The 256,762-nt window shown below is 48.1% G+C and overlaps 1 protein-coding gene across 3 annotated transcripts; it reads left to right on the forward strand.

Moving 5' to 3' along the window:
- Positions 1–26,198: 26,198 nt before the first annotated feature.
- cfap65 (cilia and flagella associated protein 65) lies at positions 26,199–243,339 on the forward strand. Of its 3 annotated transcripts, XM_085986796.1 has the most exons (35): positions 26,199–26,285; positions 60,700–60,774; positions 82,880–83,067; positions 85,893–85,995; positions 87,739–87,905; positions 90,240–90,436; positions 93,352–93,485; positions 108,404–108,626; positions 112,817–113,082; positions 114,578–114,814; positions 116,534–116,893; positions 117,684–117,821; positions 138,766–139,011; positions 145,026–145,250; positions 149,407–149,565; positions 151,732–151,897; positions 153,363–153,491; positions 154,540–154,762; positions 156,949–157,077; positions 160,424–160,600; positions 165,179–165,245; positions 175,445–175,555; positions 177,794–177,985; positions 188,956–189,114; positions 194,320–194,463; positions 200,329–200,445; positions 203,603–203,740; positions 205,428–205,502; positions 206,528–206,721; positions 211,690–211,842; positions 213,158–213,517; positions 214,848–214,982; positions 220,172–220,243; positions 233,708–233,791; positions 242,765–242,894. In XM_085986796.1, exons 2-34 carry the CDS (start codon positions 60,709–60,711, stop codon positions 233,775–233,777), a joined length of 5,520 nt encoding a protein of 1,839 aa, XP_085842922.1. In that variant the 5' UTR covers positions 26,199–26,285; positions 60,700–60,708; the 3' UTR covers positions 233,778–233,791; positions 242,765–242,894. The 3 variants fall into 3 exon arrangements, with proteins under 3 accessions (XP_085842922.1, XP_085842921.1, XP_085842923.1); XM_085986795.1 differs by lacking the exon at positions 233,708–233,791 and having other exon boundaries at positions 242,765–243,339; XM_085986797.1 differs by lacking the exons at positions 203,603–203,740; positions 233,708–233,791 and having other exon boundaries at positions 242,765–243,339.
- Positions 243,340–256,762: the final 13,423 nt, after the last annotated feature.

A 256,762-nucleotide genomic window follows, 5' to 3' on the forward strand; every position in this document is an offset into this window, starting at 1 on the left:
ACTAGATTTTGGAACATCAACAGCCCTATTTACACACGATGATAAGATAGGTTTGGATGAAGAAGGCCCTTCTGCCCATTTGATGTCCAGAATACCAACTATTACTGTATCTGGCAGAGTCTAGTGTCCTGATCTTAACCACACTGCCTGACAACAATTCCAACTGCAGATCGCACTCTGTGTAAAGAAATACTGCCTGAAGCCTGTCTTAAACTTGCCTTCATGTCCCTGTACCTGCCATGTGGGTACGGCAGCCTAGCGGTTACGTCGCTGGGCTTGCAATCAAGTGGCCTGAACTAATAATAAAGTGGAACACGATTTCAAAACCCACCATCGCAGTTCAAGAGAATTGAATTCAGTTACAAAATCTAGAAATAAAAAGCCGACATCAGTAAAAGTGACAGTGAAGCTGTCGGATTGTTGCAAAATCCCAACTGGTTCACTAATTGTCCTTTAGGGAAGGAAACCTGCCGTCCTTACCCAGCCTGGCCTATGTGCGACTCCAGACCCACACCAAAGTGGTTGACTAACTCTGAAATGATCGAGCGAGCCATCAAACTGCTAAGGATGGGCAATAAATCTCAGTCTTGCCAGCTAAGCCCACTGCCTGAGAATGAATAATGTGGAGGCGAAAGATGATAGAAATAACAAACACTGCACTGTGTCGACTTACAGGGAATACACAATAACAGACATACTGGGGGTAATTTTAACAAGTTGACACACTGGGAGCGGGGGGTACCTTTCTATGGTGGGGGAGCTTGGGGGGACTGGGAGGAAGCGCTCCTGCTCCTCCTGGCCCACAAGGAGTGCTCCCTGAGGATGTTCTTGCCTCTTGCAGTTGCCGGGTTTCCCGAGGCCCGGGAAACTCGGCCAGCCACAATAAAACCTGCAAAGCAGGTTAAATCCAAGGCTTCCAGCCCCTCAGGTAAAAGCCAGTAGTCGGCGAGTTGGAGGCAACTAAATGCGCTTTCATTTTTTGCCCGTTTAACCCCCACGCGCACCCAATCTCACCTGCTGATGCCCATGTTAAAATATCCCCCCCCGACTGTGAATACAATAACACACACACTGTGTCCCTGTACAGGCACACACTGGCCGGAATTTTTCAGGGGGGTCAGCGGGGGCATTTGGAGGTGGGTTGGCTGGGAAAACTTTCTTTTTTGACTGCAGGTAGCGAACCCGCTGTCAACCCACCTCCACGCTAGTATCCCAGATGTCGGGTCTGTCATCACAGAACAGACCCGACACCAAGCGGCGGGGGAGACAATTTACATCAGTAGAGAGATTGTTAAGTGGCAATTAACTAGTACTTTATGCTTACCTTCTTTAAATTTTTAGAGTTCGCCCACGGCATCCCCGCTGCTCGGGGATCACGTCAGGTAAGGAGGTCGGGAGTTGTGTCAACATGGGATGATTTACTAACTTGACAGCTGCAAATGGTCTAGAAAAGAGGGTAGCTAACGTTACCCCACTATTCAAAAAGGGGGGTAGGGAAAAAGCAGGTAATTACAGACCTGTAAGCCTTACATCAGTTGTGGGCAAAATGCTGGAGTCCATCATTAAGGATGAAATAGCGGAGCACTTAGCAAATGGGGACAGGATAGGACAGAGTCAACATGGATTTACAAAGGGTAAATCGTGCTTGACTAATCTATTGGAATTTTTTGAGGGAGTAACTGGTAGAATAGATGGGGGAGAGCCAGTAGATGTGGTGTACCTGGACTTCCAAAAGGCCTTCGATAAGGTCCCACATAAAAGATTAGCATGGAAAATTGAGGCTCATGGGATAAAGGGGAAAGTTTTGGCGTGGATAGGGAACTGGCTGTCAGATAGAAAACAGAGAGTTGGAATAAACGGCTCATTTTCTGAATGGCAGGCAGTAACAAGTGGGGTACCACAGGGATCTGTCCTGGGCCCCCAGCTGTTCACAATTTACATTAATGACCTGGATCAGGGAGTCGGATGCAGCATTTCCAAATTTGCAGACGACACTAAACTAGGAGGGGGGGGGTGGGCTCAGAGGAAGAGACCAGGAAGCTCCAGAGCGATTTGGACAGACTGGGCGATTGGGCGGATAAATGGCAGATGCACTATAATGTGGACAAGTGCGAAGTTATCCACCTTGGGTGCAGGAACGGGAGGGCAAATTATTATTTAAATGGCAATAGATTGGGAGAGGGGGAAGTACAGAGAGACCTGGGTGTTCTTGTACACCAGTCACTGAAGGCGAGCATGCAGGTGCAACAGGCGGTCAAGAAGGCAAACGGTATGCTGGCCTTCATAGCAAAAGGGTTAGAATACAGGAACAGGGATACCTTGCTGCAGCTGTACAGGGCACTGGTGAGACCACACCTCGAGTACTGTGTACAGTTTTGGTCGCCTCATCTGAGGAAGGATGTTCTTGCCATGGAGGGGGTGCAGCGGCGATTCACCAGGCTGATACCAGGAATGGCGGGAATGACCTATGAGGAGAGACTATGTAGTTTAGGGATGTACACACTGGAGTTTAGAAGATTGAGAGGGGACCTCATAGAAGTGTATAAAATTCTGACAGGTCTAGACAGACTGGATGCAGAAGGAATGTTTCCCTTGGCGGGTGAGAACAGAACAAGAGGACATAATTTAAGGATAAGGGCTAAACCATTTAGGACAGAGATGAGGGGGAATTTCTTCACTCAGAGAGTGGTGAACCTGTGGAACTCATTGCCACAGAGGGCAGTGTACGCCAGCTCATTAAATATATTTAAGAGGGAATTAGATATATTTCTACGGGCAAAAGGGGTTAAGGGTTACGGAGAGAAGGCGGGGACGGGATACTGAATTAAAGGATCAGCCATGATCTCATCGAATGGCGGAGCAGGCACGAAGGGCCGAATGGCCTACTCCTGCTCCTATCTTCTATGTATCTATGTATCTATGTAAAAGCTCCCATTTCATAGTGTTCACTTTCCAAGCTCAGAAGCTGTTGCTTACTGCATTTGGAAGACAGATTGAGCTTTATGCAGCTTGTAAGTGTTTGGAGCAAACTCTCTATCCAGTGTCACCTCATTGGAACAACCTCTCACACCATTGACAGATCGCTTCCGTCATCTCAACCTCACCTGCCATCTATTCCATCAGCATCATTGCCCTTGAAAAAATCTCACCTTGGTCCTCAGAATCCCGCCACGATCAACTCCAACACCAACATCACCAGGCACACCAGCAGAACCAACAACAACACCAACCTTCTCCGCAATCAGCTGGTGCTGTACAGGACACAGGGCATCAACACCCGACCACATTGCTGCCCGAGAAGCCAGGAACAGCCTTACTATGGCCAGATTTACTTCACTTGACGCCACATGATGCGCCAGGTTGGCACACCAACACCTAAAGCATCACTACAATGCCTTTCACACTCATGACCATTGCGGGTGGTACCGTTATGACTCACCATGCAGTGCAACTCACTAAGACACTTCCAAAGGTGCACACAAATCTGTCCAAGAACGCAAAGTGTTGAAAATAAGGGTTTCAATGTTTGACAGCACATTAACAGAAACTTCACATGAACATTGGCTAAAACATCCAAGTGCCTACCCTTGTGTTTTGTTAGTTGGTATGATTGCACTAGGATGCGGGTGAGTGTGATGGTTGGCTAGTGAGATGGGGAAGTGATAATGTAGATAAAGAGGGATGGGTGGAGGTGCAAGGTAAGTTGGTGTGAGTAAGGATGTGCAGGAGTAGGGTAGGGAAGGCAGAGTGATGAGTGATGTGATGAGTGGCACAGGAGGATGAGGTGGAGTGTGGCTTTGCAGTAACATTTCGTGATCTACTGAGATCAATGAAAGGTTTGCGCCACTGCAGCCTGGTCCTCCTGATGACAGCCCTGCTTGTATCCTCCTGTGCAATGTGCAACCAGGCTGCATTGGTTGCCTGGGGAGGCCTCTTCCGTCCATGGGAAGGGAAGAGTGAAGGGATAATTACTAGTCCTAGCCCCTTTAGGGCTATCCCGGATCAGGCGTATTCCCCAGACGTTCACTTTCAACTAAAGTTAGAGGTAGCCGAATCCTAAAGATGCTTAATTGGGTCTAAAGGTCCAGACTATCTCTCCCTAAAGGAAAGGAACAACCGTCCTCCAGATAGCACTTTTAATAAGTTTAGCTAGACTGTAACCTTCCGGATATTATGAGGGTTCGGAAAACTACCCCAGAATTCTACAACTCCTCACCAAAGAGTGTACAGAGATTGAGTTAGCGAGTTTGATACAGAAGTACTATGTGAGCCAATTCTAAAAATATATAGATTTATTAAAGAACCGACATGTAATTACAGTAGGTGTTTCAATCGCAACATTAACAGTTCCAAATACAAAAAGCTTTTACAATCTTATCAGAGATCCTTATTCTCAAATTTTAACTTCGTTACATTTTTACATTTCTTAGTCTTATTCCAGGATATCCACCAAAATCAAATACAATACCTTTTTGATCCCCGAGGTACAAAGAGTTGAAGACTTACAGAGCTTGCCTCTGAAGCCGAGAATCACTTTGCCCCTTTACAGTGAATCTATCTTCCCATTTGAAAGTTAAATTTTTATAGCTTTTCTCAGTGGTATTTCCTTTGAAGTTTTCTGCTGATGTAAGCTAATTATCTCTAGTCATTTTTCTGTTGACTTCTGCAATCTTTACAGTCAGATCAGCTTGTAGCATTAAGAATCATGTCTCTACCTTTAGGTGTTCAAAGCTTAATAAAAAACATTGTGGAGCAGATGCATCTATTCGATGTCATTCTTACCAAGGTCTTCTGTTTGTATCTTTTGCATTTTGAACACCTCAACTAGGTGCACCATTGTCTTGTTAGTTACCTCAACCGGTTGTAACACAGACTCGTGTCTCCGTGTTTCATTTGATATTACTTTTACGAAGGCATATGTTTCTTTAATTTATGTGATTCTTTCCGAAGTGTTGGTTTAAGACACTTTAACAGGGTATACCATTGTGTTCTTTCCAAAGCTTCAGACTTTCTGGAACTTTTAACCTTCTGTTTCATCAAGGCTTTTGATTCAGTGTCAACAACTTATCGTATCTCAATAGTTTGTATGCTGTTAACAATACAGCTTCTCCATTGTTGAGGCTTTTAGATTTTCAAGCCCAGTTTGTCATGTTTTAATAAAGTCAAAATTCTTTCATAGGATGGTGTATTTTTCTGAATATGGCTTATTCCTTCACAAGAGAACCTCCCTGTGTGCTGTGACTTCCTCCATAAGCATATGGAGAGAGTCTTGGGAGAGCCTGGGTGCAGTCATGCACCATTGTGCAGTGCTTGTCAGTGTTTGCAGCACCTCAATGCTGTAGAACACGAACAGCACAACTACAAAATCAATTTCGACATGGTCCCTTTAAGGAAACCGACTGATGATGCATCATTAAGTGATATCATCAGACCCGCTTCCTTCAATTGGCCGGGAAATGCCCTTGGTGGGCTTACCAAGCCCAATCAGCATAAAATTCTTTTCACAGAGTGGGATGGAGCCAACAGCGAGTTTGCCCTCTGCCACCGACCCCGGCTGCCCCAGATCTACCTCAGAAGGTGAAATCATGGCCACTGTGTCCCTGCACACGCAACATATACAAACACACTGGGCTGGATTTTGATTGAGGAGGTGTGTAGGAGGCGGGACTACAACTTTCGGGGTTGTAGTCCCACCTCCATTGAGTTGTGGCCAACCCACGTGATTTTCACTTGATTGACCTTGTTGAGCCCGCCCAGCGGACTCAGCAGGCCATTTAAGGGCCACCCGGAAACAGGTGGCGTCACAGATTGACATTTCATCAAAAGCATTTGACAGATGAAATATCACCATTTCACAGCTCTTTGAAGCTGTCAAACACTGACAATCTGTACACTAAGTTAATTCCTTCCTCTCAGGCTGATTTAGAGATCTCTCCAGAACAGAAAGCTGAATGCTGCAACTTTTGACAGCTCGTGGCCATTCTGCTTTCTGTGCCGGTGAGATGAGGGACTCCCGAGACCTGAAGGAAGGCTGTAAAGGTAAGTAAATGTAAGTAAAACTTCTTTAAACACTTTACACACACCAAACACACTTACCTCTAAACTCATGCACCCATCACTCACCTGAACACCGGACATCTCGAACCCTCCAGACCCTTCAGCCTGACGGCCCGCCTCGCGAACTTGGCGTGGTTTCGAGCCGTCGGGAATCCCACACTTCAGCAATAAAAATAGGGATTAGGCTAAAAACTGCCTGTTAACAGGCAGTTAATTGGCACAAATCCCCTTCCCGCCTCGGGGAGGCGGGTCCCAGCACAGGTCGGGTATCCGCCTCCTTTGAAACTGGCATGGCGACGGGTTGGGGGCGGGATGGGTTCGTGCCCCCCGATTTTGAGATTTTAACACCCCACACAACTCCAATCCCGCCTCTATGGCCCAATGAAAATCCTGCCCACTGTGTCCCTGCACAGGGAACACACACACACACTGTGTCCCTGCACTGGGAACACACACACACACATGGTGTCCCTGCACAGAGAACACACATACACACTGTGTCCCTGCACTGGGAACACACACACACACACTGTGTCCCTGCACTGGGAACACACACACACACACACACACACACTGTGTCCCTGCACTGGGAACACACACACACACTGTGCCCCTGCACTGGGAACACACACACACACACTGTGTCCCTGCACTGGGAAAACACACACACTGTGCCCCTGCACAGGGAACACACACACACACACATGGTGTCCCTGCACAGAGAACACACACACACACTGTGTCCCTGCACAGGGAACACACACACACTGTGTCCCTGCACTGGGAACACACACACACTGTGTCCCTGCACTGGGAACACACACACACACACTGTGTCCCTGCACTGGGAACACACCACACACTGTGTCCCTGCACAGGGAACACACACACACACACTGTGTCCCTGCACTGGGAACACACACACACATTGTGCCCCTGCACTGGGAACACACACACACACTGTGTCCCTGCACTGGGAACACACACACACACTGTGTCCCTGCACAGGGAACACACACACACACTGTGTCCCTGCACTGGGAACACACAAACACACTGTGTCCCTGCACTGGGAACATACCACACACTGTGTCCCTGCACAGGGAACACACACACACACACTGTGTCCCTGCACTGGGAACACACACACACACACACACACACACTGTGTCCCTGCACTGGGAACACACACACACACACTGTGCCCCTGCACTGGGAACACACACACACACTGTGCCCCTGCACAGGGAACACACACACACACACATGGTGTCCCTGGAACAGAGAACACACACACACACTGTGTCCCTGCACTGGGAACACACACACACACTGTGTCCCTGCACAGGGAACACACACACACACTGTGTCCCTGCACTGGGAACACACACACACTGTGTCCCTGCACTGGGAACACACACACACTGTGTCCCTGCACTGGGAACACACCACACACTGTGTCCCTGCACAGGGAACACACACACACACACTGTGTCCCTGCACTGGGAACACACACACACACTGTGTCCCTGCACTGGGAACACACACACACACTGTGTCCCTGCACTGGGAACACACACACACACTGTGTCCCTGCACAGGGAACACACACACACACTGTGTCCCTGCACTGGGAACACACAAACACACTGTGTCCCTGCACTGGGAACATACCACACACTGTGTCCCTGCACAGGGAACACACACACACACACAGTGTCCCTGCACTGGGAACACACACACACACACTGTGTCCCTGCACTGGGAACACACACACACACACTGTGTCCCTGCACTGGGAACACACACACACACACACACACACTCTGTGTCCCTGCACTGGGAACACACACACACTGTGCCCCTGCACAGAGGGCAAACACACACACACACATGGTGTCTCTGCACAGAGAACACACACACACACTGTCCCTGCACAGGGAACACACACACACTGTGTCCCTGCACTGGGAACACACACACACTGTGTCCCTGCACTGGGAACACACACACACACACTGTGTCCCTGCACTGGGAACACACCACACACTGTGTCCCTGCACAGCGAACACGCACACACACACTGTGTCCCTGCACTGGGAACACACCACACACTGTGTCACTGCACTGGGAATACACACACACACTGTGTCCCTGCACAGGGAACACACACACACACTGTGTCCCTGCACTGGGAACACACAAACACACTGTGTCCCTGCACTGGGAACACACCACACACTGTGTCCCTGCACAGGGAACACACACACACACTGTGTCCCTGCACAGGGAACACACACACACTGTGTCCCTGCACTGGGAACACACACACACAATGTGTCCCTGCACAGGGAACACACACACACAATGTGTCCCTGCACTGGGAACACACACACACACTGTGTCCCTGCACAGGAAACACACACACACACACTGTGTCCCTGCACTGGGAACACACAAACACACTGTGTCCCTGCACTGGGAACACACCACACACTGTGTCCCTGCACTGGGAACACACACACACACTGTGTCCCTGCACTGGGAACACACACACACTGTGTCCCTGCACTGGGAACACACACAAACACTGTGTCCCTGCACTGGGAAAACACACACACTGTGTCCCTGCACTGGGAACACACACACACACACACTGTGTCCCTGCACTGGGAACACACACACACACTGTGTCCCTGCACTGGGAACACACACACACACACACACTGTGTCCTTGCACTGGGAAAACACACACACACACACTGTGTCCTTGCACTGGGAACACACACACTGTGTCCCTGCACAGGGAACACACACACACTGTGTCCATGCACTGGGAACACACACACACACTGTGTCCCTGCACTGGGAACACACACACACACTGTGCCCCTGCACTGGGAACACACACACACTGTGTCCCTGTACTGGAAACACACAGACACTCTGTCCCTGCATTGGGAACACACCAAATACTGTGTCCCTGCACAGGGAACAAACACACACCATGTTCCTGCACAAGGAACACACACACACACTGTGTCCCTGCACTGGGAACACACACACACATTGTGTCCCTGCACTGGGAACACACACACTGTGTTCCTTCACTGGGAAAACACACACACACATTGTGTCCCTGCACTGGGAACACACCACACACACTGTGTCTATGCACTGGGAAAACACACACACACTGTGTCGCTGCACTGGGAACACACACACACACACACTGTGTCCCTGCACTGGGAACACACACACACACACACACGGTGTCCCTGCACTGGGAACACACACAAACACGCTGTGTCCCTGCACTGGGAACACACCACACACACACTGTGTCCTTGCACTGGGAACACACCACACACTGCGTCCCTGCACTGGGAACACACCACACACTGTGTCCCTGCACTGGGAACACACACACACACACTGTGTCCCTGCACTGGGAAAACACACACACACAGTGTCCCTGCACTGGGAAAACACACACACACATTGTGTCCCTGCACTGGGAAAACACACACACACTGTGTCCCTGCACTGGGAACACACACACATACTGTGTCCCTGCACTGGGAACAAACACAAACACACTGTGTCCCTGCACTGGGAACACACCACACACGCACTGTGTCCTTGCACTGGGAACACACCACACACTGTGTCCCTGCACTGGGAACACACACACACACACACACACTGTGCCCCTGCACAGGGAACACACACACACACTGTGTCCCTGCACTGGGAACACACACACACAAACTGTGTCCCTGCACTGGGAACACACAAACACACTGTGTCCCTGCACTGGGAACACACACACACACATTGTGTCCCTGCACTGGGAACACACACACACACACTGTGTCCCTGCACTGGGAACACACACACACACACTGTGTCCCTGCACAGGGAACACACACACACACACTGTGTCCCTGCACTGGGAACACACACACACACACACTGTGTCCCTGCACTGGGAACACACACACACACACACACACACACACACACACACACACACACACACTGTGTCCCTGCACTGGGAACACACACACACTGTGCCCCTGCACAGGGAACACACACACACACACATGGTGTCCCTGCACAGAGAACACACACACACACTGTGTCCCTGCACTGGGAACACACACACACTGTGTCCCTGCACAGGGAACACACACACACACACTGCGTCCCTGCACTGGGAACACACCACACACTGTGTCCCTGCACTGGGAACACACACACACACTGTGTCCCTGCACTGGGAACACACAAACACACTGTGTCCCTGCACTGGGAACACACCACACACTGTGTCCCTGCACAGGGAACACACACACACACTGTGTCCCTGCACTGGGAACACACACACACTGTGTCCCTGCACTGGGAACACACACACACAGTGTCCCTGCACAGGGAACACACACACACACACATGGTGTCCCTGCACAGAGAACACACATATACACTGTGTCCCTGCACAGGGAACACACACACACACACATTGTGTCCCTGCACTGGGAACACACACACACACTGTGTCCCTGCACTGGGAACACACACACACACTGTGTCCCTGCACAGGGAACACACACACACACACTGTGTCCCTGCACTGGGAACACACCACACACTGTGTCCCTGCACTGGGAACACACACACACACTGTGTCCCTGCACTGGGAACACACACACACTGTGTCCCTGCACTGGGAACACACACACACGGTGTCCTTGCACTGGGAACACACACACACACTGTGTCCCTGCACTGTGAACACACACACACACACACACACACACTGTGTCCTTGCACTGGGAAAACACACACACACACACACTGTGTCCCTGCACTGGGAACACACACACACACACACACTGTGTCCCTGCACTGGGAACACACACACACACTGTGTCCCTGCACTGGGAACACACACACACACTGTGCCCCTACACTGGGAACACACACACACTGTGTCCCTGTACTGGAAACACACAGACACTCTGTCCCTGCATTGGGAACACACCAAGTACTGTGTCCCTGCACAGGGAACAAACACACACCGTGTTCCTGCACAAGGAACACACACACACACTGTGTCCCTGCACTGGGAACACACACACACATTGTGTCCCTGCACTGGGAACACACACACTGTGTTCCTGCACTGGGAAAACACACACACACACATACTGTGCCCCTGCACAGGGAACACACACACACACTGTGTCCTTGCACTGGGAACACACCACACACTGTGTCCCTGCACTGGGAACACACCACACACACACACTGTGTCCTTGCACTGGGAACACACCACACACTGTGTCCCTGCACTGGGAACACACCACACACTGTGTCCCTGCACTGGGAACACACACACACACATACTGTGCCCCTGCACAGGGAACACACACACACACTGTGTCCCTGCACTGGGAACACACACACACACACTGTGTCGCTGCACAGGGAACACACACACACACTGTGTCCCTGCACTGGGAACACACACACACACATTGTGTCCCTGCACTGGGAACACACACACACACTGTGTCCCTGCACTGGGAACACACACACACACTGTGTCCCTGCACTGGGAACACACCACACACTGTGTCCCTGCACTGGGAACACATACACACACTGTGTCCCTGCACTGGGAACACACACACACACACTGTGTCCCTGCACTGGGAACACACAAACACACACTGTGTCCCTGCACTGGGAACACACACACACACACTGTGTCCCTGCACTGGGAACACACACACACACACTGTGGCCCTGCACAGGTAACACACACACACACATGGTGTCCCTGCACAGAGAACACACACACACACTGTGTCCCTGCACAGGGAGCACACACACTGTGTCCCTGCACTGGGAACACACCACACACTGTGTCCCTGCACTGGGAACACACACACACTGTGTCCCTGCACTGGGAACACACACACACACACTGTGTCCCTGCACTGGGAACACACCACACACTGTGTCCCTGCACAGGGAACACACACACACACACACTGTGTCCCTGCACTGGGAACACACACACACACTGTGTCCCTGCACTGGGAACACACACACACTGTGTCCCTGCACAGGGAACACACCACACACTGTGTCCCTGCACTGGGAACACACACACACACTGTGTCCCTGCACAGAGAACACACATACACACTGTGTCCCTGCACAGGAAACACACACACACTGTGCCCCTGCACTGGGAACACACACACACACTGTGTCCCTGCACTGGGAACACACCACACACTGTGTCCCTGCACAGGGAACACACACACACACACTGTGTCCCTGCACTGGGAACACACAAACACACTGTGTCCCTGCACTGGGAACACACAAACACACACTGTGTCCCTGCACTGGGAACACACAAACACACTGTGTCCCTGCACTGGGAACACACCACACACTGTGTCCCTGCACTGGGAACACACACACACACTGTGTCCCTGCACTGGGAACACACACACACTGTGTCCCTGCACTGGGAACACACACACACTGTGTCCCTGCACAGGGAACACACACACACACACTGTGTCCCTGCACTGGGAACACACAAACACACTGTGTCCCTGCACTGGGAACACACAAACACACTGTGTCCCTGCACAGGGAACACACACGCACACACTGTGTCCCTGCACTGGGAACACACAAACACACTGTGTCCCTGCACTGGGAACACACCACACACTGTGTCCCTGCACTGGGAACACACACACACACTGTGTCCCTGCACTGGGAACACACACACACTGTGTCCCTGCACTGCGAACACACACAAACACTGTGTCCCTGCACTGGGAAAACACACACACTGTGTCCCTGCACTGGGAACACACACACACACTGTGTCCCTGCACTGGGAATACACACACACACACACTGTGTCCCTGCACTGGGAACACACACACACACACACTGTGTCCTTGCACTGGGAAAACACACACACACACACTGTGTCCTTGCACTGGGAACACACACACTGTATCCCTGCACAGGGAACACACACACACACACTGTGTCCCTGCACTGGGAACACACACTGTGTCCATGCACTGGGAACACACACACACACTGTGTCCCTGCACTGGGAACACACACACACACTGTGTCCCTGCACTGGGAACACACACACACTGTGTCCCTGCACTGGGAGCACACACACACACACTGTGTCCCTGCACTGGGAACACACCACACACTGTGTCCCTGCACTGGGACCACACACACACACACACTGTGTCCCTGCACTGGGAACAGACACACACACACTGTGTCCCTGCACTGGGAACACACACACACACACTCACACTGTGTCCCTGCACTGGGAACACACACACTGTGTCCCAGCACTGGGAAGACACACACACTGTGTCCCTGCACTGGGAACACACCACACACTGTGTCCCTGCACTGGGAACACACCACACACTGTGTCCCTGCACAGGAAACACACACAAACACTGTGTCCCTGCACTGGGAACACACACACACTGTGTCCCTGCACTGGGAACACAAACACACTGTGTCCCTGCACTGGGAATACATACACACACACACACTGTGTCCCTGCACTGGGAACACACACACACACACACTGTGTCCCTGCACTGGGAACACACACACACTGTGTCCCTGCACTGGGAACACACCACACACTGTGTCCCTGCACTGGGAACACACACACACACACTGTGTCCCTGCACTGGGAACACACACACGCACACACACTGTGTCCCTGCACTGGGAACACACACACACACTCACACTGTGTCCCTGCACTGGGAACACACACACACACTCACACTGTGTCCCTGCACTGGGAACACACACACACTGTGTCCCTGCACTGGGAACACACCACACACTGTGTCCCTGCACTGGGAACACACCACACACTGTGTCCCTGCACTGGGAACACACACGCACTGTGTCCCTGCACTGGGAATACATACACGCACACACACTGTGTCCCTGCACTGGGAACACACACACACACTGTGTCCCTGCACAGGCAACACACACACTGTGTCCCTGCACAGGGAACACACACACACTGTGTGTTCCCTGCAGCAGGGAGCACACACACACACACACACTGTGTCCCTGCACTGGGAACACACACACACACACACTGTGTCCTTGCACTGGGGAACACACACACACACACTGTGTCCCTGCACTGGGAACACACACACCCTGTGTCCCTGCACTGGGAACACACCACACACTGTGTCCCTGCACAGGGAACACACACTGTGTCCATGCACTGGGAACACACGCACACCACTGTGTCCCTGCCCTGGGAACACACACACAGTGTGTCCCTGCACTGGGAACACACACACACTGTGTCCCTGCACTGGGAACACACACACACTGTGTCCCTGCACTGGGAACACACACACACACACACTGTGTCCCTGCACTGGGAACACACCACACACTGTGTCCCTGCACTGGGACCACACACACACACACACACACACTGTGTCCCTGCACTGGGAACAGACACACATACACTGTGTCCCTGCACTGGGAACACACACACACACACTGTGTCCCGGCACTGGGAACACACACACACACTGTGTCCCTGCACTGGGAACACACACACACACTGTGTCCCCTGTGCTGGGAACACACACACACACACATACTGTGTCCCTGCACTGGGAACACAGACACACACACACTGTGTCCCTGCACAGGGAACACATGCATACACACACTGTGTCCCTGCACAGGGAACACATGCACACACACACTGTGTCCCTGCACTGGGAACACATGCACACACACACTGTGTCCCTGCACTGGGAACACATGCACACACACACTGTGTCCCTGCACAGGGAACACATACACACACACACTGTGTCCCTGCACTGGGAACACACACACACGGTGTCCCTGCGCTGGGAACACACACACACACACACTGTGTCCTTGCACTGGGAACACACACACACATGTGTCCCTGCACTGGGAACACACACACTGTGTTCCTGCACTGGGAAAACCACACACACACACATACTGTGCCCCTGCACAGGGAACACACACACACACTGTGTCCTTGCACTGGGAACACACCACACACTGTGTCCTGCACTGGGAACACACCACACACACACACTGTGTCCTTGCACTGGGAACACACCACACACTGTGTCCCTGCACTGGGAACACACCACACACTGTGTCCCTGCACTGGGAACACACACACACACATACTGTGCCCCTGCACAGGGAACACACACACACACTGTGTCCCTGCACTGGGAACACACACACACACACTGTGTCCCTGCACAGGGAACACACACACACACTGTGTCCCTGCACTGGGAACACACACACACACATTGTGTCCCTGCACTGGGAACACACACACACACTGTGTCCCTGCACTGGGAACACACACACACACTGTGTCCCTGCACTGGGAACACACCACACACTGTGTCCCTGCACTGGGAACACATACACACACTGTGTCCCTGCACTGGGAACACACACACACACACTGTGTCCCTGCACTGGGAACACACAAACACACACTGTGTCCCTGCACTGGGAACACACACACACACACTGTGTCCCTGCACTGGAACACACACACACACACTGTGGCCCTGCACAGGTAACACACACACACACATGGTGTCCCTGCACAGAGAACACACACACACACTGTGTCCCTGCACAGGGAGCACACACACTGTGTCCCTGCACTGGGAACACACCACACACTGTGTCCCTGCACTGGGAACACACACACACTGTGTCCCTGCACTGGGAACACACACACACACACTGTGTCCCTGCACTGGGAACACACCACACACTGTGTCCCTGCACAGGGAACACACACACACACACACTGTGTCCCTGCACTGGGAACACACACACACACTGTGTCCCTGCACTGGGAACACACACACACTGTGTCCCTGCACAGGGAACACACCACACACTGTGTCCCTGCACTGGGAACACACACACACACTGTGTCCCTGCACAGAGAACACACATACACACTGTGTCCCTGCACAGGAAACACACACACACTGTGCCCCTGCACTGGGAACACACACACACACTGTGTCCCTGCACTGGGAACACACCACACACTGTGTCCCTGCACAGGGAACACACACACACACACTGTGTCCCTGCACTGGGAACACACAAACACACTGTGTCCCTGCACTGGGAACACACAAACACACACTGTGTCCCTGCACTGGGAACACACAAACACACTGTGTCCCTGCACTGGGAACACACCACACACTGTGTCCCTGCACTGGGAACACACACACACACTGTGTCCCTGCACTGGGAACACACACACACTGTGTCCCTGCACTGGGAACACACACACACTGTGTCCCTGCACAGGGAACACACACACACACACTGTGTCCCTGCACTGGGAACACACAAACACACTGTGTCCCTGCACTGGGAACACACAAACACACTGTGTCCCTGCACAGGGAACACACACGCACACACTGTGTCCCTGCACTGGGAACACACAAACACACTGTGTCCCTGCACTGGGAACACACCACACACTGTGTCCCTGCACTGGGAACACACACACACACTGTGTCCCTGCACTGGGAACACACACACACTGTGTCCCTGCACTGCGAACACACACAAACACTGTGTCCCTGCACTGGGAAAACACACACACTGTGTCCCTGCACTGGGAACACACACACACACTGTGTCCCTGCACTGGGAATACACACACACACACACTGTGTCCCTGCACTGGGAACACACACACACACACACTGTGTCCTTGCACTGGGAAAACACACACACACACACTGTGTCCTTGCACTGGGAACACACACACTGTATCCCTGCACAGGGAACACACACACACACACTGTGTCCCTGCACTGGGAACACACACTGTGTCCATGCACTGGGAACACACACACACACTGTGTCCCTGCACTGGGAACACACACACACACTGTGTCCCTGCACTGGGAACACACACACACTGTGTCCCTGCACTGGGAGCACACACACACACACTGTGTCCCTGCACTGGGAACACACCACACACTGTGTCCCTGCACTGGGACCACACACACACACACACTGTGTCCCTGCACTGGGAACAGACACACACACACTGTGTCCCTGCACTGGGAACACACACACACACACTCACACTGTGTCCCTGCACTGGGAACACACACACTGTGTCCCAGCACTGGGAAGACACACACACTGTGTCCCTGCACTGGGAACACACCACACACTGTGTCCCTGCACTGGGAACACACCACACACTGTGTCCCTGCACAGGAAACACACACAAACACTGTGTCCCTGCACTGGGAACACACACACACTGTGTCCCTGCACTGGGAACACAAACACACTGTGTCCCTGCACTGGGAATACATACACACACACACACTGTGTCCCTGCACTGGGAACACACACACACACACACTGTGTCCCTGCACTGGGAACACACACACACTGTGTCCCTGCACTGGGAACACACCACACACTGTGTCCCTGCACTGGGAACACACACACACACACTGTGTCCCTGCACTGGGAACACACACACGCACACACACTGTGTCCCTGCACTGGGAACACACACACACACTCACACTGTGTCCCTGCACTGGGAACACACACACACACTCACACTGTGTCCCTGCACTGGGAACACACACACACTGTGTCCCTGCACTGGGAACACACACACACTGTGTCCCTGCACTGGGAACACACACACACACACACTGTGTCCCTGCACTGGGAACACACCACACACTGTGTCCCTGCACTGGGACCACACACACACACACACACACTGTGTCCCTGCACTGGGAACAGACACACATACACTGTGTCCCTGCACTGGGAACACACACACACACACTGTGTCCCGGCACTGGGAACACACACACACACTGTGTCCCTGCACTGGGAACACACACACACACTGTGTCCCTGTGCTGGGAACACACACACACACACATACTGTGTCCCTGCACTGGGAACACAGACACACACACACTGTGTCCCTGCACAGGGAACACATGCATACACACACTGTGTCCCTGCACAGGGAACACATGCACACACACACTGTGTCCCTGCACTGGGAACACATGCACACACACACTGTGTCCCTGCACTGGGAACACATGCACACACACACTGTGTCCCTGCACAGGGAACACATACACACACACACTGTGTCCCTGCACTGGGAACACACACACACGGTGTCCCTGCGCTGGGAACACACACACACACACACTGTGTCCTTGCACTGGGAACACACACACACATTGTGTCCCTGCACTGGGAACACACACACTGTGTTCCTGCACTGGGAAAACACACACACACACATACTGTGCCCCTGCACAGGGAACACACACACACACTGTGTCCTTGCACTGGGAACACACCACACACTGTGTCCCTGCACTGGGAACACACCACACACACACACTGTGTCCTTGCACTGGGAACACACCACACACTGTGTCCCTGCACTGGGAACACACCACACACTGTGTCCCTGCACTGGGAACACACACACACACATACTGTGCCCCTGCACAGGGAACACACACACACACTGTGTCCCTGCACTGGGAACACACACACACACACTGTGTCCCTGCACAGGGAACACACACACACACTGTGTCCCTGCACTGGGAACACACACACACACATTGTGTCCCTGCACTGGGAACACACACACACACTGTGTCCCTGCACTGGGAACACACACACACACTGTGTCCCTGCACTGGGAACACACCACACACTGTGTCCCTGCACTGGGAACACATACACACACTGTGTCCCTGCACTGGGAACACACACACACACACTGTGTCCCTGCACTGGGAACACACAAACACACACTGTGTCCCTGCACTGGGAACACACACACACACACACTGTGTCCCTGCACTGGGAACACACACACACACACTGTGGCCCTGCACAGGTAACACACACACACACATGGTGTCCCTGCACAGAGAACACACACACACACTGTGTCCCTGCACAGGGAGCACACACACTGTGTCCCTGCACTGGGAACACACCACACACTGTGTCCCTGCACTGGGAACACACACACACTGTGTCCCTGCACTGGGAACACACACACACACACTGTGTCCCTGCACTGGGAACACACCACACACTGTGTCCCTGCACAGGGAACACACACACACACACACTGTGTCCCTGCACTGGGAACACACACACACACTGTGTCCCTGCACTGGGAACACACACACACTGTGTCCCTGCACAGGGAACACACCACACACTGTGTCCCTGCACTGGGAACACACACACACACTGTGTCCCTGCACAGAGAACACACATACACACTGTGTCCCTGCACAGGAAACACACACACACTGTGCCCCTGCACTGGGAACACACACACACACTGTGTCCCTGCACTGGGAACACACCACACACTGTGTCCCTGCACAGGGAACACACACACACACACTGTGTCCCTGCACTGGGAACACACAAACACACTGTGTCCCTGCACTGGGAACACACAAACACACACTGTGTCCCTGCACTGGGAACACACAAACACACTGTGTCCCTGCACTGGGAACACACCACACACTGTGTCCCTGCACTGGGAACACACACACACACTGTGTCCCTGCACTGGGAACACACACACACTGTGTCCCTGCACTGGGAACACACACACACTGTGTCCCTGCACAGGGAACACACACACACACACTGTGTCCCTGCACTGGGAACACACAAACACACTGTGTCCCTGCACTGGGAACACACAAACACACTGTGTCCCTGCACAGGGAACACACACGCACACACTGTGTCCCTGCACTGGGAACACACAAACACACTGTGTCCCTGCACTGGGAACACACCACACACTGTGTCCCTGCACTGGGAACACACACACACACTGTGTCCCTGCACTGGGAACACACACACACTGTGTCCCTGCACTGCGAACACACACAAACACTGTGTCCCTGCACTGGGAAAACACACACACTGTGTCCCTGCACTGGGAACACACACACACACTGTGTCCCTGCACTGGGAATACACACACACACACACTGTGTCCCTGCACTGGGAACACACACACACACACACTGTGTCCTTGCACTGGGAAAACACACACACACACACTGTGTCCTTGCACTGGGAACACACACACTGTATCCCTGCACAGGGAACACACACACACACACTGTGTCCCTGCACTGGGAACACACACTGTGTCCATGCACTGGGAACACACACACACACTGTGTCCCTGCACTGGGAACACACACACACACTGTGTCCCTGCACTGGGAACACACACACACTGTGTCCCTGCACTGGGAGCACACACACACACACTGTGTCCCTGCACTGGGAACACACCACACACTGTGTCCCTGCACTGGGACCACACACACACACACACTGTGTCCCTGCACTGGGAACAGACACACACACACTGTGTCCCTGCACTGGGAACACACACACACACACTCACACTGTGTCCCTGCACTGGGAACACACACACTGTGTCCCAGCACTGGGAAGACACACACACTGTGTCCCTGCACTGGGAACACACCACACACTGTGTCCCTGCACTGGGAACACACCACACACTGTGTCCCTGCACAGGAAACACACACAAACACTGTGTCCCTGCACTGGGAACACACACACACTGTGTCCCTGCACTGGGAACACAAACACACTGTGTCCCTGCACTGGGAATACATACACACACACACACTGTGTCCCTGCACTGGGAACACACACACACACACACTGTGTCCCTGCACTGGGAACACACACACACTGTGTCCCTGCACTGGGAACACACCACACACTGTGTCCCTGCACTGGGAACACACACACACACACTGTGTCCCTGCACTGGGAACACACACACGCACACACACTGTGTCCCTGCACTGGGAACACACACACACACTCACACTGTGTCCCTGCACTGGGAACACACACACACACTCACACTGTGTCCCTGCACTGGGAACACACACACACTGTGTCCCTGCACTGGGAACACACCACACACTGTGTCCCTGCACTGGGAACACACCACACACTGTGTCCCTGCACTGGGAACACACACGCACTGTGTCCCTGCACTGGGAATACATACACGCACACACACTGTGTCCCTGCACTGGGAACACACACACACACTGTGTCCCTGCACAGGCAACACACACACTGTGTCCCTGCACAGGGAACACACACACACACACACTGTGTCCCTGCACAGGGAGCACACACACACACACACACTGTGTCCCTGCACTGGGAACACACACACACACACACTGTGTCCTTGCACTGGGAACACACACACACACACTGTGTCCCTGCACTGGGAACACACACACCCTGTGTCCCTGCACTGGGAACACACCACACACTGTGTCCCTGCACAGGGAACACACACTGTGTCCATGCACTGGGAACACACGCACACACTGTGTCCCTGCCCTGGGAACACACACACAGTGTGTCCCTGCACTGGGAACACACACACACTGTGTCCCTGCACTGGGAACACACACACACTGTGTCCCTGCACTGGGAACACACACACACACACACTGTGTCCCTGCACTGGGAACACACCACACACTGTGTCCCTGCACTGGGACCACACACACACACACACACACTGTGTCCCTGCACTGGGAACAGACACACATACACTGTGTCCCTGCACTGGGAACACACACACACACACTGTGTCCCGGCACTGGGAACACACACACACACTGTGTCCCTGCACTGGGAACACACACACACACTGTGTCCCTGTGCTGGGAACACACACACACACACATACTGTGTCCCTGCACTGGGAACACAGACACACACACACTGTGTCCCTGCACAGGGAACACATGCATACACACACTGTGTCCCTGCACAGGGAACACATGCACACACACACTGTGTCCCTGCACTGGGAACACATGCACACACACACTGTGTCCCTGCACTGGGAACACATGCACACACACACTGTGTCCCTGCACAGGGAACACATACACACACACACTGTGTCCCTGCACTGGGAACACACACACACGGTGTCCCTGCGCTGGGAACACACACACACACACACTGTGTCCTTGCACTGGGAACACACACACACTGTGTCCCTGCACTGGGAAAACACACACACTGTGTCCCTGCACTGGGAACACACACACACACACTGTGTCCCTGCACTGGGAAAACACACACACACACACTGTGTCCCTGCACTGGGAACACACACACACACTGTGTCCTTGCACTGGGAACACACACACACTGTGTCCCTGCACTGGGAAAACACACACACTGTGTCCCTGCACTGGGAAAACACACACACTGTGTCCCTGCACTGGGAACACACACACACACTGTGTCCCTGCACTGGGAACACACACACACACACACTGTGTCCCTGCACTGGGAACACACACACACACTGTGTCCCTGCACTGGGAACACACACACACTATGTCCCTGCACTGGGAACACACACACACTGTGTCCCTGCACTGGGAACACACACACACACACTGTGTCCATGCACTGGGAACACACCACACACTGTCTCCCTGCACTGGGACCACACACACACACACACTGTGTCCCTGCACTGGGAACAGACACACACACACTGTGTCCCTGCGCTGGGAACACACACACTGTGTCCCTGCACTGGGAACACACACACACACTGTGTCCCTGCGCTGGGAACACACACACACACACACTGTGTCCTTGCACTGGGAACACACACACACACTGTGTCCCTGCACTGGGACCACACACACACACACACTGTGTCCCTGCACTGGGAACACATGCACACACACACTGTGTCCCTGCACTGGGAACACATACACACACACACTGTGTCCCTGCACTGGGAACACATGCACACACACACTGTGTCCCTGCACAGGGAACACATGCACACACACACTGTGTCCCTGCACTGGGAACACGTGCACACACACACTGTGTCCCTGCACTGGGAACACATGCACACACACACTGTGCCCCTGCACAGGGAACACATACACACACACACTGTGTCCCTGCACTGGGAACACACACACACGGTGTCCCTGCACTGGGAACACACACACACACACTGTGTCCCTGCACTGGGAACACACACACACACACTGTGTCCCTGCACTGGGAACACACACACACACACTGTGTCCCTGCACTGGGAACACACACACACTGTGTCCCTGCACTGGGAAAACACACACACACTGTGTCCCTGCACTGGGAACACACACACACACACTGTGTCCCTGCACTGGGAACACACACACACACACTGTGTCCTTGCACTGGGAAAACACACACACACACACACTGTGTCCCTGCACTGGGAACACACACACACACACTCTGTGTCCTTGCACTGGGAAAACACACACACACACTGTGTCCCTGCACTGGGAACACACACACACACTGTGTCCCTGCACTGGGAACACACACACACACACTGTGTCCTTGCACTGGGAACACACACACACACTGTGTCCTTGCACTGGGAACACACACACACACTGTGTCCCTGCACTGGGAACACATACACACTATGTCCCTGCACTGGGAACACACACACTGTGTCCCTGCACAGGGAACACACAGACACTCTGTCCCTGCACTGGGAACACACAGACACTCTGTCCCTGCACTGGGAGCACACCAAATACTGTGTCCCTGCACAGGGAACAAACACACACCGTTTTCCTGCACAAGGAACACACACACACACACTGTGTCCCTGCACAGTGAACACACACACACTGTGTCCTTGCACTGGGAACACACACACATGCTGTGTCCCTGCACTGGGAACACACACACACTGTATCCCTGCACTGGGAACACACACACACTGTGTCCCTGCACTGGGAACACACACACACTGTGTCCCTGCACTGGGAACACACACACACTGTGTCCCTGCACTGGGAACACACACACACTGTGTCCCTGCACTGGGAACACACCCACACACACTGTGTCCCTGCACTGCGAACACACACACACTGTGTCCCTGCACTGGGAACACACACACACTGTGTCCCAGCACAGGGAACACACACACACTGTGTCCCTGCACTGGGAACACACACACTGTGTCCCAGCACTGGGAACACACCACACACACACACTGTGTCCCTGCACTAGGAACACACACACTGTGTCCCTGCACTGGGAACACACACACTGTGTCCCAGCACTGGGAACACACACACACTGTGTCCCTGCACTGGGAACACACACACACTGTGTCCCTGCACTGGGAACACACACACACACACTGTGTCCCTGCACTGGGAACGCACACACACACACACACTGTGTCCCTGCACTGGGAACACACACACACACTCACACTGTGTCCCTGCACAGGGAACACACACACACTGTCCCTGCACTGGGAACACACACACACTGTGTCCCTGCACTGGGAACACATACACACTATGTCCCTGCACTGGGAACACACACACTGTGTCCCTGCACAGGGGACACACAGACACTCTGTCCCTGCACTGGGAACACACAGACACTCTGTCCCTGCACTGGGAACACACCAAATACTGTGTCCCTGCACAGGGAACAAACACACACCGTGTTCCTGCACAAGGAACACACACACACACACACACACACACTGTGTCCCTGCACAGTGAACACACACACACTGTGTCCTTGCACTGGGAACACACACACATACTGTGTCCCTGCACTGGGAACACACACACACTGTGTCCCTGCACTGGGAATACACACACACTGTGTCCCTGCACTGGGAACACACACACACTGTGTCCCTGCACTGGGAACACACACACACTGTGTCCCTGCACTGGGAACACACACACACTGTGTCCCTGCACTGGGAACACACACACACTGTGTCCCTGCACTGGGAACACACCCACACTGTGTCCCTGCACTGGGAACACACCCACACACACTGTGTCCCTGCACTGGGAACACACCCACACACACTGTGTCCCTGCACTGGGAACACACACACACTGTGTCCCTGCACTGGGAACACACACACACTGTGTCCCTGCACTGGGAACACACCCACACACACTGTGTCCCTGCACTGGGAACACACACACACTGTGTCCCTGCACTGGGAACACACACACACTGTGTCCTTGCACTGGGAACACACACACACACACTGTGTCCCTGCACAGGGAACACACACAAAGACACTGTGTCCCTGCACTGGGAACACACACACATACTGTGTCCCTGCACTGGGAACACACCCACACACACTGTGTCCCTGCACTGGGAACACACACACACTGTGTCCCTGCACTGGGAACACACACACACTGTGTCCCAGCACAGGGAACACACACACACTGTGTCCCTGCACTGGGAACACACACACACACAGTGTCCCTGCAGTAGGAACACACACACACACTGTGTCCCTGCACTGGGAACACACACACACACACTGTGTCCCTGCACTGGGAACACACACACACTGTGTCCCTGCACTGGGAAAACACACACACTCTGTGTCCCTGCACTGGGAACACACACACACACTGTGTCCCTGCACTGGGAACACACACACACAGTGTCCCTGCACTGGGAAAACACACACACTGTGTCCCTGCACTGGGAACACACACACACACTGTCCCTGCACTGGGAACACACACACACACTGTGTCCCTGCACTGGGAACACACACACACTGTGTCCGTGCACTGGGAAAACACACACACTGTGTCCCTGCACTGGGAACACACACACACTGTCCCTGCACTGGGAACACACACACACACACTGTCCCTGCACTGGGAACACACACACACTATTGCTCTGTTTTATTTTGAAATCCGGCAACGCTAGCCCCGCCCCGCCCCTGCATGCTGGGCGCTGCGGCCCGCGAGCTGCCGTCCGTTGCCAGGGGCGGCCGCGCGCGGCGCCTGTGGTTGCCATGGGGACAGGCCGCCGAGCGGACGGTTCGCGGCGGCGGCGGTGAGGTGAGAGACGGCCCGGGATCCGGGGCTGGGGCTGGGGGGAGGCAGGGAGCGCCCGAGGCTTCTGCAGCTGGCCGGCATCGGAGGGCCCAGATCCCCGGGAGAGAGTCGGGGACCCCCAGTGTTATATTGAGATTGGAGACCCCCAGTGTTATATTGAGATTGGAGACCCCCAGTGTTATATTGAGATTGGAGACCCCCAGTGTTATATTGAGATTGGAGACCCCCAGTGTTATATTGAGATTGGGGACCCCCAGTGTTATATTGAGATTGGAGACCCTCAGTGTTATATTGAGATTGGGGACCCCCAGTGTTATATTGAGATTGGAGACCCTCAGTGTTATATTGAGATTGGAGACCCCCAGTGTTATATTGAGATTGGAGACCCTCAGTGTTATATTGAGATTGGAGACCCTCAGTGTTATATTGAGATTGGAGACCCCCAGTGTTATATTGAGATTGGAGACCCTCAGTGTTATATTGAGATTGGAGACCATCACAAAAGCAAAATCTACGCATGCTTTGTAGATTTCCAGAAGGCTTTCGACTCCATCTGGCATGACGGTTTATTCCTGAAACTTATCGAAAGCGGGGTAGGAGGTAAAACATATGATGTAATTAAATCAATGTATACAAACAATAAATGTGCAGTTAAAATTGGAGACAAACAAACAAAATACTTCCCACAGGGGCGGGGGGTGACGCAGGGCTCGCCAATCTCACCGACACTCTTTAATATTTACATTAATGGATTGGCAAAACTACTTGAACAATCTACAGCACCCGGCCTCACCCTATATGAATCCAAGGTTAAATTCCTCCTCTATGCCGACGACCTGGTTCTGCTGTCACCAACTAAGGAGGGTCTACAGCAGAACCTGGACCTGCTGGAGTCGTACTGCCAGACTTGGGCCCTGACAATAAATCCCCAAAAAACCAAAGTCCTTGTGTTCCAGCAAAGATCCAAACAACATGGACCCACAATAAATTTCACAGTAGGAACAACCAAAATTGAACAAACCACTCACTACACATACTTGGGCTTAAAAATCAGTTCTACGGGAAACTTCAAACTGGCTGTGAATGAACTGAAAGAGAAAGCAAGAAGGGCTTTCTATGCCATCAAAAAATCAATCCAAATAGAAATCCCAATTAGCATTTGGCTCAAAATTTTCAAATCAGTAATTGAACCAATTGCACTCTATGGCAGTGAGGTCTGGGGACCACTAACACAACAAGATTTTGCAAAATGGGACAAACACCCAATTGAGATCCTACATGCGGAATTCTGTAAAAGTATCCTCCGGACTCAAAGGAAAACAGTAAACAACGCATGCAGGGCGGAACTAGGCCAATACCCATTAATAATCACTATCCAAAAAAGAGCCACCAAATTTTGGAATCACCTACAAATGAGCAACCCCCAATGCTATCACTACGACGCCCTGAAATGCCAAGAGCTGACCATAAAGAAGAATACCCTCAGTCAACTAGTCCTGGGACTCAATAAAGTAACTAATAACAATACTAACAATAACCAGCCCCAGGACAGTGACAGGGTAACACAAAGAATTCGACCCAACACAATCGTCGCTAAGCAAAAGGAAAAATATCTGTCATATTGGGCAGAAACAACAAAAACCCAAAGCAAACTCAATTGCTACTTGGCCCGAAACAGACAATACAACATAGCTGATTACCTGACCATGGTAAAGGATAACAAACTGAGAAGAACCTTGACAAGGTACAGACTTAGCGAACATAGCCTAGCGATCGAAAAAGGCAGACACAGGCAGACCAGGCTGCCAAGAGAAGACAGGATATGCTCTCACTGCAGTCAGGGAGTAGTTGAGACAGAGATGCACTTCCTCACAGCCTGTGGAAAATATCAGGGCATCAGAGAGAATTTCTATCAAAAATTCTCACAAATATGCCCTGAATTCAGAAATCTGACTGACAACCAAAAACTCCCATTCCTACTGGGGTAGGAGAGAAGCTGTGTAACACTGGCGGCACACTATGTTACAGCTTGCCATGAACAGAGGGACAACCAGTAAACTAAGACAAGAGTATATATAAACAAGGCGAAAATATATTTATAAACTCAGGGATATACCTGTTTATACACTGTATGAATGGAACCGCGTTTATGTGTTCAACCATAAATGTATTTTGATGCTTTGGCAACATAAGATGTACCTTATCATGCCAATAAAGCGATTTGTATTGTATTGTTATATTGAGATTGGAGACCCTCAGTGTTATATTGAGATTGGAGACCCCCAGTGTTATATTGAGATTGGAGACCCTCAGTGTTATATTGAGATTGGAGACCCCCAGTGTTATATTGAGATTGGGGACCCCCAGTGTTATATTGAGATTGGAGACCCCCAGTGTTATATTGAGATTGGAGACCCTCAGTGTTATATTGAGATTGGAGACCCCCAGTGTTATATTGAGATTGGAGACCCTCAGTGTTATATTGAGATTGGAGACCCTCAGTGTTATATTGAGATTGGAGACCCTCAGTGTTATATTGAGATTGGGGACCCCCAGTGTTATATTGAGATTGGAGACCCTCAGTGTTATATTGAGATTGGAGACCCCCAGTGTTATATTGAGATTGGAGACCCTGTGTTATATTGAGATTGGGGACCCCCAGTGTTATATTGAGATTGGAGACCCCCAGTGTTATATTGAGATTGGAGACCCTCAGTGTTATATTGAGATTGGAGACCCCCAGTGTTATATTGAGATTGGAGACCCTCAGTGTTATATTGAGATTGGGGACCCTCAGTGTTATATTGAGATTGGGGACCCCCAGTGTTATATTGAGATTGGGGACCCCCAGTGTTATATTGAGATTGGAGACCCTCAGTGTTATATTCAGATTGGACACCCCCAGTGTTATATTGAGATTGGAGACCCCCAGTGTTATATTGAGATTGGGGACCCCCAGTGTTATATTGAGATTGGGGACCCCCAGTGTTATATTGAGATTGGGGACCCCCAGTGTTATATTGAGATTGGGGACCCTCAGTGTTATATTGAGATTGGGGACCCCCAGTGTTATATTCAGATTGGGGACCCTCAGTGTTATATTGAGATAGGGGACCCTCAGTGTTATATTGAGATTGGAGACCCTCAGTGTTATATTGAGATTGGAGACCCTCAGTGTTATATTGAGATTGGAGACCCCCAGTGTTATATTGAGATTGGAGACCCTCAGTGTTATATTGAGATTGGAGACCCTCAGTGTTATATTGAGATTGGAGACCCCCAGTGTTATATTGAGATTGGAGACCCTCAGTGTTATATTGAGATTGGAGACCCCCAGTGTTATATTGAGATTGGGGACCCCCAGTGTTATATTGAGATTGGAGACCCCCAGTGTTATATTGAGATTGGAGACCCTCAGTGTTATATTGAAATTGGAGACCCCCAGTGTTATATTGAGATTGGAGACCCTCAGTGTTATATTGAGATTGGAGACCCTCAGTGTTATATTGAGATTGGAGACCCTCAGTGTTATATTGAGATTGGGGACCCCCAGTGTTATATTGAGATTGGAGACCCTCAGTGTTATATTGAGATTGGAGACCCCCAGTGTTATATTGAGATTGGAGACCCTCAGTGTTATATTGAGATTGGGGACCCCCAGTGTTATATTGAGATTGGAGACCCCCAGTGTTATATTGAGATTGGAGACCCTCAGTGTTATATTGAGACTGGGGACCCCCAGTGTTATATTGAGATTGGGGACCCCCAGTGTTATATTGAGATTGGAGACCCTCAGTGTTATATTCAGATTGGACACCCCCAGTGTTATATTGAGATTGGAGACCCCCAGTGTTATATTGAGATTGGGGACCCCCAGTGTTATATTGAGATTGGGGACCCCCAGTGTTATATTGAGATTGGGGACCCCAAGTGTTATATTGAGATTGGGGACCCCCAGTGTTATATTGAGATTGGAGACCCTGTGTTATATTGAGATTGGGGACCCCCAGTGTTATATTGAGATTGGAGACCCCCAGTGTTATATTGAGATTGGAGACCCTCAGTGTTATATTGAGATTGGAGACCCCCAGTGTTATATTGAGATTGGAGACCCTCAGTGTTATATTGAGATTGGAGACCCCCAGTGTTATATTGAGATTGGGGACCCCCAGTGTTATATTGAGATTGGAGACCCCCAGTGTTATATTGAGATTGGAGACCCTGAGTGTTATATTGAGATTGGAGACCCCCAGTGTTATATTGAGATTGGAGACCCTCAGTGTTATATTGAGATTGGAGACCCTCAGTGTTATATTGAGATTGGAGACCCTCAGTGTTATATTGAGATTGGGGACCCCCAGTGTTATATTGAGATTGGAGACCCTCAGTGTTATATTGAGATTGGAGACCCCCAGTGTTATATTGAGATTGGAGACCCTGTGTTATATTGAGATTGGGGACCCCCAGTGTTATATTGAGATTGGAGACCCCCAGTGTTATATTGAGATTGGAGACCCTCAGTGTTATATTGAGATTGGAGACCCCCAGTGTTATATTGAGATTGGAGACCCTCAGTGTTATATTGAGATTGGGGACCCTCAGTGTTATATTGAGATTGGGGACCCCCAGTGTTATATTGAGATTGGGGACCCCCAGTGTTATATTGAGATTGGAGACCCTCAGTGTTATATTCAGATTGGACACCCCCAGTGTTATATTGAGATTGGAGACCCCCAGTGTTATATTGAGATTGGGGACCCCCAGTGTTATATTGAGATTGGGGACCCCCAGTGTTATATTGAGATTGGGGACCCCCAGTGTTATATTGAGATTGGGGACCCTCAGTGTTATATTGAGATTGGGGACCCCCAGTGTTATATTCAGATTGGGGACCCTCAGTGTTATATTGAGATTGGAGGCCCTCAGTGTTATATTGAGATTGGAGACCCCCAGTGTTATATTGAGATTGGAGACCCCCAGTGTTATATTGAATTGGGGACCCCTAGTGTTATATTGAGATTGGAGACCCCCAGTGTTATATTGAGATTGGGGACCCCCAGTGTTATATTGAGATTGGGGACCCTCAGTGTTATATTGAGATTGGGGACCCCCAGTGTTATATTGAGATTGGAGACCCCCAGTGTTATATTGAGATTGGGGACCCCCAGTGTTATATTGAGATTGGGGACCCTCAGTGTTATATTGAGATTGGGGACCCCCAGTGTTATATTGAGATTGGGGACCCTCAGTGTTACATTGAGATTGGAGACCCTCAGTGTTATATTGAGATTGGAGACCCCCAGTGTTATATTGAGATTGGAGACCCTCAGTGTTATATTGAGATTGGGGACCCCCAGTGTTATATTGAGATTGGAGACCCCCAGTGTTATATTGAGATTGGGGACTCCCAGTGTTATATTGAGATTGGAGACCCTGAGTGTTATATTGAGATTGGAGACCCCCAGTGTTATATTGAGATTGGAGACCCTCAGTGTTATATTGAGATTGGAGACCCTCAGTGTTATATTGAGATTGGAGACCCTCAGTGTTATATTGAGATTGGGGACCCCCAGTGTTATATTGAGATTGGAGACCCTCAGTGTTATATTGAGATTGGAGACCCCCAGTGTTATATTGAGATTGGAGACCCTGTGTTATATTGAGATTGGGGACCCCCAGTGTTATATTGAGATTGGAGACCCCCAGTGTTATATTGAGATTGGAGACCCTCAGTGTTATATTGAGATTGGAGACCCCCAGTGTTATATTGAGATTGGAGACCCTCAGTGTTATATTGAGATTGGGGACCCTCAGTGTTATATTGAGATTGGGGACCCCCAGTGTTATATTGAGATTGGGGACCCCCAGTGTTATATTGAGATTGGAGACCCTCAGTGTTATATTCAGATTGGACACCCCCAGTGTTATATTGAGATTGGAGACCCCCAGTGTTATATTGAGATTGGGGACCCCCAGTGTTATATTGAGATTGGGGACCCCCAGTGTTATATTGAGATTGGGGACCCCCAGTGTTATATTGAGATTGGGGACCCTCAGTGTTATATTGAGATTGGGGACCCCCAGTGTTATATTCAGATTGGGGACCCTCAGTGTTATATTGAGATTGGAGGCCCTCAGTGTTATATTGAGATTGGAGACCCCCAGTGTTATATTGAGATTGGAGACCCCCAGTGTTATATTGAATTGGGGACCCCTAGTGTTATATTGAGATTGGAGACCCCCAGTGTTATATTGAGATTGGGGACCCCCAGTGTTATATTGAGATTGGGGACCCTCAGTGTTATATTGAGATTGGGGACCCCCAGTGTTATATTGAGATTGGAGACCCCCAGTGTTATATTGAGATTGGGGACCCCCAGTGTTATATTGAGATTGGGGACCCTCAGTGTTATATTGAGATTGGGGACCCCCAGTGTTATATTGAGATTGGGGACCCTCAGTGTTACATTGAGATTGGAGACCCTCAGTGTTATATTGAGATTGGAGACCCCCAGTGTTATATTGAGATTGGAGACCCTCAGTGTTATATTGAGATTGGGGACCCCCAGTGTTATATTGAGATTGGAGACCCCCAGTGTTATATTGAGATTGGGGACTCCCAGTGTTATATTGAGATTGGAGACACTCAGTGTTATATTGAGATTGGGGACCCCCAGTGTTATATTGAGATTGGAGACCCTCAGTGTTATATTGAGATTGGAGACCCTCAGTGTTATATTGAGATTGGAGACCCTCAGTGTTATATTGAGATAGGGGACCCTCAGTGTTATATTGAGATTGGAGACCCTCAGTGTTATATTGAGATTGGAGACCCTCAGTGTTATATTGAGATTGGAGACCCCCAGTGTTATATTGAGATTGGAGACCCTCAGTGTTATATTGAGATTGGAGACCCTCAGTGTTATATTGAGATTGGAGACCCCCAGTGTTATATTGAGATTGGAGACCCTCAGTGTTATATTGAGATTGGAGACCCCCAGTGTTATATTGAGATTGGGGACCCCCAGTGTTATATTGAGATTGGAGACCCCCAGTGTTATATTGAGATTGGAGACCCTCAGTGTTATATTGAAATTGGAGACCCCCAGTGTTATATTGAGATTGGAGACCCTCAGTGTTATATTGAGATTGGAGACCCTCAGTGTTATATTGAGATTGGAGACCCTCAGTGTTATATTGAGATTGGGGACCCCCAGTGTTATATTGAGATTGGAGACCCTCAGTGTTATATTGAGATTGGAGACCCCCAGTGTTATATTGAGATTGGAGACCCTCAGTGTTATATTGAGATTGGGGACCCCCAGTGTTATATTGAGATTGGAGACCCCCAGTGTTATATTGAGATTGGAGACCCTGAGTGTTATATTGAGATTGGAGACCCCCAGTGTTATATTGAGATTGGAGACCCTCAGTGTTATATTGAGATTGGGAACCCTCAGTGTTATATTGAGATTGGGGACCCCCAGTGTTATATTGAGATTGGGGACCCCCAGTGTTATATTGAGATTGGAGACCCTCAGTGTTATATTCAGATTGGACACCCCCAGTGTTATATTGAGATTGGAGACCCCCAGTGTTATATTGAGATTGGGGACCCCCAGTGTTATATTGAGATTGGGGACCCCCAGTGTTATATTGAGATTGGGGACCCCCAGTGTTATATTGAGATTGGGGACCCCCAGTGTTATATTGAGATTGGGGACCCTCAGTGTTATATTGAGATTGGGGACCCCCAGTGTTATATTGAGATTGGGGACCCTCAGTGTTATATTGAGATTGGGGACCCTCAGTGTTATATTGAGATTGGAGACCCCCAGTGTTATATTGAGATTGGGGACCCCCAGTGTTATATTGAGATTGGGGACCCCCAGTGTTATATTGAGATTGGGGACCCTCAGTGTTATATTGAGATTGGAGACCCCCAGTGTTATATTGAGATTGGGCACCCTCAGTGTTATATTGAGATTGGGGACCCCCAGTGTTATATTGAGATTGGAGACCCCCAGTGTTATATTGAGATTGGAGACCCCCAGTGTTATATTGAGATTGGGGACCCCCAGTGTTATATTGAGATTGGGGACCCTCAGTGTTATATTGAGATTGGGGACCCCCAGTGTTATATTGAGATTGGAGACCCCCAGTGTTATATTGAGATTGGGGACCCCCAGTGTTATATTGAGATTGGAGACCCCCAGTGTTATATTGAGATTGGGGACCCCCAGTGTTATATTGAGATTGGAGACCCCCAGTGTTATATTGAGATTGGGGACCCCCAGTGTTATATTGAGATTGGAGACCCCCAGTGTTATATTGAGATTGGAGACCCCCAGTGTTATATTGAGATTGGAGACCCTCAGTGTTATATTGAGATTGGAGACCCTCAGTGTTATATTGAGATTGGGGACCCTCAGTGTTATATTGAGATTGGGGACCCCCAGTGTTATATTCAGATTGGGGACCCTCAGTGTTATATTGAGATTGGAGACCCTCAGTGTTATATTGAGATTGGAGACCCCCAGTGTTATATTGAGATTGGAGACCCTCAGTGTTATATTGAGATTGGAGACCCCCAGTGTTATATTGAGATAGGGGACCCTCAGTGTTATATTGAGATTGGAGACCCTCAGTGTTATATTGAGATTGGAGACCCTCAGTGTTATATTGAGATTGGAGACCCCCAGTGTTATATTGAGATTGGAGACCCTCAGTGTTATATTGAGATTGGAGACCCTCAGTGTTATATTGAGATTGGAGACCCCCAGTGTTATATTGAGATTGGAGACCCTCAGTGTTATATTGAGATTGGAGACCCCCAGTGTTATATTGAGATTGGGGACCCCCAGTGTTATATTGAGATTGGAGACCCCCAGTGTTATATTGAGATTGGAGACCCTCAGTGTTATATTGAAATTGGAGACCCCCAGTGTTATATTGAGATTGGAGACCCTCAGTGTTATATTGAGATTGGAGACCCTCAGTGTTATATTGAGATTGGAGACCCTCAGTGTTATATTGAGATTGGGGACCCCCAGTGTTATATTGAGATTGGAGACCCTCAGTGTTATATTGAGATTGGAGACCCCCAGTGTTATATTGAGATTGGAGACCCTCAGTGTTATATTGAGATTGGGGACCCCCAGTGTTATATTGAGATTGGAGACCCCCAGTGTTATATTGAGATTGGAGACCCTGAGTGTTATATTGAGATTGGAGACCCCCAGTGTTATATTGAGATTGGAGACCCTCAGTGTTATATTGAGATTGGGAACCCTCAGTGTTATATTGAGATTGGGGACCCCCAGTGTTATATTGAGATTGGGGACCCCCAGTGTTATATTGAGATTGGAGACCCCCAGTGTTATATTGAGATTGGGGACCCCCAGTGTTATATTGAGATTGGGGACCCTCAGTGTTATATTGAGATTGGGGACCCCCAGTGTTATATTGAGATTGGAGACCCCCAGTGTTATATTGAGATTGGGGACCCCCAGTGTTATATTGAGATTGGAGACCCCCAGTGTTATATTGAGATTGGGGACCCCCAGTGTTATATTGAGATTGGAGACCCCCAGTGTTATATTGAGATTGGGGACCCCCAGTGTTATATTGAGATTGGAGACCCCCAGTGTTATATTGAGATTGGAGACCCCCAGTGTTATATTGAGATTGGAGACCCTCAGTGTTATATTGAGATTGGAGACCCTCAGTGTTATATTGAGATTGGGGACCCTCAGTGTTATATTGAGATTGGGGACCCCCAGTGTTATATTCAGATTGGGGACCCTCAGTGTTATATTGAGATTGGAGACCCTCAGTGTTATATTGAGATTGGAGACCCCCAGTGTTATATTGAGATTGGAGACCCTCAGTGTTATATTGAGATTGGAGACCCCCAGTGTTATATTGAGATAGGGGACCCTCAGTGTTATATTGAGATTGGAGACCCTCAGTGTTATATTGAGATTGGAGACCCTCAGTGTTATATTGAGATTGGAGACCCCCAGTGTTATATTGAGATTGGAGACCCTCAGTGTTATATTGAGATTGGAGACCCTCAGTGTTATATTGAGATTGGAGACCCCCAGTGTTATATTGAGATTGGAGACCCTCAGTGTTATATTGAGATTGGAGACCCCCAGTGTTATATTGAGATTGGGGACCCCCAGTGTTATATTGAGATTGGAGACCCCCAGTGTTATATTGAGATTGGAGACCCTCAGTGTTATATTGAAATTGGAGACCCCCAGTGTTATATTGAGATTGGAGACCCTCAGTGTTATATTGAGATTGGAGACCCTCAGTGTTATATTGAGATTGGAGACCCTCAGTGTTATATTGAGATTGGGGACCCCCAGTGTTATATTGAGATTGGAGACCCTCAGTGTTATATTGAATTGGAGACCCCCAGTGTTATATTGAGATTGGAGACCCTCAGTGTTATATTGAGATTGGGGACCCCCAGTGTTATATTGAGATTGGAGACCCCCAGTGTTATATTGAGATTGGAGACCCTGAGTGTTATATTGAGATTGGAGACCCCCAGTGTTATATTGAGATTGGAGACCCTCAGTGTTATATTGAGATTGGGAACCCTCAGTGTTATATTGAGATTGGGGACCCCCAGTGTTATATTGAGATTGGGGACCCCCAGTGTTATATTGAGATTGGAGACCCTCAGTGTTATATTCAGATTGGACACCCCCAGTGTTATATTGAGATTGGAGACCCCCAGTGTTATATTGAGATTGGGGACCCCCAGTGTTATATTGAGATTGGGGACCCCCAGTGTTATATTGAGATTGGGGACCCCCAGTGTTATATTGAGATTGGGGACCCTCAGTGTTATATTGAGATTGGGGACCCCCAGTGTTATATTGAGATTGGGGACCCTCAGTGTTATATTGAGATTGGGGACCCCCAGTGTTATATTGAGATTGGGGACCCTCAGTGTTATATTGAGATTGGGGACCCTCAGTGTTATATTGAGATTGGAGACCCCCAGTGTTATATTGAGATTGGGGACCCCCAGTGTTATATTGAGATTGGGGACCCCCAGTGTTATATTGAGATTGGGGACCCTCAGTGTTATATTGAGATTGGAGACCCCCAGTGTTATATTGAGATTGGGCACCCTCAGTGTTATATTGAGATTGGGGACCCCCAGTGTTATATTGAGATTGGAGACCCCCAGTGTTATATTGAGATTGGAGACCCCCAGTGTTATATTGAGATTGGGGACCCCCAGTGTTATATTGAGATTGGGGACCCTCAGTGTTATATTGAGATTGGGGACCCCCAGTGTTATATTGAGATTGGAGACCCCCAGTGTTATATTGAGATTGGGGACCCCCAGTGTTATATTGAGATTGGAGACCCCCAGTGTTATATTGAGATTGGGGACCCCCAGTGTTATATTGAGATTGGAGACCCCCAGTGTTATATTGAGATTGGGGACCCCCAGTGTTATATTGAGATTGGAGACCCCCAGTGTTATATTGAGATTGGAGACCCCCAGTGTTATATTGAATTGGGGACCCCCAGTGTTATATTGAGATTGGAGACCCCCAGTGTTATATTGAGATTGGGGACCCCCAGTGTTATATTGAGATTGGGGACCCTCAGTGTTATATTGAGATTGGGGACCCCCAGTGTTATATTGAGATTGGAGACCCCCAGTGTTATATTGAGATTTGGGACCCCCAGTGTTATATTGAGATAGGAACCCTCAGTGTTATATTGAGATTGGGGACCCCCAGTGTTATATTGAGATTGGGGACCCTCAGTGTTATATTGAGATTGGAGACCCTCAGTGTTATATTGAGATTGGAGACCCCCAGTGTTATATTGAGATTGGGGACCCCCAGTGTTATATTCAGATTGGGGACCCTCAGTGTTATATTGAGATTGGAGACCCTCAGTGTTATATTGAGATTGGAGACCCCCAGTGTTATATTGAGATTGGAGACCCTCAGTGTTATATTGAGATTGGAGACCCCCAGTGTTATATTGAGATAGGGGACCCTCAGTGTTATATTGAGATTGGAGACCCTCAGTGTTATATTGAGATTGGAGACCCTCAGTGTTATATTGAGATTGGAGACCCCCAGTGTTATATTGAGATTGGAGACCCTCAGTGTTATATTGAGATTGGAGACCCTCAGTGTTATATTGAGATTGGAGACCCCCAGTGTTATATTGAGATTGGAGACCCTCAGTGTTATATTGAGATTGGAGACCCCCAGTGTTATATTGAGATTGGGGACCCCCAGTGTTATATTGAGATTGGAGACCCCCAGTGTTATATTGAGATTGGAGACCCTCAGTGTTATATTGAAATTGGAGACCCCCAGTGTTATATTGAGATTGGAGACCCTCAGTGTTATATTGAGATTGGAGACCCTCAGTGTTATATTGAGATTGGAGACCCTCAGTGTTATATTGAGATTGGGGACCCCCAGTGTTATATTGAGATTGGAGACCCTCAGTGTTATATTGAGATTGGAGACCCCCAGTGTTATATTGAGATTGGAGACCCTCAGTGTTATATTGAGATTGGAGACCCCCAGTGTTATATTGAGATTGGAGACCCTCAGTGTTATATTGAGATTGGGAACCCTCAGTGTTATATTGAGATTGGGGACCCCCAGTGTTATATTGAGATTGGGGACCCCCAGTGTTATATTGAGATTGGAGACCCTCAGTGTTATATTCAGATTGGACACCCCCAGTGTTATATTGAGATTGGAGACCCCCAGTGTTATATTGAGATTGGGGACCCCCAGTGTTATATTGAGATTGGGAACCCTCAGTGTTATATTGAGATTGGGGACCCCCAGTGTTATATTGAGATTGGGGACCCCCAGTGTTATATTGAGATTGGAGACCCTCAGTGTTATATTCAGATTGGACACCCCCAGTGTTATATTGAGATTGGAGACCCCCAGTGTTATATTGAGATTGGGGACCCCCAGTGTTATATTGAGATTGGGGACCCCCAGTGTTATATTGAGATTGGGGACCCCCAGTGTTATATTGAGATTGGGGACCCTCAGTGTTATATTGAGATTGGGGACCCCCAGTGTTATATTGAGATTGGGGACCCTCAGTGTTATATTGAGATTGGGGACCCCCAGTGTTATATTGAGATTGGGGACCCTCAGTGTTATATTGAGATTGGGGACCCTCAGTGTTATATTGAGATTGGAGACCCCCAGTGTTATATTGAGATTGGGGACCCCCAGTGTTATATTGAGATTGGGGACCCCCAGTGTTATATTGAGATTGGGGACCCTCAGTGTTATATTGAGATTGGAGACCCCCAGTGTTATATTGAGATTGGGCACCCTCAGTGTTATATTGAGATTGGGGACCCCCAGTGTTATATTGAGATTGGAGACCCCCAGTGTTATATTGAGATTGGAGACCCCCAGTGTTATATTGAGATTGGGGACCCCCAGTGTTATATTGAGATTGGGGACCCTCAGTGTTATATTGAGATTGGGGACCCCCAGTGTTATATTGAGATTGGAGACCCCCAGTGTTATATTGAGATTGGGGACCCCCAGTGTTATATTGAGATTGGAGACCCCCAGTGTTATATTGAGATTGGGGACCCCCAGTGTTATATTGAGATTGGAGACCCCCAGTGTTATATTGAGATTGGGGACCCCCAGTGTTATATTGAGATTGGAGACCCCCAGTGTTATATTGAGATTGGAGACCCCCAGTGTTATATTGAATTGGGGACCCCCAGTGTTATATTGAGATTGGAGACCCCCAGTGTTATATTGAGATTGGGGACCCCCAGTGTTATATTGAGATTGGGGACCCTCAGTGTTATATTGAGATTGGGGACCCCCAGTGTTATATTGAGATTGGAGACCCCCAGTGTTATATTGAGATTTGGGACCCCCAGTGTTATATTGAGATAGGAACCCTCAGTGTTATATTGAGATTGGGGACCCCCAGTGTTATATTGAGATTGGGGACCCTCAGTGTTATATTGAGATTGGAGACCCTCAGTGTTATATTGAGATTGGAGACCCCCAGTGTTATATTGAGATTGGGGACCCCCAGTGTTATATTCAGATTGGGGACCCTCAGTGTTATATTGAGATTGGAGACCCTCAGTGTTATATTGAGATTGGAGACCCCCAGTGTTATATTGAGATTGGAGACCCTCAGTGTTATATTGAGATTGGAGACCCCCAGTGTTATATTGAGATAGGGGACCCTCAGTGTTATATTGAGATTGGAGACCCTCAGTGTTATATTGAGATTGGAGACCCTCAGTGTTATATTGAGATTGGAGACCCCCAGTGTTATATTGAGATTGGAGACCCTCAGTGTTATATTGAGATTGGAGACCCTCAGTGTTATATTGAGATTGGAGACCCCCAGTGTTATATTGAGATTGGAGACCCTCAGTGTTATATTGAGATTGGAGACCCCCAGTGTTATATTGAGATTGGGGACCCCCAGTGTTATATTGAGATTGGAGACCCCCAGTGTTATATTGAGATTGGAGACCCTCAGTGTTATATTGAAATTGGAGACCCCCAGTGTTATATTGAGATTGGAGACCCTCAGTGTTATATTGAGATTGGAGACCCTCAGTGTTATATTGAGATTGGAGACCCTCAGTGTTATATTGAGATTGGGGACCCCCAGTGTTATATTGAGATTGGAGACCCTCAGTGTTATATTGAGATTGGAGACCCCCAGTGTTATATTGAGATTGGAGACCCTCAGTGTTATATTGAGATTGGGGACCCCCAGTGTTATATTGAGATTGGAGACCCCCAGTGTTATATTGAGATTGGAGACCCTGAGTGTTATATTGAGATTGGAGACCCCCAGTGTTATATTGAGATTGGAGACCCTCAGTGTTATATTGAGATTGGGAACCCTCAGTGTTATATTGAGATTGGGGACCCCCAGTGTTATATTGAGATTGGGGACCCCCAGTGTTATATTGAGATTGGAGACCCTCAGTGTTATATTCAGATTGGACACCCCCAGTGTTATATTGAGATTGGAGACCCCCAGTGTTATATTGAGATTGGGGACCCCCAGTGTTATATTGAGATTGGGGACCCCCAGTGTTATATTGAGATTGGGGACCCCCAGTGTTATATTGAGATTGGGGACCCTCAGTGTTATATTGAGATTGGGGACCCCCAGTGTTATATTGAGATTGGGGACCCTCAGTGTTATATTGAGATTGGGGACCCCCAGTGTTATATTGAGATTGGGGACCCTCAGTGTTATATTGAGATTGGGGACCCTCAGTGTTATATTGAGATTGGAGACCCCCAGTGTTATATTGAGATTGGGGACCCCCAGTGTTATATTGAGATTGGGGACCCCCAGTGTTATATTGAGATTGGGCACCCTCAGTGTTATATTGAGATTGGGAACCCCCAGTGTTATATTGAGATTGGAGACCCCCAGTGTTATATTGAGATTGGAGACCCCCAGTGTTATATTGAGATTGGGGACCCCCAGTGTTATATTGAGATTGGGGACCCTCAGTGTTATATTGAGATTGGGGACCCCCAGTGTTATATTGAGATTGGAGACCCCCAGTGTTATATTGAGATTGGGGACCCCCAGTGTTATATTGAGATTGGAGACCCCCAGTGTTATATTGAGATTGGGGACCCCCAGTGTTATATTGAGATTGGAGACCCCCAGTGTTATATTGAGATTGGAGACCCCCAGTGTTATATTGAGATTGGAGACCCCCAGTGTTATATTGAATTGGGGACCCCCAGTGTTATATTGAGATTGGAGACCCCCAGTGTTATATTGAGATTGAGGACCCCCAGTGTTATATTGAGATTGGGGACCCTCAGTGTTATATTGAGATTGGGGACCCCCAGTGTTATATTGAGATTGGAGACCCCCAGTGTTATATTGAGATTGGGGACCCCCAGTGTTATATTGAGATTGGGGACCCTCAGTGTTATATTGAGATTGGGGACCCCCAGTGTTATATTGAGATTGGGGACCCTCAGTGTTATATTGAGATTGGAGACCCTCAGTGTTATATTGAGATTGGAGACCCCCAGTGTTATATTGAGATTGGAGACCCTCAGTGTTATATTGAGATTGGGGACCCCCAGTGTTATATTGAGATTGGGGACCCTCAGTGTTATATTGAGATTGGCGACCCCCAGTGTTATATTGAGATTGGAGACCCCCAGTGTTATATTGAGATTGGAGACCCCCAGTGTTATATTGAGATTGGAGACCCCCAGTGTTATATTGAGATTGGAGACCCCCAGTGTTATATTGAGATTGGAGACCCCCAGTGTTATATTGAGATTGGGGACCCCCAGTGTTATATTGAGATTGGAGACCCTCAGTGTTATATTGAGATTGGGGACCCCCAGTGTTATATTGAGATTGGGGACCCCCAGTGTTATATTCAGATTGGGGACCCCCAGTGTTATATTGAGATTGGGGACCCCCAGTGTTATATTGAGATTGGGGACCCTCAGTGTTATATTGAGATTGGGGACCCCCAGTGTTATATTGAGATTGGGGACCCCCAGTGTTATATTGAGATTGGAGACCCCCAGTGTTATATTGAGATTGGAGACCCCCAGTGTTATATTGAGATTGGAGACCCCCAGTGTTATATTGAGATTGGGGACCCTCAGTGTTATATTGAGATTGGAGACCCTCAGTGTTATATTGAGATTGGGGACCCTCAGTGTTATATTGAGATTGGGGACCCTCAGTGTTATATTGAGATTGGGGACCCCCAGTGTTATATTGAGATTGCAGACCCCAGTGTTATATTGAGATTGGAGACCCCCAGTGTTATATTGAGATTGGAGACCCCCAGTGTTATATTGAGATTGGAGACCCTCAGTGTTATATTCAGATTGGGGACCCCCAGTGTTATATTGAGATTGGAGACCCCCAGTGTTATATTGAGATTGGAGACCCCCAGTGTTATATTGAGATTGGGGACCCTCAGTGTTATATTGAGATTGGAGACCCTCAGTGTTATATTGAGATTGGGGACCCTCAGTGTTATATTGAGATTGGGGACCCCCAGTGTTATATTGAGATTGGAGACCCCCAGTGTTATATTGAGATTGGGGACCCCCAGTGTTATATTGAGATTGGGGACCCCCAGTGTTATATTCAGATTGAGGACCCCCAGTGTTATATTGAGATTGGAGACCCCCAGTGTTATATTGAGATTGGAGACCCCCAGTGTTATATTGAGATTGGGGACCCCCAGTGTTATATTGAGATTGGGGACCCCAGTGTTATATTGAGATTGGGGACCCCCAGTGTTATATTGAGATTGGGGACCCCCAGTGTTATATTCAGATTGGGGACCCCCAGTGTTATATTGAGATTGGGGACCCCCAGTGTTATATTGAGATTGGGGACCCTCAGTGTTATATTGAGATTGGGGACCCCCAGTGTTATATTGAGATTGGAGACCCCCAGTGTTATATTGAGATTGGAGACCCCCAGTGTTATATTGAGATTGGGGACCCTCAGTGTTATATTGAGATTGGGGACCCTCAGTGTTATATTGAGATTGGGGACCCCCAGTGTTATATTGAGATTGGAGACCCCCAGTGTTATATTGAGATTGGAGACCCCCAGTGTTATATTGAGATTGGAGACCCTCAGTGTTATATTGAGATTGGAGACCCTCAGTGTTATATTGAGATTGGGGACCCTCAGTGTTATATTGAGATTGGGGACCCTCAGTGTTATATTGAGATTGGGGACCCCCAGTGTTATATTGAGATTGGAGACCCCAGTGTTATATTGAGATTGGAGACCCCCAGTGTTATATTGAGATTGGAGACCCCCAGTGTTATATTGAGATTGGAGACCCTCAGTGTTATATTCAGATTGGGGACCCCCAGTGTTATATTGAGATTGGAGACCCTCAGTGTTATATTGAGATTGGGGACCCTCAGTGTTATATTGAGATTGGGGACCCCCAGTGTTATATTGAGATTGGAGACCCCCAGTGTTATATTGAGATTGGGGACCCCCAGTGTTATATTGAGATTGGGGACCCCCAGTGTTATATTCAGATTGGGGACCCCCAGTGTTATATTGAGATTGGAGACCCCCAGTGTTATATTGAGATTGGAGACCCCCAGTGTTATATTGAGATTGGGGACCCCCAGTGTTATATTGAGATTGGGGACCCCCAGTGTTATATTGAGATTGGGGACCCCCAGTGTTATATTGAGATTGGGGACCCCCAGTGTTATATTCAGATTGGGGACCCCCAGTGTTATATTGAGATTGGGGACCCTCAGTGTTATATTGAGATTGGGGACCTCCAGTGTTATATTGAGATTGGAGACCCCCAGTGTTATATTGAGATTGGAGACCCCCAGTGTTATATTGAGATTGGGGACCCCCAGTGTTATATTGAGATTGGGGACCCTCAGTGTTATATTGAGATTGGGGACCCCCAGTGTTATATTGAGATTGGAGACCCCCAGTGTTATATTGAGATTGGAGACCCCCAGTGTTATATTGAGATTGGGGACCCCCAGTGTTATATTGAGATTGGGGACCCCCAGTGTTATATTGAGATTGGGGACCCTCAGTGTTATTTTGAGATTGGGGACCCTCAGTGTTATATTGAGATTGGGGACCCTCAGTGTTATATTGAGATTGGGGACCCTCAGTGTTATATTGAGATTGGGGACCCTCAGTGTTATATTGAGATTGGGGACCCCCAGTGTTATATTGAGATTGGAGACCCCAGTGTTATATTGAGATTGGAGACCCCCAGTGTTATATTGAGATTGGAGACCCCCAGTGTTATATTGAGATTGGAGACCCTCAGTGTTATATTCAGATTGGGGACCCCCAGTGTTATATTGAGATTGGAGACCCCCAGTGTTATATTCAGATTGGGGACCCCCAGTGTTATATTGAGATTGGGGACCCCCAGTGTTATATTCAGATTGGGGACCCCCAGTGTTATATTGAGATTGGAGACCCTCAGTGTTATATTGAGATTGGGGACCCCCAGTGTTATATTGAGATTGGAGACCCCCAGTGTTATATTGAGATTGGGGACCCCCAGTGTTATATTGAGATTGGGGACCCCCAGTGTTATATTGAGATTGGGGACCCTCAGTGTTATATTGAGATTGGGGACCCCCAGTGTTATATTGAGATTGGAGACCTCCAGTGTTATATTGAGATTGGAGACCCTCAGTGTTATATTGAGATTGGGGACCCCCAGTGTTATATTGAGATTGGGGACCCCCAGTGTTATATTGAGATTGGGGACCCCCAATGTTATATTGAGATTGGGGACCCCCAGTGTTATATTGAGATTGGGGACCACCAGTGTTATATTGAGATTGGAGACCCCCAGTGTTATATTGAGATTGGAGACCCCCAGTGTTATATTGAGATTGGAGACCCTCAGTGTTATATTGAGATTGGAGACCCCCAGTGTTATATTGAGATTGGGGACCCCCAGTGTTATATTGAGATTGGGGACCCTCAGTGTTATATTGAGATTGGGGACCCTCAGTGTTATATTGAGATTGGGGACCCTCAGTGTTATATTGAGATTGGAGACCCTCAGTGTTATATTGAGATTGGGGACCCTCAGTGTTATATTGAGATTGGAGACCCCCCAGTGTTATATTGAGATTGGAGACCCCCCAGTGTTATATTGAGATTGGGGACCCCCAGTGTTATATTGAGATTGGAGACCCCCAGTGTTATATTCAGATTGGAGACCCCCAGTGTTATATTGAGATTGGGGACCCCCAGTGTTATATTGAGATTGGAGACCCCCCAGTGTTATATTGAGATTGGAGACCCCCCAGTGTTATATTGAGATTGGGGACCCCCAGTGTTATATTGAGATTGGAGACCCCCAGTGTTATATTCAGATTGGAGACCCCCAGTGTTATATTGAGATTGGGGACCCCCAGTGTTATATTGAGATTGGGGACCCTCAGTGTTATATTGAGATTGGGGACCCTCAGTGTTATATTGAGATTGGGGACCCCCAGTGTTATATTGAGATTGGAGACCCCCCAGTGTTATATTGAGATTGGGGACCCCCAGTGTTATATTGAGATTGGGGACCCTCAGTGTTATATTGAATTGGGGACCCTCAGTGTTATATTCAGATTGGGGACCCTCAGTGTTATATTCAGATTGGGGACCCTCAGTGTTATATTGAGATTGGGGACCCCCAGTGTTATATTGAGATTGGGACCCCCAGTGTTATATTGAGATTGGAGACGCCAGTGTTATATTCAGATTGGGGACCCTCAGTGTTATATTCAGATTGGAGACCCCCAGTGTTATATTGAGATTGGGGACCCCCAGTGTTATATTGAGATTGGGGACCCTCAGTGTTATATTGAGATTGGAGACCCCCAGTGTTATATTCAGATTGGGGACCCCCAGTGTTTCCTGGCGATCTGGTGGCCCCCCCACTGCTGCATTGAGATCTGGGGGCCCAGTGTTGGATGGAGATTGGGGACTCCCAATGTTGCGTTGTAATCGGGGGATTGACAGTGTTGTATAGACTCCGCCCAATTGGCCCTCCTCCATGCATGAGGCCCGACAGGATGTTTGACTCTATTGGCCATCATCCCCGCTCCTCCCCTCACCTGACACCTGCACTTTCTGGTGATTTTATGCATCTCCATTGCCCAGGGGTGCTGAGGCCAATTGTAGCACCCACTACCAGTTGCTCCTCCTCTCCCCCCTCTACATTTTTTACCTTTGAAGGGGTGAGGTGATAGGCAGCTCTTGGGTTCGAGCGCTGCCGGGCATCTGTGGTCCACGAGTGAATTGTCCTTTTGCTGTTCACAAGGTGGAATAAGCAAGGCAGGTATTTTGGGACAGCACATCATCCCTCGAAGTACCGCTGTTGCATTGTGCAGCACGATTTTCAACCCAAGTCGTGTAATATTTCAAACAAAGTCTTGGAGCCCGGTAACAAAGTGCAACTGAGCAATAATAACTTACTTGCCCTAATTATAAAGCACTAATGTGCTCATGCGGTTTTATATCTTCCTATTCCTGTGCGCCCCATTTTGCTCCCCTCCCCGAGCTGTCTTCTATTCCTCACCCCATTAATTCCATCTGTGCTGGCTGGAGGGAGGGGTTGAGCTGCGACTTTCCCCACACCTGTCGTCGCTGATACCTGCTGATTACAAAGTTACATAGAATGTACAGCACAGAAACAGGCCATTCGGCCCAACATGTCCATGCCAGTGTTTATGCTCCACACGAGCCTCCTCCCACCCCACTTCATCTCACCCTATCAACATATCCTTCTATTCCTTTCTCCCTCATGTGCTTATCTAGCTTCAAGGGGATATAGACAGGCTAAGTGAGTGGGCAAGAACATGGCAAATGGAATATAATGTGGATAAATGTGAAGTTATCCACTTTGGTAGGAAAAATAGAAAAGCAGAGTATTTTTTAAATGGTGAGAGATTGGGAAATGAAGGTGTTCAGAGGGACCTGGGTGTCCTTGTACACGAATCACTGAAAGTTAACATGCAGGTACAGCAAGCAATTAGGAAAGCAAATGGTGTGTTGGCCTTTATTACAAGAGGATTTGAGTATAAGAGTAAAGACGTCTTACTGCAATTATATCGGGCCCTGGTGAGACCACACCTGGAGTATTGTGTACAGTTTTGGTCTCCTTACTTAAGGAAGGATATACTTGCCATAGAGGGAGTGCAACGAAGGTTCACCAGACTGATTCCTGGGTTGGGGGATTGTGCTATGAGGAGAGATTGAGGAGACGAGGCCTATATTCTCTGGAGTTTAGAAGAATGAGAGGTGATCTCATTGAAAAATACACAATTCTTACAGGGCTTGACAGGGTAGATGCCGGGAGGATGTTTCCCCTGGCTCGGCAGTCTAGGACCAGGGGTCACAGTCTCAGAATAAGGGGTCGACCATTTAGGACTAAGATGCCGGGCAAGTGGTAGAAGTGTCAGTAGGAGAGCATTTTGGTGACAGTGACCATAATTCGGTGAGATTTAAGGTAGTCATGGAAAAGGACAAAGATGGACCGGAAATAAAGGTTCTAAATTGGGGGAAGGCTGATTTTAACATGATAAGACAGGATCTGGCCAAAGTGGACTGGGAGCAGCTACCTGTAGGAAAATCCACATCAGAGCAGTGGGAGTCTTTCAGAAAGGAAATAGAGAGAGTACAACGCCAACATGTTCCCGTAAAGGTCAAGGGTGGGACCAACAAGTCCAGGGAACCCTGGATGTCAAGGGATATATAAGAATGGATTAGGAAAAAAAGGGAGGCTTTTGGCAGATACAAAGAACTAAAAACAGTGGACGCCCTAGAGGAGTACTTAAGGACTGCAGGGGGGTACTTAAAAAAGAAATTAGGAGAGCGAAGAGTGGGCATGAAAAAACACTGGTGGGCAAAATAAAGGAAAATTCCAAGGTGTTTTATAAGTTTATTAAGGGCAAGAGAATAACCAGGGAAAGAGTAGGGCCCATTAGGGACCAAAGTGGCAATCTGTGTAGAGCCGGAAGATGTAGGTGAGGTTTTAAATGAATATTTTGCATCTGTGTTCACTATGGAGAAGGACGATGTAGGCATAGAAATCAGGCAGGGGGATTGTGATATACTTGAACAAATTAGTATTGAGAGGGAGGAGGTACTAGCGGTTTTAGTGGGCTTAAAAGTGGCTAAATCCCCAGGCCCTGACGAGATGTATCCCAGGCTGCTGTGTGAGGCAAGGGAGGAGATTGCAGGGACTCTGACACAAATTTTCAGAACCTCTCTGGCTACAGGGGAGGTGCCAGAGGACTGGAGAACAGCTAACGTAGTACCATTATTCAAGAAGGGTGGTAGGGATAAACCAGGGAATTACAGGCCAGTGAGCCTAACATCAGTGGTAGGGAAATTATTGGAAAAAATTCTGAGGGACAGAATTAGTCTCCACTTGGAGAGGCAAGGATTAATCAAGGATAGTCAGCATGGCTTTGTCAGGGGGAGATCATGTCTGACCAATTTGATTGAATTTTTCGAGGGGGTGACCAGGTGTGTGGATGAGGGTAGTGCAGTTGATGTAGTCTACATGGACTTCAGTAAGACTTTTGACAAAGTCCCGCACAGGAGACTGGTCAGGAAGGTAAGAACCCATGGGATCCAGGGCACTTTGGCACATTGGATCCAAAATTGGCTTAGTGGCAGGAGGCAGAGGGTGATGGTCGAAGGTTGTTTTTGTGACTGGAAGCCTGTGTCCAGTGGTGTACCGCAGGGATCGGTGCTGGGTCCCTTGCTGTTTGTAGTGTACATTAATGATTTAGATATGAATGTAGGAGGTATGATCAGTAAGTTCGCAGATGACACGAAAATTGGTGGAGTGGTAAATAGCGAGGAGGGAAGCCTCAGGCTACAGGACGATATAGACGGGTTGCTTAGTTGGAATGAACAGTGGCAAATGGAATTTAACCCTGAAAAGTGTGAGGTGATGCATTTTGGGAGGATTAACAAGGCAAGCGAATACACAATGAATGGTAGGACCCTAGGAAGGACAGAGGATCAGACGGACCTTGGTGTGCATGTACATAGATCCCCGAAGGCAACAGGACAGGTAGATAAGGTGGTTAAAAAGGCGGTTATGGGATACTTGCCTTCATTAGCTGAGGCATAGAATATAAGAGTAGGGAGGTTATGATGGAGCTGTATAAAACACTAGTTAGGCCACAGCTGGAATACTGTGTGCAGTTCTGGTCGCCACACTATAGGAAGGATGTGATTGCATTGGAGAGGGTGCAGAGGAGATTCACCAGGATGTTACCTGGGCTGGAGCGCTTCAGCTATGAAGAGAGACTGGACAAGCTGGGGTTGTTTTCCTTAGAGCAGAGAAGGCTGAGGGAGGACCTGGTTGAGGTGTACAAAATAATGAGGGGCATAGATAGGGTAGATAGAAAGGAACTTTTCCCCTTAGTAGAGGGGTCAGTAACCAGGGGGCATAGTTTCAAGGTAAGGGGCAGGAGGTTTAGAGGGGATTTGAGGAAAAACTTTTTGACCCAGAGGGTGGTTGGAATCTGGAACTCACTGCCTGAAAGGGCGGTAGAGGCAGGAACCCTCACAACATTCAAGAAGCATTTCGATGAGCTCTTGAAACGCCATAGCATACAAGGCTACGGACCAAGTGCTGGAAAATGGGGTTAGAATAGACAGGCCTTGATGGCCGGCGCGGGCACGATGGGCCGAAGGGCCTCTTTCTCTGCTGTATAACTCTATGACTCTATGAGGAGAAATTTCTTCACTCAGAGGGCGGTGAATCTTGGATATTGAGGGAATCAAGCAATATGGGGATAGTGCAGGAAAGTGGATTTGAGGTAGAAGATCAGCCATGATCTTATTGAATGGTGGGGCCGGCTCGAGGGGCCAAATGGCCTACTCCTATTCCTATTTGTTATATTCTTATGTTCTAAATGCATCAACGCTATTTGCCTCAACTAATCTCTGTAGTAGCGAGTTCCACATTCTAACCACTCTCTGGGTAAAGAAGTTTCCCTTGAATTCCCTATTGGATTTATTAGTGACTATTATATTTATGGCCCCTAGTTCTGGTCTCGTCCGCAAGTGGAAACATCTTCTCTATGTCTACCCTTTTAATAATCTTAAAGACCTCTACAAGGCCACCCTCAGTTTTCTCTTTTCTAGGGAAAGAGCCCCAGCCTGTTCAATCTTTCTAATAGGTATAACCACTCAGTTCGGTTGACGGAAGCTGAGCATCTGTGCAGTCGGTTTCTCATTTCTTTCACCTCCCCAGTGTGTCAGCTTGGCTCTGTTGGCAGAAGTCTTGCTTTCAAGTTGGGAGCCAACTTGGCATTAGTGACCACAAGCATTTGCACACTATAATCCCGAGACGAGTTTAGGATCCTGTTTACATCCGCATTTTGTCTTTTACCTTGGAAAATGAATGCAAGTTTTGTAGATGTGTTAAACATGTCCCAGGTCTCTGCATCTGTTGTTTTATTTGTGGTTGCTGGGTGCCACATCTCCGTGCCACACTTCCTCCCCTGGGATATTTGTTCTTCCAATGTAGACCCATTAAAAAAACAAAGGGCTTGTGTCACCCATTCACGTTGCAGGTCTCCTGTTGTCTCTATCTCTCTGGGGAAGGTATTGGCCTCCCCAATGGCACGCCTGGCATCAGAAACTCACACACATGCACACTGCTGCCTCCCGCACTGTGCAACAGCAAGTTCAATTTTCACGTACCAGCCTGTCCTTAAAGTGAATGTTCTCCCCTCCCCTTTCAGCATTCCGTAGGGACCGCTCCCTCCGCGACACCCTAGTCCACTCCTCTACCATCCCCAGCACCCCTTCCCCTTCCCCTTCCCACGGCACCTTCCCGTGCAAGCGCAGGAGATGCAACGCCTGCCCTTATACCTCCCCCTTCCACTGTCCAGGGCCCCAAACACCCCTTCCGGGTGAAACAGCGATTTACTTGTACTTCTTGCAATTTAGTATACTGTATTTGCTGCTCACGATGCGGTCTCCTCTACATTGGGGAGACCAAACACAGATTGGGTGACCGCTTTGCGGAACACCTCCGTTCAGTCCGTAAGGGGGACCCCGAGCTTCCGGTCGCCTGTCACTTTAATTCACCGCCCCATTCCCACTCAGACCTCACCGTCCTCGGCCTCTTGCATTGTTCCACGGAAGCTCAGCGTAAGCTCGAGGAACAGCACCTCATCTTTCGATTAGGCACTTTACAGCCTTCTGGGCTCAACATAGAGTTCAACAATTTCAGATCATAACCTCGGCCCCTATCATATTCCCTCTCTTTTTTTTTAATCCACACTTTTGTCTGAGCTTTTTCTTCCCTCCCACATGGCAGCTGTCCTTCATTCTGCCAGGGCCATTCACACTTCATCTAGAGCCATCCTTTGTTCCTTGAATATCTCTCAATGTCTCTTCACCTCTCCTGCTTTCTATCCTATCTCTGACCTTCCCCTTTGTTCTTTCATCCCCTCCCCCTTTCCCCAGCCCCCACTTGCTTTAAAATCTATCCCTTTTCCTGCTTTTTTTCCAGTTCCGGCGAAAGGTCTTTGACCTGAAACGTTAACTCCGTTTCTCTCTCCACAGATGCTGCCCTGGCCTGCTGAATTTTCCCAGCAATTTTTGTTGTTGACCAGCTGATCTGTGTTGTTATTATTGTGGTGTGATTGGGGGACCACCAGCTATACTTTGAACAGTGACAGGGAATCTTTAACATCCACCTGAACCATTGGAACCGGCAAAATCTCTGACAGCCCAGCACGGCCTCAGTTGTGCAATGGAGTGTCGGCTTAGATTAGAAACTCAAATGCTCGGCTTGAACCCAAAGCCTTCTAACCCCGGAAGCAGAATGCTACCAAGCCAAGCTAATGCCTTGTGAGGGAGGGACATTACTAATCCCATCCCAACAATACAGTGCTCCCTCAGTACTGCACTGCACTCGAAACTCAGACTGTGATGTGGGGCTTGAGACTTGGGCTCCTGGCCCAGAAATGAGAATCCTAGCAACTGAGCCCAAATGTAATGGTACATAATAATGGCAAGACGGAAAAAGACTGAGGTCCATCTCGTTCGACTTCTACCATCCTGGTAGACGCATGACACAACGATAATGGGAGTTGTTGACTAATATCAGCAATCAATTACCACCAATGAGTCTACAACAGACCCAGACATGAGGCGAGGAAAACCCCCAGTGGTGGAGAGCTTTGGGAACCACAGGTCCAGAGTCACCTCTTTCCTCCCGAGCACGCTGCACTCGCCACGTCTCAAATTACTCATATACTGTAAACCCCAAATTTTATTTTCAACGAAACCCATCTAATTTGCATTTGAATAAATCAATACTAACAGCTTCCACCATCCCCCGAGGGAGTCTGTTCCATAAATTAACCCCTCGCTCACTGAAATATTGGGCCAGATCTTCCCGGAAAAATAACAGCATGTTAACGACACGGGCCGTTATTAATGTGCAAATCGGCCAGCCAGTTCAGGGGATTGAGGGATATGCGAGTTGTGAATCTCCAGAACGTGTTGGTCGATTTACGTCACTCCGCCATTTTCTTTGCAAATAAAGCATCTTGCCCCAACCTTACAATTATTTTTAAGAACGTGCCCATTAATTGCCCATTAAACTCACCGCAGGAAATTAAGTCTGATAACTAATAGCATAAGTACCTTTTTAACAACATGATAATTGTTAATGCAATACCAAATCAACTTTTTGAGCCAAGAATGGGAACAATTTAAAGTGTTCAATCTCATTCTTGCATGTAGTCAATTGGTGTTAGAGATTTTAAAAATGTCAAGTTTAAAATTTTAAAATTTTTTGTTACTTTTCCTTTCTGTCATTTTTCTCTCCTCAAACCAATCTTTCTTTCCCTCTCTTTATTTCTCTTTCTGTATCTGATCTGACTCTAATTCACCCTCTTTCCTTCTCTGTTGTTACTCTGTTTCTTTCTCAATCCTTAAATCTCATTGGTTAAGGAGACAGACTGTTGGTCCCGCCATTAAATAAGGTCCCAGATGCCTCGCCGCCCCGTTATCAGCTCACATTTTCACCAAGTTACGGTGCAAATTATATTCGAGCTGAAGGGTGCAGGATAAAGTCTAACTAATGGTGTCTCTCCAGCAAGATCCAGCGTGACGTTTTCGCAGTTTAGTTTTGAATTTACCCGCCCCCCCCCCACCACTTCAAGCGCAGGCTGTGTCCTCTGGTTCTGCTGTCCTTGGCAAGGTGAAATAGTTAGTCGTGAGAGGTACAGGCCTTAATAGTCCAAGCCAGCAAAACTACCGATCCTAACAGTCTCTTGTCAGTCAAACTGTTTAGCATGCTGACAGCAATTCACCGTCGGAGAAATTGAACGTAAGCCAACTGAGCTTAACTCAGTGTTGTGCAATGCTTATGCGATACTCTTAATCCATCACCATCAAATTGCTGCCCCCGCCATCACCACCAGTGACAGACCTGTAAGGGCCAGCGCTTCACCTTACTCCAAATACTTTCTCCAGGCACAACCTTAAGATCGGAAGGGCAAAATCTCTAATTGTGTGGCTAGGTTTGCAGCTTAAGTCTTAAAAAGTAGGAAAATTTCACACTTTCCATTGTGCCTTAGCGACAGGATTGCAGAATTCCCCATACGGAGGACTCTCGCAGAGGGTCACTTGTGATGTCATTATTTTGTGCACAAATATCCCAGTAAATACTCAGTGAAGTTGTCATAAACCTTTCGTTTATAACAGAACTCTAAATGCCAAGTTAACTCCCCAGCAATATTTATACCTGCTATTTAATCAATGGGAGAAAGTCATTAGCATAATATCAGCAGATTGCAATGTTTTAACCTAATCAGAATTATTGGTTTTGCATTTACCATATGTAGCAATTCCACTTAAGTAAATGGGGAATAGGATAAGAGTTGTGAGATTGTAATAAATTCTGGGCCTGATGCTCAGTACTATATTATTCCATCAGTCTGGTAATAGGAGAGTGCCTTACTTGCCAAGCAATTTAAAGGACAACATCATCTCGATTATTATTGCAGTTAACTGAAAGGTCACTTAATATTATAGTTATTTTTTTTTTGCTTGTTTGTTCTGATTGTCAGGTTTTCAGGTGCTGTTCTTTCTTTGTTCTCAGGCCTGTGTCTGGGAAAACTGGAACTCTTTTCCCCCGCCCCCCCCCCCCCCTCAAAAAAAAAACTATTGAGGCCAATTAAAAATATCAAAACTCAGGTTGATAGATTTTTAAAAAGTCTTGCATTTATATAGCACCACCAGACGTCCCAAAGTGCTTTACAGCCAATTAAGTGCTTTAAAAAAAAAGTGTAGTCACTGTTGTAATGCGGCAGCCAATTTGCACACAGCAAGCTCCCACAAACAGCAATGTGATAATGACCAGATCATCTGTTTTTGTGATGTTGATTTAGGGATAAATATTGGCCCCAAGACACCAGGAATAACTTCCCTGCTCTTCTTCGAAATAGTGCCATCTTTTACATCCACCTGAGAGAGCAGACAGAGCCTCGGTTTAGTGTCTCATGACACCTCCAACAGTACAGCACTCCCTCGGTACTGCACTGGAGTGTCAGCCTACCTTTATGTGCTCAAAGTGTCTGGAATGGGACTTGAACCCACAGCCTTCTGACTCAGAGGCAAGGGTACTACCAGCTGAGCCACTAAGAGTATTAAGGGGTCATGGAGCAAATGCGGGTTAGTGGAGTTGAGTACGGAAGATTAGGGGGCTGATCTAATCGAGGTGTTTAAGATTAAAGGAGTTGGTAGAGTAGATGGAGAGAAATTATTTTCTCTGGTGGGGGGAGTCCAGAACAGGGGGACATGACCTTAAAATTAGAGCTAGACCATTCAGGGGTGATGTGAGGAAGCACTTCTCAAGGGCAATTAGGGATGGGCACTAAATGCAGGCCTAGCCAGCGACGCCCACATCCCATCAATGAATTTAAAAAAAACAACGGGGAGTGGAAATCTGGAACTCTCTCCCCCAAAAAGTTGTTGAGGCTGGGGGTCAATTGAAAATTTTAAAAAAGGAGGTCGATAGATTGTTGTTGGGTGAGCGTATCAAAGGTTACGGAACCAAGGCGGATAAATGGAGTTAAGATACATGTCTGTCATGATCAATTGAATGGTGGAACAGGCTCGAGGGGCTGAATGGCCTCCTCATGTTCCTATGTCCCATCAAGGTTGGAGACTAGTAAATGGCACCTCATGACAGCAATTTGACCCAATAAACTCTGAAGATAACGGTAAAAGACCTTTCCAAGCAGCCAAATTCATAAGAAAAAGGGGGGGGTGGGGGTTGTCCACTTGTTCGCACTGGAAGGCTATGTCCAACATCACAGTGTGCGTTGTTACACAGTGTGGTGCCTGACGACAACAACTTGCATTTATATAGCGCTTTAACATAGTAAAACATCCCGAGGCGCTTCACAGCGATGTTATCAGACAAAATGTGACACCGAGCCTCATAAGGAGACATTAGGACAGGTGGCCAAAGAGGTAGGTTTTAAGGGGCGTCTTAAAGGAGGAAAGAGAAGTGGAGAGGTTTAGGGAAGGAATTCCAGAGCTTGGGGCCTAGATAATTCAAGGCACGGCTGCCAATGGTGGAAATTGGGGATGTGCAAGAGGCCAAAATTGGAGGAGCGCAGAAATCTTGGAGGGTTGTAGGGCTGGAGGTTACTGAGGTAGGGAGGGGGGCGAGGTCATGGAGGGATTTGAAAACAAGGATAAACATTTTAAAATGGAGGATTTGAGGGACCGGGAGCCAATGCACGTCACCGAGCACAGGGGGTTGATGGGTGAACGGGGCTTGGTGCAAGTTAGGATACAGGCTAACTTGGTTCGAGTTTTGGACGAGTTCAAGTTTACGATGGGTGTGAGGAGGAAGGCCGGCCAGGAGAGCTTTGGAATAAGGTGATAGCACATGAATCTGCCTGTGGTTTTGCTGCACTGACTTTGCTGTTCTCGGCTGTGGTTCCAGGGTGAGGGGGTTGGGGGGGGGGTGGGGGAGAAGACATTAGAATTGCAACCAGTTTCTCCAGGAAGGGAAAATCAGATAGTTAATCCTTCAGGTCTTCTCTTTCCCCATCCTCCTTGAGGCCAAGTGTGGCACTAAGTGAGGATGCATAGCAGTCTGCCATGCTCACCATCTTAACAGCAGAGAGTTAGATGAAAGTAGAATGGGAAGAGAAGAAAAAAAGGAGTATTGTTCCTGTGCCTCATGTCTGAGTCTGATGTAGACTAATTGTTAGAGATTGATTGCTGTGATTAGTCAACAACTCCCATTATCATTGCATCATGCGACTAACAGGATGATAGAAGGCGAACTAGATCGACCTTGGTCTTTTTTCATCTAGCAATTCCTATATGAATGTTTGTAGTAATTGTGTTTTCCAGAGGGCTAGGTCAGAAGCTTAACTGGACCAGCCAGCTCAATACCATAGCCATAAGAGCAGGGCAAAGGCTGGGTTACACGAGTGGCTCACCTCCTGACCCCTCAAAGCTGCTCCACCACCTACAGGAAACTTTCGATTTACCGACACCTAAATAACCGGAAATCTCAGTTAACCGGCAAAATTCAGGAGTAGGTTTTACTTCATATTGTACTTGCCTTCCTCCATTTGTTGCTGTGCAAGGGTGTGGCTGCAGCTGCAGCTGTTGCTAAGCTACAGAGACGCTTGGAACTTGTGGCCATTGTTCTACACTTGTTGCTAAGCAACAGGGTTTGTTGCTTTATACGGAGCTGTCAGCTCTCCGTATCTTTTACTATAGCTCTCGGTTATCCGGAATTTTTGATGAACCGGCACCATGTCGGTCCCGTCCGTGCCGGATAAAAAAAAGTTTCCTGTACAAGGTTCAAGTCAGGACTGTGATGGCGTATTCACCACTTGGATGGATGGGTGCAACCACAACAATACTTAAGAAGCTCAACACCATCAAGGACAAAGCATTTCATCGGTACTGCTGCTACTGAACTCAATGTCCACCACTGACGCCCTGTGACTGCAGTATGTACTATCTACTGGATGAACTGCAGCAAATAGCCAAGGTTACTTTGACAGCACCTCCCTCCACTGTGACCTCTACCACCGAGAATGACAAGAACAGCAATGCCATGGGAACACCATCACCTCCCAAGTTCCCCATCAACTATGATTTAGACATATATCGGACATTTCTTCGTCATCGCCGGGTCAATATCCTGGAACTCCCTACCTAACATGGGAACGGGAGGAGGCCATTTAGCCCCTCTAGCCTGTTCCGCCATTCAATGAGATCATGGCTGATCTGTAACCTTTGCCCCATATCCCTTAATATATTTGGTTAACAAAATCTATCAATCTGAGATTTAAAATTAACAATTGACCCAGCATAGTTGCCGTTTGCGGAAGAGAGTTCCAAACTTCTACTACGCTGTACGTGTAGAAGTGTTTCCTAACTTCACTCCTGAAAGGCCTTGCTCTAATTTTTAGACTATGCCCCCTAGTTTCACTCCTCTGCTGTTTTCCTATAGCCCTGTAAATTTTTCCTTTTCAAGGATATATCCAATTCCTTTTTGTAAGTTGCTATTGATTCTGCTTCCACTGCCCCTTCAGGCAGTGCATTCCAGATCATAACAATTCACTGGGTAAAAAAATTCCTCCTCATCTCTCTGGTTCTTTTTGACAATTATCTTAAAATCCTAAGAAATAATAATAAAAGGTCTGAAAAAAAGATCAACCCTTGAAGAAGAATCACTGGTTGAAAGTGTCCTGTTCTCGCCGCCTTACGTCAGACCTAGAGAGAGAGAGCTGGTGAACTAGATTAGAATTTGCAACTGTCTATCTCACTTAGATGCACCAATAAAATGTTGCTTCCAGCCTTTGTCCAACCATTGGTGACAGAACCCTCATCCTCTTCAACCTTATTTCTGCAGCTCCCTCCAAAAACCTTTTCATCTCACCACTCGTCTCTTCGCCTTTTAAGAACTGCCCCAAACTCGTTGCTTCAATCAAACTTTCAGTTTACCTCTCCTAACTCTCACACCAGCGCTCAGCATTCACACTTTTATTCCTTTTATTTATTTTCTCCACTTCTTTCCCCCTCAAAGTGCCTTGGGCCACTTTCTACGTTAAAGACACTATATACATTTCAAATTGGTTGTTGACTTTAACTTAGTTGACAGATGTTGAATAAGCTCAGTTAGTACGATAGCAAAATACTGCAGATGCTGGAAATCCGAAATAACAACAGAAAATGCTGGAAAAACTCAACAGGCCAGGCAACATCCGTGGAGAGAGAAATAGAGTCAACGTTTCAGGTCGAAACCCTTTGTCCATTCCACTCCCAATGCAGTCTGTGCCCCCCCTCCCCCATTCCCATCTCACCATCTCGCTCGCAATGATTCCTTTTTCTTTCCACCAGCCTCTCTCCAGCCCCGCCTACTCTGATAACTATCTCTGCACCCGACTCCAACCAACACCTTCCTCAGGATGTTCAAATACAGCAAAGAAATCATTCAAATCGCAGGGGTGGGGCAGGGGTCGGGGGGGTGGGGTGGCTTAGAAGATTGAAATAAAGAGGTATTGTTCAACTCCAGCCGTGGAGCCCTGACGAAGGGTTTCGACCCGAAACGTTGACTCTATTTCTCTCTCCACGGATGTTGCCTGGCCTGCTGAGTTTTTTCAGCATTTTCTGTTGTTATAAAGCTCAGTTAGTTAGTGTCTTGCCCTGAAAGATTCCAACATGACGTACAGTCTATGCATGAAGCTGCAGAGTTAGAAGTGATAGACTTCACAGAGAAAAAGAGGTGATACAGTATTGTAATGGTGCTGTGTCAGTGGTGGTACCCTGAGTTAGAGGGTTGTAGGGCCAAGCCCCACTCCAGACACAAGCACATAATCTAGGCTGCCACCTCCGTGCAGTACTGAGGGAGCGCTCCACTGTTACAGATGCCATCTTTTTGGATGAGATGTTAAACCGAGACCCTCCCAGGTAAAAGATCCCATGGTGCTGTTGGAAGAAGAGCAGGGGAGTTCTCCCCGGTGTCCTGGCCAACATTTATCCCCCAACCAACATCATGCAAAACAGATTATCTGGTCATTTATCTCGTTGCTGCACATAGGGCCTTGTGTGTAAATTGGCTTCCGTGTCTCACTACATAACAACAGGGACTGCACTTCGAAAGCAAGTTCTTTCTATTTGAAGATTGAAATGCTGCCTCTTGTGCCCATGAACAAGTAAGTCAAAATAGGTTTGCCAGCTAATCCTCTTGAAGATCCAGAGATGAATGGTGAGCATATTGAAGAAAGAACATGCATTTATTTATATAGCGCCGTTCACAACCTCGGGACGACCCAAATCTACTCACGGCCAAAGAAGTACTTTTGAAGTGCAGTCACTGTTGTAGGGAAGCATTGAGGTCAATGAAAACCAGCAGAGCTGTATGACGGACGGCTGAATCGATATTGCCCGTTTTACCCTATCACCCAAAGTCGCAATATCTCAAATTCCCTCTAGTTGTATTTACTGCTCCTCCATTCCACTCCCAATGCAGTCTGTGCCCTCCCCCTCCCCCATTCCCATCTCACTTACAATGATTCCTTTTTCTTTCCACCAGCCTCTCTCCAGCCCCACCTACTCTGATAACTATCTCCGCACCCGACTCCAACCAACACCTTCCTCACGATGTTCAAATACAGCAAAGAAATCATTCAAATCGCAGGGGGGTGGGGTGGCTTGGAAGATTGAAATAAAGAGGTATTGTTCAACTCCTGCCGTGGATTCCCATTAATTTGATACTTCACTGTGAATATGTTCAACAATTTGATGGCCTTTCTCTTTACATTGACAGTGTTTAAACATGTTGACCTCATGTCCTGTGAATTCTGTCCCTTTTCAAGAGCTGGCACTGAAAACCTGTAATAAGGTAGGTGCTTTATACAATGTGTAATTAATGGATCATTTGTTTTTTATATTAATGAGAAGATGCAAAAAAGATTCATAAGGATGATACCAGAACCGAGAGGTTGTAACTATCAGAAAAGATTGAACAGGCTGGGGCTCTTTACGCTAGAAAAGAGAAGACTGACGGGTGACCTGATAGAGGTCTTTAAAATTCTGAAGGGGTTTGATAGGGTGGACGTAGAGAAGATATGGGGAGTCAAAAATTAGGGGCCATAAATATAACAAAAGCAAAATACTGCAGATGCTGGAAACACTCAGCAGGTCAGGCAGCATCTGTGGAGCGAGAAACAGAGTTAACGTTTCAGGTCGATGACCTTTTGTCAGAACTAGAAAAAGTTAGAGATGTAACAGATTTTAAGCAAGTGCAGAGGCAGGAAAAGAGGGGAGGGGAGGAAAGAACAAGAGGGGGGGGAGGAAAGAACAAAAGGGAAGGTCTGTGATAGGGTGGAAGGCAGGAGAGATTAAATGACAAAAGGGATGTTGGTGCGAGGCAAAAGGAGATGGTAATGGGACAAGTAAAGAAACAGATGGATCTAGATGAGGTGTAAAAGGGAATGACAGAATCATCAACAGCTGCATGTGGAAAAAAGGATGAGTTTATTTGCAACACCTAAAGCGCTGATTGGTCCCCTTAGAGGACAAGATACACAGCAGTTTCTCTGGAATGTGTAATTAGATCCTCCCTGTTACTTTGCAAAGTGTACCAATATGTCGAGGAACCAACTAGAGAGCAGGCCATCTTAGACTGGGTATTATGTAATGAGAAAGGATTAATTAACAATCTTGTTGTGCGAGTCCCCTTGGGTCGGAGCGATCATAATATGATAGAATTCTTCATTAAGATGGAGAGTGAAGTAGTTGACTCAGAGACTAGGGTCCTGAATTTAAATAAAGGAAACTGCGATGGTATGAGGCATGAGTTGGATAGGATTGATTGGGGAATGTCACTCAAAGGGTTGACGGTGGATAGGCAATGGCAAACATTCAAAGATCGCATGGATGAACTACAGAATTTGTTCATCCCAGTTCGGCATAAAAATAAAACAAAAATGGTGACTCAACAGTGGCTAACAAGGGAAATTAGGGATAGCATAAGATCCAAGGAGAGGACACATAAATTGGCCAGAAAAAGCAGTAAACCTGAGGATTGGGAGCAGTTTAGGATTCAACAAAGGAGGACAAAGGGATTTAGAGTATGAGAGTAAGCTTTCAGGGAACATAAAAACTGACTGTAAAAGCTTTTATAGATATGTGAAGAGAAAAAGTTTGGTGAAGTCAAGCGTAGGTCCCTTGCAGTCAGAATCAGGGGAATTTATAATGGGGAACAAAGAAATGGCAGACCAATTAAATGCATACTTTGGTTCTGTCTTCACAAAGGAGGACAGAAATAACCTCCCAGAGATGTCGGGGAACATAGGGTCTAATGAGAGGGAGGAACTGAAAGAAATCAGTATTTGTAGGGAAATGGTGTTAGGGAAATTGACGGGATTGAAGGCCGATAAATCCCCAGGGCCTGATAATCTACATCCTAGGGTACTTAAGGAAGTGGCCCTAGAAATAGTAGATGCATTGCGGGTCATCTTCCAAAATTCGATAGACTCTGGAACGGTACCCATGGATTGGAGGGTAGCTAATGTTACCCCACTATTCAAAAAAGGTGGCAGAGAGAAAATGGGGAATTATAGACCGGTAAGCCTGACATCGGTAGTGGGGGAAATGCTAGAGTCCATTATAAATGATGTAATAGCAGAGCACTTGGAAAACAGAGACAGGATCGGACAAAGTCAACATGGATTTACAAAAGGTAAATCTGCTTGACTAATCTACTGGAATTTTTTGAGGATGTAACTGGTAAAATAGATAAGGGAGAACCAGTGGATGTGGTGTATTTGGATTTTCAGAAGACTTTCGAAAGGGTCCCGCATAAGAGATTAGCATGTAAAGTTATAGCACATGGGATTGGGGGCAAGGTATTGACTTGGATAGAGAACTGGTTGGCAGACAGAAAGCAAAGAGTTGGAATAAACGGGTCGTTTTCCGAGTGGCAGGCAGTGACTAGTTGGGTACTGCAGGGATCGGTCCCAGCTATTCACAATATATATTAATGATCTAGACGAGGGAACTAGATGTAATATCTCCAAGTTTGCAGACGACACAAAGCTGGGTGGGCGTGTGTGCTGTGAGGAGGATGCCGAGAAACTCCAGTATGATTTGGACAGGTTGGGTGATTGGGCAGAAGCATGGCAGATGCAATATAATGTGGATAAATGCGAGGTTATCCACTTTGGTGTCAAAAACAGGAAGGCAGATTATTATCTGAATGGCAATAGATTGGGAGAAGGGGAAGTGCAACGAGACCTGGGTGTCCTTGTGCACCAGTCGCTGAAGGTAAGCATGCAGGTGCAGCAGGCAGTTAAGAAAGCAAATGGTATGTTGGCCTTTGTAGCGAGAGGGTTTGAGTACAGGAACAAGGATGTCTTGCTGCAGTTGTACAAGGCCTTGGTGAGACCACACCTTGAGTATTGTGTGCAGTTTTGGTCGCCTTATCTGAGGAAGGATGTTCTTGCCATGGAGGGAGTGCAGCGAAGATTCACCAGGCTGATACCTGGGATGGCAGGAATGACGTATGAGGAGAGATTGGGTCGATTGGGCTTGTACTCGCTGGAGTTTAGAAGAATGAGAGGGAACCTCATCGAAACTTATAAAATTCTAACAGGACTAGACAGACTAGATGCAGGAAGGATGTTCCCGATGGTCGGGGAGTCCAGAACCAGGGTTCACAGTCTAAGGATAAGGGGTAAGCCATTTAGGACAGAGATGAGGAGGAATTTCTTCACCCAGAGAGTGGTGAACCTGTGGAATTCTCTACCACAGAAGGCAGTAGATGCCAATTCATTAAATATATTCAAGAAGGAGTTAGATATATTTCTTAAGGCTAGGGGGATCAAGGGATATGGGGAGAAAGCAGGGACAGGGTACTGAGTTTGGATGATCAGCCATGATCTCATTGAATGGCGGAGCGGGCTTGAAGGGCCGAATGGCCTACTCCTGCTCCTATCTTCTATGTTTCTATGTAATTCGAGCCATTCTGACTGTCTACTTCAGACAGAACAGAGCTAACATAGAACAGACAGGGCTCACCCTCGCGGGTTAAAACCTTCTTCCACCCCTCAAACAAGTTCCTGCCCCCATCGCCCAAGCTCCAGACCTCTTCGCCAACTGCCCAAGTTCCTGACCTGCTCCACTCACCCGCCCTCCCCCCCCCCCCCCAACTGCCCAAGTTCCTGACCTACTCCCTCCCACCCTGACTTCCTGACCTCCCCCTGTCCAAGTTCCTGGCCTCCCCCAAGTTTCTGACTTTCTCCCCCCCGCCCAATTGCCTGACCTTCCCCCACCCCCGCCCCCAGCCGGCCCAAGTTCCTGACCTTCTTCCCCACCGCTCTCCGTCCGCCCCCCCCCCCCCCCCACCAACCCCCAGGGCTCCTGACATTCTCCCCCTGCCCAAGTTCCTCCCCCACGGATTCATGACCTTCTCCCCCCCTCCCCCCGACAAGCTCCTCACCTTGACCGCCCGCCCCCACCCCCCCCCCCCCGGGCCATAGATGGGGCATTGTGTGTGGGTCATGGATTATTAACAGGTTTATTGGGTATGAAGTGAATAGTAACAGTGTCGTGACTTCAGATTTCGTCCAGTCCGCACACGCACCAAGCTTTCTGAGAAATCAACCAGGTGTAGGGGGAGGAGAGGGAGAATGTGGTGTGGGTGTAAACGAGGTGGGGTTGGAAGAACGTGATCTGTCTTACCATCTGGATCACGTTCTCGCTCTCAACCCCCCCTTTAGACCTGGGTCACGTTCATCCGCTATCCACACTGTGCTCGCCGTGCTGTTTACCCCTACCCCCCCCCCCGCCGCCCCCCCCCCCGAGTTCCTGACCTTCTCTCCCTGAGTTCCTGACCTCTTCTCCCCTTCCCTCCTCCCTCTCCCCCCGTCCCCGCTCTCTCTCTCTGCCCCACTCTCTCTCTCTCTCTCTGCCCCACTCTCTCTCTCTCTCTGCCCCACTCTCTTTCTCTCTCTCTCTGCCCCACTCTCTCTCTCTCTCTCTGCCCCACTCTCTTTCCCTCTCTCTCTGCCCCTCTCTCTCTCTCTCTCTCTCTGCCCCACTCTCTCTCTCTCTCTCTCTCTCTCTGCCCCACTCTCTCTCTGTCCCACTCTCTCTCTCTCTCTCCCCCACTCTCTCTGCCCCACTCTCTCTCTCTCTCTCTCTCGCTCTCTCTCCCCCCCACTCTCTCTCTCTCTCTGTCCCACTCTCTCTCTCTCTGCCCCACTCTCTCTCTCGCTCTCTCTCCCCCCCACTCTCTCTCTCTCTCTCTGTCCCACTCTCTCTCTCTCTCTGTCCCACTCTCTCTCTCTCTGCCCCACTCTCTCTCTCTCTGCCCCACTCTCTCTCTCTCTGTCCTACTCTCTCTCTCTCTGCCCCACTCTCTCTCTCTCGGCCCCCTGATGTGCCTCAATAATTCCGAGACTCGATGTTAGCGAAACAAAACAAGGATTTTATTGACTTAGAAGGTAACACACAGAGGAGAATGTATCTTCCATCCAGAGGTCTGCCGTACTGGATGTGCTGCAGGCTGGGCCAGCTTACATAGGAGCCAGGTATGGGCGGAGCCCTACACACAGTACAATACAATGGAAATGAAACTGAAACCAACCACAGTCACAGGCAGAGAAATACTGATGAGTGATGAATGGAATATTTCATCACATTCACCCCTTCTATAGATTTAGTCTGTTCGGGGGTTTGATAGTCCTCTGCGACCGACGTGGCTGTTGTGGTGCCGCGGGTGTCGGCTGGGTGTCCCCGGTGGCCTCCTGGGTCTCTGCCGGGGGTGCCGCCAGGGTTGTTGAAGGGGTAGTTGGTGGGGGTACCGTTGGTCGATGTTCTTCCGGGGGTGATGAAAGAGTAGTGGGTGGGTAAGAGTTGCTGTGGTCGTTGTTGCTGCTGTTGTCGTGGTTGTTGTCGTTACCGGCTGGGGCGACGTCTTTTATGGACACGGTGTCCTCCCTTCTGTCGGCGTGCCGGACATACGCGTATTGGGGGTTGGCGTGGAGTAGGTGCACTGACTCCACGAGAGGGTCCGTCTTATGGCCCCTCACATGCCTTCGCACGAATACCGGACCTGGGGTGGAGAGCCATGACGGCATGGATACGCCTGAGGTGGATTTCCGGGGAAAGACAAACATTCGCTCGTGAGGCGTGGCATTGGTAGCAGTACACAATAGCGACCGTATCGAATGGAGCACATCTGGGAGGACTTCCTGCCAGCGGGAGATAGGGAGGCCTTTGGTCCTTAGAGCTAGAGTGACTGCTTTCCATACTGTCCCGTTCTCTCGCTCCACTTGACCGTTACCCCGGGGGTTGTAGCTGGTGGTACGGCTCGTGGCGATCCCCCTGGACAGCATGTACTGGCGTAGCTCTTCACTCATGAAGGACGCCCCCCTATCCGTATGGATGTAGCTCGGCATACCGAACAGGCAGAACAGGCTGTTGAGGCATTTAATGACCGTGGCGCTGGTCATGTCTGGGCAGGGGAAGGCGAATGGGAAACGAGAGTATTCGTCCACAATGTTCAGGAAGTAAACATTGCGGTCGACGGACGGGAGGGGGCCCTTGAAATCTAAGCTGAGCCGCTCAAAGGGCCGTGTAGCTTTGATTAAGTGGGCTCTATCTGGGCGGTAGAACCGAGGCTTGCACTCAGCGCAAGTGCGACAGTTCCTGGTCAGGGACCGAACTTCCTCAATCGAGTAGGGTAAGTTGCGGGACTTTATGAAGTGGAACAGCCGCGTGACCCCTGGGTGGCAGAGGTCATTGTGGAGGGTCTGTAGCCAATCCCCGGTGGCGCTGGCACACATCCCTCGTGAGAGGGCGTCGGGGGATTCGTTAAGGGCCCCTGGCCGGTAAATGATGTCATAATCGAAGGTGGAGAGCTCGATCCACCACCTAAGAATCTTATCATTTTTAATCTTCCCCCTCTGTTTATTATTGAACATAAACGCTACCGACCGCTGGTCGGTAAGTAGGGTGAAGCGTTTGCCGGCTAGGTAGTGGCGCACTGCCTCCACGATGGCTTGGGCCTCCTTTTCTACGGAGGAGTGTCTGATCTCGGGCCCTTGGAGGGTCCTCGAGAAGAAAGCTACGGGCCGCCCCGCCTGGTTGAGGGTGGCCGCCAAGGCAAAGTCAGACGCATCACTTTCCACTTGAAAGGGGGTGTTCTCGTCCACTGCCTGTAGCGTGGCCCGCTCAATATCCTGCTTAATGCTTTTGAAGGCGGCATGGGCCTCAGCAGAGAGCGGAAAAGAGGATGCTTTCAAGAGGGGGCGGGCTTTGTCGGAGTAGTTGGGGACCCATTGGGAATAATAAGAAAATAACCCCAGGCACCTTTTCAGGGCTTTGGGAGTGTTGGGCAGGGGCAGCTCCCGTAGGGGGCGCAATCGGTCGGGGTCTGGTCCGATTTCCCCATTCTCCACCACGCTGCCTAGTATGCAGAGGCGCGTGGTGTTGTAAACGCACTTGTCCTCGTTGTTGGTGAGGTTGAGTTTTTGTGCGGTTTTCAGGAACCTCTCGAGGTTCGAGTCGTGATCCTGCTGGTTGTGACCGCAGATGGTGACGTTGTCGAGGTAGGGGAAGGTTGCCTGCAAGTGGTGGTCATCGACCATGCGGTCCATCTCCCTCTGGAAGACCGAGACCCCATTCGTCACCCCAAAGGGGACTCTGAGGAATTGGTAGAGGCGTCCGTTCGCCTCGAAGGCGGTGTACGGGCGGTCCTCTGGTCTGATAGGGAGCTGGTGGTACGCTGACTTGAGGTCGATGGTGGAGAACACCCGGTATTGGGCGATTTGGTTCACCATTTCTGATATGCGGGGTAGCGGGTATGCGTCTAGTTGGGTGTACCTGTTGATCGTTTGGCTATAGTCGATCACCATCCGTTTCTTCTCGCTACCCCTTACCACCACCACTTGGGCGTGCCACGGGCTATTGCTGCGTTCAATAATGCGCTCTTTCAGGAGCCTGTCTACCTCGGTCGCGATAAACCGCCTGTCCTCCCAGCTGTACCTCCTGCTTTTGGTCGCTATTGGCCGGCAGTTAGGGGTAAGGTTCGCGAATAGCGAAGGCAGCTTTACCTTCAGGGTAGCCAGACCGCACACTGTGAGGGGCGGCTGGGACCCACCGTAATTGAGCGTGATGCTTTGGTGGTAGCACTGGAAATCCAGGCCCAAGATCACGCTCGCACATAGATTCTTCATGATTAATACTTTAAAATTATCGTATACAGTTCCGTTAACGGACAATTGTACCGTGCAGTAACCCATAATGGTTGATGTCTGGGTTTTATCAGCCATAGAGATGGTACCCAGAGTAGGGACCACCTTTAGGGAGAGTTGTTGTACCAGTTCAGGGTGGATAAAACTCTCCGTGCTTCCACTGTCAATTAAACATTTAACCCTGCACCCGTTTACCTCGATGTCCACCGTTGATTTGGATAGCGGGTGCGGCCTGGTCTGGTCCACTGTGACCGATGCCACTGTAGGGCCCTGATCGAGACAAGATGGCGTCCACGCTGTCTGCTCACAAGATGGCGGACCCCACGAGGGCGGGCAAGATGGCGTCCAAGATGCCGCTCCCACGGCGCACACGCGGCGGTGGCGGGTTTTCCGGCGGGGTTCCCTCGGCACACCTTCCCGAAGTGCCCCTTCTTACCGCACTTAAAGCAGGTGGTGCCTTTCGCCGGGCACAGGTTTCTGGTGTGCTTCGGCTGCCCGCAGAAGTAGCAGTTGGGTCCCCGACGCGTCGCGGCTGTCGTAGGGCTTCTGGGGGGAGAGCGGGGCCCCGACGGTGTCAGGCTGCCGGGCGGGGAAGATGCCTTACAAGATGGCGGCGCCCTTGGTGCACACGTGGCAGCGTGGACGGCGCGGGCTGAAGAGTAGGCGTCCGAGTTTCTCTGGGCCACATCCAGGGATCGTGCTGTGTCCGCAGCCTGTTTCAGGTCCAATCCCGTTTTTTCCAGCAGTCTCTGCCGGATGTAAGTGGAGCTGAGGTCTGTGATAAAGGCATAGCGAACAAGCTCGTCAGTGTACACTGCGGCTTTTACATCTTGGCACTTGCAGTCTTTGCCAAGCGTTTTCAGGGTGCCTAGGAACTCCTCCACCGATTCCCCAGGTCGCTGTGCGCGAGTAGCGAGCAGATGCCTAGCATACACCTCATTCGTAGGCTGCTGGTAATGCGCCTTTAAGATGTTGCAGGCGGCCGGGTACGTGTCGGCGTCTTGGATGAGGGGGTAAACCCGGTGGCTTACCCAATTCCGCAGAATTCCGAGTTTCATACTCGCAGCGTCCGTAGCGTCTTTGACGGCTGCGGAATTGTCCAGCAAGAATTCCATACACATAAACCAGTGTCCGAAGCGTGCCGATGCGTCCGAAGCATGCTGGTCCAAATCCAAACGTTCGGGTTTCAAGAGTTGATCCACTGTGTTGAAAATTAAGTCAATAAAATTGATGTGCCTCAATAATTCCGAGACTCGATGTTAGCGAAACAAAACAAGGCTTTTATTGACTTAGAAGGTAACACACAGAGGAGAATGTATCTTCCATCCAGAGGTCTGCCGTACTGGATGTGCTGCAGGCTGGGCCAGCTTACATAGGAGCCAGGTATGGGCGGAGCCCTACACACAGTACAATACAATGGAAATGAAACTGAAACCAACCACAGTCACAGGCAGAGAAATACTGATGAGTGATGAATGGAATATTTCATCACACCCCCACTCTCTCTCTCTGTCCCACTCTCTCTCTCTCTCTGCCCCACTCTCTCTCTCTCTCTGCCCCACTCTCTCTCTCTCTCCCTCTCTGCCCCACTCTCTCTCTCTCTCTCTCTGCCCCACTCTCTCTGTCCCACTCTCTCTCTCTCTCTGCCCCACTCTCTCTCTCTGCCCCACTCTCTCTCTCTCTGCCCCACTCTCTCTCTCTCTGCCCCACTCTCTCTCTCTCTCTGTCCCTCTCTCTGCCCCACTCTCTCGCTCTCTCTCTCTCTCTCTGTCCCTCTCTCTCTCTCTGTCCCACTCTCTCTCTCTCTCTCTCTGCCCCCACTCTCTCTCTCTCTCTCTCTCTCTCTCTCTCTGCCCCACTCTCTCTCTCTCTCTGCCTCTCTCTCTCTCTGTTCCTCTCTCTCTCTCTCTGCCCCACTCTCTCTCTCTCTGTCCCACTCAATTCAATTCAATTCAATTGCTTTATTGGCATGAAAGTTTACAGGGAACCATATTGCCAAAGCTTACATAACAAAAAGTACAGTTTTCCAACATTCTGTAGGTGTCAAACAATTTTGACCTTCGTTGGGTACATACGATATTAGTTTAAACAATATTAATTTAAAGTCGTTGAACATCGTTGGGTACATTCAGTATTAATTTTAAACAGTCCTCAGGTTGTGACATGTTGTTACATATTTGGCACCAAGGTATGGTCTGTCTCCTTCTCCCAGGACTAATCTTAATTTTGACAGGTCATCCAATTCTTTGAAATCTGGGGTTGTTTGGCTGAGCTTGTCAAATAATATGTTTCTTGTTGTGTTGAATTTTTCGCATTTTAGGAGGAAATGCATCTGTCTCAACCTCGCCGGCCAGACATTGATCACATATTCTATTCTCTCTAGGCTGCCAGGATTTCTTGTATCTTCCTTTTTCAATTGCCAGTTGGTGGTCGCTTAGTCTGTACCTGGTGAGGGTCTGTCTCTGTTTTGTGTCTCTGATGGTCGAGAGATAGTCTGCCAGTTTATATTCTCTTTTTAGGGCCCGGTAACATTCTAATCTGCTTTGGTTTTTGGTTACATTGTTCCAATGTTCCAGGTAGGTTTCTTTGCATTGTTTAATGATTTGGTTCACTCGGATTGGTGTTTGGACGGCAGTGTTGGTCTGGGACTGGTCAGGGTCCGGCTGAGTAGGAGTACGTGGTTTCAGTAGCAGCTGACTCAGGGGACTCTTTTCTGGGTTTAGCTCTTGGGTCTGGAAGGCTTTAAAATGAAGGGTGTCTGGGGAGCTAGATTTCTCTCTCTCTCTCTCTGTCCCACTCTCTCTCTCTCTCTGTCCCACTCTCTCTCTCTGCCCCACTCTCTCTCTCTCTCTGCCCCCACTCTCTCTCTCTCTCTGCCCCACTCTCTCGCTCTCTCTCTCTGTCCCACTCTCTCTCTCTCTCTCTCTGTCCCACTCTCTCTCTCTCTCTCTCTTTCTCTGCCCCACTCTCTCTCTCTCTCTCTGCCCCACTCTCTCTCTCTCTCTCTCTCTCTGCCCCACTCTCTCTCTCTGTCCCACTCTCTCTCTCTGTCTCTCTCTCTCTCTGTCCCACTCTCTCTCTCTCTCTCTCTACCCCACTCTCTCTCTCTCTCTGCCCCACTCTCTCTCTCTCTCTCTCTGCCCCACTCTCTCTCTCTTCCCTCTCTCTGCCCCCTCTCTCTCTCTCTCTGCCCCTCTCTCTTTCTCTCCCCCCACTCTCTCTCCCCACTCTCTTTCTCTCCCCCCTCACTCTCTCTCCCCCCACTCTCTCTCTGTGTCCCCCTGTCTCTGCCCCCTCTCTCTCTCTGCCCCACTCCCTTTCTCTCCCCCCACTCTCTCTTTCTCTCCCCCCTCACTCTCTCTCCCTCTCTCTGTGCCCCTCGCTCTCTCTGACCCACTCTCTCGCTCCCCCCCCACCTCCGAGTTCCTTGCTCTCTCAGAAGGCCGCAAAAATGTTTGTGTAGATAATAACAGCGATATTCTGGGCAAAAGTCTCGGAGGCTCCTTTAGTATAGTCATTGATTTTCAAAAGATAACCCAAACGCTCCAGTAGCAGGCTCAGGCTCGAGCTGCAAAAGCAGCAGCTCCAGGCTCTGCAACGTGGTTCAGCCCCATTTCCAGCTTCTTCATATATTGTACTGCGCATGCGCGACTGGATCGAGTGCGCATGCGCAGAGGGAGTCAAAAAACACCGTGCAAATAATCACTTTGGTGATTGAAATAAAGAATAGATTTGCCTTTCTAATCTAGGCTTTATTAACTTAAAAATCCTGTAGCACATCTTCAACACTCAGTCCCAACTAAAGGCTGGAAAGAACTGAATTTAAGATGGCCACCACAAATCACATGACATCAACTACCAATGAGATTACAGCATATATCCCAAGGCAGGAAACAAACAACCAATCACAATACTTCTTACTAACAAAGAATAATCACCACATTCACCCCTCCTTTTAAAATATACTCCAACCTAAATAACCTTTACAATTTATAATTAATTATTTACAACTAAAACTATGCACAGACAAAATAAAACTATTCAACATGACACAATACTAAGTGAGCAACAACAAATAGTAACATTGCACATAAGTATTAAGTATCTCTCAACTAAAACAATATAATATAATATTTCAACAATTTTAAAACATTACTATCAATTTAAAAGTCCATTTTCAATCGGTCGACCGGATATCTTGTTCGTGTTGACCTTCTCAACCTTGGTGAAATTCCTTGCCCTCCCACACCAGGAGACACAGAAGTATCTTCTGCAGGAAGGCTATCCATATCCCGATTTTCAACGGTTTCCGGATTAGAAATCCCATCAGGAGGTAACTGGGACGGTCATGAACATCCATCGAGGGCTGACTAATAGAAGTATAATTATCTGCAGTCGGATTGGAAATATTCATAGTATCTGTAACAGCATCCACATTATCTGAATCATGACTATTGTTAATATCCTCAGAAGAGGGCTGGCCACCACAAGGAGCCAAGTCTTTAATTGAAACGGTACTTTCTTTCCCATCTTGGAATCGAATATGAGCATATTGGGAATTTGCCTCCAACAGCTCCACCTCCTCCACTAAAGGATCATATTTTGACAATCTAACATGGCGCCGAAGCAGCACAGGTCCCTGCATAGTAAGCCATGAAGGTACCGAATATCCCGTAGTAGATCTCCGCGGATAGTTAAAGAGCCTTTCATGGGGGGTCACATTAGTAGCCGTTGAAAGCAATGATCTAATGGAATGCAGGGCATCAGGCAGTACCATTTCCCACTGTGTATTCTTAAGGTTCCGGGATGTCAAAGCCAACATAACTGCCTTCCAGATCACCCCATTGTATCGTTCGCACTGTCCATTACCCTGGGGATTATACGGGGTAGTTCTGCTAGTAGAAATTCCCCGACTCTGAAGGTATTCCTTCAACTGGGAAGACATAAAAGAACTTCCCTGATCCGAATGCATATACACAGGCATCCCAAAGATGACAAAAAGTTGAGTCAGACATTTGATAACTGTAGCAGCTGATACATCTGCGCAAGGAAAAGCAAAAGGGAACCTTGAAAACTCATCCACAACAGTAAATATATATCGGTTTTGAGTAGTTGAAGGAAGAGGCCCCTTGAAATCGACGCGCAAACGTTCAAAAGGAGAAGTAGCCTTTATAAGATGAGCTCGTTGAGGCGTAAAGAAATTCGGTTTACACCGAGCACAGATAGAACATGATGAAGTCATCCACTTGACGTCTTCAACTGAAAAGGGCAAATTCTTACTGCGTACGAAGTGTATCATCCTCGTAACCCCAGGATGGCATAAGGCATTGTGAAGATTAATAAGCGTATCTCCGTGAATCACAGAACAATAAGCCCTCGACAGCGCATCAGCAGCAACATTATCCTTCCCCGGACGATAAACTATATCAAAATGGTAACATGCCAACTCAATCCTCCACCTCATTATTTTATCATTCTTAATCTTTCCAAAATGTTTGACATCAAACATAAAGGACACAGACTTTTGATCAGTTACCAACGTAAAATGTCGCCCCGATAAATAATGTCTCCATTTACGCAGTGCTTCTACTATTGCATACGCCTCTTTCTCTATTGAAGAATGCCTTTTTTCACTATTGTTCAAGGTACGTGAGAAAAAGGCCACAGGTCTTCCATTTTGGTTCAGAGTAGCCCCAATTGCAAAATCAGAAGCGTCCGTCTCAATCACAAAAGGAACCTGCTCATCAATAGAATGCACAACTGCTCCAAGGATATCCTTTTTAAAATTATCAAAACACGTCCTGGCCTCCCATGATAGAGGATATGTCGTAACCCGAATAAGAGGCCGGATCTTCTGTGAAAAATTTGCAATCCAATTAGAATAGTAAGAAAACAGTCCAACAACTCGTTGCAAAGCCTTAGAATTAGTAGGACAAGGTAAATCAATCAATGGTCGCAGACGTTCTGGGTCTGGTTTAATCTTGTTTCCCGAGATAATGTACCCCAGTAGATTTACCTCAGTGGTCGAAAAGGTACACTTCTCTTTATTGAAAATTAAACCAACTTTTTCCGTAGCTTGAAGGAATCTTTCTAAATTAGAATCATGCTCCACCCTTGATTTGCCACACACCGTGATGTCATCTAAGTATGAAAAGGTGTCAGAGAGAGAGTTATCACTTATAAAAGCATCCATTGCCCGTTGAAAACAAGCAACACCATTAGTAACACCAAATGGTATTCGGCAAAACTGATACAGCTTTCCACCAGCCTCAAAGGCCGTATATGGTTGATCCTTCTTAACAATAGGAATCTGATGATAAGCACTCTTTAGGTCAATAGTGCTAAAAACCTTATACTGAGATACTTTATTGATAAGCTCATCAATCTTAGGCAAAGGGTACGCATCTAATTGAGTATACCTATTAATAGTTTGGGAATAGTCTATCACCATTCGTTTCTTATGTCTCTCGTTAGTCGTGACAACTACCTGTGCCCGCCAAGGCGAACAACTAGGTTCAATGATTCCTTCCAATAAGAGACGTTGAACTTCAGAATTAATAAATTCTCTATCCTGACTGCTATACCTTCTTGACTTGGTAGCAATTGGCTTACAATCCGGCATCAAATTGGAAAAAAGTGATAATGGAGAAATGGATAAAGAGGTTAATCCACAAATAGATAAAGGTGGCTTAGTCCCGCCAAATGAAAGACTGAGAGACTCGTGTAACTGAAGCACATCATGACCAATCAAAATATCCGCACAGAAATTAGGCAAAACAGATAGGCGTATATCAGTATACGTATTACCTAGAAGAATCAATTTCACAAGGCAACAACCAGCTACTTGTGAAGTGCGAGTCGTCTGAGCCATACACACCTGATAGGAAACAGGCGAAATTTTCAAATGCTTCTCCTTTGCAAACTGAAGACTTATAAAACTCTCAGTACTGCCCGTATCTATAAGGGCCTTCACTTCCAACCCATTAACTTGGGCCGTAACTATAGCTTTGTTTAGGCCATGAGCAAATGCAGCAGAAATTGATGCAATAAACGCCCTATCTAAAGGCTGAATAGTCACAGAGGAGGTAATTGAACCTGATGATTTACACACACGTGCGTAATGACCTCTCGCCGCATTTACTACACACAGCCTCCCGAGCAGGACACTTCAGACGAGGGTGCCGGACGTTCCCACAAAAATAACACTTCTGAATCCTAGAGGCAACAGCCGCTGAAGTAGAAACTGTTTCAGAATCTAGTAAACTACTCCTATTAAGTCCACATAATTCCTTTTCATCCGGAACTGCCGAAACCACAGTCACAGGCCGATTAAAAAGAGCATAAGAATCCGAACTTCTCTGAGCCACATCCAATGTAGAAGCTTGCTCAAAAGCACTCTTAAGATCCAAAGTCTTATTTTCTAACAACCGCTGACGAATTGATCTAGACAGTAATCCATTAATAAAAGCATCCCGTACCGCTTCTTCCTTATATTCTTCAGCCGTCACGGCCTTATAATTACAGTTAACACTAAGGCACCGAAGTGCTTGTAAATAAGTATCCAAAGATTCTCCCACCTGCTGCCTACGGGCAGATAGAAGGTGACGTGCAAATACCTCATTCTTTGGTTTAACAAAAATCTTTTCCAATGTAGAAATAGCCACTTCGTAAGTTTTACAGTCCAAAATATACTTATACACATCCGGAGCAATGTAGTTGATCAGCATATTCAGCTTATTTAGAGACTCTTGATCCAACACGCCCAAAAAGTTTTTAAATGTACAATACCAATGTTTCCATTTATCATCCACTCCTGCAGAATTAGGGTCAGCATTGAATCGTTCTGGTTGAAGATATCGCTCCATTCTGACATAAAGTTAATAAATTGAAATAAAGAATAGATTTGCCTTTCTAATCTAGGCTTTATTAACTTAAAAATCCTGTAGCACATCTTCAACACCCAGTCCCAACTAAAGGCTGGAAAGAACTGAATTTAAGATGGCCACCACAAATCACATGACATCAACTACCAATGAGATTACAGCATATATCCCAAGGCAGGAAACAAACAACCAATCACAATACTTCTTACTAACATAAAGAATAATCACCACAGTGATAAAATAGGGGCAGGGGTTATGGTCTGAAATTGTTGAACTCGATGTTGAGTCCAGAAAGCTGTAAAGTGCCTAATCGAAAGATGAGGCGCTGTTCCTCGAGCTTACGTTGAGCTTCGTTGGAACAGTGTAAGAGGCTGAGGACAGAGAGATCAGAGTGGGAGTGGAGCGGTGAATTAAAGTGACAGGCCACCGAAGGAGATGGTTCGGGCCAGGAAACTAGAAACTGTTAAAGTGACGAAGGGCGTCGGAAGAGTTACAGATGTAGGTGGGAAGAGACTGGACAAGGGGAGAAAAAATAGAGTCGAGATAGGAAGAAATCAGTTCCGTGGGGCAAGAACAGGCTGAAACAATGGGTCTACCAGGGCAGTCCTGTTTGTGGATTTTGGGAAGGAGGCAGAAGTGGGCTGTGCGGGGTTGGGGAACTATGAGGTTGGCAGCTGTGGTGGGAAGAAATCCAGAGGAGATGAGGTCAGTGACAATCTTGGAAATGATGTTCAGTAGTGGGGTCATGGTCCAGGGGGAGGTAGGAGAAGGTGTCAGAGAGTTGCCGTTCAGCCTCTGCAAGATAGAGGTCAGTTCGCTAAACAACAACAGCGCCACCCTTGTCAGCAGGTTTATTGACAATGTTGGGGTTGTATCTGAGAGAAGGGAATGCTGCAAATTCAGAGGGAGGTAGGTTGGAGTGAGTGAGGGGAGCAGAGAAATTGAGACGGCTGATGTTACGCCGGCAGTTTGCAATGTAAAGATCTAGAGAGGGTAAGAGGCCAGAGGGAGGGGTCCAGATAAACCGAGAATTCTGAAAACAGGAGAAAGGGGCAGCTGTGCGAGGGGAAGACTCCTGGCCAAAGACGTGGGCACGGAGACGAAGGCGACGGAAAAAGAGATCAGCATCGTGCCGAGCTCGAAATTCATTGAGATGGGGGCATAAGGGGATGAAGCTCAGGCCTTTGCTGAGGACTGATTGTTCAGGGTCAGAGAGGGGAAGGTCAGAGGGGCAGTGAAATCACGGCAGGGGATGAGATTGGAAGAAGGGATAGGGTCTTAAATATAAGATAGTTACCAATAAATCCAATAGGGAATTCAGAAGCAACTTCTTTACCCAGAGAGTAGTGAGAATGTGGAACTCGCTACTACATGGAGTGGTTGAAGCAAATAGCATAGATGCATTTAAGGGGAAGCTAGATGAGCACGTGAGGGAGAAAGGAATCGAAGGTTATGTTGATCGGGTGAGATGATGTAGAGGTGGGATGAGGCTCGTGTGGAGCATAAACACTGGCACAGACCAGTTGGGCCGAATGGCCTGTTTCTGTGCTGTAAATTCGATGTAATATATACAGGTAGACTATCCTTTATCCGAAAACCTTGGGACCAGCTGTGTTTCGGTTTTTGGAATTTTTCGGATTTCAGAAGGTTTTCATCTCCGTATCTGACAACAAACACTGTTGCTTAGCAACAGCTTGTAAACGCTCGGGCCCTGCCTTGGAAGCGTCTCTGAAGCTGTTGCTAAGCTACAGAGACTCTTTCCACAGCCTGACTGTTTAAAAAAATGCTAGGGGAAGAAAAAAAATGCTAGGGGAAGAAAAAAAAACTAATAAAACGGCTGCTGATTTCTGCCGTTAGATCGAGGTTTCCAGCTCCCCCTGCTCCGTATCTGAATTCCTTGACTTAGCGGGGGTCTGGGGCTCAACTGCCGCCGCCAGTTGTGGGAAAGCCGGATATCGGCTGACTCCTACACTAAGCTGGCCCGCAAATCAGGTCGGGGGGAGGGGGGGAAGAAAAGACTATCGGACGGGCCGCTGCAGCTATCGGACGGGCCGCTGTATTGTTGGGTTCACTCTCCCGGTACCTCCTTCACACTGCCCGGCTCGGCCTGCAATCTCCTACCCAGGAGGGAACTCTGTGACCCTCTGCCCTGCTCACAGGGAAAGGCAGAGCTCCCGGACCACTCCTGTCATGTTTGGCGCCACTCGGGTCATGTCGTGCGCACAACTTACGCTCCACGAAAAAACTTTTGGTTTTTAGAGGTTTTCGGTTTTCGGAAGTGCAGATAAAGGATAGTCTACCTGTATATATAAACTACACTTAGGAAAGATATATTGGCCTTGGAGAGAGTGCAGCATAGATTTACCAGAATGATACCTGGACTCCAAGGGTTAAATTACAAGGAGAGATTACATAAAATAGGGGCGTACTGGAATTTAGAAGGTGATTTGATCAAAGTTTTCAAGATATTAAGACGATAGGGAAGATAGAGAGTTAACTATTTCCCCTGGTTGGGGAGTCTAGGGGACAAAGCATAAAAATTAGTGCCAGACCTTTCAGGAGTGATGTAACGGAACACTCCCGCAGTTGATGCTGGGTCAATTGTTAATTTGTAATCTGAGAGTGATAGATTTTTGTTTACCAGAGGTATTAAGGGATATGGGGCAAAGGCAGGTATATGGAGTTAGGTCACAGATCAGCCATGATCTCATTGAATGACAGAGCAGGTTTGAGGGGCTTAATGGCCGACTCCTGTTCCTATGTACTATTGTATATCGTGTATTGATACCAGTCGATCACTTGTGGCATTAGCAGGAAGTGGATCTGGTGTGATGACGTGGCCTTTGGGAACATACACACACCAAACCATCCACGCTTTGACACTGACAGTCAGCATATTGGGACCCCGGTGAACGAGTTAATTGTTCATTCCTGCCATCACAGGTATCAGCCTGGTGAATCTTCGCTGCACTCCCTTCATGGCAAGAACATCCTTTCTCAGATATGGCGACCAAAACTGCACACAATACTCAAGATGTGGTCTCACCAAGGCCCTGTACAACTGCAGCAAGACATCCTTGTTCCTGTACTCAAACCCTCTCGCTACGAAGGCCAACATACCATTTGCCTTCTTAACCGCCTGCTGCACCTGCATGCTTACTTTCAGCGACTGGTGCACAAGGACACCCAGGTCTCGTTGCACTTCCCCTTCTCCCAATCTATTGCCATTCAGATAATAATCTGCCTTCCTGTTTTTGACACCAAAGTGGATAACCTCGCATTTATCCACGTTATATTGCATCTGCCATGCTTCTGCCCAATCACCCAACCTGTCCAAATCATACTGGAGTTTCTCGGTATCCTCCTTACAGCACACACGCCCACCCAGCTTTGTGTCGTCTGCAAACTTGGAGATATTACATCTAGTTCCCTCATCCAGATCATTAATATATATTGTGAATAGCTGGGGTCCAAGGACCGATCCCTGCGGTACCCCACTAGTCACTGCCTGCCACTCGGAAAAAGAGCCGTTTATTCCAACTCTTTGCTTTCTGTCTGCCAACCAGTTCTCTATCCAAGTCAATACCTTGCACCCAATCCCATGTGCCTTAATTTTACACGCTAATCTCTTATGCGGGACCTTATCGAAAGCCATTTGAAAATCCAAATACACCACATCCACTGGTTCTCCCTTATCTATTTTACCAGTTACATCCTCAAAAAATTCCAGTCGATTAGTCAAGCACGATTTATCTTTTGTAAATCCATGTTGACTTTGTCCGATCCGGTCACTTTTTTCCAAGTGTTCTGCTATTACATCCTTTATAATGGCCTCTAGCATTTTCCCCACTACCGATGTCGGGCTTACCGGTCTGTAATTCCCCGTTTTCTCTCTACCACCCTTTTTGAACAGTGGGGTAACATTAGCTACCCTCCAATCCATGGGTACTATTCCAGAGTCTATCGAATTTTGGAAGATGACCCGCAATGCTTCATCTATTTCTAGGGCCACTTCCTTAAGTACCCTAGGATGTAGATTATCAGGTCCTGGGGATTTATCAGCCCTCAATCCCATCAATTTCCCTAACACCATTTCCCTACAAATACTGATTTCTATCAGTTCCTCCCTGTCATTAGACCCTATGTTCCCTCACATTTTTGGGAGGTTATTTGTGTCCTCCTTTGTGAAGACAGAACCAAAGTATGTATTTAATTGGTCCGCCATTTCTTTGTTCCCCATTATAAATTCCCCTGATTCTGACTGCAAGGGACCTACGCTTGACTTCACCAATCTTTTTCTCTTCACATATCTATAAAAGCTTTTACAGTCAGTTTTTATGTTCCCTGAAAGCTTACTCTCATACTCTATTTTCCCCCTCTTAATTAATCCCTTTGTCCTCCTTTGTTGAATCCTAAACTGCTCCCAATCCTCAGGTTTACTGCTTTTTCTGGCCAATTTATATGTCCTCTCCTTGGATCTTATGCTATCCCTAATTTCCCTTGTTAGCCACGGTTGAGCCACCTTTTTTGTTTTATATTTATGCCAAATTGGGATGAACAAATTTTGTAGTTCATCCATGCGATCTTTGAATGTTTGCTATTGCCTATCCACCGTCAACCCTTTGAGTGTCATTCCCGAATTAACCCTACCCAACTCGCACCTCATACCATCGTAGTCTCCTTTATTTAAATTCAGGACCCTAGTCTCCGAGTCAACTATTTCACTCTCCATCTTAATGAAGAATTCTATCATATTATGATCGCTCTGACCCAAGGGGCCTCGCACAACAAGATTGTTAATTAATCCTTTCTCATTACATAATACCCAGTCTAAGATGGCCTGATCTCTAGTTGGTTCCTCGACATATTGGTCCAGGAAACCATCCCGTATACACTCCAGGAATTCCTCCTCCACAGTATTGTTACTAATTTGGTTAGCCCAATCTATATGTAGATTAAAGTCACCCATGATAACTGCTGTGCCCTTGTTGCACGCTTCTCTAATTTCCCATTTGATGCCATCCCCGACCTCCGCATTACTGTTTGGAGGTCTTTATACCACTCCCACTAACGTTTTCTGCCCCTTGGTATTTTTCAGTTCTACCCATACAGATTCCACATCATCAGAGCTAATATCCTTCCTTACAATTGTATTAATCCTCTCTTTAACCAGCAATGCTACCCCACCTCCTTTTCCTTTTTGCCTATCTTTCCTGAATATTGAATATCCCGGGATATTGAGTTCCCAGCCTTGGCCACCCTGGAGCCATGTTTCCGTAATCCCAATCATATCATATTCGTTTACCTCTATTTGCGCAGCTAATTCACCCACCTTATTACGAATGCTCCTTGCATTAAGACACAAAGCCTTCAGGCTTGTTTTATTAACACTCTTAGATCTTTTAGAATTATTATTTACTGTGGCCATGTCTGATTTAAACCCTTGATTTCTCTGCCTGCCACTTTTGTTTTCTCCTTCCTGTCTTTTGCTTTTATCCTTGTTTCCCTTTCCTCTGTCTCTCCACTTTCAGACAGGTATGTGTGTTAGCCGGTCCAAATTAGAGACCATAGATTACTTATGTGCATCAGTGAATTGCCATTACAAACAAGAATATATGCACAAGAGACATCTTAAAACGCATACTAAAGAGGACACTGATGAGACAGAATATGTGTTTTTCCTGTACAACTGAAGTACAAACGAGAGACTTTAAGTTGCTGAGGAATTATTTAAATTATATTCTAGGGAATATAGTCCTCGTCTTCTCACAGGACAATCCCCCCATCCCACGAATTAATCTGGTGAACCTTCGTTGCACTCCCCCTAAGTTAAGCAAGTGAGCTCTAAGGGCCATGAGTATTGATGAGGAAGGTATTGAGTCTCTCTGAGGGTAGGTGGCAATTGAGGATAATAGTGATGGGAGATGAATAATGAGTAATTGAGGGTAGAGGAAGTTAAAGGTTATTACTTAGGCTGTGACATGAATCAACTGAGCGGCCTGCGGGTGGCGCTGTCCAGGGAGAGTATAACTACTCAGGCACGGGCCCAGCTTGCGCAGGACATTCTTAACAGGAACTAGTGAAGGACACAACTAGATCTCCATGTTGTAAAACAGTTGATTAAAGCTTTATTTGAAGCTTAGACCAAGTGCCTAGTAGTTTTCTTACGTCAGGCTGTTTAAGGGGATTGGAGTAGTGAGGGGTCATAATGGAATTCAGACTTTGGGTTGATGTATGAAGGGAAGCAAGCAGGAATTCGGGGCGGGGGCAGGGGAAAGAAGGGAAGGTGGGGAAGGGGCATTTGGTGAAAAGAGACAGTGGGGCCAGACATTCAGGGTCAAAGGCGGTGGAAATGTGACGTGACCCCTTCTTTGTTCTGAGGCCTTTAGTTTTCAGATGCGCCAATTTCCATTTGCCGCACATTATTACCACATGAGCAACAACTACATGCCATTTATATAGTGCCTTTAACGTAGTAAAACATCCCAAGGCGCTTCACAGGAACGATTATCAAACAAATTTGACACCGAGCCACATAAGGAGATATTAGGACAGGTGACCAAAAGCTTGGTCAAAGAGGTAGGTTTTAAGGAGCGTCTTAAAGGAGGAGAGCGAGGTGGAGAGGTTTAGGGAGGGAATTCCAGAGCTTAGGGCCCAGGCAGCTGAAGGCAATCATTGACAGATTGCCGACTTAATGCTGTATTCTGGAGGCTTTGCTGCCTGAACTCGTCATGTTAAACTGGACGTAGGACATCTGATTTTTTGTTTTGATTGCCCTGACGACGCTAAGCTTATGCCATTGTGGTGAAACTGTTTCTGTATCTTGTAGGCTGCTAACGCTTTGCCTCTGACTTTTCTGCAGTGGAATGTTCACAGCCTGGCCAGCACCGAAATCTCAGGGCGGAAGAGGTGCAAGGGAATCAAATCAAACTTTTATGGCATTGAGGTCATGGAGCATCTGGAGTGGCTGGACTGGGAGCTGGGGGTAGAATCCACCAAACATCTAATATTAAAGAACGTCCAGTTCAAAACTCAAAAACTCAAGTACAGGTGAGTTTTTGGGAACAGCTTTGCAGGAGCTTTAAAGCACTGACGAAAACCACTTTTACATAGAATCATAGAAATTTACAGCGCAGAAAGAGGCCATTCGCCCCATTGTGTCTGTGCCGGCCGACAAAGAGCTATCCAGCCTGATCCCACTTTCCAGCTCTTGTTCCATAGCTTTGTAGGTTACGGCACTTCGAATGCGTATCCAAGTACTTTTTAAACGCGATGAGCGTTTCTGCCTCTACCACCCTTTCAGGCAGTGAGTTCCAGACCCCCACCACCCTGTGGGTGAAAAAAGTTCTCAACTCCCCTCTAATCCTTCCACCAATTACTTTAAATCTCTGCCCCCTGGTTATTGACCTCTCTGCTAAGGGAAAATAAGTGCTTCCTATCCACTCTATCTAGGCTCCTCATAATTTGCTCCAAAGAAAACAATCTTTCCTCATAGCTAAAATTCTCCAGTCCTGGCAACATCCTTGTAAATCTCCTCTGTACCCTCTCTTATGTTACCTCGTAAGATGTTTAGTCCATCTAGCCCCAGAGTGTCCAAGCCTTTTGTCCTTTGTGGGTCGCATAGGCTCCTACCATTGAGCCACGAGGGTCACATAGGAAGTCTAAATCCATATTTCCATTCATTTCCATATATCTCCAGTTGCTGACATAACAGATCCTGCCGTTGTGATTTGTGATTTGCCCACCAATGAGGCAACGGGGCTAAGATCAGCCCTTTCCAAGTCGCCAGCCCAATGAAGTTCACACACACAACGACGGATAGCTAAAGACCCTCTGGTCCATCGAGCCTGACCCACACAATTGCGATACCTTGTATATCACAATACTGTATATACTCTCCACCCCACCCGGAACCATGTGATCTCCTGGGAGAGGCAAAAAAGCAGATAAAAAATCCAGGACAATTTTGGGGGGAAAAAATCTAGGAAATTCCTCTCTGCCCCATCTAGGCGAGCGAAACTAGTCCAGGAGATCACTCTGGCCCTGAATTTCCTACAGTACTTACCTTCTGTAAGAGGTGATCTCTGCCCCAGCCAGAAACAGGTCCAGCTCTCGCTCGAAGGAATTCAGCGAGTCGGCCTCCACCGCACCAGACGGCAGCCTGTTCCAGAGGTCCACTAGTCTCTGGGATAAACCAGCGAATAAGAAAGGACAAAAAATAGGACTGCCTTTTGAGGGCCAGATTGCCGTGGCTTAGGGACTGCATGTGTCCCATGGACTGTGACATGAATCAGTCATTCATGAAAGAAAGACTTATGAAATAATACTGAGCAGCCTACAGGTGGCGCTATCCAGGGAGAGTATAAATACTCGGGCACGGGCCCAGCTTGCGCAGGACATTCTTAACAGGAACTAGTGAAGGACACAACTAGACCTCCATGTTGTAAAACAGTTGATTAAAGCTTTGTTTAACGCTTAGACCAAGTGCCTAGTAGTTTTCTTATGTCAGACTGCATTGTTGGACACACCTGACCTAGCCCACTCCTTCCAGAAACCATGTACCCTATCGTGGAGTCTACCCAAACCGTTTAATAAAAGGAAAAGACAGGCTTGCATTCATATAGGGTGGTGGAGGCAGATTCAATAGTGGCTTTCAAAAGGGAATTGGATAAGTACCTGAAGGGAAAAAATTGCAGGGCTATGGGGAAAGGGCGGGGGAGTGGGACTAGTTAAAGTGCTCTTGCAGAGAGCTGGCACGGGCTCGATGGGCTGAATAGCCTCCTACTGTGCTGTAACCACTCTATGATTCTATATAACGCCTTTCACGACCCCAAGATGTCCCAAAATGCCTCACAGACAATTTTTAAACTTTTCTAAATTCATTCAAGGGGTGTGGGCATCACTGGCAAAGCCATCATTTATTGCCCGCCTTAAGTACTTTTGAAGTGTAGTCACTGACAGAAGGCCATTCAGACCATCGGGCCTGTGCCGGCTAAAAGAGCTCTCCAATTAGTCCCACACCCCCTGCTATTTCCCCTTAGCCCTGCAAATTTTTCTTTTCAAGTATTTACCCAATTCCCTTTTGAAAGTTACTATTGAATCTGCTTCCACCACCCTTTCAGGCAGTGCATTCCAGATCATAACAACTCGCTGCATAAAAACAATTCTCCTCATCTCTTTTACCAATGACCTTAAATCTGCCTCCTCTGGTTACCGACTCTCTTGCCAGTGGAAACAGTTGTTCCTTATTTACTCTTCATAATTTTGAACACCTCTATTAAATCTCCCCTTACCCTTCACTGTTCTAAGGAGAAAAATCCCAGCTTTTCTAGTCTGTCCACGTAACTGAAGTCCCTCATCCCTGGTACCATTGACATCCTTCCTAAAGTGTGGTGCCCAAAATTGAACACGGTGCTCCAATAATTTCAGTGTTTTAATTAGATCCCAGTTCCTTTTAAAATATGTTTCAAAATTCTCCTGCCTGTGTTAAAATCCCTCCATTGCCTTGCCCACTCCCTATCTCTGTAACATCCTCCAGCCCCACAACCCTCCGAGATCTCTGCACTCCTTCAATTCTGGCCTCTTGGGCGTCCCCAATTTTAAACGCTTCACCATTGGCGGCCGTGCCTTCACCTGCCTGGGCCCTAAGCTCTGGAATTCCCTCCCTAAACCTCTCCGCCTCTCTCTGCACCTTAAAGACACTCCTTAAAACCTACCTCTTTGACCAAGCTTTTGGTCACCGGTCCTTACATGCATCGGTGTCAACATTTTGTTTGATAATCGCTCCTGTGAAGTACCTTAGGGCGTTTTACTACGTTAAAGGCGCTATAGAAATGCAAGTTGTTGTTTATAAATCTGCCTCTTTTGTTTCACAGACCTCCGTCCACAAAATTCTTCACTACGCTGTTCCCACAGCCATTGGTCTTGAGTGCAGGGACCTCGTATTCTCTGCCAATCACCTTCTGTGCTCTTGAGAAGGTAAAAAAAAACAATTTTGGGGCAGGATTTTCATTGGGCCGTGGAGGCGGGGTTGGAGGCGTGTGGGGGGTTAAAATCTCGAAATCGGGGGGCTCAACCCCATCCCGTCCCCAACCCGCCTCCATGCCAGTTTCAAAGAAACGGATACCCGACCTGTGCTGGGACTCGCCTCCCTGAGGCAGGAAGGGGATTAGTGCCAACTGGTAGTTAACAGGCAGTTTTTAGCCTAATCCCTATTTTTATTGCTGAAGTGTGGGCTGCCCGATGGCTCCAAACCACGCCAAGTTAGCGAGGCAGGCCGTCGGGCTGAAGGGCTTGGAGGGTTTGGGATGTCCGGTGTTCAGGTGAGTGATGGGTGCATGAGTGCAAAGGTAAGTGTGTTTGGTGTGTGTAAAGTGTTTAAAGAAGTTTTACTTACCTTTACAGTCTTCCTTCCTTCAGGTCTCGGGAGTCCCTCATCTCACCGGCACAGAAAGCAGAATGGCTGCGAGCTGTCAAAAGTTGCAGCATTCAGCTTTCTGTTCTGGAGAGATCTCTAAATCAGCCTGAGAGGAAGGAATTAACTTGGAGTACAGATTGTCAGTGTTTGACAGCTTCAAAGAGCTGCCAAACGCTGATATTTCATCTGTCAAAAGCTCTTGACAGATGAAATGTCAATCTGTGACGTTACCTGTTGCCGGGTGGCCCTTAATTGGCCTGCTGAGCCCGCTGGGGTTTAGCTATGAGGAAAGATTGGATAGGCTGGGGTTGTTTTCTTTGGAACAGAGGAGGCTGAGGGGAGACTTGATTGAGGTGTATAAAATTATGAGGGGCCTAGATAGGAATATAGGAGTGGATAGGAAGGACCTATTTCCCCTAGCAGAGAGGTCAATAGCCAGGGGGGCATAGATTTAAAGTAATGGGTAGAAGGATTAGAGGGAAGTTGAGGAGAACATTTTTCACCCATGATGGGGGTCTAGAACTCACTGCCTGAAAGGTTGGTAGAGGCAGAAATGCTCATCGCATTTAAAAAGTACTTGGATACGCACTTGAAGTGCCATAACCTACAAGGTTAGGACCAAGAGCTGGAAAGTTGGATTAGGTTGGATAGTTCTTTTTCAGCCAGCACAGACATGAGGGGTCGAATAGCTTCCTTCTGTGCTGTAAATTCCTATGATTCTATGAAACACGGCAGCCAATTTGCGCACAGCAAGCTCCCACAAACAGCACTGTGATAACGACTAGATAATTTGTTTCCTTTTAGTGATGTTGATTGCAGGATAAATATTAGCCAGGACATCGGGGATAACTCCCCTGCTCTTCTTCGAAATAGTGCCATGGGATCTTTTATGTCCACCTGAGAGAGCAGACTCGGTTTAACGTCTCATCCGAAAGACAGCACCTCCGACAGTGCAGCGCTCCCTCAGCACTGCACTGGAGTGTCAGCCTAGACTCCTGTGCTCAAGTTTCTGGAGTGCGACTTGAACCCACGACCTTCTGACTCAGAGGCGAGAGTGCTGCCCACTGAGCCATGGCTGACACATGAAGGGAATTGAATTGAGTTCTGATTCAGTGGGAAGTGGAGGGATGTGGGTTGAAGCGAGGGAAAGATGATGAGCAGTGGTGGGATTTGGTTCTGATACAGTACCTGGATGATGACGGAGTGAGCGGGATGGGCTGAATGTCCATTTCACATTCCTACCCTCCTGTGTGATCATACCACCCAAGTGAGATACTTTTGCCTTGATTTTTGTCTCCTTGCAGAAAGACTATGAGGATCAGATTGCATTTGAGACGAAAACTGGGACGTTTTCTATTCTCCTGCGTGCTTCCCTGCCCTTCCACGACCTGCAAATACCCGAGTTGGTGTGCATGCCAGTCTGTGCCATCTTCGAAAGCTCAGAGACCACGTTTTACTTGCACAACAATAGGTAAGGCCGGAGGACCATAGGAACGTCTCAACAGGAGGAGGCCATTCAGCCCGTCGAGCTTGTTCCGCCATTCAATGAGATCATGGCTGATCTGTATCTTAACCCCATCCACCTGTCTTGGCTCCATATCCCTTAATACCCTTGGCTAGCAAAAATCTATCGATCTCAGATTTAAAATGATTAATTGAGCTAGCATCTACTGCTTTGTGTGGGAGAGAGTTCCACACGTCTACCACCCTTTGCGTGAAGAAGCGTTTCCTAACCTCTCCTGAATGGCCTGGCTCGGATTTTAAGGTTATGTCCCCTTGTCCTCCACCGGCGGAAAAAGTTTCTCTCTACCGACCCTATTGTTTCCTTTCAAGATCCAAAAATCCTTAATCAAATCCCCCCCTTAACCTTCTATATTCCAGGGAATACAAGGGAAGTTTATGTAATCTCTCCTCATAATCTAACCCTTGGAGCCCTGGTCACGTTCTGGTGAAGATCGCAATGTATTCCTATGCCTTTGGTTTTACAGCCAAGATACTTTAGGGTATTTAACCTTTGCTGCTGTGACCCGCTTGCTTAAAATGTCGCATATTGCCATTCTCAAATGTTTGCCCCTAATTTTTGTTATTGCATCAGGTGCAAAGATGATCCATTTGAAATGAATTAAAAAGCTGCAGTCCGGAATGAACACTTGAGCATCCCCAGTGGTTGAGTTCTAAGTGCATCGCAGGGTGTGGTTATACGCCTCGATTTTAAAATTCTCATCCTCGTGTTCAAATCCCTCCATGGGCTCGCCTCACCCTATCTCTGTAACCTCCTCCAGCCCTTCAAACCCCCAAATACCCTGCGCTCCTCCAAATCTGAGCATCCCCAGCGTTGACAGCCATGCTTTCAGCTGTCTACAACTCAAATCTATATCAATGATTTGGATGAGGGGACCAAGTGTAATATATCCAAGTTTGCTGATGATACAAAGCTGGGTGGGAATGTAAGTTGTGAGGAGGATGCAAGGAGGCTTCAAGGGGATATAGACAGGCTAAGTGAGTGGGCAAGAACATGGCAAATGGAATATAATGTGGAGAAATGTGAAGCTATCCACTTTGGTAGGAAAAATAGAAAAGCGGAGTATTTTTAAATGGTGAGCGATTGGGAAATGTTGGCGTTCAGAGGGACCTGGGTGTCCTTGTATACGAATCACTGAAAGTTAACATGCAGGTACAGCAAGCAATTAGGAAAGCAAATGGCATGTTGGCCTTTATTACAAGAGGATTTGAGTATAAGAGTAAAGATGTCTTATATTATATAGGGCCCTGGTGAGACCACACCTGGAGTACTGTGTACAGTTTTGGTCTCCTTACCTAAGGAAGGATATACTTGCCATAGAGGGAGTGCAATGAAGGTTCACCAGACTGGTTCCTGGGATGGGGGGATTGTCCTATGAGGACAGATTGAGTAGACTAGGCCTATATTCGCTAGAGTTTAGAAGAATGAGAGGTGATCTCATTGAAACATACAAAATTCTTACAGGGCTTGACAGGGTAGATGCAGAGAGGATGTTTCCCCTGGCTGGAGAGTCTAGAACCAGGGGTCACAGTCTCAGAATAAGGAGTCGGCCATTTAGGACTGAGATGAGGAGAAATTTCTTCACTCAGAGGGTGGTGAATCTTTGGAATTCTCTACCCCAGAGGGCTGTGGAGGCTCAGTCGTTGAGTATATTCAAGACAGAGATCGATAGATTTTTGAATATTAAGGGAATCAAGGGATATGGGGATAGTGCAGGAAAGTGGAGATGAGGTAGAAGATCAGCCATGATCTTATTGAATGGCGGAGCAGGCTCGAGGGGCCGAATGGCCGACTCCTGCTCCTATTTCTTATGTTCTTATGTTCATAGCTCTGGAATTCCCTCCCTAAACCTCTCCGCCTCTCTACCTCTCTTTCCTTCTTTAAGATGCTCCTTAAAACCTACCACTTTTGGCCAAGCTTTTCCATTGGCCTGTCCTTACATCGCCTTATGTGGCTCAGTGTGGTGTATGTGCCTTTAAGAGCAATTATGGTGTATGTGCCTTTAAGAGCCCCAGGTGTGCGTAATGCCGGTAATTGCCACTTGGGCTATATAAGCCTGTGTATTGTGTATATCCTTTAGAAACCCCCCCCAGACTTGCTTAGTAAATACCTATGAACCAACTCCTGTCTTCAGTGTCTTTATCTACACACGGACACTACACTCAGTGTCAAATTTTATTCGATAATCATACCTGTGAAGTGCCTTGGGATGTTTTACTACGTTAAAGGCGCTATATAAATGCATGCTGTTGTTGATGCTGACATTGTTAACTGTCCCTACAGCCAGCTTCCGACGTCCTTTTGTTTGAAAGTGCAGAGTCCGTTCTTTTTAATACCATCTAGTGGCACACTGCCACCGTGGGGTGACTACAAGATCAGGATCGTATTCCAGCCACAGGTCCCCAAAGTGTTTGACATGATTGCCACCTGCAAGTTTGGAGATGATGGATATGTGAAGTACATGAGGTTGGAAGCGCTAGGTGAGAGCTAACTCTATCTCTGTAATATTCATGCTTTGCAATAAAGATAAGATAAAGAAAGGACTTGCATTTATATTGCGCCTTTCGTGAACTCAGGACGCCCCTCATCCCTGAATATAGACATGGGTTCGAAGCTGGGGCCTTCCAGGTCTGTCCAATTCACTTTCGAAAACTTAAGAACATAAGAAATAAGAGCAGGAGTAGGCCATACGGCCCCTTGAGCCTGCTCCGCCATTCAGTAAGATCATGGCTGATCTTCTACCTCAATTCCACTTTCCCGCTCGATCTCCATATCACTTGATTCCCCTAGAGTCCAAAAACCTATCTATCTCAGCCTTGAATATACTCAAAGACTCAGCCTCCACAGCCCTCTGGGGCAGAGAACTCCAAAGATTCACCACCCTCTGAATGAAGAAATTCCTCCTCATCTCAGTCTTAAATGGCCTACCCCTTATTCTGAGACTGTGACCCCTAGTTCTAGACACTCCCGCCAGGGGAAACAACCTCTCAGCATCTACCCTTCAGAATCTTGTACGTTTCAATGAGATCACCTCTCATTCTTCTAAACTCCAGAGAGTATAGGCCCATTCTACACAATCTCTCATTATAGGACAGCCCTCTCATCCCAGGAATCAATCTAGTGAACCTTCGTTGCACCGCCTCCAAGGCAAGTATATCCTTCCTTAGATAAGGAGGCCAAAACTGTGCACAGTACTCCAGGTGTGGTCTCACCAAGACCCTGTACAATTGTAGCAAGACTTCCTGGGGGAAAAATTCGGTTGCTTTGCGCCTCCCTTTAACGCCCTAAGAGGGCGCTAATGGGGCGCAAAGCAACTAGCGCCCAGGCGCGGCGATGTTTGCGCTGCTCGCGAAATTGACCAGACATTTTGCGGCGGTGCTAAACACTACCGCCACGATCTCCTGCGCCTGCAGATCGTGACGTCAGTCCGGACCGGATATTGAGTCGCACCCCTTGCCTTTCCGCCTGCCGCTAGCAACAAGGTTGAGGGGAACGTTTTGCAGTCGGGAAGGGACTGGGGGAGCGCTATTTAAAGGCGACCGCTTCCTGCCTTTTTTTGTCGGCGACATTTTTGCACCACGCATTCTGAGAGAGAGAGAGAGAGAGAGAGACTTCTGGAGAGATTCAATGCTGTGTGAAGGAGTTTTGGGTACTGAGCAGCACTTTGCAGGTTTATTTTGATTTGATCTTCCTTGTATCGATTTAGAAGAGACTGTGGGGGCTGCACTCTCAGCTCTTTTCCTGGGCCTCTCCATTGTTCTTTCCAGCAGATTTGATGTACAGGTCTCTCCAGGCCGAGATTCAAGGCTGCAATGAGCAGGGTGTGGCTGGAGAGCAAGAGCGACCCTCCCCTTTAAGAACTGCTGGCGCCAGTGTGTCTGTGTTCCATTGCTGACTGACATCACATGAGCTTTGCCAGTGCTCTGAGGTAGCGCCTTGCTCCTCGGCGTTAGCGCCTTAAGAGAGGTGTGTAGCGCCTGATTAACACTCCAATCACCTCCAGGGGCGATAGAAGCCAAGTTTGCAGACGGAGGCGATAATTAGCGCCAGGCACTAAACTTTGCGCCCGGCCGATAATTGCAGCTCAAACGGGGCGATACCGAATTCCTCCCCCCCCCCCCCCCTTACTCTTATACTCCAACCCCCTTGCAATAAAGGCCTTCCTTATTGTTTGCTGTACCTGCATGCTAGCTTTCTGTGTTTCTTGCACGAGGACACCCAAATCTCTCTGAACACTAACATTTGAAAGTTTCTCACCATTTAAAAAATATTCAGTTTTTCTATTCTTCCTACCAAAGTGAATAACCTCACATTTCCCCACATTATACTCCGTCTGCCACCTTACTGCCCACTCACTTAGTCTATCTATATCCCTTTGCAGAGTCTTTGTGTTCTCCTGACAGCTTATTGTCCCACCTAGCTTTGTATCATCAGCAAACCTGGATACATTACACTCGGTCCCTTCATCTAGGTCATTAATATAGATTGTAAATAGCTGAGGCCCCAACACTGATCCTTGCGGCACCCCACTAGTTACAGCCTGCCAACCTGAAAAAGGTCCGTTTGTCCCTACTCTCTGTTTTCTGTCTGTTAACCAACCCTCTATCCATACTACTATATTACCCCCAACCCCATGAGCCATTAGATGACACTCTATTCTAAATAGTGAGTGTTGTCAGGCTGTTCGACTGTGGGGGGAAACACAGTCAGCCCAACCTATTCTTACCCAGTATCTACATGCACACTTCCAGTAGGGATCAGTGGATAACTATAAGGAGTGGGAACCCTGGCCGAATTTTAGGGTTCCTGATGCCGAGGATCAGCACCTTCAGAAGAGGAGGGACGAAAGTTAGGAGAGAATAAATATTAAAGAGAAAAACAAAGGAAGACTTGCATTTATATAGTGCCTTTCACAACCTTAGGACATCCCAAAGTGCTTTACAGCCAATGAAGTACTTTTTGAAGTGTAGTCACTGTTGTAATGTAGGAAATGTGGCAGCCAATTTGCACACAGTAAGCTCCCACAAACAGCAATGTGATAACGACCAGATCATCTCTTTTTAGCAATGTTGGTTGAGGGATAAATATTGGCCCAGGACACCGGGGATAACTGCCCTGCTTTTCTTCAAAATAGTGCTATGGAATATTTTACATCCACCTGAGAGAGCAGACGGGGCCTCGGTTTAACGTCTCATCCGAAAGACGGCATCTCTGACAGTGCAGCGCTCCCTGAGCACTGTACTGGGAGTATCAGCCTGGATTGTGCGCTTTGGGATGGGACTAGAACCCTTCACCTTCTGACTCCAAGGCGAAAGTGCTGTCCACTGAGCCATGGCTGAGCCAGAAACGAAATTTGTTCATTTTGGTGTTCTAATCACATTCTTCCATTCCACAGCCAAGTTCCCTCATCTCCTGGTGAGTGCGGCAGGTGAACTGTCCCAGACATCCGGGCAGAGCATCCTAAACTTTGGGCACGTTGCTATTGGCAGCACGGTTGAGAAGTATATGGAGATTTCCAACCACTCGATAGTAAGTATTTCTGGACAAGACCCGGGGAATCATTGGTAGGAGATGGTCAGGACTTTGCTCTGTTCTGTGCCACCATTCTTGCTGCAGTTGCAGCATTTTTGTTTCTTCAACAAGAATGGCCTACTCCTGCTCCTATCTTCTATGTTTCTATACTAGATGCAGGAAGGATGTTCCCGATGGTCGGGGAGTCCAGAACCAGGGGTCACAGTCTAAGGATAAGGGGTAGGCCATTTAGGACTGAGATGAGGAGGAATTGCTTCACCCAGAGAGTGGTGAACCTGTGGAATTCTCTACCACAGAAGGCAGTAGAGGCCAATACATTAAATATATTCAAGAAGGAGTTGGATATATTTCTTAAGGCTAAAGGGATCAAGGGATATGGGGAGAAAGCAGGACCGGGTACTGAATTTGGATGATCAGCCATGATCGCATTGAATGGCGGAGCAGACTCGGGCCGAATGGCCTACTCCTGCTCCTATCTTCTATGTTTCTAAGAACAACTTGTATTAATAAAGCGTCTTTAACGTAGTAAAGTGTCCCAAGGCGCTTCACAGGAGCGATTATCAAACAAAATTTGCCACCGAGCAACGTAAGGAGATATTAGGACAGATGACCAAAAGCTTGGTCAAAGAGGTAGGTTTTAAGGAGCATCTTAAAGGAGGAGAGAGCAGTAGAGAGGCGGAGAGGTTTAGGGAGGGAATTCCAGAGCTTAGAGCCCAGGCAGCTGAAGGCACATCCGTCAGCGGTGGAGCGATGTAAATCGGGGATGTGCAAGAGACATCCTAAATATCTGGTAATTTCCATGCTAATGAAGATGAGGGATGCCAGCGCTGGAGAATGGAATGCGCTCCCACTTTGTGCACCCAGTGCCAATCTCAAATACCCCCCGGCCAGGTAGGGTATGTGATAGACACATAAGAAGATAAGAATTAGGAGCAGGAGTCGGCCATTCGGCCCCTCGAGCCTGCTCCATTCAATAAGATCATGGCTGACCTTCTACCTCAAATCCACTTTTCCGCCCGATCTCCATATGCCTTGATTCCCCTTGAGTCCAAAACTCTATCGATCACAGCCTTGAGTATATTCAACGACTGAGCATCCACAGCTCCCTGAGGTAGAGAATTACAAAGATTCACCACCCTCTGAGTGAAGAAATTTCTCCTCATCTCAGTCTTAAATGGCCGACCACTTATCCTGAGACCACTTATCCCTAGTTCTAGACACTCCATCCAGGGGAAACAGCCTCTCTGCATCTACCCTGTCAAGCCCTCTCAGAATCTTATATGTTTCAATAAGATCACCTCTCATTTTTCTAAACTTCAGAGCGTATAGGCCCAACCTACTCAATCTCTCCTCATAGGACAACCCTCTCATCCCAGGGATCAAGCTAGTGAGTAAACACAGAGTAAAGGATTGTATGTTGCCTCCCTGGTGCCAGGGTTAAGGATGTCACTGAGCGGCTGCAGGACATTCTGATGGTGGGAGGGTGAACAGCCAGAGGTCGTGGTCCATATTGGTACCGACGACAGGTAGAAAGAGGGATGAGGTCCTCCAGGCAGATTTCAGGGAGCTAGGAAAGAGATTAAAAAGCAGGTCCTCAAAGGTAGTAATCTCTGGATTACTCCCCGGGTGCCACGCACGATTGAGTATAGAAATAGGAGGATAGAGCAGATGAATGTATGGCTGGAGAGATGGTGCAGGAGGGAAGGCTTCAGATTTCTGGGATGTTGGGACCTGTTCTGGGGGGGGGAGTGGGGACCTGTACAGGCCGGATGAGGTTGTATCTCAACAGGGCCGGAACCAATAACCTTGCGGGGAGGGTTTTAAACTAAGTTGGCAGGGGGATGGGTACCAGGATGTAACATTAGAAAGGAGAAACAAAAGGCACAAAGAATTGGGAGAGACGGATAGCACTAGAGTAATTATGTGGGATCAGACTAAGAGAGAACACAGGATGGTCTAAGATAGGTTTACAGTGTATGTACGTGAACGCACAAAGCATAGTAAACAAGGCTGGTGAGCTGCAGGTGCAAATAACCACATGGGAATATGATGTCATGGCAATGATGGAGACCTGGCTCAAAAAAGGGCAGGATTGGGTATTAAATATTCCTGGATATAAGGCGTTCAAGGAAGATAGGGAAGAAAAGATAGGAGGTGGTGTGGCAGTATTGGTAAGGAGAATGTTACAGAATGCTGGAGAGAGAGGGGATATCCTGGAGGGGATCAAGAAGGGAATCTATATGGTTAGAGTTAAGAAATAATAGGGGTGCCATTACACTACTTGGTGTATTCTATTAGACCACCAACTGGTGGGAAAAATATGGAGGAGCAAATTTACAGAGAAATTACAGAGAGATGCACAACTATAGAGTAGTGATAATGAGGGACTTCAACTATCCTAATATAGACTGGGATAGTAATAGTGTAAAGGGAGGGGGAAGAATTTCTGAAGTGTGTTCAGGAGAACTTTCTTGATCAGTACGTTTCTGGTCAACGAGGGAAGGAGGCATTGCTGGATCTGGTGCTGGGGAATGAGGGAGGCCGAGTGGAGCAAGCAGTAGGTGAACATTTAGGGAACAGTGATCATAGTATCATAAGGTTTAGATTAGCTATGGAAAAGGACAGGGAGCAATCTAGAGTAAAAATACTTAATTGGAGGAAGGCCAATTTCAGTGGGATGAAACGGATCTGGCCCGGGTAAATTGGAATCAAAGATTGGCAGGCAAAACTAGTGGAAGAATGGGCTGCCTTTAAAGAGGAAATAGTTCGGGTACAGTCAAGGTACATTCCCACTAGGGGGAAAGGCAGGGCAACTAAACTCAGAGCTCCTTGGATGATGAAAGAGATAGAGAGTAAGATGAAGCAGAAAAGGAGCGCGTATGACAGATATCAGGTCGAGAATACATCTGAGAACCAGGCTATATATAGAAAGTTCAGAGGAGAAGTGAAAAAGAAAATAAGAGGGGCAAAGAGAGGGTATGAGAATAGAATGGCAGCTAACATAAAAGCGAATCCAAAAGTCTTCTATGGGCATTTAAATAGTAAATGGGCAGTAAGAGGAGGGGTGGGGCCGATTAGGGGCCAAAAAGGAGACCTACACATGGAGGCAGAGAGTATTAAATGAATACTTTGCATCTGTCTTCACCAAGGAAGAAGATGCTGCCATAAACATAGTGAGAGGAGGAGTAGAGGAGATACTGGATGGGATAAAAATTGATAAAAACAAGGTACTAGACAGGCTGGCTGTACTTAAAGTAGATAAGTCACCAGGACCGGATGGGATGCATCCTAGGATGCTGAGGGAAGTGAAGGAAGAAATCCCGGAGGTACTGGCCATAATCTTCCAATCCTCCTTAGATATGGGGGTGGTGCCAGAGGACTGGAGAATTGCAAATGTTACACCATTGTTCAAAAAAGGGTGCAAGAATAAACCCAGCAATGACAGGCCAGTCAGTTTAACCTCGGTAGTGGGGAGGCTTTTAGAAACGATAATCAGTGACAAATTAACAGTCACTTGGACAAGTGTGGATTAATTAAGGAAAGCAGGCACGGATTTGTTAAAGGCAAATCATGTTTAACCAACTTGATTGAGTTTTTTGATGAGGTAACAGAGAGGGTTGATGAGGGCAGTGCGGTTGACGTAGTGTACATGGATTTCCAAAGGCATTTGCTAAAGTGCCACATAATAGGCGTGCCAGCAAAGTTGAAGCCCATGGAATAAAAGGGACAGTGCAGCATGGATACAGAATTGGCTAAGTGACAGGAAACAGAGAGTAGTGTGAACGGTTGTTTTTCGGACTGGAGGAAGGTATACAGTGGTATTCCCAGGGTCGGTTCTAGGACCACTGCTTTTCTTGATATATATTAATGACTTAGATGTGGGAGACAGGGCACAATTTCAAAATTTGCAGATGGCACAAAACTTGGAAGTATAGTGAACAGTGAGGAGGAGTGTGACAGACTTCAAGAGGACATAGACAGGCTGGTGTAATGGCGGACACGTGGCAGAAAAGTGTGAAGTGATACATTTTGGTAGAAAGAATGAGGATAGACAATATAAACTAAAGGGTACAATCCTAAAGTGGGGTGCATGAACAGAGAGGCCTGGGGGTATATGTGCACAAAATCGTTGAAGGTGGCAGGGCAGGTTGAGAAAGCGGTTAACAAAGCTTACGGGATAGAAACATAGAAGATAGGAGCAGGAGTAGGCCATTCGGCCCCTCGAGCCTGCTCCGCCATTTAAAGTGATCATGGCTGATCATCCAAATTCAGTACCCTGTCCCTGCTTTCTCCCCATATCCCTTGATTCCCTTAGCCTTAAGAAATATATCCAACTCCTTCTTGAATATATTTAATGAATTGGCCTCAACTGCCTTCTGTGGTAGAGAATTCCACAGGTTCACCACTCTCTGGGTGAAAAAATTCCTCCTCATCTCTGTCCTAAATGGCCTACCCCTTATCTTTAGATTGTGACCCCTGTTCTGGAACAAGAAATGTCATCGAATAGTATAGATGCAATTAAGGGGAATCTGGAAAACGCATACCACGAAGAAGAGAATAGAGGATTATGCTGATAGTTAAATGAGGAAGGATGGGAGGAGGCTCGGGCGGAGCGTAAATGCCGGCACGGGACTGGTTGGGCCGAATGGCCTGTTTCTGTGCTGTATACCCTATGTCATTCTATGTTATATGTATAATCTGTAGTGAGCCAGTTCGATTCAGGCATTAGCAATGAAGGCAAATGCGCATTGCACATTGCCTGGGCTGCATGCGGGGGGCGGGGGGTGTCCTAGAGCCCATGCAGTGGTCGCGAGGCGAGTCGGGGAGGGGGGGATGCAGGTGTCGGGGGGGGGGGAATGAAGGGGGGAAGAGAAAGGGGGAGGGGGAAGAGGGGGGGAGAGGAGGGGGTGGGGAGGGGGAAGAGAAGGGGGAGAGGAGGGAGTGGGGAGGGGGAAGAGAAGGGGGGAGAGGAGGGGGTGGGGAGGGGGAAGAGAAGGGGGAGAGGAGGGGGTGGGTGTGGGGGAGGGGGAGAGGAGGGGAGGGGGATGGGAGGGAGAGGAGGGGGAGGATAGGGGGGAGGGGGAGGATGGGGGAGAGGGGGAGTGGGGAGAGGGAGAGGGAGGAGGGTAGGGGAGAGGGAGGGGGTAGGGGAGGGGAGGGAGGAGGGGAGAGGGGAGGGGAGTGGGGTAGGGGGAGAGATAGGGGGCGGGGGGAGAGGGGAGGGGGCGGGGGGGGAGAGGGAAGAGGGGGGCGAGAGGGGAGAGGAGGGGGGGAGGGGGTGAGAGGGAGGGGAGGGGGAGAGGGGAGGGAGGGAGGGGGGAGAGGTAGGGGGAGAGGAGGGGGTAGGGGAGAGGTAGGGGGAGGGGGTAGGGGAGAGGGAGGGAGAGGGGGAGGGGGAGAGGGAGGGGGAGAGGGGAGGGGGGAAGAGGGGAGGGGAGGGGAGTGGGGTAGGGGGAGAGATAGGGGGAGAGGGAGGGGGCGGGGGGAGAGGAAGAGATGGGGGGGAAGGGGGGAGAGGGGGAGGAGGCGAGAGGGAGGGGAGAGGGGTGGGAGGGGGGAATGGGGGAGGGAGAGGGGAGAGGGAGGGGGTAGGGGAGAGGGGGGAGACGGGGAAGGGGAGAGAGGGGGGGAGACGGGGAAGGGGAGAGAGGGGAGGGGGGAGGGGAGGGTGAGAGAGGAGGGGGAGAAGGGAGCGGGGAGAGGAGAGGGGAGGGGGGAGGGGAGTGGGGGAGGGAGGGTGGAGGGGAGCGGAGGGGGAGGGGGGAGAGGGGAGGGGGGAGAGCGAGGAGGGGAGAGAGGGAGGGGGTAGGGGAGAGGAGGGGGGAGGGGGAGGGGGAGAGGGAGGGGGGAGGGGAGTGGGGTAGGGGGAAAGATAGGGGGAGAGGGGAGAGGAGAGGGGAGAGGAGAGGGGAGGGGAGGGGTAGTGGGAGAGAGGGGGAGAGGGGAGAGGGAGGGAGGAGAGGTGGAGGGGAGAGGGAGGGGGAAGGGAGAGGGGAGTGGGAGAGGAGAGGGGAGAGGGATCCTGGGCTTCATCAATAGAGGTATAAAGTACAAAAGTGTGGAAATTATGATGAACCTTTATAAAACACTGGTTAGGCCTCAACTGGAGTATTGTGTCCAATTCTGGGCACCGCACTTTAGGAAGGATGTGAAGGCCTTAGAGAGGGTGCAGAAAAGATTTACGAGAATGGTTCCAGGAATGAGGGACTTCAGTTACGTGGATAGACTGGAGAAGCTGGGGTTGTTCTCCCTGGAGCAGAGAAGGTTAAGAGGAGATTTGATAGAGGTGTTCAAAATCATGAGGGATCTGGACAGAGTAAATAGAGAGAAACTGTTCCCATTGGCGAAAGGGTTGAGAACCAGAGGACACAGATTTAAGGTGATTGGCAAAAGAACCAAAGGCGACATGAGGAAAAACTTTTTTACGCAGCTAGTGGTTAGGATCTGGAATGTACTGCCTGAAAGGGTGGTAACGGGAGACTCAATCACAGCTTCCAAAAGGAGCTGGATAAGTACCCGAAAGAAATTTTTTTGCAGGGCTACGGGAAAGGGCGGGGGAGTGAGACTAGCTGAAGTGGTCTTGCAGAGAGCCGGCACTGGCTCGACGGGCTGAATGGCCTCTTACTGTGCTGTAACCATTCTATGATTCTATGAAAGCTCCCTCTTGACACTGTCCCATCAAGCACTGCCGAGTCAGGTATAGGTGCAAAGTAAAGCTTTAGTAAAGCTTTTTACGCAGCGAGTTGTTATGATCTGGAATACGCTGCCTGAAAGGGCGGTGGAAGCAGATTCAATAGCAACTTTCAAAAGGGAATTGGATAAACACTTGAAGAGTGAAAATTTGCAGGGCTATGGGGAATGAGCGGGGGAGTGGGACTAATTGGAGAGCTCTTTGAAAGAGCTGGTACAGGCACCATGTGTCAAATGGCCTCCTTCTGTGCTGTATGATTCTTTAATTTTCATCCATTAGGCACTGCCAAGCCGGCAGAGACTGGGTTAATTGTAGGTTCAGGTTGCCTCTACACTGTCCCATCAAAAACTCCCAGGTCAGATGCAGCATGGGTTAGATTAAAAAAAGAAAGACTTGCATTTATGTAACACCTTTCACACCCTCAGTACGCCCCCACTGTGTTTTACAGCCAGTAATAGCACAGGTTATGGTAAAAAACAGAAAGACTGCTATTTATATAGCATGTCAAAGCACTTCACATTGAATAAATTACTTTGAGGTGCAGTAACTGTTATGTGAGCAAACATGCCAGCCAATTTGCCAATGGAAAGCTCTCGCAAACAACAGAGATGAATGATCGATTAATCCATTTTTGCCAGTATTGGTTAAGGGAGGAACTTTGGCTGGGACAGTGACGGAGTTCCCTCGACACAAACCACATCAAGCCGTTCCAGGTCAGATGTAACACAAGTTAAATCCTTTGTCAGTCAGATTATCGATATGGCCTGTTTTATTAAAATACTTCCTCTGTGAAGTGGATTAAGATTGCCTAGGCTCATTTCACTGAAAACCCTTAAGAATTACATGGAGTTTACAGCACAGAAACAGGCCATTCGGCCCAACAGGTCCACGCCGGTGTTTATGCTCCACGTGAGCCGCCTCTCACCAATGTTACCTTTAAGCAGCGCGCACAGCGCTCTGGATGACCCGCGCAAACCGGCTCACCGGCTTTTAAATGGAAAACCGCACACGCACGAATTTTGAATGGCTGCGCAGCCTGTTAAAGGGGCCGCGCGGCCCGAAAAAATCAGTAGGAACATTGCCTCGCACCCCTCCTCATCTAACCCTATCAGCATAAAACTCCTATTCCTTTCTCCCCCACCCCGTGTCTCATTTGAAGGAGGGCGCCTCCGCCTGTGTGTTGCTGCTCCCTGTGGTGTATGGCGGCAGTGCGAGCCTAGTTTACACAGCCTCCGACCCAGAAACCAGAATGGCAACAAACAAGCTGACACGCTTTTAATGGCGAGACTCCCTTTTTAAGGTGAAATTACCATCTCCCCCACCTCGAACGTCCCCCCCCCCCAGGCTGTTCACTTTCCAAGTCACTGGACCAAGAGCTAATTTTGTTATTGCAGCATTAATATAATTGGAGCCTGAGTGGCTCTCAGCAGTCAAGCAGTGCCACCAACTGGCATGTCTGAGTTACTGCGATTTTTTTGGTAAAACTGCATGTTGAAATTCTTTTGCGAAATGTAATTAATCTCGATGAAATTTCTTATTGCAAAAGCAATAAATTTGCCACAAAAGTTAAGTAGCCTACAATGTTAATAACGTACCTGTATTCTATTAATGCTATGTAATTCAATGTAATATGTAATATATTGAAACCCTGCTGTGCTCTCTCACTGACTAAAGCCTTACAGATAGTTAACGTTGATTTACCATCTTGTGTGCCGCTCTATTATTATCTGACACCCCAGCGCAGTACTGTGGGAGCGCTGCACTGTCGGAGGTGCCGTCTTTCGGATCAGACGTTAAACTTAGGCCCAGTCTGCCCTCTTAGGTGGATGCAAAAGATCCCACGGCCACTCTCTTTCTCTTCTCTGTCTCTCTCTCTTAGGCAGTCCCTCGGAACCGAGGATGACTTGCTTCCACACTAAAAATGAGTTCTCAGGTGACTGATGAGTCCAATGCGGGACCTACAGTCTCTGTCACAGGTGGGGCAGACGGCGGTTGAAGGGGCGGGTGGGTGGGGTGCTTGGGTTGACGTGCGCTCCTTGCGCTGCCTGCACTTGGCTTCCGCTTGCTCCCGGCGAAGAGACTCGAGGTGTTCGGCACCTTCCCAGATGCTTCTCCTCCACTTTGTGCAGTTTTGGGCCAGGGATTCCCAGATGTCGGTGGGATGTTGCACTTTTTCAAGGAGGCTTTGAGGGTGTCCTTGAAGCATTTCCTCTGCCCACCTGGGGCTCTCTTGCCGTGCCGGAGCTCCGAGTAGAGCGCTTGTTTTGGGAGTCTCGTATCGGGCATGCGGACGATGTGACCCGTCCATCGGAGCTGATCGAGTGGTCAAAGCTTCGATGCTGGGGAGGTTGGCCTGAGCGAGTACACTGACTGTCATAAATCGCAACTTCTTCAAGAAGTAACTCAGGAAGTACTACTGAACGGCCAGCTGAGGGCGGCGCCCGAGCAGTATAAATACTCAGGCGTGGGCCCAACTTGGCCAGAGACAGTCTGGAAACAGGACGCTAGTGGCTACTAACTAGACCTCCATGTTTTATTACAAGTCGATTAAAGCCTTGTTTTACGTACAACCAAGTGCGTAGTGAGTCTTTGTTATGTCACTGACGTTGGTGCGGCTATCCTGCCAATGGATTTGCAGGATCTTGCGGAGGCAGCATTGGTGGTACCTCTCTAGTGCTTTGAGGTGACTGCTGTACATGGTCCATGTCTCTGAAGCATAAAGGAGGGCGGGAATCACTACTGCTCTGTAGACCATGAGCTTGGTGCCGGGTTTGAGGTCCTGGTCTTCAAACATTCTCTTCCTCAGGCGACCGAAGGCTGCACTGGCGCACTGAAGGCGGTATTGGACTTTGTCATCAACGTCTGCCCTTGTTGACAGGCTCCCGAGGTATGGAAAGTGGTCCACGTTGTCCAAGGCCTCGTCGTGGATTTTGATAATCGGGGGGCAGTACTGTGTGGCGGGGGCAGGTTGGTAGAGGACCTTTGTCTTACGGATGTTTAGTGTAAGGCCCATGCTCTGGTACGCTTCGGTGAAGGTGTTGACGATGCTTTGGAGTTCGACCCCCGAGTGTGCACAGATGCAAGCGTCGTCTGCATACTGTAATTCGATGGCAGAGGATGGGACGACCTTGGATCTAGACTGGAGGCGACAGAGGTTGAACAGTTTCCCGTTTGTTCTGTAGATTAGCTCCACTCCAGCGGGGAGATTACTGAGGGTGAGATGGAGCATTGCAGCAAGGAAGATCGAGAAGAGTGTTGGTGCGATGACACAGCTTTGTACGTGACCCACAGACCCACGGCCACTATATCGAAGAAGAGCAGGAGAGTTCTCCCCGGTGCCCTAGGCCAATATTTATCCCTCAACCAACATCACTAATAAACAGATTAGCTGGTCATTATCACATTGCTGTTTGTGGGAACTTGCTGTGTGCAAATTGGCTGCCTTATTTCCTACATTACAACAGTGACTACACTTTTTTTTTTAGAATCTACAGTGCAGATAGAGGCCATTTCGGCCCATCGAGCCTGCACCGACACATATCCCACCCTATCCCCGTAACCCCACGTATTTAATCCCCTAACACTAAGGGTCAATTTTATCATAGCCAAATCAACCTAACCTGCACATCTTTGGACTGTGGGAGGAAACCGGAGCACCCAAAAGTTCTTCAACACCTGTTAAAAATTAAATATTTTTCTGACTGTTGGGGAGTGTTCAGTGCTACAGCAGCTAATAAGAACCTACATAACCAAGACTAACTTGAGCATCTGCTGCTAAAACTGGAGAAGCAGAGGTTTTTCTCCTTGAAGCAGAGAAGGCTTGAAGTGATATTTACTAGTCCTAGCCCCTTTAGGGCTACCCCGGATCAGGTGTATTTCTCAAGATGTTCACTTTCAACTAAAGTTTGAGGTAGCCGAATCCTAAAGACTCTTAATTGGGTCTAAAGGTTCAGACATACGAATTAGGAGCAAGAGTAGGCCTCTCGGCCCTTCAAGCCTGCTCCGCCATTCAATAAGATCATGGCTGACCTGATCGCCCGCGGGAGGCCTGCGATCGGAAAATACGGGCCAATGTGGATAAATGTGAAGTTATCCACTTTGGTAGAAAAAACAGAAAGGCAGAGTATTTCCTAAATGGTGAAAGATTGGGGAATGCAGATGCTCAAAAGGACCTGGGTGTCCTTGTACATGAGTCACTGAAAGTGAATGTGTGGGTGCAGCAAGCCATTAGGAAGGCAAATGGTATGCTGGCCTTCATTACAAGGGGATTTGAGTACAGGAGTAAAGAAGTCTTACTCTAATTATATAGGGCCTTGGTGAGACCAGATCTGGAGTACTGTGTACAGTTTTGGTCTCCTTACCTAAGGAAGGATATACTTGCCATAGAGGGAGTGCAACGAAGGTTCACAAGATTGATTCCTGGGATGGCGGGACTGTCGTACGAGAAGAGATTGAGTAAACTAGGCCTGTATTCTCTTGAATTCAGAAGAATGAGAGGGGATCTCATTGAAGCATACAAAATTATTACAGGGCTTGATAGGATGGATGCTGGGAGAATGTTTCCCTTGGCTGGGGAGTCTAGAACCAGGGGCCACAGCCTCAAGATAAAGGGTAGGCCATTCAACACTGAGATGAGTCATAGAGTCATAGAGTAATACAGCACGGATAGAGGCCCTTCGGCCCATCGTGTCCGCGCCGGCCATCAAGCCCTGTCTAATCTAATCCCATATTCCAGCATTTGGCCCGTAGCCTTGTATGCTATGGCATTTCAAGTGCTCATCCAAATGCTTCTTAAATGTGAGGGTTTCTGCCTCCACAACCCTTTCAGGCAGTGAGTTCCAGACTCCAACCACCCTCTGGGTGAAAAAGTTCTTTCTCAAATCCCCCCTAAACCTCCCGCCCTTTACCTTGAATCTATGCCCCCTAGTTAGTGACCCTTCTACTAAGGGAAAAAGCTCCTCAGCATCCATCCTATCTATGCCCGTCATAATTTTGTACACCTCAATCATGTCCCCCCTCAGCCTCCTCTGCTCCAAGGAAAACAAACCCAATCTGCCCAGTCTCTCTTCATAGCTGAAGCGCTCCAGCCCTGGTAACATCCTGGTGAACCTCCTCTGCACCCTCTCCAACGCGATCACATCCTTCCTGTAGTGTGGCGACCAGAACTGCACACAGTATTCCAGCTGTGGCCTAACCAGTGTTTTATACAGCTCCATCATAACCTCCTTGCTCTTATATTCAATGCCTCGGCTAATGAAGGCAAGTATCCCATATGCCTTTTTTACCACCTTATCCACCTGTTCCGCCGCCTTCAGGGATCTGTGTACTTGCACACCCAGATCCCTCTGACCCTCCGTCTTGCCTAGGGTCTTTCCATTCATTGTGTATTCCCGTGCCTTGTTAGTCCCCCCAAAGTGCATCACCTCGCACTTTTCCGGGTTAAATTCCATTTGCCACTGTTCCGCCCATCTGACCAACCCATCTATATCGTCCTGCAGACTGAGGCTACCCTCCTCGCTATTTACCACCCTACCAATTTTTGTATCATCCGCGAACTTACTGATCATACCTTTTACATTCATATCCAAGTCATTAATGTAGACCACAAACAGCAAGGGACCCAGCACCGATCCCTGTGGTACCCCACTGGCCACAGGCTTCCAGTGAGAAGAAATGTCTTCACACACAGGGTGTTGAATCTTTGGAATTCTCTACCCCAGAGGACTGTGGAGGCTCAGTCATTGGGTATATTCAAAACAGAAGTCGATAGATTTCTGACTAGTAAGGGCATCAAGGGATATGGAGATAGGGCCGGTGAATGGAGTTGAGGCAGAAGATCAGCCATGATCTCATTGAATGACGGAGCAGGCTCGAAGGGCCGAATGGCCTACTCCTGCTCCTATTTCTTATGATCTTAATGCTTTCACAGCTATTTCATAGTTAGGTTTCTAAATTTCCAAACCTAGTTTGTCATTATTAAAATAAGGCCACAATGCTTTCATTTTTCTGAATAGGTTATATGGCTTATTCCTTCACAGGCTAAGAGCAGATTTGATAGAGGTGTTCAAAATCATGAAGGGTTTAGATAGAGTAAATAAAGAGAAACTGTTTCCAATAGGTGAAGGGTCGATAACCAGAGGGCACAGATTTAAGGTGATTGGCAAAAGAACCAGAGGCGACAGGAGGAAAAACCTTTTTATGCAACGAGCGGCTAGGATTTGGACTGCACTGCCTGATAGGGTGGATACAGATTCAATAGTAGTGTTCAAAAGAGAATTGGATAAATGGTTGAAGGTGAAAAAATTGCAGGGCTATGGGGAAAGAGTGGGGGAGTGGGACTAACTGGATTGCTCTCCGAAAGAGCCGGTACAGACACGATGGGCCGAATGGCCTCCTTCTGTGCTATAGTATGACTTCTTTGGTTGTAAAGTGATTTGGGACGTCCTGAGGTTATGAACAACGCTACATAAATGCAAGTTCTTTCTTTGTTTCTTATTGCTGGATGAGGATGCAGTGACAGAGCATGTACTTATTACACAGTAATGGCCCAGAAATTCGGGTCGGGGGCTTCCCGCGGGTGCAAGCCCCCGACCTGCACTTACCTAGCGCGCCAGCCGTTGAGCTGTGGGCCCGCGTGGGATTCCGATCCTGGGCCTGCTCCAACTGCCGGCGCGCAGTGTTTGCGTATCCCAGGGGCGCAGTTAGTTCGATGCGTCCCCTGGGATCACGTGGGCCATGGAGAGCCAATGGTAGCAGGGAATACTTCATTCATAAGTTTGACAGGAAGAGCTGTCAAAACTATAAATATTATAAGCCCCAAAACATCACTAAAACTTCAAATAAATTTTTAAAAAACCATCACATTTTTAAAATAACTATAAATTACATGAAATAACTATTTTAAACAATAATTTAAATTTTTGAAAAAATTAATTACATTTTCTAACGGGGCTAAAAATAAACTTACCTTTCTTTAAAGTGTTTAAAAATAATAAACCTGTGGAAAAAATGCTTTAATTTTAATTAATTCACCACTTACCTTGTTAAAAGCAGGGCCTTGCGCCTGCTTTTTAAAAGTGTAACTGCTGGAGACTTACCCTCCCGGAGAAACCTGGGAAAAAAATGTAAGTTCGATGTGCACGCGCTGCCTCTCCTGCGCATGCGTTCCACCTGTCAACCCCTTCTTTCAGGGGAACGGAAGTGCCGGTTTCCCGCGCATGCGCAGTGCATGCCTGAAACCGGCACTTTCGTTGTGCCTACGCGTGAGTACCCCGTGCGTACTCACCCGTGGGGACCCGAATTTCTGGGCCATTATATTCAAGAAGGAGTTGGATATATTTCTGAAGGCTAAAGGGATCAAGGGATATGGGGAGAAAGCAGGGACCGGGTACTGAATTTGGATGATCAGCCATGATCGCATTGAATGGCGGAGCAGGCTCGAGGGGCCGAATGGCCTACTCCTGCTCCTATCTTCTATGTTTCTATGCCTTTCGAATGCCAGTCATTCAGTGGTCTCTGATAGCGTAGATGCGGAGAAACTATTTCCTTTAAGAGTGCTGTAGAAAGTTGCTGTTATATGCTTATCATTTGCATTGCGAGAGGGTTAAATTATGAGCACATGTTGCACCAAGATGGCTTGTATTCCCTTGAGTATGGGAGATTGAGGGGTGAACTGTTCGAGGTGTTTAAAATGTTTGATAGGGTAGATATGGAGAAACCATTTCCTCTGGTGGGGGGAGTCCAGCACAAGGGAATATAATCTTAAAGTTAGAGCTAGGCCGTTCAGGGGTGAAATCAGGAAGCACTTTTTCATATATAATAAAAATAACAACAGAAAATCCTGGAAACACTCAGCAGGTCAGGCAGCATCGAGGAGAGAGAAGCAGAGCCAACATTTCAAGTCAGGGACCCTTCGTCAGCACTTTTTCACACAAGGGGTCGTGAAAATCTGGAACACCCTCCCCCAATAGGCTGTAGATGCTGGGGGTCAACTGGAGCATTCAAGACTGAGATCGACAGATTTTTGTTAGGTAAGGGTATCAAGGGATATGGCGCAGAGGCCCGGTAAATGGAGCTGAGGTGCAGATCAGCCATGATCTGATTGAACGGTGGAGCAGGCCTACCCCTGCTCCTATTTCCTATGTTATCAAATAGAGTAAGTTTGAATGTAATCTATGATGTCAAATTTTTTTAATTGTTTTTTTTTTTACCTTGTGCTTGGCAGGTCAACACTTCGTTTAGAATCGTGCATTACCAGCACCCTGCACCGCTTCAGTCCGAATTCACGTGCGATGTCAGGGAGGGCACTGCCCTGGCCAGCAGCAGGTTCCAGATCCCCATCAGGTTCACGCCACAGACTGTCGGCGCCCATAGCGTGGATTACTACCACGTGACAATGCCCGGGAACGGCTCCAAGTCCGTGCTGAAGGTGATCGGATTGTGCAAAGGTACAAATTGTTGCCAACATGAAAAAGCCAAGCTGAGGCAATGCAGAAATCATCTACAAAAAAATTTTTTTTTAAAGGCTTAAGGAATGTTGGGCTTTAACTTAAGGGGGCTGGAATACAAAGGGGCGTAAGTTACATTACAGTTGTATAAGAAGCAGGAGTCGGCCATACGGCCCCTCGAGCCTGCTCCACCATTCAATAAGATCATGGCTGATCTTCGACTTCAACTCCACTTTCCCTCCCAATCCCCATAGCCCTTGATGCCCCTAAAGTCCAAAGATCTCTCGATCTCTGTCTTGAATATACTCGAGCGACTGAGCATCCACAGCCCTCTGGAGTAGAGAATTCCAATGAATTACAACCCTCTGAGTGAAGTAATAAATTAAGGCCTAGAAATTCAGTTGGTAGCGCCAGCCGCTAGCGCCTTAAGAGGGCAATAAGTGAGGCGTGAAGCGGCTAGCACCCGGGCGCGGCGCGATCTGCGCCTCTCGCGAACTTGAGTGGACATTTAGCGGCGGCGCAAAACCGCAACGCCCGCTCAGCTGCGCGCGCAGATCCTGACGTCATTTCATGGTGCAACGCCCTTGGTGCGCCCCGAACCGGAACTTCAGTGGCGCCCCCCTTTCCGCCTGGCGCTCCCAGCGACTGGTTGAGTGGAACGGTTCCCAGTTGCTGTGGGGCTGGGGGGGCGCTATTTAAAGGGGGCTCTTCCTGCCTTCTTTGTGGTAGCCATTTTGGACCACTCCTGTGTGAGAGAGAGAGAGATTTGCAGAGAGACAAAGGGAGAGAGCTTTCTGCATTGACTCAGCGCTCGCACAGGTACTTCTGGCTTCAGCCCAGAGCTTTGCAGTTGGATTGATTTTTCAGTGCCATAGCCTTGAGTGGCCACATATAATGAGGGCTGCAATGGGTGGAAACGTTGGGTTTCTCCATTGCATTGAGAGGGCTCAGAGACGCCGAGAGAGAGTGCCAATCATGGCCAGACGGAGGAGGGCCAACAGGCGTCGGCACAGGAGGCCTTACCCTCCCAGGGTATACCGCCAGCAGTTCTCATACCTCAACATGTCTGAGGAGCAGTGTATTCGGAGGCTTCGATTCAGAAGGGAGGTGGTCACTGAGATCTGCCACCTGCTTCAGAGAGACCTGCAGCCTCAGCTGAGGAGCAGGACATCTCTGTCGGTGGCAGTGAAGGTGACAGTGGCTCTGAACTTCTATGCCACCGGCTCCTTCCAATCCGCTACTGGGGACATTGCCAATATCTCCCAGTTCGCGGTGCATTGCTGCAGCCGCCAAGTCACGAATGCACTCTTCAAAAGGAGACGTCAGTACATTTCCTTCCCCATGATCCTGGACAAGCAGCAGGAGCGTGCAATGGGATTTGCAAGAATAGCGGGCTTCCCCATGGTCCAGGGCGCCATTGACTGCACGCATGTGGCTTTGCGGGCGCCTCTAGAGAATGCCGAAGATTACCGCAACCGGAAGGGGTTCCATTCATTGAACGTGCAGTTGGTGTGTGACCACAGGCAGCTGATACTAGCTGTCAATGCCCACTTTCCAGGCAGAAGCCACGACGCCTTCATCCTGCGCCAGACTTCTTTGGCAGACCTTTTTGAAGCCCCAGCTCACCCAGGAGGCTGGCTTCTCGGGGACAAGGGCTATCCTTTGTGCACCTGGCTGATGACCCCGCTCCGTGCGCCCAGCACCCCTGCTGAAAAGCGATACAATGACAGCCATCAAGCGATCAGGAACATCATTGAGCACACAATCGGCGTGCTAAAGCAACGGTTCCGCTGTCTGGACCATTCCAGGGGAGCCCTTCAGTACTCGCCTGAGCGAGTCTCCCATTTCGTTGCAGTGTGCTGCATGCTGCACAACCTGGCTATCCTCAGGAATCAGCCACTGCCAGCAGACATTGGAGGACCACCAGAGGAGGAGGAGGAGCACCAAGACGGGAGGGAGGCACAAAGTGCAAGGGCCGTCCGTCAGTGGCTTATTGCAAGTCGGTTCTAGGCCCCCTCTCAGGGAATGGCTTGTGCCATTGAAAGAACATGAATGGAGCCGCTCCGCAAACCCTGAGCCTGTCAAGGCAACAAATAGTTCAAAGTGCAAACATGCACAATCTGAATAAAGACAATTATTTATTTAACAAACTCTGTGCCCTTCCCGCATGACAAACAAATACAGAGAAACCCCCCAAAAAACAGTCAGACACATAACTGGCTCTCACAACCTGGAAACAATGAACAAAAGAGTTAAACAAAAATGACCATGATCCTCGGCCATCACAAAAAAAAACACAGCATTTTGCCACACCTCCTACTTTTTGGCCTGTGAGGGTGATCTGCCTCACTTCCGAGATTGGCCCCTTCCCACCCTGCAGCTCCTCCGCAATGGGACCCCAGTGGCTGCAGCAAGGCTGGGGGAAGGCTAGTGAGTCGGCAGATGCCCTTGGGGGACGGCCTGGACCAGCTCTGGGCCTGGAGGGCCTGGCTGCTGACTGCTCCAACTCTGCTTGGGTGGCAGCAGTCTGCCCTACGGGTGGTGGCAGCTGCAGTGGAGGAGTGACAGTGTTGGCAGCAGGAATGCTGCCAACCTGACAGAGCACAGGCTCTCCCTGGTCGGATGAGACACTGGCACTCGCACGGGGCAGCACTGAACCATGCGCAGCAATCTGCTGAAGCACAGACTGCTGGCCTGCTGCGGCGTGGCAAGGGCCCCGGCAAATCCTGCCCGATCCAGCAAGGGTGGCAGCAGTTAGTGCTCGTGTGGCCCTGATCTGTGTCTGCATCAGACCAGCCAGTGACTGCATGGCACGACTAAGCACTTGGCTGGAAGCCACCTGTGCTGCCCCGAATTCCTGTACACTCCTTGCCAGTGACTCTATGGAGTCAGGCATCCTTGCCACTGAGCTCAGTGTGCCTGCGCTCCGCCTGGGCGCCCATTTCAGCAAGGAGCCGCACCTCCTCTGCGCTCACTGTAGCAGGACTGGAGGCCACACTCTCCCTCCGGGGAGAAGGCCGCCGAGCTTCCCTACCCCCCCGTGTTGCTGCAGCCCGCTGGGCCCCGGAGCTTCCCCCTGCTCAGACCCTTCCCCCCTGCTCCCCTCCAGGGAAGACGTGCCCCCATTATGGCCATGGGCTGCCTCGGCTGAGGGTGGCACTGATATTCCGGCTTCCTCTTCCTCCTCCTCGCCTTCCGATTCACTCACAGTGGCAGCTTGAGGGTCCGCCTCCTCACCTGGCGAATCAGCATCTGAAAGCAGGGAGGTACAAGAGTTGCTTTAGAGTGAGGACAGGGCGGCAGCGAGGGAGGCATGAGTGCTGCAATGCACTGCATTGGTTCGATAGTGGCAAAGGATGCTGGTGTGAGGCACAAGTGGAAAGAGAGAGGTCCAAAAGGTGATCACCTTACCATTGCTGTCCAGAACGGGGTCGGCATCTCCAGTGGCGACGGGGCCAATCAGTCGGCCTGCCATAATCCGTTCCACTCGTTGCTCCAGATCGCTGAGGACTTTTAAGTTCAGGGCGGCTTCCCCCGGTCCGTTGCTGCTGCCTCCTATTGTGGGCCAGCTTGCCCTGCAAGAGAAAGGACGGGCTCTGAGTACAGTGTGAAGCCCTGATCTTGGCTGCACTGCCTCCCATGGTCAAATAGCCCTTACAGTGTCAAGCCCTGATCTTGGCTGCACTGCCTCCCATGGTCAAATAGCCCTTACAGTGTCAAGCCCTGATCTTGGCTGCACTGCCTCCCATGGTCAAATAGCCCTTACAGTGTCAAGCCCTGATCTTGGCTGCACTGCCTCCCATGGTCGAATAGCCCTTACAGTGTCAAGCCCTGATCTTGGCTGCACTGCCTCCCATGGTCGAATAGCCCTTACAGTGTGTAAAGTGGTGATTGTGCATGTGATTTTCATGAGAGGCCCATAGTTGAGCCCACAACCTTCATGACTCAGAGGCGAGAGTGCTACTCGCCGAGCCGCGGCTGACACTTTTAAGATGGCCAAGCCCACCCTATTCTTACCCAGTATCTACATGTGCCCTTCCGGTTGGGATCACTGGAATATAATAAGGAGTGGGAACCCTGGCCGAATTGTAAGGTTCCTGATGCCAAGGGTCAGCACCTTCAGAAAGTTAGGAGAGAAAAAAAAATTATTAAAAGAAAACCCAGATGCTGTTCTTGCTCTCTTGTTCCAGGCCCAGTGGTGTCACTCGCACACCTGAAGCTGAATTTCGGTTGCGCGTTCCTCAGCGAGACAGTGACGTACACTACGGAAATCAGTAACACATCGGACGTACCGACATTTTACCAATTTGAAATTGACTGCAGCCAAAGCGTGTTTGTCATCGACCGGCCATGCGGCCTCCTGGGTGAGGAGTCCACGGAGACGCTGAAGGTGACATTCCGACCCTCCCATCCCATAAACTACTACAGAAGGGTAGCTTGCCTCATCCATCATCAGGTACGGTGCAAGCCAAGGTAAAACGTAACATGGAAAGTAATTTGTAAAAGTCATTTCAATTGAGAAAACCTAGTTGACCGGTCAAAGCTCGTAATATCACCCTCTGGAGCAGTAGAACAATGAGACTTGCAGTTATACAGTGCCTTTCACGACCTCAGGACAACCCAAAGCGCATTGCAGCCAATGAAGTACTTTTGAAGTGTAGGCATTGCTGGCTGTGGGCATCATTTATTTGAGGTGTAATTAATGGCTCATCCTCTGACTCTTTTTCTATCAACTCAGGAGCTCTCAAGTAGTCTGTCTTCATATTCATGATCTTCTACATTAATCATTATCACTTCTCTTATACTCTTTCAACCTTGGATGTGTCTTGCAATATGGGCCTTGGACCTTCACCTTGGTTTCCCTATAATGATGTACACAACGATTGACACGAATCAACTGAGCGGCCTGCGGGTGACGCTGTCCAGGGAGAGTATAAATACTCGGGCACGGGCCCAGCTTGCGCAGGACATTCTTAACAGGAACTAGTGAAGGACACAACTAGACCTCCATGTTGTAAAGCAGTTGATTAAAGCTTTGTTTAACGCTTAGACCAAGTGCCTAGTAGTTTTCTTACGTCAACGATGACACCTATTCCAAGTCAGAGCCACTTATTGGAACTCGGATCAACTCTCCACAGTTTGCTAGTGTAGTTACATATGTGCTAACCATGAGCTTTTCAACTTGTGTATCAGTTTGTCAGCACTTCCCCAAGCGGATCACTGGAAGGGACAATAGAGGAAATAATCCCATCAGTTGGAAGGCTGATAGAACCAATATTTTCTCCCATTGTTGGCAATGTGGTTGACTCTTAACTGCCTCTGAAATGGCCAAGCAAGCCACTCACTTGTACCAAACCGCTACGACAAAGTCACTGTACCTTCACCACATGGACTGCAGCGGTTCAAGAAGGCGGCTCACCACCCACCTTCTCAAGGGCAACTAGGGATGGGCAATAAATGCTGGCCTTGCCAGCGACGCCCACATCCCGTGAACGAATAAATTTAAAAAAAAGTCACGAACCTGGGGCAGAAACATTTTAAGATGAGTTGACCGTTTTTGAGATTTGCAGTTATAAGTGTTTTTATTTAGTGTTTATTGCCAAATAAGTTGCATGCAACAAATAAGCTTAGAAGGAAAGAAAGAACGAACGAACAAACTTGGATTTATGTAGCACCTTTTACCATCTCAGGATGTCCCAAAGCACATGAAGAATGGCCAAGAGGGTGCGATACTGGGGAATTAGAACAGTATTGCCAGTGGATTACTACGTAGAATTTACAGCACAGAAATAGGCCACTCGGCCCAAAGAGGTTGCTCTTGAATTCCTTATTGGATTTATTGGTGACTATCTTATTTTGATGGCCCCTGGTTTTGGAGGTTATAAACTACTGTGAGAAGTGGGCAACTGTTGAAGATTTTAACCATCAAAACTCTCCTACCTTTGCTACAGGATCCTTTGTTCTTGGATTTAATAGGCACTTGCCACTCAGACCAGGTGATGCCGGCGATTCTGAAGCCCAAACACATCGAGCTGTACCATACCAACATGGCGCGCGGATTGACCTTCTACCCGCCGGACATACTGGCCATGATGCTGCAGGAGGGTAAGCTGCAGCTCGACGCTGATGGCGCCCTGATGCTGACTGCTGAGAAATGTTGCAAAGCCGCAGAGCAAGACTACAATGAGGTAACTGCCCCCCCTTCCCCTGGCTGGGGAGAATCTAGAGCCAGGGGCTACAATCTCAGGATAAGGGGTTGGCCATTTAGGACTGAGATGCGGAGAATTTTTTTCACTCCGAAGGTTGTGAATCTTTGGAATTCTCTGCCCCAGCGGGCTGTGGAGGCTCAGTCGTAGAGTATATTCACGGCTGAGATCGATAGATTTTCCGGCACGAAGGGAATCAAGGGATATGAGGATTGGGCAGGAAAGTGGAGTTGAGGTCGAAGATCAGCCATGATCTTCTTGAATGGCGGAGCAGTCTCAAGGGGCTGTATGGCCTACTCCTGCTCCTAATTCTTGTGTAACCGCCCTGCTGGTCAAACAGCCTTTTCTTCCCATTTTCCAATGTTTTTATCACTAATGAATGAAAGTATCCAAAGAAAACTTTAAAAACACACAATTTTTTTAATGGCCCTATGATTTTTCTCCCGGGATTTTCCTCACCGCACTGTCCTGGAGATTAATCCTTTATTCCTGGGGACCCCAGGGCAATCCTGGAGGGTTGTCAACCTTATTGCAAGGGAAAGGTTTGGTTGCAAATGATTAAAATGAAGGGCTAAAACAAAATGGTGGGAGCGTACATAGGAACCAGGAGGAGGCCGTTCAGCCCTTTGAGCCTGTTCTGCATTTAACTAGATCATGGCTGATCTCTAGCTTAACTCCAACTACCCGCCTTGGTTCTGTAACCCTTAATACCCTTGCCTAACAAAAATCTTTCAATCTCCGTTTTGATCCCCCATCCCCCCCAGCCTCAACGAGTTTTTGGGGGACAGAGTTCCAGATTTCCACTATCCTTCGTGTGAAGAAGTGCTTCCCGACATCACCCTTGAACGGCCTGGCTCTAATTTTAAGGTCATAACTCCCTTTTTCTGGACTCTGCCCCTCCCACCAGCCACACCCCACCCCCAGCCCCCACACCCCACCAGAGCAAAGAGTTTCTCTCTCTCTACCCTATCAAATCCTTTAATCGTCTTGAACACCTCGATTAGCTCACCCCTTAATCTTCTATACACGAGGGAATACAAGCCTAGTTTATGCAACCTGTCCTCATATCTTAACCCTTTTAGCCCCGGTATCATTCTGGTCAATCTGCGCTGCGCCCCCTCCAAGGCCAATATATCCTTCCTGAGGTGCGGTGCCCAGAACTGAACACAGTTACTCCCGATGGGGTCTGACCAGAGCTTTATACAGCTGTAGTGTAACTTCCACCCCTTTGTATTCCAGTCCCCTTGAGATAAAGGCCAACATTAGCCTATTTCATTAATTTTTTGTACCTGTCCACTACAGTCTAGTGATTTCTGTACATGGAATGCCTAACTCTCTCTGCTCCTCCACAGTCCCTAACTTCTCGCCATTTAGAAAATACCCTGTGACATGAATCTTGTCATTCATGTGGAAATGACTTATGAAGTAATACATGGCGGCCTGCTGGTGGCGCTGTCCAGGGAGAGTATAAATACTCGGGCATGGGCCCAGCTTGCTCAGGACATTCTTTAACAGGAACTAGTGAAGGACACAACTAGATCTCCATGTTGAAAAAACAGTTGATTAAAGCCTTGTTTAATACTCAGACCAAGTGCCTAGTAGTTTTCTTACGTCACCCTGATCTATCTTTTTTAGGTCCAAAGTGGACGAGCTGGTAATTTCACTTTTATTCTGTGTTTTAACCTCATGCTTCCTTCCCAGGGCTGTCTGCATGTGCCAGTATCGTTCCCCAATATCCCTTCGATTGTCGAGTATTTTGACGATGGCATCCAAAGCGACGTCACCATGTTTCCACCTCACGTCTCAGTCAGCGAGAGGGAGCTCAATTTCGGGAAGTGCCTGGAGCTCGACCACGTCGCGCCTCTGCCCCTCTCCATGACGAACCACACAAAAGGAAAGGTCACGGTCCTCTGGGTGACCCAGCCAGGCAGCATCTTCACCGTGATGCCTCAGACCATCGACATCCCCCCCTTGAAGAATATGGCTTTCCGCATCCACTTTGCGCCTGATAAGCCCAACATGCTGTACGCGGCTGAACTGGAATGCTTTGCTTATTATAAGGTCAGTAGGTGCAGGAATCATCCCTTGTGGTGTAAGGTGTCAGCGGTGGCTCAGTGGGTAGCTCCCTCGCCCCAGGGTCAGAGGATTATGGGTTCATAGTCCCACTCCAAGACTTGAGCACAAAACTTTAGGCTGACACTGTTGGAGGTGCTGCCTTTTGGATGAGATGTTAAATCAAGGCCCCGTCTGCCCTTTCTGGTGGAAGTGAAAGATCCCACGGCAGTATTTCGAAGTAGAGCAGGGAAGTCCTGGGCAATATTTATCCGTCTTTCGGATGTGACCTCCCGACTGCCCTCTCAGGTGGACGTAAAAGATCCCATGGCTCTATTTTGAAGAAGAGCTGGGGAGTTCTCCCCGGTGTCCTGGCCAGTATTTATCCCTTGATCAACATCACTAAAACAGCTTATCTGGTCATTATCTCATTGCTGTTTGTGAGAGCTTGCTGTGCGCAAATTGGCTGCCGCCTTTCCTACATTACAAAAGTGACTACACTTCAAAAAGTACTTCATTGGCTGTAAAGCGCTTTGGGACGTCCTGAGGTCTGCTTATGGTAATAGCCATGACGCTGAACTCGGGAAGAGTATCGAGTGTAAAACCGAAGAACTTAACAACAGTCATCCTCAAGATGTCCCAAAGTACTTCACATCCAGTGTATTGCATTTTTTTTGGAAGTGCATTATTTGTTGTTATGTTGTCAAGTGCAGAGTCCCAAAAACAGCTAATCAAATGACTGGCCATGTGCTGAACAGATTGAGTTTTTAAATCTTTGAATTGTTGGGTTCGTTTGCAGGTCATCCGTGATCACCGTTTGGTGGACGACAACATGTTCTGTCCACCATGGTTCCTCACAGTAAGCGTGCAAGGGAACACGTTCCAGCCGGGGCACGAGCACTTCGTTCCCAAGTACATCCTCGACTCTCCTGAAGTGGTGAGTAAAAAGACTGTCGATATCCATGGGGAGGCGTTGGGTAGAGAGAAAATTGGTACTTGGTGATGCACTGGGTTGGATACCGGCCTTTCAAAAGGAGGGCAATCACTCCCGTGGAACCACACCCAGTGGAAGTTGGTACTTTCAGGAGAAGTGTGAGGAGATGTATTTGTCCAAAAATGAACAAGAAGGGCACCTAGGATTGAGAAAAACGTTTCCTTAGCTAATTTAGCCTGTTTCAGTGTGACATGAACACACAGATTTGTGCACCAATCTAAACTCGTACACTCCCGTTCCCACTCCCTCCCTAACCAGAAATTGAAACAACTTGTCGACATAAAATATTTTTTGCTGTTAGTAGTATGGTGTCACCCATGGCACAGTTGGTCAGAAGGTTGTAGCTTCAAGCCCCACTCCAGCGAATTGAGCGCAAAACCTAGGCTGACACTCCCAGTGCAGTACTGGGGGAGTGCTGCAATGTCGATGGGGCCATCTTTCGGATGGGATGTTAAACCGAGACCCTGGCTAACCTCCCAGGTGGACATAAAAGATCCCGTGGCACTATTTCGAAGCTGAGCAGGGAGTCCTGGCCAATATTTATCCCTCAACCAACATCACTAAAACAGATTATCTGGTCATTATAATATTGCTGTTTGTGGGAGCTTGCTGTGCACAAATTGGCTGCCGCATTTCCTACATTACAACAGTAACTACACTTCAAAAGTACTTCATTGGCCGTAAAGCATTTTGAGATGTCCTGAGGTCATGAGAGGTGCTATATAAATGCAAGACTTCCTTTTTTTTAAAAAGTTAATGGTGCTGAAATGGATAAATCTGACCATTTCAAAGGGAAGAAAAACATTTTCCCAAACAATTATTCGCTTCTTATTGGTGTCTTTAATACATGCAAATAAATATTTGCATTGTAAAAGTTATAGGTCCGAAATCTGCGGAGGTGTGACAGGGTGGGACTTCTAACCATGGCTTTGCGCTGCCAAGGCCTTGGAGATGGTGCAGTGGAGATTTACTGGATGGTACCAGGGATGAGGGACTTCAGTTATGTGAAGAGACTGGAGAAGCTGAGATTACATAGAATTATTATGTAGAATTTTACAACACAGAAAGAGGCCATTCGACCCAACAGTTCTCTGCTAGTCTTTATGCTCAACATGAGCCTTCTCATGAAGGGATAATTACAAGTCCTAGCCCTTTTGGGCTACCCCAGATCAGGCGTATGCCCCAGACGTTCACCTTCAACTTAAGTTAGAGATAGCCGAATTCCATAAGACGCTTAAATGGGTCTAAAGGTTTAGGCTATCTCTCCCTAAAGGAAAGGAATGACTGAAGATGTTACCGCCCTCCAGATAGTACTTTTAATAAGTTGAACTAGACTGTAACCTTCCAAATATTATGAGGGTCCGGAATACCCCTCAGAATTTTGCAACTCCTTACAAAAGTGTGTACAGAAATTGGGTTCGCAAGTTTATACAGAATTACTCTTTGAGACAATTCTAAAAATATAAAGTTTTATTTAAGAGCCGACATTCAGTTAACAGCTGTTGAATCAGTCGCAACATTAACAATTCAAAATACAGATAGCTTACATTTCTTATTTCTCGGAGATCCTTATTCTCAAATCTTTACTTCATTACATTTCTACATTTCTTACTTATTTCTAAATCCAGAACATCCACCAAAATCAATTACTTTGATTTCCCGAGACTCATAGTTAAAGACTTACAGAGCTGCCTCTGAAGAGTTGAGAAACGCTTTGCCCGTTCAGCGAGTTCTGACTTTCTGTTTGAAAAGCTCTTATTTTTATACCCTTTTGGCAGTGGTTTCTTCTTTGAAGTTCACTGCTGATGTCAGCTAATTGTCTTTATTGATACCTCTTTCGAATGCTTTCTATCTTACTGTCAATTCAAATATTGCATGCATAATTATGTCTCTATCTTTAGGTGTTTCAAAAACCATCATAAAAACAATATAACAGTAGTCTTTATTTGTTGTCATTCTTACAAAATGCTTTCATTCAATTCTTAATATTGGCTTTACTGGTTTTTGGCAGACATTGTGACTCCGTGCTGCTCCAAGTTCAATACAAACACAATGTAATTGCTTGGTTTATCTATTGAAGTCATATCTTCAAAGTGTTCTTGTTGGTATCATATTTACTATGTCTAAATTAAAGACACTTTGACCAGAGTGTTTCATGCATTTCTAGCTATCTCAATTGGTTGCATATTTAATCGTGTTTCCTGTCTTCCAAGTTTAACATAAAAACTATTTGACCAGCAGGTGTTTCTTTTACTTGATGTCATCTTTTCAAAGGCACATGCCTCTTTTAATGTTTGTGTTTCTGTTTTACGTGTCAGCTCTTAACACTTTAAACTGGGCCTTCTCATTGTGTTGGTTGGAAACCGTAGATCTTTCGGAAGCGCCAAACTGCCATTTCAATGGGGTAATTGTTTTAGTATATTTAACTAATTCCCATTTCAAAGCTTGTTAGGTTTTTTACAACTTTGTTTAACAACTGATCTTTATCTCAGAAGCCTGTTCTCTGTTTACAGCCTGTGTCTCCGAGGCTTTCCAGACTTTTAAACCCAGTATATCATGTATTAATAATATCAGTATTCTGTTCATATTATGGTGTATCTTTTTGAAATATGGCGTATTCCCTCACACCCCCTTCTTGACCAAAAGATGAGCTCATAACATCAGGGCAGAGTTTGGTCAATGATACTCATGAGGTTACAATAGCATATTAAGTTCACGAGATGCACGATCATATGCTACATGAAAATTCCTTTGAAGTCATCCTAGGACAATGTTTTGTCTTATTTTAAATTGTACACAATTTAAAAGGATGATAAGTACATAGTCATGCTATTAGCGAAACAACATTGTCCTTAGAATGTCCAATTGGCAGATGTACGTTCCATAGAGGTGAGTTATTCATACGAGTCAAGAAAACATCAGTTGAAACTCGTTGAAGTTTGACACGCTATTCCTTCGATCCGGCGTGTGTACCGATGCGTGTTGTGGTAAGGCCTTACCAGGCACTTAGTTGATTCCTTCTTTTATCCGCGGTGTCTTCCTCCTTCGCTGAAGTAACTCGTTGATCTTTCCTTGTTTCGGTTGTTGCTTTTCGCAAATCCAATTCCTGATGCGTTGCCAAGCAACATGTAGAAGTGTCGGTGGCACCTTCTGACTTCCCGTCGTCAGTAATTCGATCGCATCCATTTCCTGTGTCATACTCGAAGCTGGGTCTTTAAAGACAAGTGTACGACTGCACCTGATATTGTTCCTCCTTTTCGGTATCCTTCAGGACATCTTTTGATATTATCTATGGAGACAGTTTTTAAAAGATGCTTGCCATTCGGCTGGTTAATATGTATTTGAACTGTTCTTTCGTTACTAACAGACTGTATTTGAACAGGATTTTTCCACTTCAGTCTTAAACCAGGTTTCTGCTCGAACTTTTTTTCCTGTACCCATTCTCCTACTATGGGTTGCCATACTTTATTTGTCAATTTTTCTGCCTATTTGCTTCCCTTATCCTCTGATCAATTCGATGAATCTCCTCTGTTAATTAAAAAAAAAATCTAACTGTCGCTGTTGGGTCAAGGACTCAGTGTGTAGAGGCAATAAAAGAACTATGGGTAAGCAGTGTATGCATCTCAACCCCATACATCTGATAATATGGAGTTTCTATGGGGACACTGTCCCTGATGCAGATGTGGGCACATTATTGAGTGATAGCTGTACTTCCGGAATGCTGGTGGTCCACTTATTTCCCTGATTCTCAACAGTTTGACCAATAACTTTATTACTTCCCGATTTTTTTACATTCCACCAGCCCCGCTGATTGCGGATGACGTGGCGTGCTGTGCTCTAACCCAATCCCCCTTTGTTTACAATAGTCTTTGAAGACCTTAGAGACAAAGACTCCGCCTTAAATCGGAGTGTAAGATTTTGGGTGCACCAGCTACAGTAATTATATCAGAAATAGCCCTGGCGAGTGCATTTTCTGAAACAGTTTGTGGGGACCAGCCAGCAGAAGGAAGTGCATCCATCCACAAACAAGAACATGTCTATATCCCAAAAATGGGGGAAGTGGTCAAATAAAGTCAATAAAGAATTTTCCCATTTGCTCATCAGCTTTCATAGGAGCCAATGGTTGTGGCTTAATTTAGTGATGACTTATTAGTCGAATAGCATGGCTCACAATTTGCCACCTATGTTTTACAGGCTTTAAGTATGCCTGGCTGTAGTGTATGTACCTTTAAGAGAGAACTACTTTTACAGCTCCTGTATACTGTAGTACTGGCAGTGACCACACCTGTATATAAGCCTTGAGCATGCCTCTGTACTGTTAGTCTTTAGACTACCCTCCTCCAGTAAACACCTGTTGATTGTTAACTTACAGCCTCCGTCTAGTTATTGGAAAACATCATACCTTAAGAATCATGGATTCAACAGTGGCGACGAGGTCGATTCGAATCTACCTGCAACTCTGCATTTCCTTTCAAGGATTCGCTCCGGGAGGACGGTGGAAGAAAGTCGAGGCCAGAAGCACGGGCGTCGACCACGAGCAACCGCCTAGTCATCCAGCAGAGAGTGAAAAATCGCAGGGGAGGCTGTTGAGAGCTGGGCTTGGTTCTCCAGCCACGACGATCCAGCAACAGACTGGCAACAGGTACAGCGCAGACCCTTCCAGGACAGCGGCGGCTGGAGCCGACCGACGGCACAGAAAAGGCTGAGCAGCATCGACGGGGTAAGAGAGAGGGTGAAGCGCACAGGGCGCAGCTGGGGGTTGAAGACCTAGCGGCGTCGACGGAAAACAAAAAAGAGAGAGAGGGTAAAGCACAGCCGGGGTTCAGGACCGAGCGGCGGCAACGAGAGAGGCGCACAGGAGAACACGCAGAGCGCAGCCAGGGCTGAGCGGCGTCCGCGGGGAAAGAAGGGAAGTGCGGGAGACGCCATTGAGCCGCGGAGAAGAAGGGAGAGCGCGGGAGACGCCATTTTAGAAGCCGCAGCGGAGAAGAAGGGCGAGCGCGGAAAGAAAGGAAAGCGCGGGAGACGCCATTTTGAGCCAGCGGAGAAGAAGGGAGAGCACGGGAGATGCCATTTTAGACAGTTTAACCACACCCAGGGATGCCGAAGAGTGGCAGTGTCACTGCGTTCGACAATGAAGTCGAATTTTGGGCGACATATGTGGAACGCATTGAGGTGTACTGCAAGGCGAATGAAGTGCCAGATGCTAGGAAAGCACTGGTTTTGTTGAATTCCATGGGTGCAAAAACTTATGGCTTACTGCGAAACCTAATAACCCCAGAGAAGCCAGTGGATAAGGATTTCGAAAGCATAGTGGAAATCCTACAGGACCACTTAAACCCCACACCGCTGCTGATAGCAGAAAGATTTAAGTTCCACAAAAGGAACCAGCATAAAGACGAAAGTAATGCTGAGTACTTAACGGAACTGCGCAAGCTATCGAAACACTGCCAGTTTGGATTGGGACTAGCAGATACATTAAGGGACAAGTTTGTGTGTGGGCTTCAAAGTGAAGGAACCCAGAAACGGCTTCTATCAGAAAAGGATCTTACGCTGGACAAGGCTTTCAGCATGGCAGTATCACACGAAACAGCCGCACGGGGCGCTGCAGAGATACAACGGAGACCGCAAGAATATGGCACCAATGAAATGTCATATGGAGCAGGGAAGTGTTATCGCTGCGGCAGAACAACACACGACCAGAAGGATTGTTGGTTCAAGGACCAAGTGTGCAGACAGTGTGGAAAAGCAGGACACATAGCAAGAGTCTGCAGGTCAGGGAAGAAAACCAGCAGCAAGAAATCTTCACAGGAGAAGTACAAAAAGGTACATAAGGTGATGGACAGTAGTTCAGACGAACAGAAAAGTGATACAGACTCCGGAAGCAAGGAGCTGGGTTGTCTGAAACTACATAAGGTAATCAAAATGGAGGATCACCAGACTATCTGGGTCATGCTCAAGATAGACGGAGTCCAAGTGAAAATGGAATTGGACACAGGATCAGCCCTAACAGTCATAAACCGAAGGGACTACAAGTGGCTATTTTCACATATACCCTTGAGAGCTACAGAGATTGTCTTGAAGACGTACACGGGACAAAAAGTCTACCCCAAAGGAAAAATAAGGGTGGACGTGATATACAAAGGCCAGGAAATACCCAAAATGGACCTATATGTATTGCCAGATGGAGGACCACCACTACTAGGACGTGAATGGATCCGGAAGATACAATTAGATTGGCATTCCATACAGGCACTGAAATTTGAGGCCAAAAAGTATGACGACGTCACACCGGGACGACTGTCAAAAATGCTAACTGACGCACAAGAAGTGTTCCAGGAGGGACTCGGAACACTAAAAGGCATAACAGCGACGATTAAAAGAGAGGAAAATGCAAGCCCAAAGTTTTTTAAGGCCAGACCGGTGCCTTATGCGATCCAACCAGCCGTCGAAGCAGAGCTGGAAGGTCTGGAGCGTTCAGGAGTACTGTCCAAAGTGGACTGGAGCGAGTGGGCTACACCCATCGTTCCTGTAATGAAGAGGTCGTTGAGTAATACGCCTGGGGAACCAAAGAAGGTCCGCATCTGTGGGGATTTTAAGGTGACAGTGAACCCAGTCCTTCACACGGTACAATATCCGCTTCCACGAATTGAGGATATTTTCGCCTCACTATCTGGAGGTAAACGCTTCACTAAGATTGATCTGGCCCAGGCGTACCTGCAAATGGAGGTAGAAGAAGCCTCGAAACAGTACCTCACGATCAACACTCATAAAGGTCTCTACCAATACAACCGGCTGGTGTTCGGGGTAGCATCGGCTCCGGCTATTTGGCAAAGGGCAATGGATCAAGTCCTGCAAGGGATTCCAGGGACCCAGTGTTATTTGGACGACATCCTGGTCACGGGCAAAAATGACAGTGATCACCTCGCCAACCTGGAGAAGGTGCTCACTAGATTAAAGGAATATGGGCTACGAGATAATCGCCACAAGTGCAAGTTTTAAAGAAGCAGATCTTGTATTGTGGCCACGTCATTGATGAAGAGGGGTTACATAAGTCCCCTGAAAAGATTGAGGCAGTAGTCAAGGCTCCAGCACCGGAAAATGTGTCACAACTGAGGTCGTTCCTCGGGCTGGTGAACTACTACCATAAGTTCTTAACAAATTTGTCCACAGTATTACACCCACTGAACACCCTACTGCAAACGGGGGTACCATGGAAGTGGAATGACGAATGTAAACGAGCTTTCCAGAAGTGCAAAGAATTGATCACATCAAAAGAGGTGTTGGCCCATTTCAACCCAGCATTACCAATTCGGTTGGCGTGTGATGCATCACCCTATGGTATTGGAGCGGTGCTATCGCACAAATTCCCAGACGGGTTGGAGAGGCCAGTAGCCTTTGCGTCTCGGTCACTAACCTCAGCCGAGCGCAACTATGCCCAGATTGACAGGGAGGCCCTCAGCCTAGTATGGGGAGTAAAAAAATTCAACCACTATCTGCATGGGCAGAAGTTCACCTTGCTGACTGACCACCAACCACTTGTCTCCATCTTTAATCCAAAGAAGGGCGTTCCGGTGATGATTGCACAACGGCTACAAAGATGGTCCCTTTTTCTAGGGGCGAACCAATATGAAATAGAGTATAAGGGCACGAAACAGCATGGAAACGCTGATGGGCTATCACGCCTGCCACTGCCTACTGCGGAGGAAGCACCAGCAGTGGACCCTATCGAAATATTTTATTCGTCGATAATTGAACGCTTGCCAGTAACTAACGCGGATATAGAGAAGGAGACCCGAAATGATCCGACACTGTCTCGGGTATATGATTTGACGGTGAAGGGATGGCCAACATATGGCGACTCACTGTTGCCAGCATTCTCATCCAGAAGAGAACAGCTGTCAGTATGCCAGGGGACAGTGATGTGTGGATCCCGAGTGGTAATTCCACCCAAGTTAAGGGAGAGAGTGCTCAATGAGCTTCACGAAGGCCATCTGGGAGGGGTGAAAATGAAAAGCCTTGCTAGGGCTTATGTGTGGTGGCCGGGGATCGATCAACAAATCGAGGACCGAACAAAGAGCTGCTCAGGATGCCAGAAGGTCCAAAATGCACCACCACATGCCCCCCTACACCCATGGGAGTGGCCCTCCTCGCCATGGCAACGGGTGCATATTGATTTTGCTGGTCCATTCATGGACTCAATGTTCTTAATAGCAGTGGATGCGCACTCAAAATGGCCTGAGGTGATCAAAATGTCCTCCACCACTACAGAGAAAACGATTGCAGTCCTACGGACCATATTTGCCAGGAACGGTTTGCCAGAGCAGATTTGCTCTGATAACGGACCACAGTTTGTGTCCGAAGAGTTTCGGAAATTTATGAGAAGGAATGGGGTAAGGCATTACACATCCGCCCCGTATCATCCAGCCACAAATGGATTGGCTGAGAGGTTCGTACAAACCTTTAAAAAGGCAGTAAGGGCCATGTGCGATGATGACATTCCACTACAGCATAAGGTGGACAATTTCCTGTTAGCCTACAGAAATGCGACACATGCAGTTACCAACCAGACCCCGGCCATGATGTTCTTTAACCGAAGGTTGAGATCTCGTCTGGATTTGCTCAGACCAAATGTGCGAAGGAATGTTGAGGATAAGCAATTCCAGCACATCAATGAGAAGCCGACAAGGAGCTTCAATGTAGGACAACCAGTCTTGGCCCGCGACTACCGAACAGAGAAATGGCAACCCGGAACGATATGCACACGGCAGGGGCCACTAATGTACACAGTGGATGTCGGGGAGAACATTGTGAGACGCCACGTCGACCAGATCCTAGCGTCACAGGAACGAGTCAACCCCATGTCTCGCGTACCTGGTGATGAACCCGACATACCGGTAGCATCTACCTCAGAAACAGTAGCAGCGGAAACTGATGAACTAACCGACGAAAGGGGGCCAGAACCGCCTCCGCACCAAGAACAAGAACCTCAGGAAAGGCGCTATCCAGAAAGGATCAGGAAGCCGCCCCAAAGACTGAATCTATAAATGGACTATTTCAGTTTAATGTGCATGTTAAAGTGTTAACTGTTATTTGAATGTTATGGGTACTGTTAATCTAAAAGGGGAGGAATTGTAGTGTATGTACCTTTAAGAGAGAACTACTTTTACAGCTCCTGTATACTGTAGTACCGGCAGTGACCACACCTGTATATAAGCCTTGAGCATGCCTCTGTACTGTTAGTCTTTAGACTACCCTCCTCCAGTAAACACCTGTTGATTGTTAACTTACAGCCTCCGTCTAGTTATTGGAAAACATCATACCTTAAGAATCACGGATTCAACACTGACCATCAATGCAAGGGTCAGTTTGCGGAATGTTATTCTGGCACTACAATGTGATTGACTTATGCCCTTGTGAGCTTCTTTTACAAGCTGTTCTCGTTTGTGGCTCGGGGGTACTTCTCGGTTTCCTTTGGGCAACTTAACTCGTACAATACCCGCAGGGGTTTCCGAGTAAAAGTACCTTGGTGGACATTCTGGTGGATTATCTGTTATTGGGTCTAATAGCTGAATCAGTTCCTCATCCTGATTAGCTGCCCGTTCTGCACTAGTGATTACACTAACATTGGCAGGCCCCTCTCGAGGGGGCGTCATGCAGACCGAACGTTTCGCTTGTTCGTCTGTAAGGCTGTTTCCTTTTGAGTGTACTGTTCCAGTGGTATGCTCGTTTATATGAATCACCTGACACTTCTTTTTCTCCATTCTCGAATGGAGAATATCTTCCCACAGTATGGGTTTAATAAAGTCTGCTTTCTTTAAAACATACCGTAATGCTGCGGCTTCAGCATATTGCGCTGTCTTATGGCCAAGGGGTTTAAACAGTAATTCTTTTGGATAAAAAGAAATGGAAATCTCAAAGTCCCTACTACTATCCCCATCCTAGCTGAGGATTGTTGGGGTGTCTCTTTTTTAATCGTCATTGACGATCCATCACAGTAAATAACTTGATGGTATTCTGTAAGCGGTCTCATAAGTATTTGTCTGATTCTCTCCTCCGTATTATCATTCTCCATGATGGAGAGATACTCTATCTTTCCACATTAATTTTGGATGGCTTTGTAGTTAAAGATAGTATTTATTAATGAGTTGCTCGAGGAGGTCTTTGCCTCCCCCTTCTGGACAAGTTTAATGAAGCTATGTTCGTTTGTGGGCAAGGTTGCCAAGGCATAGGGGAATTCAAAAGGTCCTGGCTGGGTGCCAGGCCTTTAATGCTGGGATTTATCGTCCTCAAGATGCTGAGGTTCATTTGCTGCTTTATCTTTAATTATTTTAACTGATTTTTGTTCCTCCCTCTTGGGGATTTCATGTTTTCCAGATCCCTGATGGGGTTTATCGGACCGTTTACTTTCTTGACGATCCTCCTGTTGAGGTGGACGTTGGTTCTGCCGGGAAACTTTTTGATCCTAACTTCGGTTTTGTCCATACCCTCCCATGGCTCTTTGATAACTTTGGCCAGTGTAAAAACTGTCCCCATAGGGAGTCCACTATCCTTCGCTTTCCTTTCGAAGTCTAGCCCCTCGTCTATCCCATCTTTCTGGGGAGAAATCTGTCTCATATTGTGGGCAGGTTGGGGTGTAAACCTTTTGGAATACCCTCTTGGGGGTCCCGAGCCATGAGTTTGTGTCTGGGCAGGGTGGACTTGAGACTTGGATCTATACAGTCCTTCTTTCTGAGTACCAAAGGTACCTTCTTTGTTTTTTTTGTCCCTAGTTTCTGATCTCATTATAGGTTTAGTTTGGGGTAGACCTAAGAGGTCATGATTTAATTGGATAATGCGATTGACATTATCCCATCTTTGTTGGTTATCTCGATAATCATTTAGAGCACCCTCACAGGCAAGTTTGAGGGCTGTATTTTGATATTGATTGGCTAGGTAACCATGAACAATGTCCCAATTATCCTGTGTAAGTACTTTGCCTAATCTGTAGGCAGCTACCAGCCCTTTAGTTGTGGCTGTATTAGTGAGTAGTTCCTTGATTGAACCCATTACATGCCCGCCCTGAGTTGCCGTGAGAACATAAGCCTATATTTGAACCCAGTTGTTGCACTGGTTTAATGGGGGAATTAAGTCTGTTCTTAGTATCATTTGCAGTAGTTGCCTCAGGTGTTGAGCATTCCAATTTTGGCAACAGGTTTCCAATTTATCAAGGTTAGTTAGAATCCAGCAGGTTTTTTCCTGGCTGGTGTTTCCTGGTTTACCACACATTGTGTAGATGGAGCTCAGGTTTACTTGGCCTAGGGGCACAATGTGTGGTTGCTGGGATTGGTTTACTGGACCATTAATCATTGCGCCTCCAGCATTTAGATAAGATTGAGCTAGTGCCTGTCGGCATTGATTATAATGGATTCTAAGCTGTCTATAGTTTTCTCGAAGATTGTTGTCATTTATTTCATCATGAGTTTGCCACCTTAACCGGAATCCATGGCCCCCAGGAGCATAGGCTGCTCCGGGTCCTGCTATTCGGCCATGGTTGCCACCACCTTGTTGGGCACCATTCATTAGGCCTCCCAATTGTGCAGGTGTGAACCTTACATTAAGGAATTTATTGGATTTGGAGTATTCATTTGAGTATCCCACAGGATATTCTGTGTCCGCTGGTACTGGGGATCAGCATTAATCGTGCCATGGGTTCTAACAGCTCCTTTGGCATCAAAGCCTTCTATTTCAAAAATTATCACTTGGTTTTGTGGAGGTACAGGGATAGGATTATTTCCCCTAATAAAGCAATCGTTTAAATTTTCTAATAAAAAACTTGGCCAATTCTGACAGGATTTGCCATTTCTTCAAGACCTAACCTCAGTTAGGGTTTAATATTTCATCAGGACCTAACCTCGGGTAGGATTTCATATGAACTTTATAAGAAGCTTTAGACCTCAATGGTATTTTGAGGGAGTTCTGATTTAAGTTCTACAAGGCCTGACCAGGGTCTTGTCGTCTCTAGAGACTTAAATCTGGGTCTTAGAACCACTGTCAGTAAACACTCCTTCTATACTTAACAATCTACAACATTGATATAGATAAAAATATAAGTATAGGTTCTGTATCAACTCGTTAACACACTCGTTGGGTGCCATCTGAAGGGATAATTACAAGTCCTAGCCCTTTTGGGCTACCCCAGATCAGGCGTATTCCCCAGACGTTCACCTTCAACTTAAGTTAGAGATAGCCGAATTCCGTAAGATGCTTAAATGGGTCTAAAGGTTCAGGCTATCTCTCCCTAAAGGGAAGGAATGACTGAAGATGTTACCGTCCTCCAGATAGTACTTTTAATAAGTTGAACTAGACTGTAACCTTCCAGATATTATGAGGGTCCGGAATACCCCCCAGAATTCTGCAACTCCTTACAAAAGTGTGTACAGAAATTGGGTTCGCAAGTTTATACAGAATTACTCTTTGAGACAATTCTAAAAATATAAAGTTTTATTTAAGAGCCGACATTCAGTTAACAGCTGTTGAATCAGTCGCAACATTAACAATTCAAAATACAGATAGCTTACATTTCTTATTTCTAAGAGATCCTTATTCTCAAATCTTTACTTCGTTACATTTCTACATTTCTTACTTATTTCTAAATCCAGAACATCCACCAAAATCAATTACTTTGATTTCCTGAGACTCATAGTTAAAGACTTACAGAGCTGCCTCTGAAGAGTTGAGAAACGCTTTGCCCGTTCAGCGAGTTCTGACTTTCTGTTTGAAAAGCTCTTATTTTTATACCCTTTTGGCAGTGGTTTCTTCTTTGAAGTTCACTGCTGATGTCAGCTAATTGTCTTTATTGATACCTCTTTCGAATGCTTTCTCTCTTACTGTCAATTCAACTATTGCATGCATAATTATGTCTCTATCTTTAGGTGTTTCAAAAACCATCATAAAAACAATATAACAGTAGTCTTTATTTGATGTCATTCTTACAAAATGCTTTCATTCAATTCTTAATATTGGCTTTACTGGTTTTTAGCAGACATTGTGACTCCGTGCTGCTCCAAGTTCAATACAAACACAATGTAATTGCTTGGTTTCTCTATTGAAGTCATATCGTCAAAGTGTTCTTGTTGGTATCATATTTACTATGTCTAAATTAAAGACAGAGTGTTTCATGCATTTCTAGCTATCTCAATTGGTTGCATATTTAATCGTGTTTCCTGTCTTCCAAGTTTAACATAAAAACTATTTGACCAGCAGGAGTTTCTTTTACTTGATGTCATCTTTTCAAAGGCACATGCCTCTTTTAATGTTTGTGTTTCTGTTTTACGTGTTAGTTCTTAACACTTTAAACTGGGCCTTCTCATTGTGTTGGTTGGAAACCGTAGATCTTTTGGGAGCGCCAAACTGCCATTTCAATGGGGTAATTGTTTTAGTATATTTAACTAATTCCCATTTCAAAGCTTGTTAGGTTTTTTACAACTTTGTTTAACAACTGATCTTTATCTCAGAAGCCTGTTCTCTGTTTACAGCCTGTGTCTCCGAGGCTTTCCAGACTTTTAAACCCAGTATATCATGTATTAATAATATCAGTATTCTGTTCATATTATGGTGTATCTTTTTGAAATATGGCATATTCCCTCACACTCTACTTCACCTAACCCTATCAGCATATCCTTCTATTCCTTTCTCCCTCATGTACTTATCTAGCTTCCCCTTAAATGCAATTTGGATTGTTCTCCTTGGAGCAGAGAAAGTTAAGGGGAGATTTAATAGAGGTGTTCAAAATTATGAAGCGGTTTTGATAGAGTAAATAAGGAGAAACTGTTTCCACTGGCAGGAGGGTTGGTAACCAGAGGACACAGATTTAAGATAATTGGCAAAAGAACCAGAGGGGAGATAAAGAGAATTTTTTTTACGCAGCGAGTTGTTGTGATCTGGAATGCACTTTTTGAAACAGTGGTGGAAGCAGATTCAATGGTAACTTTCAAAAGGGAATTGGATAAATACTTGAAAGGGAAAACTTGCTGGGCTCTGGGGAAAGAGCAGGGGGAGTGGGACTAATTGGGTAGCTCTTTCAAAGAGCCGGCACAGGCACAATGGTCTGAATGGCCTCCTCTGCTGTAAGATTCTATGATTCTATGTTGACCCTGTCCCAAATCCTGGTGATCCGCCCCTCCGGCAGGGGGCACCCAAGGCCCTGATTGGGTCTAGACTGAATGGTCCAAAAAAATAGCATATATCCTTAGTTTCCATAATGTAGGGAATATCTAGGGCAGACTTTAGGTGATTGATCTCTTTATTGTTGGGGCCTTCAAGAAGCACAAAACTGTACCTGCTCTAGGAAGGTGTGAGTTCCACTTAATCTATCAGGGGAGAACTGGGAGTAATTGCCAGGAAGGTTGACAGATATGACCCCACAGGCAGCACGGGACATAAAGGGAACAGGTTTATGAAGCATCCATGCCTCCTGCAAAAGTAAAGTGGGCTGGAAACCTGGTGTATCTGGGCCCTGCCCCAAATTGCAGTCCCCCCCTGCCCCCCGGGATTGTGCCACTTTATCAAACTTCCTCAGAGAAGCGTAGACTTGGGGGTGCTTTGATTGTGGTTTATCAGATGATGAAGGGAATAGATTGTGTTCGAGTAGACAGTTTGTTCCAACTAAATAAGCTAAGTTAAGTTGTATGAGACCAGGACTAGGTTGGACGCCAGGTGGTGATTCTTCTCCCAGAGAACAGCGGACCTCTGGAACAGGCTGCCGTCTGGTGCGGGTAGATGCTGATTTGCTGAATTGAATCCTTCAAGCGAGAGCTGGACCTGTTTGTGGCTGGGGTGGAGATCACCTCGTACAAGAGGTCAGTACTGCAGGGATTTATTGGGGCCAGAGTGATCTCCTGGACTAGTTTTGAAGTCGGAGAGGAATCTCTCAGATTTTTTCCCCCAAATCGACCTGGGTTTTTAATCTGATTTTTTGCCTCTCCCAGGCGATGACATGGTGGGGTGGGAGGAAGTATATATAGCGTGACGCACAAGGCATCGCAATTGTGTGAGACAGGCTAGATGGACCAGAGGGTCTTTTCCTGCCAGACATTGTTCGATTTTCCCTGGCCCTAGAATTGCAGGCGCCTTTTTTTTTATTAGGTCAGGAGCCGGTCTCTGGCTCCACCGCTTTATTTGGTAATGTTTGGGTTGTTGAGATACCGCGGCAAACGTGGGAGTCGAGACCAGAGCTATTGAAAACACAACTGTTTTATTCTAACCACATGGCAAACAGGAACTAGAAAAGCCCGCGCATCCACTTAAATACTTCCCAGACAGGAAGTGCTCCCGGCAGCCTGTCCCTGCGGGAAACAAGTTGCTGGAGGAAAGGGCCCCCGGCTGGGGGCTTCTGCTTAGACTGTCCGTGCCGCCGTGAGCGGATTATGTCCAGTGGTGGCGTGTCGCCACAGAGCTCCCCCCAGAATCCGCTTAGGAGGAGTGGACAAGTCGTGACGGTGGTCTAATGGTTCTGCCGCAGCGGCTCTGAGTGGTCGCCGGTCTAGTTGGTTGGGTCGGGCGGTTCGCCGCCGGCTGTGCTGGCTTGCCGGGGGGACGGCCTCTAGTTGGAGGCTGGGCCACGGGGACCTGTTCCCCTGGTTCTGTGTGTGCTGGTTTCAGCCGGTCGATGGAGACTGTGTCGACCCTGTCGCCGAGTCGCAGCTTGAAGACCTTGTCCCCGGTTTGTAGTACCTCGTACGGTCCGTCGTACGGGGGTCGCAGGGGCCCGCGGTGTGCGTCGTGTCGCACGAAGACGAAGCGCGCCTGCTGTAAATTTGGCGGGACGTGAGGTGCGAGTTCGCCGTGTCGGTTGACCGGAAGTGGGGCGAACTGCTGAGCGGAAGAGAAAGAGTTGAGCCGCTGCTGTTCGGCCGACCAAGGCTTGTTAGGCTCCGGGAGGAATTCACCTGGGACGCGCAGCGGTTGTCCGTAGACTAACTCCGCTGCCGAGGACTGGAGGTCTTCCTTGGCCGCGGTGCGTAGGCCGAGTAGCACCCACGGTAGGCGGTCAGTCCAGGTACTGTCCTGCAGGCCGGCGCGGAGTGAGGCCTTGAGTGACCTGTGGAAGCGTTCACAAAGCCCGTTGGCCTGCGGGTGGTACGCCGTGGTGCGGTGGAGCGTCACCCCGAGGTTGCGTGCTGTGGCCGTCCAGAGTTCGGAGGTGAACTGGGCGCCTCTGTCGGAGGTTATGTCGGCCAGTACGCCGAACCTCGCAACCCAGGTGTTAACGAATGCCCTGGCGATGTCGGCTGTGGTGGTGGAGGTCAGCGACACTGCCTCAGGCCAGCGTGTGTAGCGGTCGACCATCGTGAGGAGATAAGTTTGGCCTTGCGATGGCGGCAGGGGACCAACGATGTCGACGTGTACGTGGTCGAAGCGGCGGCTGGGTACCTCGAAGTCTCCCAGGGGTGCTTTGGTGTGCAGCTGTACCTTAGCCCGTTGGCAGGCGAGGCAGGAGGTGGCCCAAGTACGAACATCTCTGCTGAGGCCGCGCCAGACGAAGCGCTTGGAGAGGAGTTTGACGGATGCGCGGGAACCCGGGTGAGAGAGCCCGTGGAGCGCGTCGAAAACGCGGCGGCGCCAGGTCTCAGGGACGACCGGCCTGGGTTGGCCGAGTGAGACGTCGCAAGTGACTGCCGTGGCTTCGGGCCCGTGCGCGACCTTGGCTAGGCGTAGCCCTGGCAGGCTGGTAGCTGCCGAGAGGAGGTCTGGGTCTGTGAGCTGGGCCGCTGCTAGTTGTGCGTAGTCGACCGCGAGGTGATTCGCACAGACGGCGGGACGGGAAAGGCAGTCGGCGACCACGTTGTCTCTACCGGAGACGTGCTGGATGTCCGTAGTAAACTCGGACACGGCCGCGAGCTGGCGTTGCTGCCTAGCGGACCAGGGTTCGGTGTGCTTGGCCATCGCGTACGTGAGTGGCTTGTGGTCCACATACGCGGTGAAGTGGCGGCCTTCCAGGAGGAACCTGAAATGGCGGACCGACAGGTGGAGCGCGAGAAGCTCGCGGTCGAAAGTGGAGTATTTGACCTCCGGGGGGCGCAGTTGGCGGCTGTAGAAGGCAAGTGGCTGCCATGCGCCATTGACCCACTGCTCGAACACGGCCCCGACCGCGTGGTCGGAGGCGTCTGTGGTGAGCGCGACCCGAGCATCGGCCTTCGGGTGCGCGAGCAGAGTGGCGTCGGCGAGCGCGTTTTTGGTGGCGTCGAAGGCGGCTGCCGTGTCAGTGGTCCAGGCTACGTCCATCTTGCCGGATTTTCCTCGGAGGGAGTCGTATAGGGGCTTCATGAGGGCTGCAGCTCTGGGGATGAACCTGTTGTAGAAGTTCACCATCCCGAGGAACTCTTGGAGGCCCTTGATGGTTGTGGGGTGGGGAAATTGCTGGACGGCCTGCACCTTGTTGGGCAGGGGGACGGCCCCAGCAGGGGTGATGTGGTGACCGAGAAAATCGATCTCGGTGAGGCCGAATTGGCACTTCGCCGGGCTGAGGATGAGCCCGTGTTGGGCTAGGCGCCCGAACAGGATGCGAAGGTGTTCGAGGTGTTCCTGTTTGGAGGAGCTGGCCACGAGAATGTCGTCTGAGAGGGACAGCATGTGGGAGAGCAGGTCTGATGGTGAAGTGTCACCAAGGCCGGGGAGGTCCAGGAGTTGGCAGTGGCGCTGGTAAGAGGACGTTTGAAATTTTTTAAGTAGCGCAGCCTTCAGATGTTCGTACTTGCCATCCGTTGGTGGATCCTGCAGCGCTGCCCAAACCTTGGGGACTGTAGCGTAGGTGAGCGAGGCGACGAGGTAGTCGTACTTCGTGGCGTCGACTGTAATGCCTTTCAGCCGGAATCTGGACTCAGCTTGAACGAACCAGGCTTCGGCGAGGTTCTCCCAAAAGTCTGGTAATTTAACCGTGACTGCGTTTGTATCCGCCATGCTAGCTTAGGATTCGTCCTGAGCGTCGGGGTCACCAGTGTTGAGATACCGCGGCAAACGTGGGAGTCGAGACCAGAGCTATTGAAAACACAACTGTTTTATTCTAACCACATGGCAAACAGGAACTAGAAAAGCCCGCGCATCCACTTAAATACTTCCCAGACAGGAAGTGCTCCCGGCAGCCTGTCCCTGCGGGAAACAAGTTGCTGGAGGAAAGGGCCCCCGGCTGGGGGCTTCTGCTTAGACTGTCCGTGCCGCCGTGAGCGGATTATGTCCAGTGGTGGCGTGTCGCCACAGGGTGATGATAATGTCTCACACGGGGAAGGGAGTGTCTGGTGCTCTCCTTTGCTTAGTGGTGAAAATTGCTCCACCAATAAGTTGCGAAAAGAGCTGGTGGGGGAAAAAATAATTGGTTTCAGACAATCAAAGACTTCAGTCAGGTTACACTACCCAGTAAAGAAAGAACTTGCATTTCTACAGTGTCTTTCACGACCTCAGGATGCCCCAAAGCGCTTTACAGCCAATGAAGTACTTTTGAAGTGCAGTCACTGTTGTAATGTAAACATTAGGTACATAAAAGCCTGTGATGTCTTCAAGTCTTTCAACCTGCTTGGTCTTCAAGATCTTGGGGCCTGCTACTCCTGTGGTCACTCGTGGGGTATGAACATAAGAAATAGGAGCGGGAGTAGGCCATACGGCCTCTCGAGCCTGCTCCGCCATTCAATAAGATCATGGCTGATCATCGACCTTAACTCCACTTTTCCCGCACTATCCCCATATCCCTTGATTTACCAGAAATCTATCGATCTCAGTCTGGTTCATCGATCATGGAAAAGCGTAAGAACATAAGACAGCCCAGAATGAGAAAAGTCTTGAATATACTCAACGACTGAGCATCCACAGCCCTCTGAGGTAGAGAATTCCAAAGATTCACAACCCTCTGAGTGAAGAAATTTCTCACCTCAGTGGTAAATGGACGACCCCTTATCCCCCAAGTTCTAGACTCTCCAGCCAGGGAAACTGCCTCTCAGCATCTACCCTGTTAAGCCCTCAAGAATTTTATACGGATTTTATATAGGCCCATTCCACTCAATCTCTCCTCATAGGACAAACCTCTCATCCCAGAAATCAATATAGTGAACCTTTGTTGCACCCCCACACCAGTTCAGCCATCACACGAACAGACATAAAAAAAAAGTCAGGAAAAGACCGTTGGCCCATTAAGCCTGCCACAAACAGGCATGATGCTCAATTGCTCCCAGGGTACCCTCCCACTTGGGAGAGTCGGAAAACCAGATTTAAAAAAAACCCTAGGCCAATTCAGGGGGAAGAAAATCTGGGAAATTCCTCTCCAATCTCCCGAAGGAAATGAAAACGAGTTCCCGGAGATCACAGTGACCATGAAGTACATACCCAACGTCCCACCTACCTTCTGTACGCAGTGATCTTAAACACTGCAAAGAACCCGTCCAGTTCCTTTTTGAACTGTTGCAGCGAATCCACACTCACCGCGTGATCTGGTAACTTGTTGCAAGTGTCGAGAACCCTCTCCGTAAAGAAAAGGCCTCCTGACGTCTAACCTAATCCTATGCTTGTACGGCATCACGTTCCCGCACTCTGGAAGTTTCTCCCGGAATCCTTCTGCCTCACTGCTTTTCTCTCTTCCTTCAAATGGCCTTTCTCAATGTACTTATATTGACTCAGACCTCACCGTCCTCGGGCTCTTGCATTGTTCCACGGAAACTCAGTGTAAGCTCAAGGAACAGCACCTCATCTTCCGATTAGGCACTTTACAGCCTTCCGGACTCAATATCGAGTTCAACAATTTCAGATCATAACCTCGGCCCCTATTACATTTTTACACATCTTTTTTATCCACACCTTTGTTTTGGCCCTTCCCCCTTTTTTTCTCCCCCACATGGCAGCTGTCTCTCATTCTGCCAGCGCATTTCACACCTAATCTAGAGCCGTCTTTTGTCTCTCCACTAGTCCGATCACCATCTCGTCTGGTTTTGAATACCTCTTAATGTCTCTTCACTTCTCTCTTGTTCTCTCATCCCCATTTCCCAGCCCCCAAACTGGCCTTTTAATCTGTTTCATTTCCTGTGTTTTTTCAGTCCTGACGAAGGGTTTCGACCTGAAACTTTGACTCTGTTTCTCTCTCCACGGATGTTGCCTGGCCTGCTAAGTTTTTCCAGCATTTTCTGTTGTTATTTCGGATTTCCAGCATCCGCAGTATTTTGCTATCGTACTTATATTGACTGTGCCTTTGGCCACCTCCCCTAATGTCTCTCTTACTTCTTGCTTGGTGTTCATTGGTCTCCCTGGAAGCAACTTTATTTTAAAATTCATTCTCGGGGATGTAGGCGTTGCTGGTAAGGCCAGCATTTATTCTCCATCCCTGGTTTCCCTGAGAAGGTGGTGGTGGGCCGCCTTCTTGAAATGCTGGAAGCGGTTTGATATAACTGGGTGGCTCGCTAGGCCACTTCAGAGGGGAGTTAAGAGTCAACCACGTTGGTGTGGGACTGGACCAGACCGGGTAAGGATGGCAGATTTCCTTCTCTAAAGGACATTAGTGAACCGGTTGAGTTTTTACGATAATCTGACAGCTTCATGGTCGCTTTTACTGAATTCCAATTACTCAAACTGTCCACGGTGGGATTTGAACTCACGTTCTCTGGATTATTAGTCCAGGCCTTAGGTTTACTAGTCCACTACCATAACCACTAAGCAACCATACCCTAACTTGGGAAGTTTGTTATGTGAAAGGCACCACATAAATGTGCAATACTATTGACAAGCTACTTTGCGTGACCAGTTTAACGTCACAATGCTGGAGCTCTGCTAATGAAGTTAGCACACTGCTAGTTAAATAAATGATGCACAAATATTTTATGATTTGTAATGTGCTCGTGATTTCTAATCCATTTCAATTTGCTTCTTCCAGGTGTTGCCAGCGGTGAATGAGAAAGGTACGACGTACAGGACCCTGCTGCTCAAGAATACAGGGAACACGCTCATCACCTTTTCCCTGGATTCGCAGCGTGAAAGCGCCATCAGAATCAAACCGACCATGGGTTTCATGCTCCCGCACGCTCATCAGATATTGTCATTGAGAGCAATCCCGCAGAACGAGAGCCTTACCAAACACACGCTGCTGCTACGTCTGAACGCCTCAGAGAAGTTCAATCAGGTGCCAACAAGAAATCTTACTTAGATTTGGAGTATGTGTACAGTTTTGGTTTCCTTACCTAAGAAAGGATATACTTGCCTTAGAAGTGGGTGCAACGAAGGTTCACTAGATTAATTCCTGGGGTGAGAGGGTTGTCCTTTGAGGAGAGATTGAGCAGAATGGACTGATATTCTCTGGAGTTTAGAAGAATCTCATTGAAAAGTATAAAATTCTCAGAGGGTTTGAGAGGGTAGATGCGTTTTCCCTGGCTGGAGCGTCTAGAACACGGGGTCACAGTCTCAGGATAAGGGCCATGGTGTGGAGATGCCGGAGTTGGACTGGGGTGGACAAATGTAAGAAGTCACACAACACCAGGTTATAGTCCAACAGCTTTATTTGAAATCACAAGCTTTCGGAGCACTGCTCCTTCGTCAGGTGAAGGGGTCAGGATAAGGGGTCAGCCATTTAGGACTGAGATGAGGAGAAATTTCTTCACTCTGAGGGTTGTGAATCTTTGGAATTCTTTACCCCAGAAGGCTGTGGATGCTGAGCCGTTGAGTATATTCAAGACTCTTCTCAGTCTGGGCTGTCTTATGTTCTTATTCTTTCCATGATTGATAAACCAGCTTCTGGATGAAGGAGAAAGAGACTGGGTGGGGTCATGATTGGGAAGGGAGAAAGGAGTTTGGGCATTAGGGTTGGGATTGAAAGAGTTGTAATGGAGGGAGGGGGATGAGAGATAGACAGGGAACAGCCGGGGAGTAGATATTCAACTTATCATCCAGGTTTTTTTAAAATTCGTTTATGGGATCTGGGCGTCGCTGGCAAGGCCAGCATTTATTGCCCACCCCTATTTGCCCTTGAAAAGGTGGTGGTGAGCCACCTTCTTGAACCGCTGTAGTCCATGTGATGAAGGTACTCCCACTGTGCTGTTCAGGAGGGAGTTCCAGGATTTTGACCCAGCGACGATGAAGGAACGGCGATATACTTCTAAGTCAAGATGGTGTGTGACTTGGAGGGGAACATGGAGTTGGTGATGTTCCCATGCACCTGCTGCCCTTGTCCTTCTAGGTGGTAGAGGTCGTGGGTTTGGGAGGTGCTGCCGAAGAAGCCTTGGCGAGTTGCTGCAATGCATCTTTTAGATGGTACACACTGCAGCCACGGTACGCTGGTGGTGGAGGGAGTGAATGTTTAAGGTGGTGGATGGGGTGCCAATCAAGCGGGCTGCTTTGTCCTGGATGGTGTTGAGCTTCTTGAGTGTTGTTGGAGCTGCACTCATCCAGGCAAGTGGAGAGTATTCCATCACACTCCTTACTTGTGCCTTGTAGATGGTGGAAAGACATTGGGGGGTCAGGAGGTGAGACTCGCCACAGAATACCCAGCCTCTGACCTGCTCTTGTTGCCACATTATTTATGTGGCTGGCCCAGTTAAGTTTCTGGTCAATGGTGACCCCCAGGATGTTGATGGTGGGGGATTCGGAGATGGTAATATCGTTGAATGTCAAGGGGAGGTGGTTAGACTCTCGCTTGTTGGAGATAGTCATTGCCTGGTGCTTCTGTGGCGCGAATGTTACCTGCCACTTATCAGCCCAAGCCTGAACGTCATCCAGGTCTTGTTGCATGCGGGCATGGACTGCTTCATTATCTGAGGAGTTGCAAATGGCGCTGAACACTGTGAACATGGCATTGCGGCTCGGCCACTGAACTCATGGAGATTGGAAACGGGGTAGTTTTGATAACAGGCGGCCGATCTGTAACACCAGTTTTATGTTCAGGTGTCAAGTTGAAAACCCACCCCAGGGCTACAATGGGCGGAGAGAGTTCCAGTTGTGATGGGGAGAGGGGTGCGGGGGTTGTGGGAGGGGGTAGAGATGAATGGAAGTGTGTTGGTTTGTTCTGGGAAGGTGGGGGTGTGGGGCAGATGCATGAGGCAGGGCAACACTAGGCGTTGCTAATTGCGATCTGGGTGTAAAATCACCGCTCCATGGTCACAAGACAAGCTCTGACGATACAGGTGAGGTAGGGCATTCAGCCTATTTTGTCTTATCCATTGAGAGAACCCTCTTGTCACAGTCTAACTATCTCCTGCACAATTCTTTTGCCTCCACTACCCCACTCGGTAGTCTATTTGACACGTTGATTACTGCTTATTAAGAATTTTCTGACATCCATCCCAGAATTTGCCCTTTACCGTGAATCCCCACTCTCCGTCTTCGAGTCTTGTGGCTCTCTAAAACACGGTAGTTTCTTTCCACTTTCCTATTCTCACTTGCTGTTATTTTTCTATCTAATTTCAGTTTCTTTTCTTTTTTTTCTAACTTTCTTCATTCACTTTCATGCTAAATTTCCCCTCTTTCGTTCTTTCCCTATCACTTTTTATATCGCTGGTTGAATAATTGGGCTGTTTTCACCTTTTCAAAAGAACCAAAACCCTAGGAGGGTGGGAGGTGGGGGGTGAGTCATTTGAGTCGCTCTGGGTTTCTGCCCCTTTTTTACGGGCTTGCAAATTCTGCCAGAAATTCCTCTGTGGATATCACCGAAAGAGGCAGAACAACAATAAAAATAACTTGCATTTATATAGCGCCTTTAATGTAGTAAAACACCCAACACGCTTCACAGGAGCGATTATCAAACAAAGTTTAACACCAAGCCACATAAGGAGATATTAGGGCAGATAACCAAAAGCTTGGCCAATGAGGTAGGTTTTAAGGAGTGTCTTAAAGGAAGAAAGAGAGACGGAGAGGTTTAGGGAGGGAATTCCAGAGCAGCTTAGGGCCCAGACAGCTGAAGGCACGGCCGCTAATAGTTGTGCGATTATAATCAGGGATGCTCAAGAGGGCAGAATTAGAGAAGCGCAGATATCTCTGGGGGTTGTGGGGCTGAAGGAGATTACAGAGATAGGGAGGGAGGCGAAGCCATAGAGGGATTTGAAAACAAGGATGAGACTTTTAAAATCGAGGCGTGCTTAACCGGGAACCAATGTAGGTCAGCGAGCAAAGAATCATAGAAATTTACAGCACAGAAGGAGGCCATTTGGCCCATCTTGTCCGTGCCAGCCGACAAAGAGCTATCCACCCTAATCCCACTTTCCATCTCTTGGCCCGTAGCCCTGTAGGTTACAGTACTTCAAGTGCATATCCAAGTACTTTCTAAATGCGTTGCGTATTTCTGCCTCTACCACCCTTTCAGGCAGTGAGTTCCAGATCCCCCACCACTCTCTCTGGGTGGAAAAATTTCTCCTCAAATCCCCTCTAAACCTCCGACCGATTACTTTAAATCTATGCCCCCTGGTTATTGACCCTTCTGATGGGTGAACGGGACTTGGTGCGAGTTAGGACACGGACAGCTGTGTTTTGGTTTATGGAGGGTAGAATGTGGGAGGCTGGCCGGGAGTGCCTGGAAGATGACATCATCTCCCAGAATTTCCTCGATGATCAATGACTATTTTTAAAAAATATAATCATCGGGGCCGTAACCTCTCCGGACCGAGGGTTCCTGCTGCACCTCTGGTGAAGTTATGGCAGAGGGAAATAAGCAGCCGGGAGGAAACTCCCGGCCCAGATTTGCTGCAAACAATGAAACCGGCTGTTAAAGAAGAAAGAACTTGCATTTATATACACCATCCCTTTTGTCATTCCATCTCTCCTGCCTTCCACCCCATCACAGACCTCTCCATTTTGTTCCTTCCTCCCCTCACATCCCCCAACCCCCATTTCCCTGCCTCTGCACTTGCTTAAAAACTGTTACATCTCTAACTTTTTCCTGTTTTGATGAAAAAGGTCACCAACCTGAAACATTAACTCTGTTTCTCTCTCCACAGATGCTGCCTGACCTGCTGAGTGTTTCCAGCATTTTCTCTTTTTCTTTCAGATGTCCAGCATTCGCAGTGTTTTGCTTTTTTGCAGTTACTTAGCCCCTTTCACGACCTCAGGAAGTGCCAAAGCGCTTTACTGCCAAACAAGTACTTTTTGAAGTGTAGTCACTGTTGTAATGTAGGAAACGCAGCAGTCACTTTGCACACAGCAAGCTCCCACAAACAGCAATGTGATAATAACTAGAGCACCTCTTTTAGTGATGTTGGTTGAGGGATAAATATTGGCCAGGAAACGGAGGATAACTCCCCTTTTCAAAACTCCCCTGTTGGAAAATGCAGGGATGTAAGCATTGCAAAGAATGAAAGAAGTTTCAATTATATAGCATCATTCACACCTCAGGACATCACAACTGCTTTTGAAGTGTAGCATTTGTTTTGTAGGCAAGCACGGCAGCCAATTTGCACACAGCAAGGTCCCACAAACAGCAGTGAGAAAAATGGCCAGTCTCTTTTGGTGGTGGTTGGTTGAGGGACAAATGTTGACCAGTACACCTGGAGAACCCCCCTGCTCTTCTTCGAATGGTGCCATGGGATCTTTTACACCCACCTATACAACCACAACAACTTGCATTTATACAGCGCCTTTAACATAGTAAAATGTTCCAAGGCGCTTCACAGGAGCGATATAAAACAACATTTGACACCGAGCCTATAAAGGAGATATTAGGACAGGTGACCAAAAACTTGGTCAAAGAAGTAAGTTTTAAGGAGCATCTTAAATGAGGAGAAGGAGGTAAAGAGGTGAAGAGACTTAGGGAGGGAATTCCAGAGCCTAGGGCCCAGACAGCTGAAGGCTCGGCCACCAATGGTGGTGCCGTTAAAATCAGGGATGTGCAAGAGGCCGGAATTGGAAGAGCACAAAGATCTCGGAGGGTACAGAGATACGGAGGGTTGTAGGTCTGGAGGAGGTTACAGAGATACGGAGGGATTTGAAAACAAGGATGAGAAAGAAAAATGTTTTTTAAATCAAGGCATTGCTGGACTGGGAGCAAATGTAGGTCAGCGAGCACAGGGGTGATGGGTGAATGGGATTTAGGATACGGGCTGCAGAGGTTTGGATGAATTCATGTTTATGTAGGGTGGAAGATGGGAAGACAGTCAGGAGATCATTGGAACAGTCAAGTCTAGAGGTAACAAAGGCATGATTGAGAGTTTCAGCAGCAGATGAGCTGAGGTGGGGTGGTGTCGGGCGATGCCGCGGAGGTGGAAGTAGGCGGTCTTGATGATGGAGCGGATATATGGTCGAAGGCTCATCTTGGGGTCAACTAGAACGACGAACGGTCTAGTTCAGCCTTAGACAATGACCAGGGAGAGGGATGGAGTCAGTGCCTAGGGAATGGAGTTTGTGGCAGGGACCGAAGACAATGGCTTCGGTCTTCCCACTATGTAGTTGGAGGAAATTTCTGCTCATTCAGTACTGGATTTCGAACGAGCACCCTGACAAATCAGAACAGTGGAGGGGTGGTTTAACGACTCATCTAACGTATTACACTTTCGCACAAAATCAAAATGACCCCCCAGGAGTTTTGTACATTATCTCATCTGATAGTGCAGCACCCCCTCAGTACTGCACTGCAGTGTTGGCCAAGATAATGCACAAAACTCCTGGGGGGGTAATTCTGATTTTTGTGCGACAGTGTAAGACGTTAGATAGCGAATCGGCAGCCTGTTTTGCATCTTTCCCCATTTTTATTTCCATTTGGACGAATGCACAACCTTCGATTCCTTGCATGCGACTTACAAACGTGATTGGGTTCCAAAGCACCAAACGCCACGCGTGCAAGATTGCGCAATTGTTTGTCTGTTGATACCGCCATGGGGTGCAAATCGAGCATTGGGAGCTCCAGCACATTACACAACCTGTTCTGCTGGAAGCATTTCTTGCAGTGTAAAAGGGCTGCCGGATCATTGCCTTCCCCGGGTTTTATAGCCTCATCCAAAAGACATTGCACCTCTGTCAATGCAGCACTCCTTCAGCATGGCATGAAGTGTCGGCCCAGATTGTGTGCTCAAGTCTCTGGAGTAGGGCTTGAGCACACAACCTTTTGACATGGAGGCTAAAATGCTATTGCTGGGCTCAGCTGACACTCAGTTATGAAGGACCTTTGTTTGGCACAGAGAGGAACATGATGCTCACCCTACTCTTTTTTTGTTTTTTTAGGAGATGAAGGTTTACTCCTCTGTAGAAAAGCCGCTAATGACTCTGGATGGAAATGGGTACCTATACTTTAAGCCGACATGTGTAGGCACCTTATCAGAGCGCTCCTACCTCATTAAGAACGTGTCGCGGATGCCGCTGTACTTTCAGTGGAAGATATCAGCAACTGACTGCAAGGTCCTGTCTGTCGAACCAACCTTTGGGATCATCCAGGCAAACGAATCACTGGTGAGTTCCAGATATATTTCTGCTGTTTAAACGAACAAAAAAAGAGCAGGGTGGGTAAATGCAGTGTGTGCTGAGGCACTAACCTATACAGCTTGGAACATCCCGTGCACGATCCCCAATCTGCACTGAGTTATCTGTCCTCTTGCTGGGGTAGTGGTTCGTGGTGCTCCAATTGGCCACCGTATTTTTGGTCTCGTGGGAGGGGAAAAATGAGTCAGGTTTTCCGCTCTCGATTGCTACCCATTGACTCTCCCTGAAATGTGGGGGTGCCTGGATGTCAGATGAGGACCGGATCTGCCTTGCCTATGATGCCCACCATGAGTGAATAGCCCACCAGCCCACACACCCAGGCTCCCACAGCTAGAATGGCCATATGGGCAAGGTGCCCTATAGATCGCCCCTCCCCCCCACCCCCACATATCCTACTGGCCAAGACATGTTGGGGCCAAAGGTGAATCGAAGACAAAATCATGAGGTCATTACACATTCTACCCATGGTTCCAAGGGTCGAATAGCTCTGGATCTGCTCCCATGCTGGTTCAAAGTTCTGGCCTCGACTGCAACAAACGGAGTCACTCCAGATGTACTGGCCCTCTCCCCACTACTAGTGTCACCAAAGTGAGCGGATGTGGCAAGTCATCATTAGAACCATAACATCATGGAATGATACAGCCTGTGTCAGCTCTTTGAAAGAGCTTTCCAACTAGACCCACTCACCCCTTCTTTCCCCATAGCCCTGCAAATTTTTTCCCTTCAGGTATTTATGCAATTCCCTTGCAGTCTTGCCTCAGATACTTTCTCAGGCACGGCACTACTAGTTGCTGCCGTAAACAGTCTGAGTGTCTTATGTTTAAGGATGTGTCTGTATATACTCGGTATATAGCTTTATGCCAGTGTAACCCAAGGGTGTAACTATATTGTCCTCTTGTGATCTGCACTGGATACTCATGTCCTTTGTGCACGCACTTATTCAATCTCTTAGAAGGCGGATCAAGAACTCACCGGGTAAGACGAGGCTAGATGTGAAATCTTAAGCTGGTTTATTTCACAGTGAGTGAACAATGGTTTTATGATCGGATTCGCTTATTTCAATCAGTAGAACTTAGCTTTGCGAATCAGAGAATGACACAGCACAGAAGGAGGCCATTCAACCCATCGTACCTGTGCCATAATAATACAAAATAACGAACATTCCCTTTTTCATAACTAGAAGGGATCAGAGACTTCCCAGTACAATGGGTGTGAGTTGTTTATCGATTGCCAAGACACGCTAATGTATTGCTTATTGATTCGTCTTTGGGGGAAACAACCTCCTTCAACGTATTAACCACCTTTTATCTAGCTGCCTTTTTAAAAACATGTGTGAATACATTTTGCTTTATAATTTCAACACATTAAAGTAAAACTGTTCTGTAGAATGATGGTCGAAATCCTGAACCGTGACAGGAAGCACTTTGATTCCCATAGACTAAGGGTTCCCAAACTATGGCCAATGGGCCACATCTGGCCTGTGACCCCCCTCCTGGAAATCCAGCACACATAGCCCTAGCAATTGCAAACTATTTGGGCTCGATTTTCAGTGTGCCGTGGAGTTGGGTTTGGAGGCGTGCGGGGGGTTAAATTCCCGAAATCGAGGTCCCGACCCCATCCCGCCTCCATGCCAATTTCAAAGGAGGCGGGTACCCGCCCCGCACTGGGACACGCCTACCCGAGGCGGGAAGGGATTAGTGCCAATTAACTGCCTGTTAACAGGTAGTTAACAGGCAGTTTTTAGCCTAATTCCTATTTTTAAGCTTGAACTGTGGGAATCCCGACAGCTCCAAACCATGCCAAGTTGGAGGAGTCGGGCCGTCGGGTTGAAGGGCTTGGAGGGGTCGAGATGTCGGTGTTCAGGTGAGTGATGGGTGCATGAGTGCAAAGGTAAGTGTGTTTGGTGTGTCTAAAGTAATTAAAGAAGTGTAAATTACATTTTCTTACCTTTTCAGCCTTCCTTCCTTTAGGTTCGGGGAGTCCCTCATCTCACCGGCACAGAAAGCAGAATGGCTGCGATCTGTCAAAAGTGACAGCCTGCAGCTTTCTGTGCAGGAGAGATTTCTAACTGAGTCTGTGGAGAAGGACTCAGGTTAGAAGTAAGACTGTCGTTTGACAGCTTCAAACAGCTGTGAAACACTCATATTTCATCTGTCAAAACGTCTTGACAGATAAAATTTCAGTCTGTGATGTCACCTGTTGCCGGGTGGCCCTTAATTGGCCTGCTGAGCCCGCTGGGCGGGCTCAACAAGGCCAATCAAGTTAAAATCACGTGGATTGGCCGCATCTCGATGGAGGCGGGGCTACAACCCTGAAAGTTGTAGTCCCGCCTCCAACCAACTTCTGAATGAAAATCCAGCCCTTTGCCTTTACAATCCTGATTAGCTAGTTTGAACTCTGGGGGTTTGGAAAGGGCTGATGTAGCCCTATTAGTGGATAAATCCATGATCAGAGCAACTAAATCTATTGGTACCAGCTACTGGACATGCGTGTAGGTTGTTGAGAGCATGGATTTAAATGTGGCCCCCAAAGCTGCACTGCGGCCTACGAAGACAAAAAGTGCAGGCATTCCTGCCGTAGATTTTCCTTCCCGTGCAGGTATTTTTCCTGCCAGTTTTACCTGAACCTTCTGACGAAGGGTTATCGACCTGAAACGTTAACTCTGTTTCTTTCTGCACAGATGTTGCCTGACCTGCTGAGTATTTCCAGCATTTTCAGTTTTTAGTTCAGATTTCCAGCATCCGCAGTATTTTGCTTTCGTATTACCTGAACCTCTTGATGTGTTACTGCCTTATGCAGGAGTACGTTATTGCCAAATGAATTTCAGTCTTTGGAATTGAAATTTTCCTGAGTGCTGTTTTTAGTGCACTCGTTAACATGCCCGTGTGAAATTCCTGTGCGCACTGTTTTAAGCAGTCAACCAGTGCACTAGGAACAGCACTCGGCAGAATTGTTACTGCATCAAGAATCAGTCACAGGTGCCCACAGTTGGAGGACATATCGCTCCACTGCCAATGTTTACGATTAGTTAGTCCTTCCAACAGCAACAAATTGCATTTATACAGTGGCCCAGAAATTCGGGTCTCCACAGGTGAGTACACGCTGGGTACTCACCCGTAAGCCCAATGTAAGTGCCGGTTTCCTGCATGCACTGCGCATGCACGGGAAACCGGCATTTCCGTTCCCCTGAAAGAAGGGGTTCAGAGGTCGAACGCGTGCGCAGGAGAGGCTGCGCGTGCGCATCGAACTTACGTTTTTTTTGCAGGTTTTCCCGGGAGGGTAAGTCTCCAGAAGTTAGACATATAAAAAGCAGTCGCAAGGCCTGCTTTTTACAAGGTAAGTGGTGAATTAATTAAAATTAAAACATTTTTTCCACAGGTTTATTATTTTTAAATACTTTAAAGAAAGGTAAGTTTATTTTTAGCCCCGTTAGAAAATAAAATTATTTTTTTCAAAAATTTAAATTATTGTTTAAAATAGTTATTTCATGTAATTTATAGTTTATTTAAAAAATGTGATTAAAAAAAAAATTTATTTGAAGATTTAGTGATGTTTTGGGGCCCGTAGTATTTATAAGTTTGACAGCCCTTCCTGTCAAACTTATGAATGAAGCATTCCCTGCTCCGATTGGCTCGCCATGGCCCACGTGATCCCATGGGACGCATCGAACTAACTGCGCCCTGGGATACGCAAGCACTGCGCGCCGGCAGTTGGAGGAGGCCCAGGATCGGAATTCCACGGGGGCTCACAGCACAACGGCTGGCGCGCTAGGTAAGTGCAGGTCGGGGGCTTACACCCGTGGGAAGCCCCCGACCCGAATTTCTGGGCCAGTGTCTTTAACGTAAAAGAACGTCCCAAAGGGCTTCACAGGAGCGTTATCAGACAAATGTTTTGACACCGAGCCACAAAAGGTGATATTAGGACAAGCGATAGGCTTTAAGGAGGGTCTTAAAGGAGGAGCGAGAAGTAGAGAGGTGGAGGGGTTTATGGAGGGAATTCCAGAACTTGGGGCCTAGGCAGCTGAATGCATGGGCGCCAAAGGTGGAGCGAAGTCTCCTCGGTCTCCGTTTAGCCTGTGTGTATTTATTGTAGGTTTAACCAGTGATGCATTGTGTGCTCTTCGCAGGCACAAACTTGGTCTTTCTACCCGCAAGAACAACAGAAGTATTTCCTGAAACCACACATTTGCGTGTGGGGAGTGAAAGGTCCGCACTGCGCAGAGCAAGGAAAGAAAATACGCCTCAGCCTCAGGGTTATCGGTGAAGGATCAAAAGGCAGAATTACGGTGAGACTGCAGGAGAGAGCGAGTAATAAGTCCTATTCATGCACATTTTTTTGTTTTGTTTTGTCATGGTAACCATGCATCCCTCCTTCATGTCCTCCTTTGTTCCCCTGAAAGCGGGGATTCTTGTTGGAGGGAGCAGGTCCATTGACACTGATGGGTCTGTGGTATCTTGTACAAGAGACCATTCTTCATGTGTCAAGGCAAGCAACTTCGAACAGCAATCTGGCCAATACCAGCTCGCACATACCGATCCAACATTGAACCCACGTGAAGCATTACGTGTTGATAGGCCTTTCTCCAAGTGTTACCCCAGCAACCGTTGATACTACCTGAGTTTACTGTCACCTCCATACCCAGTTTACGTAGAATTACGTAGAATTTACAGCACACAAACAGGCCATTCGGCCCAACGGGTCCGTGCCGGTATTTATGTTCAGCACGAGCCTCCTCACACTCTACTTCACCTCACCCTATCAGCATAACCTTCTATTCTTTTTGTGCTCATGTGTTTATCCAACTTCCCCTTAAATGCATCTCTGCTTTTCACCTTAACCACTCCCTGTGGTAGCGAATTCCACATTCTCACCACTTTCTGGGTAAAGAAGTTTCTCCTGAATTCCTTATTGGATTTATTAGTCACTATCTTATATTTATGTCCCTTAGTTTTGGACTTTCCCACAAGTGGAAACAACTTCTGTACGTCTACCTTGTCGAACCCCTTCATAATTTTAAAAACCACTATCAAGTCATCTCTCAGCCTTCTTAGAAGTACCTGTAGCAGAGGGCGGAAAGCAAAGATTATAAGCACCTCTAGATACAGAGTAAAACTCCATTTACTCTGTAGCCACAGTGACCCTCGATCTCAACTTCAGAAGAGCTATCTCCGCTCCACCAGCGTGAATTTCCAATTTGTACGCTAACTGCGATTTTGGTCTTTGTGAATGAAATTGCCAAGTTGTGGGAATTGGGTTGAAACTGTCCAAACTCAATTCATATAGGACTCTTACAGCCAGCAGAGAGAGGAAGTTGTGGCTCAGTGAATAGCACACTCGCCTCTGAATCAGCAGGTTGTGGGTTCAAGTCCCACTCCAGAGACTTGAGCACATAAATGCAAGTCTTTCTTTCTTTTTATCAATCTGGGCTGCATCCTAAATGAAAGGACAGCATGCAAACGAACTGCACCATCCTAGCTCCCTCTAAGACAATTCTTAAGAGTTGATGGCCAAATACATAACAACTTTGTGCAGCTAATAAATCCAATAGGGAATTTACAACAAACCTATTTACCCAGAGAGTGGTGAGAATGTGGAACTTGCTACCACAGGGCGTGGTTGAGGTGAATGGTAGATGCATTTAAGGAAAGCTAGATAAACACATGAGAAAGAAAGAAATACTTGCACTTATATCGCGCCTTTCACGACCACCGAACATCTCAAAGTGCTTTACAGTCAATGAAGTACTTTTTGAAGTGGAGTCACTGTTGTAATGTGGGAAACGTGGCAGCCAATTCGCGCACAGCAAGGTCCCACAAACAGCAATGCGATAATGACCAGATACAGTAATCTGTTTTTGTTATGTTGGTTGAGGGATAAATATTGGCCAGGACACCGGGGATAACTCCCCTGCTCTTCTTCGAAATAGTGGGATCGTTTACGTCCACCTGAGAGAGCAGATGGGGCCTCAGTTTAACGCCTCATCCGAAAGACGGCACCTCCGACAGTGCAGCACTCCCTCAGCACTGCACTGGAGTGTCAGCCTAGCTTTTTTTTGAGGGAGAAAGGAATAGAAGGATTTGCTGATAGGATGAGATGAAGTAGGGTGGGAGGAGGCACATGTGGAGCATTAACACCGGCATGGACCAGCTGGGCCGAATGGCCTGTTTCTGTGCTGTAAATTCTACGTAATACCCAACCAGAGATACAACTTGCACCTGTACTCAACAACTTGCATATTCTGTACTCAACCTTGCTCGCCTTAGATTATCAAAATATGTGGGGCATATTCTTAATGCTTTTTAATGTGTGTATGGGTGGGGTGTAAGTAAGTCTTCATCCATTCCCCTGTAACAATATTTCCTAACCATATTTTTTAATGATATGTCGATGAGTTGATGCTGCTCCAAGTTATACCAGTAATGGTTGCCGCTCTGCTAAACATCTCCTTTAGGCTGAGAGAGAACTTATACACCTGGGAGACGTCCTGATTGGCAATACTGCGTCAGGTGACCTCGTACTGCTGAACAATGAGCCATGCTCTTTAAACTTTGCCCTCAGTGTCAAGCAGGACATCACTGGACTCTGTGACCCTGATGAGGTTGTGAAAGATCCAATGGGTAAGTACCAAGATGTGAGATAGTAGTCATTCTAACCTGTGGGGAAAAAACCACAGGCCTTGGAAAGGTTACACTGAAGCATTTTGCTACTGACAAATTGAGATGACTGGAAACTTTGGTTCTAAATGTCTGTTGATAGTAGGAGGAAGGGGAGAGATTGAGGGAGGTAAGGAGTTGAGAGATCCTGGGCAAGAATGAACTAGAGTAAAAGACAGTATGAGAAGTCAGGATTTCAACACAATGAAGAGGAGTGTGTATACCATGGTTGTGTTTGGCGCTGAGAAGAAGCAAGAAAGTTAAGACAGGCAATGGTCACAGTGCCATCAAAAGAAAATTAGTGGCAAAACTGAAAGTATGAGTGCATTATATTAGGCAAATTATTCATTACCTAGGCAGGGACTAGAGGGATATAGCCTTAGCTGCTAGGGCTGGATTGAGATAGAATAGAACACAAAAAGTTGACTTTAATCCGCGGTGGTGCACGGTAGGAAGAGGGAATCTTTCCATGTAAAATACCCACTTTCCTCCCGGAAAAATGGGGCAAATTGATATTCTCAGCTATGCCAGTTCCAAAGCAGGACTCCTGGAAGTCTGTCATACATGTCTGCAAGGTGCCATTATATTAAGCAGGAATTGGCACGTTTCTCAAGTCTGGCACAGCAGCGCCTGCGACTCAAAAGGCATGGCACGTGATGTGGGTTACTTTGAATGACAAATTACAGAAAAATTCACTCCACTCTATATGATGTAGGAACATGGGAATTGCTAGACGAAAATTGACCGATGTCCATCTAGCTCACCTTCTACCATCCTGGTAGTCGCACGATAACAACGATAATGAAGTTGTTGACTAATCACCGCAATCAGTCTCTATCAATTAGTCTACAACGGACCCAGATATGAGGCGAGGAAACTCCCAATGGTAGAGAGCTTTGGAAGCCATAGCTCCAAAGTCCCCTGTTCCTCCCGAGCATGCTACATTTGCCATATGTGATCTAATTGAGGTGTTTAAGATGATTAAAGTATTTGATAGGGTAGAGAGAGAGAAACTATTTCTTCTGGTGGGGGGAGTCCAGAACAAGGGGGCATAACCTTAAAATTAGAGCTAGGCCATTCAGAGGTGATGTCAGCAAACAGTTCTTCACACACAGGGGAGTGGAAATCTGGAACTCTCCCCTCCAGAAAGCTGTTGAGGCTGGGGGTCAATTGAAAATTTCAAAAGTGAGATTGTTAGATTTTTGTTGGGCAAGGGTATTAAGGGTTACGGAACCAAGGCGAGTAGATGGATTTAAACTACAGATCAACCATGGTCTAACTGAATGACGGAACAGGCTCGAGGGGCTGAATGGCCTCCTCCTGTTCCTATGCCATACCCTGTTTAGCTGTACTGAGACTCGTCTATAATATCTACATTTGTGCATGTATGTTATAATTTGTTTTTTGTTGGAAATGCATGTCTCCTTAGCTTTTGAATTGGAATACCACCGCGGCACAATACCTGCGAGGTCAAGAATCTTTTTCAGGTTCATCGTCCGGCCTGTTCGAAGGCTTCGGTACACCTGGACAATTCGCTCCAAGATTCTCTCTGCTAAAGGTGGGTACTTTTCTATATGTGTTGATTAGACATTGGCCTTTCGCATCTGGCATAAGGGGTCAGCCATTTAGGACTGAAATGAGGAGAAACTTCTTCACTCAGAGGGTGGTGAATCTTTGGCATTCTCTACCCCAGAGAGCTGTGGATGCTCAGTCGTTGAGTATATTCAAGACAGAGATCGATAGATTTTTGGACTCTAGGGGAATCAAGGGATATGGGGATTGGGCGGGAAAGTGGAGTTGAAGTCGAAGATCAGCCATGATCTTATTGAATGGTGGAGCAGGCTCGAGGGGCCGAGTGGCCCACTCCTGCTCCTATTTCTTATGTTCTATGGGGACTTTGCTCCAAATTTGATCCAGTCTGGAAAGGATAAAACTTTATTGTGTCCTTTGGCTGTAAGGTTCATGTGCGGAATGCATTTGGTCCACTTAATCTAGTGCCTACAGCACAAAATTGCCCCCAGTTTGGCTTTAATTAGCATCCTTAATGAGAGCTGTCAAGGATATCTGATGTGTGAAATAGAAAAACAGTAATAAAACAAATTTGCATTTATAAAGTGCCTTTCACGACCGTAGGATGTCCAAAGCGCTTTACAGCCAATAAAATACTTTGTGAAGTGTAGTCATTGGTGTAATGCAGGAAACGTGGCAGCCAATTTGCGCACAGCAAGGTCCCACAAACAGAAATGTGATAAATGACCAGATAATCTGTTTTAGTGATGTTGGTTGTGGGATCAATGTTGGCCCAGGACACCAGAGATAACTCCCCTGCTCTTCTTCAAAATAGTGGTTTTACGTCCATCTGAGAGGGCAGACTGGGCCTCGGTTTAACGTCTCATCCGAAAGACGGCACCTCCGACAGCGCAGCACTCCCTCACTACTGCACTGGAATGTCAGCCTAGATTATGGCCCCAAGTTTCTGGAGTGGAACTTTAACCCCTGACCCTCTGACTCTAAAGTGCCAGCTCAAGTCCTGGACTGAGATGAGAGCGTGTCTACTACATAGTTCAAATGATCTTAACTGTTATGTATTTGTGTAATGCTTTCAGTGCTGGAGCCTGATATGAGCGAGGAGGAAAAGCCTTTGTGTTGCGTGACAGTAGACGGCGTGTACCCAATGATATTCATCTCGGATGCTCGTTGCCTGGGGAGCATAACTGGCATCAGCAAGCAGCAGCTTTGGCGACTCTTCTCGCTGGACACGCTCAACGAGTACCTGCAGCGCGATCCCACAGATGGTGAGCTGTTGTATCGGGTGCCAACCAGACACAGGTGAGAAACAACATGCCCCAAACACACGAAGAACAACTGAGGAAATAAACAGACAAGGCTTGAAGGAGATCCCAGATGGCGGGTTGAATTTAATGGGTTTTTGTTCCTACATTCTAATGTTGGTTGTTAAAAACGTATTACTTCAAAGAACTTCAGGGCTCTGGAGAGGGTGCAGAGGTGATTTACTAGAATTGTACTAGGGATGAGGGACTCCAGTTATCTGTAGAGACTGGAAAATCTGGGGTTGTTCTCCTTAGAGCAGAGAATGTTAAGGGGAGATTTAATAGAGGTGTTCAAAATGATGAAGGGTTTTAATAGAGTAAATAAGGAGAAACTGTTTTCACCGGCAGGAGGGTCGGTAACCAGAGGACACAGATTTAAGGTAATTGCTGAAAGAACCAGAGGGGAACATAAAAAATAGGAACAGGAGTCGGCCATACGGCCCCTCGAGCCTGCTCCGCCATTCAATAAAATCGTGGCTGATCATCGACCTCAACTCCACTTTCCTGCCCGACCTCCATATCCCTTGATTCCCCTAGCGTCCAAAAATCTATCGCTGTCAGCCTTGAATATACTCAAAGACTCAACATTCACAGCCCTCTGGGGCAGAGAATTCCAAAGATTCACAACCCTCAGTGAAGAAATTCCTCCTCATCTCGGTCTTAAATGGCCGGCCCCTTATCCTGAGACTATGCCCCCTAGTCCTTGACACTCCAGCCAGGGGAAACAACAGGGGAAGATGAGGAGAATTTTTTTATGCAGCGAGTTGTTATGAATGGAATGCACTGCCTGAAAGGGCGGTGGAAGCAGATTCAATAGTGACTTTCAAAAAGGGTATTGGATATAATCTTTCAGTGAGCCAGCACAGCAGCGATGGGCCTAATGGCTTCCTTCTGTGCTGTACGATTCTGATTCATATTTTTCTATATTGAACTGCATCTGCTACCTGTCTACTCGACCTGCTAGCATTTCACAATTTTCCATACCCTGCTGTCATTCACAGTCCTTTGTCACAATTTCCCATACTCCGCAATTTGGTGTCACAGCAAATTTCCATATTGTTCTCTGATGTATGTAGACTCCCACACCAGAGGAAATAGTTTCTCTCTATCTACCCTATTAAATCCTTTAATCATCTTAAACACCTCAATTAGATCGCCCGTTAATCTTCTATACTCAAGGGAATACAAGCCTAGTCTATGCAACCTATCCTCATAATTTAATCCCATTGGCCCCGGTATCGTTCTGGTGAATCTGCGCTGCACCCTCTCCAAGGCCAATATATCCTTCCTGAGGTGCAGTGCCCAGAACTGAATGCATTACTCCCGATCTGGTCATACACCTGTAGCATAACTTCCACCCCTTTGTGTTCCAGATGTTGTATATTCAATGTCTCCAAATTTCTCAAACATTGGGCCAAATCTTGCAGGAGCAGGGCATGCGATGTTAGTTAGACCTTTTCCTGCACCCTTCAGCTCGAATATAATTTCCGGCGTGTCTTGCTGGAAGTGCGAGCTGATAACAGCGCAGCAAGGGCAACGGGGCACCTGGGACCTTAGAGAACGATGGGACCAATAGTCTCTCTCCTTAACAAAATGAGATTGAAGGATTGAGAAAGAAACAGGAATGACAGAGAAGGAAATAGGGTGAATTAGAGTCAAATCAGGCACAGGAAGAGAAATAAAAAGAGGAAAAGAAAGATTGGTTTAAAAGAGAGAAAAAAGTGAAAGATAGGAAAAGTAAGAAAAAAACGTATTACTTTTTAAAAATCTCTAAGAAGAATTTACTACCTGCAGGAATGAGATTCAACAGTTTAAATTGTTCCCTTTCTGGGCCGGAGAGGTTGATTGGCATTGCATTAACAATTATCATTGTTAAAAGGGTACTTGCGCTGTTAATTATGAGCCTTATATTTCTGCGGCGAGTTTAATCGGCAATTAACGTGCAAATTCAGTAAGTTCTTAAAAATAACGAGGAGGTTGAGGGAGAGTTGCCGTTTGTGCGAGACAAATGCGGAGCGTCGTAAATCGACCGGCAGGTTCTGGAGATTCACACCTCGCGGCGTATCTCTTCATCCCCTGAACTTGCTGTGCTGGCCGATTTACCTATTAATAACAGCGTGCGTCGTGAAAACAACATTTTTTTCTCCCAGATTCGACCTACAGTCTTTTCTGTTTTCCTTATAGCATAAGTCGATGCCCCTCCGTGTCTACCCCAGTGATGGTGGACTTCAACTTTGGAGCAGCGCCCATATGCTCAGATCCATCCATTGTTCTGCTAATGATGGAGAACAAGGAGATGATGCCCGTCAACTGGTAGGTACCACACGCAATAGGGAGGGAGGAGAAAATGAACTTGTGTAATCGAATTCCAGAAAAAAAAGTGCTAATTTCTGCACACTGTTACGTTACAAGAAAGCAGAATTTTGAAAACATACAAGTTTAATTTCACTGAAAGGAGAGGGAATCTCGAGGAATAAGTGCTTCACATGGTTAAGGAAAGAAAGAGCTTACATCTATGTAGCACTTTGACATGTCCCACTCCAGAGACTTGAGCACAAATATCCAGGCTGACACTCCAGTGCACTACTGAGGGAGTGCTGCGCTATCGAAGGTGCCGACGGTTGAGACGTTAAACCAAGGCTCTGTCTGCCCTCTCAGGTGGACATAAAATACCCCATGGCACTATTTTGAAGAATAGCAGGGGAGTTATCCCGGGCGTCCTGGCCAATATTTATCCCTCACTCAACATCACTAAAACAGATTATCTGGTCATTATTACATTGCTGTTTGTGGGAGCTTGCTGTGTGCAAATTGGCTGCCATGTTTCCTACATTACAACAGTGACTACACTTCAAAAGTACTTCAATGCAAGTCTTTCTTTAAATTTTTTCTTTTATGTCATCAGGACATCCCAAGGCACTTCACACCCAACAAATTGCTTTTTCAAAGTGTAGTCTCTTGTGGAAGCGAATGCTGCAGCCAACCTGCACACTGCACGGCCCCACAAAAGGTGAGGTCAAATGACCGGTTAATCCGGTTTTAGTCGTGTTTGGTTGAGGGAGGAATGTTGGCCAGAACACCGGGAAAACTGCTCCGCTGTTCTTTGAATAGTGTCGCGCGATCTTTAAAAGCTACCCGAGCAGGCAGAGGTGGCGATGTTTTTTTTTTAAACGTCTCATCCAAAAGCTGACGTCACTGACAATGTTGTTTTTTTTTGTGTTTCCTGTGACGGTTTAGGAATGAAATAAAATGGGCCAGAAATTCGGGTCCCCGCGGGTGAGTACGCGCAGGGTACTCGTGCGTAGGCCCAACGAAAGTGCTGGTTTCGTGCATGCACTGCGCATGCGCGGGAAACCAGAACTTCTGTTCCCTTAAAGGAAGGGGTTCACAGGTGGAACGCGTGCACCGGAGAGGCAGCGCGTACGCCTGGAACTTGCGGTTCTTTTGCAGGTTTTTCTGGGAGGGTAAGTCTCCAGCAGCTACGCTTTTAAATTAAAACATTTTTTCCACAGGTTTATTATTTTTAAATACTTTAAAGTAAGGTAAGTTTATTTTTAGCCCCGTTAAAAACTGTAATTAATTTTTTCAAAAATTTAAATTATTGTTTAAAATAGTTATTTTATGTAATTTATAGTTATTTTAAAAATCTGATGTTTTAAAAAAAAAAAATTATTTGAAGTTTTAGTTAGGTTTTGGGGCCGATTTCTATTCATAGATTTGACAGGTCTTCCTGTCAAATCTATGAATAGAGATTCCCTGCTACAATTGGCTCTCCATGGCCCACGTGATCCCAGGGGACGCTTCGAACTAACTGCGCTCCTGGGATACGCAAGCACTGCGCGCCGGCAGCTGGAGCAGGCCCAGGATCGGAATCCCACGCGGGCCCACAGCACAACGGCTGGCGCGCTAGGTAAGTGCAGGTCGGGGGCTTGCACCCGCGGGAAGCCTCCGACCTGAATTTCTGGCCCAATGTTTACGGGGCGGCGTGTCCGAGTTCCTGACCTCTGTGGGGCATCCGTGCCTCTTGGTGACGAGCTGAAAGTGGCGTTGACTGAAAAGGTTGTTCCCACCTACCATTTCGTTCACCGTTGGCACGCGGAGACACAGGAGAAAAATGGGGAGAAAATAAGTTAAATGAAGAAGAGTTTTAAATAAACGACACACATCGTGGGGAAGAAAAAAAATCTCAATGACTAAAGATTGTACAAAGAAAATGCACAGCGAACTATCAATTTTTCAATATTTTGCTGATGAATCTGCCAACTTTGCAGTGCGAGATATACTTTGCAACTTCATGGATGTTTCTATTATATGTTTTGCTAGATAGAAAGTGGAGGGGAGGACTTGGGAAATCAGTACAAAATACCCCAAAACATTTAGGTTAGAATCCAGGCAGCATTTCTTTTCGCAGAGAGTCATTGACCTCTGGAACAGACTGCCAGGCTGTGTGGTCAGTAGGTATTTTCACTACAGGCCTTTATAGGCAGCTGGACGAGTTCCTTGAGAGTAGAAAAACATCTCACGTTTATGGAAGGTACAGTTTTAGTTATTTGTTATGCCTTTGTTACCTCTCGACTTGACTATTCCAAAGCTCTCCTAGTCGGCCTCTTATCTTCCGCCCTACATAAACTTGTGCTCATCCAAAACTCTGCTGCCTGTATCTTAACTCGCTCCAAGGCTTGTTCACCCATCGCCCCTGTGCTTGCTGACCTACACTGGCTTCTGGTCTGACATTGCCTCAATTTTAAAATCCTCATCCTTGATTTCAAATTCCTCCATGGCCTCGCCCCCTCCCTATCTCTGTAACCTCCTCCAGCCCTACAACCCTCCGAAATCTCTGCGCTCCTCCAATTCTGGCCTCTTGCACATCCCCGATTTGAATTGCTCCACCATTGCCGGCCGTGCCTTCAGCTGCCTGGGCTCTAAGCTCTGGAATTCCCTCCCTAAATCTCTCCGCCTCTCTACCTTTCTCTCCTCCTTTAAGATGCTCCTTAAAACCTACCTCTTTGACCAAGCTTTTGGTCACCTGTCCTAATATCTCCTTATGTAGCTTGGTGTCAAAAATATTTTTACTGATAGCGCTCTTGTTAAGCACCTTGGGACATTTTGCTACATTAAAGGTGCTACATAAATGCAAGTTGTTGTTGCTGTTATTAATTCGGTGTTCAAAATGATGAAGGGTTTTGATAGAGTTCGAAAATAGGAAGGATTTTGATGAGTAGATAGGGAGAAACTGTTTCCATTGGCAGGAGGATCGAGATGTAAGATAATTGGCAAAAGAACCAGGAGGAGATGAAAATTTATTTTACGCAGCGACTTGTTATGATCTGGAATGCGCTGCCTGAAAGGGTGGTGGAAGCAGATTCAATAATAACTTTCAAAAAGAAATTGGATATACACCTTAAAAAGGAAACATTTGCAGGGCTCTGGGGAAAGAGCTGGGGGAAGTGGAACTAATTGGACAGCTCTTTCAAAGAGCCGGCACAGGCAGGACGGACCGAATGGCCTCCTTCTGGGCTGTGTGATTCTATAATGATTCGTCGTTGAGCAGGGTGGTGAAAAACAAGAGCACAAGTGGGTTACTTCTTTATATTCTGAGCTTACAGCCTGGAGGTCAATGACTATTTTTCCTTTGATTTGCTCCTGTTACCTTGCCAAGGGCCTTTTTGTTTCCAGTGGACCAACAGCTGGACCTGGAGTACTGGGCAGAGACCGGAGAATTCAACCCCACCGAGCTGCACGAGATGAGGATCGAGGACAATCGGCTCTTTACCGTGGAACCAAAATCTGGAAGCCTGTTTCCTGGACAGCGAGAAACCATTCAACTCACTTACAGGTAAGCCTGCTATTAAGGCTAGAGTGGAGAACCCATGTGTGAGTTTGTTCCCTGCAGCGCAGCGCAAACCTTACAATCATGACCTGCACAAGTACTTCCAATCTTCAGCAAAGGTAACTCCCGGAAGAAAATAATGGCCCAGAAATTCGGGTCGGAGGCTTGCACGCCGGCCGTTGTGCTGTGGGCCCACGTGGGATTCCGATCCTGGGCCTGCTCCAACTGCCGGCGCGCAGTGCTTGCGTATCCCAGGGGCGCAGTTAGTTCGAAGCATCCCCTGGGATCACGTGGGCCATGGAGAGCCAATGGTAGCAGGGAATCTGTATTCATAGATTTGACAGGAAGACCTGTCAAATCTATGAATACAAATCAGCCCCAAAACATCACTAAAACTTCAAATAATTTTTTTTTTAAATCACATTTTTAAAATAACTATAAATTACATAAAATAACTATTTTAAACAATAATTTAAATTTTTGAAAAAATTAATTACATTTTCTAACGGGGCTAAAAATAAACTTACCTTTCTTTAAAGTATTTAAAAATAATAAACCTGTGGAAAAAATGTTTTAATTTAACTTAATTCACCACATACCTTGTTAAAAGCAGGCCTTGCGACTGCTTTTTACAAGCGTAGTTCCTGGAGACTTACCCTCCCGGAGAAACCTGCAAAAAAAACGTAAGTTCCAGGCGTACGCGCTGCCTCTCCGGCGCACGCGTTTGACCTGTGAACCCCTTCCTTTAAGGGAGCGGAAGTTCTGGTTTGCCGCGCATGCGCAGTGCATGCAGGAAACCGGCACTTTCGTTGGGCCTACGCGTGAGTACCCAGCGTGTACTCACCCGTGGGGACCCGAATTTCTGGCCTAATATTCTTTAAGATGCTCAAGCCCTCTAAAGTACTGAAATCTATAAGGATGTCTTACAATTTGTAAATACCATTGTAAGTGTAGGTGCACCAGGTCGTCGTCGTCGTACGTGTCTTCATACTGTTCCCTTTGGGGAACTGTATGAAGTGGTGGAAGGATTTCTGGCCACGATTAACGCTCCTTCCGTGACTGTAACCATCTTCGTACCAGCCATTAGGGTGGTTAGTCCTATGGCAGGAGGGTTTTATGGGCTCCCACAACCCATACGAGGCGGGGGGCCACCCACACCCACGGACGCAAGTATCCCGCTGGATGTCAACCCAGAATTTAGAGCCGGAGTTCTGACTCCACTTGCTGGGACTGTCTGGAGCGGGGTTCGAAACCCTACGCCTTCTGGCCCAGCGGCGGGGATGCTACCGCTACGCCAAAGGCCCACTCCCGGTGCACCAGGTAGAATAGCCATAATAAACTTTTGTTAATGTAAAATATATATATTAAAGATATATCTCTGACTTTCATCATTCCATTATTGGCAGCCGCATCTTCAGCTACCAGGGCCCTAAGCTCTGGAATTCCCTCCCTAAACCTCTCCATCTCTCTCTCCTCCTTAAAGCCTACCACTTTGACCAAGCTTTTGGTCACCTGTCCTAATATCTCCATAAGTGGCTCGGTGTCACATTTTGTTTGATAGTCACTCCTGTGAAGTGCCTTGGGATGTTAGAGGCGCTATATAAATGCAAGTTGTTGTTGATACTACAGTGGTTGTATTCGTTATACGAGGTCACTGCATGCAAGGAGTTGTCTTTTATTATGTCACTGGCTTGATTGAATAAAGAGTATTAACCAGAAGTTTCAATGTTTCCTATACGTCAAACTTGTATTAGAGGCTAAGGATGTATAAAAGTGTCCAATAATACCTCCACATAAGGGCAATGGGGATATATGACAATATCCAACAATCATATTTCAAGTGAGTCCAAGATCTCTTGCTGTAAAACTGTGTTACACAAAGGCTTTAACTCTGGATGAATTATATTAATGTTAATCATAATTATACGAAAGAGAACGAGTTAAAATTTTGGAACCGTGTTCATGTTCTAAAAGTTCTTGATAACTACACACCTTGGAGTTTAAAGTTTTATTCTAATCTGAGATAGTTATAAGCTCACACATCAAAGTAACCATCACAGATCTTGGCTATCTGGGTTGAAATTGTGGAGAACAGAAATTCACTTATGGCACTTTAAACATTAGATCATTGGCCTGTGCCGAGCCCCTTGACACTACTGGCCCACGACAAGTTCCAAAAGGGAATTGGCCTCCGACAAACCCTTTCAGGCTGGTGGCCCATGGCAAGCCCTTGGTGGTTTGGGGTCCCTTTGTGCCTTTGATCTATGGCAAGTCTTGTGAGTACATTGTGTCTGTAAAAAAAAAGACTGACATTTCTACAGCGCCTTTCACGACCTCATGACGCCCCAAAGCATTTTACAGCCAATGAAGTAATTTTGAAGCGTAGTCACTGTTGTAATGTAGGAAACGCGGCAGCCAATTTGCGCACAGCAAGCTCCCACAAACAGCAATGTGAAAATGTCCAGATAATCTGTTTAGTAGTTAGCTCATGTAGGACATGACTATATAGTTAATTCTTGATTCCTTTGTTACCTGTACTCCAGCATGGCCAACTAATGACTATTCTTTAGGGGAGGAGGTGATCACCATCTCTTTGGGATTAAGTGACTTCCAAGATGACCTGCCTCTCAGTCAGTCCTCTGTGGTAAACTCAGTAATCCAATGCCTGATTCAGGCAGGTACATGTTACTCCAACAACAACAACTTGCATTTATAGAGCACCTTTAACATAGTAAAACATCCCAAGGCGCTTCACAGGAGTATTACCAAACAAAATTTGACACTGAACCACATAAAGAGATATTGGCCCAGAAATTCGGGTCGGGGGCTTCCCGCGGGTGCAAGCCCCCGACCTGCACTTACCCAGCGCGCCGGCCGTTGAGCTGTGGGCCCGCGTGGTATTCCGATCCTGGGCCTGCTCCAACTGCCGGCGCGCAGTGCTTGCGTATCCCAGGGGCGCAGTTAGTTCGATGCGTCCCCTGGGATCACGTGGGCCATGGAGAGCCAATGGTAGCAGGGAAATGCCCATTCATAAAATTGACAGGAAGACCTGTCAAAACCATAAATACCATAAGCCCCAAAACATCACTAAAACTTCAAATAATTTTTTTTTAAATCACATTTTAAAAATAACTATAAATTATATAAAATAACTATTTTAAACAATAATTTAAATTTTTGAAAAAATTAATTACATTTTCTAACGGGGCTAAAAATAAACTTACCTTTCTTTAAAGTATTTAAAAATAATAAACCTGTGGAAAAAATATTTTAATTTTAATTAATTCACCACTTACCTTGTTAAAAGCAGGCCTTGCGCCTGCTTTTTACAAGTGTAGCTCCTGGAGACTTACCCTCCCGGAGAAACCTGCAAAAAAAACGTAAGTTCCAGGCGTACGCGCTGCCTCTCCGGCGCACGCGTTCAACCTGTGAACCCCTTCCTTTAAGGGAACGGAAGTTCCGGTTTCCTGCGCATGCACAGTGCATGCACGAAACCGGCACTTTCGTTGGGCCTACGCGTGAGTACCCAGCGTGTACTCACCCGTGGGGACCCGAATTTCTGGGCCATTTGGTGACCAAAAGCTTTGTTGAAGAGGTAGGTTTGAAGTAGCGTCTTAAAGGATGAGAGAGAGGTAAAGATGCGCAGAGGTTTAGGGAGCAGTATCGATGATTGACCAGCCGGCCTGGCTCACTGATAGGACATGGCGCAGGTAGATCTGTCACAGATTGCTGGGATTCTTCTCACTCAGTTCCAGATAACCCTTCAAGCCGCGCTCCAATGGTTCGGGTGGTTCTGACTGCATAAGCAGCGGGAAGCTTACCAATGCTCTGCGCTGGTAGACTGCACGATATCAACCAGTTAAAATAAAGCAGTACCTTTGCACGCACTTGGGTATCCCTAAACCTTGACTGTTGCCACCTTTCACCTCATTTCTCTGGACTTGGGTAAGTGGGATGGGTCTCTACTGGGAAAGAATGTGCACCGCATATCAGGCAAAAGGAAACTTCCTGTGTGACTATCTCAGGAGTTTGGTTTGAAGACACTTAAGCTCGGCGATGGGTTTCTGGGCATGTCAGACACCCTAGTTAGGTGTCAGCTGTGTCTCAGTGGACAGAAGGTTGTGCGTCCAAGTCCCACTCCAGAGACTTGAGCTCATAATCCAGGCTGACACTCCAATGCAGTACTGAGGGAGCGCTGCACTGGCGGAGGTGGGTGTCTTTCAGATGAGACATTAAACCGAGGCCCTGTCTGCCCTCTGGATGTAAAAGATCCCATGGCACTATTTTGAAAAAGAGCAAGGGAGTTCTCCTCGGTGTCCATGCTAATATTTATCTCTCAACCAACATCACTAAAAACAGATGATCTGGTGATTATCACAGAAATTTATAGAAATTTACGGCACAGAAGGAGGCCATTTGCCCCATCGTGCCCATTGCTGTTTGTGGAACCTTGTGCTTAATAACCTTTCTCTTTTTATGATAAATTTGGGCCAGCAAATCGAAGCCATGTACTCAGAGCGTTGGGCTTGATGCGTATAATTGAATCGAATTTTGTATATTTTAATCGTTCTCTCCTTTTCTCAGGCATGAATTTATAGGCACCGATCGGATCCCCGTTCTGCTGAAACTTTCCCACGGCCGTGAAATTCTGGTAAGGATCAGTTTGTGTTACCCCCAGGGAGTGATTTGTTTCACATGAGTTAAGCCCTATAATTGGAAGAGTTTTCAAAGGAGACCAGATCTGGGGCCATATTCTACAAATACTGCCCACTAATGAGGGCTATGGGGATAAACAGCTGCCCCCTCAACAGTTACGGAAGTGACTGAGCATGTTGCAATGGCAAGAGCCAAGGATTGAGGTCAATATAATGTGGAGAAATGTAAAGTTATCCACTTTGGTAGGATAAATAGAAAAGCAGAATATTTCTTAAATGGTGAGAGATTGGGAAATGTTAGTGTTCAGAGGGACCTGGGTGTCCTTGTACACGAATCACTGAAAGTTAACATGCAGGTACAGCAGCAATTAGGAAAGCAAATGATATGTTAGCCTTTATTACAAAAAGATTGGAGTATAAGAGTAAAGTAGTCTTACTGAAATTATATAGGGCCTTGGTGCGACCACACCTGGGAGTACTGTGTACAGTTTTGGTCCCCTTACCCAAGGAAGGATATACTTGCCTTAGGGGGAGAGCAATAAAGGTTCACCAGACTGAATCCTGGGATGGGAGGATTGTCCTATGAGGAGTGATTGAGGAGACTAGGCCTATATCCCCTAGAATTTACAAGAATAAGAGGTGATCTCATTGAAATACAAAATTCTTACAGGGCTTGACAGGATAGATACTGGGAGGATGTTTCCCCTGGCTGGGGAGTCTAGAACTAGGGGGGTCACAGTCTCAGAATAAGGGGTCAGCCATTTAGGACTGAGATGAGGAGGAATTTCTTCACTCAGAGGGCGGTGGAGGCTCAGTCGTTGAGTATATGCAAGGCAGAGATCGATAGATTTTTGGATGTTAAGGGAATCAAGGGATTTCCCTTTACGAAGTTACTATTGAATCTTCCACCCCACTTTCAGGCAGTGTATTCCAGATCATAACTCGCTGCACAAAAAAATTTTTCATCTCCCCCTGGCTTTTTTGCCAATTATCTTAAATGTGTGTCCTCTGGTTACCGACCCTCCTGCCAGTGGAAACAGTTTCGCCCTATCTACTCTATCAAAAGCCCTCATAATCTGTCGATCTCTCAGCAGAGTTACAGCAGGAGACCGGTGGAATCCCTGAGGAATTTGAAGGCCATATGGTTTTGGAGATTTTCTTGGCTGAGATCAAGGGCAGGATTTTAACTCGGGAGTCGGGTAGGAGGCGGGGCTACAACTTTCGAGGTTGTAGTCCCGCCTCCATTGAGATGCGGCCAATCCACGCGATTTTAACTTGATTGACCTTGCTGAGCCCGCCCAGCGGGCTCAGCAGGCCAATTAAGGGCCACCCGGCAACAGGTGACATCACAGACTGAAATTTCATCTGTCAAGAGCTTTTGACAGATGAAATATCAGCGTTTCACAGCTGTTTGAAGCTGTCAAACACTGACAGTCTTCTAACATGAGTCCTTCTCCACAGACTCAGTTAGAAATCTCTCCTGCACAGAAAGCTGAAGGCTGTCACTTTTGACAGCTCGCGGCCATTCTACTTTCTGTGCCGGTGAGATGAGAGACTCCCGAGACCTAAAGGAAGGAAGGCTGAAAAGGTAAGAAAAGATATGTAAAACTTCTTTAATCACTTTAGACACACCAAACACACTTACCTTTGCACTCATGCACACATCACTCACCTGAACACAGACATCTCGACCCATCCAAGTCCTTCAACCTGACGGCCCGACTCCTCTAACTTGGCGTGGTTTGGAGCCATCGGGAATCCCACGCTTCAACTTTAAAAATAGGGATTAGGCTAAAAACTGCCTGTTAACTACCTGTTAACAGGCAGTTAATTGGCACTAATCCCTTCCCGCCTTGGGTAGGCGGGTCCCAGTGCGGGGCGGGTACCCGCCTCCTTTGAAACTGGCATGGAGGCGGGTTTGGGTGTGGAATGGGGTCGGGACCCCTGATTTCGGGATTTTAACCCCCCCCCCCCCCCCCACACCTCCAATCCCGACTCCATGGCCCAATGAAAATCCTGCCCCAAGTCTCCCAAGCTGATGGCCTCCATTTGGCTTTCAACCCCAGCTTATTCCATTATGTTCCAAGACGTCACTTCAACTGAAGGTAGGGTTGCCAACACTGGCTGGACATATTCCGGAAGGTTTCATCACATTACTTCCCACCTCCAACCACCCCGTCCCCATGCTTCTGCCATTGGTTTCCCCATCCCACCCATTCTTGTGGCGCACAGTGTTCTCGCAGCCAATTGGAAAGCAAACAGACTCTTCGTTACACAGTTTGATGATTCTTAAACAGCACTTTTCCCATCTCCAATATTTTTTTAACGCCCCTATCATTTTCCTCCAGGATTTTTGCTCGCAGCAGTGTCCAGGAGATTAACCTTTAATTCCTGGTGACTCCAGGACAACCCGGGAAGGACGGCAACCCTAACTGAAGGGTTTTTGTGCAAGCTTTGTGTTTGATTCTGTCGCAGGTTAGATTTTGCCACAATGGAAGCATTTTCTGCTACTGTGCTGATGGGACTACTGTCTTATAGCATACAGGTCTGCTACCTCCCTTTGCTGGATGTCGGGGGGGTGGGGGGGTGGGGTCCCGGATAAATACAGCCAACCTTTCTGACTTGGGTTTCTGTTAGGGGCCCATCCCTTAGCCTAACGTACACAGACCTACCCTGAGGTATTCAGTTAATAGAAGGCACTAAGGGGGAAAAATTGGGTGAGTAGCGCCACCTGTTAGCGCCTAAAGAGGCAGTCAGTGGCTGTAGCGCCACTGGCTGCGCCTCCCGTGATATTCAGCAGGGGCGCTAATGGTGGCGTTAGCCATTTGCGCTGCACCGCCACCGATGACGTCATCGGTGTGCGCAGCGCCCCATTCGCGCCCCGTTCGCGATATTTGGTAACGAACGCCGCAGTTGCACCGTTCGCTACCCGCGCCCAGTTCACGGGGCCTTGCTGTGCCGGCAGCGGCACAAGTTAAGGTGGAGGTGTGGGGCAGCCGCTTTTTTCGGCGGCCGCCTGCCAGCACCTCCGTCCCCGGCCTCCTGACCACCCCACCCCCCGCGGCATTGCCGGCTGTTTCCCGAGAGCCCGGCACTTCTCCTTGGTGCCTGGCTCGTTTGCCGGCACTCGCGATCGGGGATCGCGCTGTTGCAGGCCCCCCCCCTTAACAATGTGAGGAAGGCCTGCAGTACCGCAGCGTGCCGTGCTGCAGCGTGTGGCGCTGCGATATTCAGTTTCAGCGCCCTAAGAGGGACGCGGAGCGCCTCGAGCCTCGCCCCGTCTCCCTCTAGGGGCAATGAAACTGAATATCTGACGATCGCTAAAGCCTCGAACGCTGCGCTAAATCTTGCGCTCAGGCAACTTTGGCGCCACTTTGGCGCCCCAACCCAATTTCTAGGCCTAAGTGTTGGTGTTTAGCCTTGTTAGTGAGTGCAAGGTCCAACACATTCAGATGAAGCTGGGTTGAGAGTTTTTCCATTTACAGTACATTTCAGTTCTTTGCGCTTTTCTCTAAAATGCACACCATTTGGGAAGTCTTGATCGCAATCAATCGCATTATTTGGATCCTCTGAGTCAGAAGGATATGGGTTCAAGTCCCACTCCAGAGACTTGATCACAAAATCTAGGCTGACACTCCAGTGAAGTACCGAGGGAGCGCTGCACTGTCAGAGGTGCCTCTTTCAGATGAGAAATTAAATCGAGGGCCCGTCGTCTGTCTCCACCCCTGGCTCAGCTCATCTGCTGCTGAAACCCTCATCCATGCCTTTTGTTACCTCTAGACTTGACTGTTCCAACGCACTCCTGGCTGGCCTTCCACATTCTACCCTACATAAACTTGAGGTCATCCAAAACTTGCACCAAGTCCCGTTCGCCCATTACCCCTGTGCTCGCTGACCTACATTGGCTCCCAGTCGAGCAACGCCTCGATTTTAAAATTCTCATCCTTGTTTTCAAATCCCTCTATGGCCTCACCCCTCCCCTATCTCTGTAATCTCCTCCAGCCTCACAACCCCCACGAGAAAGCTGCGCTCCTCTAATTCTGCCCTCCTGAGCATCCCTGATTTTAATCGCTGAACCATTGGTGGCCGTGCCTTCAGCTGCCTAGGCCCTAAACTCTGGAATTCCCTCCATAAACCTCTCCTCTCTTTCCTCATTAAGATGCTCCTTAAAACCTACCTTTGCCAGCTGCGCTCCATGAGCCCGGCACTCCTCTTGATTGCCGGGCTCTTTTGCCGGCACTCCGATCCCTGGTGGCCCAGCTGGGCCCTGGGTCGCGCTGTGCTAGGCCCCTCCCCTTTACGAAGGGGAGGAAGGCCTGCAGTACTGCGGCGCGACATTCCCTCGCAGCGCCCCCAGAGGGAAGCAAGCGCCCCGCTTCCCTCTTGGGGTGCTACTGATGAATTTCGGACGCGGGGATGCTAATTTTTTCGGGGTGCTAAAAGTAGCGCCCCGGCAAAGTTAGCACCCCAAAGGGGGCACAACTCAATTTTTCCCCTTCACTCCCTCCACCACCGGTGTACCGTGACTGCAGTGTGTACCATCTACAAGATGCACTGCAGCAACTCACTAAGGCTTCTTCAACGGCACCTCCCAAACCCGCGACCTCTTCAACCTGGAAGGACATGGGCAGCAGGAGTATGGGAACATCACCACCTCTAAGTCACACATCATCCTAACTTGGAAATATATCACCGTTCCTTCATCGTCGCTGGGTCAAAATCCTGGAACTCCCTCCCTAACAGCACTGTGGGAGTACCTTCACCACACGGACTGCAGCGGTTCAAGAAGAAGGCTCACCACCACCTTCTCAAGGGCAATTAGGGATGGGCAATAAATGGTGGCATTGGCAGCGATGCCTGCATCCCGTAAATGAATTTTTAAAAAGTGACTACACTTCAAAATTACTTAATTGGCTGTAAAGTGCATCTGGATGACCTAAAATCGTGAAAGACGCTATGTAAATGCAAGTACTTTCTTTTTGTGATAAGATATGATTGTGTTGCAAAAAAGACAAATGGAAGCAATCTCATCAGATGGTAAGTATTCTAAGTTTGTACCAAATATAGGTTATTATGTAGGTCAGGAATGACCACGTGCAATACAGTGAGGGTTGATAAATATTTATCTTAAAGTGGGTTTTACTTAAAAAAACATACTAGTGGGCCATCCCTGCCAAGGCCTGTACACTGCTATTTCCTTCAGCAAACGCTGGAGCAGGTGCACCGGAATAACATCGGTCTGGGAAATTCCCATGGAGTGCGCTCCATAAAATTACTGTTAGTGGCCTCGGCTTTGGTTTTCTTCAACCTAATAACTACTCGGCGGAGAATGCAAAAAAAAACCTTTGACCATTAATTATATAGCTTTCAGGATCCCATGACCATTACCACATAAATGTCCCATTAAAGTCCATGGGATTCAAGGCTAAAGGGATCAAGGGATATGGGGAGAAAGCAGGGACAGGGTACTGAATTTGGATGATCAGCTATGATCTCATTGAATGGCGGAGCAGGCTCGAGGGGCCGAATGGCCTACTCCTGCTCCTATCTTCTATGTTTCTATGACAGTGGCAGCGTGGATACAAAATTGGCTAAGGGACAGAAAGCAGAGAGTAGTGGTGAATGGTTGTTTATCAGACTGGAGGGAAGTATACAGTGGTGTTCCCCAGGGGTCAGTATTGGGACCACTGCTCTTTTTGATATATATTAATGACCTGGACTTGGGTATACAGGGCATGATTTCAAAGTTTGCAGATGACACAAACTCAGAAATGTAGTAAGCAATGTAGTAACAGACTTCAGGAGGACATAGACAGACTGGTAAAACACATGCCAGATGAAATTTAACGCAGAAAAGTATGAAGTGATACATTTTGGTAGGAAGAATGAGGAGAGGCGATATGAACTAAATGGTACAATTTTAAAGGAGGTGCAGGAACAGAGAGGCCTTGGGGTGTATGTACTCAAATCTTTGAAGGTGGCAGGACAAGCTGAGAAGGTTGTTAAAAAGGCATATGGGATCCTTGGTTTTATTAATAGTGGAGTAGAATACAAAAGCAAGGAAGTTATGCTAAAACTTTAGAAATCATTGGTTAGGCCTCAGCTAAGTATTATGTTCAATTCTGGGCCCCACACTTTAGGAAGGATGTGAAGGCCTTGGATAGGGTGCAGAAGACAATTACTAGAATGGTCCCATGGATGAGGGGCTTCAGTGTGTGGAGAGACTGGAGAAGCTGGGGTTGTTCTCCTTAGAGCAGAGAAGGTTAAGAGGAGATTTGACAGAGGTGTTCAAACTCATGAATAGTTTTGATAGAGCAAATAAGGAGAAACTGTTTCCAGTGGCAAAAGAGTCGGTAACCAGAGGACACCGATTTAAGGTGATTGGCAAAAGAACCAGAGGCGACATGAGGAAACACTTTATTACACAGCGAGTTTTTGGGATCAGGAATGCACTGCCTGAGGGTGGTGGAAGCAGATTCAATAGTAACTTTCAAAGGGGAATTGGATAAATACTTGAAAGGAAATAAATTACAGGGCTATGGAGAAAGAGCATGGGTGTGGGACTAATTGGATAGCTCTACCAAATAGCTAGCACAGGCACAATGGGCTGAATGGCCTCCTGTGTTGTATCATTCTATGATTCTATGCACTTACAAAGCATCGGACACTATACCTAGACCATTAATATATAACTCACAAAGTATCGGACAGTATACCTAGACCATTAATATATAACTCACAAGGCATAGACAGGATCCCGGATCACCTGTGCTGACTCCTGACATTACAGGCAAACATTCCCTACTCTACTGCCCCATCTGGAGATGTGCAGTCAGGCGAAAGAAAGAAACAAAAGCTGCTTTTATGTTCGAGCCTGTGGTCTTGGAAGAACGAGCTAACTGTGCCCCTCCCTTGTGTTTAGTTGTGGATAGTGCAGCCACTCAGCCAGCTGCAATGTGCGGCTTAGGATTCTGTGCATGGGCAGACTGCCCATGCCATTTTGGCCGGTGCACATGTGCAAACTAGTGCTTCGTAAACTTGAGCTCATCCAAAACTCTGCTGCCCGCATCTTAACTCACACCAAGTCCCGTTCACCCCTGCGCTCGCTGACCTACATTGGCTTCTGGTCCGGCAGCACCTCGATTTTATAAATCCTCATCCTTGTTTTCAAATCCCTCCACGGCTTCGCCCCTCCCTATCTCTGTAACCTCCTCCAGCCGTACAACCCTCCTAGAACTCTTACCTCTCTAACATCCTTTAAGACACTCCTTAAAACCTACCTCTTTGACCAAGCTTTTAGTCACCTGTCCTAATAATCTCCTTATGAGGCTCGCCGTCAATTGTTTTCTGATTAACGCTCCTGTGAAGCGCCTTGGGATGTTTCGCGACGTTAAAGGCGCTATCTAAATTAAGTTTGCTGTTGCTGTCGTCGTGGCGTTGTGCCAGACCTTCAGTGCGGAGAGAATTGGAGCGTGCGCGCATGGTGACGTCATAATGCTGCATTATGACTTCATAATGCTGCATTATGACTTCACTGCCCAAACACGGTCCTGCTGCCAATCATTTATTACTGGCTCCAGGGAGAACCGGTAAAAGAAATTGTCTTCTGCACCACCAATCTTAACATGCCGGCATTGGTGCATGCTGCATGAGGTTCGCACTGTGGAACCCGCTAGCCAAAGACCAATTACGGATGTGCGCGACCATTTGGCCCATCTTAATTCATCCATCCAGGGAGATCCCGACATCTTTCCTTTCCCCCCCTCACACCCCCTGACTGTAGCATCCAGTTGTTTCTTCACGAACTGCAGGCTTTTTCTCTCCATTACCCTTTCTAGAATCAATTCCAAATGTTGAACCTAAATAAGCAGGATGATCAGTAGGAAAGTGCACCGCACTTTCACCTCTGAGTCAAAAGGTTGTGGGTTCAAGCCCCACACCAGAGATTTGAGCACATCATGCAGGCTGATGCTCCCAGTACTGAGGGAGTGCTGCCTTGTCGGCGGTGCCGTTGTTCGGATCAGACGTTAAGCTGAGGCCCCGCCTTCCCTCTGAGGCACCATCTATTTCGAAGAAAAGCAGGGGAGTTCTCCCCCAGTGCCCTGGCCAATGTTTATCCCTCAACCAGCTCCAGTAAAAAAAAAGGTCACCTGGTCATTATCACATTGCTGCTTGTGGGACCTTGCCAATGTTCTCTATAACTGCACGGCCGTGCAGCCCTCTGCTGGTCCCGGGCTGTGCGGGACCAGCTTTTTCAATGTTAACTTTCGCATGCGTGAAACTGTGAAAGGGGCCGTGCACCCAAAAAAAAATTAGGGGGAACATTGGACCTTGCTGTGCACAAATTGGCTGCCATGTTTTCTACATTACAACAGTGACTACGCATCAAAAGTACTTTACTGACTGTAAAGCACGTTGGGGCATTCTGAGCTCGTGAATGGTGCTATATAAATGCAAGTCTTTCTTTCTTTGTAAAAGCTGCTAAATACTCACATTATACATCATCCGCCTGTCTCCGAGCACTTTGCACAGTGAGTCAGTTTTGGGATGCAGTGTTTTGTTTGAAACGCCACAGCCATGCCGTGCCAACAACATCCCACGGCCAGTTTCTGTTTTTTTTTAGTGGTATTTGCTATAGGAGGAATATTGGCTAATGTTTCCAGGAAAACATCTGTCCTTCTTCGAATAGTGCGCCGGACTCTTTAATGTCCACCTGAACAAGCAGATGGGACCCACATGTTGTGGTCTCGTCCCTCAGTACAGAAAGTAAAAGACTTATATTTATATAGTACCTTTTACGACCTCAGGATGTCCAAAAGCGCTTCACAGTCAATTAAGTACTATTTGAAGTGTAATCACTGTTGTAATGTAGGAAATGCAGGAGCCAATTTAAGGTCCCACAAGCAACAATGTGATAATAACCAGATACTCTGTTTTGGGTGATGTTAGTTGAGGGATGGTGCCATGGAATCTTTTACGCCCACCTGAGAGAGCAGACAGGCCCTCAGTTTAACGCCTCATCAGAAAGACAAGCACCTCCGACAGTGCAGCGCTCCCTCAGTACTGCACTGGTGTGTCAGCCGAGATTGTTTTGTGCTCATAGTCTCTGGAGTTGGATTTGAACCCACGAACTTCTGAATCTGAAGCAAGAGTGCTCCCCACTGAGCCACAGCAATCAATGGGCTGAAAATCGGGCAGGTTCTATAATAGGCGGGCGATCCGCTCTGACAGGTTACCAGCCCCAGGTTTCAAAGCTGAAAATTACCCCCACTATCTCCCTTTGCGCAGGAGATTTTTTTTCTTATCCGAGTTAATCCGTGGAGATTATTTGCCCAGTTTTTTATTGGTTGTGTCCATTGGAGTTAACACCTTTTTACAGGTGGTGCACCCTCTATCTCCCTTCACCTCCAGCTCCATTCTTTAGGTGCTTCAACTCGAACCAATAAAAATGCCTGTCCTTGCAGCAATGCAGGTGCAGCAGGCGGTTAAGAAGGCAAATGGTATGTTGGCCTTCATAGCGAGAGGATTCGAGTACAGGAGCAAGGATGTCTTGCTGCAGTTGTACAGGGCCTTGGTGAGACCACACCTTGAGTATTGTGTGCAGTTTTGGTCACCTTATCTGAGGAAGGATGTTCTTGCCATGGAGGGAGTGCAGCGAAGATTCACCAGACTGATACCTGGGATGGCAGGAATGACGTATGAGGAGAGATTGGGTCGATTGGGCTTATATTCGCTGGAGTTCAGAAGAATGAGAGGGGATCTCATTGAAACTTATAAAATTCTAACAGGACTAGACAGACTAGATGCAGGAAGGATGTTCCCGACGGCGGGGGAGTCCAGAACCAGGGGTCACAGCCTAAGGATAAGGGATAAGCCATTTAGGACTGAGATGAGGAGGAATTTCTTCACCCAGAGAGTGGTGAACCTGTGGAATTCTCTGCCACACAGGGCAGTTGAGGCCAATTCATTAAATATATTCAAGAAGGAGTTAGATATATTTCTTAAGGCTAAAGGGATCAAGGGATATGGGGAGAAGGCAAGGACAGGATACTGAATTTGGATGATCAGCCATGATCTCATTGAATGGCGGAACAGGCTCGAAGGGCCGGATGGCCGACTCCTGCTCCTATCTTCTATGTTTCTATGTTTCTAATTCAAATGATTGTATATATCTGTTTTTTTTGTCTCCTTCCAGTTAAATTTCATCGGCATCACAGTGCCCAGAGACCGTTGCTACATTCACTTTCTCGTCACCCAGCACAGGTTTGCACCCGTTTGTATCGGCACTTTGAACCCACCCAAGCAGGTGAGTGCATTCCTCAAGGTACCAAGCACTACTTGCAGCATCCAGCAGTTGAATTCATTCATTGTTGTGCAGTGCGAGTGATGTGCACATTGCACATTTGTATTATGCTTGACTGCGGATCAGGTAATTGAATATTTAATATTTCGTTTGGATTGGATTAGATTCAGTTGTAAATTCCGAGGGGAAAAATGTAATTTAAAAACATTGGCTTAATGTTGAAAACATAGCTGATTTTTTTGGTGAACAATATCATTTAATTATTTATTTCCGCTCCATTTTCCTCCCACCACCCCCCCCCCCCCCGAAGGCTCTTTTAATAAACTCAATTCAATTCAATTCAATTCAATGTTATTTGCCATATGTACTAATACAATGGAATGCTTACTCCCCGTAGGGACACGTCAGCTATTTTTACAGCGCCGTGTTCAGAAAGTCAATTCTTTGGCATCCAGTGGCAGTGGGAGCACGATGTCCCTCAGCCGCTCCGTCCTCCTCGTCACCGCGGCCTCCTCCTCACTGTTGCCGGCTCGGCTCCACGTGTGGTGGCCTGCTTCTCCCGCTCACCCTCTGGCCACCATTCCCAGCTCCCCTCCTCCCAGTCGGACTCCGAGTTGTCGTGGCTGCTGCCTGCTATGAAACGGTGTCACTTAGACCACAAAGGCCGAGAGTTTGATTCCCAGGCTATGTTGTGATCAATGTTCCCGTTAATGGTTCTTTTGGGGGCACGGCCCCTTTAACGGGCAACGCGGCCCATTCAAATTTCCGTGCGTGTGTGGTTTTTCCATTTAAAAGCCGCTGAGCGGCCTGTGCGGGACCTCCAGACCGCTGCGTGGCTGCACAGCTTAAAGGGAACGTTGGTTGCGATGTGTTGTGTTAGCTGATCTCCGCTGAGGTGACGATGACCTTAATTGACCACCGTGTCCTGGTCTAGGGAGGGGAGCAGTCAGCCCAGGGATTCCTACTCTCGATCGTTGCCCAGCGACAATGATCTAGAGGTTCCGGTACTGGACTAACAACTCGCAAATCACGAGTTCAAATCTCACCGTGGCAAGTTGTGGAAGTGAATTTACTAAATTTGGTAATTTAGTGTGCCAGAAAATTAACCATCACAGCTTCTGGATTGTGGTTTTTATAAACCCAACAGGACCACTAACCGGTCCTTCAGGGAAGAGAGCCTGCCCACCCCTACTCGGTCTGGCCTACTCTGTGTTGATTTACTCTTAGTACCCTCTAGGATTGCCCTGGAGTCTCCGGGAATTGAAGATTAATCTCCAGGACACTGCTGCAAGTCAAACTCGGGAGAAAAATCATAGGGGTATTAAGAGAATTGTTGGGGGGTGGGTTTTCATTTTCTTTAAACACTTTTGTTTACTAGTTATGAAAATATAGGAGTTGGGGGAAAAAAATGCTGTTTGACTGTCAAAAATCATCCATTTGAGTCATGAAGAGACTGCTCGGTTTCCAATTGGCGTGGGAAGATGGGCGTGCCATGAGGATGGACGTGTTGGCTAGACCCATGGCGGGAGCGTGGGGGACAGGGCAGTGATAGGCTGGGACATCCTGTAATGAACCTTCCAGGAATACGTCCAATCAGAGTTTGCAACCCTAGTGCCCTCTGAAATTGGCTAGTGGGCACCTGGTAAACAATTGCTGTGGCAATGTACAGGAAACTCTTTGGTATCCGGCACCGACGGGACCGGCGTGTTGCCGGTTGATCAAAAATTCCGGATGACGGAGAGGGTTATCTACTGAGGCTATTTTTAACAAAGAAAAAAAAAATCAAGAAATGTGCAATATACAGTAATTGGGTACTCACCTACAGAATGTTGTGTTAAATGGATAGTGGAAGATGCTTGATTAAGTACAGTGCTGCCAGTTGAGGGTAATGCAATGCAATGACTACCAGCAGCGTGGGAGACACACAGTACCCCTGTAAAATGGCGGATCAGAAGAGACTACCGGCAGCGCGGGAGAGTCAGACTCCTGTTACAGGGGTATTGAGGTGTTCCGACTTCCGACAGCGCCAAGAAGCCAAGTAGTGGCAGTTTGGAGAACTACCCCCACTGACTAACTCGGCCACCGTGGGAGACTCGGACTCGGCAACATTTCCGGTTATTGAGGTGTTGTTTTCGGAGTGAGAATTTTGCCGGTTAATAGAGAATTCCGGATATTTAGGTGCCGTTTAAACAAGAGTTTCCTGTACATCAACCCTTTCCTTGTATCTCCCACTCAACACAGATTTACGAGCTGTACAATGGCGGCTCGGTGCGAGTGATTTATGACATCCAGCTGGATTCCGTGAAAACCATTCAGGAACAGAATTACGACCATCCCATCTTTCAGTGCCTGAATCCACATGGAGAAATCCAGTCGGGGATGACTGCTTACATTGAGTGGATTTTCTCACCACTCGAGGCTCAATCCTATTCGGTACGTATCTACCCAGAGAAAGAAAGAAAGACTTGCAGTTCTATGGCGCCTTTCCTGACCTCAGGACATCCCAAAGTGTTTTACAGCCAATGAAGTTCTTTCGAAGTGTGATAAAACCCCCAGGAATACATCCAACAAGAGTTGGCAACTGTTGTAGGAAACGTGGCAGCCCGTTTGCACACAGCAAGATCCCACAAACAGCAACGTGATAATGACCAGATAATCTGTCTGTTGGTTGAGGGATAAATATTTTCTTGGCTACTGTGGGGAGAACTCCCCTGCTCTTCTTCAAAATAGTGCCATGGGATCCTTTCCGTCCGCCTCAGATTAAAATCCCATCCGTAGGACGGCACGTCCGACATAGTAGCGTTCCGACACTCCCTCAGCACTGCACTGAAGTGTCAGCAAAGATTTTTGTGCTCAAGTCTCTGGAGTGGGATTTGAACCCACAATCTTATGACTCAGAGGCAAGAGTGCTACCCACTGAGCCACTGGCTGACACTGTGGAATGTTGTCCACTTGCCGTTGTCTCTTCCACTGATTCTTACAGAGATAAGGGACAATTAAGTGCTTGACGAGATTGTAGTTTGTATTGATGAAACAAGCTGAAATTGGTTTTGTTTTCATCAACTAAAATGAGGAAGAATGTGCCATCATGGAGTAGAATTGTATTTTTATCACCGAATTAAAATTAAGTCTAAATTGCTTATGAAAACTAAAACCGTAAATTTCGGATGAAAAGTCGAGGCTAACAAGAATCAAAATTAAAATGATTCCTATGTATAAACCAACACTGGTCGGCAGTTGAAACTTTTGGCACCAATGAAACGGAGGAATAAAGTCTTAGTTGTTGTCCAAGCTCCAGTTTATTATTCCTCAACATTTCTTGTCCCCTTGTGAGTTTTGTGGGAAATGAAATAACTATTATGGCATTTAATAAAACCCCATAAATTTGGAAATAAAATTCCTGGAAAAATATGACGATCAAAATCTAACTGGGTACATTTTACAAATTGGAACTCCAGATGTAGAGCGTTCCCGTTGGGAGTCCCACAAGAATTAGGGCATGGAGATTATTGCGCCCTTCTCCTGTGGGATATGCTGAACTTGTGGCTGAACGCCTGCTATGTGCTCCTGATGTGTGAGGCTCTCCACTGGCAGCACGAGTAGATCTTTGACTAAAATATGACGAATATTTTGGAAAGCAAAATACTGGATTGAAACTAGAGCTGATTTGTTTTTTTCCTTGAAGACTATAAATAAAATAAGACTGATACTTGAGACCAGCGAAAAAGTCGAAATTGATATGATGACGATGGCAGAGATGACGGGGATGATATCAGGGATGAGAAACATGAGGCCTGATTTTAACCGAACCCGCCTGGCGGGAACAGGAAGTCAATGGAACGTAAAATTGGGCGCGGTGTAAAACTGGCGTCCGACCTGAATCCGGGGTGGATTAGGTTTAAATCGAGGCTCGTAGTTTTGAGAAGGGACTTGAGATACTGGGACATTCCACTGGGGAAAAGAAGGCTAAGAGAAAATTTAATAGATGTTCTTAAAAAGAGTTGCATTTATATAGCACCTTCCATGATTTCAACAACAACAACTTGTATTTATATAGCGCCTTTAGCATAGTAAAACGTTCCAAGACACTTCACAGGAGTGTTATCAAACAAAATTTGACACCGAGCCATATAAGGCGATAAAGCTTGGTCAAAGAGGTAGGTTTTAAGGAACATTTTAAAGGAGGAGAGAGAGAAGTGGAGCGGTTTAGGGAGGGAATTCCAGAGCTTCAGGCATAGGCAGCTGAAGGCACGGCTGCCAATGGTGGAGCGATGAAAATCGGAGATGCACAAGAGGCCAGAATTGGAGGAGTGCAGAGATCTCGGAGGGGGAGGGAGGGGGGGCGTTGTAGGGTTGGAGGTGGTTACAGAGATAGGGAGGGGCGAGGCTCGGGAGGGATTTGAAAACGAGGATGAGAATTTTAAAACCGAGGCATTGCCAGACTGGGCGCCAATGTAGGTCAGCGAACACGGGGGTGATGGATGAACGGGACTTGGTGTGAGTTAGGACACGGGCAGCAGAGTTTTGGATGAGCTCAAGTTTATGGCGGTTGCAAGTTGGCAGGCCAGACAGGAGAGCATTGGAATAGTCGAGTCTAGAGGTAACAAAGGCATGGAGGAGAGTTTCAGGACGCCCCAAAGCGCTTTACAGCCAATGAAGTCATTTTGAATTGTGGTCACAGTTGTAATGTAGGAGAACAAACTCAAAGTTTGCAGATGATACAAAAATTGGCCGTGTGGTTGATAGTGAGGAAGAAAGCTGTAGACTGCAGGAAGATATCAATGGACTGGTCAGGTGGGCAGAAAAGTGGTAAATGGAATTCAATCCGGAGAAGTGTGAGGTAATGCATTTGGGGAAGGCTAACAAGGCAAGGGAATACACAATAAATGGTATGATACTGAGAAGCGTAGAGGAACAGAGGTGCCTTGGAATGCATGCCCACAGATTCCTGAAGGTAGCAGGACAGGTAGATAAGGTGGTTAAGAAGGTATACAGGATACTTTCCTTTATTAGCCGAGGCATAGAATATAAGTGTCAGGAATGACCCAGGTTCTGCCTCGCCTCGCCACCAGAGGGCACCATGAACTCTTAATTGTTTCCTTCTTTATTCCTAATTGTACTCACCTGTGCATGGTTATATGCCTGCTATTTAAGTGGTGCTTAGTTTATGTTCATTGCTCAGTCTTGAGTTTCACTGCCTTGTGATCCTCTTGCTGGCCTGCTAGCCTGTATCTGTGCTGTTGTTATTTTGTTTATTTCAAGTAAAGTCTATCTTTGTTTTTGCAACCTAACCTCTGCCTCAGTTTGCTTTCCTGCAGTTGAGTTCACTAAGTTCCATTCCTCACAGCAAGACTGAACCAAACATGGACCCAGCAGAGAAGGACCAATGGCTACGACAAGTCTTTGAACAGCTACAACTGGTCTTGGACGAACTGCGGTGCCTCGCCACGTCATTCTCCCAAAGCCAGAAACAGCTGGAGGCCCTCGTCATTGCTTTCCATCAGAGCCAGAGTCAGGCGACCCAAGCTACTCCAGCACCGTTACCCGCTCCTCCGGTTTCGCCTCCCCCTCTGAAAGAACCCCGATTACCTGCACCCGAGCGCTACGACGGTAACCCGGGAGGATGTCGAGGCTTTCTAACCCAGTGTTCCCTGGCTTTCCAACTGCAAGGTTCATTATTTCCCAGTGACCGTTCCCGAGTAGCCTACATCATTTCGCTACTCACCGGCAAAGTACTTACCTGGGCTATGGCCGTCTGGGAACAGCATGTTCAAACTACCAACTTTTCTCTGAGGAAATGAGAAGGGTCTTTGATCATCCTGTCAGTGGGAGAGAGGCATCTAACAAACTGCTTCGGCTTCGTCAGGGGGCTCGTAGCGTTGCGGACTACGCTATTGAGTTTTGCACTCTCGCTGCAGAGAGCCAATGGAATTCGGAGGCGCTCATTGCCACTTTTCGCCATGGTCTCACGAATGAAATCAAGGACGAACTGGCTTCCAGAGATCCGGTGAGTGATTTGGAGTCTCTCTTTGATACCTCCATTCGCGTGGATAATCGTCTCCGTGAGAGGCGACGAGAACGCCGCTCCTTTTTCACCCCACTTCCGGAGACAAGAGCCTTCCCTGCTTCGAAGCCATCCGAGAACCTCCGAGCCATCCCGAGTCCATCTTTGACTGATCCAGAAGAGCCCATGCAGTTGGGAGTAACTCGTCTCTCGCAGCCTGAACGTGATCGCCGAATGAGAGAGGGATCTTGCCTCTATTGTGGGGAACTGGGCCACTTTCGCTCTTCTTGTCCAAAGTTGGTGGGGAAAGCCAGGGCTCGTCCAGGACGGAGGGACCTGAGATGAGCGTAGCCATCCCTCCTGGCCCCACTGTTTCTAGGGTCCTGCTGGCATCCTCCCTGCAATCAACAACATGATCTTAAGGCCCTGGTGGATTCTGGGTCCGATGGTAACTTCATGGATCTGGGTTTAGCTAAACAGCTCAAGATTCCCCTGACCCATCCAGTTCACCTCCTCACTGTTATCGCCCTGGCTGGAAGACCCCTGGGCTCCGGAACTATTCACCATCTTACTGACCCCCTGTGTTTGGGCGTGGAAGGACAACATTTCGAGACCATCCAATTCTCCCTTATCCACTCTCCCGAGTTTCCATTAGTTCTGCGTTACCCTTGGTTGGCCTGCCATAATCCACGCATGGATTGGGCCGCTGGCCGGCTTACGGAATGGGGCTCCGCCTGCCATACCACCTGTCTTCGCTCCAAGTCTCCTTCCCAGCCCCAGGAGCCCCCATCGCACTCTGAATTGTCCCGAGTGCCTCCCGAGTATGAGGATTTAAAAGAGGTCTTCAGTAAGGTTCGAGCCACATCACTTCCCCCTCATAGGCCATATGACTGTGCCATTGACCTCCTGCCTGGGACATGCCCACCTAGGGGTAGGATCTTCTCCCTTTCTGCTCCAGAGACCACCGCCATGGAGGATTACATCCGTGACGCCCTCGCCGCTGGCTTCATCCGTCCGTCCACCTCTCCTGCTGGTGCCGGTTTTTTCTCCGTGAGTAAGAAAGATGGAGGTCTCCGCCCCTGCATCGACTACCGTGGCCTTAACAAGATTACTATAAAAAACCGTTATCCTCTTCCGCTCATGTCAACGGCCTTCGAGCTACTACAGGGAGCCACAGTCTTCACAAAATTGGATCTCCACAACACCTACAACCTCATCCGCGAAGGGGACGAGTGGAAGACGGCATTCAACACACCTACCGGGCACTATGAGAACCTGGTCATGCCTTTTGGATTGGCCAATGCCCCTGCTGTGTTCCAGGCACTCATCAACGACGTCCTCTGAGACATGCTGAATCGCTTTGTCTTTGTCTACCTGGACGACATTCTCATTTTCTCCAAAACTCTTCACGATCATGTCCAGCATGTAAGGCAAGTCCTGCAACGTCTGCTTAACAACCTCTTGTTTGTCAAGGCTGAGAAGTGTGAGTTTCACGTTTCCACGGTTTCATTTCTGGGCTTCATCATCTCCAGCGGCAACATCCCAATGGACCCTGGCAAGACCCAAGCTGTCCGAGATTGGCCACCACCCACCTCTCTCAAACAGGTGCAACGTTTCTTGGGGTTTGCTAATTTCTATCGGAGATTCGTCAGGAACTTCGGCACCATTGCTGCCCCTCTCAACGCCCTCACCAAAACCGCTTCCACCCGGTTCAGTTGGTCCGCTGAGGCTGCGCAGGCTTTCGAGGATCTCAAGCGGCGCTTCACATCTGCTCCTGTCCTCGTGATTCCGGATCACTCTCCTTCATTGTCGAGGTGGATGCCTCTGATATAGGAGTGGGTGCCGTTTTGTCCCAGCGGTCTAACGACAACAAACCACCCTTGCGCCTTCTTTTCTCGCCGACTCACTCCTGCAGAGCGAAACTATGATATTGAAAACAGGGAACTACTAACAGTTAAGTTGGCACTGGAGGAGTGGAGACATTGGTTGGAGGGGTCTAAACACCCGTTCATTGTCTGGACAGACCATAAGAATCTGGCCTATATCCAGGAGGCCAAACGGCTTAACTCTCGTCAAGCTCGCTGGGCACTGTTTTTCAATCGTTTTGACTTTGTCCTGTCATATCGTCCAGGATCCAAGAATCTCAAGCCTGATGCTCTCTCCAGGCAGTTTGATCCACCCGAGTGGGAGAGACAACCAGAACCTATTCTTCCAACTTCTCAAATTGTAGCACCGGTTCGCTGGGGGATCGAGACGCTGGTCAGAAAGGCGCAACAGAGGGAGGCAGACCCTGGCAACGGCCCACCAGGTCGCCTTTTTGTTCCCAACACGGCACGCTCACAAGCCCTGCAGTGGGGGCATTCGTCGCGACTCACCGGTCATCCAGGCACATCCAGAACGCTGGAGTTCCTTCGCAGAAGGTTCTGGTGGCCCACCATGGAGAAGGACGTAAAGGCGTTCGTGGCAGCTTGTGCTATTTGTGCACGAAACAAGAACCCTTGATCTCGCCCCCAGGGTTTGCTGCATCCTCTCCCTATTCCCACCTGCCCCTGGTCACACCTCACTGTGGATTTCATCACAGGCCTTCCACCATCTCAAGGCAACACTGTCATTCTGGTCATCGTAGATCGCTTCTCCAAAGCCTGTCGCTTTCTGCCCTTGCCCAAGCTTCCCTCAGCCCAAGAGACAGCCGAGCTCATGGTCCAGCATGTTTTCAGGTTGTTTGGTTTGCCTCTTGACATCGTCTCTGACCGTGGTCCACAATTCGCCTCCCGGTTTTGGAGAGCTTTCTATAAGCTCATTGGAGCTACTGTCAGCTTTTCCTCGGGCTTCCACCCTCAGTCTAACGGTCAAACAGAACGGATCAACCAAGACCTGGAGACGACCCTGAGGTGTCTCGTGTCCGCTAACCCAGCGACCTGGAGCCGTCACATCGTCTGGGCTGAGTACGCGCACAACACCTTGTGCTGCTCCTCCACAGGAATGTCGCCTTTCGAGTGCCAGTTCAGGTTTCAGCCTCCACTGTTCCAGGAGCTCGAGGTGGGGGTTCCCTCCGCGGAGAAGTTTGTCCAGCGCTGTCGACGGACCTGGAGGAGAGCGCGGCTGGCTTTACAACGAGCTTCTCGATAACGACGGATCCAGGCCAACAAGCGGCGCAGACTAGCTCCTTTCATTCCATCCTGGTCAGAGGGTCTGGCTTTCTACGCAGGATCTCCCGCTGCGGGTGGAGTCCCGCAAGCTGGCGCCCCGTTTCATCGGTCCCTTCACGGTGTTGAGGAAGGTCAACCCGATGTCCTACCGTCTCCAGCTGCCCCGCTCCATGCGGATTCATCCTACCTTCCACGTCTCCCGGCTCCGGCCAGTGGTCATCAGTTCCCTGGCGCCCGCCACGAGGCCTCCTCCTGCTCCCCGCATCATCGAAGGCCAGCCTGCCTACATGGTCTGTCGCCTGATGGACTCTCGCCGGGTTCGCGGGGGCCTCCAGTTCCTGGTGGACTGGGAGGGATATGGTCCGGAGGAACGCTCCTGGGTCCCGGACCGGAACATCCTGGATCGCGATTTAGTGCAGAACTTTCTTCGTTGTCGCCATGGACCTTCTGGGGGAACGTCAGGGGCCGTTCCTGGGGGGCGGGGGGTCCTGTCAGGGATGACCCAGGTTCTGCCTCGCCACCAGAGGGCACCATGAACTCTTAATTATTTCCTCCTTTATTCCTAATTGTACTCACCTGTGCATGGTTATATGCCTGCTATTTAAGTGGTGCTTAGGTTATGTTCATTGCTCAGTCTTGAGTTTCACTGTCTTGTGAGCCTCTTGCCGGCCTGCTAGCCTGTATCTGTGCTGTTGTTATTTTGTTTATTTCAAGTAAAGTCTATCTTTGTTTTTGCGACCTAACCTCTGCCTCAGTTTGCCTTCCTGCAGTTGGGTTCACCAAGTTCCATTCCTCACAATAAGAGCAGGAAGGTTATACTTGAACTGTATAAAACACTGGTTAGGCCACAGCTGCATACAGTTCTGGTCACCATAAGAACATAAGAAATAGGAGCAGGAGTAGGCCAATCGGCCCCTCGAGCCTGCTCCGCCATTCAATAAGATCATGGCTGATCTGATCCTAACTGCCAATCCACTATCACAGAACCATCTCCTACATCTAACAGAATTAGACACACGAAATAGGAGCAGGATCAGGCTACACGGCCCCTGGGCCCGCTCCGCTACCCACAGGGCCATGACCGATCCGAACCTAGACTCATGTCCAAATTCCTGCCCGCTCCCCGTAACCCTTAATTCCCTTTACTTCTAGGAAACTGTCTATTTCTGTTTTAAATTTATGTAATGATGTAGCTTCTACAGTTTTTTGGGGCAGCATATTCCATGGACCTACCACCCTCCTGAGTGAAGTAGTTCCTCCTCATCTCAGTTTTGAAAGAGCAGCCCCTTATTCTAAGACTATGCCCCCTAGTTCTAGTTTCACCCATCATCGGGAACATCCTCCCCGCATCCACCCGATCCAACCCCTTCACAATCTTATATGTTTCAATAAGATCGCCTCTCATTCTTCTGAACTCCAATGAGTAGAGTCCCAATCTACTCAACCTCTCCTCATATGTCCATCCCCGGGATTAACCAAGTGAACCTTCTTTGTACTGACTCGAGAGCAAGTATGTCCTTTCTTAAGTATGGACACCAAAACTGTACGCAGTATTCCAGGTGCGGTCTCACCAATACCTTGTACAACTGAAGCAATACCTCCCTATTTTTATATTCTATCCCCCTAGCAATGAAAGCCAACATTCCATTGGCCTTCTTAATCACTTGCTGCACCTGCATACTAACCTTTTGAGTTTCGTGCACCAGGACCCCCAGATCCCTTTGTACTTCAGTACTTTCCAGTTTCTTGCCATTAAGATAATAACTTGCTCTACGATTTTTCCTGCCAAAGTGCATAACCTCACACTTTCCAGTATTGTATTCCATCTGCCAAATCTCTGCCCACTTACTTAGCCTGTCTATGTCCCCATATTACAGAAAAGATGTGATTGCACCAGAGAAGGTACAGAGGAGATTTACGAGGATGTTGCCAGGACTGGAGAATTTTAGCTATGAGGAAAGATTGGATAGGCTGGGGTTGTTTCCTTTGGAACAGAGGAGGCTGAGGGGAGACTTAATTGAGGTATATAAAATTATGAGTGGCCGAGATAAAATGGATAGGAATCACCTATTTTTCCCTTAGCAGAGAGGTCAATAACCAGGGGGCATAGATTTAAAGTAATTGGTCGGAGGTTTGGAGGGGAGTTGAGGAAAACAATTTTTCACCCAGAGGGTGGTGGGGGCCTGGAACTCACTGCCTGGAAGGGTGGTAGAGGCAGAAACCCTCATCACATTTAAAAAGTACTTGGATATGCACTTGAAGTGTCGTAACCTGCAGGGCTACGGACCAAGAGCTGGAAAGTGGGATTAGGCTGGAGAGCTCTTTTTCGACTGCACAGACATGATGGGCTGAATGACCTCCTTCTGTGCTGTAAATTTCTATGATTCTATGAAGTAGGAGGTTTAGCAAACAGTGAGGGGGACCTTACAAGATTCCAAGAAGACATAGACTGGCCAGTAGAAGGAGCAGATGTAATTTAATGTGAATAAGTGACAGGTAATACATTTTGGTAGAAGAAAAGCAAAGAGTTGGAGCGTACAATTAATGGAAAGATACCAAAGCGCATGGATGAACAGAGGACCGAATACCTTGAAAGTTTAAGTGCAGGTAGATCAATCTGTTAAAAAGCAAAAAGAATTTGGGGTTTTACAAGTACATGGATGGAGTAAAGAAGCGATGATGAATTTATACAAAACATTGGTTGGGCCACAGTTAGAGTACTGTGTACGTCTCATCCGAAAGATGGCACCTCCGACACTGCAGCACTCCCTCAGTACTGCACTGCAGTGTCAGAGCCTGGATTATGTGTTCAGGTCTCTGGAGTGGGAATATGAACCCACGGCCTCCACAGTGGCGAGAGTGCTTCAAATGGAGCCAAGGCTGATCCTATTCAGAGCTCATTATCTCCATCAGATCATGATCTTGCGCATGAAGAGATATTACCCTATGGTGTTTGATGTGTAAAGATATTACATGCAATGTTCCCTTTCATTTTTTTTTTGGTTGCGCGGCCCATTCAAAATAACGCGCGTGTGCGGTTTTCCCCATTTAAATGCCGTTGAGCCGGCTGCGCGGGAGTTGCAGAGCACATCGTGGCCGCGCAGCTTAAAGAGAACATTGATTACATGGTATTAAAAGTTTAAAGATATTTTGGGGTAATTTTACAAATATGAGCGCTGAGCTTGGGGCCTTTCACTTCAGGAACGCATTTTGCATGCCAGCTTGTCTCATGAGAGGTGAAAATAGGGATCAGGGATCCAGGGAGTAACTAGTAGGCTCGAGGGGCCATCTGGCCTACTCCTGCTCCTAATTCTTATGTTCTAAGAGTGGTGAGAATGTGGAACTTGCTACCTTAAGTAATAGTTGAAGCGAATAACATAGATACATTTAAGGGGAAGCCAGATGAGTACACGAGGGAGAAAGGAATAGAAGGATATGTTGATAGGGTGAGATGAAGAGGAGTGGGAAGGAGGTTCGTGTGGGGCATAAACACCAGCACTGACCAGTTGGGCCGAATGGCCTGTTTCTGTGCTGTAAATTCTATCTAATTCTATTCTATGTAGTTTCAAAAGAGATCAGACACGTGCTGACGTAAGAAAACTACTAGGCACTCGGTTTGAGTGTTAAACAAAGCTTTAATCAACTGTTTTACAACATGGAGGTCTAGTTGTGACCTTCACTAGTTCCTGTTAAGAATGTCCCGCGCAAGCTGGGCCCGTGCCCGAGCATTTATACTCTCCCTGGACAGCGCCACCCGTAGGCCGCTCAGTATTATTTCATAAGCCTTTCTTTCATGAATGACTGATTCATGCCACATGCCCAACATGTGCTCCAGGTGGGTGAGGCTCCACACCCGAGGCATGCATTCCTAACATGAATCCTATTATAATCATGCTGGCAATCCATTATGTGATGATAAAAAGACAACCAGAAATGCTGGAAGTCTGAAATAAAAAAGACGAATACTGGAAATAAATAGAGAAAAGACAGGTTAACATTTTGAGAGGAGACCCTTCATCAGAACCAAACTGCACCCTAAATGTCAGCCTCTCTTTCCCTTTAAGTTGCTGACTGGCCCGTCGTATGTGTCCTGCATTATGCGGTATTTGAATGGAATGTCAATCACCCATTGACTACTGCAGCTCACTCTCACACTGTTGATCATCAACTCCCCTTCTTGAATTGAAAATATTTTCTGGTTTCACATGTCTTCCAACTGATTGGATTTCTGGTTGCTGTCTTTCCTCTAGGTGAACATCCCCATCCACATCCAAGATGGCGACTCTGCCTTGGTGACCTTCACAGGTATTGGGTATGACCAGCGTGTTCTGGGCAGCTCTGCCTCTTTCAACGAGCCGTCTTCATACTTTGGAGCCCCAGCTGTACAACGAGCACCAGTCCTTGGGCAGGTGAGAGTTGGATTGATTATCAGACTATATGGTTTAACACTCTTTATTTCAATGGCCTTTTAACCCTCTTATGTCTCACAGATCTGTTCCTGTTACTTGTAAGACCAGTGAAAATAATGGCCCTGATTGTGCTGGGAAATAACGGCGTGTTTAATGTGCTCGCTAGTTATTAGTGCGTAAATAGCCCAGTAACCTGTGGCAAGTAAGAGATACGCCGCAAGTTGCGAATCACCACAAGTTGCTGGACGATTTGCGCTGCTCCGCCGTTGGCCTCGCGAAAACAGCAGCTCAACCTCAACCCTCCCCATGGGTTTCAAGAAATTGCTGCGTTTGCGCATTATTTACCCCTTAATCTCGCCCCAGAATGTTAGGGCTGGTACCTAACAATGCAAGAACCTTTTCAACGAGCAGATTTATGTTCCTGCAATGCCAGTCAACCTCTCCAGCCCAGAAAAGGAACAATTGAAACTGTGGAGTCTCCATCCTGCAGGTAGTAAATTGTCCCTAGAGGTTTTAAAAAAAAATTAAATTGCTGTTCCTTTCTGTTTCTTTTTCTTTCTCTCTCAATCCAATCTTTCTTCCCCTCTCTTTATTTCTCTTTCTGTACCTGATTGACTCTAATTGACCCTATTTCCTTCTCTGCCGTTCCTCTGTTTCTTTCTCAATCCTCAAATATCATTGGTTAAGGAGAAAGACGGTTGGTCCCATCATTCACTAAGGTACCAGATGCCCCGTTGCCCTTGCCACGCTGTTATCAGCTCGAGCTGAAGGGTGAGAAAAAAATCTAACAAGCGCAGCACAGAACATTTTTCTCTGTTTTCTATGTTCTGTGTTTTCTATGTCGCGTAATGCCCCGCTCCAGCAAAATCTAGGCTATTATGTAATTATTCAGCCTTGGCCCAAGTCGGTAGCACTCTCGCCTCTTGTTAGAACTAAGAGCGGAGGCCAGATTGCGTTACTCAGACTTCAAGCGATATCATAAACCTGCTGGAGCTTTACATTTGCACAAGATTGATATGGATGAGGAACACCGAGCTCATCCATTCAGAAATAACCTAGAGTCCCCCAAATCAGGAGGAGGCTCGTGTGGAGCAGAAATGTCGGCGTAGACCAGTTGGGCCAAATGGCCTGTTTCTGTGCTGTAGATTCGATGTAACGCAATGTATCAATGAAAGGGAAATCATGTTTGACAAATCTATTAGAGTTTTTTGAGGTTGTAACTAGCAGAATAGATCAGGGAGAACCAGTGGATGTGGTGTATTTGGATTTTCAGAAGGCATTCGGTAAGGTGCCACACATGAGGTTATTAAACAAAATTAGGGGGGGAAAATTCGGTTGCTTTGCGCCTCCCGTTAGTGCCCAAAGCAACTAGCGCCCGGGCGCAGCATGGCCGACGCCTCCCGCAAAATTCAGCGGGAGGTTAGCGGCGGCAGTAACCGTTAGCGCCCTGTGGCGCTGCGCCGCAGGTGTTGACGTCATCGCCGTGCGCAGCACCACGTTCGTGCCCTGGCCGCGATCTTCAGTAGCTCCCCCTGACTTACTGCCGGACGCTATGTCCGATGGGGTTAGGGGGGCCTACCTGCGGCCGGGGCGGCGCTAATTAAAGGCGAGGTGCCGGGCGGCCATTTTTGTTGCTGGCCGCCTGCCAGCACCTGCCCGCTTTGCCATCCCTGGCCTTCTGCGAAGCCCCCCCCCCTCCCCGCGGAGTGCCAGCTGCGCTCCTCGAGCCCGGCACTTCTCTTGAGTGCCGGGCTCTTTTGCCGACTCTCCGATCCCCAGTGGCCCAGCTGGGCCCCGGGTCACGCTGCGCAAGGCCCCTTCTCTTTAAGAAGGGGAGGAAGGCCTGCAGTACCGCGGCACGTAGCGCTGTGATATTGACTTGCAGTGCCCCAAGAGAGATGTGTGGCGCTACCAATAGCATTCAATTTCGGCTGCGGTACCGCTAATTTTTTTCGGGGCGCTAAGGCGAAGTTAGCGCCCCAAAGGGGGCGCGACTCAATTTTTCCCCCAAGGGCTCATGGGATTGGGGGTAATATACTAGCATGGATTGAGGATTGGTTAACGGACAGAAAACAGAGAGTAGGGTTGGCAGGCTGTAACTAGTGGGGTACCGCAAGGATCAGTGCTTGGGCCTCAGCTATTCACAATCTATATCAATGATTTGGATGAGGGGACCAAATGTAATATATCCAAGTTTGCTGATAATACAAAGCTAGGTGGGTATGTAAGTTGTGAGGAGGATGCAAAGAGGTTTCAAGGGGATATAGACAGGCTAAGTGAGTGGGCAAGAACATGGCAAATGGAATATAATGCGGAGAAATGTGAAGTTATCCACTTCGGTAGGAAAAATAGAAAAGCAGAGTATTTTTTAAATGGTGAGAGATTGGGAAATGTTGGTGTTCAGAGGGACCTCGTAGTCCTTGTACACAAATCACTGAAAGTTAACATGCAGGTACAGCAAGCAATTAGGAAAGCAAATGATATGTTGGCTTTTATTGCAAGAGGATTTGAGTATAAGAGTAAAGAAGTCTCACTGCAATTATAGAGGGCCCTGGTGAGACCACACCTGCTGTATTCTGTACAGTTTTGGTCTCCTTACCTAAGGAAGGATATACTTGCCATGGAGTGCAACGATGGTTCACCAGACTGATTCCTGGGATGGGGGGGATTGTCCTATGAGGAGAGATTGAGTAGACTAGGCCTATATTCTCTAGAGTTTAGAAGAATGAGAGGTGATCTCACTGAAACATATAAAATTCTTACAGGGCTTGACAGGGTAGATACAGGGAGGATGTTTCCCCTGGCTGAGGAGTCTAGAACCAGGGGTCACAGTCTCAGAAATAGGGGTCAGCCATTTAGGACTGAGATGACGAGAAATTTCTTCACTCAGAGGGTGGTGAATCTTTGGAATTCTCTACCCCAGAGGGCTGTGGAGGCTCTGTCGTTGAGTATATTCAAGACAGAAATAGATAGATTTTTGGATATTAAGGGAATCCAGGGATATGGGGATAGTGCAGGAAAGTGGAGTTGTGGTAGAAGATCAGCCATGATCTTACTGAATGGCGGAGTAGGCTCGATGGGCCGAATGGCCTACTCCTGCTGCTATTTCTTATGTTCTTAAATCACAGCTCCTCACTGTTTGCTAAATGATTCCAGGGTTTCAGTCTCCACTACCTTGAAGTTCATATTCCAAGTGTTGATCACTCTTTGCGTGAGAAAGAGCTTCCTTACATCAGACCTACATTTGTCTTTCACTAGATTGAACCTGGACTTCTTTATCTGACTGTCGCAATTTGGCTTCAGTGTATTACAAAGTCTCTTGCACCTCCCGGGTATTTTACGGCCCAACCCTTGAAATGTTGCAGAAACCTTCTTAAGAGAGTTATTATAGTGCAGTGAATAGAAACAAAATTTACCTCACAATCCAAAGCTTTTCACTGATAATTTCAACTTGGATAAGAAAGGACTTCTGTAGCATTCTTCAGGATTTCCCAAAGCACTTTACAGCCAATGAAGTACTTTTGAAGTGTAGTTGCTGTTGTAATGTAGGAAACAGGGCAGGCAATTTGCGCACAGCAAGCTCCCACAAACAGCAATATGTTAATGACCGGATAATCTGTTTTTTAGTGATGTTGGTTGTTGGATAAATATTGGCCTAGGACCCCGGGGAGAACTCCCCTGCTCTTCTTAAAAATAGTGCCACGGGAATTTTTACGTCCACCTGAGAGAGCAGACAGGGCCGCGATTATGCGTCTCTCACCTCTGAGTCAGAATGTTGTGGGTTCAAGTCCGACTCCAGAGACTTGTGCACAAACTCTAGACTGACACTCTCAGTGTCAGTACTGAGGGAACGCTGCACTGTCGGAGGTGCTGTCTTTCGGATGAGACATTAAACCGAAGTTCCATTTGCCCTCTCAGGTAAAGTAAAAGACTTGCATTTATATAGCGCCTTTCACGACCACCGGACGTCTCAAAGCGCTTTACAGCAAATGAAATACTTTTGAAGTGTAGTCACTGTTGTAATGTGGGAAACACGGCAGCCAATTTGCGCACAGTAAGGTCCCACAAACAGCAATGTGATGATGACCAGATAATCTGTTTTAGTTATGTTGGTTGAGGGATAAATCCACTTGAACCCACAACCTTCTGACTCGGAGGCGAGTGTGCTACCAACTGAGCCACAGCTGGCACTAAATATCCCATGACTCTATTCGAAGAAGTGTCGGGGAGTTATCTTCTGTGTCCTGTCCAATATTTATTCCACAACTAACATCACTTAAAAACAGATTTTCTGGTCATCATCACATTGCTATTTGTGGGAGCTTGCTGTGCATAAATTAGCTACCACTGAAGGTAAGCATACAGGTGCAGCAGGCGGTTAAGAAGGCAAATGGTATGTTGGCCTTCATAGCAAGAGGGTTCGAGTACAGGAACAAGGATGTCTTGCTGCAGTTGTACAGGGCCTTGGTGAGACCACACCTTGAGTATTGTGTGCAGTTTTGGTCGCCTTATCTGAGGAAGGATGTTCTTGGCATGGAGGGAGTGCAGCGAAGATTCACCAGGCTGTTACCTGGGATGGCAGGAATGACGTATGAGGAGAGATTGGGTCGATTGGGCTTATACTCGCTAGAGTTTAGAAGCATGAGAGGGGATCTCATTGAAACTTATAAAATTCTAACAGGACTAGACAGACTAGATGCAGGAAGGATGTTCCCGATGGTCAGGGAGTCCAGAACCAGGGGTCACAGTCTAAGGATAAAGGGTAAGCCATTTAGGACAGAGATGAGGAGGAATTTCTTCACCCAGAGAGTGGTGAACCTGTGGAATTCTCTACCACACAAGGCAGTAGAGGCCAATTCATTAAATATATTGAAGAAGGAGTTGGATATATTTCTTAAGGCTAAAGGGATCAAGGGATATGGGGAGAAAGCAGGGACAGGGTACTGAATTTGGATGATCAGCCATGATCTCATTGAATGGCGGAGCAGGCTCGAGGGGCCGAATGGCCTACTCCTGCCCCTTATCTTCTATGTTTCCTACATTACAACAGTGACTACACTTCAAAAAGTACTTAATTGATTGCAGAGTTCTTATTGTAAAGATCAAATACCTTGTCGCTATTCAATGTTTAGTAAAAGTTTGTAAGGAATGGCCATTGCGAGCAAGAGAAATTTCTAAAATCCTCGGATTTTCTTTTCTTTTCAGCTAATGTTTATGTCAGAAGAGCGGATTTCTTTTGGAAATGTTCCCGTCTTCACAAAATGTAGCCGCATCATCTTTCTGTACAACGTTTCCGAGACAGAAGTCATCACATACAGCTGGCACTCGACATCATTACATGTCAGCGAGGTAAGTGGTCTACCAGCTTCTCCAGAGCATAAGATCATTAAATGATAACACTGGGACCAGATTTATTTTAATGGTCCCAGTCAATTCAATTCAATTCAATTCAATTCAATTCAAATGCTTTATTGGCATGAAAGTTTACAGGGAACCATATTGCCAAAGCTTACATAACAAAAAGTACAGTTTTCCAACATTCTGTAGGTGTCAAACAATTTTGACCTTCGTTGGGTACATACAATATTACTTTAAACAATATTAATTTAAACAGTCTTTGTACATCAGTGGGTATATTCAGTATTAATTTTAAACAGTCCTCAGGTTGTGACATGTTGTTACATATTTGGCACCAAGGTATGGTCTGTCTCCTTCTCCCAGGACTAATCTTAATTTTGACAGGTCATCCAATTCCTTGAAATCTGGGGTTGTTTGGCTGAGCTTGTCAAATAATATGTTTCTTGATGTGTTGAATTTTTCGCATTTTAGGAGGAAATGCATTTCTGTCTCAACCTCGCCGGCCAGACATTGATCACATATTCTATTCTCTCTAGGCTGCCAGGATTTCTTGTATCTTCCTTTTTCAATTGCCAGTTGGTGGTCGCTTAGTCTGTACCTGGTGAGGGTCTGTCTCTGTTTTGTGTCTCTGATGGTCGAGAGATAGTCTGCCAGTTTATATTCTCTTTTTAGGGCCCGGTAACATTCTAATCTGCTTTGGCTTTTGGTTATTTTGTTCCAATGTTCCAGGTAGGTTTCTTTGCTTTGTTTAATGATTTGGTTCACTCGGATTGGTGTTTGGACGGCAGTGTTGGTCTGGGACTGGTCAGGGTCCGGCTGAGTAGGAGTACTTAGTTTCAGTAGCAGCTGACTCAGGGGACTCTTTTCTGGGTTTAGCTCTTGGGTCTGGAAGGCTTTAAAATGAAGGGTGTCTGGGGAGCTAGATTTGAGGTGATTTAGGAAGTTTAGTGCTCGTTTTTGGATGTTTATTATCAGTGGGTATCTGCCTAGTTCGGCTCTGCATGCATTTGTTGGTGTTTTCCTTTGGGTGCGAAGGATGCTTCGGCAAAATTCTGCATGTAGGGCTTCTATTGTGTGTTTTTCCCATTTAGTGTAGCTATGGTGATTGAGCGGGCCCCATACTTCACTACCGTACAGCGCAATTGGCAGGATTACGCTGTCAAATATTTTTAGCCAGATTTTGATTGGGATTTGGATGTTGTAGAATTTTCTTTTTATTGCATACAGGGCTCTTCGGGCTTTTTCTTTTAGTGCATTCACTGCTATGCTGAAGCTCCCTGATGCTGTAATGGTTAGACCAAGGTAAGTGTAGCTCATAGTGTGTCCTATGATGGTATCACTGAGAGTAAACTGGTATTTGTTTTCCTGACACCTGGGCCTTTTTTGAAAAATCATGATGTTGGTTTTCTTTAGATTTACTGTTAGGGCCCAATTTTGGCAGTATTTGTCGAGTAGGTCTAGTTGTTGCTGTAATCCCTGTTCTGTGGGAGACAGCAGAACCAGGTCGTCCGCATAGAACAGGGATTTCACTTCTCCATCCAGGAGACATAGACCCGGTGACTCGCTTTGCTCCAGCATGTCTGCTAGTTCATTTATGTATATGTTGAACAGGGTCGGGCTCAAATTGCAGCCCTGCCGGACGCCTCTTCTCTGGGTGAAGAAACAGGTGCGTTTGTCTCCAATTTTGACATTGGTCTTGGTCTTCATTAAGTTTCATTGATAAATACAAAAAAAAAATCCAAATTTTCTTGCCTGGTTTATTATTTGGCTGCATCAAAAGATTTTGTACTAAATTTCTTGACCGTTTTCAGAGCAGGGTCATTAAACAGGCGGCACTTGGCCCCTTATTTGCATATACAAGGTGCCTGACGTCTCATTAAGGCAGCCGTCAAGGACGCTTGACTATCGCCCGAGCCAATATGACGTTGAGTATTTCAGGTGCTGTTCAGGCTCGGGACAAGATGCTGCTAAATTGCTGTATTTCCCCCTCCCACCACCCCCATCAATCTCCCTGGCTACCACCTCAGGCTAATACAGGACCTTTAGTGACCTCAAATTCAGCTTCCTTCACAACAATCAATCTGTTACCAAGATTTCCTTTTTCCACCTCCGAAACAGCACAGGCCTCTGCCCCAGCTCTCATCCTCCACTGTCAAAATGCTCATCAATGCCTTTATAATTTCAAGACTCCATAGCGCCTTGGTTACCTGACCACTTCCATCCTCCAGTGAACCTCAATTCATCCAGAATGCTGTAGCTGATGTTGTCTCCCACACTCCTCTGCGCACCAAGCTCCACTGTGCCTCAGCAAATGGACTTCTAATATCCATGCTCTTGCCTCCAAATCTCTCCGTGGCCTTGCCTGTCTTTTCCTCAGTGATCACGTGCAGCCATGAGCCACTGCACCCACCCTCCAGTCTTCCAAGACCGACTTATTGTTCGTTCCCCCAGTCCCTCCACTCCACTGGTGACAGTCTGCTCCTTCAGCCGGTGTGATAAAAATGATAACTTCCGGGAAGTTATGTCATCACTTCCTGTGAACTATGAACTATGAACTGTGTACATACCTCACTTCCTGTCATATGTCACTTCCTGTTGGACTGGTATAAATACTGGTCTGTTCAGTATTGTAAGAGGCTTCTACCAGAGGCATGGTAAAGACCTCTCTTGTGTATATAGTGTGTTTATAAGTTACTTAAAGCTTACTTTAAAGTTACTTGATGGTAAGTCTCCTTTTTCTTACATCAATTTAAGTAACTTAATATTTACACTGACAAATACTAGACCTTCAGACAAACTCGGAAGTTAAGGATCCAGGGAACCACCCATCATGGAGAAAATCCTTAGACCTATTCGTCTGGACTTGGACCCGAATACACCAGCAGCTGGCAGGGTATGGAAGCAATGGTATCATTAAGCCAGACCCAGAAAGACTTCGCCCGCTCCAAGAGCTCCCGTCACCTAAGAATCCAGCTTCTTTACGTCGGGCTCTCGGTCTGTTTGCATACTACGCTAAATGGATTCCTCATTTTTCAGACAAAATCCAACCCTTGCTGCACGCTAGATCATTTCCACTGGGAACAGCGGCTGTTGCAGCCTTTAACCTTCTCAAAAAACAGTTGGAGAAAGCGGCTCTTCACTCCATTGATGAGAATCTCCCTTTCGTGGTTGAATGTGATGCCTCGGAGGTGGCGATCTCGGCTACTCTGAATCAGGAAGGTCGTCCTGTAGCATTTATGTCCAGGACCTTACAAGGTGCCGAGCTACATTATCCTCCGGTTGAGAAAGAAGCCACAGCCATCATAGAGGCAGTACGGAAGTGGAACCATTTTCTAGCTCGCCAGCACTTTACATTGATCACGGACCAACGATCAGTCGCCTTCATGCTCGATAATCGAAAACGAACCAAAATTAAGAATAATAAAATACAACTTTGGAGGATGGAACTGGCCTCTTTTGGTTATACCATTCTCTATCGGCCTGGCAAGGAGAATGTGGCCCCGGACACCCTCACACGGGCATTCTGCTCCACTATGTCATCCTCCACTCTCATGGATGTCCACAATGGTTTGTGTCATCCTGGCGTTACGCGCATGCTACATTTCGTACGATCACGGAATCTCCCTTTTTCCACTGGAGATGTAAAGAAAATATGCTCAGAATGCCGGCTTTGTGCGGAATTAAAACCTCAGTTCTTCCGCCCCTCAGATGGTATACTCATACATGCAACCCAACCGATGCAACGACTTAGCATCGATTTTAAGGGCCCAGTGCCCTCTTCAACTCGGAACACATATTTGCTCACCATGATCGACGAATATTCACGTTTTCCGTTTGCCTTCCCCTGCTCCAATATGCTGGCGTCCACAGTAATCTGCTGCCTTGAGCAGGTATTTTCTCTCTGTGGCATGCCGGCTTATATTCACTCAGATCGGGGTCCATCCTTTATGTCAAGGGAACTCAAGGACTACCTCTCAGAACGGGGAATTGCTACAAGCAAAACAACACCATACCATCCCATCGGAAATGGGCAGGTAGAGAGGTATAACGGTATCATCTGGAATTCCGTACGTCTCGCTTTAAGATCTCTGGGCCTACCAGACCAGCAATGGGAAACAGTGCTTCTGGATGCATTGCACTCTATACGGTCCCTGCTTTCTACAGCCACAAATACTACACCTCATGAGCGGTTCTTTGGATTCCAGCGTCGCTCATCTCATGGGACATCACTCCCGTCATGGCTAACTACTCCTGGACCTGTATTACTCCGAAGATACGTTCGAACGTCTAAAAATGACCCTCTTGTAGACGAGGTCGAACTAACCGATGCCAACCCCACCTATGCAAACATACGATATTCCGACGGCCGAGAATCTACCGTATCATTACGGGATCTGGCTCCCTGCCCACCAGGACCTAGTGGGACATCGGGTGATGGCATTTCACCAGGAAACTCTTGGGACCTATCGGGTACCCCTCTCCAGGATCCTGATCGGACACCAACTAGCTTGGTGCCGGTAGAACCCCGTGCTCAAGGTTGCGACCCTCCCAGTACCGCGCATGAAAGTACTGATCTGCCACAGGCCAGCTCTGCACCTCCCTCTGAACAGAGGCAGTCCGACTTTGAACCTATTGGGGCTCGTACTCGAAGCCATGATCTCCCCGACCCTTCACAGGGCAATCCAGGCCACACAGACTCTGACCAATGGCCAACCGCATGTAAGCGGACCAGCGACCCTCTACGACGGGAATCCAAACGGGTGCGACTCTTCCTTGTTCGGCGGCTGCGGACCAAAAGGTAGACCACAGCCTCCTAATCCTGCAGGAGGGAAGAATGTGATAAAAATGATAACTTCCGGGAAGTTATGTCATCACTTCCTGTGAACTATGAACTATGAACTGTGTACATACCTCACTTCCTGTCATATGTCACTTCCTGTTGGACTGGTATAAATACTGGTCTGTTCAGTATTGTAAGAGGCTTCTACCAGAGGCATGGTAAAGACCTCTCTTGTGTATATAGTGTGTTTATAAGTTACTTAAAGCTTACTTTAAAGTTACTTGATGGTAAGTCTCCTTTTTCTTAAATCAGCCGGTATGTTCTCTCCCTGTGGCACTCCCTTCCTCCACAACAACTTGCATTTATATAGCTCCTTTAATAGAGTAAAACCTCCCAAGGTGTTTCACAGGAGCGTTATCGAACAGAATTTGACACCGAGCCACATACGGAGATATTAGAACAGGTGGCCAAAAGCTTAGTCAAAGAGATAGGTTTTAAGGAGTGTCTTAAAAGAGGAAAGAGAGGTGGAGGGGCGGAGAAGTTTAGGGAGGGAATTCCAGAGTTTAGGGCCTAGGCAGCTGAAGACACGGCCACCAATGGTGGAGCGAAGAAAATCAGGGATGCACAAGAGGCCAGAATTGAAAGAGTGCAGAGATCTCAGCCGATTGTAGGGCTAGAGGTAGGAGCGGTGAGTCCATGGAGGGATTTGAACACTAGGATAAGAATTTGTCACCTCGATTCCTGTTTGTAAAACCCCCTTCACTTCGGTAATGCTTTTCGCCCCTTCCCCTTCGATCACTCTCTTACCTCCTGCTTGGTGTTCATTTTTTTTTGCCCATAATCTGTAAAGCACTTTGAGAAATCTTTCTGCACGTGAAGAGTGCTATAGAGATGTGAGTTACTTTAAAATAATAGTGCAGTATGATGTGAGACCATCAGCTCTCCTCATTCCGGTCCATGCGTCACTCTCTCGGTTGAGCATTATTTTTTGAATTCAGCTGTATAAATGGCGGTTCAGGAATGCACTGTGTTGTGTCTGTTCAAGTCCTGCTAACTTGCCTCTGTTCTTTTTATAGGTATTGAGTATTGCTCCTACCTCTGGAGTGCTTCATCCTGGGGACAGCACACATTGTATTGTCACGCTGAGATCGCATAAAAATCCTTGCTTCTATGACCTGGATCTAATCTGTGAGGTAATTTCTTTTAACTTTTGCATGAAAAGGTTTGAACTGACCGGGAAGCTATGACCTTAGGAACCACTGGGGGCAGATGCTGAAGGGGATTGACAAGGTAGATGCTGAAAGGTTGTTTCCCTGGCTGGACTGTCTAGAACTAGGGGGCATAGTCTCAGGATAAGGGGTAGGCCATTTAAGACTGATGAGGAGGAATTTCTTCACTCAGAGGGTTGTGAATCTTTGAAATTCTCTGCCCCAGAGGGCTGTGCATGCTGAGTCACGCAGGAGTAGGCCATACTTGTCACCTACAGAAAAATCTAAACACATTAAAAATGACTTTCCCAACATTTCCTTACCTCTGATACTCACCAGTGTCCCATTGCACCCTTCACACCACTTCTGCAGCTGTCATCTATACACCAACATAACAACAGACCCACAGCACGCCTCACTTACCCTGGCGGGGTTCCCCGACGTCGGGAAGCCCGCAGCAGAAGTCTAAAAATTGGAAAAAGCCTCTTAACTGCCTATTAACTATCTGTTAACAGGCAGTTAAGTGGCTATAATCCTCTTCCCGCCGCTAGGAGTCAGGTCCTTGCGCAAATCGGGTACCCCACTCCTGGGAAGATTGGTTGGGAGCGGGTTCGGGACCCGCTCCCATTCTTTTTGACTTTCCCAGCAGTCCCGCCTCCAAACCCGCCTCCTCAGGGCTGGTAAAACCCAACCCTTTGTGTTCTCCTCACAGCTTACTGTCCCAGGTCGTGAAAGGTGCTGTATAAATGCAAGTAAATATCGGGCCATTGTGCCCTATTCTGGCCACCACACTTTAGGAAGGATGTCAAGGCCTTCGAGAGGATGCAGAGGAGATTTACCAAAATGACACCAGGGATGAGGGACTTCAGTTACGTGGAGAGACTGGAGAAGCTGGGATTGTGCTCCTTAGCGCAGAGAAGGTTAAGAGGAGATTTTATGAGGACAAAATTATGATGGGTTTATGATGGGTTTTGATAGAGTAGAAACTGTTTCCAGTGGCAGGTGGGTCAGTAACCAAAGGACACAGATTTAAGATAATTAGCAAAAGAACCAGAGGGAAGATGAAGAGAACTTTCTTTTTGCAGTGAGTTCTGGAATGCGCTGCCTGAAAGGGCGGTGGAAGCAGATTCAGTAGTAACTTTCAAAAGAGAATTGGATAAATAATTGAAGGGGAACAATTTGCAGAGCTACGGGGAAAGAGCGGGGGGGGGAGTGGGACTAATTGGAGAGCTCTTTCAACGAGCCGGCACAGGCACGATGGGCGGCTGAATGGCCTCCCTCTGTGTTGTGTGGTTCTACAATATGGCACTCTTCTGAGTTCAGGCACGTTATTGGACAGAGCAGTATGCTGAATCTAATTATAAATAACAACAGAAAATGCTGGAAAAACTCAGCCGGTCAGGCAACATCCGTGGAGAGAAATTTGAGTTGACGTTTCGGGTCGAAACCCTTCTTCAAAACTGGAATAAAAATAAAATAGATCGAAGGCAGGGCTGCGATCGAACAAAAGAAGTAAAAGAGACAATAAAAGGTATTCGAAACCAGATGAGATGGTAATAGGCCAGTGAAGACAAAAGACAGCTGAGATTAGGTGTGACGTGTACTGGCAGGATAAGAGATAGCTGCCAGGTGGGAGAGAGAAACAAAAGGAAAGGGGGGGGGAAAAGGAAGACCCGAAACAAAGGGGTGGAAAAAATTATAAGTAAAAAAGTAATAGGGGCCGAGGTTATGATCTGAAATTGTTGAACTTGATATTGAGTCCGGAAGGCTGCAAACCCCTATTACTTTTTTACTTATAATTTTTTCCACCCCTTTGTTTCGGGTCTTCCTTTCCCCCCCCGCCCCCCCCCTTTCCTTTTGTTTCTCTCTCCCACCTGGCAGCTATCTCTTATCCTGCCAGTACACTTCACACCTAATCTCAGCTGTCTTTTGTCTCCACTGGCCTATTACCATCTCGTCTGGTTTCGAATACCTTTTATTGTCTCTTTTACTTCTTTTGTTCGCTCGCAGCCCTGCCTTCGATCTATTTTATTTTCATTCCAGTTTTGAAGAAGGGTTTCGACCCGAAACGTCAACTCAAATTTCTCTCCACGGATGTTGCCTGACCTGCTGAGTTTTTCCAGCATTTTCTGTTGTTATTTCGGATTTCCAGCATCTGCAGTATTTTGCTATCGTGCTGAATCTAATTGCCTGATATGTGACCTGGGAGAGTTTGATGATGACACTGGGAGCCCGTAAATGTTCTATCCACTTTGATAAGCATCAAATTCACTTTAAAAAAAAAAACAATTTTGCTCCCAATCTAGAACATTTCCCTGGAAGGCCCAAGTTGTGGGTTTGTGTGTTTAAGGCGATTAAAGGAGTTGGTGGGGTAGATAAAGAGAAACTATTTCCTCTGGTGGAGGGAGTCCAGAACAAGGGGGCATAACCTTAAAATTAGAGCTGGGCCGTTCAGGGGGTGACATCAGGAAGCACTTCTTCACACAAAGGGTGATGGAAATATGGAATTTTCTCCCCCAAAAAGCTGTTGAGGCTGGGGGGTCAATTGAAAATTTAAAAACTGAGATTGATAGATTTTTGTTAGGCTAGGGTACTAAGGGTTACGGAACCAAGGCCGGAGTTAAGATACAGATCAGCTATAATCCAGTTTGAATGGCGGAACAAGCTTGAGGGGCTGAATGGCCTCCTCCTGTTCCTGTATATGTTGTAAATCTGTCTGATCGTAATTGACTTGCTTCCCCGGTAGGTTTTTTTTATTCAGGAGATGTGGGTGTTGCTGGCAATGCCAGCATTTATTGTCCATCCCTAATTGCCCTTTGGTACAACTGAGTGGCTTGCTCAACCATTTCAGAGGGCAGTTAAGAGTCAACCACATTGGTGTGGGTCTGGAGTTACATATAGGCCAGATCAGGTAAGAACAGCAAATTTCCTTCCCTAAAGGACATTAGTGAACCTGATGGGTTTTTATGACAATCCGGTAGTTTCATGGTCACCATTACTGATGCTAGCTTTTTATTTCAGATTTATTTAATTAACTGAATTTAAATTGGTGGGATTTGAACTTGTGTTTCCCAGATCATTAGGCCAGGCCTTTCGAATTACTAATCCAGTAACATAACCACTATGCTACCATACCCATTAGATTTACTCCAAGCGACAGATAACACAGTACCAGAAGGATCTTCAGGACTGGGAGAGAGAGAAGGACCGGCAGCAAGTTGAGTTCACTATCACAGAACGAAGTCTGCAGGACAACCTACACCCAGCTCTCCAAAAACAGGTAGCCGCAGCTGATACACCAGGGCAGGGTGGTGGGACTGGGCTCTCCTGAGAACTATGGTGACCGATCAGTTTGACAGATGACTTCTTTGCACTGCCCGTTGCTCACTGGAGTCTGAATGTGCAGCACCGTGAGACGGAGAGATGGAGCCTTTGATTCTCCCAACTGCTCAGTTACATAGAGAATTACACTGGGCTGGATTTTCATTGCAGAGTCAGGTTGGAGGCGGGACTACAACTTTCGGGATTGTAGTCCTGCCTCCATCGAGTTCTAGCCAACCCACGCGCTTTTGACTTGATTGACCTTGTTGAGCCCGCCCAGTGGGCTCAGCAGGCCAATTAAGGGCCACCCAGCAGCAGGTGACATCACAGATTGAAATTTCATCTGTCAAGACCTTTTGACAGATGAAATATCAGTGTTTGACAGCTGTTTGAAGCTGTCAAACACTGACAAACTGTACTCCAAGTTATTCCTTCCTGTCAGGATGATTTAGAGATCTCCCCGGAACAGAAAGCTGAATGCTGCAATTTTTGACAGATCGCAGCCATTCTGCTTTCTGTGCCGGTGAGATGAGGGACTCCTGAGACTTGAAGGAAGGAAGGCTTTAAAGGTATGTAAAGGTATGTAAAACTTCTTTAAACACTTTACACACACCAAACACACTTACCTTTGTACTCATGCACCCATCACTCACCTGAACACTGGACATCTTGACCCCTCCAAGCCCTTCACCCCGACGGTCCGCCTTGCTAACTTGGCGTGGTTTGGAGCCGTCGGGAATCCCACACCTCAACATTAAAAATAGGGATTAGGCTAAAAACTGCCTGTTAACTACCTGTTAACAGGCAGTTAATTGGCACTAATCCCCTTCCCGCCTCGGGGAGGCGGGTCCCAGTGCGGGGCGGGCACCCGCCTCCTTTGAAACTGGCATGGAGGCGGGATGGTGTCGGGACCCCCAATTTTGGGATTTTAACCCCCCACACGCCTCCAATCCCGCCTCCACGGCCCAATGAAAATCCTGCCCATTGAGTCTACAGCACAGAAATGGACCCATTCGGCCCAACTGGTCCATGCCAGTGTTTATGCTCCATACGAGCCTCCTCCCACCCCTACTTCATCAATAAATACAAGTTGTTGTTGCGGTGTGTCATTTTCAGGAAGTTACTTACAGTTTGGCCACTGGGCAACACATTACCAGATACAAGATCATGCTTTAGTTAACAGGGAGTCAGAGCTTGCTTACAGGATTGAGGGATCACCTCTGAGAATGGCCCTTGATGCTGAGTGAGAGAAATATCTTGTAAGGCTCTGAATTATGACAAAGGCATTGGCCTGAGATTCCTCCCTGCACTATTTTAGCAGAGGTGCTAACTCATTTTTTAAGTGGCTGTACATTAGTATCAGACAATCTAATTTTAGGCCCATGTGTAATAAAAACAGTATACTAATATCACATTGCTGTTTGTGGGAGCTTGCTGTGCGCAAATTGGCTGCCGCGTTTTCCTACATTGCAACAGTGACTACACTTCAAAAGTACTTCATTGGCTGTAAAGCGCTTTGGGACGTCCTGAGGTTGTGCAATGTACTATCGAAATGCAAGTCATTCTTTTCTTGCTTTACTAGTTGAATGTGCACAGTAAGGTTGAAAACAAATGTACTAACTCGGTTTCATTCCTTTTTCTCAAAGTGTTGCAGAGATGTTCAAGGAACTTGTTCTAGGAAGACATACAAGGGCACAGGCACTAAGATTATGAAGTACAAGGTGAGAAATAAGGACTGAGGTACAGCCTCGGATAGTGAAGATAAAAGTAAAGAGGTATGTGAAAGAGAAAAGGTTGATAGCAAAAATCATGGATGAGGAAAAAAAGCTGTTATAAAAAAGTTCAGTGTAATATGATTAGATATTTTTGCGTTGACTGAGTGGCAAGCTCTTAATTCAAATTATCTGACGATTCAGTTTTTATTTAGCACTTAGCTGTGTTATTGACATTACTGCATTCAAATTATTGGATAATTTATTTTTTTTCACGCACAAAGCGACTTATCAGAAGTAGACAGCAATCGGTTAGAATATTCCCCTCTCCGCTCTGGCATCTGGAATTGAATCTAGCCCAGGCTGATGTGAGGAAAGTCTCTTTTGCTTAAGGGTGTTATGTGAAATCGATTTGGGGACTTGAAATTCAGCTCAGTTCCTCTCTCTGGTGGGGGGAGGGAGGGGGTTGTATTTTAATCTAACTCTCTGGTCAAGAACCCACGGGATCGGGTGCAACGCTGGTTTTACAACCCGCCCGATTTTACTCTCTATCAAAGTCAACGGAGCGTAATGTTGGGCGGAGCGTTCTTCCCGATCCCGTGGGATTCCTGTCCAGAGAGTTAGGTTAAAATTGGCCCCCCCCCCCCCCAACCGTTTCCTTGGAGCAGTTTCAACACAGTTCCTAGGGGATGTAAGTATACAGCACAGAACAGCCCATAATTCAGCACAAGTCAGCAATCTCCTTAGGGACAGGCAGTCGCAGGGTAATGCAAATGTCACACTGGTGCATTAGGGGGGCATCTTTCTGAGGTTGGGGATTGGGGCGCATTGTTCGGGCAGAGTGGAGGGCATTTTATTCAGTGTCTAATCCGTGTTACTAGTTAGTGGGAGTGCTTGATGCTGACTTAAAAAAAAAATTTTAAATTGGGATAGTGATCTTGTAACCTCGATGGGCACCAAGATTTGCCGAACAATTAAAAGTGAAACAAAGTACCGTAGTCGGAAATGCTCGAGGTTTGTTTGTCTCTGCACAGACCCTCCCTCCAATCAAGGAGCCCACGGAAACATGGGAAGGTCAACTTGTAGAAAAGCCGCCGCCCGCAATGTGGCCGAGACCGAGGCCGGTTAAACCGTTCCTGTTGCACCTGGGAGTCACCACCAGATCTCACTCCATGGAGGAATATCACAAGAACTTTCCATCCGAGGTTCCTAAGCACTACGTCATGAGGTAGGGAGTGTCTGAGGGTAGCCACGGGACGCGGATGCGCATGTAGCGTTGCCAACTCTGGCTGGGCGTATTCCGAGAGGTTTCGTCACATAACATAACATAGGAGCAGGAGTAGGCCATTCAGTCCCTCGAGCCTGCTCCGCCATTCAATGAGATCATGGCTGATCTGTGACCTAACTCCATATACCCGCCTTTGGCTCATGTCCCTTAATACCTTTGGTTAACAGAAAGCTATCAATCTCCAATTTAAAATTAACTATTGATCTAGCATCAATTGCCGTTTGCGGAAAAGAGTTCCAAACTTCTATCACCCTTTGTGTGTAGAAGTGTTTCCTAATTTCACTCCTGTAAGGTCTGGCTCTAATTTTTAGACTATGCCCCCTAGTCATAGAATCCCCAACCAGCAGAAATAGTTTCTCTCTATCTTCCCTATCTGTTCCCTTTAATATCTTGAAAACTTCGATCAGATCACCCCTTAACCTTCTAAATTCCAGGGAATACAACCCTAATTTGTACAATCTCTCCTCGTAACTTAACCCTTGAAGTCCGGGTTTCATTCTCCGTTGCTATCCGCTCCGCCCCCACGCTCCCGCCATTGGTCACCTGACACGCCCATCCTCATGGCGCACCACCTTCCCACGGCCAATCGGAAAGCGAACAGACTCTCCGTTATCCGATTGGATGATTCTTGACTGCCAGTCAAACCGCCTTTTTCCCCATCTCCGATATTTTTATAACTGATAAGTGGAAGTATTCAAAGAAAATTGGGAGAAATAAACAATTTTTTTTTAATGTCCTACTGATTTTTCTCCCTGCTTTTTGGTCGCAGCAGTGTCCTGGAGACTCCAGGTCAATCCTGAGGGTTGGCAACCCTATCTATATACATGACAATACAATATGCAAACCTGGTATAGTAGGAAATAGCATATTTCCTTCACCGACAATCAGCACTAGAACACAAGCCTGATCCGCACTACTCCAAAATACCGGATTAAATCCAATGTCGACTAGATTTATTTTTATTCATTCACGGGATGTGGGCATCACATTTATTGCCCGTCCCTAATTGCCCTTGAGAAGGTGGTGGTGAGCCGCCGCCTTGAACCGCTGCAGTCCGTGTGGTGAAGATACTCCCACAGTGCTGTTAAGGAGGGAGTTCCAGGATTTTGACCCAGCGATGATGAAGGAACGGCCAATATATCTCCAAATCAGGATGATGTGTGACATGGAGGGGAAACTTGGAGGTGGTGGTGTTCCCATGCGCCTGCTGCCCTTGTCCTTCTAGGTGGTAGAGGTCACGGGTTTGGGAGGTTCTGTCAAAGAAGCCTTGGTGAGTTGCTGCAGTGCACCTTGTAGATGGTACACACAGCGCTGGTGGTGGAGGGAGTGAATGTTTAAGGCGGTGGATGGGGTGCCAATCAAGCGGGCTGCTTTGTCATGGATGGTGTCGAGCTTCTTGAGTGTTGTTGGAGCTGCACTCATCCAGGCAAGTGGAGAGGATCCCATCAACTCTTGATGTCCTTGGAAGGAGTGCAGCGCAGAGTCACCAGAATGTTACTGGGGTTCATCCAGGCAAGTCACACTCCTGATTGTGCCTTGTAGATGGTGGAAAGGCTTTGGGGAGTCAGGAGGTGAGTCACTCGCTGCAGAATACCTAGCCTCTGATTTGCTCTTGTAGCCACAGTATTCATGTGGCTGGTCCAGTTAAGTTTCTAGTCAATGGTGACCCCCAGGATGTTGATGGTGGGAGATTTGGCAATGGCAATGCCATTGAATGTTGAGGGGAGGTGGTTTGACTCTCTCTTGTTGGAGACGGTCGTTGTCTGGCACGAATGTTACTTGCCACTTATCAGCCCAAGCCTGATTGTTGTCCAGGTCTTGCTGCATGCGGGCATGGACTGCTTCATTATCTGAGGAGTTTCAAATGGAACTGAACACTGTGCAGTCATTGGCAAACATTCCCACTTCTGGTTACCTTTGGTTCCACCGTCACTCATTTATCTGTCAACATACTTAGCCTCGCTATCTCCCCTGACCACAAGTGAAGCTCCCACCTCTTCTCAATTGCAAAAGCTCCTCTCCCCGCCAACCCCCCAACCACCCCACCCCCACCACCAACCCCTTAGCTCTCTATTAACCCCAAGTTTATCCAAGACTTGACTACTCATATCTGAGGAGGTTCAGTCTACAGCTGAGCCTAGGGCCCACTGCGGTCTCCAGGCCAAGTTCGTGGCCTGGAATTCCTTGGATGCCCTGGTTTAGCTCAGCCCTCCTCTAAAGGGGGCCAATCACCATGGTTACCTGCACCTACCGCGGGGGAAGCCGAGGGGGGGCGGGCGGTGAAGATGGGGCTCTCAGCAACTCCCCCATATGGCATTCCAGCAGTGGATTTCCCATGCCCCCTCCTCTAGTAGGTGCCCAAGATTTGTCCGAACTGGTGAAGGCACCCGCCAAAGAAATGTAAATTAGTTGACTCCACCCTGAGCCCAAAGAATCCAGCAGGGTTTGAGCGCGGAGGTCAGTAACACCCGCTCTGCCTCACTTAGGCAGGTGGAGCTGCTCCAAGGATTGTTGGGGCCCCAGCCTTCCTTTCCTCCTACGATCCACAAAGTTTGAAAACCCAAACTTGATGTTCCCTAATCATTACTTCCTGATTTATGTGGCCTTGTCTGTTACTATATTAAACCGCGGTGGCATCCTGCAGTTTTCGCTGTGGTCCTTCACCTTGCTTTCTCAATAAAACGAAAGATAGCGGAAGGAAGTGATTGCACAATTCCCAAATCAACTTTGTGTGACCTTTTCCTGCCTGGTGATACTCTCATCTTATTTGCTAATGTCACAATCGTGGTCTCTACATAGCTAACTCCTGTATTGCAATCCCAGTCTTTCATTACCTACTTGTACCACAACCCTGATATCTCTACCTACCTGTATCTCAGTCCTGTTCCCTCTCTACCTACCTGTATCTCAGTCCTATTCCCTCTCTACCTACCTGTATCTCAGTCCTGTTCCCTCTCGACCTACCTGTATGTCAGTCCTGTTCTCTCTCTCGTCCTACCTGTATCTCAGTCCTGTTCTCTCTTGACCTACCTGTATCTCAGTCCTGTTCTCTCTCTACCTACCTGTATCTCAGTCCTGTTCTCTCTCTACCTACCTGTATCTCAGTCCTGTTCTCTCTCTACCTACCTGTATCTCAGTCCTGTTCCCTCTCTACCTACCTGTATCTCAGTCCTGTTCTCTCTCTACCTACCTGTATCTCAGTCCTGTTCCCTCTCTACTTACCTGTATCTCAGTCCTGTTCCCTCTCTACCTACCTGTATCTCAGCCCTTTTCTCTCTCTACCTACCTGTATCTCAGTCCTGTTCCCTCTCCACCTACCTGTATCCCAGTCCTGATCTCTCTCGACCTACCTGTTTCTCTGTCCTATTCTCTCTCGACCTACCTGTATCTCAGTCTAGTTCTCTCTCGACCTACCTGTATCTCAGTCCTGTTCTCTCTCGACCTACCAGTATCTTAGTCCTGTTCTCTCTCGACCTACCTGTATCTCAATCCTTTTCTCTCTTGACCTACCTGTATCTCAGTCTAGTTCTCTCTACTTACCTGTATCTCAGTCCTGTTCTCTCTCGACCTACCTGTATCTCAGTCCTGTTCTCTCTCGACCTACCTGTATCTCAGTCCTGTTCTCTCTCGACCTACCTGTATCTCAGTCCTGTTCTCTCTCTACCTACCTGTATCTCAGTCCTGTTCTCTCTCGACCTACCTGAATCTCAGTCTAGTTCTCTCTCTACCTACCAGTATCTCAGTCCTGTTCTCTCTCGACCTACCTGCATCTCAGTCCTGTTCTCTCTCGACCTACCTGTATCTCAGTCCTGTTTTCTCTCTCAACCTACCTGTATCTCAGTCCTGTTTTCTCTCTCTATCTACCTGTATCTCAGTCCTGTTCTCTCTCGACCTACCTGTATCTCAGTCCTGTTTTCTCTCTCGACCTACCTGTATCTCAGTCCTGTTTTCTCTCTCTATCTACCTGTATCTCAGTCCTGTTCTCTCTCGACCTACCTGTATCTCAGTCCTGTTCCCTCTCTACCTACCTGTATCTCAGTCTAGCTCTCTCTCGACCGACCTGTATCTCAGTCTAGTTCTCTCTCTACCTTCCTGTATCTCAGTCCTGTTTTCTCTCTCGACCTACCCGTGTCTCAGCCCTGGTCTCATGCCATATAGCTCCATGGCAGTTCTTAGGTTTTCTAAAATAGCTATGTTACAATCCTGCTCTTTTAGAGTTTCCATCACTGTTTATCCACGAGGCAAAAGGTTGCGAGGCTCCACTACCCCGATCCTGTGTTCGCGAATAACGAATTTCAGCCTTACATTGATTTCTGAAAATCTGAATGTTGCTGACAGTATCAGGGCTGTTGAGTCACGCAGCATGAGGGTGCAGCTCCTTTAATGTTAGTGAATCCCGGTTGCTTCAGGAATTGTGTAGTCCCAATTATGCTTGTGTTGACTCCACTCCTTCATCGTGTCACGCTCAGCCGTAAGGGTAAAATCAATGCCCCCCAAAGGAAAGCCTCGCTCTCTAGAAGCACAGGTCCGAATTAGGGCTGCAGTAGGGTCGCCAAACATTCCCGGATTGCCCTGGATTCTCCAGATTAATCTCCCGCACACTGCTGCGAGCAAAACCTGGGAGAAAAATCATTGGGGCATTAAAAAAATATGTATTTCGGAGATGGGAAACAAGGCTGTTTGATTGACAGTCAAGAATCATCCAATTGGGTAATGAAGAGTCGGTTCGCTTTCCAATTGGCTGTGGGGATGATGGTGCATCGTTAGGATGGACATGTCGGGAGGGGGCGGGGCGGTTGGAAACACAAGGTCATGCGATGAGATCTACCGGAATACGTCCAACTGTACAAGGCAGATTGCATTTTTCCAGTAATAACGGTGACGTTTCACTGCATTTTTGATTGGCAGAAACCTGATCTCAGAACCGCTCTCGGTTATCTCACAACCTGGAAGCAGTGGGAGAGTTTGGGGCAAGTGGGAGAACATTCATACAGATTCACTCAGATCTGCCTCAAAAGAAGACAGGAAGCTTGTAACCGACATCTTTACAACACTTCTGAGGTAATTGTGAATGGTTTTTATCACTTAGGCTTTGGGGCCGAGTTTCCAGTTCACCGAACCATACAGTCATCCGGCACAGAAGGAGGCCATTCGGTCCCTTTCCTCCCTACCCGCTTATTCCTTACAACAATTTGCAGCTTTGCAGAACACCTCCGTTCAGTCCCCAAACAAACCCTCTCGCTACGAAGGCCAACATACCATTTGCCTTCTTAACCGCCTGCTGCACCTGCATGCTTACCTTCAGCAACTGGTGCTCAAGGACACCCAGGTCTCGTTGCACTTCCCCTTTTCCCAATCTATTGCCATTCAGATAATAATCTGCCTTCCTGTTTTTGCCCCCAAAGTGGATAACCTCACATTTATCCTCCCAGCCCACCAAGCTTACCTACCCGCCATCGGATCCCCCTGCCTCAGGGATCGGACTTCCCCCCCCCCCCCCCCCCACCACCCCATGCAAAGAATCCCCCCGTGATCGGACCCCTAGCCCCCGTGATCAGACATTGGCCGTGGCCGCGACCACGCCCCCACCCTCCCAAGATCCGGACCCACGCTCCCACTAACTCAGCTGCAGGCTCCTTACCTGCTCCTGGCCTGTGGCCTCCTCCGGAGCGTTCCCCACCCGACAGGGAGCCATGCCTGTTAATCAGGCTGGCTTCCGGGCAAGGTACCTGCTTGAAAAGAAAAGACACCCGCTGACGTAAGAAAACTACTGAGCACTTGGTCTGAGTATAAAACAAGGCTTTAATCAACTGTTTCACAACCATGAGATTCTAGTTACATCACTAGTTCCTGGTTACAAAAACGTCCTGAGCAAGCTGGGCCCACGCCCGAGTATTTATACTCCTTGGACGGCGCCACCAGCTGGCCGCCCAGTGTTATCCCATGAGTCATTTCTACATGAATGGCAAGATTCATGACACACGCTGTGGAGTCAAAACTCCAGGACGTCCGGGGTTCCTGACCAAAACTCCTCCCACCCCACCCCGCCCCGCTCCGCTCACAAAACCAATCCCAGTAAATATCGGGGCCATTGGCTTAGATTTTGGAGCGGCGCAAATCGTCCAGCAACTTCTGCCGATTCGTAACTTACAGTGAATCTCTTCCTTGCCACAAGTTGCTGGATGATTTACACATTAATAATGGTGAGCGCCATTAAACTCACCTTTATTTTGCCCAACAAAAGTCTGGGTCAATAAATCTCGAGACTCAAAACATCGACCAGTGAAGCACCAGTTTATTACGGTTTATATATTTCACAGCACGTTCAAGGGCTAAATAAAACCTGTTGGCTCTTTTGTCTTTTGTTTTATCCAAGGTGCCTGCAGGAAGACATCCACTTTCAGCGTGTACTGGTTGCCGAGATTGCCGAGCCCATCCCTTATTACGCACAGTTCTGGAGCGAGGAAGGCGAAGAGCTGGCTCTGAAGAGCAACAAGATCGTGGATGTTAAGGCATTGAGCTCAGGCGCTAGTCAGCCACTGGAACCAGACAATGCCCAACCGATAGCAGCCGAAGGAGAGGCGAGCTCGACTGTACCAGAGAGCGCCGACATTGACCAGAGCTCAGACTTGGTCGGTACTGAAATGAATGAAGAATGGCTGGCAGAGGAAAGGCAAGAGTCACTAAATGCGATCCGCATGGAAGAACAGCTCACACGGAGGCAGCGCCTGAAAACGTGAGCAATCACTGCAAAGAAAGTTTTGGATAAAATGCTTCATGTTTACTGGAAAGCCCTTCCCCATCTCTGTAGCCCTACCTCCTCTAGCCCTACAACCGTGTCAGCCGTGCCTCAGTTGGTAGCACTCTCTCCTCTGAGTCAGAAGGTTGTGCGTTCAAGTCGTCCCATTTCCACAGACTCGAGCACAAAAATCTAGGCTGACACTCCAGCGCAGTACAGAGGTGCCGTCGTTCGGATGAGATGTTAAACTGAACCAGATGTTAAATCTGCTCTCTCAGGTGGACGTAAAAGATACTGTGGCACTATTTCGTAGAAGAGCACGGGAGTTCTCCCCGGTGTCGTGGCCAGTATTTATCCCTCAATCAACATCACTAAAAAACAGATTATCTGGTCATTATCACATTGTTGTTGTGGGAGCTTGCTGTGCGCAAATTAGCTGCCATGTTTCCTACATTACAACAGTCGCTACACTTCAAAAGTACTTCATTGGTTGTAAAGCGCTTTGGGGACGCCATGAGGTCATGAAAGGCGCTATATAAATGCAAGTATTTCTTTCTTCTTTCAACCCTTCATGAACTCTGCGTTCCACCAATTCTGGCCACTTGCGCATCCCCGATTTTCATTGCTCCACCATTGGCGGCCGTGCCTTCAGCTGCCTAAGCCCTAAGCTCTGGAATTCCCTCCCTAAATCACTCCGCCTCTGCACCTCTCTCTCGCCTCCTTTAAGACGCTCTTTAAAACCTACCTCTTTGACCAAACTTTTGGTCACTTGTCCGAAAATCTCCTTATGTGGCTCAGTGTCAAACTTTGTTTGATAACGCTTCTGTGAAGCACCTTGGGACGTTTTACTATGTTAAAGGTGCTATATAAATGCAATTGTTGTTGTACAGGACTGACTGACACAAGAAAACAACATGTAGAGGCGATGGTGTGCGACTTAAAAGGGGAACTTGGGAGGTGATGATGTTCCCTTGAGCCTGCTGCCCTTGTCCTTCTAACTTGTGGAGGTTGCAGGTTTGGGAGGTGCTGTCACAGAAGCCATGGCGAGTTGCAGCAGTGCATCCTATGGATAGTACACACTGCAGCCACGGTGCACCGGTGGTAGAGGGAGTGGATGTTTAAGATGGTGGACGGGCTTAAACATTGTGTACTTTCACAAAAGATTAACCTAACATTCTCTTTCAGATACTGACCGATGCGCCGTGCCTTTCTGATTTATGTAGTCATTCTCGCTGGAATCTTATTAGTAGCAGCTGGTAGAATTTGTTTGCATACTCGACTGGGGCATTAGGTAAATTCTTTCCCCTCAACCCCCATCTGTTTCCAGACATCCAGAGTTCTGCGACCTCTTGGAGTCGATTCTAGAGAACACGCTGCAGAACATACTGATTGAAGCCAGCCGGGGGGAGGTGGTCCTGACAGCCCGGCCCAGGGTGATCGCCCTGCCTCCTACGACACCCAGGTAAAGAACAGCAAAAGGTCAGGGGGTGAATGTAGCCGTGGAGATATTGCTTGCCGCGAGCGCAACTGCTCGCCCCACGAGCCTTCGTTGTGTCCATGTTGCGCATTTGTCGCATTTCACCAGCACACCGTTGACAAAAGCCCTTGCTCATTGAGTTCCCCTGATGGTTCCTTTGGTAAATGCATGGCATGGTACCCTAGGTGGTGGAGGTCGTTTGTTTGGGAGGTGCTGTCGAAGAAACTTTGGCAAGTACTCTCGGAAAGAGAAGGAAGAGGGGTGACCTGATAGGGGTCTTTTAAAAGTTTAACAGTGTTCGATAGGATAGACATAGAGAAGATGTTTGTATGGGGCAGTCTTTAACTAGGGACCATAAATAGAAGATAGTCACTAATAAATCCAGTAAGAAATTCAGGAGAAACTTCTTTACCCAGAGAGTGGTGAGAATGTGGAACTCGCTACCACAGGGAGTGGTTGAGGTGAATAGCAGAGATGCATTTAAGGGGGAAGCTAGATAAGCACATGAGGAAGAAAGGAATAGAGGGTTACGCTGATAGAGTTAAAAGAGGAAGGATGGGAGGTGCCTCGAGTGGCGCATAAATGCCGGCATGGACTGGTTGGGCCGAATGGCCTGTTTCTGTGCTGTATATTATATGTAATTCTATGTAACACAAGCATAATTGGAACTATGCAATGCCTGAAGCACTCTGAATTTACCAACATTAATTCAGTTGCATCCTCATGCTGAGCGACACAACAACTAACAACATTCAGAGTTTCAGAAACTGACAGCTGATATGAGACTCCATCTGTAAGTACAGATGTGAGGGCAGAAATCTGCTATTCGCGAGCAGTGAAGCCTCATAACTTGTGAACAGTGGTGGAGACTGTAAAAGATTGTAACATAGGTATTTTACAAAACTTAAGAACTGCCATGGAGCTATATGGCATGAGACTAGGGCTGAGACGCAGGTAGGAAGAGAGAGAAAACAGGACTGAGATACAGGTAGGTAGAGAGGGAACAGGACTGAGATACAGGTAGGTAGAGAGAGAACAGGGCTGAGATACAGGTAGGTCGAGAGAGAACAGGGCTGAGATACAGGTAGGTAGAGAGGGAACAGGGCTGAGATACAGGTAGGTAGAGAGGGAACAGGGCTGAGATACAGGTAGGTCGAGAGGGAACAGGGCTGAGATACAGGTAGGTAGAGAGGGAACAGGACTGAGATACAGGTAGGTAGAGAGGGAACAGGACTGAGATACAGGTAGGTCGAGAGGGAACAGGACTGAGATACAGGTAGGTAGAGAGAGAACAGGGCTGAGATACAGGTAGGTCGAGAGGGAACAGGACTGAGATTCAGGTAGGTAGAGAGGGAACAGGACTGAGATACAGGTAGGTAGAGAGGGAACAGGGCTGAGATACAGGTAGGTAGAGAGAGAACAGGGCTGAGATACAGGTAGGTAGAGAGGGAACAGGGCTGAGATACAGGTAGGTCGAGAGGGAACAGGGCTAAGATACAGGTAGGTAGAGAGGGAACAGGACTGAGATACAGGTAGGTAGAGAGGGAACAGGACTGAGATACAGGTAGGTAGAGAGGGAACAGGGCTGAGATACAGGTAGGTAGAGAGACAACAGGACTGAGATACAGGTAGGTAGAGAGAGAACAGGACTGAGATACAGGTAGGTAGAGAGAGAACAGGGCTGAGATACAGGTAGGTAGAGAGGGAACAGGACTGAGATACAGGTAGGTAGAGAGGGAACAGTGCTGAGATACAGGTAGGTAGAGAGGTAACAGGACTGAGATACAGGTAGGTCGAGAGGGAACAGGACTGAGATACAGGTAGGTAGAGAGAGAACAGGGCTGAGATACAGGTAGGTAGAGAGGGAACAGGACTGAGATACAGGTAGGTAGAGAGGGAACAGTGCTGAGATACAGGTAGGTAGAGAGGTAACAGGACTGAGATACAGGTAGGTCGAGAGGGAACAGGACTGAGATACAGGTAGGTAGAGAGAGAACAGGGCTGAGATACAGGTAGGTAGAGAGGGAACAGGACTGAGATACAGGTAGGTAGAGAGAGAACAGGACTGAGATACAGATAGGTAGAGAGGGAACATGACTGAGATACAGGTAGGTAGAGAGGGAACAGGGCTGAGATTCAGGTAGGTAGAGAGGGAACAGGACTGAGATACAGGTAGGTAGAGAGGGAACAGGGCTGAGATACAGGTAGGTAGAGAGAGAACAGGACTGAGATTCAGGTAGGTAGAGAGGGAACAGGGCTGAGATTCAGGTAGGTAGAGAGGGAACAGGACTGAGATACAGGTAGGTAGAGAGGGAACAGGACTGAGATTCAGGTAGGTAGAGAGGGAACAGGACTGAGATACAGGTAGGTAGAGAGATGTTTGGGAGGTGCTGAAGAAGCAGCTTTGGCGAGCACTCTAGAGAAGAGAAAGCTGAAGGGTGACCTGATGGAGTTTTTTTTAAATAATGACAGGGTTCAATAGGGTAGATGTAGAGAAGATGTTTGTATGAGGGAGTCCAAAACTAGGGGCTATAAAAAGTCACTGATAAATCCAATAAGGAATTAAGGGGAAACCTCTTTACGCAGAGATTGGTGAGAATGTGGAACTCACTAGCACATGGAGTAGTTGAGGCATTTAAGGGGAAGCTATGAGGGAGAAAATAACAGAAGGATATGCTGAGTGGGTGAGATGAAGTAGAGTGGGAGGAGACTCATGTGGAGCATAAACACAGACACAGACTAGCGGGGGTGGGGGGCGGTGGTGGTACGGGATGTCATGGTGCGGCCATCCCTGGCATCCCGGGCAGCAATGTGGTCGGATGCTGATGCCCTGTGTCCTGTGCAGCATCAGTTGATTGCAGAGAAGGTTGGTGTTGTTGTTGTTGCTGCTGGTGTGCCCGGTGATGCTGGTGTTGGGGCTGATCTTGGTGGGATTCTGAGGACCAAGGTGAGATTATTTCAAGCGCATTGATGCTGATGGAATAGATGGCAGGTGAAGTTGAGATGACAGAAGCGATCTGTCAGTGGTGAGAGAGGTTGTTCCAATGAGGTGACACTGGATAGAGAGTTGGCGCCAAACACTTGCAAGCTGCAGAAAGCTCAATATGTCCTCCAAATGCAGTAACCAACAGTTTCTGAGCTTTGAAAGTGAACAGCTGTAACATGGGATCTTTTATACAACTTTGGCAGCTGTCAGGTCATGAGATAATTCAGTGCTGAATCCCCTCACGACATGCTGAGCTGACGTATTCCCCGAGCAGCGAGTAACCTGTGGGAGAGCAAATAAAATTGAAATGTAGGCTTAAAATAAGAGTTATTTGGATGTTAACAACCCATTTAATGATGTGAATTGCCTCCCCTGCCGCTTGGTGTCGGGTCTGTTCAGCGCCGACAGACCCGACACCTGGGAGACTCACGTGGAGGCGGGTTGACAGCGGATTCCCTACCCGCTGTCAGTCTTTGCTAACTCGCCTCCGAACTTGCCCTCTGACTGCCGGCAAAATTCCACCCTCAGTTGCTTTGCTGCTATGTCTCCTGTAAGTACGGTATTGAAGTGTGTACCATACTGTAACTGAAATGAAAGGGTTTTTCGGAATAGTGTGAAAGTAGAGCTGTAAATGGGGATCTACCTCAACATGATGTCATTAGAAGTCTAGAACATAACATAACATATATTTCATTAGCAAATACAGTAGTTAGTGTCAATTTCCATGTTAAGCACAACAAATAATCTGATTTTTTAAAAAGATTTATCCCAATTTTCTCCCCCTCCTCCCCTGAAGATGGTGTGGACCCTTCCCCGAGGTACAGCCCTGCAGTACCTTTGGTGCAGTAGCTAAGACACGCAAGGGTCGATTTAGACTCCCCTCCGCCTGGCGGGAAACAGTTAGAAAGGAGCAAGGGTCAGGGAGGGGGCGGAATTACCCACTCCTTTCCCACCCCAATCTGGCCGCCTGCAGAAAGCCAGCGGAGTCCTCGTTAAATAACGAGATCGGACTTTCGTGACATCATCTGGGCCCAATCTGCTATTTTAACCTGAGGCCTGAGCGGTGGACAGCAGTGGTGGCAAAAGCTGCCAGGGAACAGCAGTCTGGGCCAGATGAACCCTAGTAAGGTGAGCAGGAGTACTCCTTGGGACCCTACAAGGGAATACCTTGAACTTCCCCTGTCCCAGAGCTTCCCTCACTCCCTACCCCAGGGCACTTAACCCTGTGCTGGGGAGCGTTCCCCTGGGTCCCTGGCAGCGGCCTCTCACTGCCTGATTTTTTTATGGCTTGGCAGCTGCTTCCCCGTCAACTCCCTGAAGCCTTTTGGTTGGGACATCGGAACGCTATCGAGGCCCGGCTGGTAAAACCGCCTGAGCCCACCTACTGCCGTTCCCAAGACGAAGCGTGCTGCTCGCTTTAAGAACATAAGAACATAAGAATTAGGAGCAGGAGTAGGCCATACGGCCCCTCGAGCCTACTCTGCCATTCAATAAAATCATGGCTGATCTTCGACCTCAACTCCACTTTCCCGCCCGATCCCCATATCTCTTGATTCCCCTAGAGTCCAAAAATCTATCGATCTCAGCCTTGAATATACTCATTGACTCAACATCCACAGCCCTCTGGGGTAGAGAATCCCAAAGATTCACAACCCTCTGAGTGAAGAAATTTCTCCTCATCTCAGTCTTAAATGGCCGACCCCTTATCCTGAGACTGTGACCCCTAGTTCTAGACTCTCCAGCCAGAGGGAAACAACCTCTCAGCATCTACCCTGTCAATCCCCCTCAGTATGTTTCAATGAGATCACCTCGCATTCTTCTAAACTCCAGAGAGTATAGGCCCAATCTACTCAATCTCTCCTCATAGGACAAGCCTCTCATCCCAGGCTTTACCGCACTCCCACACGGGAGTTAAAATCGAGTGTCTGTAGGAAACTCCTTTACTCCACCAGTGGTGGCCTCTCCTTCAATGCCTCGCCTCATCGCTCCCCCAAATCCCCCCATCTCCCAGAATTTCCCATCACTGAGGTCCATTGGAGTTCTCCGGGTAGATCTGATTATAGACCGGGGATCAAACCCAAGTCAGACTTGGGCTCCGCATCTTAGTGGTATAATAGACTATTTGAGGAATAATCTGATATTTTATGAGTGATATCTGACAGTAATCTCTAGCTTTCTCTGAATTTAGAAGTACAATGGAGCCTATTAGTATCCAAGACATTTCACTGAGTAAGGAAGAATTGGACCACGACTTTCCCAGGTAAGTGACGTTACTTCGCAAGTAGCTTATTTATAACTTTCACAAGATGTATGTTATTTGTGCAAACGATATTCCATCGAATCGCAGAAATTGTAGCGCAGAAGGAGGAGGTCATTTGGCCCATCATGCATGTGCTGGCGCTAGCTCTTCAATTGGAGCTATCCACTCTAATCCCACAGGTCTCGGGCATCAACCGTACAATGTTGCTGGGAATGGTGTAGCATTTGGTTCTTGCATAGCAGGGTTGTTATTGCTGTTATGTATTGTGTGTTCTATTGTGTGTTCTCCACCCACCTGTGGTGGCGCTGTCACAGGAGATAAATGGTTGGGTATTCTCTCGGTTAAGTTTAGCTCTCTTTGTTCGGAACTTGCCAGAACGTCCTTTCCTTCCAATAAAGCACTTCATGTTTGAACCTCTGAGTTCTGAGTCCTAAATTGTGTCTAGGTAGAAAGGTACCGACACAACAAGTGGCAACGAGGAGCGGATGAATCTGCGTACGATACGGGTGCAGTGAGTAAACAGAAAATTTAATTTGAAACGTGAGATGGCTACTATATTAGGAAACATCGGTGATTTTGATGAAAATGTGGAGCAATGGAGCGCATATACGGAACGTTTTGACTATTTTGTATTGGCGAATGCGGTGGCAAATGAAAAGGTCGTGCTGTGGCAACACGCCACCACTGGACAGAATCCGCTCACGGCGGCACGGACAGTTTAAGCAGACGCCCCCAGCCGGGGGCCCTTTCCTCCAGCAACTTGTTTCCCGCAGGGACAGGCTGCCGGGAGCACTTCCTGTCTGGGAAGTATTTAAGTGGATGCGCGGGCTTTTCCAGTTCCTCGTTGCCATGAGGTAGAATAAAAGCAGTTGTGTTTTACTAGCTCTGGTCTCAACTCCCACGTTTGCCGCGGTATCTCAACACTGGTGACCCCGACGCTCAGGACGAATCCTAAGCTAGCATGGCGGATACAAACGCAGCCACGGTTAAACTACCGGACTTTTGGGAGAACCTGGCCGAAGCCTGGTTTGTTCAAGCCGAGTCCAGATTCCGGCTGAAACACATTACAGTCGACGCCACAAAGTACGACTACCTCGTCTCCTCTCTCACCTACGCCACAGTCCCCAAGGTTTGGGCAGCGCTGCAGGATCCACCACCGGAAGGCAAGTACAAACATCTGAAGGCTGCGCTCCTTAAAAAATTTCAAACGTCCTCTTACCAGCGCAACTGCCAACTCCTTGACCTCCCCGGCCTTGGTGACGCTTCACCCTCGGATCTGCTTTCCCACATGCTGTCCCTCTCGGACGACAAAAACACCGGCGCCCTCTTTCGCACGCTTTTCATTCGGCAGCTCCCCGCCAGCATCCGCCCGCTCATTGTGGAGTCTGGCTCCACGGACCTGAATGACATAGCCGAAAAGGCCGACTGGCTGCTCTCGGCACAGTCCGCTCGCGACGTCGCGCCCGACCTCACGGCAATGACCACGCGGTCTTCCCGGCCCACTAGGCCCGACCGCCCTACCACTCCGGGTCACTGCTACTACCACACCCGTTTTGGCACTAGGGCCCAATGCTGCACGCCACCGTGTACCTTCAAACCCCCACCCCCCCCCCGCACCGGCCCCCGCGATGGCCGCGGGGCAAAAGGGGCCTCTACTGTACGTCACCGACGACAGAACCAACCGCCGATTTCTGTGCGACACAGGGGCCCAGCACAGCATCACCCCCGCCTCCGCCCTCGAAATCCAACACGACACACGGGGTATCACGCTGGCCGCAGCCAATGGCTCTGACATCCGCACATATGGCACCCGCATCGTCACGCTCGACCTCGCGGGCCGCTGCTACCGCTGGGAGTTCCTCACAGCCAGGGTCCTCTGCCCACTCATCGGCGCCGACTTCCTACGCGCCCACGGCCTCCTTGTCGACATTCCGAGGCACCGCCTCGTCGACATCAACACTATGGCCCCCATCCCCGGCGCATTCACCCCGGCCCGTTCAGCCGGCCTGACGACCTACTGCCTCGCCAGAGCCACGGACGACTACTCGGCACTCCTAGCCGAGTTTCCCGCCCTCACTAACCCGACCTTTTCGGCCAAAGCCGCCAAACACGGTGTGGAGCACTATATCCCCACCACCGGCCCCCCAGTTTCTGCCCACGCCCGCAGACTCAACCCGGCCAAGCTGGAAATCGCGCGGGCCGAGTTCACCACCATGGACCAACTCGGCATCATCTGCCGCTCCAGCAGCCCTTGGGCCTCGCCCCTCCACATCGCCCCCAAGCCCGGCGGAGGCTGGCGCCCTTGCGGGGACTACCGCCGTCTCAACGACGCCACCACCCCCGACCGATACCCGGTGCCACACATCCAGGACTTCTCGGCCCGACTGGCCGGACGAACCGTCTTTTCCAAGATCGACCTGGTGCGCGGTTACCACCAAGTCCCCGTACACCCCGCGGACATCCCCAAAACAGCCGTCATCACCCCATTCGGCCTGTTCGAGTTCCTGAGGATGCCCTTCGGCCTCAAGAATGCAGCCCAGGCTTTCCAGCGCCTTATGGACTCAGTCCTCCGTGAGCTGAACTTCCTATTCGTCTATCTAGACGACATTCTCGCGGCCAGCTCCTCCAAACAGGAACACCTCGAACACCTTCGCACCCTGTTCGGGCGCCTAGCCCAACACGGGCTCATCCTCAGCCCGGCGAAGTGCCAATTCGGCCTAACAGAGATCGATTTTCTCGGTCACCACATCACCCCTGCTGGGGCCGTCCCCCTGCCCAACAAGGTGCAGGCCGTCCAGCAATTCCCCCACCCCACAACCATCAAGGGCCTCCAGGAGTTCCTCGGGAGGGTGAACTTCTACAACAGGTTCATCCCCAGAGCTGCAGCCCTCATGAAGCCCCTATACGACTCCCTCCGAGGTAAATCCGGCAAGATGGACGTAGCCTGGACCACTGACACGCCAGCCGCCTTCGACGCCACCAAAAACGCGCTCGCCGACGCCACCCTGCTCGCGCACCCGAGGGCCGATGCCCGGGTCGCGCTCACCACCGACGCCTCCGACCACGCGGTCGGCGCCATGTTCGAGCAGTGGGTCAATGGCGCGTGGCAGCCACTTGCCTTCTACAGCCGCCAACTGCGCCCCCCGGAGGTCAAATACTCCACTTTCGACCGCAAGCTTCTCGCGCTCCACCTGTCGGTCCGCCATTTCAGGTTCCTCCTGGAAGGCCGCCCCTTCACCGCGTACGTGGACCACAAGCCGCTCACATACGCGATGGCCAAGCACACCGAACCCTGGTCCGCTAGGCAGCAACGCCAGCTCGCGGCCGTGTCCGAGTTTACTATGGACATCCAGCACGTCTCCGGTAGAGACAACGTTGTCGCCGACTGCCTTTCCCATCCCGCCATCTGCGCGAATCACCTCGCGGTCGACTACGCGCAACTAGCAGCGGCCCAGCTCACGGACCCAGACCTCCTCTCGGTGGCTACCAGCCTGCCAGGGCTACGCCTAGCCAAGGTCGCGCACGGGCCCGAAGCCACGGCAGTCACTTGCGACGTCTCACTCGGCCCAGGCCGGTCGTCCCTGCAACCTGGCGCCGCCGCATCTTCGACGCGCAACACGGGCTCTCCCACCCGGGTTCCCGCGCATCCGTCAAACTCCTCTCCCAGCGCTTCGTCTGGCGCGGCCTCAGCAGAGATGTCCGGACTTGGGCCACCTCCTGCCTCGCCTGCCAACGGGCTAAGGTACAGCTGCACACAAAAGCACCCCTGGGAGACTTCGAGGTACCCAGCCGCCGCTTCGACCACGTACACGTCGACATCGTCGGTCCTCTGCCGCCATCGCAAGGCCAAACTTATCTCCTCACGATGGACGACCGCTACACACGCTGGCCTGAGGCAGTGCCGCTGACCTCCACCACCACAGCCGACATCGCTAGGGCGTTCGTTAACGCCTGGGTTGCGAGGTTTGGCGTACCGGCCGACATAACCTCCGACAGAGGCGCCCAGTTCACCTCCGAACTCTGGACGGCCACAGCACGCAACCTCGGGGTGACGCTCCACCAAACCACGGCGTACCACCCGCAGGCCAACGGGCTTTGTGAACGCTTCCACAGGTCACTCAAGGCCTCACTCCGCGCCGGCCTGCAGGACAGTACCTGGACTGACCGCCTACCGTGGGTGCTACTAGGCCTATGCACCGCGGTCAAGGAAGATCTCCAGTCCTCGGCAGCGGAGTTAGTCTACGGACAACCGCTGCGCGTCCCAGGCGAATTCCTTCCGGAGGCTACCACGCCTTGGTCGGCCGAACAGCAGCGGCTCAACTCTTTCTCTTCCGCTCAGCAGTTCGCCCCACTTCCGGTCAACCGACACGGCGAACTCGCACCTCACGTCCCGCCAAATTTACAGCAGGCGCGCTTCGTCTTCGTGCGACACGACGCGCACCGCGGGCCCCTGTGACCCCCGTACGACAGACCGTACGAGGTACTACAAACCGGGGACAAGGTCTTCAAGCTGCGACTCGGCGACAGGGTCGACACAGTCTCCATCGACCGGCTCAAACCAGCACACACAGAACCAGGGGAACAGGTCCCCGTGGCCCGGCCTCCAACTAGAGGCCGTCCCGCCAGCAAACCAGCACAGCCGGCGGCGAACCGTCCGGCCTCACCAACTAGACCGGCGACCACTCAGAGCCGCTGCGGCAGAACCATCAGACCACCGTCACGACTCGTCCACTCCTCCTAAGCGGATTCTGGGGGGAGCTCTGTGGCGACACGCCACCACTGGACATAATCCGCTCACGGCGACACGGACAGTTTAAGCAGACGCCCCCAGCCGGGGACCCTTTCCTCCAGCAACTTGTTTCCCGCAGGGACAGGCTGCCGGGAGCACTTCCTGTCTGGGGAGTATTTAAGTGGGATGCGCGGGCTTTTCCAGTTCCTCTGATGTGCCTCAATAAATCCGAGACTCGATGTTAGCAAAACAAAACAAGGCTTTTATTGACTTAGAAGGTAACACACAGAGGAGAATGTATCTTCCATCCAGAGGTCTGCCGTACTGGATGTGCTGCAGGCTGGGCCAGCTTACATAGGAGCCAGGTATGGGCGGAGCCCTACACACAGTACAATACAATGGAAATGAAACTGAAACCAACCACAGTCACAGGCAGAGAAATACTGATGAGTGATGAATGGAATATTTCATCACATCCTCTTTGCCATGAGGTAGAATAAAAGCAGTTGTGTTTTACTAGCTCTGGTCTCGACTCCCACGTTTGCCGCGGTATCTCAACAGTGCCTACCTTTTTGAGTGTAATCGGGCCGAAGACTTTCAATTTACTTCGCAGCCTCGTGCAGCCAGATAAGCCAGGAACTAAAACATATAAGCAACTAGTGGAAATTCTTGGAGCACATTTTTCACCAAAACCTCTGGTTATTGCTGAGAAATTTAGATTTCACAAACGGAATCAAGAGGAGGGGGAATCAAGAGTTGTTTATTGCTGCTTTAAAAAGGTTGTCGGAACACTGCCAGTTCAAGGAGGTGCTGAATGACACCATTAGAGACAGACTTGTGTGTGGTCTGCAAAATGCAGCCACACTGAAGTGCCGCCTTACTGAGGACAACCTTACTCTTGAAAAGGCCATTGAAGTTAATGTCTCCATGGAGATGCCGGAAAAGGAGGCTCACCAGTTGAGTTCAACAGGGAGAGTTCACAAGGTGTCGTCTGAGCCTAAAGGTGCGCGGAACGGCACATGTTACCGTTGTGGGAAAACGGGCCATCACGCTAATGACTGCTGGTGTACGGAGCTGGAATGCCGAAATTGTGGCAAAAAGGGTCACATTGAACGCGCCTGTAGAGGTAAAAAAAGAACAGACAGAGCTGGGAAGCATGGAAGCAAAATGTCTGTATTTGGACAAGAGAGGAAAAAGAGTGTTCATTCAGTGCAGTATGATGGAACAAGCAAAACAGAGGGGAGCGACACCTCTGAGGAGGAAGAGGTGCATATACTGACGGTTGCAGGTGGTTCAAATGGCTACTGGGTGTCACCACTGGTGGAGGGACAATCAGTGCGGATGGAGGTGGACACAGACGCGGCTGTGTCCCTTGTTTCAGACACTGTCTACAACAAAATGCTAAAGCATCTTACCCTTCAGCCAACAAACATTGTGCTAAAGACGTATACCGGCGAACCTGTGGCCATGAGAGGCGTCACTGAGGTGACAGTTAAATTGAACGGACAGACTGCAAAACTGCCACTATATGTGGTAAAGGGAAATTACCCATCGCTACTGGGACATGCGTGGCTGGAGAAAATCACGCTGGACTGGCCTGCAGTCCGCATGATGTCAAAAGGGGAGTCAGGTCTGACTGCAGTGTTAAACAAACATGCAGAACTCTTCAATGGGGAACTTGGGAGCATGAAAAAGATCAGCGTGAGACTGGACATTAAACCTGACAGCAAGCCGAAGTTTCACAAAGCCCGACCTGTACCCTATGCAATTAGGCCAAAAGTTGAGGCTAACTTGGAGGCCTTAGTCGAGAATGGAGTCCTGGAGCCTGTGAGCGTGAGCAAATGGGCCACACCCATTGTTCCTGTCCTGAAAAAGGATGGATCTGTTCGAATCTGCGGGGATTTTAAAGTGACTATTAACCCGGTGCTGTCTGTGGAACAGTACCCGCCCCCTCATTGATGATCTTTTTACGGGCCTGGCCGGAGGGCAAAAGTTCAGCAAAATAGACTTATGCCAGGCTTATCTACAAATGCATGTTGATGACAAATCAAAGGAGCTGCTGACAATTGTGACACACAAGGGGCTATACAGGTACTGCCGCCTTCCGTTTGGAATTACGTCGGCCCCTGCTCTATTCCAAAGGGCAATGGATCAGATTTTGAGTGGACTGCCAGGAGTCCAGTGCTACCTGGACGACATCCTTGTCACTGGGACAAATGAGGAGGATCATCTTCTGAACTTGGATGCGACACTACAACGACTGAAAGAGTACGGACTCAGAGTTCGTAAGGACAAATGTGAATTCTTTCAGTCTTCAGTTGAGTACCTGGGGCATGTGATTGACGCTACTGGTCTGCATAAGGCGCCGCCAAAGGTCAAGGCGATCGTGGAGGCCCCAGCACCCCAGAATGTGAGCCAGTTACATTCATTTCTGGGGCTACTTAACTACTATGGGAAGTTTATTCCAGACTTAGCAACATTGCTGAAGCTGTTACATCAGTTGCTATGTCAAGGCAAAACATGGAAATGGACTGAACTGTGCAACGAAGCTTTCGCCCAAGCAAAGAAAGCATTGCTGAATTCGGAGGTCCTGACACACTTCGACCCAAAGCTACCCGTGCAGCTAGCATGTGATGCATCATCATATGGTGTGGGAGCAGTCATATCCCACATCATGCCTTCGGGTGAAGAGAAACCTATCGCCTTCGCATCACGCACCTTGAACAAGGCCGAGAGTAACTATGCGCAGATCGAGCGCGAGGCCTTGGGAATCGTTTTTGGAATTCGAAAATTTCATCAGTACCTGTTTGGGAGAAGGTTCACACTCCTGACAGACCACCGTCCATTGACTTCAATCTTCGGGCCCCACACCGGAATTCCGTCTCTCGCTGCAAGCAGGATGCAAAGGTGGGCTTTACTGTTGTCAGGACACACATACGACATCAAATATTGCAAATCAGACTTGCACGGCAACGCAGACGGTCTCTCGAGGCCACCCTTGCCTGTTACTCCCCCAGAGCCTCGTCAGATAGACATCTTCCACTTTAGACAAGTGGAGGGAGCACCTGTCACTGCAGTTCAGGTACGAAGGTACACCCGCAACGATCCAGTCCTGTCTGAGGTAATGGACGATGTCATTCGAGGGAGAGCGATAGGAGATTCTCCTAGTTTGAAACCTTACGTTTCAAAAAGAAATGAGCTCTCCATCCAGGCAGGTTGTTTTCTTTGGGGACGCCGTGTCATCATTCCGCCACCTCTGAGGGAACCTATACTGCAACAACTTCATACAGGCCACAGTGGGATGGTTCGGATGAAGGAAATGGCAAGAAGCTACTTCTGGTGGCCAGGTCTCGATGGGAATATTGAGGAGAAAGCCAAAACATGTTCCCCATGTCAAAGGGTCCGGAATGTTCCACAGCTGGCAACCCTACACCCCTGGGATTGGCCTGCAGAAGTGTGGCAGTGAGTACATGTGGACTTCGCCGGTCCTTTCGAAGGGAAGATGTTTATGGTGGTTGTGGACGCTCGTAGCAAGTGGCCGGAGGTCGCTGTGATGAGGTCTACCACGGCAGAGAAAACAATTGAGAAACTTGGTGAGATGTTCAGCTGTTATGGCTCACCGGAACAACTCGTAAGTGACAATGGTCCACAATTTGTATCACAGGAGTTTGCAACCTTCCTGCATTTGAATGGTGTCCAACACATCAGGTCTGCGCCCTATCATCCCTCTACTAACGGCCAGGCAGAAAGGTTCGTGCAAACTTTGAAGCACGCCTTGAAGGCATCGCAAGGTCAGGGCTCAATCCACCAACGTCTGAACAGCTTCCTGTTGTCCTACAGGAACGAGCCGCATGCCACAACCAAAACTTCCCCTGCTTCGCTCATGATGAAGAGGCAGTTGCGGACAAGTTTTGACTTACTCAAACCTCCAAGGGCAGAGCAGGTTGTCCATCGTCAACAACAAGCTCAAGTTGAAAAAAGAGAGAAAAGAGCCAAGGAGAGACGGTTTCATCCGGGAGAGCACATCCTAGCTCGAAACTACAACACTAGACCGAAATGGGTTCCTGCTACAGTGATCGCGCAGACGGGCCCTGTGTCTTACACAGTTGAGACTGCTGAGGACGTCATCTGGAGAAGACACACAGATCAACTGTTGCTAGGAGCAGAGACAGCCACAGAGGCTCCAACGGCTGGTTGGCCTGAACTGTTTCTGAATGATACCGCAAACCAGCATCCTTTGCCACAGTGCTCTTCTCCAACACAGGAAGTCAGAGACTGTTCCACCTGTGCAAACTCCTGACTTTCAACTGACACAGGCACCTTCTCCATCTAGGCCTGTGTCAATGCCTACTGCTGTGGAAGCCAGCGATGACCGCCGGTATCCTGTCAGAGAGCGGCGGCCTCCAAGACGCTTGGATCTGTAGGCTTAGTGACTTACCCACAAGACTGGGGCAGAATAAACCCCAGGGTAAAATCAGGGTTTGAGGCAGTCTACCTCTACCCTAGGTTGGTTGAGTGTATTGAAAGTAACTTACCTATTGAGGAATAATGTGGACCTTCCATTTAAGAGGGGAGGAAATGTTATGTATTGTGTGTTCTATTGTGTGTTCTCCTCCCACCTGTGGTGGCGCTGTCACAGGAGATAAATGGTTGGGTATTCTCTCGGTTAAGTTTAGCTCTCTTTGTTCGGAACTTCCCAGAACTTCCTTTCCTTCCAATAAAGCACTTCATGTTTGAATCTCTGAGTTCTGAGTCCTAAATTATGTCTAGGTAGAAAGGTACCGACACAACAATTGCGTCTGCTTTAACTCTTGCTTCCGCGGCTCCCTAAACTCCCCCCCCCGAGCTCTCTCCCCCCCCCCCCCCACCCCCCGCCCTTGCTCTCAGGCAGCCCCGCAGGCTGCTAACGATGATAGAAACATAGAAACATTGAAGATAGGAGCAGGAGTAGGCCATTCGGCCCCTTGAGCCTGCTCCACCATTCAATGAGATCATGGCTGGTCATCCAAATTCAGTACCCTGTCCCTGCTTTCTCCCCATATCCCTTGAACCCTTTAGCCTTAAGAAATATATCCAACTCCTTCTTGAATATATTTTAATGAATTGGCTTCTACTGCCTTCTGTGGTAGAGAATTCCACAGGTTCACCACTCTCTGGGTGAAGAAACTCCTCCTCATCTCTGTCCTAAATGGCTTACCCCTTATCCTTAGACTGTGACCCCTGGTTCTGGACTCCCCGACCATCGGGAACATCCTTCCTGCATCTAGTCTGTCTAGTCCTGTTAGAATTTTATAAGTTTCAATGAGATCCCCTCTCATTCTTCTAAACTCTAGCGAGTATAAGTCCAGTCGACCCAATCTCTCCTCATACGTCATTCCTGCCATCCCAGGTATCAGCCTGGTGAATCTTCGCTGCACTCCCTCCATGGCATGAACATCCTTCCTCCGATAAGGTGACCAAAACCCTTTACTCCCCCCCTCCACAGATTCTGACCTCACTAACGCATCAATTATTCAGCAAGTGCCACACAAAATTCCTCAAGAACCTGGACCTATGATTTACACAGCAAGAATTCAATTCACTCAGTTATGCTTTGTTAATTTATAAGGCGTTGCTTAAATTGTACGGTTAAAAGGTTAATCCCAGCCTAATGTTGATGTTAAAATCTCGGCGGGGTCGGGGGCAGATTCAGATCCTGGCCGCGAGCCCCCAATAAATGTAAGAACACTGGGGTCGATATCTCGACAAATATATGCCAAGGAACCAGACGAATCCTTAACCCCCTCACTTCACTCTGCACTAAGAAGCAGTCTGGGTTTTACCACTCAGTTTAGGTTTAGGAGTGAATGATGTCTATGTCGACTCGCTGAACTGACTTACATCACCCAGTTCGGATTGAATGCGAGTTCACTTTGCCAACCCTCAATTAGGATACCTATGAGCAACTGAGTGAATGAATTAACCCTTTCTTACCAAAACATCTAAGAAGTCAAGATAGCAAATCATGCGCTAAAAATTATTTATTGACTTCGAAACCACAATTATTACTACTTAAATTAAAACATTGAGCATACACATAATTAATAGATATAAGTAGTTATAGACAAGGTTAACTAGCAATTTGAATAACAAAACATTAATGGACAGAATTCCTTAACAAAGTGCATAACAAGCAATTCAGTATATCAGTGTAATTTAGCATTAACAGGATCGCTGCCTGTTAGATTATAGTTGAGATCAGTGCCTGCGACTGATATAAATTGGTGAGATTAATCCAGGTTTAAACTTCTTAGACAGCTGACAAATTAACAGCTTTGGATAGCCAGTCTATTGGGTAGATTAGGGTCTTTTGTGCTGGTGATTAGCAACGTTTCCAGAGCTTATACGACCATGTCCTTATGAGCAGCTTGGTCGAGTTGATTCTCTTCCTCCTCTGGGATGGTGGTGTTAGCTTCTGGAACGTGAGTTGATGAACCCCTTTATGGAGGGGGATTATCTCTTCCACTCGCATCCTCTGTTCCGGCTGAATCCACCTTACGAACAAGTGACGGTACCTGCTAGCTGACTTAACTCTCACCTTCCTCGATCTCAAGGCACTTGTGCAGTTAAGTGACACGCCTATCTCTGCCTCTGACTGGCTGTGTAGCCGTACAGTCTGACTTTTATAACCTCTTGCTCACTGTCCTGAATATGGTTTGGGCTTGTGAAAGTACCCTTTCACACCTATTAGTTAAATATCACCACAGAAGCAAACAAAAAGAATCTTCTACAAAGAGAAACACCTAACGAGGACAAAATCTGATGAGAGGTGTGCTAAGTGCTCTCTTTATATACCCTAAATTCAAAAAGAAAAGCCCCTTTCCATTCAATTGACACATGTGTCTGAAAGGTTCACCTTTTTTTGGTGTCAATCACTTCTATAGTCATGTAAATGTTCTGGAAGATGTCAAAGTTAATGAAGCACGGATACATAGGCATACCAAAAACGACATTTTACTCCCCTAACTTCCAATCTTCTTTTACCCAAAGGTCCTGCACAGGAGCAGATAGGGCATGGCATATTTATGTCCCACTAATGAGCTATTCCTTGGCGTAGTCCTCAATGTTAGCGGTCTTATCACTGACGAGGAATATCCTCTTTAAATAAACATCTTTGGGTTATTTTCCCAGCCATTTCCCAGCATTCAACTTCACCATCACCAAGACCACCTTCTTCCACCTACGTAACGAATTACATCTCCGCCCCTGCCTCAGCTCATCTGTTGCTGAAACCCTCATCCATGCCTTTGTTACCTCTAGACTTGACTATTCCCACGTTCTCTTGGCTGGCCTCTCCGTTTCCACCCTCCATAAACTTGAGCTCATCCAAAGCTCTGCTGCCCATACTCTGATTCGCACCAAGTCTCGTTCACCCATCACCCCGTGTTCGCTGACCTACATTGGCTCCTGGCCCGACAGCGCCTTGATTTTAAAATTCTCATCCTTGCTTTCAAATCGCTCAATGGCTTCATCGCTCCTTATCTAATTAACTTCTTCCACCCTACAACCCTCCGAGATCTCTGCACTCCCCCACTTCTGGCCTCTTGCGCAACTCCAATTTCCATCGCCTTCAGCTGCCTGGGTCCTAAGCTCTGGAATTCCCTCCCTAAACCTCTCCGCTTCTCTATCTTTTCCTTTAAGATGCCCCTTAAAACCTACCTCTTTGACCAAGCTTTTGGTCACCTGTCCTAACATCTCCTTATGTGGCTCGGTGTCAAATATTGTTTGATAATCGCTCCTGTGAAGTGCCCTGGAACGTTACAGGTGCTATATAAATGCGAGTTGTTGTTGTCCACTGCTGATTCCACATTGTGCAGCCACGTTTACTGGAATCCTATTTGAGAACACAATTCAAGCAGTTTACAGGACACTTTCCCCACAGTGGTAAGGTGAGACCGACATGGACAAACTGACTTACGAGCCTCGATATTTATGGGGAGGGTGCGGCAGAGGGCGAAAACGACTGGGGATGGTGTTGAGGATGGGGACGCAGATGTCCTGACGAAATTAACAGCAGGACCTCATTATAATTTTTTCCTTCCGTTTCCTGTCCGGCAGCTGGCCAAATTGACAGGCTGGCTGGCTGCCGGGCGGGAAAACCGACGTCAGGAGGTTGCAGCCGGGGATCGTTGGGGACGGTCCACGGCAATCGGTCAGAGATCGGGGCTTGGGGTATCACGGAAGAGAGAGGCGATCAGGAAGCGGGGAGGCTGGAGATCGTGGACTGGTTGGGGTGTGGGGGGGGGGTGGGGGGAGAGGAAGAGAGAGGCAATTGGAAGGGGGGACGGCTGGAGATCGTGCACTGTGAAGGTGGGGGTGGAGGTTGACTACAATCGCGGCTTGGAGCCGTCTTCAGTGATGGAGGTGGAGGTCTATCATCGCAGCAGGGTGTAGCGAGAAGCCGCGATCAGCAGAGGGGTGGCCGAAGGCTTGCTGGAGGGGGGCTCTCATGCTCCTTCTGGCCCAAAGGGAGTGCTGTTAAAACGGCACTCCCTTTTACTGCCGGGTTTCCCGAGCCCTGGGAAACACGCACGCCAACTGAAATTTCAGAATAGTGTGAAAGCAGACCTGTAATGGTGGTCTTCCTCAACATGATGTCATTAAAAGTTTACAGCGTAACAAACAATTAGCATCAATTTCCATACAACAAATAATCTGATATTTTAAAAATATATTCCCAATTTTCTCCCCTGTAGGAGTGGACCATTTGCTGGGGTACAGTTGACTGACACGGGGTGTCCTGAAGTACCTATGAGCACTGACTAAGACAGTGAATGTCGGTAGGAAACCTATTTATTCCGCCATTGACTGCCTCACTTTCAATGCCTTGCCCCTTCGCTCTAGAATCCCTTCCTCTTACCTACTGCCTCCCAAAATCTTTCCGCCAAATCTCATTCCACCCAAGATCTATGGCCTCTACCTCCGCCCCTTCTTCCCAGCTTTTAAAATCCTTTTTTTTTTTTTACCCTGCCCCATTCCACCTCTTTTGTATTCCTTTCCACTCAGTTTCCATTTCATTCCCTGATCTGCAAAGCATTATTGGGCATCTTTGAGGCATGCTACATAAATGGCAGGTTGCTGCTTATTGCAATATGAGCCTGATGTCAACACTTTCAGGCATGGTTCCCCAGATAGTGACCAGACTGGTGTAGGATCATTTGTTTTTACTCTCTTAACTCTTTAGGTTAATCAGAGATGAGATCAACCAAGACTTTAAACTTTTCTAACTAATGGTTTTATTAACATGAAAACAGCACAGGTTTGCAGATAGAGATGCATAACAACCTTTAAATCGGCAATAAACTTCGAAACTCAGAATGGTCGATTCTTCTGCCTCGTGAACACTGAGAGGTTAATTCACCGCCGACATCCTACCTGGTAGGAGGTTAATAATCCACCCACTTCCTGCATTGCGTTCTTCTGGTCCGACTCGTGCACTGAGCACGGGTCAGTCCCATGAACTGTCTCTTAATATTGTTCTTGCTGACAATCATAACCTCTCTCGGTAATTTTTCCAGTCTCTCTTGCCCACGGTTACACAGACTGTTGCTACCAAACAGCACCTGGTGTTTACGACGGTTACCCACAGTCTCGCGAGGCTGCCTTATCTGTAGCCTTCCAGTCAGTCTGCATGCCCTCTTGAATAGTCAGTCTAATGGATCTTTTAACCAAACTTTGCTCCTTTTAGCAGGTAATGAATCCTTCCAAAAATCCTTCACTGGGAATCCTGCCAAGATTTTTATTCTCCCACTTTTCTTTTTAGCCCAGGAGCGCTGAGATCAATTGGAGTTCTCCAACTGTTGCACCACTAAGCATAGACCAAACCCGGGTCAGACTTGAGCTCTATGTCTTAGTCCTATAATAAGCTATCTGAGGGATAACCTGATATATTTTAATTAAACTTAACAGTAATCTTTAGCTTTCTCTGAATTTAGTACACAAGAGCATCACAGTAATACACAAGAGATTTCAGACAGTAAGATTGAATTGGACCCCACCAGCCCAAAGTAAGTGAAGTTACTTCACAAGTAACATCTCTAGCGTTTACAATCTCCTGTAAGATGTATATTATTTGTGCAACTGATAGGTCACAGAATCACCAAAACTCAGAAGGAGGCCATTTGGCCCTGCGCCCGTGCTAGCTCTCCAACTGGAGCTACCCACTCTAAACCCACGGGTCTCGGGCATTCACCATACAATGTGACATGAACCTTGTCATTCATGAAAGAAAGACTTATGAAATAATACTGAGCGGCCTATGGGTGGTGCTGTCCAGGGAGAGTATAAATACTCGGGCACGAGCCCAGCTTGTGCAGGACATTAACAGGAACTAGTAAAGAACACAACTAGACCTCCATGTTGTAAAACGGTTGAGTAAAGCTTTGTTTAACGCTTAGACCAAGTCACAATGCTGCCAGGATACGTGTGTGCAAGTTCCTGAAAGATGCAGTCCTTGAGCACCCAGAGTCAGAATAGCAAACATTGCCAGATTTCCCAGCTATTCTACCGGAATTACCAGTAAAACCCTTCTCAGGGAAGAGACTGAGGAACAAATGTAAAAAAAAAGGTTAAAAAAATCCAGGGGGCTGTAACGCCGGTAATTTAAGTGCAAAAGAGCCTCCGAGGTGGCCAAGATAGGTCTTGAGCTGCAGCGCTGGGTTAGCCCGCGTATAGTGCAAGACACCATCTTGGTAAAGGACCTGAAGCGCGCGCTAGGAACGGCCACCCCGAGGATGATTAAGCCTCTGATTGGCAATTAAATTGGTTCCGAATGCTCACAACATTTTGCTGGCTAGCGCTGCAATTGTCCACCTCTCCTACCAGCGACCAGCTGAACAGGAGTAAAGAAGCCGTTGGTGAGGAATGCGTGCGCTACTGTCAATGTTCACTTGCTGATTGCAATTGACTGACTACACTGCATTTGAAGAGGACTTTTGTTACACATCGGGAGACTTTCTGGGACGCATTTTCAAGACTTCACTAACGCTCTATCAACATTTTATCTGGAAATTCTCTGAGGACTTCACCTAAAAAGAGTGACTGCTGTGCTACCCTACCTTATTGGACACCTTATAGGAGTCACCAGGAGAAAGGGAGTGCTTGTTCATAGGGATCTTGCTAGGTGTTCCCCTTGGTCTGGAGGAGGAATGGGAGGAGGCAATGAGGCCAGGCAGAGCAGCACCAGCTGCTGGAGCAGAGAGGGCGGGGAGGGACAGGAGGGCTTTCTGCAGGAGGCCCTATCCATCCATGGTCTTCAGAGAGCACTACTCCTACATTCACCTGACCCAAGACCAGTGCATGAAGAGGCTGCGCTTTACCAAGGAGATCGTCTGAGATCTGTGGCCTCATGGGAGGAAGACTCAGATGTCTCAACATGGCCAGGACTGGATTGCCTGTGGCAGTCAAGGTCACAGTAGCACTTAATTTTTATGCTGCTGGAACCTTTTAGGCAGTCACAGGGGATATCTCACATATCACAATCCTCTGTGCACTTTTGCATAAGGGAGGTCACTAAGGCTCCATATGCTCTGAGGAATAACTATATATGTTGTGGATATGTAAGGAAGCTGGAGTGGCCACATACCTCTAGGCAAGATGTCCCCTGCTCTGCCTGCTGCCACACCCCTCCAGATTACTGCCAGCACTGCCTCCTCAAGGGGAGTGATTTTTTTTAAAAATTTGCTTATGGGACCTGTGCATCGCTGGCAAGGCCAGCATTTATTGCCCATCCCTAGTTGCCCTCGAGAAGGTGGTGGTGAGCCGCCTTCTTCAACCGCTGCAGTCCGTGTGGTGAAGGTGCTCCCACAGTCCTGTTAGGTAGGGAGTTTCAGGATTTTGACCCAGCGACGATGAAGGATCGGCAATATACTTCCAAGTCAGGATGGTGTGTGACTTGGAGGGGAACTTGGAGGTGGTGGTGTTCCCATGCGCCTGCTGCCCTTGTCCTTCTAGGTGGAAGAGGCCGCGGGTTTGGGAGGTGCTGCCGAAGAAGCCTTGGCAAGTTCCTGCAGTGCATCTTGTAGATGGTACACACTGCAGCCGCGGTACGCCGGTGGTGGAGGGAGTGAATGTTTAAGGTGGTGGATGGGGTGCCAATCAAGCGGGCTGCTATGTCCTGGATGGTGTCGAGCTTCTTGAGTGTTGTTGAAGCTGCACTCATCCAGGCAAGTGGAGAGTATTCCATCGCACTCCTGACTCATGCAGGCGTGCTTCCCCTCCCCTGGCCAAGTCCTGCTGGCGCCTGTTATGTGCTATCTTGTCCAGGAAGACATAGGGCTAGAAATTAGTCTCGTGCGGTGGCACAAAACTGGCCGCCTGTTATACGCAACCCTGATATTCGGTTCCATTGCAGTCAAAAGCGCTTTGCTGCTTTTGGTTCCAACAGTGGAACAGTCCCATCGCAGCAGGCTCTGGCTCGATTACGTAGCACAGAACGGCCATTTAATTTGGCAATGAGTTGTCACCAAAATGGACAATCTCACTCAGAGTGGATACGCGAATAACTTGGGACACATCTGGAGGAATTTTCTGCTTGGCCAGTAAGGACCGCTCTTTCGAGGTTGGGCCTGAGGCTTTACTTTGTATCCAATTGGAGATGCTGGACTTGTCCAGATCAGGAACATTGCCCAATTTCCCCTCCCTCCTTAACCCAAGGGGTGCTGACGTTTATAGAGATCCTACCACTACCCTGGCTAACTCTGCTCAGACTAATGGTCAAACCTGAGACCTTCTGAGTCTCCGCAGCTCACAGCTATTCACTGGATAAACCTGTTGAGCCATCGAGGGAGTCGTGTATTGGATCTCCAATATACTATGTGGCAATGGTTGGCGTGATGGGTGTTTGAGCTTAGACTGAGCTTCAGCATGTCATCTGCAGGAGTCATAGAATGGAAATCAGGTTAATTCTCACAAGGGGAAGGAGAAACAAAATTCACTTGGAGAGTCTCTGGGGCTACACACCAGTATTGGTGAGAGTTGCCAACTATGGTTGGACATATTTTTGGAGGTGCCATCACATGGCCCCCTGCCTCCAACTGCTCCGCCCCCACACTCCGGCCATTAGCCACCCAACATGTCCATCCTTCTGGTGCACCCCATTCCCGCGGCCAATTGGAAAGCAAACCGACTCTTCATTACCCATTCTCAACTCTCAGGCAGTCTTTTTTTCCCCCCATCTCAGATACTTTTATAACTAACCCAAAGCATTCAAAAAAAATGTTAAAACACATTTTTTTTAATACCCCTATGAATTTTCTCGTGGGTTTTGCTGGGAGCAGTGTCCTGGAGATTAGTCTTTAACTCCTGGAGACTCCAGGACAATCCTGGAGGATGGGCAACCCTAGTATTGGTGGAGGCCTGGGAGAAGATCTTCTCAGTGTCTCAATGAAGGCATGCAGAGCTCTCAGCAGCAGAGGAAAGTTGGGAGACATAGATCAGGAAAGAGTGAGAGAGATCGCAAACCCATGTAAGCCTTTAGAGCTGTGCTTACTTTTCAAGGGCGAGATACATTCAAACAAGTTGTATTTTTTTGAACCAAAATGAAGTGAGTCTTGCTCCAAATGACACTGTGCTTCATGGTGTGCAGAACAAGCTGAAGAGAAAGAAGAATCATAGAAACTTACAGCGCAGAAGGAGGCCATTCGGCCCGTCGTGCCTGTGCTGGCTCTTTGAACGAGCAGTCGTGCTCAGTCCCACCCCCGCTTTTTGTCCGTAACCCTGTAAGTTCCTCATCCTCAAGCACCTGTCCAACTCCCTTTTAAAATGATCAGCTTCCGCCAGCTTTTCAGGTGGAGCATTCCAGATCCCGACAACTCTGAGTGAAAAAATGTCTCCTCATCTCCCCTTTAGATCTGTCGCCAATGATTTTGAATCTCTGACCTCTGGTTATTGACCCTCTCACCAGGGGGAATAGATTTTCTCTATCTACGCTATCAAAACCTCTCATCATCTTGAAAACCTCAGGAAGGGGAAATGTCAAAAAAAAAGACATTAATATTTCATTTGAGCTCATCTGGACCTTCATTAGAGAAACTATCCAACGGGGGGATGGTGGGCTTGGTATTCTGGAGGTTTGACCCCCACGAGAGTCTCCTTCACCTGAATCTATTGTACGATCTAGGCTAGGAGTGCCCAGTTTTATTCAGCCAAGTTCCCCTCACCTCAAATCATCAACCTTGCTAAGATCAGCGACTAGCAGGCCATAATTATTAGGGATCTTATCCAACAATTGTGCCCCGTTTATGTTATAAATAAAAAGCCAGACCGTAATTAACCACATTTTCTTCTCTTAAGAAATTACAGGAGTGGAAAAGAGCATTGTGATGGCATGTCATCTGGCAAATATTGCATGCAAGTTCACCAATTTTCATATTCGTATTCATAGAATCATCTACTGATACAGCACAGGAGGCCGCCATTTGGTCCATTGAGCTAGTGCCGGCTCTTTGGTGGAGCTATTCAATTAATTCCGCTCCCCTGCTCTTTCCCCATAGCCCTGTAATTTTTTTTCTCTTGAAGTATTTCTCCAATACCCTTTTGAGTGTTACTATTGAATCTGCTTCCAGCTTTCCTCGCTGAATGTTCTTGAAGGAAGCGCCATTAAAAAAGTCATTCACCACAGTCAACAGTCAACTTTTGCCCTGTCCACAAGAGCTCTTTCATCTCTTGCTGATCAACCATCCATGCCAATCATCATTCCTTTCTGTTGGTAGAATCATAGAATAGAATCGTACAGCACAGAAGGGGGTCATTCGCCCCATCGTGCAGGCGCCTGCTCTCTGGTAGAGCTATCCAATTAGTCCCACTCCCCACCCCCTGATCTTTCCCCGTAGCCCTGCAGTTTTTTCCGTTTTAATTATATATCCAATTCCCTTCTGAAAGTTACAATTGAATCTGCTTCCACCACCCTTTCAGGCAGCGCATTTCAGCTCACAACAACTTGATGCAAAAAGAAATTCTCCTCATCTCTCCATCAGCTTTTTTGCTAATTATCTTAAATCTGTGTCCTCTGATTACCGACCTTCCTTCCAGTGGAAACAGTTTCTCTCTATCTACTCTATCAAAACCCCTCATAATTATGAACACCTCTATAAAATCTCCCCTGAACCTACTTTGCTCTAAGGAGAACAATCCCAGCTTCTCTGGTCTCTCCACATAACAGAAGTCCCTTATCCCTATTACCATTCTGGTAAATCACCTCTGCGCCCTCTCCAAGGCCTTGAGACATCTTTTCTAAAGTGTGGTGCCCAGAATTGGAGACAATACCCCAGCTGAGGCTCTATGCCTCTATTTATAAAGCCAAGTATCTCATATGCTTCATTTACAGCCTTCTAAACTTTTTCTTCCCTTATTCATTCACGAGATGTGGGCATCGCTGGCATTTATTGCCCATCCCTAATTGCCCTCGAGAAGGTAAGCCGCCTTCTTGAGCGGGTCGTTTTCCGAGTGGCAGGCAGTGACTAGTGGGGTACCACAAGGATCGGTCCTAGGACCCCAGCTGTTCACAATATATATTAATGATCTGGATGAGGGAATTGGATGTAATATCTCCAAATTTGCAGACGACACAAAGCTGGGTGGGGAGGGTAAGCTGTGAGGAGGATGTCGTGAAACTCCAGTACGATTTGGACAGGTTGGGTGATTGGGCAGAAACATGGCAAATGCACTATAATGTGGATAAATGTGAGGTTATCCACTTTGGTGGCAAAAACAGGAAGGCAGATTATTATTTGAATGGCAATAGATTGGGAGAAGGGGAAGTGCAAAGAGACCTGGGTGTCCTTGTGCACCAGTCGCTGAAGGTAAGCATGCAGGTGCAGCAAGGCGGTTAAGAAGGCAAATGGTATGTTGGCCTTCGTAGCAAGAGGGTTCGAGTACAGGAACAAGGATGTCTTGCTACAGTTGTGCAGGGCCTTGGTGAGACCACACCTTGAGTATTGTGTGCAGTTTTGGTCACCTTACCTGAGGAAGGACGTTCTTGCCATGGAGGGAGTGCAGCGAAGATTCACCAGGCTGATACCTGGGATGGCAGGAATGACGTATGAGGAGAGATTGTGTCGATTGGGCTTATACTCACTGGAGTTTAGAAGATTGAGAGGGGATCTCATCGAAACCTATAAAATTCTGTCAGGTCTGGACAGACTAGATGCAGGAAGGATGTTTCTGATGGCCGGGGAGTCCAGAACCAGGGGTCATAGTCTAAAGATAAGGGGTAAGCCATTTAGGACTGAAATGAGGAGGAATTTCTTCACCCAGAGAGTGGTGAACCTGTGGAATTCTCTGCCACAGAGGGCGGTGGAGGCCAGTTCATTAAATATATTCAAGAAAGAGTTGGATATATTTCTTGAGGCTAAAAGGATCAAGGGATATGGGGAGAAGGCAGGGACAGGGTACTGAATTTGGATGATCAGCCATGATCTCATTGAATGGCGGAGCAGGCTCGAAGGGCCGAATGGCCTACTCCTGCTCCTATCTCCTATATTCTATGTTTGAACCACTGCAGTCCTTGTGGTGAATGCACTCCCACAGTGCTGACTCTGTCAGCAGTGTTTGGTACAACTGAGTGGCTTGCTGGGCCATTTCAAAGGCCAGTTAAGAGTCAATTACATTACTGTGGGTCTGGAGTCACACATAGGCAGTCCAGGTAAGGACATTAGTGAGCCAGATGGGCCTTTACAACAATCCTGTAGTTTCATAGTCTCCATTACTGATACTAGCTTTTTATTCCAGATTTATTTAATTAACTGAATTTAAATTCCCCAGCTGCCGTGGTGGGATTTGAACTCGGAATTTAATCTCCAGATTATCAGTCCAGGCCATTGGATTACTAGTCTAGTAACATGACCACTATGCTACTGTACCCCTTGCTTGCCACTTTCAAAGATTTAAGTTTTAATGCTGTGTGGACATTTAGAAAGGATGTCAAAGCCTTGGAGAGGGTGCAGAGATTTACTCGAATGGTACCAGGGATGAAAGACTTCAGTAACGTGGAGGGAGTAGAGAAGCTGGGATTGTTCTTCTTTGAGCAGAGAAACCAGAGGACACAGATTTAAGGTAATTGGCAAAAGAACCGGAGGTGAGATGAGGAGAGTTTTATTTTACAGGGCGAGTTGTTATGATCTGAAACGCACTGCCTGAAAGGGTAGTGGAAGTAGATTCAATAATAACTTTCAAAGGGGAATTGGATATATGCTTAAGGGGAGAAAATTGTGGGACTTTGGGGAAAGAGCAGGGGGTGTGAGGGGAGTGGAACTAATTGGATAGCTCTTTCAGAGAGCCGACACAGGCATGATGGGCTGAATGGCCTCCTTCTGTGCTGTATCTCTCTATGAAGAGAGTGATGATTGACAACGGTTAATGGCTGGGCAGAAGCCAAAGGCCTCTGCAGCCGTCCGGAAGCTGAATTTGTGTCGGCACCATGCAGACGCTAACTTGTGCAGTGCATAAAAAATTGGTTCTAAGGGCCCCAGATTCAGACCCTTCCCTTGGCCTGAGCATTGCTCAACCATGGGGGGTTGGGGAGGGTGGGCAGGAAGGGAGCTTCCCATCTGCAGGGGGAAAGAAATTCAGGGACCAAATGAGAGAGAGCGGGGACAGGATGAAAATAAACCAGGTCTCATAGGAACAGGAGTAGGCCATTCAGCCCCTCCAACCTGTTCTGCCATTCAATGAGATCATAGCTGATCTGTCACTTTCCCGACTATCGATTTTTTAATTGTAATTTTTTTTTTCTTTTCCCCTTGCTTGTTCACCAGATTTTCAAGTTTGTCTGACATCCAGAGGCCGGCATCTGTTGCAGCCATGGGTCTGATATCTGTATCTCAAGACGGGATTCCAAGGAAGAACTGGCTGCATCCCAAATACCTCCATAAAGCCTACATCCCACTGACCGCCAGTGGTACCAGCAACCGCACCATCTAACAGTTCGAACAGATGCCTTTTCCACTTGAGAGGTGCTAAACCCTCAGCAAGAAGGCGCTTCTCTGGGATTGGGCCAAACCTTGGGTAAAGCAAGACCATCAATGAGCCGAACTGGAGAGAAAAAAAGAGAAAGGGACAATCCTGGAACTTTGAAGAATTTACTGGAATAAATTACATTTGTTATTTAATAGAGTTAGCAAAAATATTTACAGAATTAAAATGCAAACAATTGGTAAGATTAGCCTGGCTGCAGCTTTGCATATTTTGGGTTGAGTGGCGCTCATGTAAAGGATGGATTTAACGACTAGATTTTGCTGAACATCCCAATATTTGTTATTAAAGAGGATGTCACAACAGTGTCATTAATTATATAAGTAAAAAAAATTGAAAGTGATTATATTTAAGTTCATTTTTTGTTTGTACTGTTTCTATCTTACGCCTCAGGAACTATTTTATTCTAAGGACACTTTCTCTTGGTCCCTTGGTAGGAAACGTTATGCAGCTTTTACATTGATATCATCTCCTGATGCATTTCATACCAAAACTCGTTCTCTCAACCATTTTCCACAGAGCCCGAGTCAGCTCATGACTTGAATGCTGCTCTCGTAGCTGGGGAGGCTCCTCTCACTCTTGAGTAGGGTGTAACCATAGAAACATAGAAGATAGGAGCAGGAGTAGGCCATTCGGCCCCTCGAGCCTGCTCCGCCATTCAATGCGATCATGGCTGATCATCCAATTTCAGTACCCGGTCCCTGCTTTCTCCCCATACCCCTGGATCCCTTTAGCCTTAAGAAATATATCCAACTCCTTCTTGAATATATTTAATGAATTGGCCTCTACTGCCTTCTGTGGTAGAGAATTCCACAGGTTCAACACTCTCTGGGTGAAGAGATTCCTCCTCATTTCTGTCCTAAATGGCTTACCCCTTATCCTTAGACTGTGACCCCTGGTTCTGGACTTCCCGACCATCGGGAACATCCTTCCTGCATCTAGTCTGTCCAGTCCTGTCAGAATTTTATAAGTTTCAATGAGATCCCCTCTCATTCTTCTAAACTCCAGCGAGTATAAGCCCAATCGACCCAATCTCTCCTCATACGTCATTCCTGCCATCCCAGGTATCAGTCTGGTGAATCTTCGCTGAACTCCTTCCATGGCAAGAACATCCTTCCTCAGTGTAAGAAAGGTTCTCCAATTCTGGCCTCTTGTGCATCCCCGATTTTAATCGCTACACCATTAGCGGCTATGGCACGGTGTTAAATTTTGTTTTATAATGCTCCTACGAAGCACCTTGCGACACTTTACTATGTTAAAGTTTACATAGCCAGATCAGGAGATATTAGGGCAGGTGACCAAAAGCTTGGTCACAGAGGTAGCTTTTAAGGAGTGTCTTAAAGGAAGAGAGAGATAGCGAGGCGGAGAGGTTTAGGGAGGGAATTCCAGAGCTTCAGGCCCAGGCAGCTGAAGGCACGGCCACCAATGGTGGACCGATGAAAATCCGGGATGCGCAAGAGGCCAGAATTGGAGGAGCGCAGAGATTTCAGAGGGTTGTAGGGCTGGAAGAGGTTATAGAGATAGGGAGGGGGTGAGGCCATGGAGGGATTTGAAAATACCTCTCAACTGCCAGCTCAAGTGAGCCCTGGGAATAACTCACCCACTCTTGCAATCACATTGGGTACATGGCCTCTGAGTAAACCCTCAGCTGCCGGGAATCCCAGATAAGCGGTCGAAATGATAAGAGGATTAACTTAGATGTACCAGCTTGGAATATGAGAACCTTCCGTGACACTGAGTCAACGGGTAGGCATGAAAGGAGAAGTGCGCTGTTCGGTCGGGAAATAAGACGGTATACTATCAACTATGGCCCAGAAATTCGGGTCAGAGGCTTCCCGCGGGTGCAAGCCCCCGACCTGCACTTACCTAGCGCGCCGGCCGTTGAGCTGTGGGCCCGCGTGGGATTCCGATCCTGGGCCTGCTCCAACTGCCGGCGCGCAGTGCTTGCGTATCCCAGGGGCACAGTTAGTTCGATGCGTCCCCTGGGATCACGTGGGCCATGGAGAGCCAATGGTAGCAGGGAATACTTCATTCATAAAATTGACAGGAAGAGCTGTCAAAACTATAAATACTATAAGCCCCAAAACATCACTAAAACTTCAAATAAATTTTTTTTTAAATCACATTTTTAAAATAACTATAAATTACATAAAATAACTATTTTAAACAATCATTTAAATTTTTGAAAAAATGTATTACATTTTCTAACAGGGCTAAAAATAAAGTTACCTTTCTTTAAAGTATTTAAAAATAATAAACCTGTGGAAAAAATGTTTTAATTTTAATTAATTCACCACTTACCTTGTTAAAAGCAGGCCTTGCACCTGCTTTTTACATGTGTAACGCCTGGAGACTTACCCTCCTGGAGAAACCTGCAAAAAAAACGTAAGTTCCATGCGCATGCGCACGCGCTGCCTCTCCGGCGTACGCGTTCGACCTGTGAACCCTTTCCTTTAAGGGAACGGAAGTTCCGGTTTCCCGCACATGCGCAGTGCATGCACGAAACCGGCACTTCCGTTGGGCCTACGGGTGAGTACCCAAATTTCTGGGCCATTAATACAATAGCAAAATACTGCGGATGCTGGAAATCTGAAATAACAACAGAAAATGCTGGAAATACTCAGCAGGCCAGGCAGCATCCGTGGAGAGAGAAACAGAGTTACTGTTTCAGGTCTGGGACCCTTCATCAGAACTGGAAAAAGCTGGAGATGTAACATATTAAGCAGGTGCAGAGACAGGGTGGGTTAGGAGGGGAGGAAGGAATTGAAAGAACATCCTGTACTTTTGTAAGAGGCAGGAAAGATAAAATAACAACAGAAAATGCTGGAAAAACTCAGCAAGTCAGGCAACATCCGTGGAGAGAAATTTGAGTTGACGTTTCGGGTTTGACCCTTCTTCAAAACTGGAGAGAAAAGGAACTAGATCGAAGGCAGGGCTGCGATCGGACAAAAGAATTAAAGAACCAAAAGAAGAAACCGAGTCTTGGCAGATACCTGATCAAACACGAGAAGGGAAACTGAAAGTAATGAAGATGAACAAGGTTGAAGAGCCAAACGGAGATCCCGTCGCAGAGAAGAGCAGAACTTCTTCAAGGTAGGCATTCCTAGAAGAGGTGTGGCAGTGAACCAAACACTAGTACGATAGCAAAATACTGCAGATGTTGGAAATCCGAAATAACAACAGAAAATGCTGGAAAAACTCAGCAAGTCAGGCAACATCCGTGGAGAGAAATTTGAGTTGACGTTTCGGGTTTGACCCTTCTTCAAAACTGGAGAGAAAAGGAACTAGATCGAAGGCAGGGCTGCGATCGGACAAAAGAATTAAAGAACCAAAAGAAGAAACCGAGTCTTGGCAGATACCTGATCAAACACGAGAAGGGAAACTGAAAGTAATGAAGATGAACAAGGTTGAAGAGCCAAACGGAGATCCCGTCGCAGAGAAGAGCAGAACTTCTTCAAGGTAGGCATTCCTAGAAGAGGTGTGGCAGTGAACCAAACACTAGTACGATAGCAAAATACTGCAGATGTTGGAAATCCGAAATAACAACAGAAAATGCTGGAAAAACTCAGCAAGTCAGGCAACATCCGTGGAGAGAAATTTGAGTTGACGTTTCGGGTTTGACCCTTCTTCATAAAATGTTGCAAATGGGAATGGCAAAAATCATACAGCATGAAAAATGGGGGCAGGGGTTATGGTTTGAAATTGTTGAACTCTGTTGAGTCCGGAAGGCTGTAAAGTGCCTAATCGAAAGATGAGGTGCTGTTCCTCGAGCTTACGTTGAGCCTCATTGCAACTGCACCAACTACTTTCAGCTGACCTTCAGCTAAACGGTGTTTGCTGAGAGTAACAATGTTGATAATCAGAACCACGATAGGGTTCCCCTTGTCCTCACCTTTCACCCCACCAGCCTCCACATTCAACGTCTCATCCTCCGCCATTTCCGCCACCTCCAATGTGATCCCACCACCAAACACATCTTCCCCTCCCCTCCCCTTTCAGCATTCCAAAGGGACCGCTCCCTCCACCCTGGTCCACTCCTCAATCACCCCTAGCAGCCCTTCTCCTTCGCCCAGCACCTTCCCGCGCAAGCGCAGGAGATGCAACACCTGCCCTTTTACCTCCTCCCTTCCCACTCTCCTGGGTCCCAAACACTCCTTCCAGGTGAAACAGCGATTTACTTGTACTTCTTGCAATTTAGTATACTGTATTCGCTGCTCACTATGCGGTCTCCCCTACATTGGGAGACCAAACGCAGATTGGGTGACCGCTTTACGGAACACCTCCGTTCAGTCCGTAAGCGTGACCCCGAGCTTCCGGTCGCCTGTCACTTTAATTCCCCGCTCTGACCTCTCCATCCTCGGCCTCGTACACTGTTCCAATGAAGCTCAACGTAAGCTCGAGGAACAGCACCTCATCTTCCGATTAGGTACTTTACAGCCTTCTGGACTCAACATCGAGTTCAACTATTTCAGATCATGACCTCTGCCCCCATGTTTTCTCTCTCTCACATGGCAGCTGTTGATCATTCAGCCAGTGCCATTTACACCCCATCTAGAGTCATCTTTTGTTTCTTAACTTGTCCCATTACCATCTCCTTTTGCCGTGCACCATCATCCCTTTTGTCTTTTAATCTCTCCTGCCTTCCACTCTATCACAGACCTTCCCTTTTGTTCTTTCCTCCCCTCCTCCCTTTCCCTGTCCCTACTGTTGTGTCTGTCAGTAGTAAGACACAGACTGCAGGAGAACGGTACAACAGGTGTTTACTCAACGTGGCTCACTCTGGAACTGAACTGTACAGATTACTACTCAGTGCTATATACAGGTGTGGTCACTGCCAGTGCTACAGTATACATGAGCTGTAAAAAGTAGTTCCCCCCTTAAAGGTATATACATTACAATTCCTCCCCTTTTAGATTAACAGTACCATAACACTCATTTAACAATTAAATATCAAACTAATTACAATTAACACTTTTAACATACAACGTTAGCTGAAAATAGTCCATTTATATATTCAGTCTTTGGGGAGGCTTTCTGATCCTTTCTGGATAGCGCCTTTCCCGAGTGTCTCGCTCTTGGTGCGGAGGCGATTCTGGCACCCTGTCGTCGGTTGGGTCATCAGCTTCCGATGCTACTGTTTCTGGGGTAGATGCGACCTGTACATCGGGTTCCTCACCAGGTACGTATGGGCGAGGCATGGGGTCGACTTGTTCCTGTGACTCTAGGATCTGGTCAGCATGGCGTCTCACGATGTTCTCCCCAACGTCCACTGTGTACATTAGTGGACCCTGCCGTGTGCATATCGTTCCTGGCTGCCATTTTTCTGTTCGGTAGTCGCGGGCCAAGACTGGTTGCCCTACATTGAAGCTCCTTGTTGGCTTCTCATGGATGTGCTGGAATTGCTTACTCTCAACATCTCTTCATACGTTTGGTCTGAGCAAATCCAGGCGAGATCTTAACCTTCGGTTAAAGAACATCATGGCCGGGGCCTGGTTGGTGACTGCATGTGTCACATTCCGGTAGGCGAACAGGAAATTGTCCACCTTATGCTGCAGTGGAATGTTGTCATTGTACATAGCCTTTATTGCCTTCTTAAAGGTTTGTACGAACCTCTCAGCCAATCCATTTGTGGCTGGATGATACGGGGCGGATGTGTAATGCCTTACCCCATTCTTCTGCATAAACCTCCGGAACTCTTCGGACACAAACTGTGGTCCGTTATCGGAGCAAATCTGTTCTGGCAAGCCATTCCTGGCAAAAATGGTCCGTAGGACTGCAATAGTTTTCTCCGTGGTGGTGGAGGACATTTTGATGACCTCAGGCCATTTCGAGTGCGCATCCACGGCTATTAAAAACATTGAGTCCATGAATGGACCAGCAAAATCAATATGCACCCGTTGCCATGGAGATGTGGGCCACTCCCATGGGTGTAGAGGGGCATGTGGTGGTGCATTTTGGACTTTCTGGCATCCTGAGCAGCTCTTGGTCAGGTCCTCGATTTGTTTATCGATTCCCAGCCACCACACATAAGCCCTGGCAAGGCTTTTCATTTTTACCCCTCCCAGATGACCCTCATGAAGCTCATGGAGCACTCTATCCCTTAACTTGGGTGGAATTACCACTCGGGATCCACACATCAAGGTCCCCCGGCACACTGACAGCTGTTCTCTTCTTGTCGAGAATGCTGGCAACAGTCAATTGCCATGTGCTGGCCATCCCTTCACCGTCAAATCATATACCCGAGACAGTGTCGGGTCATTTCGGGTCTCCTTTTCTATACGAGCGTTAGTTACCGGTAGGTATTCAACTATAGTCGAATGAAATATTTCGACAGGATCCACTGCTGGTGCTTCCTCCGCAGTAGGCAGTGGCAGGCATGATAGCCCATCAGCATTTCCATGCTGTTTCGTGCCCTTATATTCAATCTCATAGTGGTGCGCCCCTAGAAAGAGTGACCATCTTTGTAGTCGTTGCGCAGTCATCACCGGAACGCCCTTCTTCGGATTAAAAATGGAGACAAGAGGCTGGTGGTCAGTCAGCAAGGTGAATTTCTGCCCGTGCAGATAGTGATTGAACTTTTTCACTCCCCACACTAGGCTGAGGGCCTCCCTGTCAATCTGGGCGTAGTTACGCTCGGCTGAGGTTAGTGATCGTGACGCAAAGGCTATTGGCCTCTCTGAGCCGTCCGAGAATTTGTGCGACAGCACCGCTCCAATGTCGTCGGGTGATGCATCACACGCCAACCGAATTGGTAGTGCTGGGTTGAAATGGGCCAATATCTCTTTCGATGTGATTAGTGTTTTGCTCTTCTGGAAAGCTCGTTTACATTCGTCACTCCACTTCCATGGCAATCCAGTTTGCAGTAGGGTGTTCAGTGGGTGGAGTATTGTAGACAAATTTGGCAAGAACTTATGGTAGTAGTTTACCAGCCCGAGGAACGACCTCAGTTGTGACACGTTTTCCGGTGCTGGAGCCTTGACTACTGCCTCAATCTTTTCTGGGGACTTATGTAATCCCTCTTTATCGATAACGTGGCCACAATACGAGATCTGTTTTTTTTAAAACTCGCATTTGGGGCGGTTAGCTCGGAGCCCATATTCCTTCAATCTAGTGAGCACCTGCTCCAGGTTGGCGAGGTGATCACTGTCATTTTCGCCCGTGACCAGGATGTCGTCCAAATAACACTGGGTCCCTGGGATCCCTTGCAGGACTTGTTCCATTGCCCTTTGCCAAATAGCCGGAGCTGATGCTACCCGGTTGTATTGGTAGAGACCTTTATGGGTGTTGATTGTGAGGTATTTTTTTGATGCTTCTTCTACCTCCATTTGCAGATACGCCTGGGCCAGATCAATCTTAGTGAAGCGTTTCCCTCCAGATAGCGAGGCGAAAATATCTTCAATCCGCGGAAGTGGATATTGCACGGTGTGAAGGACCGGGTTCACTGTTACCTTAAAGTCCCCACAGATGCGAAACTTCCTTGGTTCCCCAGGCGTGCTGGTCAACGACTTTTTCATCACAGGGACGATGGGTGTAGCCCACTCGCTCCAGTCTACCTTGGACAGTACACCTGAATGTTCCAGACTCTCCAGCTCTGCTTCGACGGCTGGGCGGATCGCATAAGGTACCGGTCTGGCCTTAAAAAATTTTGGGCTTGCGTTTTCTTCGATTTTATTGTTGCTGTCATGCCTTTTAGTGTTCCGAGTCCTTGCTGGAACACTTCTTGCGCGTCGGTTAGGATCTTTGACAGTCGCCCAGGTGTGACGTCGTCATCCTTTTTGGCATCCACAGTCAGTGCTTGTATGGAATGCCAATCCAGCTGTATTTTCCGGATCCATTCATGTCCAGTAATGGTGGTCCTCCATCTTGCAATACATACAGGTCTAGTTTTGGTGTTTCCCTTACCGTTATATATAACGGTCACCCTTATTTTTCCTTTGGGGTAGACTTTTTGCCCCGTGTACGTCTTCAAAATAATTTTTGTGTCTCTCAAGGGTATGTGTGAGAATAGCCGCTCGTAGTCCCGTCGGTTTATGACTGTTAGGGCTGATCCTGTGTCCAATTCCATTTTTACCTGGACTCCTGCTATCTTGAGAGTGACCCAAATGGTTCGGTGATCCTCCGTTTTGATCACATTATGTAGTTTCAGACAACTCAGCTCCCTGTTTTCGGAGTCGGTATCAGTCTTTTGTTCATCTGAACTATTCTCCGTCACCTTATGTACCTTCTTGTACTTTTCTTTTGAAGATTTCTTATTGCTGGTTTTCTTTCCCGACCTGCAGACTCGTGCTATGTGTCCTACTTTTCCACACTGTCTGCACACTTTGTCTTTGAACCAGCAATCATTGTGGTCGTGTGTTGTTCTGCCGCAGCGATAGCACTTCTCTGTTCTGTATGACATTTCGTTTGTGCCATATTCTTGCGGTCTCTGTTGTATCTCTGCAGCGCCCCGTGCTGCTGCTTCATATGATACCGCAATGCTGAAAGCCTTGTCCAGCGTAAGGTCCTTTTCAGATAAAAGCCGTTTCTGGGTTCCTTCACTTTGAAGCCCACACACAAACTTGTCCCTTAAGGTATCTGCCAGTCCCGTTCCAAACTGGCAGTGTTTCGATAGTTTGCGCAGTTCTGTTAAATAATCAGCATTGCTTTCATCCTTATGCTGGTTCCGTTTGTGAAACTTGAATTTTTCTGCTATCAGCAGCGGTGTGGGGTTTAAATGTTCCTGTAGTATCGTCACTATGTCTCCAAAACTCTTTTCCACTGGCTTTGCTGGGGTTACTAAATTTCGTAATAAGCCATACGTCTTTGCACCCATTAAATTTAACAATACCGGCGCTTTCTTGTCATCTGACACCTCATTTGCCTTGCAGTATACCTCTATTCGTTCGACATATGTAGTCCAATCTTCGACTTCATTGTCAAATGCGGTGATACTGCCACTCTTCGGCATTTTGGGTGTGGTTTAAAATGGCATCTCCCGCGCTTTCCTTCCTCCCCCACTGCTGCCAACGCCGCTCTCGGCGGTCCTTGTGGCAATGGCGGCGCCTCGCGGATTTCTGCGTGTCTCTCTCCCTCTCCTCGATGCTGCTCAGCCCCTGAACACCGGCTGCGCCCTGTGCGCTCTGCCCTCTCTCTCCCGTCGACGCTGCTCGGCCCTTTGCTGTGCCACTCGGTCGGGCTCTAGCCCGCCGCTGTCCGGGAAGGGTCTGCGCACTACCTGTTGCCAGCCTGTTTCGCTGGACCACCGCGACTGGAAAGCCAAGCCTGGCTCTCAACAGCCTCCCCCACAATTCTCGAGTCTCTGCTGGATGACTGGGCGGTTGCCCGTTGTCGACGCCCGTGTCTCTGGCCTTGACCTCCAATCTACTGGTCTCCAGGAACGAATCCCTGGGAGGTGATGCAGAGTTGCAGGTAGGATCGAATTTGCCTCGTCGCCAATGTTGTGTCCGTCAGTAGTAAGACACAGACTGCAGGAGAACGGTACAACAGGTGTTTACTCAACGTGGCTCACTCTGGAACTGAACTGTACAGATTACTACTCAGTTCTATATACAGGTGTGGTCACTGCCGATACTACAGTATACATGAGCTGTAAAAAGTAGTTCCCCCCTTAAAGGTATATACATTACACCTACACTTGCTTAAAAATCTGTTGTATCTCTAACTTTTTCCAATCATTTTTAATGCATTTACAGTTTTCTGTAGGTAACAAGATTTGAAATCGATGTCTAGTCCCACCTCATTGGGAGAACCTCTTTCACCAGTGACAGATCGCTTCTGTAACCTCACCTGCAGCTGCCATCTGTTCTAGCCGATGGAGGGAGTCATTGGAGAGTCTGGGTGTAAGAGCTCACCTTTATACAGTGATTGTCAGTGTTTGCAGCATCTCAGTGCTGTCAAACACTGAGAAATGAGCTGTCAAAAAAATTGTGTGTGGTCCCTTTAAGAAAACCGGCAGATGACGCGTTATCAAATGACGTCATCTGACCAGCTTCCTCTTAATTGGCCAGCAAGCCCGCAGGGCAGACTTAACAAGGTCAATCAGCGTAAAATCACGTTCGTGGGCTGGATGCAGTTGGGGGGTGGGGCTGGAATTCGAAACTGTAAAGTCTGTGGGTTGTTTAGTTAATTAATGCACAGACTCCAAGAGTAACTTAAAACAGGACTTTACTATTCGAAGGTCAGGGCGAATCTGCCCAATAACTCCTGACACAGCACTTATATACCGGTGTGGTCACCGTCGGTATTACAGTATACAGAAGCCAACAAAGTAGTGCAACACCTAAAGTAGTTCTCTTAAAGGTGGACGGTTACATACAATAGTTCTCTTAAAGGTAGACGGGTACATACACTACAGAAACCACCTGACCCGCTCCCAACTTGCATCCAATGACAAAATCGCGGCCGTAAACTCTGTTTTTCTCTCTCAACGGATGCTGCCTGACCTGTTGAGTGCTTCCAGCATTTTCTGTTGTTATCCCAGTATTCTCTTTGTGCATTTAAATTAACCCTGAATCTCATGTGTTGACAAGAACAGGCCTAGTTCTTCCTTGAAACCCATTAAGGTCTCCTGTTCCACCACCCGTGTCAGTAATCCACATACTTACCACCCCTTTTCGTATCTCTTGTCCTCTTATGTTCCTATTTCAAAAACTCAAAATGCTACAGGCAACAAAAACATACATTTATATAGCGCCTTCAAAAGGACATCAAAGCATTGGAGAGAATTCAAGAGAAGGGCAGCAGGAATGATTCTGCGATTTGGGGTTAATTGTCAAGCAAGTTAATTGTTTTCCTTTTCCATTCTCTTCCCTTCCTGCTCCCACACTTGATGTTGCACTCCCCTGCTCAGCCATTCTCTGATGCGAGCTACTGTATGGGGGTAGGGCGGGAAAGTGGAGCTTTTGGTCACCTGCCCTAATTTCTCCTTAGGTGGCTCAGTGTCAATTTTTTTTGGTCTTATAATACTCCTGTGAAGTGCCTTGGAATGTTTTACTACGTTAAAGGCGCTATATAAATACAAGTTGTTATTGTTGTTCTTACTGTAAACCTATCCTGTGCTTGATTCTAGGTGGACAAGGAAAGAAATTTTAAAAAGCAATTTATCCAGACATGATGGAAAGTGGGGGGTGGGGGGTGAGAAGTGGGGGTGGGGGTGGAAAGTTGTGGGTGGAAAGTGGGTGTGGGTGTGGGGGGGGGAAAGTGGGGTGGGGGGGTGGGGTGGGAAGGTGGGGTGGGAAGGTGGGGGTGGGAGGGGAAGGTGGGGGTGGGGGGAAAGTGGGGGTGGGGGAGGAAAGTGGGGGGAAAGTGGGGGGGGAAAGTGGGGGTGGGGGTGAGGGGGGGGAAGTGGGGGTGGGGGTGGAAAGTGTGGGTGGAAAGTGGGTGTGGGGTGTGGGGGGGGAAAGTGGGGTGGGAAGGTGGGGGTGGGAAGGTGGGGGTGGGGGGGAAGGTGGGGGGTGGGGGGGGGAAGTGGGTGTGGGGGAGGAAAGTGGGGGGAAAGTGGGGGGGGAAAGTGGGGGTGGGGGGGAAAGTGGGGGGGGGAGTGGGGGGAAGTGGGGGTGGGGGGGGAGTGGGGGAAGTGGGGGTGGGGGGGGGAGTGGGGGAAGTGGGGGTGGGGGGGGGAGTGGGGGAAGTGGGGGTGGGGGGGGAGTGGGGGCGGGGGGGGAAAGGGGGGGGAGGGGGGAAAGTGGGGGCGGGGGGGGGGAAAGTGGGGGTGGGGGAAAGTGGGGGTGGGGGGAAAGTGGGGGTGGGGGTGGGGGTGGGGGGGGAAAGTGGGGGTGGGGGTTGGGGGGAAAGTGGGGGTGGGGGGAAAGTGGGGGTGGGGGGAAGTGGTGGGTGGGGGTGGGGGGGAAGTGGTGGGTGGGGAAGTGGTGGGTGGTGGGGGTGGGGGGGAAGTGGTGGGTGGTGGGGGTGTGGGGGGAAGTGGTGGGTGGGGGTGGGGGGGGGAAGTGGTGGGTGGGGGTGGGGGGGGAAGTGGTGGGTGGGGGTGGGGGGGGAAGTGGTGGGTGGGGGGGGAAGTGGTGGGTGGTGGGGGAAGTGGTGGGTGGGGGGAAGTGGTGGGTGGGGGTGGGGGGGGAAGTGGTGGGGGGGAAGTGGTGGGTGGGGGTGGGGGGGGAAGTGGTGGGTGGGGGTGGGGGGGGGGAAGTGGTGGGTGGCGGTGAGGGGGGAAGTGGTGGGTGGGGGTGGGGGGGGAAGTGGTGGGTGGGGGTGGGGGGGGGAAGTGGTGGGTGGGGGTGGGGGGGAAGTGGTGGGTGGGGGTGGGGGGGGGAAGTGGTGGGTGGGGGGGTGGGGGGGGGGAAGTGGTGGGTGGGGGTGGGGGGGGGGGAAGTGGTGGGTGGGGGTGGGGGGGGGAAGTGGTGGGTGGGGGTGGGGGGGGGGGGGAAGTGGTGGGTGGGGGTTGGGGGGTGGGGGGGGGAAGTGGTGGGTGGGGGTGGGGGGTGGGGGGGGAAGTGGTGGGTGGGGGTGGGGGGAAGTGGTGGGTGTGGGTGGGGGGGGAAGTGGTGGGTGTGGGGTTGGGGGGAAGTGGTGGGTGGGGGTGGGGGGGAAGTGGTGGGTGGGGGTGGGGGAGGTGGTGGGTGGGGAAGTGGTGGGTGGGGGTGGGGGAGTGGTGGGTGGGGGTGGGTGGGGAAGTGGTGGGTGGGGGAAGTGGTGGGTGGGGGTGGGTGGGGGGGAAGTGGTGGGGTGGGGGGTGGGGGGGGAAGTGGTGGGTGGGGGTGGGGGGGGAAGTGGTGGGTGGGGGTGGGGGGGGAAGTGGTGGGTGGGGGTGGGGGGGAAGTGGTGGGTGGGGGTGGGGGGGGGAAGTGGTGGGGTGGGGGTGGGGGGAAGTGGTGGGTGGGGGTGGGGGGAAGTGGTGGGTGGGGTGGGGGGGGAAGTGGTGGGTGGGGTGGGGGGGGAAGTGGTGGGTGGGGGTGGGGGGGGGAAGTGGTGGGTGGGGGTGGGGGAAGTGGTGGGTGGGGGTGGGGGTGGGGGGGAAGTGGTGGGTGGGGGTGGGGGGAAGTGGTGGGTGGGGGTGGGGGGGGAGTGGTGGGTGGGTGGGGGGGGGAAGTGGGGGGCGGGGGTGGGGGGGAAGTGGGGGGTGGGGTTGGGGGTGGGGGGAAGTGGGGGGGGTGGGGGGAAGTGGGGGGCGAAGTGGTGTGGGTGGGGGTGGGGGTGGGGGGGAAGTGGTGGGTGGGGGTGGGGGGGAAGTGGTGGGTGGGGGGTGGGGGTGGGGGTAAGTGGTGGGTGGGGGTGGGGGAGGGGGAAGTGGGGAGGTGGGGGTGGAAGTGGTGGGTGGGGTAAGTGGTGGTGGGGGGGGTGGAAAGTGGGGGGGGGGAAGTGGGGATCCTATTGGCAGATACAAACTTTAGTGTACCTTAAAAAAAATCTGTATTTCATCTGCCATAAAGAAATCTTAATCTATTTTTAAATAGTTTCCAAATAGGATTGTAATTCCTATGATTGTACTTTGAATAGGACTACATTGTTTAATTAAAAGCTGTGTGAAGACGAAATATTTTATTTTTACAATGGAACAGGAGACAGGGTTGAAGTGTTATTTTTCTTTTTTTTTTAAAAAGCAATAAAGATTTGTCCTGGAAAACAACTTAAACACAGAAGTATGAAAGAAGCAGTAGAATTTGAAAATGATTAAAAAAGAGGAAACGTGGGGATGTTTATTGATTATTTCCTGAGAGTTCAGACACAACCAACATTTTGAAGCAATAGCCTTATTTTTTTTGCCCCTCTGTGACAGTCGGTGAGCTGAGGGGCCGGACTGATTGAGCCGCGCCGCTTGTTCTGGTGAG

The sequence above is a fragment of the Somniosus microcephalus genome, chromosome 4 (assembly GCF_052327205.1).
Source record: "Somniosus microcephalus isolate GS21.2 chromosome 4, FLI_Smic_1.0, whole genome shotgun sequence".
Taxonomy (NCBI): domain Eukaryota; kingdom Metazoa; phylum Chordata; class Chondrichthyes; order Squaliformes; family Somniosidae; genus Somniosus; species Somniosus microcephalus.

What these genes read in the sequence shown, in the direction of transcription:
- cfap65 (XM_085986795.1), top strand. Translation starts at nt 60,709, where the DNA reads ATGTTGACCTCATGTCCTGTGAATTCTGTCCCTTTTCAAGAGCTGGCA. An exon ending in ACTCAAAAACTCAAGTACAG is followed by an intron (nt 83,068 to 85,892) that starts GTGAGTTTTTGG and finishes TTTGTTTCACAG; the next exon opens with ACCTCCGTCCACAAAATTCT. An exon ending in CTTTGAACCCACCCAAGCAG is followed by an intron (nt 175,556 to 177,793) that starts GTGAGTGCATTC and finishes CACTCAACACAG; the next exon opens with ATTTACGAGCTGTACAATGG.